This window comes from Ailuropoda melanoleuca, chromosome 5 (assembly GCF_002007445.2).
Source record: "Ailuropoda melanoleuca isolate Jingjing chromosome 5, ASM200744v2, whole genome shotgun sequence".
Classification (NCBI taxonomy): Eukaryota; Metazoa; Chordata; class Mammalia; order Carnivora; family Ursidae; genus Ailuropoda; species Ailuropoda melanoleuca.
The window spans coordinates 27,372,527-27,584,726 of record NC_048222.1 but is presented as its reverse complement, the minus strand read 5'-3'; the positions used below and the strand labels follow the sequence as shown (position 1 = coordinate 27,584,726).

Genomic DNA, 212,200 nt, shown 5'->3' with positions numbered 1-212,200 from the left:
GATTTTTTTCTTGTCATCTCCTGATTCTTTAACTCATTACCCATCCCTATCTTTGTCCTTTGTTTTTTTTTTCAATTTCTAATTATTCTATCCACTTTATTTTTGCTCCCTGAAATTCTCCCATTATCCCTTCTCATTCTGTCTCCCCAAGGTTTTCATTTCCTTTCCTTTATTTGGTATATATTCTTCACCTTCTTCTATCTTCCAGATGTTTACCATAATTTCATTTTAAGGTTGGTGAGATGCAGAGGATTAGGTTAGAAAGAATGTGCTTGTTTCCATGCAAGATATGTTCTAGAAAATATCTTGCAATATTTTCTTATGTACAAAAGTGAATGTGACCAGAGCTGAGAAAAGATTTGTATGCATTCATTGGAATTATTCACTTTCTAACTTCTTGTGATGAATTCCACAATCATATGCCAAGAGTTGACAAATGAATACTACCTGTTGCTCTGTACCTGTATATATATAACCTATGTATTACATATGTTATGTATAACCTATGTATTACATATGTATAACATATGTTCATATGAATAAGGTTGTAATTGGTGAGATTCTATTTGTATAAATATATATATATAGAGAGAGAACTTCTCTCTCTATGTGTGTGTGCATGCGTGATATATAAAGATAGAGGTAGATATAGAAAGAGTTAAAGAACCTATTAGGGAAAGAATGAGAACATTAAAAAAAGATACCTATAAAATGTAACCACCAGAAATAACATTCCTCATTTATTCTCTAATTCAGTAAAATCATCACTCTTTCCTTTTTCCTTTTTATTTTCTGGAGAGGATTATGTAAGTCAAAATGAGCTCTCCTGCTACCACTGGGATGTGCGTGTGTGTGTAGATGTGTGCGTGCACGTGTGCCTATGTGCAGCATTTTGTTAGTTTTAACTTTATGTCCTTATTTTTTAACAAATTTTAATTTTCTTTATGTTTACTTTGATAGTTACATTAATAGCACATTAATCTTTTTGTTTTGTTTTTCAGAAGAACTTCAGAAAAAGAATGGTAAGTACTCTGACAACCCTTTAGTCCTGCACTATGATGCCTTTCACCACTGACATTTCCTGCCTCTTCACTTGCATGCCATTCCTTGGCTCTCCCTCCCTTTTGAATGACTGCTCTCCCTCCCCATTATTTGGTTTCTGCACTTTTCCCATATTAAGTTTCCTTCACTTCTCTTTTCCAACCTTTCCCATACCTCTTTTCTTCATCTTATGCCTTGCCAGTGTGTAAAAACTATGAAGTTGGTGAAATAAAGGAATTTACATTTATTGGCAACTCGTTACCTAGGTCCCCTATCATGTATTCCAGGGATGGGTCCTCATTACTATATATGTGATACTCAACTCAATCTTGAGGACATGGGAGAGCACTCTAAAGTTACGGAGTTAAATCTTTTATCCATTTTCCTTTCAAACATCTGTAAATTCTGATGTTATTCATTGGTCAAGTGTTGGACTGAGGCTCACTCTTCCATTGCCATTAATCATTAGTCAAGCATTCTCTTGTATGTAAGTATTTTTAGATAATTGGGCCTGTTTTTTTTTTCCTCCAGCCATTGTAGTTACACTTTTCCTTTACATTTTAATTCACCCAATGATTACTTCTGCAAAGTCGTCTTCCTTTTGAATCTTCGTACATACGTTTTATTTCTCAAGGAAATATCGTTGATATTTCTCAATCTGATTTTTTTAATGTTAGTGACATGAGAAGCTGTTGTCCAAGATGTTCCTATAAAGTTCACTTATAAGACCCTAAAATCATCATAAAGTTTAATAACTCATCGTTAGCTAGATGATTTCTTTTTTCAATTTTACTTATGTTTTCATAGGGATTAGAATATTTACAAAATCACCTTAATTTCTGTAGCAAACATGCCATGAGCGATGCTAAAGATACTATTATTGGTGGTTGAGTGTCAATACTGCATGCTTACTTATCACTTTTGGAGAACCTATCTCCTGTATATACGTCGTGCTTTACTTTCAAGATGGTAGAAGGACAATGCAAGATGAATAATTTGGCATTGGCTATCCCAGAGAAAGCCCTATTCCACTTCTCTGGGTCTCATTTTCTTAAAATAAGTGCTAAAGTGCACATTTTACACAAGCGGGAGTTACAAACCAAAATTACCTATTGTTGATGAAAATGCCTTTGGAGCTTAGTGTTCCCAGTTCTCAAAAATGTAAGCCGGTTTGCACCAGCAGAAAACCATAGAAGTGTTTCAAGTTTTTCCCTCCTCCCTTCCTAATATTAGTCTTTTCTTCATGAATTCATTCCTCCTCTGTGTTTAGATAAGTAGGTAAAAAGCAAATTCAATTGACTTTTTATTCTCTGTATGTCTTTGCTTTACCAGATTCTCATACATTTGTCTTCAATCTCTCTGTCATCGTCTTTGTCAATTCCAAGTACATGTATTTTTCTTTGATTTTGCCTCGTTATTTTATCTTCCAACTGAAGTTTGCCAGTCTTATTTTATATTTCCACTTCCGTCATTATTACTTCTGCATCTTTTCATGTCCTTTATGTAGGTTAATTACTTCTGTCAGGTCAATTTATTAATAGTGTGTGTGTAAATGGTAGTACTTTTGTCTGGCAGATGTATAAGTGTCACCCTAATGTAGGGTTAGGTCATTACTTTTAAACTTAATTCACATCATGTAATGCTTTATTCTCCTTCCTTTCAAATTATTTAGTGTAGAAATAATTAGATTTTCTTTCCAACAATGGATAGAGGTGATAACAACCTCATCTTTCATGTGAGGAAAATTAGACCAGAAGGTATATAATTGAAGAATACCTAAAACTTGGGAGATAGAAATGAGGACTAATAGGTGGAGTGAGGCTCTAAACAATGCAAGAAAGATGGACAAAGAGTCAGGAAGATGGATTAACACCAAAAACAGAGTGGAGGTTGAAGGATTATGCACATGAGAGTGCCTTTCCCAACATTCACTGTTGTATTTTATAAACACCATGCTCAATTTAAAAATACATGAAGGTGCATTTCTATAACACTCAGGATATTTATAGAATTCCTATACTACCATTAACACATATTTTATTTCCCCCAAGTCAATTTCAGCATCAATTTTAATCCTCTTATTTTCTTCTTTGCTTACAAGAGACACAGGTGCTTAGCAATTGCATCCTCATATTATGTTAGCAAAATGGGAAAAAATGGGTTAGAGCAACATCACTCAATTCTTTGAATTTCTTCTGAGTTAAACACTAATAATCTCAGTGTTTACCAAAGCTAGTTTTAAAAGTTCCATATATTGACAATTAAGTTATAGCACATTTCTTAAACTCAAAGAATTAGAAGCCATCAGACTTACAGAAAGATCTGTGTCCGTACATTATATCCACTCATTTTCTCAACGATTTTAACATCTACAGAAAAGAATTTCCCGAGATTTACAGATTAATTATTACTTATACAAGTTGTGTTTTCACTTAAGGACACCTTGTTTCATCATATCCTTGTAAAAAAAATTGGCAAAATTTAAAAAATAATTTTAAAACACCACTAGCCAAAAAATATTTTGTAAAATTATTTTATCAAATACATGTTTTGGTCCAAACCTTGAATTCCCTAAATACCTAAAGCCATCTATAAGGAAGTGTGTGTAGGATAATATTCAAGGTGGTTTTTCTGACACTTCTTCAACATTTGCATACCACATACTCATTTGAGAAAATTCACTCATTTTCCTCCCTTTCTGAAGATAAGCACGTGCTCTTTTGCCAATTTTTCAGTTTCTGTGTGTTTTCTGCTTGCTTTTTTCTCATTATATTCATCCTACCAATTTACATTGTGTTGGCAATTTTCAACTCACCTTACTTTTCCATATTTATTTCCCTTTACATTTACAAACTTTTCTCCATTTTCTTTTTCAGAAGAACTTCAGGAACAAAATGGTAATTTTTTTTAGCCTCACATTCCTTTGGTGATGCATTGCACAGGAATGATTTTTTTCTTGTCATCTCCTGATTCTTTAACTCATTACCCATCCCTATCTTTGTCCTTTGTTTTTTTCAATTTCTAATTATTCTATCCACTTTATTTTTGCTTCCTGAAATTCTCCCATTATCCCTTCTCATTCTGTCTCCCCAAGGTTTTCATTTCCTTTCCTTTATTTGGTAAATATTCTTCATCTCCTTCTGTCTTCCAGATGTTTACCATAATTTCATTTTAAGGTTGGTGAGATGCAGGGGATTAGGTTAGAAAGAATGTGTTTGTTTCCATGCAAGATATGTTCTACAAAATATCCTTTCACTTGGGTTTTCCCACATGTTGTTTGAATTGGAGTGCCTTTTACTGTGACCAGGAAAATATCCTCTATCTTAAGGGAAGGGATCAGATTCCAAAGTTTCTGAAATAAGTTTTTTCTTCTATTGGCCTCCTAAACAGTCTAAACATACTATAGTCAAGTATAATCTTGACACTTGCTATTCAACTTCCCTGGATCATATTCTCATGTGATCAAACATATACAAATATTTTTTACATGGCCATGACTTGTTATTTTCTCATTCCAAGCATATTTATTACTCTTCTTTCATTTGAAGTTTTATCTATTCAATTAGTAATTCAACAAAATGTTTTTGGGGGGAACTTTATAGATATATTTTTTAAAAGATTTATTTATTTATCATAGAGAGAGAGAGAAGATTGAGGGACAAAGGGAGAGGGAGAGAAAGAATCCTTGCAGATCCCCCACTGAGCATGAAGCTTGATGTGGGGCTCAATCCTAGGACCTAGACATTGTGACCTCCAAAATCAAGAATTGGACACTTAACTGACTGAGCCACCCATGTGCCCCATACATACATTTTTCATTCTGTTTATCTCATTGATACTGTATCTCTGAAGTCTAAGGCTATGTTCTAAGCTATTTCTACACCAACTTTAGTGCCTCAGCACAAGAATTATTTAAATCTTCATTTCCCTACATATCACATGGTATTCACTGAGATGATGTCAATGGAATGGATTTCAGAGATGTAATTCCTTAATTATGGAATGGACATGACTTGGTCAGTTATCAAAAATAATCATTAGCAGATGTAGGACCTTAGTCATATCTTCTTTCTAACATTTAGAAAACCTGTCTCATGATGTACTGTATGGTGACTAACATAATAAAAGAAAAAGAAAAAAGAAAACCTGTCTCATATATATGTCTCTATATATTTTCTCTCAGATAGGAGAAAGGCATAGTATAACTCTGGTAAGAAACAGAATCTTTCTTAGAGAACCCTATTCATTTCTCTGTCCTGGATTTTGCACCCATGTCATTTATTTAAGAAAATTTTCATTCAGGCATGAGTTAACATAGAGCTCAAATAAAATAGGGTTGTGAATTAATCAGTGGACAAAAATGTGAACAGAGGCACCCAGAAAACTGACCTTGCACTATTTAAGTGAGCACCCAGAAACCTGACCTTGCACTATTTCAGTATCCCCTTGTACAGTATTTGTGGCAACTTTATACAATGTAGCAACTGCAATACTGCAATTTGACAAATATATTTAAAGTAGCCAATGACCACTTTAAAGCTAATATACTGAATAATATACTAATATACTAATATACTAATAATATACTAATATACTGAATAAGTAGGAACCTAAATATTGTGAAATGGAGAAAGAATATTTTTATAAATCAAACAATTTGAACTATATTCCAAATTTTTTGTCAATTTATTAAATTAATTCCATTCTCCCAGCCTTTACTTATTGGTGAATATCTTTAGAAAACGGTGTTCTCTACACCAGTGTTGTGTGCTAGGTGAGTGTTCACCTGAAATCTGATAGGGTTATTTTAAATATTAATTTTTCAGCCAATTTGAATTTTCTCTGTGGTTATCTCCCATGATTTTTACATTGATCTTTCCATTTTTGCTTTTATTTTTTCAGTAGGACTTCAGGGAAAAATATTAATTTCTGATATCCCATTACTTTTGATCTCCTTCAAAATGACTGGTTTCTTGGTGTCTGAAACATTTCCCTCATTGTAACCTATATGTCCTCCATCACCACCCTTCTCCTTGATGTATACTATTACCATGCCAACATACAGATGGCACATGGCCAACAGATACATGAAAAGATGCTCAACATTAATTATCATCAGGGAAATATAAATCAAAACTACAGTGAGATACAACCCCATACTTGTCAGAATGGCTATAATTAACACAGGAAATACCAGATTTTCACAAGGATTTAGGGAAAAGAGAACCCTCTTACACTGTTTGTGGGAATAAAAACTAGTGCAGACAGTCTGAAAAACAATATGGAGGTTCCTCAAAAAGTTAAAAATAGAACTACCCTGTGACTCAGCAATTGCACTATTAGCTATTTACCCAAAGGATACAAAAATACTGTTTGAAAGGAGCACATGTACCTGATGTTTGTAGCATATTATCATCAAGAGCCAGATTATGGAAAGAGCCCAAATGTTCATTAATTGCTGAATGGATAAAAAGTTGTGGCATATACTTAAATGGAATATTGGTCAGCCATAAAAAGGAATGAAACCTTGCCGTTTGTGATGATGAGGTTGTAGCTAGAGAGTATTATGCTAAGCAAAGTAAGTCAATCAGAGAAAGACAAATATGATTTCACATATGTGGAATTTAAGAAACAGAACAGATTAACATGGGGGGGATAAAAAAGACAGAGAGGCAATCAAAAAACAGACTGTTAAGTATAAGATAACAAACTGATGATAACCAGACAGGAGGTGGGTCTGGGGATGGGCTAAATATGTGATAGGGATTAAGGGATTGTCAAATGCTTTTTCTGCATCAATTGAAAGGATCATATGGTTCTTGACTCTTTTCTTGTTGATGTGATCTACCACACTGATTGATTGAAGAATGTTGAACCACCCTTGCATCCCAGGGATGAATCCCACTTGGTTATGATGGATAATCCTTTTAATGTACCATTGGATCCTATTAGCTAGGATCTTGTTGAGAATTTTGACATCCATATTCATCAGGGATATCGGTGTGTAATTCTTTTTGATGGGGTCTTTGCCTGGTTTGGGGACCAAGGTAATACTGGCCTCATAGAATGAGTTTGGCAGTTTTCCTTCGGTTTCTATTTTTTGAAACAGCTTACAGAGAATAGATATTATTTCCTCTTTGAATGTTTGATAGAATTTTCTGGGGAATCCATCAGGCCCTGGACTCTTGTTTTGGGGGAGGTTTTTGATCACTGCTTCAGTCTCTTCATAATTAAACAGTCTGTTTAGATAACCAATTTCTTCCTGTTTCAGACTTGGTAGTTTTCGGTTTCCAGGAAGGCATCCATTTCTTCCAGGTTGTTTAATTTATTGGCATATAGTTGTTGATAATAGTTTCTAATGATTGTTTCTATTTCCTTGATGTTAGTTGTGATCTCTCCACTTTCATTCATAATTTTATTAATTTGGGTCCTTTCTCTACTCTTTTGAAAAAGTCTGGCCAGTGGCTTATTGATATTAATTTTTTCAAAGAACCAGCTTCTAGTGCTCTTGATCTACTCTACTGTGCTCCTGCTTTCTAATTCATTGATCTCTGCTCTAATCTTGATCAACTGCTTTCTTGTGCATGGGTTAGGCCTGTTCTTTTTTTCCAGCTCCAGATTCTTGAGGTGATAATATATAAACTGCATTTTAGATTTTTCTATTCTTGTGAGTGAGGCTTGGATGGCTATGTATTTTCCCCTTAGGACTGCCTTTGCAGTGTCCCATGGGTTTTGGACTGATGTGTTTTCTTTCTCATTGGTTTCCATAAATTGCTTAAGCTCATCTTTAATTCCCTGGTTTACCCAATCATTCGTAAGCAGGATGGTTCTTACTTTCCAAGTGGTTGAGTTTCTTCCAAATTTTTCCTTGTGATTGAGTTCCAGTTTCAAAGCATTGTGGTCTAAGAATATGCAGGGAATAATCTGTCTTTTGGTATCAGTTGAGACCTGTTTCGTGACCCAGTATATGGTCTATTCTGGAGAAAGTTCCATGTGCATTTGAAAAGAATGAGTATTCAGTTGTTCTGGGGTGTAGTGTTCTNTATATATATATATATATATATATATATATATATATATAGTCCTTCTGGTCCAGTATGTCATTCATAGCTCTTGTTTCTTTGTTGATTTTCTGCCTAGGTGATCTGTTGCTGAAAGCAGAGTGTGGAGGTCACCTACTATTAATGTATTATTATCTATATGTCTCTTTATTCTGGTTAAGAGTTGGCTTGTGTATCTAGCTTCCCCCCTATTAGGGGGATAGATGTTTATAATTGTCATATCCACTTGTTGGATGCATCCTCTAAGAATAATATAGCATAATTCTGTATCTCTAAATACCATCTTTAGTTTAAAATCTAATCTGTCTGATATGAGAATTGCTACCCCAGCTTTCTTTTGAGATTCATTGGCATGAAAAATTGTTCTCCATCCCTTCACTTTCAGTCTGGGTGTATCTTTAGGTTCAAAATGAGTCTCTTGTAGGCAGCATATGGATGGGACATGTCTTTTTATCTAATCTGCAACCCTGTGGTGTTATATGGGAGCATTTAGGCCATTTTTGTTGAGAATGGTTATTGAGAGATATGATTTTAATGTCGTCTTGTTGCCTGTGAAGTCTTTGTTTCTATAGATTGTGTCTGTAAATTTCTGTTCTGTATCACTCTTGGGGTCTTTTTACTTTTATAGAACCCCCCTTAATATTTCTTGTAGGGCTGGCTTGGTGGTCACATATTCTTTCAGTTTCTGCTGGTCTTGGAAGCTCCTTGTCTCTCTATCCATTCTGAATGACAGCCTTGCTGGATAAAGGATCCTCGGCTGCATGTTCTTCTCACTTAGAGCTCTATGTCTTGCCAGCTTTTTCTGGCTTGCCAGGTCTCAGTAGACAGGTCTGACGTTATTCTGACGTTCCTTCCTCTGTACGTGAGGATTCTCTTCCCCCGGCTGCTTTCAATATTGTATCCTTGGATCTAATATTTGTGAATTGCACTACGATGTGATGTGGCGTAGGTCTGTTCTCATTGATCTTGGGAGGGGTCCTCTCTGCCTCTTGGACATGAATGCTTGTTTCCTTTGCCAGATTAGGGTAGTTCTCAGGTACAATTTGCTCAAATATCTCTTCTAGACCTTTCTCTTTCTCCACCCCCTTGGGAATACTGATGATTCTGACATAGGAACGTTTCATTGAGTCAGTAATCTCCCGTAATCTACATTCTTGAGATTGAATTTTTTTTGAGCCAATTCCCATTTTTTCCTTCTTTTCTAATATCCCCTCTTACAATTCACTAATTTGTTCTTCTGCCTCATTTACCCTGGCCATCAGGCATCCAGTTTAGACTGTATTTGATTCATAGCATTTTTAATTTCTACCAGATTTGCTCTCATTTCTGCCTTTAGAGATTCTTTATTCTCGTTAATATTTTTGTTAATTTTTTTTTCATGCCTACACATCATCTTGATCATTGTTACTCTGAACTCCATTTCTGACAATTTGGTTATATCCATATCCATTAGTTCTGTGGCAGAGGCCACAGTCTGTTTCTTTCCTTTTTTGTGGGGGATTCCTCCTCCTTGTCATTCTGATGAGGAGAGGTTGTGGGGATGCCCAGAACCCAAATTATTGACCAGGACCCAAGCAATGTGCACTTGTTTTACAGGGACCTTAGGGATGTGGGCTTCTTGATTTTTCAGCCTGCCTTCTGTGAGAGGGACCTGCCACGGCTGATACTCAGGCAACCCTGTTTGGGTAGAGTTGCCCTGACCCCTGTGAGAGGGGGTGGGGATGGGCACAATGCAAACCAGTATTTCCAAGCTTTTGTTCTCTGGAGGCTTTCCCTCGCAGTTTTATGTGATTCTTCTAAGAGTCTGAGCCACAGTTGTCGTATCCTAGCCTCTGTCTCAGAACAGAGAGATCACAGTCTGCTCTCCACTGAGCTCTCCTGGCCTCTTTAACTCTGTTTCTGTCGGTGCTGCTAAAAACCCTGCAGCGCCCCACAGCCGCTCTCCTAGCCCTCGCTCCCAGGGCCCGCATGTCTCTGTCCTTTGCGCTTCTAACATCGCCAGCTGCCCCTGGCTCCCGCACACACTCCCGAGCTCCCTGTTTCAGTGTGGTTCAAGTGAGCTCTGGAGCTCCGGTCTTCTGCCTGGTTGTGCACGTGCTCCCGAACTCCCAGTTTCAGTCTAGTTTGAGTGCGTGCTCCAGAGCTCCAGGTCTCAGTCTGCTTTCTCGCGGGTGCCAGTCTGAAAGTCTGGCTCACTCCCCAGTGTGGGTGGCTACTGCTTCCCAGAGCCCGTTCGCAGCAGCTCCCTCCCCCTTCCGTTTATCTTCTGATATTTGTGTCTGAATTCATGGCTCCCCGCTTCATACCTCCATACTCAGCACTGGAGATGTTCATTTGTAGAGATCCAGATGTATCTACCTATGTCTCGGGCTGATTTTGTGCGTGTTCAGGATGATCTGATAGATATCCTGCTCGATTCAGGGGACCAGCTGAAAAAAGGTCCCCTACTCCTCTGCCATCTTTTTTCTTCTTATACATATGTTTATCACTAATTATACAAATAATGTCTTCAGCAAGGGTATCTTATTTAGTCTGACATAGTCAGAAAATTTTTCAAAATTAATAATCTATTTCATTAAGCTACTAACAAGATAACATCTTTTAGAAAATTATTTTATTAAACATATATTTTGTTCTAAATCTTGAATTTCTTATATCCTTATATCCTGTCTATAAGACAAATATATAGGATGAAATTCTAGTTATCTCTTTCCACATCTTCACCATTCTTGTTTTATTCAGTCAATTGTTAAAAATCCATACCCTGGTCTCACTTGTCTAAGATAAAAATATACTTAATTGCTATTTTTCACTTTCTATTTCTTGGGTTTTGTTTATTTTTTTCTGATTCCATTTATCTTACTGATATTCTGTGCACTGAAAATTTTCAACTCATTTTCATTTTCTTTGGTTTTCCTTGACCTTAATGGATGTGCTCAGACTCCAAAGTGGCCAAGTGAGAGAAGTTCCTATATTTGGTGGCCTTTTACACACTTTGCATATTAGTGATGTCAAGTGTAACCTTGACGCATGAAAGTCTCCTTCTCTTGACCATATTTCCAGTGATCCAAGGTATGTAAGTATTTTTGCATTCTTTGCCTGATTACTGTCTCTTTCCAACCATAGTTATTACTCCTTTTTTATTTTTACTTGAATACATTTACTTATTAATTCAATAATTTGCTCTTCCTTCATGGTCTTTTACACATTCATTTTTTTTTCACTCAAACTTCATTGATAATATATCTCTAAAGTTGAAGGCTGTCTTCTAAGATATTCCTATGCTATTTGTAGTATCACATAAGAAGAATTATTTAAATCTTCATGTTCTACATTGTATTGTAAGGAGATTGTATTCTGCAAATTGTAGTAAAGTTTTTACATGGAATGGACTTTAGAGATTCCTTTTATTACTTTTGAAATGAGCTTTACTTGGCCAACATGCAGATACAAACATTGGCAAATGTATGTTTTTAATTATATCTTCCTTATGAGGTTAAGAAAATCTGTCTCATACATGGGTGTTTGTGTATTTTCTCTCAGCTAGGAGGAAGGCTCAATACAAGTCTGGTGAGTAATGCTTACCACTTTTCTCTCACAAAGCTCCATTCTTCCATCTCTTGGATCCTGCCTGCCCTAAGGTTGTAAGACAATATGCAGAAATACCAAAAAGAAAATGTCTTTGGTTGGCAAAGAAGCATTTGTAGCATTAGCTTTCTAAATTTAAAGAGTTTTAGTAAATTCTCTCAGAAGTGCAAACCTCAAGTGATTCCAGCATTTCTTCTTCCTCTCCTCCATCCTTGTCTTGATTTTATGTTTTCTTTCCTGCTCCCCTGTCTGTCCACTTTGTCTTGCTTCTATATTTGTACCTATGCTACTCGTGATCTTTTTTATTATGATATTTGAAGAAAAAGGAATATGAAAGCAATACAGAATTAAAAGAGGAAATCCAAGAGTTTCAGAAGAAATGGGACAAAGACGGAGAAATGGAAAAGGCATTAAGAGAAAACAGGTAAAATGTTTCCTTTTTCTTTTCTTTCTTTTTTTTTTTTTTCTTTTTTTCCAGACTGGAGGAAGGCACTATTATATGCTGGTGAGTGATATGAACTCTGATGAAGAAAATCCTATTATCAAAGATATTTTAAATCAATACCTACTGTGTGCAAAACAATGTGCTAAAAAGCAAAGCAACTCCAAAGCATTCATTCCATGAACTCAGTAGATTACTCAATATTTTAATAAATAATAATGTATTGAAAATATTAAGTTTTAGTAGTTTATTTTTGAGCATAGGTTGAGCATAGATAGAGTGGTTGTCTGCTAAAAATCTGAGAAAACTAAAGCAAAAAATAAGTTATTTGATCAGATTCACCATATTCCCTATTTCCTCTCAACATCCTAGATACTTAAATGATATTTATCCTGAGGGAACATTATGTAAAGAGAACATAGGGATGTGTCAGATCTTCAAGTCAAACACAATTTAGCAAGAGGTAAATAGATATTTAAGGATATGAAAGAGTATTTCCTTTGGTTGCTGTTATTCCTGAATTAATCCTAGGGAATTTATATTCATAGTATTCTGGTAAGAAAGGCAGCTATGTTTTAGAGGGTGGGTTCTCATGTACACTTGTTTCTTGTAGATTGGAGGAAAGAAGAGTTCCAGGCTGGTAAGTCTATGATGATGCAGGAGCTATCCTGCTCCTTATGGGGTAGTCTCAGGAAAAGATGGGTGGAGGTGAGTTAGATATACCTAGGGCAAGAGAAACCCTCACAGAATGGGGGACCCTCTGGTCCAGGCCTACTTGATCCTTCCCATAAAAATAATAGTCCATTTGTCTGCAGAAAATGTGACCCTGGATGCAGCCACTGCCCATCCTTCCCTCCTTCTGTCTGAAAACAGGAGACGAGTGACCTGGCAAGAAAGGCAACAAGATCTACCAAGCTCCACCCAGAGATTTGACTCCCTCTCCTGTGTGTTGGGTCAGCTGCACATCAGCTCTGGGAGATCCTTCTGGGAGGTTAAGGTTGAGGATGCATCTTCTTGGGACCTGGGAGTTTGTCAGAATAATGTAACAAGGAAGGGGAAGGTCACAATGTCCCCACATAATGGTTTCTGGGCCATCAGGCTCTATAATAGGGAGTACTGGGCCCTCACCTCCCCAGAAGCTTGTCTTACTGTAAGAGAAATACCCCGTAGTGTGGGGATATTTCTGGATTATGAGGCTGGAGATGTATCTTTCTATAATATGACAGATGGATCCCACATTTTCTCCTTTCCTCAGAACACATTTAGTGGTGCCCTAAGACCACTTTTCAGGCTTTGGTCCTCTGCCTCAGGCTCCCTAACCATCTGTCCAGGTGGAGAAGAGAGAGATCTTGTAATTAATATGCCTACATATGAGCAATGATTATTTTGGGGCCCAATGATTATTATAATTCTCCCCTAAGGAGATGCAAATTGATCTTTTCCTTTTTCTTATAAGTTATTTTTAAGATGATGCTCTGAGACACAAACTGATGATTGCTCCTCATATCAATTCTCTCTTCTTCCTTACTTATAATGTTTTCATACTATTACCCTGTCTTATGACAACCTCATATAAACATTAGATTTCTTAGCTTCCTCCACTGCATGTGACTAATTGATGGACAGTGTGTTTTAAATTGAATTATTCTATATTATTCCTGGAATGTGTCCTTAAAGAGAAATTGTATCCTTCTTTTTCTCTTTACCTTTCTGCTGGACAAAGTTGTCAAAGTGAATAGAACTGAAAGAACATCTATGACTATGTAATACTACATGTGTGGCAGAGAAATTAGAATAGACTTGGTTTTTTTGGCAACTTTATGGAACTACTCTATTATGTAACTTCAGAGTTCTTTTCTGTGAGAAATAAATTTTTATATCATTAAGCCATTTGTTTATTGGATATTTGTCATTTGTGATTGAATCTATCTCTGAATGATGTGCTCTCCCTTTAAACATGGCAGCAGATGACATCCACAACTGAATATTTAGATGGAACAGGAAGTATAAAGTCCAGTAGTTGATTACTTAGATACTCATACTACTCCAGTGTGTCAGTCTTATTTAGGTCCCTCAATTTTTCTGATGCGTCAGTTCCACCTGAGTTCACTTCCTACCCTTTCCTACTTTAGTCCCATGGTTAATAATTTCAAGTGTTCTCTTACTGATATAAGAAAATCCCTGGCATCATTATCTTTCTGTTATGTTGTCTTGGCAAAACTCAAAATATGGACCAATCTAATTATCCATTCTCATACTGGCAGCTTAATATGCTATAAAATTCCACACATAAGAGGAGATTGGTTTCTCTATACATGCATAGCCACTTATGAGAACTTGAACACCAGCACTATCCAATAATCCTCCCATGTGTCTCCAGCCATTTGCATTTTCTTACTTTTGCAGTCAGGTTCATTAATAACTTCACCTTCTTTGGGGCACCTGTGTGGTTCAGTTAAGCATCCAACTCTTGATCTCAGCCCAGGTGTTGATCTCAGGGTCATGAGTTCAAACCCTCTGTGGGGCTGCATGCAGTGCATGGAGTCAACTTTAAAAAAAAATCCACCTTCTTTAAATTTCAAAGTCTACTGCCCCCTTAATCTCAGTGTATGATTATACCCTCACTTCATTTTTTTTTAATTTTTAAATTTACATGCAATTAATTAAAATATAATGTATTATTTGTTTCAGGGATATAGGCCTGTTATTCATCAGTCTTATATAATACCCAGTGCTCGTTACAACACATACCCTCCCCAATTTCCATCACCCAGTTACTCCATCCCTCTCTCCCCCTCACCCCCAGCAACCCTCAGTTTGTTTCCTATGATTAAGAGTCTCCTAAGGTTTGTCCCCCTCTCTGGTTTCATCTTTTTTCATTTTTTCCTCTCTTCCTCTATGATCTTCTGCCTTATTTCCTAAATTCCACATCAGTCAGATCATAATGATAATTGTCTTTCTTTGATTGACTTATTCTGCTTACCATAATACTCACTAGTTCCATCCATGTCATTGCAAATGGCAAGATTTAATTACTTTGATGGCTGCATAATATTCCATTGTATATATGTATACCAAATCTTTAACCATTCATCTGTAGATGGACATCTGGGCTCTTTCCACAGTTTGGCTATTGTGGACATTGCCGCTATAAACATTGGGGTGCAGGTGCCCCTTCAGATCACTACATTTGTATCTTTGGGGTAAATACCCAGTAGTACAAATGCTGGGTCATAGGGTAACTCTATTATCAACTTTTTGAGGACCCTCCATACTGTTTTCCAGAGGGGCTGCTACAGCTGGCATTCCCACCAACAGTGTAAGAGGGTTCCCATTTCGCTGCATCTTTGCCAACATCTGTTGTTTCCTGACTTGTTAATTTTAACCATTCTGACTGGTGTGAGGTGGTATCTCATTGTAGTTTTGATTTGTATCTCCCTGATGCCGAGTGATATTGAGCAGTTTTTCATGTGTCTGATGGCCATTTGGATGTCTTCTTTGGAGAAATGTCTGTTTATGTTTCTGCCCATTTCTTGATTGGATTATTTCTTCTTTGAGTGTTGAGTTTGAGAACTTCTTTATAGATTTTGGATACTAGCCCTTTATCTGATACGTCATTTGCAAATATCTTTTCCCATTCTGTTGGCTGTCTTTTGGTTTTGTCAACTGTTTCCTTTGCTGTGCAAAAGCTTTTAATCCTGATGAAGTCCCAATAGTTCATTTTTGCCTTTGTTCACCTTGCCTTTGGAGACGTGTCTAACAAGAAGTTGCTGCAGACAAGGTTGAAGAGCTTGCTACCTGTATTCTCCTCTAGGATTTTGATGGATTCCTGCCTCACATTAGGTCTTTCATCCACTTTTGTGTATGTTGTAAGGAAATGGTCCAGTTTCATTCTTCTACATCTGGCTTTCCAATTTTCCCAACACCATTTGTTGAAGAGACTATCTTTTTTCCAATGGATAGTCTTTCCTGCTTTGTTGAAGATTAGTGGACCATAAAGTTGAGGGTCCATTTCTGGGTTCTCTATTCTGTTCCAGTGATTTATGTGCCTGTTTTTTGCCAGTACCATACTGTCTTGATGATGTCAACTTTGTAATATAGCTTGAAGTCTGAAATTGTGATGCCAGCAGTTTTGGTTTTCTTTTTCAACATTCCTTTGGTTATTTGGGATCTTTTCTGGTTCCACACAAATTTTAGGATTATTTGTCTCAGTTCCATGAAAAAAGTTGATGGTATTTTGATAGCAATTGCAATGAATGTGTAGATGGCACTAGGCAGCATAGACATTTTAACAATATTTTTTCTTCCAGTCCTATGAGCATGGAACATTTTTCCATTTCCCTGTGTCTACTTCAATTTATTTCATTAGTATTCTATAGTTTTCTGAGTATAGGTCCTTTGCCTCTTTGGTTAGATTTATTCCAAGGTATCTTATGGTTTTGGGTACAATGTAAATTGGATCGACTCCTTAATTTCTCTTTCTTCTGTCTCATTGGTGTATAGAAATGCACCTGATTTCTGTGCATTGATTTTATATCCTGCCACTTTACTGAATTCCTGTATGAGTTCTGACAATTTTGGGGTGGAGTCTTTTAGATTTTCCACATAGAGTATCATGTCATCTGCAAAGAGTAAGAGTTTGATTTCTTCTTTGCCAGTTCAGATAATTTTTATTTCTTTTTGATGTCTGATTTCTGAGGCTAGGGCTTCTAGTACTATGTTGAATAGCAGTGGTGATAGTGGACATCCCTGCAGTGTTCCTGACCTTAGGAAAAAGCTCTCGGTTTTTCCCCATTGAGAATGATATTTGCTGTGGGCTTTTCATAGATGCTTTTATGATATTGAGGTATGTACCCTCTATCCTTAAACTGTGAAGAGTTTTAATCAAGAAAGGCTGCTGTACCTCATCAAATGCTTTTTCTGCATCTATTGAAAGGACCACATGGTTTTTTTTTTTAAGATTTTATTTATTTATTTGACAGAGATAGAGACAGCCAGTGAGAGAGGGAACACAAGCAGGGGGAGTGGGAGAGGAAGAAGCAGGCTCATAGCAGAGGAGCCTGATGTGGGGCTCGATCCCATAACACCTGGATCACGCCCTGAGCCGAAGGCAGACGCTTAACCGCTGTACCACCCAGGCGCCCTGGACCATATGGTTCTTATCCTTTCTTTTATTTATGTATCACTTTGATTGATTTGTGGAAGTTGAACCACACTTGCAGTCCAGGAACAAATCCCACTTGGTCTTGGTGAATAATCCTTTTTATGTACTGTTGGATCCTATTGGCTAGTATTTTGGTGAGATTTTTTGCATCCATGTTCATCAGGGATATTGGTCTGTAATTCTTTTTTTTTTTTTTTAGATTTTATTTATTTATTTGACAGAGAGAGAGAGCGAGAGAGGGAACACAGCAGGGGGAGTGGGAGAGGGAGAAGCAGGTTTCCCGCTGAGCAGGGAGCCCAATGCAGGGCTTGATCCCAGGAACCTGGGATCATGACCTGAGCCAAAGGCAGACACTTAATGACGGAGCCACCCAGGCTCCCCTGTAATTCTCCTTTTTGGTGGGGTCTTTGTTTGGTTTTGGGATCAAGGTAATCTTGGCCTAATAGAAGGAGTTTGGAAGTTTTCTTTCCATTTTGATTTTTTGAAGCCGCTTCAGAAAAATAGGTGTTAATTCTTTAAATGCTTGGTAGAATTCCTCTGGGAAGCCATCCAGCCCTGGGCTATTGATTGTTGAGAGAGTTTTGATTACTGCTTCAATTTCCTTGCGGGTTATGGGTCTGTTCAGGTTTTCTATTTCTTCCAGGTTTCGTTTTGGTAGTTTATACCTCTCAAGGAATGCATCCATTTCTTATAGATTGCCTAATTTGTTGGCATATAGTTGCTCATAAAATGTTTTTATAATAGTTTGTATTTCTTTGGTATTGGTTGTGATCTCCCCTCTTTCATTCATGATTTTATTAATTTGGGTCCTTTCTCTTCCTTTTTGAGAAGTCTGGCCAGGGGTTTATCAGTCTTATTAATTCTTTCAACAAACCAGCTCCTAATTTCATAGATGTGTTCTACTGTTCTTTTGGTTTCTATTTCATTGATTTCTGCTCTAATCTTTATTTCTCTTCTCCTGCTGGGTTTAAGCTTTCTTTGCTCTTCTTTGTTCAACTCCTTTGATTGTAGGCTTAGGTTGTGTATTTGAGACTTTTCTTATTTCTTGTGAAAGGCTTGTAGTACTATATACTTCCCTGTTAGGACCACATTTGCTGCATCCCAAAGATTTTGAACAGCTGTGTTTTCATTCTCATTAGTTTCCATGAATTTTTTAAATTCCTCTTTCATTTCCTGGTTGACCAATTCATTCTTTAGTAGGATGCTCTTTTGCCTCCATGTATTTGAGTTCTTTCCAAATTTCCTCTTGTGATTGAGCTCCAGTTTCAAAGCCTGTGGTCCAAAAATATGCAGGAAATGATCCAAATCTTTTGGTACCAGTTGAGGCCTGATTTATGACCCAGGATGTGATCTATTCTGGAGAATGTTCCACATGCACTCAAGAAGAAAGTGAATCTGTTGCTTTGGGATGGAATGTTCTGAATATATCTGTGAAGTCCATCTGGTCCAGTGTGTCATTCAAAGCCCTTATTTCCTTGTTGATGTGCTTAGATGATCTGTCCATTGCAGTGAGGGGGGCATTAAATCCCCTGCTATTATTGTACTATTATCCATGTGTTTCTTTGATTTTGTTATTAATTGGTTTCTCTAATTGGCCCCAGCTTTCTTTTGATGTCCATTAGCAAGATAAATGGTTTTTCACCCCCCCTACTTTAAATCTGAAGGTGTCTTTAGGTCTAAAATGGGTCTCTTGTTGACAGCATATTGATGGCTCTTGCTTTTTGATCCAATCTGATACTCTGTGTCTTTTGATTGGGGCATTTAGCCTATTTACATTCAGAGTAACTATTGAAAGATATGAACTTAGTGCCATTGCATTGTCTGTAAAGTGATTGCTATTGTATATTGTCTCTGTTCCTTTCTGGTCTATGTTACTTTTGGACTCTCTTTTTGCTTAGAGGACCCTTTTTACTATTTCTTATAGGCCTGGTTTGCTGATCACAAATTCTTTTAGTTTCTCTTTGTCCTGGAAGCTCCTTATGACTCCTTCCATTTTGAATGACATCCTAGCTGGATCAAGTATTCTTGGCTGCATGTTTTTCTCAGTTAGTACCCTGAATATATCATGCCAGTCCTTTCTGGCCTGCCAGTTCTCTATGGACAGTATTCTGCCAATCTAATGTTTCTACCATTATAGGTTACAGACCTCTTGTCCTGAGCTGCTTTCAGGATTGTCTCTTTGTCTCTGAGATTTGTAAGTTTCTCTATTATATGTTGGGGTGTTGACATATTTTTATTAATTTTGAGGGGGGTTCTCTGTGTCTCCTGGATTTTGATACCTGTTTCCTTCCCCTTATTAGGGATGTTTTCCTTTATAATTCTGCTCCTCTCTCTCTTTCCTCTTCTTCTGGGATCCCAATTACTCTAATGTTGTTCTGCTTTACTGTATCATTTGTCTCTCGAATTCTTCCCTCGTGATCCACTAGTTATTTATCTCTTTTTCCTCTCTTTTTCTCAGCTTCTTTATTCTCCACTGTTTGGTCTTTTATATCACTAATTCTCTCTTCTGCCTCATTTATCATAGCAGTTAGAGCCTCCATTTTTTATTGCATCTCCTTAACAGTCTTTTCAAATTCAACTTGGTTAGATTTTAGTTCTTCCATATCTCTCGAAAGGGATTCTCTAGTGTCGTCTATGCTTTTTTCAAGCCCAGCTAGGATCTTTATAATTGTTATTTTGAACGCCAGTTCTGACATCTTATTAATGTTTATATTGATTAGGTCCTTGGCAGTCAGTACTGCCTCTTGTTCTCGTCTTTGTGGCTAGTTTTTTGGTCTTGTCATTCTACCTAGAGAAGAACAGATGAATGAGAGAACAAAATACTAAAATGGCAACAACAACCTCAGAGAAAAATATAATAAACAAATCAGAAGAGACCCAAAACTGGAGCTGTGGGGGGGGCATTGAGGGGGGGGAATAAAGGGGGAAAAAAAGAGATATAATCAGACAGGTGAGTGGAATAGAACAATACACTGGATTCTGTGTGTATTTTGGTCTGTTTTTTAGAAAATTAGATAACAAAGTTGTAAAGAAAGAAAAACATATATGTACAAAAATTAAATTAAATACAATGAAAGGATATAATGTAACTATAGAAATGGAAATTAAAACACAAGTAAAATCAAAAAAGAAAGATAAAACCCAACAACAACAAGAAAGGAAGGGATAGTAACAGACAGGCAAACAGAACAGAACAATACTCTATTGCCTGAATGTATTTTGGTCAGTTTGTTAGAGGTAACTACATCTCAAAGTTGTGAAAAAAGAAAAATTTATATATAGAAAAGTAAAAGTAAATACAGTGAAAGGATAGAATGTAACTGTAAAGACAAAAATTTCAAAAAAAGGCTTTACAAAACAAAACAAAACAAAAAAGGGAAGAAGAATAAAAAATAAAAGAGAGAGAGAGAGAAAATATGAGCAGAAGGGTGAGTAGAACAGAGCCATACACTAGATTTTGGGTGTATTTTGGTCTGTTAGAAGAAACTGTATTCCAAAATTTTAAAGAAAGAAAAACTTATCTATATATACACAAAAATAAGATTAAATACAATGAAGGGATAGAATGTAACTGTAAAAAATGAAAATTAAAAGAGATTTTAAAAAGGAGTTAATGAAACAAGAAATTGGTTGAATGAGTAAAGAAAAAAATTTTTTTAATTAAAATATTAAAGTTGAAAGACTAAAGAAACATGGGGAAAAAGCCATGAGTTCTATGTGCTGTGTTCCACTAGCGCCAGAGTTTTGCAGTTCTCATTGATCAGTAAATTTGGTTTTGGCTGGATATGCTTGCTGATTTTCTGGGGGAGGAGCCTGTTACATTGATTCTCAGTGTCTTTGCCCCAGGCAGAATTGTACCACCCTTGCCAGGGGGCCACGCTTAGAAACCTGCTTGCCGGTTTGCTCCATGTGGCTTTTATTCCCTGGTTTTCTCTGCAGCTTTAGAGGATGAGAATGAAAATGGTGGCCTCCCATTCACCACCCTGGAACTGAAAGCTCAGGGTCCAACTCCCCAGTGAGCTCTCAGAGAAAAGTAGTCAATCACTCCTGTCTCTCTGGCCTCCGGCCACACTCCATGCTCACTCAGCCTGTGACCAACCATTTCTAGCTCAGGCATGCGACCCCATTTCGAGTCTCCAAACCCTGCAGACTCCTGTGGTGTGCTCCCATGGCACTCCTCTCAAGGGATGAAGGATCTCACGGGTTCTGCTGCTTGTTGGGCCCCTACTCAGAAAGCTATCACTGGACTGTGCCAAATTTCGAGGTTTATGACAACCAAACTGAAAGCCCACTCCTGGGCTCAGTGATTGCAGCCAGTTTCCCCGCTCCAATACCTGGGAGCTTTGCCGCACTCAGGCACCCCGGTCTTCCTGTGACCCTGAGGATCCTGATGAGTAAGGGACAGGTGGGGCTAGGTATGGAGAGATAGATAGGGGGCTACGTGAATGGGATCACAAATCCCAAAAATCTGGAGGTGTGGGATAACCAGAGATAAGGGAACAAACCCAACCACTCTGCCCTAGAACCACCCTGCCTTAGGACCACCCTTGCCCCAGGACCACCCTTCCCTAGGCATGGGGGAGTGGGTGTCTTTTTTTATGATAATCACCTGTGACCAACAAAGAATAACCAGACCCTAAAAAGGGAGTGAGCTATTGAAGGTGTTATCACTAGTCCTTGCTCAGTGGTGATATCAATAGAGATGTTAAAAAGATTTAAGTTCCCTGCTTAGCTTTCTATAAAAGACCAACCCTAAAGGTCCTCATTGGCAACACTGTCAGGACCCCTTTCACTCTGAGAGGTTTTTTTTTGTATCTTCACTTAATAAACTTCTATCGCTTTACTCACTCTCTGTTGTCCATGAGATTCATTCTTCAACTCTGTGAGACAAGAACCTAGCTCTCCTGAATCACTGAGACCACACTGTCCCAAGTACGGTTTCATACCCACTTAGCAGTCTGAGTGGCATTCCTCACTGGAGCAGACTGATTTTGGGGGTGCCTGGGTGGCTCAGTCTGTTGAGTGTCTGCCTTTGGCTTAGGTCATAATCCCAGTGTCCTGAGATCGAGCCACATATCTCCCTGGTGAACGGATGCCTGCTTCTCCCTCTCCCTCTGCCTCTCCCCCTGCTTGTGCTCTCTCTGTGTCAAATAAATAAAATCTTTTTAAAAAAAATAAAAATAATAAAAAGTTTTGATTTTGTTCTCTGCTGCTATATCACTTGCCAGTAGCCAGCTGAGATATTCAGGAAGTGGAAACAGCATCTAATTGTGTTAATTTGTAATAAAAATAATAATATTAAAGCTGAACAATCACAAAATTGATGGAAGCACTAAAACTTAGTAGATGGTTGTGAATCCAGAGTATACATATACTCTCTACTTTGGCCTAGAGGTCCAAGAATCTTTTTTTCAATTCTCAGATTTTGATAATGCGGATGGATTTAAAAATGTATTTCCTAGATAAGGAAAGATAATAAATAGTTGAATATATGGATAGAGGATAGATAGATGATAGGTAGATATTGATAGATGATAAGTATAGATAGATGATAGATTATATAGATGATAGATAGATATAGATAGATGATAGATTAGATAGATGATGATAGATAGATGATAGATAGATGATAGATAGATAGATAGATAGATAGATGATAGATAGATGATAGATGATAGAGACAGAATGGCCATCCCTCAAAGATTTCATGTTCTAAATCCCAGAATCTATGAGTGTGTTATGTTACATGATAAAGGGAAATTAAAATAACAGGTATAATTAAGGTTGCTGATCATTTGACCCTAAAAGAGGAGACCTGGGTTATCCACGTGGGCTCAAGATAATCACAAATCTCCTTAAACATGGAAGAGGGAAAAAAATCATGATTCAAGACCCTGATCAAAATGGAGGATTTTTTTAGCCTGAGGTCCCCTGAGGTCCCTATAAAACAGATGCATCTTGCTTGAGTCCTAGTCAATACTTTGGGCTCTGTACATCCCACAACCACAACTCATCAGAATGACAAGAAGGAGGAACCCCCAACAAAGGAGAGAAACAGAGTCTGTGGCCTCTGCCATGGAACTAATGGATAAGGATATAACCAAATTGTCAGAAATGGATTTCAGAATAACAATTGTCAAGGTGATGTATAGGCTTGAAAAAAATATTAATGAACATATAGAATCTTTAAGGGCTGAAATGAGAATGAATCTGGCAGAAATTAAGAATGCTATGAATCAAAAGCAGTCTAAACTGGATGCTCTGCTGGCCAGGGTAAAAAAGGCAGAAGAACGAATTAGTGAGTTAGAGGATGAGATGATAGAAAAGAAGGAAAGAGAAGAAACATGGGTAAAGAAACTCCACTTTCAAGAAAAAAGGCTACGGGAGATTACTGACTCAATGAAATGTTCCAATGTCAGAATCATCAGCATCCCCGAGGGGGTGGAGAAAGAGAGAGGTCTAGAGGATATATTTGAGCAAATCGTAGCTGAGAACTTCCCTAATCTGGGGAAGGAAACAAGCATTCATGTCTAAGAGGCAGAGAGGACCTCTCCCAAGATCAATGAGAACAAACCAACACCACAACATTAATAGGACAATTCACAAATCTTAGATCCAAGGAAACATTCTTGGAAGCAGTAAGGGGGAAGAGATTTCTCATGTACAGAGGGAGGAACATCAGAATAACATCAGACCTGTCTACTGAGACCTGGCAAGCCAGAAAAAGCTGGCAAGACATAGAGCTCTAAGTGAGAAGAACATGCAGCCGAGGATCCTTTATCCAGCAAGGCTGTCATTCAGAATGGATAGAGAGACAAGGAGCTTCCAAGACCAGCAGAAACTGAAAGAATATGTGACCACCAAGCCAGCCCTACAAGAAATATTAAGGGGGGTTCTACAAAAGTAAAAAGACCCCAAGAGTGATACAGAACAGAAATTTACAGACACAATCTATAGAAACAAAGACTTCACAGGCAACAAGACGACATTAAAATCATATCTCTCAATAATCATTCTCAACACAAATGGCCTAAATCCTCCCATATAACGCCACAGGGTTGCAGATTAGATAAAAAGACATGTCCCATCCATATGCTGTCTACAAGAGACTCATTTTGAACCTTAAGATACATCCAGACTGAAAGTGAAGGGATGGAGAACCATTTTTCATGCCAATGAATCTCAAAAGAAAGCTGGATTAGCAATTCTAGTATCAGACAAATTAGATTCTAAGCTGAAGACTGTAGTTAGAGATACAGAAGGACACTATATTATTTTTAAAGGGTGTATCCAAAAAGAGGATTTAACATTATAAATATCTATGCCCCCAACAGGGGAGCAGGCAGCTACATAAGCCAACTCTTACTCAAAATAAAAAGACATATAGATAATAATATGTTAATAGTAGGGGACCTCAGCACTCCACTCTCAGCAATAGACAGATCATCTAAGCAGAAAATCAACAAAGAAACAAGAGCTTTGAATGACACACTGGACCAGATGGACCTCATAGATATATACAGAACATTCCACCCTGAAACAACAGAATACTCTTTCTTCTGGAATGCACATGGAACTTTCTCCAGAATAGACTACATACTGGGTCACAAAACAGGTCTCACCCAATAACAAAAGATTGAGATTATTCCCTGCATATTCTCAGACCACAATGCTTTGAAACTGGAACTCAGTCACAAGAAAAAATTTGGAAGAAACTCAAACACTTGTAAACTAATGACCATCCTGCTTAAGAATGTTTGGGTAAACCAGGAAATTAAAGAAGAACTTAAGCAATTTATGGAAACCAATGAGAACGAAAACACATTGGTCCAAAACCTATCTGATATTACAAAGGCGGTCCTAAGGGGAAAATATACAGCCACCCAAGTCTCACTGAAAAGGAAGAAAAATCTAAAATACAGACCCTATACTCACACCTTAAACTACAGGAGATGGAACAACAAAACATGCCTAGGCCACGCACGAAATGAGAATTGATTAAGAATAGAGCAGAGATAGGGGCGCCTGGGTAGCGCAGGCGTTAAGCGTCTGCCTTCGGCTCAGGGCGTGATCCCGGCATTCTGGGATCAAGTCCCACATCAGGCTCCTCCCGCTGGGAGCCTGCTTCTTCCTCTCCCACTCCCCTGCTGTGTTCCTTCTCTCACTGGCTATCTCTCTGTCACATAAATAAATAAAATCTTTAAAAAAAAAAAAAGAATAGAGCGGAGATCAATGAATTAGAAACCAGAAATACAGTAAAGCAGATCAACAAAACTAGAAGCTGGTTCTTTGAAAGAATTAATAAGATCAATAAGCCACTGGCCAGACTTATTCAAAAGAATAGAGAAAGGACCCAAATTAATCAAATTATGAATGAAAGGGGAGAGATCACAACTAACACCAAGGAAACAGAAACAATCATTAGAAACTATTATCAACAATTATATGCCAATAAATGAAGCAATCTGGAAGAAATGGATGCCTTCCTGGAAACCGAAAACTACCAAGTCTGAAACAGGAAGAAATTGATTATCTAAATAGACTCATAAACTGTGAAGAGATTGAAGTAATGATCAAAACCTCCCAAAAAACAAGAGTCCAGGGCCTGATGAATTCCCTGGGGGAATTCTACCAAACAGTCAAAGAAGAAATAATACCTATTCTCCTGAAGCCGTTTCAAAAAATAGAAACAGAAGGAAAACTACCAAACTCATTCTATGAGGCCAGTATTACCTTGGTCCCCAAACCAGGCAAAGTACCAAACTCATTCTATGAGGCCAGTATTACCTTGGTCCCCAAACCAGGCAAAGACCCCATCAAAAAGGAGAATTCTAATAGGATCCAACAGTACATTAAAAGGATTATCCATCATGACCAAGTGGGATTCATCTCTGGGATGCAAGGGTGGTTCAATATTCCCAAATTGATCAGTGTGATAGAACACATTAATAAGAGACAAGAACCAAATGATCCTCTCAATTGATGCAGAAAAAGCATTTGACAAAATACAGCATCTTTTCCTGATTAAAACCCTTCAGACTGTAGGGATAGAGGGTACAGTCCTCAATTTCATAAAAACCATCTATGAAAAGCCTACAGCAAATATCATTCTCGATGAGGAAAAGCTGATGGCCTTTCCCTTAGGATCAGGAACACGACAAGAATGCCCAGTCTTGCCATTATTGTTTGACATAGTACTAGAAGTCCTAGCAACAATCAGACAAAAAAAAAGAATAAAAGGTATTCAAATTGGCAAAGAAGTCAAACTCTCTCTCTTCGCAGATGACATGGTACTCTATATGGAAAACCCAAAAGACTCCACCCCCAAATTACTAGAACTCATAAAACAATTCAGTAATGTGGCGAGATACAAAATCAATGCACAGAAATCAGTTGCATTTCCATACACGAACAATGAGACTGAAGAAAGAGAAATTAGGGAATCCATTCCATTTACAATAGCACCAAAAATAATGCGATATCTTGGAATTAACTTAACCAGAGAGGTAAAGGATCTATATTCTAGAAACTACAGATTACTCTTGAAAGACATTGAAGAAGACACAAAAAGATGGAAAAATGTTCCATGCTCACGGTAAGAAGAATAAACATAGTTAAAATGTCTGCGCTACCCAGAGCAATTTACATGTTCAATGCCATCCCAATCAAAATACCAATTACATTTTTCAAAGAACTGGAACAAACAGCCCTTAAATTTGTGTGGAACCAGAAAAGACCCCGAACCACCAAGGAAATGTTGAAAAGGAAAAACAAAGCTGGGGGCATCTCGTTGCTGGATTTCAAGCTGTACTACAAAGCTGTGATCACCAAGACAGCATGGTACTGCCACAAAAACAGACACAGGGACTAATGGAACAGAATAGAGACTCCAGAAATGGACCCTCAGCTCTATGGTCAACTAATCTTTGACAAAACAGGAAAAAACATCCAGTGGAAAAAAGACAGTCTCTTCAATAAGTGGTGCTGGGAAAATTGGACAGCTATTTATAAAAGAATGAATCTTGGCCACTCTCTCACACCATACACAAAGATAAACTCCGAATGGATGAAAGACCTCAACGTGAGACAGGAATCCATCAAAATCATAGAGGAGAACATAGGCTGCAACCTCTTTGGCATCAGCCACAGCAACTTCTTTCATGACACGTCTCCAAAGGCAAGGGAAACAAAAGAAAAAATAAACCTGTGAGACTTCATCAAGATAAAAAGTTTCTGCACAGCAAAGAAACAGTCATCAAAACAAAGAGGCAACCCATGCAATGGGAGAAGATATTTTCAAATGAAACTACAGATAAAAGGCTGGTATCCAGGGGCGCCTGGGTGGCACAGCGGTTAAGCGTCTGCCTTCGGCTCAGGGCATGATCCCGGCGTTATGGGATCGAGCCCCACATCAGGCTCCTCCACTGTGAGTCTGCTTCTTCCTCTCCCACTCCCCCTGCTTGTGTTCCCTCTCTCGCTGGCTGTCTCTATCTCTGTCAAATAAATAAATAAAATCTTTTAAAAAAAAAAAAAGGCTGGTATCCAAGATCTATAAAGAACTTCTCAAACTCAATACATGAGAAATAAATAATCAAATCAGAAAATGGGCAGAAGATATGAACAGACACTTTTCCAATGGTGACATACAAATGGCTAACAGACACATGAAAAACTGTTCAAAATCTTTAGCCATGAGGGAAATTCAAATCAAAACCACATTGAGAGGGGCACCTGGGTAGCTCAGTCATTAAGCGTCTGCCTTCGGCTCAGGTCATGATCCCAGCGTTTTGCGAACAAGCCCCTCATCGGGTCCCTGCTCAGCGGGAAACCTGCTTCTCCCTCTCCCACTCCTGTTTCTTGTGTTCCCTCTCTCGCTGCCTCTCTCTGTCAAATAAATAAATAAATAAAATCTTTTAAAAAAATAAAAACGTCACTGATACCACCTTATGCCAGTTAGAATGGCAAAAATTGACAAGGCAAGAAACAATAAATGTTGGAGAGGTGTGGAGGATGAACCCTTTTACACTGTTGGTGGGAATGCAAGTTGGTACAGCCACTTTGGAAAACAGTGTGGAGGTCCCTCAAAAAGTTAAAAATAGAGCTACCCTATGACCCAGCAATTGCACTACTGGGTATTTACCCCAAAGATACAGACTTAGTGAAGAGAAGGGCCATATGCACCCCAATGTTCAAAGCAGCATTGTCCACAATAGCTGAATTGTGGAAGGAGCCGAGATGCCTTTCATCAGATGACTGGATTAAGATGTGGTCCATATATACAGTGGAATATTACTCAGCCATTAGAAAGAACGATTACCCAACATTTTCATCAATATGGATGGGACTGGAGGAGATTATGCTAAGTGAAATAAGTCACAGAGAAAGACAATTATCATATGGTTTCACTCATTTGTGGAACATAAGGAATAGCAGGGAGATTGGTAAGAGAAGGATGGGTAAAATGAAGGAGGGATAAACAGAAGGTGAAATGAACCACAAGAGCATGGACTCTCGAAAATAAACTGAAGGTTTTAAAGGGAAGGGGGATGGAAATGGGCTAGCCCAATGATGCGTATTAAGTAGGATACGTATTTCATGCAACACTCGGTGTTATACGAAAACAATGAATCATGGAACGCTACATGAAAAACTAATGGTGTACTATATGATGACTAACATATGATAATTAAAAAAACAAAAAGGAATGGTCTGGTAGATATCCAGCTCGAATCAGGGGACTGGTCAAAAGAGGGTCCCCTACTCCTCCATCATCTTTCCCCCTCCCTGATTATCTTCTTAAGTGCAGCAAATATAGTTGTTGACAACATAGACTCGTTAAAATCTCTTTTGCTTGAACTTTTTATAAATAATCTGTAGATTGACCTTTTAATAGGCTTTCAACACCAGAAGCCAAGCCAAATACTTGCCATCAGATTTCACTGGCACCCCCCCCCATAGATTTGGGTGAATTCCTCTCTTCTTGGGGTTCCCAAAACATCCTGAGCTTCTTGCAACTGCCAGGAAGTAACCTTCTTTACTCACCTGGTAAGCCTACTAGGAACTTTGTAACCAAGGTAACAGGCTGAAATTTCCATGGGGGCTTTATTAGATCCATAAAGTCAACCGAGTTCCTTAACGCTGTCTGGTCATATCTGAGTCTCTGCAGGTCTTTCCCAGATGACATTCTAGTCAGAGCCTTGATAATATTACCAATGTTTCCAATTGTGCCTTGTCATAGTAGAACAAATTCTCATTGGACTTAGGCAAATCAATATATTGTAATAAAAATATAAGAATGCTCTCTGAAAGTTTCTGAATTCTGGAGCGTTCAGATAGAAAAGATAAATTTTTCAATTTGTTCACAAAGATATATTTATCAAGCTACTGTAAATCAGCTTAAGACAAAAAGTTTTCTTAAATCTGAAAAAACAAAAAGTTCCAGCCTGGTAAGTCCATTATGATGCAGGAAGGACCCTGGTCCTTATGGGGATAGTCTCAGGGGTGGAGGTGAGTTAGATCTACCCAGGGCAAGAGAAACCCTCACAGAATGGGGACCCTCTGGCCCAGGCCTACTGACATCCTTCCCAAAATAATAATAGTCCACTTGTCTGTAGTAAATACGTCCCTGGATGCAGCCACTACCCATCCTTCCCTCCTCCTGTCTGAAAACAGGAGACAAGTAACCTGGCAAGAAAGGCATCAAAATCTACCCAGCCCCACCCAGAGATTCAACTCCTTCCCCCGTGTTCTAGGACAGTGGGACATTAGCTGGGGGAGATGAATGTACTGGGAGGTGAATGTTGAGGATGCACATTCCTGGGACCTGGGAATTTGTAGGGACAAATGTAATAAGGAAGGGGAGGGTCTCAGTGTCCCCACAGAATGGTTTCTGGGCCATCAGTTTCTATGAGGGGGAACACTGGGCCCTCACCTCCCCAGAAACCTGTCTATGAGAAAAAAACCCTTAAGAGTCTGGATATTCCTGGATTATGAAGATGGAGATGTATCTTTCTATAATATGATAGATAGGTCCCACATTTTCTCCTTTTCCCAGAACACATTCAGTCGTGCCTTACGACCACTTTTCAGGCTTTGGTCCCCTGACTCAGGCCCCCTGACCAGGTGGAGGAGAACAGATATAATTCATATGCCTATGTAATGATGACCTTGAGCTTCCATGATAATTATAACTCTCCTACCAGCCACAGATTGATTTTTTTTCCATCTTTTTGGTTCACTCTCAAGATGATGTTCTGGGACAAAGACTCATAGTTGCCCCTCATATCAATTCTCCCTTCTTCCTTAGTTATAGGCTTCTTTTCTTATTGTTAATAACAGCCTAGTATGATTAGATTTCCTCGCCTCCCCTCCTGAATGTGATTAAATGATGCATTACATCATTTTACAGTGCATTACAAATTGAATTATTGTGTATGATTTCTGAGATAGGCCTTTAAAGAAAAAATGTGTTCTTTCTTGTTTTCTTTACTTTTCCTTATGACTGGAATGGGTCATAATGGATGGAACTCTAAGAGCAGCTTTCACTATGTAATATGACATGGATGGCAGAGAACATAGAATGAACTTGGGTTTTTGGCAACTTCATAGAACTACTCTATTGCCCAATTCCTGAATTCTTTTCAATGAGAAATAAACTTTTATATCTTAAAGCCGTTGTCACTTGAAATTGAATCCAATCCTAAATGGTTCATCCTCCCTTTAAGGATGGCAGCTGATGATATCCATAGTTGAATATTCAGGTGAAACAGGAGGTAGAATGTCCTGTTCTTGATCATTTAGCTACTCATACTCCTGCAGTGTGTCAGTCTCATCAGGGCTTCTCAATTTCTCTTCTCTGACTTCACTTCCTACCCTTTCCTATTCATTTTCATGGTTAATAATTTTAAGTATTCTAGGGGCGCCTGGGTGGCACAGCGGTTGAGCGTCTGCCTTCGGCTCAGGGCGTGATCCCGGAGTTCCGGGATCGAGCCCCACGTCAGGCTCCTCTGCTGGGAGCCTGCTTCTTCCTCTCCCACTCCCCCTGCTTGTGTTCCCTCTCTCACTGACTGTCTGTATCTCTGTCAAATAAATCAATAAAATCTTTAAAAAAAATAATAATAATAATTTTAAGTATTCTCTTACTACTAAATGAAAATCCCTGACCTCGTTGTTCTTCTTTTTCACCTATTTGGTAAAACCCCAACTATGGATAAATCTATTCATCCCTATCTCATACTAGCAGCTTAACATGCTAAATACCTCCACATATGAGGAGATTGGCTCCTCTATACATGCGTAGTCATCTATAATAACTTGGACACCAGCCCTATATGGTAATCCTCCCATGCATCTCCAGCCACTTGCACTTCCTTACTTTTGCAGTCAGTTTCATTAAAAACTCCACTTTCTTTAAACTTCGAACTCTATTCCCCCCTTATTCTCAATACATGGTTGTGCTCCCACTTTGAAATCTAATAATAATAAAAGGAATTAGAATTAATCAGAAAGGAATTGTCTCATCTTTGTAATAATAGATATAATGAATCTACCTAAATCTCCGCTTCTCCGTCATTTCTCCCTCATCATAATATTAAGGAAAATATTCTATTTCTTTTATAGGACATATCAACCCATCTATTCTCTCCGTCCATCCTATACTATCCTGTTGGGTACCAGGATCCATCAATTATTCTTTCCAGACTTTCTATTAGCTTTTTCCCAGGAACCTTAAGATTTTCAAAATCTTGACCATCTTAAAATCAAAACGATACAATTTTCCATCAACTCTATATCCTCCCATATACTCTTCTTTCTTTCAAAATGGAACTTCTCAAAATAATTATCTAAAAACTCTATTTCCCTGATTCCCATTTCCTTCTCTGTATATTCTATGTACATGTTGAATTGTGTCTCCCCTACCACCTCTCCAAAATTCATGTTGAAATTCCTAACCTCTAGTACCACTTGGAAATAGGGTCTATCAAAGGTCATTTGTTAAGATGGAGTAGAGTGAGTCCCTAATCCAATATGACTGGTGTCCTCATAAAAAGGGGAAATTTGGACACAGACACGCACACAGGGAGAACACCATGTGAAGATTGTAATTTTGCTGCCAACAGCCAAAGTATGTTTAAGAATGCTGGCAAACCAACAGAAAATTAGAAGAAAGACTTGGAATAGATGTTTCTCTTCAGAGGAAGCATGGCCTGCCAACAGCTTTATTTCAGACTTCTAGTTTCCACAACTATGATAGGATGAACTCCAACTTCAGTTGTTTAAGCTACTTAGTTTGTGATACTTTGTTATAGTATAGTGGCAGGCCTAGCCACCTAATACACACAGACACACACACACACATATATATATATATCATATATATATATGATATATATACACAATGTGATTTAAAAGTAAAAGGACTTGTTGCAGAAACTCCAGAGAATTTCTACATTATAAACTTCATGTCACAGTTGAAAACAAAGATAAAAAAATGTACTTCAACCATAGCAGGAATTCAGAAACTCTGATTTATCTATCTATGCAAAGTACTTAATTCTGTAATAGTTATGTCTTACATTTTAGTTTTACAATTGCACATGTTTGGTTTTTGGGTTTTTTTTTGCCATGGGGATTTTTTTTTTAAAGATTTTATTTATTTATTTGACAGAGATAGAGACAGCCAGCGAGAGAGGGAACACAAGCAGGGGGAGTGGGAGAGGAAGAAGCAGGCTCACAGCGGAGGAGCCTGATGTGGGGCTCGATCCCATAACGTCAGGATCACGCCCTGAGCCGAAGGCAGGCGCTTAACTGCTGTGCCAACCATGGGGATTTTTTTTTAATTTTAATGTTTTTTATTATATTATGTTAGTCACCATACAGTACATCCCTGGTTTCTGATGTAAAGTTCGATGATTCATTAGTTGCATATAACACCCAGTGCATGGTGCACATGTTTTAACACACATTATCTCATGTCAAACTTGACAATATCCCTTATAAACATTTTACTCCTATTTTGTAGATAAGTAAAGTAAGGCTTTCCTTGTTTAAATTATGTGACTTACTTGTCCAAAGTCAAAAGATGCAAGACTGGAGCACAAGTCTTCTAAGTCCCCAAATTCAAGATAATTTTCACTAATCAGTTAAACTCACTCTTTTCTTATTATATACACCAGAGTATCCTGATACTTGCACTTAATACTGAGAAGAGGTTACAGGTTTATGATTAAAGAAACTAAATTAAAAGCAGTGCAAAGTCAGTTATAGAAAATGGTAGGCATTAAGCTCTTATAGTTTAAGCGACCCTAAATCAGTGTTAAAAAGATACAACATGCTCAAAATGTAGTCGCTTTTGCTAAATCTTACCGAGACTTAATAATACCTAAACTAATTGCAATTTTAGCCTCTTCCAGCAAGTAGAATTTTAAAAGATTTTATTTATGTATTTATTTTAAAGAGAGAGCACGTGCACAAGCAGGGGGAGGGGCAGAGAAAAGGGGAAGGGGAGAGAGAAGCAGGCTCCCTGCTGAGCCCTGACAGGTTGGTGGGGCTGATCTCACAAGCATAAGATCCTGACCTGAGCTGAAATCAAGAGGCCAGCATTTAACTGACTGAACCACCCAGGTGCCCCCTAGGGAGTGGAATTCTACCTGCCTGGTGATCAACGCTAGTGAGGTAATCATGATAAGACCTCTGCCTTCCCCTAAGGGAAGGTAACCTTTCCTGAAATAACCCACTCTTCTAACTTCCTTGTCCCACCCTCATTCCCCTGTAAAAACCTTCCATTTTGTACAGCTCGGGTGTTCCCTTATTTGCTAAATGAGCTTCTGCCTGATTTATGAATCACTGAATAAAGCCAATTAGATCTTCAAATTTACTCAGATGAATTTTGTTTTTTAACATCAGTAATTCTCAAAGTGTGGTTCCATGGAACATTATTCCTATGATAACCTCCTTTTTTTAAATATTTTTTTATTATATCATGCTAGTCACCATACAGTACATCCCTGGTTTTTGATGTAAACTCCTTGGTCAAATACTTGCAAACTCTTTTCTAACGTAATGATTATAAAATCCTGTAGTCTGCAGTGTATGCTGGAAAACACTATTCTAAACTATTCCAGCCTAAAAGTACTGAAAAGAAATAGAAAAAGAATGAATCCTAATATGTGATGACTCATAAATGTTAATATTTCTGAAAATTATGTCTAAATCCTTTTATCTGCTATTGAAGTCTACTTCTTTAAGAAAAAAAAATCTGCAGCATAAGCCATGTTTCCTTTCGTTGCAGGATTTTTTCTCCATCAGTGCCCGTGGTTCTTGGTCAAGCCACTTCAAAGAATGAAGAGATAGACCAGACAGAGTGGTGGGCAGCAAAGCAAGGTTTATTGAGCGATAACAAAGTGATAGTACAAAACTCCCAAGGAGGAAGGGGACCCAAGAGGGTTGCCCCCAAAGTTTCTAAGTCTAGGGGTTTTTATGCGCTTGTTGGCAGGTTGTTTTAATCTGATTAACCCTTCCTGCAGCTGTCATCCAATCAGATTTTTGTCACTTATCTATCATACGGGAGAGGGCGGAGCACTCCTTCCAGGGCGGTGTAAAATCCTTTTAAGGGTGGTTTCCTCTTAGGGTGGGGGCCCCTTGTCCCTGCCTGCCTGCCTTCCCACTATCCTTTATCACTTTTATGGCTTTGAGTGTTTGTACTATTTTTTCCCATCATTTCTCAGCCACTTTGGAGGGACTCCTACTGAGTGAAGTGGGTTGGGTGGGGCAGATCCGAAGATTTCAGGGGTAGGGCGCATGGTATTAGCAAGGTAGGTAGAAAGTGTTCACTTCGGTTCCCACAAGTGTCCAGCTATGTAGGCTGTGTGGGGAGGGAGACATGGCACCTGCCAGCTCCTTTGTTCCTGGAGAAATCTCCTAAAGATCCCTGCCCCTCTAGCACAAGTTCTGAGACAGTAAATAACTCTCCTTCACGTGTATCCCAGGCACTTTCGAAACTGCAGCTTCTATGCTCTATCTTGGCAGGGTTGTTTGTTAGCTGTCTCCTTAAGGACAGGGATTCAGTTTCTTATCAGTCTCCGACTCTCCCAGAACTGAATCCACTGATTTTTAACGTACCCCTATTTAAGTCTCTCTGGTTGTAAAAACAAAACAAAACAAAACTCGTGAAGTTAAGCCCCACTGGTTTTCAAAGCCAAATGTTATGGGGACTTGTTTTCCGAGTGCAAATGCCCTGTGCCTGGTGCTCCATCTTCTTCTCTCCCTTCTCCATGCTTGTAGTGCCCCCCAGCTTGTGGTTAATCTAGCTGGGAATTCGGTTCCTAATTATGTCTCTGTCCCTTGTAAACCCTTTTTGATGTGGCCTCCTCTGTGCTTAACTGTGGAAAGTGTGTTCTGCCGGTCTTCAGATTGTTTTCTAGATTGGTTGCCCTGATGTGGCTGTCATCAAGGTGTTTCTGTGGTGAATTTAGGATCCTTATACTCCACCATCTTTCCCAAAGTTTGTGTATTGTATTTTTTAGACATACTGCTACTGCACATATGCTAGCCCACAGTATAGTATAAACATAACTTTTATATGCACTGAGAAACCAAATATTTCTTTGATTCACTTCATTGCAATATTTGCTTTTCGAGGTGGTCTGAAGCCAAACCCACAATATCTCCTAAGTATGCCAGTATCTTGATCTAGACAGGGTCATACAAATGTACACTTACATAAAAATCCACCGAGCTGTATGCCTGAGGTTTATGTACTTTTCGGCATGTATGTTACAGTTGACAAGAACAAGAACTGGCTAAGACACAGTTGAACAAACTCTGGTTAAGACAAACATGGTTAAGACATAGTTCCAGAAGAATTAACAGGAGGGAAACTTTTATTTCATGCTTATAGTTGTCTGTATTTTTTTTAGATTTTTATAATAGCTATGCATCTTTTTAAATTTAAAAATGCCAGTTCAAATAAACAGTACATTGCAATTTACCATGTAACTGTATTCAATTATGAGATGTATATATACATAGTCAAAGACTAGAAGTACACTGAAATGTTAAACAATTTTTCTCTAGAAAGAGAAATGTTCTCTTACTTTTATGTTGCTCTATTTTCAATTTTTTCAGTGTTGTGCATGTATTGCTTTTATAAGAGGGGGAAAATGTCTAAAGATTGATGGACAGAGCTGTTTCTTTCCTTAGCTATTACCAGGAGCACCAGGAAAGGAAAATGAACCAAAAGTTAAGATTTCTGAGGAACTTGTGGAAGAGTTCACTGACATAGGGTTACATTTTTATTTATTATTTATTATTTATTTATTTATTTAAAGATTTTATTTGTTTATTTAAGAGAGAGAGAGAAAAAGAGAGAGAGACGGATCGAGCGGGGGGGGGGGCAGAGGAAGAAGGAGAAGCAGACTACCTGCTTCGTACAAAGTCCAACCTGGGGCTTGATCCCAGAACTCTGAGATCATGACCCAAGCCAAAGGCAGATGCTTAACCAACTGAGCCACCTAGGCACCCTCAGGGTTACATTTTTAAATCTATTAGATTTTAAAATATGTTATGTCATCTTAAATATGTGTTACTTAATATAGAACATTGCATGTAGTAGGTACTAAATAAATATTTGTTTCATGAACAATATGAGCGTTAAAGACATCTGTGGGTTCATGTGCCTTACACACATTATATAGAAGCATAACTCAACAAAATGTTCAGGTCAATTGTACTGAAGTGAATGGAAATTCTCCAAGGGCAGCTCTTATCTCAGGGCATCCTCATCATGCAATGAGACTTCCCCTGAAACTCTCTAAGCAACTCTGGTCTGTCCAGGCAGATACAAAATACAAAGACAAGCAGGAAAGAATACTATGCATATGATCCCCCCCGAGTATTCACATATTTATATCTTCACTTATCTTAAAAAGGCAAAGTAAAATTACTGTGTAAACATGGAATGTATTAGAGGAAAATAAATTGTCCAAAATACCACAATGAGAGATAACCATTATTACTAATGTAGTTTATGGTTTTAAGATTGATTTATATTGTAACTAATTTGAACTTTTTTTTTGCTGTTTTAAACTTTTTATTGATATATAGTTGACACACAATGTTAGTTTGTGTACAACATAGTGATTTAACAGCTCTGCTACACTCACCACAAGTATAGCTACCATCCGTTTCCATATAACACTTTGCAATACCATTGACTATATTCCCTTTGCTCTACTTTTTATTCCTGTGACTTATTCATTCCATAACTGGAAGCCTGTATCTCTCACTTCCCTTCACCCATTCTGCCCATCCCCCATCCCTCCCCTCTGGCAGCCATCAGTTGGTTCTATGTATTTATAGGTCTGATTCTAATTTTTGTTTATTTGTTTATATTTTAGATTCCACATATAAGTGAAATAATACTGTATTTGTCTTTCTCTGACTTATTTTGCTTTTAGCATAATACCTTCTGGGTCCATCCCTGTTGCTGCAAATGGTAAGAGCTCATCCTTTTTTAAAGCTGCATAATATTCCTGTGTGTGTGTGTGTGTGTGTGTGTGTGTGTGTGTGTGTGTGTGTGTAGACCACATCTTCCAATCTATCTATCAATGGACACTTGGGATGCTATATCTTAGCTATCATAAATAATGCTGTAATAAACACAGAGGTACATATATCTTTTTGAATTAGTGTTTTCATTTCCATGGGTAAATACCCATTGGTGGAATTACTGGATCATATGGTGATTCTATTTTTATTTTTTCGAGAAACCTCAATACTGTTTTCCACAGTGGGTATACCAATTTACATCCTACCAACAGTGCACAAGGATTGCTTTTTCTCTACATCCTCACCAACACTTGTTACTTCTTGTCTTTTTTTCCCATCCATTCTGAGATGATCATATGATATTTATCTTTTGTTTTGTTGATATAATGTATAACACTGATTGATTTGCAAGTATTAAACTACCCTTGAAACCCTGGAATAAATCCCACTTGGTTATGGGGAATGATCTTTTTAATTTATTGTTGGATTCAGTTTGCTAATATTTTGTTGAGGATTTTTGCATCTATGTGTATCAGGAACATTGGACTATAGTGTACTTTCTTATGACGTCTTATTCTGGTTTTGGTATCAGAGAAATCCTGGCTTCATTGAATGTTTTTTGGAAGCTTTCTTTCCTATTTTATTTTTTGGAATAGTTTGAGGAGAATAGGTATTAGTACTTCTTTAAATGTTTGGTAGAATTCAACTGTAAATACATCTGATGGTGGATTTTTGTTGGTAGTTTTTTTTTTTTTTTTTAAGGATTCAATTCCTTTACCAGTAATTGGTCTGTTCGGATTTTCTATCTCTTCCTGATTTAGTTTTAGAAGACTCTATGTTTCTAGAAATTTGTCCATTTCTTCTAGGTTGTGAATTTTCTTGGAATATAAGTTTTTTTATAGTAGTCTCATAATATTTTGTATTTCTATGGTGTTGGTTATTGCTTCTATGTCATTTCTGATTTTATTTATTTGGGTCCTTTCTCTTTTATTCTTGATAAACTTGGCTAATAGTTTATCAATTTTGTTATCTTTTGAAAGAACCAGCTCTAGGTTTCATTGATCTTTTCTATATTTTCTTTTCTTCTTTTTCTTTTTTCAGTCTCTATGTCATTTATTTTTGCTCTGATTTTATTTCCTTCCTTCTACTCACGTTGGCTTTTGTCTGTTCTTTTTCTAAGTTCTTTTAGGTATTGGGTTAGATTGTTTATTTGAGCTTTTTCTTCTTTCCTGAAGTAGGTCTATAGTGCTATAAACTTTCTCTTAGAACTGCTTTTGCTACATCCCAAATATTTTGGACCATTGTATTTGCATTTTCATTTGTCTCCATATATTTTTTAAAATTTCTTCTTTGATTTTATCATTGACCCATTGGTTGTTTAGCAGCATGTTGTTTGGCCTCTGTATGTGTTTTTTCTGGGTTTTTTCTTGTGATTTATTTCATGTTTAATGACACTGTAGTCAGAAATGTATGGTATGATTTGAACCTTCTTAAATTTTTTGAGACTTTTGTCATCTAACATGTGACCTATCCCGGAGAATGTTCCATGTTTGCCTACAAAGAATGTATTCTGTTGATTTTGGATTTCTTCAACTAAGTTTTCTACACCTTTCTTTCTCTCTTCTTCTGAGACCGCTATAATGCAAATGTTTGTTCACTTGACGTCGTCTAAGACATCCCTTAACCTATCCTTATTTTTTAAAATTCTTTTTTTCTTTTGCTGTTCAGCTTGGGTGCTTTATATTGCTCCGTCTTCCAGATCCCTGACCTGTTCTTCTGCATCCACTAATCCACTTTTGATTCCCTGTAGTGTGTTTTTCATTTCAGCTATTGTATTCTTCAACTCTGATTGGTTCTTTTTCATATTTTCTCTCTTTGTTGAAGTTCTGAGTTCTTTTGTTCTTCTCTCCAGTCTGGTGAGCATGATCTTTACTTTAAACTCTTTTGTCAGGCATATTGCTGATGTCCATTTCATTTAGTTCTTTTTCTGATGTTTTGTCTTGTTCTTTCATTTGGAGTATATTCTTCTGTCTGCCCATTTTGTTTAGCTTTCTGTGTTTGTTTCTATGAATTAAATGGAATAGTTATTTCTCCTAAATTTGAGGGGATGATCTTGTATATAATTATCGTCTGTGTGAACTACGTGTGCCTAAGTGATTTTTGCTGACTGGCTGGAGTTGTGGCTGGCATGGGCTGGGGGTTACTGGGTAGTCCATAATGGGGCTGCCTTGGTGGGATGGCTGAAGCTGAAGTGGATGTGGTCGGGCATCCTGAGGCTCTCTGCACAGAGGGTGCTCTGGCAGGACAGCTGAACTGAAATGTGCAAGCCAGGAGGTCCCAGAGCTCTCCACACAGTGATTGTCCTGGCAGAACAGCTGAAGCTGAAGTGGATGCAAGGTAGGGGGACCCATGTCTTTTCATTCAGAAGGTGCCCTAGCAGTGTAGCTGAAGTGGGTGCAAGCTAAGGGATCCCATGGCTCTATGCATTGAGGGCACTTGGCAGGATGGACAAAATGAAGTGGTATAAGCTAGGATGTCCCAGGGCTCTCCCCACAGAGGGTGCCCTGGTGGGGCAGCTGGAACTGAGGTAGGTATGAGCTGGGAGGTACTGGGGCTCTCCATGCAAGGAGCATCTTTTCAGGACAGCTGAAGTTTAAGTGGGTGCAAGCCAAGGCAGTTCTTGGGCTCTCTGTGCAAAGGATGCCCTGGAAGAATAGCTGAAGGTAAAGTGGGTGAAGATGGGGGTCCGATGGTCCTATGCACAGAGAGCACCTTGGTAGGATTGCTGGAGTTGAAGTGAGTATAAACCAAGGTGTTCCAGGACTCTCCACAGAGATGATGTTCTAGTGGGGTGGCTGGAGCCAAGGTGGCACACAGGCTGGGGAGTTCCAGGGCACTCTGCGCAGGGCATGACAGCTGTAGCTGAAGTGGGTGAAAGCTGGGGGGTCCTGGGGTGCTCAGCTCAGGGGTATAGTGGAGCAGCTGGACAAGGCAGGGTGCAGGCCAGGGGGGCCCAAGTTGCTCCATGCAGGGCACACTTGGTGGGGCAGCCAGAGCCAAAGTAGCATTAGCAGGGAGGTCCCAGGGCACTCTACACTAGGAGTACCCTAGCAAGCCATCTGAAGCCAAAGTGGAGCAGGCCTGGAGTACCCCAGGGTGATTTATACTTGTATCACCTTGGTGCAATGGTTGGAGCTATACTGAGTGCTGACCAGGGGTGTCCCAGTGTGCACTGCCCTGGGAATACCTTGGTGGGATGGCTAGGGCTGGTATGGACTAGGGGCCCAGGGCTCACTGACATGGTAGGCTGGCTATGGTGCCCAGATCCTGCTCCCATCTACACTATCAAGAGGGGGGAGGCACATTAACTGGCTGCTCACCAACCCCTCTGACCAAGGAAGTTTCATTAACTCCCTCACCATTTGGCAGGGTTTTAGGGTTAGTTCCTTTACATTATAGTTGCTCTTTTAAACTGTGGCTTTTTTTCTGTGACCCTGCACACACAGGCCTGGTGTGGGCTTGGGGCCCAGTGTTCACTGAAGTGGCGTGTCATCTCTAACACTCAGAACCCTGTTCTCATCTGAACTATCAAGGTGGAGAAGGAATGTAAAATGTGGTGCTCACCAGCCCCCAGACCCAAAGAGAGTTCCAGCAGCTCCCCTGCTATTCTGCAGGGTTCTGGGACTGGATCTTTTACATACTAGTGCTTATTTAAACTGCAGCTTTTTTTTTTCCTGTGCCCCAGAGTTAGATGAATCTGTTTGTTGGTTTTGTTTGAGTTTGGGTTCAGGTTTTTTGATGATGGTAGTGGTTATGATGGTAATATCATAGAATTATTGTGTTTCCTCCATTAGAATTTTGTTGCCAGTTTACATTTTGTGTACAGAGGGAGAGCTGTAATTCAGAAAGCACACTGAGGTACTAATCTATTATTCAAAATGGCATGAAATCAAATACTAATAATTCTATTATGGTATGCTATTAACATATCAAAATTATATAAAATTAATTATTATAATATTGGATTTCAATGGTCTAATAATCTTATAATGTAACAAGAATAAATCTGTGTCAATAGATTAGTCCTAACTGAATTAAAATATGGAATGCTTATTAAAATGTTGGTAATTTAAATTTATACAGGTAAAATTTTAAATGACAGCTCCTTCACCAGCCTAGACCATAAAAATAGGCTAAATAAATCTCAACCATCAAAGTTTTTAAAAATCAAACACAATGGTCCAAAGTCTTTGGGGTCCAAAATTCTTGGCAGCAAAAGTGGTTCTAAGAGGGAAGTTTATAGCAATACAGGCCTACCTCAAGTAGAAAGACAAATCTCAAATATATAGCCTAAACTTACTCCTAAAGGAGCTAGAAAAAGAACAGATGAAATCCAAACCCAGCAAAAGGAAGGAAATAATAAAGATTAGGGCAGAAATAAATTAAATGAAAACTAAAAAACAAACAAACAAAACAAAACAAAAAAACCCAATAGAACAGATCAATGAAATTAGGAGCTGGCTCTTTGAAGAAAAAATCAACAAAATTGATAAACCTCTAACCAGCCTCATAAAAAGAGAAGACACAAATAAACAACAACAACAACAAAAACTCATGAAAGAGGAAAAATAATACCACCACCACAGATATGCTAACAATGTAACAGAATATTATGAAAACCTATATGTCAACAAATTTGACAACTTAGAAGTAGATAAATTCTTAGAAGCATATAACCTACTAAAATTAAAGCATGAAAAAAAATAGAAAATTTGAATAGGACAATTACTAGAAACGAAATGGAATCAGTAATCAAAAAGCTCCCCAAAAACGGCAGACTGCTTCACAGGCAAATTCTACCAAAAATTTGAAGAAAAGTTAATATCTATTCTTCCCAAATTATTTCAAAAAATAGAAGAGGAAGAAAAACTTCATTCTATGAGGTCAATATCACCTTGATACCAAAAACAGATAAAGACACAACAAAAAAAGAGAATTACAGGCCAATATCTCTGATAACTCTAAGTGCAAAATTATCAAAACATTCATCCAACAACATATTAAAAAATTCATACACCACAGTCGATTGGGATTTATTCCCAGTATGTAAGTGTGGTTCAGTATTTGCAAAACCATCAAAGTGATATGCCACAACAATAAGAGAAAGGATAAGAGCCATATGATCATTTCAATAGATGCAGAAAAAGCATTTCACAAAGTACAACATCTATTTATGATAAAAACCCTCTACAAAGTGAGTTTAAAGGGAATACACCTCAACATAATAAAGGTCATTTATGAAAAATCTACAACTAACATCATACTTAATGGTGAAAAATTGAGAGCTTTTCCTCTAAGGTCTGGAACAAGAGAAGGATGTCCACTCTCATCACTTTTTTTCAACATAATACTGGAAGTTCTAGCAACAGCAAATGGACAACAAAAAGAAATAAAAGGCATCCAAATTGGGAAAAAGAAAAAAAAGAAGTAAAAAATTCACTAAGTGTGAATGACATGATACTATACATAGAAAATCCTAAAGACCACCAAAAAAACTACTAGAACTGATAAGTGAATTTAGCAAAGTAGCAGAATGCAAAATCAATGTGCAGAAATATGCTGCATTTCTATACACTAATAATTAAGCAACTAAAAGTGAAATTAAGAAAACCATCCCATTTGCAATTGTACCAAACACAATAAAATATCTAGGAATAAACTTAACCAAAGAGGTGAAAGACCTGTACTCTGAAAACTATAAAACACTGAAGAAAGAAATTCAAGACAATGCAAAAAAATGGAAAGATATTCCATGCTCATGAATTGGAAGAACAAATATTGTTTAAATGTCTACACTATCCAAAGCAATCTACAGATAAAATGCAATCTGTATCAAAATACCAACAGTATTCTTCACAGAACTAGAACACACAATCCTAAAATCTGTATGGAACCTCAAAGGATCCCGATTAGACAAAACAATCTTGAAAAAGAAAAACAAAAGTGGAGGTATCACATTTCCAGACATCAAGTTATATTGCAAAGTGGTAGCAGTTAAGACAATATGGTACTGGCATAAAAACTGACACATAGATCAATGGAATAGAACAGTAAACCCACAAATAAATCCACAATTATATGGTCAATTAATCTTCGACAAAGGAGGAATGAAGATACATTGGTCAAAAGACAGTCTTTTCAACAACTGGTGCTGGGAAAATTGGACAGTTAAATGCAAAAGAATGAAACTGGACCATTCTCTTTCACCATACACAAAAATAAACTCAAAATGGGTTAAACCTAAATGTGAGACCTGAAACCAAAAAAATCCTTGAAGAAGGCACAGGCAGTAATTTCTCTGACATTGGCCATAGTGACATCTTTCTAGCTATATCTCCTGAGGCAATGGAAACAAAAGCAAAAATAAACTATTGGGACTACATCAAAATAAAAGGTTTCTGCACAGCAAAGGAAATAATCAACAAAACTAAAAGGCAATCCATGGAATTGGAGAAGATATTTGCAAATGGCATAGCCAATGAAGCCTGTATTTTGGTAGTATCCAAAATATATAAAGAACTGATACAAGTCAACTCAAAACATAATCCCATTAAAAAGTGGGCAGTAGACATGAACAGACATTTCTCCAAAGAAGACTTACAGATGGGCAACAGACACATGAAAAGATGCTCAACTTCACTCAGCATCAGGAAAACGCACATCAAAACTACAATGAATTATCACCTCACACTTGTCAGAATGGCTAAAATAAAAAACACAAGAGATGATGAGTGTTCATGAGGATGTGGAGAAAAACAACACTTGTGCACTGCTGGTGGGAATGCAAACTGGTGCAGCCACTGTGGAAAACAGTAAGGAAGTTCTTCAAAAAATTAAAAATAGAACTACCCTATGATCTAGCAATTGTACTACTGGTTATTATCCCCTAAAAATACAAAAACACTAATTCAAAGGGATTCATGCACCCCTATGTTTATTGAAGCATTATTTACAATAGCCAAACTATGGAAGCAGCTCAGATGTTCATCCATGGATGGATGGATAAAGAAGGTGTGAGATTATATATATTTATTTATATTATATATATTATTTATATATTATATTTATACATTTATATATTTATAAATTTAGAATTTTTATATATTATATATAATTTATTGATAAATAATTTATATATCATATTATATATAATTTATTATATATGCAATTTATTATATATAATATGCTATATACAGTTTATTGATATATATAATATAATATACATAATGCAATATTATTCAGCCATAAAAGAGAATGAAATCTTGTCATTTGCAACAACATAGATGGACGTAGAGACTATGATGTTAAGTGAAATAAATCAGAAAGACAAGTACCATATGATTTCACTCATATGTGGAATTTCCAAGAAACAGCCTCTTAATTATAGAGAACAAACTGATGGTTGCCAGAGGGGAGGTGGGTGGAGAGATGGGTGAAAAATAAATCAAAGTAGTCCAGTCCAAACCTGGAACGGGGAGCATCTTAAAACTGGCCATCACTCAGCTTCTCCAGTGGCTGACTGCTTAGCCTGTAACATACTACCATGAAGAGTAGGCCCCCAAGATTGAACTGAAATGTGACTTTGTGATTAGAGTGTGGTCTCTGGAGTCAGAAACTCTGCCGGTCATTGGCTGGGTGACTTGAGATGTCTGAGGTGAAGGGTTTCATAGTAAACATTATTAAGGATTAAATAAGTTTGTACATGTAAAGTATGTATCTACTACAAAGCCTTATAGTTTATATGGTTTTATTACTCCCCTGGTTCTCCATAGTGGCTTGAAATCCCATTTACTGGCTCGCTCTTCCTAGCACCACAAACCTCTTGACTTTCCCTTACTATCTAATCCCAATATCTGCACTTCACTGGTTCACCCTCCGTTTGTTTCAAGTTCCTCCTTTTAAATAGATTTGGGAATTTTCCTCATTTCTAATTATTAAACATTTATTAAATGCCTATTCCATAGGATGTTCTCTGCCTCAAGAGTCAGAAGGATGAAGGAAATACAGTCTCCGGCCTCAAAATCTCTGGAAAAATTAGAACTTATTCCAGAGTCCAGATAAAGTAAATTCCCTTCCAAAATCATAAGTTTAAAGTCCTCTAAAATATTCTGAAATCTTCCCAGTCTCTTGGTCCTCTTCTTCCTTTCTTCTAGCCTCTCTAAAGTTCCAGCTCTTTGTTATGACACAGATTCTGGAACCTTCATAGGCCACACTCTTGTAGTCTGCTTAGGTCTGATCAACCTAACCCACACATTCCTCTGCATGCTTGTCTACGAGGGCCTCCCGCACATTCAAGTTCATACTGCTCAGGAGCAGTGAGCTTGGAGTGTTCCTTTTATCTTGATCTCCCTCTGACAAAGAAATCCAGATGACACAGAAACCACTGAAGACAATACCTGGAAAATGGCAGTCTTGGGTATGGACTGACTCCCTCTCTAAGGCCTCCCTGACCCTACTGACTCAGAAATGTTCTCTTCAGAGACTTTAACACACTGCTTTACCTTCCTTGCCTGCTTTCTTTCAAATTCAATATCCTTTCTTTCCCTTTCATCGATTCCTCTGGGAGCCTGGGGAAAACAACCCACAGTCAACTAAACTCCAGAGTAGGAACACTGATTTCTCCTTTGGTTTCAGGAGTTTGAACTACTAAAAGAAAATAACCATCCTCTGGAATAATAAGAAAATTCCTTAGCTTGTTATCTCACTTCTGGTAATACTACTCACTTCATAATCTGCCTCAACCCTTCCTCTTATTTTCCTCATAAATGGAGCAGATCATCTTCTGTCCAATAGCCAGGGCATTTCAGACACTACTCAAAGGGAGTACCAGAGGCTTGATCCAAGTATACCACCTGGTTATCCTTCCTCCCCTAAGACTTACTTCACATCAGTTCTGAAATTCTGACTTGCATGAAAGAGTCCAAACTTTTACTATTCATTTTGTGGTCCATTAGGAGCAAATCTCTGAAGACTGTTTTTTTGGGAAATTTTTCTCACATGTTCTAACACCTGAAAGATTTGGTAGACATTTGCCCAATTTTCCCCAATTGGAGATGTGTCATTACATCTTGAGGTGAATTCATCTATTGCTTTCTTGCAGCAGCCTTAATCTTAGTGTAATTAATTTTCTTAGCTCTTCATAGTCAATTATCTTTAGCATTTTTCACTGTCACAGGCAGATTTATGATTCCTTTATTCATTCATTCATTCATTCATTCATTCCTCCCTTCCTCCTTCCCTACCTCTTTCTCTTTCCCCTTTCCTTCCTTCTTTTCCCCACTCCTTCCTTCCTCCCTCCCTCATTCCCTCCCTCCTGCTCTCCTTCCTTCCTTCCTTCTGATTGCCTGCCTGCCTTTCTTCTGCCAAAGGCACCTTAGTCTCAGTTCTTCATAACCATAGCAAGGTATCTAATTAAGATTTGTCTCTCGAATTATATATAAACAGATAGAGGTTAGGCAGTTCCAGCATGCTTTCTCCTATTAAAGTAACAGTCATCACAAATAACTGTTTTATCATGAGGGGCTATGTGGGTGATGACTGAAAGGTCTTTCCCAATGATAAGAAATTTCTGCCCTCTGCTGTGGTTTTCATTAATATGACCATCTTCAGTCAGGGGCCTCTAAAATTTTTGATTGCTCACCCATGTAAAAATTTTTGCATACACATTATATATGTGTGTGTATATATACATACACACACATTCCCACACACATTCCAAATATATATATCCATATATATATTTAATATCAGAAACATACTACTGTACTAATATATGTTTCAAAACAGAAAATCTAGAATTTTAAAGTTGTAATATAAAATTACATAAAAATAGAACTAATATTTTTTCTCACACCCCAGTGGATTGCTTTGCGTATCACTGAATCTCTCTAGCCTTCTGCCTACAGAGAGTAAGGGATTCAATTGAGGAGGAAATCTGTCACATTTTCCACTCTAAATCAAGGGTACACAGCAATTGAGGTTCTTAGTATCTGACCAAAAGGACCAACATAAAAAATGGGCAGGGGAAGGAATGTGGGGACAATAAGATGAAGAACATAAAGGAAGAAAGGAGTTTAGGTAGCAGGAAGGGGAGCAGAGGAGAAATGTCTCTTTGGTGAAAACAGTAAAGAAGTGACCAGAAGTTGTCTCTGATAATGACCAGGTCTAAATAAATAGGCCTACAGGTGAGGTTTTGTTGCAGAAATAACTTTGGCTGTCATCCTGACTCTACTGGGACTTGCCATTCTGGCTATTTTATTAACAAGATGGACGCGGCGCAAGCAAAACGGTGAGTAACAAGTCAAAATGGAAATTCCCTGTGAAAGTCACAGTGGAAGGGATGCCAAGATTCAGTTTCAGTTTGTTTCTACTTATTAGATAGCTAGAGACTTTGCCAATATGCTGGGAATCCATTTCAACACATGAATCAAAGAATCTTTGACCTACTAGTGATTTCCTTACATTTTTAAGCTCCCAAAGCTCACATTACCAATAATGTCAACCCCCCCCCAAAAAAGCAGATTGAGTTTAAAAATAGTAATAACAAGTATACTCTAAAATTATCTGAGTTCCAAGGGAAATTATCTAAAGAATAAAAATGGAAAAGAAAAGATACTGTGCTGGTAGACACCATTAATTAGTATTATATCAAAATAATTCAAGAATTTTAGTGACTTAATACTACAGAGATGATAAGAAGAAACAAATATAGAGTAGTATTTGTCAGTGAAACAGAGATGGGGCTCATGTAGGCAATGACCTAATTCCATGCCATAGGATCTCTCTTTCCAGGATTTTCCTCAGTATCTTCCCCACCCCCTTCTAGTCTGCTGCATCCCCACCACCACCCCTCTTTCTCATCTCAGCATCTATGAGCCCTCAGAGAATAAGTGGGGACAGATAGAACTGGGCTGGCTGCAAGTGCTGGAAAGAGGTAAGCACCAGTAATACATCACGTCAAGAGGGCACCTTGGGAACACAGAAGCACAGCTTAGAGTAAGGAGAGATGGGTCAGGAGGAAGAATACCTCTCATAAGTAGCTAATAGTGATATTTTTGCTTGGTTCTTCCACAGAAATTGATGTCTCAAGATACAGTTCAGAACAAAGTAAGTACTTAGACCCAGGAGAAAAGGAAAAATACAAAGCATAATGGAATTTCCCTAAGGGACCAAGTCTGTCTTGTTTACCATTGTATTCCCAGCACCTTGCATAATGCATCATTCCATGAACTGAACTTCTAAATTACTGGGAGAAATCCACCAGAGATTTCCATGCAACACTGAGTTTGGGCAGAATAAATGAATAGGGGGTAGGTCTGCATGATTCTGAGGCTCTTTTCAGATGCCTCCTGTGGAGCAGCAATAGGAATATCAAGTCATGAACACAGCAATGGAATAGAAGGTCTGATTCTGGTAGTGAAGAGGGTCTCAGCAAAATGGCTGGGTAGAAGAATCTAACATAGCTAGGAATAATAAAAGAGTAAGCACAACTAAGATAATTACGTTTGGGAAGAGCACCAAGTTCAAGATGTGACGAGATGAAGCAGATATTCCATGGCAATGTTTAGTGAGAGGCCAAAGTTGCTGAAAGCTGGCCCAGGATTAGTAAGAAGGAAAACAGGAGCTAAGAGCTGGAGTACCAAGAAGGAAAAGTAACATGACACCTCTTCTGATTACTATTTAGTCTAGTGAAACTGGTTACTGGCACAGTCACTCATCTGCCCCAGCTATGCAGTCCCTATTTCCTGCAAAGAAATTAATTAATTAATTCCCATCATCATTCATTACTGGGAGTTCATCTCTACATTAGTTCTCAGAGTCTTTTTTTTTAAAGATTTTATTTATTTATTTGAGAGAGAGAGAGTGTGTGCGTGAGAGTGGGGTGAAGGGCAGAAGGAGAAGCAGACGACCTGCTCAGCAGGGAGTCTGATGTGGAATCCCGGAACTCCAGGATCATGACTTGAGCCAAAGGCAGACATCCAACTGACAGCACCACCCAGGCGCCCAAGTTCTCAGAGTCTTAAAACCCCATTTCTTTTCAAGAAACAAAACCATGAAACACCCTCTCCTTTTTACTCCAGGTGCTGGTCTTCTGGACTATGAGGATGGTAGAGGTAAATAGATTAGGAACTACTACAGAATTAATGGAGGAATGTGTTCTTTAGAGAACAAAATAAACTTATCTCCCTTTGAGCACAATTTGTTAGGTCAGCACACCTTTTATTGTTATAATATCCAACTGCCAATCCACCTTTCTATGCATATATATATATATATATATATGCAATTTATGCATTTTTCTCAGAAAAGGCAAATATGTCCCTTTCTTAGACATTAAAAAAATTCTTTCCAACTCCTGTTTATACCAAGATCTTGGAAAGGCTAAGAACCCTCTCTGAAACAATTTCCTATATGTGTAAAATAGGGATAAAACACATAATTCATGGGTCGTCATGAAGACTGCATAGTATACATGAAAAGACACAGTAATCTATAAAGCACAGTAGGTGAGCACAACTTGTATTATTATTTTCATTTTAGAAGATGAAATTGATATTCAAAAGGTTAAGAGACTTACCCAAACTCACCTAGCAAAAAAAGGAGTTGGATAGCAAATCCAGGTTTTGGCCCTGAGTTCAGTACTCATATTCTCACATGACACTATCACCACTTGGTTAAGACAAAAAAGGCTCATTTTAAACTGAATTTTAGCATGTATTATTAATATTATTAATATTAATCTAATTAATTAGTTAATTAATATTAACCAAATCAGGACATGTAGTCTGACATGATGCAAAAATAATGATAAAGCTTATTTGAAATAAAACATCCAGAAATCTAATAATTCTAAGTAGATTCCAAGGCACCCTACTTTTTTGTAGGGACACACACACACACATACACACATACAAATGCACACACATACACACTCTACAAGCATAAAGACTCATATTTCCAAAAGGAGAGAGGAGATAGCTGGGTCATTCTGCTTGCTGTCATGCCCCACACTTGGCCTCTTGGTCCATGCCTCCTCCTCTTCTATGATTCATCTGTCATGAACAACAGAGTGAGGAACCTGGCATCCTCTCTTTCTTTCCTGAAATGGAAACCAAAGGAAATGGGAACATCTAGGAAAGGAGAAAAATCCTACGAGTTGGATTTAGACATATAATGAGACATTTCTTGATGAGCTGTTAGTAAACTTAATCTCTTTTTTTTCCCCCAAAAGACATTCCCTCTCAGAGATCTAAAAGAGGAAGAGGTAAACAGATTTTCACCTAATAAGAAATTAATGTAGACATAGTTGTCAAGGTAGATTCTCATTATGTTTTCATCTTGTCTTTTAGGATTCCGGCATTTGTATTCAACAGAAAGTGGTAAATAAATTAGATATTGAATTGTTAAGAAATTAATACAGACGTCTATTTATGAGAAATTAAGAATCTTATGTTTTTCCTTCAATCCTCTAGATACTTCATATGATGATCAAGGTTAGTATATTTATAGATTATGGTAAAATTAAAGGAAAATCGATGTTTTTTTTCCTATTATAACATGAGGGGCTGTAAAACCTAGGTAAAAAGGCAGGAAACCAAAGTAATGTATAGAGGATTCTAAGAAATGTTGACCTTTACACCATGTGTTATCTTTTTCTACAGTAATATCCAATTCCTCTTCTATCCACCTCCTAATCGACTAAAAGTAATCTGAGTACTCAAGAAAAATTCAATATCCCAGAGCTCAGGAATGTTAGCCACTCAGTGTGCCTTTTCTAATATAAATATTAAGAAATGGAGGGATAAATCCCTGAAAATTCATCACATTAAGGTTTGACCTGTGCACCGAAATTCTAAAAGTACAAAGAAGGGCTGCTTTTGTCTACTGCTGTCATTTACATATCATGTTTCTTGGGAAACAAACCTCCTCAGAATAGTTAATCATCACAACACTACATTAAACCCATGCAAGAAGCTACTGGAATGTAAGGGTACACAGATAAGTAATATGCAACTAAACACAAAGAAAGGAAGAGAATTAACATGCACTCAGTACCTCCTATGTGCTAGTCACTCTTGTGGACGTTTTTCATTTTATTTTAATATCTACAAATGACCCTGTGAATCACAAAGAATGAAGCCCCTGTGGCTGCTCAAGGCCTATACAGGTGAGCTTCCAGGTTGCTTTGGTGCAAACTGGAAAGAGTGTTCCTTTCTATAGGCAGAGGCAACCCCACTCAAGGACACTGCTGGGATTTCAGTCCCCAAATCCCTCTGTGCAGTAAACAACCTATGCAACCATAATACAGTGGTCCTGAAGGTATAGGAGGGGTATCTCACTCTTAACATGTCCAAAACCCAACTGACCCTGTTACATACAGGTACGGGCACCAGCATTCCCCCAATTGCTCAGGCTATCTACCTCTTTAACTTCTTTCTCTCACTCTCCTCAGACAATCCACCAGCAAATCCCATCCCCACTACTTTCCCACCATATTTCCCATTAGATCACTTCTCACCATGATGATAATCTTAGCCCAAGCATCAACATCTCTTGCCTAAACTACTTTAACTGACCCCTAACTGGTTTCTTTCTACTCTTGACCTCTTATAGTCCATTTTCCTCATCAGATAGGATAATCCTTAACAAACAGTTCTTAAATCAATTAACGTACTATACATTGTTATCCCTAATTCGTTATCCCTAATAAGAGAAATGTAAGCATAAAAAATGTTAGCGACTTGCCCAAAGCCACAGGACTTGCAAGTGACTCAACCCGATAGAAATATAAAATTGTCTGACTCTAGATTTCACGTACCTTATTTTTATACAATTTAGTAATATCTTACTAATTTCCTGCTATGAATCTTTAGTGTAGAGTCTGCAATCTTAGCTTCTATTCCAGGCTACCCTTGTATTCTTAGGGAAAAATTGGATCAGCAAGCATTTTATTGTGGTCTAAATAAGCCATAATTTAAAATTCATAAAGCCAAATGACAACTTAGTTCTTTGATTTCCCAATCACTCTATGAAACTCAATCATCTTGTTTCTAAGTTTCCAAGCTCTACTAGTCTGTCCTCTATCATTTCTGGACATGGAAATGTAAATTTGCTGGTCAGCTGGAGACTACAAAAATCTTCTGACAGGAAAATATTGGGCAAAGTCATTATATCAGTTTAGGTGCATGAAATTTAGTACTTAAATTCTGATATTTAAATAAATCACATTTATATTAAACTTGTCATGATAATTCACAAATTTTAAAATGCACTGAATTTATTTTTAATGTTAGTAAGTTTTACAGCAAATGTAAATGAGGCACAAGAGAATGTTCAGCACCTCTTGTATTTTCTGTCTTTAAAATACTCACAGAACCAGGAGAAACAAGTAACAATAGTGTAAACCAGAAGGTTTTGTGTGTCTTGGGCTTAATCCCACCACAATGACACCCAAGTATGGCAGGAAAGCGTTCATTTTCAGAAAGGGGATGAGGAAAAAAATGTTGTCTTTACATTTGCAGGTAGATCTTTACTTATAATTTAGTAAAATATCAAATTAGACCATCATGCAATATAATTTGTCATTTCCAGTGTGTTGCTATTATTTATTTTTACAGTTTCACGAAAACAATAGTGATAGCATGACGAATTTTCATGTAATTTGCTTTGTCTTTCTCCAGATTTTTTAGACAATGTTTCCATGACATCACTAAGTAGAGTAAGTTTTAGGTTATAGGATGCACATCCAATCACAATACATATGTGGGGGGGTGTATTCATTATAACTTGCCATGTCTTCATTAAACTTGAACTCTCAATCAGTTGAGTAAATATTTTGCCATTTTTTCTCTTACGTGGCTTCAACTTATTTTATAACTAATATGTTCTTCTTTTTCAGTGTTTCTATGTATAGTTTATTATCTCTTCTCCCTACATATTTACCTTTGTTAACCTTTGCCTCCTTTTTCATTTCATTTGACTCATAAATTAAGTCATGAGACGATTTTGCCTCCAGTTTCTTGCCTAGTTGTATATTTGAGGGTGTTGATTGGGTAATCCTCTGTAATGATATCGAAACTACAAAAATAGAACATCCAAACTGATTTTTCTTGGTTTTCTTTGTGTTTTTAGAGGGATCCAAAGGAGATTACAGTGAGTATTCTCTTGTTTTTCAACAAAAAGTTGCTTCCATGGGTAACATTTCCCTCGAATGTAAATGCTTTGAGAAAAAAGAAATGCCATCAGTTCCATGAATACTAAGTGGTAAATTCTCCTAGCGCTGGTTTAGGATAGTCTGTCATTAACAAACTGTCAGTTTCCAAACGTGGTCTGCTGGTTTCCAAACTGACTGAGGGGAAAGAAAAAAAAAAGATGAAATGATGAGTGACAGAAAAGGGAAGTGATAGAAATAAAGAAGGAGAAGAGGAAAGGAGAGGAAAGGAAAGGAGGGGGGGAGGGGTGAGGACAGAGAAATGTAAGCCACAGAGTTTCATAGGAATAACATCTGTCTACTAAAAGCTGAAAGCCTTTATAGAGAAGGAAGGGATGGATGTGGGAGTGGCCTCCAGTGGTAGGTCAGTAGGTCTCCCTGGGCTTGGGCTGCAGCTCCTGAGAGGAGGTCACAGTGATTGATATGCAAGGTCAGTGAACCAAATTCTGACGATTCACCTAATGTTTCTGTCTGTGTGTTTTAGCACCATCAGCCAACTCCCTAGGTAAGTTCTTTATGGCTTTTCTACTATCATCTGGTCTGTATGCCCTGTAGTTTCTGTATTTGTTTTTTTCTTTTTCTACCTCTTAAAGAAGTTTTTAAACTAAAGTACAAAAACAATTGACACCTGTAAATCCATACCCTAGATTTGACAACTGATATTTTGTCATATTTCTCAAGTGACAGATAATACAGAAATCCCTTTTGTCCCCATCCCCACAAACATTCCACTCTCCTCACTTCCCAAACTCTTATAAATGTACCATAAATCTTACAAGTTTATTTTCATCTATTTATATAATCTTTATGTATCACTGAACAATACATAGTATTGTTTGTATATATTTGTTTAAAAATTTTACTAAAATGACATCATTCTGAAAGTATCATTACAAGTTGCTTTTTCCCCCAAAATAGTGTAATATTGAAAACCTATAGAAATCCATGTTATGCATTTTAATTGTTAAATAAATATCCCAACTTACGAACATATTTTTTCTATTCTTACTCCTACTAATGTGTTCTCAATGTGTTCAAGTTCTGCTATCGTAAATAACGCCCAAAACGTCCTTAAGTAATTTGAAAAATAGTTTGTCCCCCGGGTACACACCCTGAAATGGGGTTAATGAATCTCAGTGTGTGTGAACATTTCTGTAACTTAAGCACATTTTTACTTTACTAGTTGTTGTTGAATTGAATTCCACATAGGAGGCACACCAAAATCTCTAAGAGTTTCCCATTTCCCTGCATCATTAACAACCCTGATTTTGTCACATTTTAAACTTATTGCCTCTTGGATAAGTGTAAAATTTTTAATTTGCATTTTGCTACTCACTCCTGAAACTTAGTATCTTATATATTTACTACTTACTTAGGCTTCACCTTATACAGACTATTCACATTTAGTCATTTACCCATTCGGTTACTGATTTGTAAAATTCTTTATAATTATGAAAGCTAATCTTTTATATTGTGTTAAATATTTGTAAATATCTTCTCCAATTCTATCTCTTACTTTAAATTTTATCGTGTTCAATTAGCCAACATATAGCCATCATTAATTTCTGATGTAGTGTTCAAAAATTCATTAGTTGCGTATGACACACAGGACTCATTGCAATATGTGCCCTCCTTAATACCCATCACCAGGTTACCCCATCCCCCAACCCCCCTCCCTTCTGTAACCCTCAGTTTGTTTCCCCAGAGTCCAGAGTCTCTCATGGTTTGTCTCCCTCTCTGATTTCTTCCCATTCAGTTTTCCATCCTTTCCCCTATGATCCTCTGCGCTATTCCTAAATTTGTATGGTTTCTCTTGACATAAGAAGGCCCCATTCTCCCTCCTCCCCACCCACACACAATTAGTTGTAATAAAATGTCGACTTTTTGTTTTCTTTTAGATTTTGGGGTTTTGGGGTTTTGGGGGGCCTTTCTGATCTGGATATCCCATAGATGTTATTCTACACCCTCTCAAGAGTTACAAAGTTTCTCCTTACACACATAAGACATTAATCTAGATGGAGGTTTTTGCATTTGGGGTTTTTTTTGTTTGTTTATAAATAATATAGATAGGGGTTTAATTTTCTTCTGAAAAACCAATTGTTCCAAATGAACGACTGACTCATGCATTCTTTACCCACTGATCTGTAATACATCTTTTACCTTATGCTCAGTTTTTCTGTGGATTTTCTCTTAGTGAACTTTTGTCTTTTGCTCAACGGATACTAAGTTCCTTCCATTACTCAAGCTTCATGACATTTACCATGAGGAACGGCACATTTTTTTTCTCTTTGCTGCTCTTTTCAGAAATGCTTTGCCTATTCTTGGACCTTTATTCTTATACAAATTTCAGAATCCATTTCTCAAGTTTGTATGAGTCACAGTAGGATTTCATTGGAATTTCACTGAGTCTGTAGATTTATAAAATCAATTTTTCCTATGCATTAATATGATAATGTATCGTGACTCAAATCTTCTTAAAGGCCCTTCAGTTCTATAATTTTCTCTAAAGGGTCTGGAACATCTTTTGTTTGATTAATTACTATGCACATATTTGTTTTTGTTTCTGTTGTGAATGATTTTTTTTTTCTGTTGGATTTTACAGACAATGATTGCTGCTATATAAGTTGTATGTTGTATTGTTGAGAGTAGATTTTGTATCTAGCCACCCTGCTGAGCTCTAAGACTTCTAATAATTTAGTCTTGGATTTTGTATGTATAAAATCCTATTTGCAGGGGCGCCTGGGTGGCTCAGTCGTTAAGCGTCTGCCTTCAGGGAGTGATCCCGGTGTTCTGGGATCAAGTACCACATCGGGCTCCTCTGCTGGAAGCCTGCTTCTTCCTCTCCCACTCCCCCTGCTTGTGTTCCCTCTCTCACTTCCTGTCTCTCTGTCAAATAAATAAATAAAATCTTTTTAAAAAAATCTATTTGCAAAAACTAACAATTTTGAGTCTTCTTTTCAGTTCTTAAACTTTTTCCTTATCTTATTGTTTTGTCCAAAATATCCAGCACTCATACCAGCAGTATTCACAGGCATCCTTCTTGGTATCTGACTTGAGCAGGAATGCCTCTGGTTTCACCACTAAACGTGATGCTTGCTTCCATTTGACAGTTCCCTTTCATTGGGCTAAGAAAATTCCTATTTGCTAACAAAAATCTTATTAAGAATAAGTATTGAAAGGACTGGTATCCAAGATCTACAAAGAACTTCTCAAACTCAATACACGAGAAACAAATAAACAAATCATAAAATGGGGCAGAAGATATGAACAGACACTTTTCCAATGAAGACATACAAATGGCTAACAGACACATGAAAAAATGTTCAAAATCATTAGCCATCAGGGAAATTCAAATCAAAACCACACTGAGATACCACCTTACGCCAGTTAGAATGGCAAAGATAGACAAGGCAAGAAACAACAATTGTTGGAGAGGATGTGGAGAAAGGGGATCCCTCCTACATTGTTGGTGGGAATGCAAGTTGGTACAGCCACTCTGGAAAACAGTGTGGAGGTCCCTTAAAAAGTTAAAAATTGAACTACCCTATGACCCAGCCATTGCACTACTGGGTGTTTACCCCAAAGATACAGACGTAGTAAAGAGAAGGGCCATATGCACCCCAATGTTCATAGCTGCATTGTCCACAATAGCCAAATCATGGAAGGAGCCGAGATGCCCTTCAACAGATGACTGGATTAAGAAGCTGTGGTCCATATATACAATGGAATATTACTCAGCTATCAGAAAGAACGAATTCTCAACATTTGCTGCAACATGGACGGCACTGGAGGAGATAATGCTAAGTGAAATAAGTCAAGCAGAGAAAGACAATTATCATATGATTTCTCTCATCTATGGAACATAAGAACTAGGAGGATCGGTAGGGGAAGAAAGGGATAAAGAAAAGGGGGGTAATCAGAAGGGGGAATGAAACATGAGAGACTATGGACTATGAGAAACAAACTGAAGACTTCAGAGGGGAGGGGGTGGGGGAATGGGATAGACTGGTGATGGGTAGTAAGGAGGGCACGTATTGCATGGTGCACTGGGTGTTATACGCAACTAATGAAGCATCAAACTTTACATCGGAATCTGGGGATGTACTGTATGGTGATTAACACAATATAATAAATAAAATTTAAAAAAAAAAAAAAGAATAAGTATTGAGGGGCGCCTGGGTGGCTCAGTCATTAAGCGTCTGCCTTCGGCTCAGGGCGCGATCCCGGCATTATGGGATGGAGCCCTGCATTGGGCTCCTCCACTGTGAGCCTGCTTCTTTCTCTCCCACTCCCCCTGCTTGTATTCCCTCTCTCTGGCTGTCTCTTTGTCAATAAATAAATAAATAAGTCTTAAAAACAAAAAGAATAAGTATTGTATGCATTTTAATTAATGCTTTTTTTATATTTAATGGCATTAAATTATTTTTTTTATTCTAAAAATTGTTCACTCTATCTATGGATACGTCCTATTTTTTTTTTAAAGATTTTATATATTTGTTTGAGAGAGAGAGACTGTGAGAGCTAGAGCACGAGAGGCGGGAGGGTCAGAGGGAGAAGGAGACTCCCCACTAAGCAGGGAGCCCAATGAAGTCTCAATCCTGGGACTCTGGGATCATGACCTGAGCTGAATTAACCGACTGAGCCACCCAGGTGCCCCCTAGGTATGTCCTACTTTTATTCCTAGTATCGCTGGGCTTGTGCTTTCTTTATTTCTTTGGTCATCCATGCCAAAGATGGTTGTTATTATTTATTACTTTATTTGAAAAATCGATTTTGGTTTTTTCAACATCTAATTATTTTTTCCTTTTTTATTAGTTTCTGTTTTTATCTTTAGTATTCCTTCTATTTTTGTTCCTTTTTCTAGTTTACTACCTGAAACCCTTCATTAATTTTCAGACTTTCTTATTTTCTAATGTAAATATTTAAGTTCATTCTAAGTTCATTTGCTATTTTTATTGTTGATCATAAATTGTATTATGATTTACAAGTGGGATGTGTGTGATTTAGATTCTTTGAAATGTGTTGAGACTTTTGATGCTTTGTAAGTAAACTTACAAAGAATATTTTTTTATTGGTTGGGTCAAGATTTTGCCCACAGATGTACTCTCAGTCCAAGCTGATTAATTTTATTATTCAAATATTCTCTCTTGTTATTCTTTTGCATGATGTACTAGCTTCACACAGATATGCTCAAGTCTCCAAATATAATTGCCTCCTTTTGATGTCATTTTTCTTTTTAATACTTCTGATTTTTCCTTTGCATATTTTGATTTTTGTTGGATATACACAAGTTGTAATTGTTCTTTTTTTAAATTTTGCTTTTTTACAATGATACATAACATATTCAGGCTCCAGGACCTAATGGACATGGACATGGACATCTCAGGGGGAGATTCTTCTATCTGCCCCATATGTGCCTTGGAAGAAAAGGAAATTACTTTGGTGAATAGCAAGTCAATCTCTGTCACCCTCTATCCTTATTTCTTAATATTGGGTCCTGGATAATTTCCCTCAGATTTACCATTCATTAATTCTTTCTTCAGTTACATCTATTCTCTTTGTCTACACCCTCCCAATGATTTTTATAAGTTAATGACACTATTTTCTACACCAATTTTCATTTTGTTCTTTGTCAAATATAGTTGCTCTTGATTAATTCTGTTTTTGCTTTATAGATTCTATTCCTTCTTCCACATCTTTGAATATATGAAACACACTTGTTTGAAAACTGCTTTTGAATTCCTTTTCTCATATACTCCCATTTGTTGTGGCGTCTGTCACAGCAATTTCCTCAAATGTATTTTAATGTTAGTCTGTGAGCTTATTAGTTATCATTTGTTTGAGTTCCTCATAAACTCCCTATTGTGCAATAATCTATCAGTATATAGATTTCATAGGACAGTTTTTATAACCATTTCTGCACTCAGAGTTTCTTCCCTATATGAGTGGCTCAAATGTGGGCGCTGTACCTGAGTCTGGCTTATACTGAGAGTTCTACCATTGCTGGAGGAGACTCAATCTCCTCAGCCATAGCCTGGAGCAAATAGATCACTTCCTGGCAAACCCTGACAAACGGATATGAATTAATGGTGCCCTTTTCACAGAGAGTGCTTTCGTGAGCCTTGGATATGCAGAATGACTAGTCCCAGGTTCTTCCACAGCATGAGGTCTGTGGCCTTAATTTTTGCTCCCGATCATGTGTTGAAAAGCCAACCTCCCATTAAGATATATGGGTGATGTACCTCCTCACCTGCTGTCAAAATTATGGGTTCCCTCTTGATATAAGGCCCCTGGAGATGTCGCTTTCTAGTTTTCAAGTTCAGCTTTATGTTTTAAAACTTTAAAAATTATCATGCCCAACTTTTCCAAGTGATTAGTGGAGAGCATGAAATATCCACCTTGACGACAAGTTCCTTTTCACTGCCTTGACTCTTTATCTTTTAATCTCTAGGGATGTCCTGACTTTTGCTTTCTTGTTATTGAGCATCCCCATAGGACACAAATGATTTTTGAGTAGAAACCCCCTGTTGAAGCTGTTATACAGTAATAGTTTGGTGCAAAAGATCTTTCAAACAAAGGGGAAAAAAGAGAAAGAAAATTGAGAGAGAAGAGGAGGAGGAGGAAGATAGGTAGAGAAGGAAAACAGAAAGAACAAAAGCAGCAGGATCGGGAAAGAAGAAAGTCACAGAGGCAGAAAAGTTTCCGTGGACTAAGAAACTAGCAATCCTCACAAACGTCGTTATTCTCTTACTAAGAGAATTTAAAAGAGAGGTTGCATAGGTGTTGCAATCCTACCCTACCAGAAGAGTATTACTAAGGAAATATATGAAAGCCCAAAAAATAATCCATAAATGGATATTCATCTGTCCGCCACACTGCGTTGCACCTGATAAGAGAAAATGGGACGTGACCCATTGCTGTCCTCTTTCCCACAACCTTTTCCTCATATGTAATCTATGTAATCTTAGGTTCTCCCTGAAACACACAGATCTCATTCTTGTTTGTTTTCTTTTAGCACTGTCTCGATCAAGTATTGGTAAGTTCCTTTACTTTTCTCCAATTCAATTCAATGTGTTCCCACGTTTGAATGGCAACAATGGAGGAGATGTCTAATCCCCTACCTCCATGAGCCATGACTGACACTCAGGGATTGGTGCTTGCAGGGGTTCCCTGTTCTGATACTCCCCAAAATGAAAAATAGCAACAAAAAAATGCCACATAAACTTTTTTGTGTTTCTTTTTAGGAGAACAAAGGGGTAAGTTATTTTTCTCTTTCTCAATTCTAATTCCCTTTGGTGTATCACAGACCTAGGGGTCATGCCCTAACTCTGCCTAGCCTTGTCCCTCATCTTTTCTTCCTTCTCTATAATTGAGCATTTTATCTGAAGCTAATGAGAGCTTTGGAAAATGAAGTCTACTGATTATGAATAAAGAGAGGATTCAAGTGGTTTTAGCTGGCTATAATGGTTTCAGCAAAACAAAATATCTTCTTTCACTTGGAAGTAGGAGGAAAGAAGGAAGAAGGTTGTGAAAAGGGCAGGGAATGAAAGTAGGGGGGAGAGTTGTAATTAAATATGCCATGTTTGTTGAGTCCATATTTACAGGTATTGTAGATAAGAAAAGTGAACTCAAGGGTATTATCTAATTTACCCAAAGACACACAGTTCATAGAAGGTAAAAGTGAGGATCTACACACTGAGCTTTTGACTAAATCCTGTGCTTCTCCAACTATCCTCAGGACACCATTAAAAATATTTAATTTTTGATTTTAAAATATCTTCCTGAAATAAAAAGTTTCAGGAGATTTAGGACATTATACATATATAAAAATATTACTTCAATTTTTAAAATGTAATTTAAAAATGCAAAAAATGTGAATTAATCTAAATCTCAAAATTATTTTGCTAGTCCAATATTGACATAGCTGCATCTGATGAATAAGGTTGTTTTATTACACAGATATATAATATGTTATGTAAGAGAGAGATATATGTACATAAGATATATATATGTAAGATATATATATATATCCTTTAAGGTATGCAGGTGTGTACATAATGACCTTGGAAAACTATCAAGCTTAATATTTTATTACTGTTATAATCAAAACAGGTTTTATTTAGTTTTGCTTTGTTTTCATCCAATTAAGTCATAGAAAGGATAATTTACTACAGGAACAAAATAAAATATCTTCAGGTTGACATGTGCCAAGTAATCAACTCAGATCTTTAATTTCTTCCATAATATTTCCAGGCCCTGTGGTACATGAGTATGGAATCAAAAAATAGCCATTTCTCAGGGGGCTGCAAGAGACATTAGTACTTTAAAGGACAAGTGGGCTTGTTAAAACAAAATAATGAAGAGAACATTTGGAGAAGTTAAAGATAGTTCATAGAAGGTAAAACTGAGGCTCTACACACGGAGCTTTGGACTAAATCCCGTGCTTGTCCAATCTGCTGATATGAATTCCATACAGCATGGTGTGCTGGGATTTTAGAGAGTAAGAAAGAAAATCAGATTAAGAGTTATACTAATCATTGGGATAATATGCTCCTTAAGATGAGAATTATCTTCTGATGGTGAATAAGGTAAATGGATATGTGACACATATTGGAATTAATCTCAGAGGAAGGTGAGTAATTAGTTGTTATATATAGTATTTAGCTGAAAGATGCATGGGGCCATTCACCCCTGAAGTTCAATGTACTCTGTGGTCCTAGAGAATGGATGAGGCCCTCTTGAGAGGTCATTCTCCGAGACATCTCAGTGGACTATGGTAGCTTGGGGAAGGGCTCTCATACCAGGAGCACAAAGGGCTTGATTCTATTATTTCTTTGAAAATCTTAAACCAGCATAGTGTCTGAGGCAGAGGAGGCTATGGTCCATCTGTCCCATGCAGGTATTTATAGGTATACATAGATAAGGACTCCAATTTGAAACAATATTATAATGATATGTATGGAATATATGTGTTACATCTTCATAGCAATCCTATGAAGTAGATATTATTATAAATCTTATATTTAAAATGAATAATCTTAGGCATAAAAAATTAAATAGCTTGTGCAAGGGCACACACCTAGTACATAGAGGAACAGGATTCAAACCCAAGTATTCTAGCATCTGATCACCCACTGTACTTCGTGAAGACTGATCAGGGCCTCCTTTCTAAAAAGACTTCCATGAGAATCATATGCTTTTTAAACCATTAATCCAGACTCTTGTGGGTTTTTGCTATTATTCCTTAGTGTCAACTCCAGGAGCAGTATTTAAGTTTCTTTTCTATTTCTTAATTCAGTAAAGAGACATGTGAGTGAAGAAGAGGTTTAAAAAAAAAAGTAGTACATAGGACAACTAAAGAAAGTTTAACCAAGACTTACATCTTCCAAGTTCCCTTAAGAGTTTCAACCTTTACAAAGAAAATGTAAATGGCCTTCCTGTTCATCACCAGTCCTCCATGTCTTTCTGGGCCTCTGGGTCACATCACCAAAGTGCAGTATCCTTCCACAATCTGTGACCAGATCACAGGGGAGGGGAGTGAAGAGCTTCTTCCCAAAGCTTCTCTTCAAAGGGGATTAACTTTGATGCCTTTAAACAGCTGACCTCATGAATTTATCTGTGTGTCCATTTAGCACAGTTTACAAGGGAATTGAGCACGTTTCTAGTTGTTTCTCTGCCATGAATCTTTGGTATCTGGGGACCTTGCTCTCCCTACCTGCCCTTTCCCAGGCAGGCCCTAAATTTAGAATGAGTCTTTTTGCTTCCCCATTATCCTAGATTTTATTAGCTAAGGCTAAAAGGCCCAAGAAATACAGGACTTCAGTTTGTGGATTTAGACTCCGTGAATCATTAAAAGTTGAGCTGAACAGAGAATTGTTAAATCCTGTCTTTTTAGAGATTGGTTAAATAAGGTTCCAAAAAGATGATGGAAATGATCTAAGATCAAACTTCACACAGGAATTTAACCTCCAACATAAGGCAAATACGAAAAATGCTCAGCCTTCTTCCACTGAATATAGTGGGGTTCATTCTATAGTAGTTTACATATTACTAATACTGTCATTATTTAATATTGAAAGTTCCACAAACCTTACCTATTATTTAAGTTATCTTATAAGAGGAACACTCCAGAGATTAATTTAAAAAGAGAGAGAGCGTCAATATGTAGGAAAAAAGTTAATTTACTTTTTAAAGGAATATTCCAGAAAGAACAGAAAGAGAAAACTGTTTGCCATACAGAGGAAAGTGCACTGAACTTTGAGTCAGAAAAATTGGAGGCGAAAACTACATATATTTTTTAGCATACTGAGGCATAGACCTTCCCCTCTCTCTGCCTCAGTAAACTTTTTTTTATAAAATTGGACCTTTCTAACATTGCCTCTCTTCAGTTCTTGAAGCTATTACATTATGGAGAGGAGATTCTCCAAACTGAGAAGAAAGAGAGAGAGGGAGAGAGAGAAAGAAAGAAAGAGCAGGAAAGAAAGAAAGAAGAAAGAAAGAAAGAAAGAAGAAAGAAAGAAAGAAAGAAAGAAAGAAAGAAAGAAAGAAAGAAAGAAAGAGAAAGAAAGAAAAAGAAAGAGCAAGCAGTGGAAAATAGGGGAAAGGAAAGGTGCTGAATGAAATCAGAATATTGAAAATACAGTAAACCTGGAGACTCTCCTGAGAATTTCACTCCTGGATAGTGTCCAAGGGGGTGGAAGATTCAAGATACAAGTGTGGTAACCCATATGCCTACTGGGGAATGGAGGGTACAGTTTCTGGAAAGACTCCTGGGAAATGGGTGGATTATTTAAACCATTAACTGTAAACTGATTTGAATATTTGTTATTGTTCTTTAGTGTTACTGCAAGGATCCATGAGTAAGTTTTTCTTTTCCTTTCAAAATCTGGTATTGTGGGGCTCCCACACTAGGCAGAGGACGTTTCCCTGTCTTATCTGGGGAGATATGCTATGTCAGAGCCAGAGCATTTGAGGCTTATCGTTCTCTACCTTCTCCTTCATTAGTTGTCTTACCTACACCATGTTCACCTGTTCCACCTTTCTCCCTAAGACAATGACACACCCCTTCTTGCTTTCAAGCAAACTCCTGCACTCATGTCATGTCAAGGGACCTCATCTCCCAGCCCCACCTTCTCTTCAGCAGTCATAGCTTCTCTCTTCTATACCTTTGTATTTTCCTCTTCCATTAACTCCCTCTCCTTAAAGTATAGATCAGGTTTGATTTTCTTCCATCCCAACAGGTCCTCCCTGGTTGCTGTGTCCCTTTCTAACTACATCACAACCACCCCACCCCCACAAAGAAGGAAATTATGCTGTTTACTTTGGCTGTGGACTTAGGAATAAGCTATTCACCCCATTATTGAAAATATGCATTATTTCTCCATGAATTGAGAGTGGTATAAGAAGAACTATTAAAAACCACTTTAAAAATAAGTTTGCTTGTTAATTAATGTATTATAAATAAATAGAGAGACTGTTAGAGATGTGTCTCTGGAGCCAGGCTGCCCGGAGTTGTAAGCCAGCTCCCTGTTTACTGGTTCTTTGAACATAGGCAAGTCATTTAATTTCTCATTAAGCTTTTATAATTTCAACCGCCAGCTGAAAAACTAACAGAAAAGAACAGAAAAGTGAGGGAATATAGAAGACGTGAATGGAGAAAGAAGAAAAATTAAGGTGATAAGGCTTAAATCAGTCTCCTGGAACTGATTTCCATTTACTGCCAAAGCAAAATGAATGCATTTTCTAAACAGAGGGAACACTGAGAGAGGAATGAGGGGAAGAAAAGTAAGGAATTAGGGAAAATGACACCAAAAAATTTAAAAATTTAGAAAGAGATAATCCTGGTTGACAGATTTTTTTTCTTCTGAGTTATGTGCTTCTGACAAAATTTTTCATATTGAATATTGTATTTTTGGTCACGCTTAGAACAAGTAAAATTACTTCTTGCTCAAAGATCATGATTTCATGATTTTCTCTAAAAACTATCACAATTTCCAGATGCTTCACGACCTGAACAAGTTTGTGAATTACAGGTTTTAATTAAATGTGACCCAACCAATACCTATGATTAAATTAATGAAAAAAGGAAATTCATTCCTTCTATGTCAGCTCAGGCCACAGCCTGTGGTGATGTGAACCTCGCACTATACTGTTGAAATGTGTAGGGTGCTCACTTCAACCCCGTCCCCTTCCAAAGTAGAGCTCCCAAACTGGCAACCCACTAGCCCAGTGCCACCTGTACATGTGCTCTGGTTGACCAGCATCACATCATTCTAAATTTTGAATTCGAATGCTTCTAGATAGAGTGTGTACTTTTCAAATGCCCAACTTCCCCACTATCCCTAAAACTGACAGATTCAGAATTCATGAGACTTCCTGAGGCAGTTGAGCATGTGACCCCCACAAAGACAACCAGTATTTCCGTTTAGTATGGAAAATTTCATACTAAGAGAGCTAATTCTGATATTTCCATTAGGTAGACTATCCACAGAAGCTATGTCCTTAATCTAAACATGTATAATACTTAGTATTTTGGCAGGATACTCAAGTCTTATAATTAAGCTTTTCATCTGCTTCTTTACTTTGAAACTAAGTGGAAACCTTTCACTGTCATGCATATTTGTCTTCAACTAGACAAGGCCACAAAACTCTCTGTTCAAAAATTTCCGAAAATATATATGTTCCACCCCTGCTTATACCTTTGCCTGTGGCAGATACCAGTAGGTGATCATAGTTCTCTTTCCTGCTCAGCCCACATACAATCTAAAATTTTTCTCATGTCCAGGGAGTTGCTACTAATTGATCAGAATTAGCCCATTAGGGGCGCCTGGGTAGCGCAGTCGTTAAGCGTCTGCCTTGGCTCAGGGCGTGATCACGGCATTCCAGGATCGAGTCCCACATCGGGCTCCTCCGCTGGGAGCCTGCTTCTTCCTCTCCCACTCCCCTGCTGTGTTCCCTCTCTCGCTGGCTGTCTGTCACATAAATAAATAAAATCTTAAAAAAAAAAAAAAGAATTAGCCCATTAACCCAAATATATTCATCATTCCTGATATGGGTCAATAATCTTACATCTCAAATATATGGGAACCCTGTCCTTTGTAAATTATCTTTATTTGGTAGTGGGAATGACATTATGTTACCTTAGTCTATAGCACATGGAAAAGGTGGTAGCTCTTCCCAAGTGCTGAGATCTTATCATTTCTGTGAAAAGTTACTATTTCCCTAAATACAAAACAAACCAGCAAACAGAAACCAAGTCATAGATATACAAGTAAAAACTATAATTACTTTAAGAGAAATAGTTGCAAATTTTTCAACTCACTAAAACCTTTGAACTCACTAAATACAAATTTTTTAAAAATAATACTTCATCGGGGCGCTGAGGTAACGAAGGAATACAAAAAGATTTTTTTTTAAAGAGTGAAGTCACACAGATCAGCAAACCAAAACAACACAGTGAAGTGCTTATGAAAATGCCCTGTCACCAGCATNCCGGGCGGCACAGCGTTAAGCGTCTGCCTTCGGCTCAGGGCGTGATCCCGGTGTTATGGGATCGAACCCCACGTCAGGCTCCTTTGCTATGAGCCTGCTTCTTCCTCTCCCACTCCCCCTGCTTGTGTTCCCTCTCTCGCTGGCTGTCTCTATCTCTGTCAAATAAATAAAAATTAAAAAAAAAAATAATACTTCATCACTTAAAGAATGTTCAATAGAGAAATTGGGGAGGAAAGTAACAGGAGGAAGAAGTTCAGTGAAAATCTCGAGAACAGGAAAACGGAAGTCCAAGTAGGTTCTAAAACTTCATAATTTCACACATATACAAAACCTTTGAAATTCCATGGGAAAATTAATTTATCTCATAAATAAACTTGTTTCAGTAAAGAGGTTTTGATATCTTAAGATTTGTTACTCTCAAGGAAGAAGCAGTCGTTCCCCACTGCTGCCAGTCTCACGGCAACATCAACGGGTAAGGCACTGAGGTAACGAAGGAATACAAAAAGATTTTTTTTTAAAGAGTGAAGTCACACAGATCAGCAAACCAAAACAACACAGTGAAGTGCTTATGAAAATGCCCTGTCACCAGCATTCAGAACTTTCCAAATGACAATAAGATATAAGAGGGGAAAATAGAGAAAGTAGAAAAAAGAGTAAACTAAAGCTGAATACCTTCAACACAATGAAAACGTCCTACTTTGCAGAAGAGTTTCATTCCTTTGTAGTCACTGAATATTTCTTTCCGTTACATTTCTGACAGAACTGATCAGGTTTCCTATCCATTATTAATCTTGATTTTTCACTGTAGCCATGCCTCTAAGAAAGGAGGTATAATTTTCATTTTAAAGAGAAAAAAAGTAATGTTTCAAAGATTTAGTGACTTACGTAGTCATAAAACTAGACAGTAGCAAAGCTGGGACTCTCTAGTCTTGGATATTTATTTAGTTATTTGAGAGAGGGAGAGAGAGCGACTGCACAGGAGAGAGCAGGGATGGGCAGAGGGAGAAAGAGAGAGAATCTTAATAGGCTCCACACTCAGCCCAACACAGGACCTGATCTCATGATCCTGAGAACATGACCTGAGCCGAAACTAAGAGTCAGACACTCAACCTTCTGAGCTATCCAGGTGCCCCTAGTCTTGGATCTTTAATCTCAAGACTATTTGTACTGCACATGTCGGGAGGAGGGGATGGGATTGCCTACCCTTCATGCTCTCTGAAAGTCTAAATCTCGATGAGATTATATTTGTCAATTTTTTTTGCTTAAACAACATTTATCTCTCATAGTTCTTGTCATTTTTCATCATAGGTGATGCAAAAGCCCTCAAAGCAACTCCAGAACCTTTATGTAAGTTTCTCCTATTTTTCAACTCAGTTTTTTTTTTTTTTATCTTCTACAAAGTGCCTACTATTGCGGGGGGCAGAGGCTGGAGTGGGGGTTAAGTAGGCACATAAAGGAGAAGGAAAGGAGACAACTCACTATTTTACCATTCTCCTTTTCTTTACCAGTGTGAGGAACTTGAGGCTGATTTCAGGATCCCTCTAAGCGATGATTTTCTTATTTAGCAAAGTGGAAACTCTGCTAATGCAGTTAATTAATAGATGAAAGGGAAAATCCTGTGGTTGGATGAAGTTGTTTACCAAAAACAAACAAAAACTTTTAGAAGGATTTGACAGTAGGAAGATAGTAAAAATTGAGAACAAGAAAAATAATTGCAAGAAATACGATTTTAAGAGTCTCCTGCGGGGGAAGAAGGGGGGGGGGGAATGAAGACTTACCTTCTCGCTGCTTTCCGTGTAAATGTAATAATGTAGTAAATGCTTGACCTGAAGCTCCCTGAAATCTGAAAGAAAACTCCTTAGTCATGCTCTCACCAGACTTACCTTTGTGTTTGTATTTTAGCTGGCACTGCAGGACCCATAAGTAAGTTTCTCTCCTGTGCTTTAATTCCCCTGTGCTTTGCTTTACCACACATGTAAGACTTTCTTATTCATGGATGTTTTTATTTTCTCCGGCACAAACTGTCAATTACTTTCTCTTTCTTTATTCCCTATTCTTATTTTAATAAGCTGGGAGCCTCCCTGAGGAAGTACTATCACTTTTAAATTTCTCAAAGTCTTGAGATTCAATGGCCAAAGGAAAAGTGTTAAGAATAAAAGTGTTAGAAAGGTAGGAATGTCCCTTGTTAGAAATCCCAGTCACACTCAGAGGAAGAGAGCAGTATCAGCTCACTGACTGAGGGTCCCCTGCTATTAACAAAGAATAAGTCTGGAAGATGCGTCCAGATAGCACCTTAAATGACATTACAACAAACACCTCTGGCAGAAGCATTGGGAATGAGGGTGGGTGAGAGACAGTTGATACAGAAGAGGAAAAAAAAAATGGTAAATGGAAACAGTGATCTATACATGCTCTGAGATTTTACCAGTCTCTTAATGGCCTGCTGCTTAAAGCGGGCCCAGGGATCTGCATTAGCATCACCTTGGAGCTTCTTAGCAATGAAGAATCTCCACCTAAGACCCAGTAAGTCAGAATCTTCATTTTTAAGAAAATCCCCGGGTGGCTTAGAACCATTACTTACAGGATTTCAATCCTTTATAGCTAGAAAAGAAATACAAAGTTGAGTGCACTAGATCTAAGTTTAACCAGCTCCTCCATAGCAAGAGTAGCCTTACAGTAAATGACAAGAAAGGTGAAACTCACCAAGGTTTCATTCATTTCTTAACGCATTTCTAGCCATCACTGCTGAGGATGTGCAGAGCTTGAGCCCCTGGGGCAGGGCCAACACTAAAGGGAGAGGAAGACTGATTTGAGTGTTAGAGCTCATGACAAATCACATGCTGTGTCTACTCCTCCTGGAGCATTTATACACATGAAACATGATTAAAATAATCAAAGTCAATCAAGAGTAAACACTCGGGAAGTGTCACTAAAGCACATGCAGTCCTAGAGGTTCAGAGAGGTGTCCGTGCGTATGGTGATTGTAAAGGAGAAGGCTGTTATTGCTGAGCATGTGGGTCTAGTGCCTCAATCCCCTTACCAGCCAACTGCACCTATGACAGCCTTGAGCCACCTCAGAGCTCCCGTTCCCTTTTATGCTAAGATATTGCAGGCCAAGTTACTCCGATGAATAAGGGAGCCAAGGTCACCCACAGGAGACAGAAATTCCCACTGCTTCCTTCATAAGATGAGGCCATAGATTCTGGCTAAACAAGTTCAAATTAGCCCCGATGGAAGAAAAGTAATGGCCCGTGGAATCTACGGAGTTACAGTGACCCATCAGGGAAGGAACCCTGACCATCACATCCCTGCAGCTCCAGCTGTCAGATCCCAGTAGTTACAGGGGTCCTCCATGGTAGGGAATGAAGAATAAAATTTATTTACTGTTCTGATGAAGTAGAAATTTTGTTCCCTGTGTCTGCATTTATGATGTTCTCCCAAAAATAATTTCAGTGCAAACTGTAAATTTTCTGTGCCAAAGAACCATTCTAATTACTCTGTCTTGCTTTTCCCATATTTTAGCTGGAACCATTGGACCCATAAGTGAGTTCCTTTTCTGTTTCCTAATTCTGACACTCTCTGGTCTTCTGTGGGCTATGGGACCTCTCCTTACCCAAGCTCTTTCTATGTGTAGGCTTTCTCACCCACGCTTCTTGATTGCATGGTTGCATTTGAATTACTGACCCCTCCTGATGCTCAAGACATCAGAAAAAATATCCTGAACTGTCACTGAGTTTAAGACAAGGGAAAGCCTAATCATTCATATTTAAAATAATATGAAATATAAATATTTAAAACCAGGGGAAATTTTTCTTTATTATGATAAAAATAATTAAAATAACTATTTGTGGACTTTTCCTAAACTGAGGGAAGAACTACAAGAACAGGTGGTTCTAGGAGAAGGCAAAAAAATAAGCATGATAAAGACAAAGGAGGAGATGGCGATGGAAAAAAGCGAGGGGAACTGACATCCCACCTACCCCTAGGAGTGTCAGTCCTTTGAGAGAGCTGAGTGTTGGGCAGGCATACAGGGAAAGAGGGGAGGGATGAAAGTGAAGGAAAGATTGACAACCTTCAGCCCTAGTTTTATACCTTCCCCTCTGCTGTAGATTTCTCATTGAAGATGAATGCCAAATGACTTAATCTTTAGGGAGGGCTATGGGGCTTCTTTGCTAAAATTATCTACTGATATGTGGTAGTAATTCTCCTTCTGGTTGAGATGCTTCACAGTTTCTCTTGGTGGCATGAGCATTCTGTTAATACCAAACCTGGCTGATTTTCCTCTTTGTATTTCAGTGCAATTCACAGCACCAATTCGTAAGTACCAAATTTGTTTCTCAACTCTGGTTCCTTTAATTTCTCACCCACAAGGTCTTAAGTACTGATCTGCCTTGTTTTCTTGATGCCATATTTCTCAACTTCTCTAGCATTCCTATTACACAGTTTCCAAAGAAGGCCTGCATGAAGTAAAGAGCTAACTGTGAAACCCATGGGCTAATATAAGAAAATAGAAAGCAGTCGCAATGCCCTGTCAGCAAGGGAATGTTCACTTTTCAAATTACAATATGTCCCTAATGGAATGAGAGGGAAAAAAGAGAGAGAGAAAAAAAAATTTTTTTAAAGGAGACATTATGAATTAGTATGGAATGTCTATCCTAATCCCCTAAAGGTTGCAAATATCACTGAACACAAGGGGAGGCCTCCATTCCTAGAAGTCCCCTATATTGTACAACATGGATGGCCATGCAAGCAACTCTTGATGTTCCTAGGGTTTCTACTTATGACACTCCCTCTAGAGTGAGGGCTGAAGAATGGTTATTTCCCTCACAGTGATGAAGCATACTGATTATCTCCCTCTCCCCCTCACCTCTTTCCCTCTTCCTCTCTCTTTCCTTCTCCGTTTCTTAGCAGGAGCTACGGGACCTATCAGTAAGTTTACTACCTGATTCTCCACTGTAGAGAATTTTAATTTCCTGCAGTATCTTAGGGACCCTTCCCTGGATTCTGTGTTGGGATTTCAGGGGTTTGGGGTCCACATTTTCTTGGTCTTTTTGTTGTCTTCTACCTACCATTTCAGTAAATCATTAATGATAGTGTGAAGGAACATTCCAGTGCCAAACACAAACTATAAAGCAGAAGATGAACTCTTGAAGGTTTCCAGTGGCTTACCAATACCACACAAAGGACTTTTAAAAACAGAATGAGATGGACAGAAGTGAAATTATAGGGGAAAGGAAGAAAATTAAGTTTAAATGGAGAAAGATTTTTCCAAACTTCTACAGGGGTTTAAATGGGCCAAAAGGGTCACCTCTACTTAGTACTTTTGCTGCTTAGCCTCTCAGTGGATCCATTAGATAAGGAGTCCCTTATGTGTATTAGATTGTCTCAGCAGCCATGAAGAAAGTCAACATCCCTACTACCCCACTACAGTTGAGCCCAAGTTTAGCGGCACAGATTCTTACCAGGAAAAGCATGCAAATGAGAACTATGGGCTCCAGAGCCTGAGAGCAGCTACTGATTTCTTTTCTCTTTTATTTTTCTAGAGCTCTCTCAAAAAACCATTGGTAAGTCACCTAACTCTCAATTACAATGTCTTTTGGTCCTTTACAATGCTTAGAATGTCAGTTGATTTTTATTTCAAATGATTCATGCCCATAGACTCCAGGATCAAGTGTTTCCACTGCCTCATTATCCCACTCAGAATTCCTAGAGGTTGGATTCACCCAAGTTCTGCAATAAAAAGATATTAACTATGAAACTGAAATATGAAGTGAAAAAATAACCCCCTACGAGGGGTCTTTTCTACGTTATATAATCTAGCTTTTTAGAACCAACATGTAATAAAGATTTAGAACACAGCACTTAAACTTCTTGCTTTCCCTGAAAATAATTTTTTGTTATTAGATTATGTTCAAAATAATGCAAATCCTATTTTTTCTTACTATCTGATTTCTCTGAAAAGTTCTTTCCAAGACAGTTAGGTTCTATTTTCACCAACTTTTAGCAACTTACCCTATTGCATTTTTCCATGGAAACATTATAAATAATGGTTAGGTTCAAGATACAATTGTCCATAATTACATATTTACAAACTAAGAGCAAATAGTTACAGCTTCACACACTGGGTTATAGGATTCCTAACAAAAATTAGGAATTTTTGAAATTAGAAACCTAAAAAAAAAAAATGTTTGAGGTTTCCCATATTCGCCTGACAGAATGAATATAAGGCCTGTATCTGTACCTCGTCATTCTTTGTGTGATTCCTTCATGAATTTGCATGTCAACCTTTGCATGGGCCATGCTAATCTTCTCTGTATCGTTCCAATTTTAGAGTATGTGCTGCTGAAGTGAACACTCCTTGTATGATTCCTATAATGGCTTAAAGTTTTGCTAACTCTCCCATGCCTTATTTTGCTGGGCCTACGCAGCATTTCAATGGTGTTGGGTAAAGCCTTGAGAGATGAAAAAATTGAGTTTCAGAAGTCATTCTTCAAAAAAAATAAGGGAAGGAAGATAGTTAATGAAGTTAGAATTGAGGTTGTGCTGACGCTCGAGTTGAGTTCTTTCCACTACCATTTTGAGTGTTCTAAAGGTTGTCAGTCAGGAATACAATGAACTTAAAATATTAAAAATAGTGGACAAAAAGGCCTATGGGGAGAGGAAATAAGAGGAAAATGCAATACAAAGAGTAAAAGAGAATAAAGATACATGTTAAGAGGAAAAATTGAGAGAAATTTAAAAAAAACAAAAATAGGAAGAAAGTTGAAGGCAGGAGATTGAGTTGGAGGCAGGAGAAGAAAAAAGAGTAAATGAGTATAAATAAAGCTGAGAAAGAGAAGTAAAGGAAATCTACAAAATCACAAATTAAAAATGGAAAAAGAGCAAGAAAATATAGGAAAACTACAAAAACAAAATAATATTTGAAATGATCATCTGTCTACAGATTTAGTGGCTTATACCAGAGGGCAGGTGTCCTAGGAATTCTACTTGAGGATCAAGGGCACTTTTTATTTAATAGATACAGTCAAAGCAAACATTAAATTACTTTTGCAAAATACCTAAATTTCTAGCTTGTCTACAACTCATGGCCCAGGATATCCACAACTGGTAATCCACCTTCTAGCATTTTACACAGACAAAAAAAAAAAAAAATACAGAGTTAAAGGTTTTGGGGGCTTATGGGTTAGAACTGGGATATTTCGCATCATGAGTGCCATGAAGTAAGGAGCTATGGAGAAGAGAGACAATGCAATGCCCACTGAAAGGAGGAGCGGTCTTTTTAGATTCAATTAATCATGCAGACTCACAAGATGATCCCAACCTTTACCAGGCTACTCAGCGGGACTTAAGGCAGGAAGCACAGCTTGCCCCTAGGGCAGCATCAACCATCCCTCTTCTGTGACTGTATTCCTTGAAATGGTCTATGCACGTGCCTGTTGCACCACCAGCTCCAAGCAGGAGCTGCTTGGAGTTAGAAGCCCCAGGAGCCAAAAATATCCTACAAGAACTCCACATACATAACCTGCAGGGATCCTATAAGGAACATGCCCAAATACATGGTAACTACACTCATGGAAGCCCAAAGATATGGCTTTCTAACAGATATTTATAGTTCTCCCAGTTCACATGCAATTTACCAAGCAAAAATCATTCTTCCTTTCATTTTTTTTATTTTTTTTATTTTTAAAATTTTTTATTTATTTATTTTAGAGAGAGGGACAGGGACAAGGAGAGGGAGAGAAAGTCTTAAGCAGACTCTGTTCTGAGCATGGAGCCCAACTCAGGGCTCGATTTCATGACCCTGACGACATGACCAGAGCTGAAATCAAGAGTCAGACGCTTAACTGACTGAACTACCCAGGCGCCCCAAAGACCATCCTTAAGTAAAAGGAATGTTGTCAAGTAAGATAGCAGGTTTAATCAGAACTAGAAAATCAAAAAAAGAAAGCCAAATTCTCATTGAAAACTGCAGGTTTTGTTGACTCTTTCCCAGAGACACTCAAGCTAATCAAAGCAGTAGTTAGTAAGCTGGAAACTGTGAGAAGACTACATCCTTACCTCCTACCTTCATGCCTACCCTAGAGCATATTATTTGGTCAGACATATTTTAGTACAAGGGTGGTCCTTTAAAAAAGCAGTATCTTCTGTTACTGACAGGAAAGAAGAGAGATCCTCATCTCAGGCTGAGTTACAATATATGTTCAATATCTCTTTTGCTATATAGTTATCACACCTGGATTAGTTCTCCCTAATGTTCTTATTACTGTTATCACTTCTTCTCCCTTACTCTATCTCCCAAAGCCCCATCCCTAGAATAAAATTAATGAAAAATTTATTCTTCATCCAAACACTCATACTAACATGCCAATTTTGATTTCTTTTTAGTGCAAACTCCAGGACCTATTGGTAAGTTTCCTGTACATACATTAACTCATATATATTACTCAAATTCGTAATAGGTAGTGTACTTTTCTAATAATAATTATAGCAGTTTGTCAGCATACATTAGAAGAATGTTCCAAAGCAAAGATGCAATAGAGAGAATGTGGGGGAAGACATAAGAAAGAAGAAAGAAGACAAAAGAAGGATAGCCAAGAGAATGGGAAAAAAATGACAAGAGAACAAAAAGATGGGGAAAATGGAGGGAAAGGAATACAATAAAGATCTCACTGCAAACACCTGTAGTAATGAAAGACAAGCATGAAATGGTTCTCCCTCCAACTAAAACAGGGTGCAAGTCTCCTAGGGCAAGATCTATTCTTATGGTGAGGATACAATCCAATAAAAATATTTAATCCTGAAGATTGGGATTTAGTAATTCTGGGAAGCTATTTAACCTTTCTCCTTTGGAAAACATTAGTTTATCATGTTCAACAACCACAGTAATTAATGTTTGTTTCTCTTTTTAGTGCAATATACTGGGCCCAGTGGTAAGTTCCTTATCTTTTTCCTCTGGTGTTCTTTGATCTTCTACAGTGTATAGAGGGCCTGTCCCCTGTCCCAAATGTATCTATTACCACAAGGACAGTGGTAGGCATGTTTTCATGCATCTCAGTTTCCACTTGCTGAGAATTCTCTAAGGTTATTTCTTCAGAAAAAAAAGTAAGAAAATGTCCCCAGGAATGGTCATAATGGCTTCTATAATAATATGGAATTTTCTAAAGTAACAGAGAAAGAATAAGGGTAATTTTTCACTTCTGAAGTAATTTGTAGTTCATAAAGGGCCTACTCAAAGACAACAGAGACAATGTAAAGAAAATGGGGGAAAAAAGGAAAGCAAATTTTAAAAATAAATGTAAAAGAAGGAAAAAATAATCAAATTTAAATAGACTGAGGTCTTATCAGTTTTCTTCCCAGTTTCCTGGGAAAAACGTACCAGGGAATACTACTAAGGATCTAGTCTACACTGAGTTCTCCAATCTTTTCTCCCAATGCCTTCTCTTTCCCATGTCCTATCCTTCCCAAACACCCAACACACACACACACACACACACATACAGCCTCAGGGAACAGGATATGATGGTAGGTGGCCTCAATTATAGAACTGGCAGGTGCATCAAGCAATTGCAAACTGTAAGTGAAAGAGAGTGAAGGGTACGCTCATATTGTGACTAGCTAGGGAAAAACCAGGGTCAAATTCTGGGGTGTCAGAACAAACCAAACCTCAGGTCATTGTAAATTCTGAGTCTGGAAATTAAGTAATAGCATTCCAAAGCTTAAGCCAAATAAGAGGACATTATCAGAAGGCAAGTCAGATGTATTCAAACATTCCTTCAACTGGCTGAGCTCTTGTATCAGAAACTGAGATGAGGCTTGGTGATAAAGTCAGTAACACTACATCAAAAACTTATGATGTACTATAGGTTAGCTAACTGAACATAATAAAAAATAATTAAAAATATACTTCCAAAATAAAGTCATGAATAAGAGAGAAAGATTTGGTTAATCTCTGGTGCCATGAAGTTTATGGTCCTATAAGATATCTTGGGGAAAGGAACTCAAAACACGGAGAGGGCAGGCATTCTTCCATACAATCATACTGTGGTCACTAAAACTGGATGCTGCCTGCCCTAAATGCTGGTTCTAAATACTTCTTTTGTGAATAAACATGAGCCATCATTTATCGACTATTCTCCTAATTCAGGGCCTCCTTTCTCAGTACTCTTAATTATCACCAAGACTCACAGCTTGGAAGTTCTCATAATTCTTATAAGAGAGAAATAATAAACCAGCTCACCTTAGAGGATCTCACTGGGGCTAAAGGGAGGGTCAGATCTGGCCCAAAGTCCCCAAATAGCTACCATGTGCCTGAGATTCTATATAGGTACATGGATTCCCTTTCCCTTTTCTTTCCTGCTTAATTCCCTCTCCCGTATGTGTAAATACTTAAAACATGCAGTAATGTATAAATGGAAATTTCACTGCTACATTTATTACTTCCTAGCTTTCCCCTAAATTACAGGTGATCTGAAGAAAATGCAAAATGCACTGATAATTCTTTTTTAACAAAAACGAGTGCTCCAAATGGGACTACTTGAAAAAAAAAAAAAGGAGTGGGAAGAAAACTTTTCAAACGAAAAGGTTAGGTAGGGAAAAGAAATAAATGAAAATGAGCATGACAAACGTACAAAGAAGTACAAGTTTAAGATATTATGAACTTCTAGAAATTTCAAGCATTTACGACCTCTGAAAGGAATGGAAAGGAAGGAGGACAGCCACTCCTCTGCCCCAGACCCACAGAAGCAGGCCTGAGGATGTGAAGCACAGGGGTGGGGGCTTAAGTCCAGATGTTGCACTGAGCTGACAAGCAGGTTTTAGAGCTCTCTGCATCCTCCCTGTAGTTACCCTTTTCAAGCCCATCATGGGAGAACTAAGTTATCTTCATTCTACACGCACTGATTTCTCCCTTTTTTTCCCTTCCGTTTTTCTGCCAGGGGAAACTTCAGAAATGACTAGTAAGTTCCGTACTTGTTCTTTTTTTTTTTTTTTAAAGATTTTATTTATTTATTTGACAGAGATAGAGACAGCCAGCGAGAGAGGGAACACAAACAGGGGGAGTGGGAGAGGAAGAAGCAGGCTCATAGCGGAGGAGCCTGATGTGGGGCTCGATCCCATAACGCCGGGATCACGCCCTGAGCCGAATGCAGATGCTTAACTGCTGTGCCACCCAGGCGCCCCCGTACTTGTTCTTATACAGTACTTGCCTTCGGCTTCCTACAGGGTCTGGAATCCTTTGCTTCTGTCTTGTGGGTATAGACATTCATGTTTCTCCATCTCTTCCTTATTCCACTACCTGGCTGCACCCCCACCCAAGGAATGAATGAACTGGGGGGAATACAAACCCCACTTAATAATCCAAAACACTTCATATGGATATACCATATTACATAAAAATATCAGAGGAAACTATCTGAAGTTTATTGTAATATCTCAACAAGGGTGGGGGGACGACATTTGTTATGAATAAATAGCTTGCACAGAATAGCAGAAACAGGGAGTAGAAAAGTAAAAGCAGCACAGTTTAAATTACCAATCTCTGGTAGGATTTTAAGCAGTTACTGCTCACTGCAAAAAAGGGAAGAGATAAATTGTCTCTCTTTCCTGAAGCCTCTCAAACTAAGCAGGAGGCAGAATCCCCCAAGGCATGACGGCCGCTGTGTTCTCCAGCACAGTGCACAACACATCTATAGGGGTTCGGTGCTCCCTCCACGAACATTTCTGATACTGTCTCTTGAAATTAAGCAAGAAAATTAATTCCTCTTTCACCAGTCTTTCCACATTGATTTCTCTCTTTGTTTTTCAGCTACAGGATCCTCCTGTAAGTTTGACTATCTCCCTTCATGTTGGAACTCAATTATCTCCAGCAGTGTCTAACAGATGTACTTGAACGAAAATTAATCCATCCATATTGGGATAGCAACATCTTAAAGCTCCTCTTTCCCTGGCCCTCATTTTTCCATTACTCAGAATTCCACTAGGTTATTAATAAGTTTCTAAAATGTTCACCGAGTCACATAAAAATTAAAGAACAGAGAAAAAAGTTTCTCCGTGGTTCTAAAAGATTGGTAAGGACTTTCCTTACAGAAGGAGAAAAAATGAATAGGAAAAACAAAGATACAGATAATAGTTCTGTTTTCCAGCAGGGTCCTCTATATGAGCAATTAGTAAGTTGTTTGTTTCTTTGCTGTGCACTTATCAAAGCCCAGCAACGTCTATTGGAATTTGAGTTCCAGTACACAAACTTGAAACTTATTTTCTCAGCTTTTGCTTCTCCATTAACCTGAATTCCACCAGCTGACTGTAAGTTTTCTAGAAAGTTCAAATACTCCTGAACAGAAAAACTTTTCAAGCAGTTCTGTCACCGGAAAATTTACCAATAGAAAAAAATGAACAGGAGAGTACGTGAGCAGGGGGCAATAAGAAATCTCTCTGCTTATTTTTCAGTAGGATCAACTCCTCACCCAAACAGTAAGTCTGCGCATTCATTTTATTCTCTGCCACAGTCTCGACTGGTTTTTAGTAGGGCCAAGAGTCTTTATCTAGTCATGTTGGTATGCAAAGGGCTTGAGGTACCTCTTGGCCCCTTGCTATTCCATTATCAAAGTCCCTCTGGGTGATTCATGATGTAACACTACTGATTTACATAAACAGGGGAGAAAAAAAGTTTTGCTTAGTTACAGAGACCACCAACAAGAGGCTGCCTATAGAAAAGGAAAAAATGATGAAAGAGAAAGGAGGGGAGCAGAAGTTTCTAGAACAGTTTTTCATTTGGACCTCCTGCCCTACCCAGTCTGTTTTTCCACATTTTGAATTCCAAGATATCTGAGGAAAATTTCCCTGGCCATTTGAGATTTTAGAGGCTTGAAATTCCTATTTTTTAGACACTCTGTATTCAAACTACCAATAATTCTCCTAGCTTTTTAATAATTCCATGGGTAAAAAAATCAAATTCCATGATTTACATAAAAAATAAAGATTGGGGGGAAGGTTTCCCAGCAGTTAAAAATGACATGTTACAAAGGACAAAACAAATTGAATGGGGAAGAAAGGAAAAGGGGATAACAATTTTCTCTGTTCTGTTTTCCAGCCGGATCAATTCCACCTGCCCTCCGTAAGTTCTTCCATGGATCCTCCACTGTGGAGTCCTATAACTTCGTTCCCTGGGTCTGCTGGGATTTCTGGGCATGGGTACATACTTCCTTAACCACTTGCCTTCCCATGGCCAAATTCCATGGTTATTAATGCTTTTTTGAAAGTTCAAATCCTGCTGATTTAAGACCAAAGGGAATATTTTCCCTCTTGTTATAATGACTTAATGAGAAAGAACTCTAAACTGAGAGGGGAAAAAAGAGTGGAAGAGAAAAGGCTTGCAAAAATACTTCTCTGTCTTCCAGCTGGTCCACCACCTTCAATGCCCAGAGGTAAGTTCAGTCTGTTTTGTTTTTTGTGTTTTTTTGTTTGTTTTTTACTGTTTTCTGTTGTTGTTGCTCTCCATATGGCCTACAGAACTGCTTCTGCCCTAATCATTTCTAACTCCCGTACAACAGCCTGAGACTCATACCTCTCACCTTTCTTTGCCTTCAGCTCATCCTGTGAAGTAAACTTACATTTATTTAATTTCAAGCATTTGTTTACTTTACATCTCCTCCGTGATAAGAACTATATAGGTGCTCTAACTACATTATATCCCATTTAATCCTTGGAGTAAATCAATTGACCTCTTCGTAAGGGCTAAGAAACCAAGGCCACATACTTGCCCAGGAACACAGTTCACTGAACCATAGTTTGAACCAAGAGCCATGTGACTACGAAGCTTCTTCCTCACACAAATATGCTTCCCTAGAAGGAAACTTGTTCCTTTCAAACAATTACTCACTGATATCTTTTTTTTTTTTTAAAGGTGTGCCCCTACCTGCCATAAGTAAGTATTATACCTGTTTCTCTACTATGGTTCTCTGGTCTTCAAAGTCTAAGGGACTTCGTTCTGTTAAAGTGATTTGAGTTTTTCATTGCTCTCTTGCTGCCTTACTACCCAGCTTCCCCTACATTATAGATAATTTAAGAATATACTGATTAAAAGAAAAGAAGTAAAGTAGCATTTGTCAACAACAACAAAAAATCCTGAAAAATATAAATAACAGAGGTGGGCAAAATTTTTGAGAGACAAACGGGAAGTCCATAATGATGTTTAAATGGAGAGAAAATTTTGAGTGTTCCCTCAAAGTATGCTTTCTTCCTATGTCTACCCAAGTCCTTCCCTCAAAGACACTAGTGGAAAATGTTAGATAATACTGCTTTTTCTATTTAAGAAAAGTAACATGGATTTCTTTTTGCTTATTTTTTAGTGATTTCACAGAGAACCTCAAGTAAGTTCTTTACTTCTCAACCTGTCAAATGTGAGACTTTTCCCGAGAACTGATATTCTATTTCTAAATTGTACAAAAAATTGAGATTCATGTTTCTCATATTTGTTTGCTTTCACATTACCCAAGTTCTCCAGATTAGAACTGCCAGACAGTCTTTTCAATTCAAAACTGTAAGAGTTCTCATTACTTCAGTTCCTAACTCAATTTCCCAGGAAACAGACACAAACAGTGACTCAATGTTTAAACCAAATCAAGTACTAACAGTGGTGATCTTTAACATAGAATTCATGAAACCACCTTTCACACTATCCGGTCCTCCTGCCTACATTACAAATGATTTTTATGCAATATCAATATCCCTTGGGGTTCCTCAGATTGAAATTAAATTACATTACTATTAAAACCCAAAGTTCTTGTCAAGACTTTAAAAATTCAAATGCCAATAGAGCCCAGGAAGATACTATAAATGAGTAGGTGAAGCACATCACCTAAGAACTGTGGAAAGATCGTGTACAGTCTAAGGAGGGTAGCCGCTGCTCAGCTCTAGCCAATTTCTTTGTGCAAGAATGCAAATCTAGAGCTGCCAGAGCATCTCACTTAATCCGGATTTTAGATAAAATTTCCCAATTTTTAAAACATGGATCACTCTAACAGATTGCAAACGTGCTTACATACCCCTCTTTTTCCATCTAAATACCTTCTGATTATATTTTTATAATAACTTTTGAACAACTGCAATAATATTTGGACACAAAGATTGGCATCTGAGGAGAAAAAACTGGAACTGTTAACATAGACATTCTACACGTTCTTTCTGAATCCTGAACGAGGAGGCTGACCAGCTAAATAGTCTCACTGACAGATGAAAATACTGAGACAAAAGGGTCAATGGTGCAGACCCAAGGATGAGGTTGGAAACCTCAGATGTCTATGTTTGGGAACAGGCCCTATAATTGGGAACACCTGAGTTTAGCAAAAGGCACTATTGGTTTTGCAGGTGGAAATTATAATCCAGAACCTAAAGTGAAGAATTTAGTGTCCTTTTCAGTGGAGGCATCAGAAAGGGTGGGAGGGAAGATTTTAAAATCCAAGACCCAAGGGATTGGGAGGAGATAAAAATGTATGCCAAAGGCACTAGAGAATACACCACCTTCTTTCTGGCTGAGTTGGTTTTGCCTGCTGTTTTATTATTATTACTACTACTATTATTATTATTATTATTATTATTATTATTATTATTATTATAACTGCACAGCTGAGCTCAAGCATAAAGAGGGGCTGGAGGGTGGAATGATGTCAGAACCCAGAACCCAGGTGAGAATTGGAATTGAGACTCCCTGAGCAAAACTGGGCACAGAAAATACCCTACCTATCTGTCCTAGCCATGAAAACAGAGCCACCTGCACAGGACCATACCTAATCTGCTCAGGGCTCAAAGCTCTGCTGGAAGTGTGCCATCCGTGCAGTACAGGAAACCCAAGCCAAAACAGTTGAGATCTGGTTTGGTGATGCTGTACCCTGATAGCTAAGGCAATAAAAACCACAAAAATCCCCATAAGAAGGGAGCCGCAACAGAATATTCACAGGATAAAACACCCACAAAGATAATTCTCGAGGAATAAGAGACACCAAAAAAATTATGAAATGCATGAGGAAACCCGGCACAACAAGTGACACTCCATCAGCCCCAATAAACTGGAGAATTTCAACCCAAAGAAATACAGCTGCGGAAATCTGAAGAGAACTAAAATAATAAACTTTAAATCTTCAAAGATACTAATGCATTTAACAAAAATATATTGGGTGTCTATTCTAGATACTGAGAATATAACAGTGGGGAAAAAAGCCACTGCACTCAAGAAGTTTACATTTTGAAATAAAACATGCAAATAATAATAAATTAACACATAATAACTTTCAGATAAATGTCATGAAGACATAAAAGCACAGTAACTGAAAAAAGGTGGTATACAGAGAAAGAGTGTTCTAGGCAAAAGAACAAGAATGTAGGGTCTGCTGTAGGGATGCATATTCTAGCCAGATGGATGACAAGAAAGAGGGAGGATGGCAGAAGATGAGGTCAGAGAAACAGGGGCCACTTATGTGAGGCCTTGCAGTCCTTGGTAAAAAAATGGGAGATTTTATTCTAGCCATAACGAGGGACCACTAGTGGGTTTGAACAGGAAGTCATAATGTCTGCTTTATAATTTTATAACATCTCTCTGACTACTGTATGGAGGATTAACTGCCGAGAGTGACAAGGGCAGGGAACTCAAGAGAAGAAGCAGGAAGACAGTTAGGAGGACTGGGATTAAAGGACCACCAGTTACATGTGAGTGTGACAAGAAGCATAGTGATCGGGGGGGGCGGGGAGAAGTCTTCACATTCCATGTATTTTTAGGGTAGAGCCAACAGATTCTGCTGTTACACTTAATGTTAGTTTAAATGGAGAAGAATTAAGGGTTATTCTCAGGTTTGGGACCAAAGCAACAGGGAGAATGGGGCCATTTACTGATCTAGGCAAGATGGGAAGAAGGGCATATTTAGAGGAGACAATCTTGAGTTCAGTTTTGTACATGTTGAGCTCAAGATGCCTTGGACACTTATGACTAGTTTGTTAAAAAGTCTGCACTCAGTAGGCCACAGGCATGGTCTCTGACACATATCTCTTCCCTATCCATTAACATCTGAGATAGAACCCATAATTTTTAGTCATTTTAAATTAATAAAAACCCTCAGGCCACTCCTCTTGAAATACTTCATTTTAGCAGTCAATCTTAGGCCCACTGACTCAGAACAGGGAAGTGCAGTCTCCTCCTTTCTGCCCACCTCCTTTGATTATAGTTCCCACTGAGCTGAGGCTAGAAAGATGGATTTCACTTAATTAAGCTTGCAATTTCCCTCCTCTGTTAGTTGCAGTCCTTTTTTCTAAGGACAGGAGACTGGCTGCCTTTCAATGTCATTTAGGGTAGGTACTCAAATGCCTTGTAGAATACACACTGAATTCTTTGGAGGAATCTGCAAGAACTTGCCCAGTTCTGAGGATTCTACTGCACAGTCCTTGATGTGAGAGTATTGACTCCAGTATGGCCTATTCTAGAGCCCCTCAGCTCCCTCCCCACAGTATACCTCATAGTCTGTTACTACCATCACCAAATAGGCATGAAGTTGAGGAAGATACCAACACAAAAGTTCAAGGTTGGATGTCTTCTTTTCTTTGTTATGTCTATTTTGTTTTGTTTTCTTTCAAGATTTTATATAAATTCAAGTTAGTTAACACATAGGATAGTATTAGTTTCAGGGGTAGAATTTAGTGATTAATCCCCTGCATATAGCACCCAGTGCTCATTACAACAAGTGCCCTCCCTAATGCCCATCACCCAGTTATCCCATTCCCCCCACCCACCTCCCCTCCAGCAACCTTCAGTTTGTTCCCTATTAAGAGTCTCTTATGGCTTGCTTCCCTCTCTCCTTTTTTTTTCTTTTCCCCCTTCCCATATGTTCATCTGTTTTCTTTCTTAAATTCCACATATAAGTGAGATCATATGGTATTTGACTTAGTTCGCTTAGCATAATAATTCTAGCTCAATCCATGTTGTTGCAAATGATAAGAGTTCATTCTTTTTTGATGGCTGAGTAATATTCCATTGTGTGTGTATAGACACACACACACACATCATATATTTTTTATCCACTCATTAGTTGATGGACATTTGGGCTCTCTCCATAGTTTGGTTATGTTGATAATGCTGCTATAAACATCAGGGTGCATGTATCCCTTCAAATCTGTGTTTTTCTATCCTTTGAGTAAATACTTAGTAGTCCAATTGCTGGATCATAGGGTAGTTCTGTTTTTAACATTTTGAGGAACCTCCATACTTTCATCCAGATTGGCTGCACTAGTTTGCATTTCCACCAACAATGCAAGAGGGTTTCCCTTTCTCTGCATCCTCACCTGTGGTTTCTTGCATTGTTATTTATAGGCATCCTGACAGGTGTGAGATGTACCTCATCATGGTTTTGATTTGTATTTCTCTGATGATGAGTGATGTTGAGCATCTTTTCATGTGTCTATTAGCCATCTGGATGTCTTCTTTGGCAAAGTGTCATTCATGTCTTCTGCCCATTTATTAATTGGATTGTTTGTTTTGGGGATGTTGAGTTTTAGAAGTTCTTTGTATATTTTGGATACTAACCCTTAATCAGATGTCATTTGCAAATATCTTATCCCATTCTGTAGGTTGCCTTTTAGTTTTGTTGATTGTTTCCTTTGCTGTACAGAAGCTTTTCATCCTGATGAAGTCCCAATAGTTCATTTCTGTTTTGGTTTCCCTTGCCTATGGTGACATGTCTGGTAAGAAGTTGCTATGGCTGAGATCAAAGAGGTTTCTACCTGTGTTCTTCTCTATGATTTTGGTGGTTTCTTGACTCACACTTAGGTCTTTCATCCATTTTGAACTTATTTTTGTGTACAGTGTCAGAAAGTGGTCCAGTTTCATTCTTCTGCATGCAGCTATCCAGCTTTCTCAACACCATTTGTGAAAGAGACTGTCTTTTTTTCCATTGGATATTCTTTCTGGCTTTGATGAAAATTAGTTGACCATATAGTTGTGGGTCCATTACTGGGTTCTCTATTCTGTTTCATTGACTTATGTGTCTGTTTTTGTGTCAGTATCATACTGTCTTGACAACTACAGCTTTGTAATATAGCTTGAAGTCCAGAATTGTGATGCGTCCAGTTTTGTTTTCTTTTTCAGAATTATTTTTGGCTATCTGAGGTCTTTTGCAGTTCCATACAAATTTAAGGAGTGTTTGTTCTAACTCTGTGAAAAATGCTGGTGTTATTTTGATAGGGATTGCATTAAATGTATAGATTGCTTTGGATAGTATAGACATTTTAACAATGTTTGTTCTTCCAATCCATGAGCATGGAATGCTTTCCTATTTCTTTGTATCCTCTTCAATTTCTTTCATAAGTGTTCTATAGTTTTCAGAGTATAGATCGTTTACTTCTTTAATTGAATTCATTCCTAGGTATCTTTGTTTTGATGGAATTGCAATTGGGATCGATACCCTGACTACTTTTTCTGCTGCTCTGTTTGGTGTATAGAAATGCAACAGATTTCTGCCCATTGATTTTATATTCTGTGACTTTGCTGAATTCATGTATGAGTTTTTGCAATTCTTTAGTGGAGTCTTTCAGGTTTTCTACATAGAGTATCATGTTGTCTGCAAACAGTAAGTTTGACTTCTTCCTTGCCAATCTGGATGTCTTCTATTCCTTTTTGTTGTCTGATTGGTGAGGCTAGGACTTCTAGTACTATGTTGAACAACAGTGGTGAGAGTGGACATCCCTATCATGTTCCTGACTTTAGGGGAAAAGTTCTCAGTTTTTCATTGAGGATGATATTAGCTGTGGGTGTTTTCTATATGGCCTTTATTGATGTTGAGGTATGTTCCTTCTATCCCTCCTTTCTTGAGGGTTTTTATCAAGAAAGGGTACTGTATTTTGTCAAATGCTTTTTCTGCATCTACTGAGAGGATCATATGGTGCTTATCCTTTCTTTTATTAATGTGGTGTATCATGTTGATTGATTTGCAGACGTTGAACCACCCTTGCAGCCTAGGAATAAATCCCACTTGGTTGTGGTGAATAATCTCTTTAATATACAGTTGGATTCAATTAACTAGTATCTTGTTGAGAATTTTTGCATCCATGTTCTCCTTTTCAGTCGGTCTTTGTCTGGTTTTAGAGTCAAGGTAACGCTGGCCATATAGAATCAGTTGGAAATTTTCCTTTCATTTCTATTTTTTGGAATAGCTTCAGAATATGTATTAACTCTTCCTTAAATATTTGGTAGAATTCTGCTGGGAAGCCATTCAGCCCTGGTCTCTTGTTTTTGGGGAGATTTTTGATTACTGGTTCAATTTCTTTCCTGGTTATGGGTCTGTTCAGATTTTCTATTTTTTCATGATTCAGTTTTGTGTTTCATTTTTGTGTTTCTAGCAATGTATCCATTTCTTCCAGATTGCCTAATCTGTTGGCATATAATTGCTCATAATATTCTCTTATAATTGTTTGTATTTCTGTGGTGTTGGTTGTGATCTCTCCCCTTTCATTTACAATTTTATTTATTTGGGTCCTTTCCCTTTTCTTTTTCATAAGTCTGGCAAGGGGTTTATTAATTTTTTCAATGCAAAAAACCACCTCCTAGTTTTGTTGATCTGTTTTACTGTATTTTTTTAATTTCCATATCATTTATTTCTGCTCTAACCTTTATTATTTCCCTTCTCCTCCTATATTTAGGCTTTATTTGCTGCTCTTTTTCCAGCTTCTTTAGGTGTAAGGTTAGGTGGTGTACTTGAGAGTTTTCTTGCTTCTTGAGAAAGGCCTGTATTGCTATCTTTTTCCCTCTTAGGACTGCCTTTGCTGCATCCCAATGGTTTTGGACTGTTGTGTTTTCATTTTCATTTGCTTCCATGTATTTTTTAAATTCTTCTTTAATTTCCTAGTTAACCCATTCATTCTTTAGTAGGATGTTCTTTAACTTCCATGTATTTGTAGTTTTTCCAAATTTTTTTTGTGGTTGACTTCAAATCTCATAGCATTGTGGTCTGAAAATATGCATGGAATGATAATCTTTCTGTACCAGTTGAGGCCTGATTTGTGACCCAGTACATGATCTATTCTAGAGAATGTTCCATGTGTACTTGAAAAGAATGTGCATTCTGTTGCTTTAGGATAAAGTGTTCTGAATATAACTGTTAAGTCCATCCATCTGGTCCAGTGTGTCATTCAAAGCCCTTTTTCCTTGTTCCTTTTCTACTTAGATGATCTGCCCATTGTTGTAAGTGAGGTGGTAAAGTCCCCAACTAGTATTGTGTTATTATCAATGAGTTTCTTTAAGTTTGTTATTAATTGATTTATATATTTGGCTGCTCCCAACTTAGGGACATAAATATTTACAATTGTTAGATCTTGTTGATCTTTTTTTATGCTATAGTGACCCTCTTCATCTCTTATTATAGTCTTTGGTTTAAAATCTAGTTCGTCTTGGGGCTCCTGGGTGGCGCAGTCGTTAAGTGTCTGCCTTCGGCTCAGGGCGTGATCCCAGCGTTCTGGGATCGAGTCCCACATCGGGCTCCTCTGCTAGGAGCCTGCTTCTTCCTCTCCCACTCCCCCTGCTTGTGTTCTCTCTCTCGCTGTCTGTCTCTGTCAAATAAATAAATAAAATCTTTTTAAAAAATAAAAATAAATAAATAAAAATAAAATCTAGTTTGTCTTGGGGCGCCTGGGTGGCACAGTCATTAAGTGTTTGCCTTCACCTCAGGGCGTGATCCCAGCATTCTGGGATCGAGCCCCACATCAGGCTCCTCCTCTAGGAGCCTGATTCTTCCTCTCCCACTCCCCCTGCTTGTGTTCCCTCTCTCACTGGCTGTCTCTCTCTGTCAAATAAATAAATAAAATCTTTTAAAAAAATAAAATAAAACAAAATCTAGTTTGTCTGATAAAAGTATGGCTACAATGCCACTCAATCCTTGTGAAGCTCAAGCATCCTTGCTACAAGGAAAAGGAAGAGAATACCTGTTGCTCCAATGTTCCCTCTCTCAAATTTTCCTAACACTCAAATAGCCACAAAACAAATCAGCAAATCTACTATGAAGACATTTACCCAAGGGATAAATTGTCACATGTCCTTTCCAACAGACATCCCAATCTTTGTAAGCAAATCTCTTGAAGTCCTTCTCATTTGCTTTCAGAAATGATATCACTATCTATTCCTCCCCCACAACAGTGTTCCTTAGTCGACTACTCACAACTCTGAAGATTACTTTAAGTCTCCTTCCTCTTACAGTTGTTTTCTTATTTAGACATGAAAGGAAAGTGACATTTGATACAGGAAAACTAATTTAGACACCATTTGTTAAGGCCTGAGAGAAGCACCTTTGCCTTGCAACAACTCCAGGAATCCGTTCCCATTGTGCCTGGGAACACAGATTTCTCAGCTGCGCCAATCTTTTCATGAGGGCTTGTCTCACTTCAGCTGGGTCAGGAGGGAGATGGGAGCTTATAAACTCTTTTCCTCAAATTTTTGATCCTAGTTGTCAATTTGGGCATAATAGGAAAAGTCCCCCTCAACATCCTGTTCCCTATCCAAGCATATACTCTGTATCAGAAAGCAATTGAGTATTTGAATCTGAAGCTACAGGAGAGGTCAAGCAAAGCATAAAGTTGACAGTGATTAGCACATAGTTAGCATTTAAAACCACTGGACTAAATTAGATCACCAAAAGTGATCTAAAGATTGAACTCAAGAACATCAATTTTAGAGGTTGGGAAGAAGAGAAATATTTGGCAAAGTATATGCCAAAATATTGGCATAAAAATATCCGGTATATAAAGTAATCAAGAAGAAAAAGAACACAGGGTGGGGGTGTCACAGAACTCAGAGTATTTCAAGATAGAAAGGATGAATGAATGAATGACTACATAGAGAACTGCTGAGAAATAAAGTTTTGAACTGGGAATTGATCATTGAATTTTATAAAACGGAAGTCATCAGTAACCCTGATAGGGTAGATGGGAACAGAAGCCTAATTGGAGGGGTTAAGGAGAGAATTTTCATTCTCACAGAGAATTTCCATTTTCAAAGAAAGATAAGGCAGATGATACAGCATATAGCATGGAATGGAGCTAGTATAGCATCAAAGAGGAACCAAAGGCTAGAGTTTTGGTAAGTCTTGGCTTCTCTAGTGGGAAATAAAAGAAAGGTTATCCATTTAAAAAAAGGATAAAAGAAAGACATATATTTTAATGATATTTTGGAAAAAGAAAAGGTAGATATAAACAACAAAGCTGAAATCTTTTTTTTTTAAAGATTTTATTTATTTATTCGACAGAGATAGAGACAGCCAGCAAGAGAGGGAACACAAGCAGGGGGAGTGGGAGAGGAAGAAGCAGGCTCATAGCAGAGGAGCCTGATGTGGGGCTCGATCCCATAACACCAGGATCACGCCCTGAGCCGAAGGCAGACGCTTAACCGCTGTGCCACCCAGGCGCCCCACAAAGCTGAAATCTTAAAAATAAAAAACTGTTACTGAAGTTGAAGCAATACATAATTAAATAATATGTTAATATTTACAGTTATGTAAGTATATAGTTATTTCAGTGATAGGTGCTATTTTAATCACATCTAAAAAGAGTAAACTGGAAGATAGAACTGAGGAAATCTCTCAGAAGAGTACACAGAGATGAAGAGATTAAAAATATGAAAGAAAAGAACCACGCTTGGATAGAATAAGAAGGTCAAGAGTAACAGGAATTCAGAGAACAAATACCAAGGAATGTTTTTAAGAAATAGTAATTAACAACATTCCAGAAAAAAAGAGACTTAGGGGTGCCTGGGTGGCTCAGTCGTTGGGCGTCTGCTTTCGGCTCAGGCCATGATCCCAGGGTCCTGGGATAGAGCCCTGCATCGGGCTCCCTGCTCAACAGGGGGCCTGCTTCTCCCTCTCCCACTCCCTCTGCTTGTGTTCCCTCTCGCTTGTCAAATAAATAAAATCTTTAAAAAAAAAAAAAGAAAAGAAAAAGAAAAAAGAAAGGAGACTTAAATCAGATCAAAAGGGTCCACTGAGTTCTGGAAGTAGACAATTTTAAAATAAACACACACATGCACACACACAGGTGCATATGCCAGTCAAAACTTATCACAGTAAACTGTCAAAGATAAAAAACATTATAAAAATGACCAGACAAGCCAGAATTCATCTACCAAAAATCATTTAATGCTAACTTCTCATTAGCAATACTATATTCCAGAAGACAGCAGAACAATGTCATCAATGAACTGAAGGAAAATTACTGTAAACCCATATGACACAATGAGCCAAATTACCAGTTTTGAGTGAAGATGAATTGAAATAATATATTTCTATATATTCAAGAAGCTTACTAACTTCAGTGAAAGATTTGCTGAAGAGACATGCTTCAGTGAAAATAAAACTTAAAAAGGAGTTAGAAGCAAAAAAAAAAAATATATATATATATATAATTGAATATGTATATATATGTATATGCATATATATGGAAATAAACTAACAAAACACAATGTTAGATCTAAAATGTTGACTATAAAGAAGGAAAAGAACAAAAAGAAAAAGAAGAAAGAAGAGGAGAAGGAACTGAAGGAGGAGAAATTTATTAGCGTGTTTTAAAATAAGTAGATCTCAAGCATCAGAAAAAATAATAAAGAGGCAAGGCTTGTGATTATGTATGAAGATAATCTGACAGAGGACAGAAGTACTGACTAACTATATTACAAAGCTATAGCAATCAAAACAGTATGGTATTGGCAGTGGAACACAGCAGAGAGCCCAAAAGTAAACGCATGTATATATGATAAATTTACAACAAAGAAGCCAAGAATATACAATGGGGAAATGACAGTTTCTTCAATAAATGGTGTTGGGAAAACTGGATAAACACATGCAAAAGAATGAAACTGGACCACTACTTACAACCATACACAAAAACCAACTCAAATGCACTAAGGAATTAAATTTAAGACCCCAAACCATAAAACTCTTAAAAGAAAACTGGTTTCTGACGTTGGTCTTTGCAATGAATTTTTGGATTTAACACCAAAAGCCTAGGCAAGAAAAGCAAAAATAAACGAGATTACATAAAACTAAAAAGCTTCTGTACACCAAAGGGAACCTTTAACAAAATTAAAAGGTAACATGCTAAACTGGAGAAGATATTTGCAAATTATATATATGATAAGGGGTTAATATCCAAAATATATAAAGAAAAACACACAACTCAATAGCAAAAAAATAAAGTTTGATTTAAAAATGGACAGAGAGGGGCGCCTGGGTGGCACAGCAGTTAAGCGTCTGCCTTCGGCTCAGGGCGTGATCCCGGCGTTATGGGATCGAGCCCCACATCAGGCTCCTCTGCTATGAGCCTGCTTCTTCCTCTCCCACTCCCCCTGCTTGTGTTCCCTCTCTCGCTGGCTGTCTCTATCTCTGTTGAATAAATAAATAAAATCTTTAAAAAAATTTTTAAATAAAATAAAAATGGACAGAGAAACTGAATAGACATTTTTTCAAGACATCCAAATGGGTGACAGGTACATGAAAAGGTGTTCAACATAACTCATCAGGGAAATGCAAACCAAAACCACAATGAGATGTCACTTCACACTGGTTAGAAGGGCTACTATAAAAAAGACAAGAGATAACAAATGTTGGCAATGATGTGGAAAAAAGGGAATCCTGTGTACTGTTGGTGGCAATATAAATTGGTTGAGCCACTACAGAAAACAGTATAAAGGTTTCTGAAAAAATTAAAAACAGAACTACCGTGTAATCTAGTAATCCAATCTAAGAATAACTCCAAAGGAAATGAAAATGGAATGTCAAAGAGCTCTCTGTACTCCCATGTTCATTGTAGCATTACCCACAATAGCCTAGATATATCTGTCTATCAACAGATGAATGGATAATGAAGATACTGTGTGTCTATACACAGACACACACAGACACACACACACACACACACACACACACACACAATGGAATATTATTCAGCCATGAGAAAGAAGGAAATTCTCTTGTTTGTGATAACATTAATGGACCTTGAGGACATTATACTAAGTGAAATAAGACCAAGAAAGACAAATACTATGTGGTATCACTTATATCTGCAATGAAAAAAAAAATCAAACTTACAGAAACAGCAGAAAAGTAGTTGCGGAGAGTTGAAGAGTGGGAAAATATGGAGAGGTTGATAAAAGGGTATATACTTTTAGCTATAAAGTGAATAAGCTCTGAGGAACTAATGTAGAACATGGTGACTATAGCTGATAATACTACATTATATAATTGAAATTGTACAATCGAAATTTGCTGAGAGTAGAACTGATATATATATATTATCATATATATGTTATATATATATTATCATATATATATATAATGAGGTGATATATGTGTGAGATAGGAGGAAATCTTACACAACATGTATGTATATCAAATCATGACAATGTACACTTTAAATATCTTATAATTTTACTTGTCAGTTATAACTCAATAAAGCTGAAAAAATAAAAAAAGAAAAAAACACCAAAAGTAGAACAAAGTAATAAAATTAAACATTAAAAAACAATCATTTTTTATTTTGTTGAAAAAATTTAAACAGAAAAAAGGAAAAAACACAAATGTAGGAATAAAAAAGGAACTTACCTACAGATATAATAAAAATTTTTAGAATCATAAAAGAATGCACTAAAAAACTAAATGGGAATATAAAAACCAATACCAATTAAAAAAATGAATTACCAAAACTAACTCAAGAAGAAATATAAAACCCAAAAATTGTTGATAATTATAAAATAAAATGAAAACTTAGAAAACCCTTTTACCTTAAAAGCCCCAGAAAAGATGGTTTTTCAGAGAAGGGTCACTTTCAAGGAACAGATCATTCCTGTATTTAGAACTGTTCGAAAGAATAGGAAAGAAATGAAAATCTACTTCAACTCATTTTATGAGGTTATGATTCTTTGATTTCAAGGCAATGCAAAGATTGTATAAGAAAAAAATACACGGGGTCCCCTGGGGGAGCACAGTTGCTTAGTCTCTGTCTTTGGCTCAGGTCATGATCCTGGAATCCCAGGATCAAGACCTGCTTCGGGCTCCCTGCTCAGTGGGAGGTCTGCTTCTCCCTCTGACCCTTACCCATCCTGTGCTCTCTCTCTCTCTCAAATAAATAAATAAAATCTTTTTTAAAAATGCATTGACATATTTTACTTAGAAATGCAGATACAAAATTCCTAAACAGTGCAATGATACACTAATCATAAATACAGTGATACTGCATTTATTTTTAATGCCTCATAACCATGATAGAAATTATAAAAAACTATCAATAAATTTGATAAATTCATAGATAAAAGGAGAAAAATGTATGATCATTTACAAAGATAAAGAAACTTATAAGATTCGACACAGAATTCTAATCAAAACTCTTATTAGCAAGAAATAAAAACTTGCTTAAAAGGGAATAAATAAGAAATTCTTTAATCTAATAAAAGAGATCTATTCCTTTATCATTCTTAAGAATTCTAAAAAACAAAATTTTAGAAGCATTGCCACTCAAGTCAAAATCAAGAACAAGATTACTACTACCAATTTATACCAGCCTGTGCAATAAAACAAAAACAAAAGACACAATATAAAGACACAAAGAGAAGGGAGAATTTTGTCATCATTTTCAGATTATGATTATTTGCATAAAAAACTACAAAAAATGAATGAACTACTAATAGTTAATATATTAAGTCAGCAAAGTTGCTAGATACAAAAACAACAAAGCTTAAAACATTCTTATTCCAGCAATAACATTTTAGAAAATGTAATTTGAAAACAAAATTATACCATTCACTAAAGAAACAAAATTTACAAATCTCCTAAGAATAAACCTCCAAAAAATGTGTTGTCTTATAGAGAGAGCATGATAAATACTAGAAATCAAATGCAACACCTTGTTTTTCACCCAGCCAGCCCAGCCATTTTGCCTGAGTACTTGATATAACAAGAGATGGAAAAATCTTGTATCCTGAAATAAACTGAGAGAGAATATGGGAAGATGAGGCAGGTAGGGGAAGGGAAAGGAGAAGAAGTAAGGAGGAGGAAAGGGTGGGAGGGAGGGAAGACAGGCCAGACATCTCACTGGTCTTGTCTACTCTTAAATTGATCAATAGTTCAGTTTAGCACTGGGCCCTAAAATAAAACCTTAAGCCCATTTGCTTTATATTGCTGACTCCCTAATGGAAATAATTTTAGTGTCGACTTTTACAATGTTGATACAGACACAGGTGTAATGACTGTTGTCAATATATAATTATAATGCAGAATTCATTTATTCGCTAATGATAATAATGAGCAAATTGATTATAACTTTGTAGATTTTTCCTCCTATATTCCTGCTATGTCTTTTATTCTGTGAGCCAGTTCTTCTGAATCATGTCTCCCTGCAGGCATGACAACTTAGAGGGAGAGGGAGGGAGAGAAAGAGAGCGAGAAAGAAAGAAGTATGTTTCTCAGTATTCATTTTGCTTCCAGTTTTTGACAATACCTTTAAAAAACATAATATAGACCTGAAAAAATAGATTAACCATTTTCAAAGATAGGAAAATTCAACAACAATATAAATGTTAACTCTCCCCTCAACAAATTTACAATTCAATAAAATTCAAATAAAAATCTCCAACAGGATTTTTTGTAGATTTTGGCAAATCATTTCCATAATTGATATAAAAAAGAAAAAACAATCCAAGAATAAATAACATATTTATAAACATAAAGTTCCCAAGAGGGAAGGCTCACCCTAAGTATTTCATTTGATTATCAAGTCTTCTTAAAAAGAATACTGATTGAATGCACGTGGTCTTAGCACAGGAATAAACTAATCAGTGGGGGTATTCTAACCAGTGGGGGTAAAGGGGAGTGGCATCAGCAAAATGGCAGCAACAAAATTTTTAACACTTGTCTGATACAGCAACATCAATTTGAACAACTATCCATGTATGATAATACCTTCATAAGAGCCAAGGATTCCAGATGAGGGACTACAGAACCTGAGTAAAGCAAGAAAATAAGAAAAGATCCACTGAGGAAGGTAGGAAAGATAGATTCACATTACTCCTATCACCCCTTTTCCATGAACAAGTGGCCCAGCACAGATGGAGACACCTATGGGAGGACAGTCCTCAGCTCACTCTGGCATGTACTGGCCAACTCCTATGACAGCAGCCTCCTGATGAACTCCCATGAATCAGACTCCCCATACATCCCAGCACTGGTGGACTCCTGTGGCCCAAGGCTCCAGGATAACCTTATCACCAGGCCATTTATCCTTAGTCCCAGCTGCCACACATACTCCCATGAAGGCAGGCTCCATGCCCACCCCTGTATTGGACCAACCTCCATGGGCTCAGATGCTGGACACAGCCCAATGGCTACCAATGCCTGGTTGGCAGCTGTGGACACAGGATCTAGGTCTTGCCTATGCTGACCCGGGACTCAGTCCCTTCACCACAGACTCAAGGACCAAGCCCACCACAGTGAACCCAGGCTCCAGGCTTGCCCCCACAGTCCCATGTACCAGGCTGGTCTCCATGTACCCCAAAACAGGCCTACCTACTTGCTGATCCAGGAACCAGACCTGCTGGCCCAAAAATCCTAGCAGAAAGCCTGCACATGTCACCACAAGAGGGCCTACCCAGAATCTCTTAATGGCCTGAATGGTAGAGTTTTGCCTGCCAAATCCAGTCTGGAAAGACTGGAAGTGGTGCCTACTCCCTCAAATGCATAGACATTACCACAAGGCTACAACCATCATGAATAATGAAGAAAATATGACTCCATCAAAGGAAACTAATAAAAAAAAATCCAGTGATTGACCCTAAAGAATGAAGATCTATGGACTATTTAACAAAATATTTAGAATAACTCACTACTCTTTTTTTGTGTGTGATTGAGTCTCTTATGGAACCTCTCTATTGAATTCTTCAGTTCAATGTTTTCTTCAAGTCTAAGATTTGTTTTTTTTAATTGTTTCTATTTCCTTTTTTTAAATTTTTTATTATGTTATGTTAGTCACCATACAGTACATCCTTAGTTTTGATGTAGTATAACACCCAGTGCTCCGTGCAATACGTGCCCTCCTTAATACCCATCACTGGCCTAACCCAATCCCCCACCCCCCTCCCCTCTGAAACCCTCAGTTTGTTTCCCAGAGTCCACAGTCTCTCATGGTTCATTCCCCCTTCTGTTTACCCCCCTTCTTCTTCCCTTTCTTCTCCTACCAATCTCCCTGCTATTCCTTATGCTCCATGAATGAGTGAAACCATATGATAATTGTCTTTCTCTGCTTGACTTATTTCACTTAGCATAATCTCCTCCAGTCCCGTCCATGTTGCTGCAAATGTTGGGTAATCATTCTTTCTGATGACTGAATAATATTCCATCGTATAAATGGACCACATCTTCTTTATCCATTCGTCTGTTGAAGGGCATCTCGGCTCCTTCCAGAGTTTAGCTATTGTGGACAATGCTGCTATGAACATTGGGGTGCATATGGCCCTTCTCTTCACTACGCCTGCATCTTTGGGGTAAATACCCAATAGTGTAATTGCTGGGTCATAGGGTAGCTCTATTTTTAACTTTTTGAGGGAACTTCACACTGTTTTCCAAAGTGGCTGTACCAACTTGCATTCCCACCAACAGTGTAAGAGGGATCCCCTTTCTCTACATCCTCTCCAACATTTGTTGTTTCTTGCCTTGTCCATTTTTGCCATTCTAACTGGCGTAAGGTGGTATCTCAATGTGGTTTTGATTTGAATTTCCCTGATGGCTAATGATTTTGAACATTTTTTCATGTGTCTGTTAGCCATTTGTATGTCTTCATTGGAAAAGTGTCTGTTCATATTTCTATTTCTTTGTTGAATTTCTCATTTTGTTTATGCATTCTTTCCCTAATTTCATTTAGTTGTCTATTTGATAGTTCACTGAATAGTAAACTAGAAGACAAGTTATTTGAAATCAAATAGAGAAAAAAAGAAAAAGAAAGAAAGAAAGAAAGAAGAAAGAAAGAAAGAAAAAGAAGAAAAGAAGAAAGAAAGAAAGAAAGAAAGAAAGAAAGAAAGAAAGAAAGAAAGAGAGTGAAGAAAGCCCACATGAATTAAGGGACACAATTAAAAGAAACAACCTGAACATTCTTGGGAGTCCCAGAAAAAGAGGGGGAAAGGAACAGAAAGTTTATTTAAAGTAATAATGACAGAAAACTTCCTATCTGGGAAGAAATTTAGAAATCCAAATTCTTGAAGCTTGTGAATCACCTCAAAAGTTCAACCCAAAATGCTTTCATCCAAGCACATTAATTATAACTATCTAAAATCAAAGACTAAGAATTTTAAAAGCAGCAAGATAAAAAAATAATTTCATATATAAGGGAACCCTCATAAGGCTTTAAGCTAATTTCTCAGTAATAGAATATTCTGAATTTGGCTATACTTTTAACTTTACCAGTATGTCATCTATTTTCATATTACTAATGAGGAGCATTTCACTTCACCTCGAAGGATTCCTTTCAGAATTTCTTGTAAGTCAGGCCTAGTGGTGATGAATGCCTTCAGTTTTTGTTTGTAGAGGGGGGTGGGGGATTGGGATAGGCCGGTGATGGGTATTAAGGAGGGCACATATTGCATGGAGCACTGGGTGTTATATGTAAACAATGAATCACGGAATATTACATCAAAAACTAATGATGTGGGGCGCCTGGGTGGCGCAGTCATTAAGCATCTGCCTTGGGCTCAGGGCGTGATCCCAGCATTCTGGGATCGAGCCCCACATCAGGCTCTTCCACTGGGAGCCTGCTTCTTCCTCTCCCACTCCCCCTGCTTGTTCCCTCTCTCACTGGCTGTCTCTGTCAAATAAATAAATAAAATCTTAAAAAAAAAAAAAAAAACTAATGATGTACTTACTGTATGGTGACTAACATAACATAAAAAATTTAAAAAATAAATAAAAATAATTAAATCTAGTATAAAGGTTTAAATGACAAAAGTATTAAAAATAACTAGAGCTACAATAATTTGTTATGGATATACAATATAAAGGAAATTATGACATGAAAAACATAAAAATATATGAGAGGGAAATAAAAGGATAGAGTTTTTATACAGGATTGAAAATATCAGCTTAAAACAGACTGCTATAAAATGTTTTATGTAAGCCTCATGATAATCACAAGGCAAAAACCTACAGTATAGCCACAAAAGGTAAAGTGAAGGGGGGGTCAAATCATACTACTTGGGAAAATCATCAATTTACAAAGAATGACAGCAAAAGAGGAATACAGGAACAAGGGGCTAAAAAATATCCAAAAACCGGTTAAGATGGCACTAGTAAATCCTTACCTATCAATAATTACCCTAAATATAAATGGATTAAATTCTTCAATCAAAAGGCAGAATGGTTTAAAAAACAAGACCCACGTATATGCTGCCAACAAGAAACTCACTTCACCTTTAAGGACACACTTAGGCTTATAGTGAAGGGATGACGGCAACATTACATGCATAGGAAATCAAAAGAGAGCACAGAGATAGCTGTACTTATATCAGGCAAAATAAACTTTAAAACAAAGACTGTAACAAGAAACAAAGAAGCTCATTACGTAATTATAAAGTGATCAATTCTTCAAAAGGATATAACAATTGTAAATATATACGCACCCAACATTGGAGCAGCTAAATACATTAACCAAATACTAACAAATATGAAGGGAGAAACAGACAACAATACAATAATAGTAGTGGACTTCAATACCTCACTTTCAACAATGGAAAGATCATTTACAGACTGAAAATCAATAAGGAAACACTGGATTTGAAATATACTTTAGACCAACAAACCTAACAGACATATACAGAATATTCCACCCAACAGCTGAATAAAAATTCTTCTCAAGTACACACACATGTTCTCCAGAATGGATCATATTTTAGGTCACAACATAAGGCTTAGCAAATACAGAAGACTGAAATCATATCAAATACCTTTTCCAATCACAATGCTATGAAACTAGAAATCAATACTAAGAGGAATACGAAAATTCACAAATGTGTGGACATTAAACAATAGGCTGATGAATGATCAATGGGTCACAGAAGAAATCAAAAGGCAAATAAAATTTCTCAAAACCAAAAGTGGAAATACAACATACCAAAACTTATGAGAACAGCAAAAGCAGTTCTCAGGGGAAAGTTTTATAATGAAAAACACCTATACTAAGAAAACAACCCACAAACAACCTAACTTTATACCTCAAGGAATCACAAAAAGAACAAACTAAGCCTAACTTAGCAGAAGGAAAGAAATAACAAAGATAGATCAGAAATAAATGAAATAGAGACCAGAAAAACAACAGAAAAGATCAATGAAACTAAGAGCTGGTTTTTTGAAAGACAAAACTGACAAACTGTTAAAGTAAAAAAGAGAGAAGACTCAAACAAAATCAGAAATGAAACAGAAGTCATTACAACTGAAACAACAGAAACCCAAACGATCATAAAACACTACTATGAACACTTATATATCAACAACTGGATAACCTAGAAGAGATGAATAAATTACTAGGAACACACAACCTACCAAGACTGAAGCAGGAGGTAATAAAATTTGAACAGACCAATAATGTGTAAAGAGATTGAAATCGTAATCAAAACCTCCCAACAAAGAAATGCCCAACACCAGATGGTTTCACTAGTGAATTACATCAAGTACATAAAAAGAAGTAACACTAATCTCTGTCAAACTCTTCCCCAAAAAATGAAGTGGAAGAACACTTTCAAATTTTATGAGGCCAGCATTAACGTTGTGATAAAGCCAAATAAAGACACTACAATAAAAGAAAACTACAAACCAATATTCCTGATGAATACAGATGCAAAAAATCTAAACAAAATGCTCGTAAACATCACATTTACAAAATCATACACAATGATAAAGTGGGATTTACCCTGGATGGCTCAATACATGCAAATCAATAATGTGCTACATCACATTAATAGAATGAAAGATAAAAATCATATGATCTCAATATATGCCCCCCAAAAAAGCATCTGACAAAATTCACCGACCTTTCATAATAAAAATCCTCAACAAATTAGATGTAGAAGGAATATACCTCAACATAATAAAGGCCATATATGAAAAACCCACAACTAACATCATACTCCATAGCAACAGATTGAAAGCCTTTCCTTTAACATCAGGAACAAGGCAAGGGTACCCACTCTCACCACTCCTATTCAATATAGTACTGGAAGTCCTGGCCAGAGTAGGTTAGCTAAGGATAAGAAATTAAAGGCATTCAGATTGGAAAGGAAGAAGCAAAACTCTCTCTGCATGCATGTGATATGATTTTATATACAGAAATCCTTAAAGATTTTACCAAAAATCTGTTAAAACTAATAAATTCAGTATGCTGGATACAAAATACACNGAGTTGCTGGATACAAAATACACACATAAAATCAATTGCATTTCTATATATGAGCAATGAAACATCTGGAAAAAAATGAAGCAATCCCATTCACAATAGTATCACAAACAATGAAATACTTAGGGATAAATTTAACCAAGAAAATGAATGATCTGTACACTGAAAATTACAGGACACTGATGAAAAAACCAGAAGAAGACACAAAAAGGGGCACCTGGGTGGCTCAGTCAGTTAAGCATCTGCCTTCAGCTCAGGTAATGATCTCAGGGTCCTGGGATCAAGCCCTGTGTTAGGCTCCCTGCTCAGCAGAGAGTCTGCTTCTCCCTCTTCCTCTGCCATCCCTTACCCCCGCTTGTGCTCTCTCTCTCTCTCAAATAAATACAATCTTTAAAAAAAATGAAGACGACACAAATAAATGGAAAGTTATTCCATGGGTTGGAAGAATTCATATTGTTGAAAGTCCATACTACCCAAAGCCATCTATAGAGTTAACGCAATTCCTATCAAATTTCCAACGGCATTGTTCATAGAAACAGAAAACACAATTCTAAAATATGTATGGTACCACAAAAGACTCTGAATAAGCCATCCTGAGGAAGAAGAACAAAGCTGGAGGCATCACATCTCCTGATGTGAAACTCTATTACAAAGCTATAGTAATCAAAATAGTATGTTAGTGGCATAAAACAGACACATAGACTAATGGAATAGAATTGAGAGACCAGAAATAAACCCATTCATAGACAGTCATGTAACATTTGACAAGGGAGCCAAGAATATTCAATGGGGAAAGGATAGTATCTTCAATAAATGATGCTGGGAAAACAACATATTCACATGCAGACTCCTATCTTACTCCACTCACAAAAATAAATTCAAAATGGAAAGACTGAAAACTGTAAAACTCTTAGGAAAAAATAAAGGGAAAAACTCCTTATCTTGGGACAAAATAAAAAAGGTGAAACTACACCAAACTAAAAGTCTACCATATAGCAAAAGAAATGATCCACAAAATGAAAAGGCAACCTATGGAATTAGAAAAAATACCTGCAAACCCCTATCTAATAAGGAGTTCATCTCATACATATATCCCATATATTATGCATATGTAACTCATCAACTCAATAGCAAACAATCTGATTTAAAAATGAGCAGCAAAACTGAACTGACATTTTTTCAGAGAAGACAATACAATGACCAACAGGTACATGAAAAAATTTTCAACATCATTGGGAAATGCAAATCAAAACTACAATGAGATATTACTTCACATCTGTTAGCCATTAAGCTATTATTGTAAAGAGAAGAAACAAGTGTTGGTGAGGCTACGGAGAAAAGGGAACCATGTCCACTGTTGGTGAGTGCACACTATGAGGTTCCTCAAAAATTAAAAATAGAACTACAATATGATCCAGCAAACCTACTTCTGAATATATATACGAAGGAAATAAAATCACTGTCTCAAAGAGAAATCTGTACCTTGATGCTCACTGTAGCATCATTCACAATAGCTAAGATGGAAACAATCTCACCGTCCATCAATGGATGAATGAATATACACACATGCAATAAATGGGTACATATACAGACACACAATGAAATATTCATATATGACTATTCATAGTCATAAAGGAAACCCTGCCTTTTGTGACATGGATGGACCTTGAGGGCATTATGCTAAATGAGATATGCAGACAGAGAAAGACAAATGTTCTCCCTATATGTGGAATCAAAAAAAGCTGAATTCAGAAGTAGAGAGTAGAATGGTGGTTGCCAGAGGCTGGGGTGGGGTGGGAGAAATAGGGAGATGTTAATCAGAGGGTACAAACTTCCAGCTACAAGATGAATAAGTTCTAGAGATCTAACATGTACAGCATGGTGACTAAAATTAACATTACTGTACTGTATATTTGAAAATTGATGAAAGAAGATCTTAAATATTATCACCACACACATATAATGGTAAATATGTGAAAGACTAGAGGTGTTAATTAACCTTATTGTGGCAATCATACCACAGTACAAACATGTATTAAATCACCACATTTTACACCTTTAACTTACATGTTATATGTCAATAATATATCAATGAAGTTGGTGAAAAAAATCAGTGTGACAAAATCAAGAACCCAGAGACAGATCCTTATATAGAATAGATTTCTGACTTGGATACGGAGGAGGCTTTCTTTTAAAATACCCAGAAAACAGGTAACATAAATGTTGACTAACAAAAATTCAAAATGTTTTATTGACCAAACACACTACAAATAAGGTTAAAAGACAAGAGGCAGTCAGACTGAGAGAAAATATTTGATGCGTGCATAACTATCAATGTTATCAGCATTAAGAATATCAATAAAATCTCATAATCAGTAAGAAAAATAAATTAAATGATTTAAGGATAAGAATAAATAGTTCACAAAATAGGGATGCCTATTAAACATAAGTTGTCAAATCTCATTAATGATCAAAAAATACAACATAAAAATGAGATACTACTTTTCTTCAAACATATTGGCCAAAATTTTAAAGCTTGACAAGATCAAATATTTATTAAGATATGCGGTGAAGAGATTCCTGGGTGGCACAGCTGGCTGAGCATCAGACTCTTGGTTTCTGCTCAGGTCATGATCTCAGGATTGTGAGATCAAGCCCCATGTCAGGCTCTGTGCTCAGCGTGGAACCTGTTTAAGACTCTCTCTCCCTCTGCCCTCCATCCCCCCTCCTCCACACACCCTCTCTCTCAAATAAATAAATCGTGAATTCTACTTCTGGGTATAAACACTAAAGTCTTACATCTGTACATAAAATGTCATGTACAAAGATGTTCATGTGACATTTAAAAATCAGAAATAAATTAACATACGCAAACTCAAAAGATAGAATAATATACAGCAGCTTAAAATGAACTAACTCTACATGTCTGTGTATATAATTGGAAAAGATCTCCAGTCATAGTGTTGAATGACACAAGCCAGATGCAAACTGATATTTCCTGATACAAACTGATATTAAAAGATGACACATACTAATAACAGTAAGTATTTCAGAGAATTGAATAACAATTTATGAATCAACATTTTAAAAAAAGGTGACACATGCAAATTAAGGCAAAAAAATATTGGAACCCACCTTATAGCTTAAGGATCCAAAATATATGAAAGTGCTTTTAAAAATTCTGAATACACACTGAATGCTTAATTGAGGGAAGAAAATGAACCTGGGATTGGTGATTCAAAGGGACTTTGGACATCCCTATATTATTTTTTTTCTTAGAAGAAAAATTGGGGACAAATAGGACAAACATTACATTATAGGTAGTATGATTATTGATTTCTGAGATATTACTATTTTTTACACCATCTCAAAGTAATAAGCAAGCAAATGGAACAATAATACTGTGAAGCCCTACGGGAGGCGGGTCGTCATGGCAACATCTGCTATGGATCTCCAGTGTGTCCACCACAAAGATCCAGCCTCTCTAACAATGCTTCCTGCTCCTTCAAGCTCTGAGAATCTCTAAGGGAGTGATGACACGTTCCCACCCACAGACTACCAGAACCAACCTCCGTTCCTCTTGCTTTATTCACCGTCCATGAGGCTATTTGAAGGAACCCCACTTACTTCCATGAGCGATACCCTTCTTTGTCAAGGTGCTGCCTTCTGAAAAGAACCACTGATCTTCAAAGTGCCTTGGGGTGCAGGGTTCCATGAAAAACGAAATTCAGTGAAATTGCTGTTTAGTCAACTTGAACAAGAATACACATACACACACACACATTCTTCCATACTCAAGGAACAGTTTTCACCATTAACACAACCCAAATTCATACTTAGAAAACAATTTTCTTCTCTGTGGGTTTTCTCATTCTTACCTGTCCTTTGATTACTCAGAGTCATTGTGTATCACATACCTCCTTTTCAAATCTTACTTTGTCATCTGATCTCTGCTTTGCTTTTTCACACTTGGCTCTTTCTAGTGATTCCTACAACAAAAGAACAAGCTGCCCCAAAAGTGTCTTAATTATTTCACCTCTTGCTTTGAAATTGTTTTTCCTAGCCTGATCAAGTTTTCAAAATCTTACACTTAAAAATTTTCTAGGACTTAGGCACAAAATGTCATATGATCACCCCTCTCCCAGCAATCTCTTTCGCTCACCCTCATGCTCTTGTAACAGAGATCACTGCATGCCTTCATATGTCCCATACCTGTCTCACCTATAAGGCACAAAATCTTCCTAATGGGTCCTTGAAGAGAACAGAGGGAAAGGAGGAGCACTCTGATGCTGGCTACAGTAGGGAGAATGTCTTCCTTGCAGAGGCCATGCTAAGTGTGGGGTTCAATGCAGAGAAAATAAAACCTCCTCTCCCTGAAGGGAGTGACAGAGTGGGCAGATCAAGTAAGGAACCTTGGTGAGGACCACAGAGATGGAGACTGGGGGTGCAGACTGGAAAAGTAAAATGACAAAGGAGGACCAGGAAAGTAGCTCCACTAAAATAGGTTGGAATATGACACATTTCCTGACACCACAATCAGGAATCTAGAGAGGAAAAGGAAAAGTGAGCTCCATCACTAGCTCTGGATACTTCCTTCCAGAACATTCATCCTTTTCACTATTGCTCGGTGTGTGATGCTCATTCTAGAATGACATCAGTGAAAATGTGTTTCTGTTTCATCAGACAACCACACTAATTTGTTTGTCTCTTTTATTGAAGCAAGACCTGAGAAATCTAAGAGTAAGTTCCATGTTTCTCTCAATTATATTATCATTGTTTTTTTTATGGTATCTAGTGGCCCTTTTGTGCTGTTTTAGCGTGAATGTACCAAGACTTAAGATTTATATTTCTGACTCTGTAGTTTTTTAATATTTTCAGCATTTCTCACCTTCTAACTTCTTGTTTCTCTATTCGTATTTCCAGTAGTTTGTCCCATTTTCAACTATCAAAGTCCATTTGGAGGCTATAATTGAAACTAATTGATACTTAATGTGGTACTATAATAATAAATAATATTTATTCTGTAATTACAATGTACCAGGCAGTGTACTCAGCACTTTATATATGCATATACATTATATCAGATAAGGGTTGTTATTCCTATTACAAAGAGAATAAAAGAGTGAAACTTAGAGGTAACTTGCCCATGATCCCACAATTATGAGAAGCAGAGACCGAGATTCAAATCCAGACTCTAAAGGTTCAGCAGTGCCTCCATCCCAGTCAAATGGTTAGAAATATGGTCACCCAGCTCTAAGCTATGTACGTTTATAGGGAAAAGAGAAACTTTCTAAAAATTAACATAACGAACAGTTAGCAAAGTAAGAATCATAGTAATGATCATGATAAGCCAATACAATCACTCCAAAGAAGTGATGAGAAGAGAGGAATAATAAGAAGAAAACAAAGTGTAAGTGACATAAAAGTCTTACCAGTCGATGAAGAGTTTGAATTAGCAGAGAGAAACCAGAAGGAAGAAAAAGCATCTCCCAATGATTCCATTCTTAACCTTTCTTTCCAAAAAAGCATCCAAATTAAAAGGGACATTAGCAAAACAATCTGAAGATATTCATCCTCAAATCACATTGAACTGATTCTAAATACAGAGTTTGGTGTTCTCTCAAAGTCTTAATTCTGAAGCTTCTAGCATAAAGTTTGAGAAGTAACTCTGCTGTTCACCCAGAAATCTTTCACTCACTTTCTTATTTGATTTCTTCTTTGCAGCAAGACAAGAAGAACCAAGTAAGTTCTATATCTATTCATTAATTCTGGGGCTGGTTCCCACACTAGTTATATCCTTTTCTGAACATGAAAGACCTTAACATTCAAATTTTTCAAGTTTGTCTCTCTTGTTTTTATATTAAATAACTTCCTCTAAAGTAACTGAGGAATTATTTTAGAAAGTAAAAAACCCACAGATAGCAAATCAAACACTGAGCTGGCTAAAGTTGACCTGGAATTAGAAATAATGCTTCTGAACATTTGTTGTAAATTGTCACCTGTGGAAAACTATGCTAGCTGTACCCACTTTACTAGGATTTATAAATGCTTTTGGTAGAAAATGTAAAAAGTAGATGTCAGAAATAAAATTCGGTTGGTAAAGTTAAATTAATTGAGATCTTACTTATTCTATATATAGAGAGGGGGGAGGTCTACTCTATGCCAAGGACTGGGAATACAGCAGGGACCAAAAGTGAAGAAAATAACTGCCCTCCGGGAGTTTACATATGAATTTAAATATTCCTGACATGTTTCTTATTCAGAGAAATTGGGGAGAATACAAAGAAAAAGTAGTTCATTTCTCCCACTTCTTCTAAAAATGGAGCTCTTGCATTGGACATATATGCTTTGGTAGAAATTGAGAGTGTGTTTGTCTTCAGTCACTGACGGTATCAATGACAGTGATGTTCTCTGTATCCACTTTAAGACACCTGCAATTCTAAGAAACTCCCTTTCTGTTTGAGATTTCTGTTATGCACTCACTGTGGGTTTTTTTTCCCTAAATGTAGTTGTTTACATTTCAAAAGAAAGATAGACATTATATTTCTCATACCCTCTCCTCAGAATCCTACTAGAATATCTATGATTTTATACAAAACATAGGCCATAAAGATTGGTGGAAAAAATAAACATGACTGATTTTTTTTCCTAGTAAGTTAAAATGTGCCACTTAAAACAAGACTTTACCTACTTAAAAAGACTCATGATTAGGACATAACAGAAATCATATACTATTGCCTGAGGAGAGAAGCAGGAAAAATAACTGGGCTGGAGCCCACTCATGTGCACTCATCTTTGCTTACACATCGACCAACCTCTCTCTTGGATTACTGAATAATATCTGAAAAATGAAACTGAGAAACAGAAATAATTAAGAATGAGATAGAAATCTCTTTGGATTCCCTCTACTGAGTTTTCAACAAAATACATTTTCAACTAAACATAAGGTAGAAATGACAGAGAAAGGTGGGAAAACTCATGAAAGAGTAATCAATGAGAGAAGGGAGCAGAATGAAAATGGAAGCAAACTTTACAGGAAATGAGGCTTTTCCAGCTCTGTGGTATTTCAATTTCTGAAAGAAACTGGATGATAAAAGGAAAATAACACTTCTTTGCCACTTTTTCAAAATGACTATGTTACTACTGGAAAAGAGGACTAAAGTAACTCATGTCAAAGGTCTGGAGTTTGCTTTCCCTTTTCATTCTGGAAATTCCTGTCTGAAACAGTCCCAGTAAGATTAGTATCAATGTCAATTTCATTATCAGTGTCAACCTATACTAATAATTTGTGTTTGGATTTTAGCACATGTAGCAGTACCTATCAGTAAGTTCCTTTTCTTTTCATAAATCTGGTACAAGTTGGGATCCCAAAATAAGGAGAAAATTTTTTCTAACTCTGACCAATTTCATTCAGTGCTTGTATTTATAAATATTTTCTCTTTCTCTTGGCAAGTTGCTGGGTAATTAATTACTCAATAGAAAGAATAAACATTTGACAAAGAGACTAGATATAAAAGAAACATTTTGTTTCCTAAAAACAACTTCAAATAGCTTTTAATAACAAATAAAATTCGTCATACAGCTAAAAGAAAGAATATATACAGTGGGATATCACAAATGTGGAGATACCAACAAAGGATAGAGGAAAAATCAGGAAGATATCTTAAGTGTAAGGAGAGAAAAGAGAATAACTGCAATTAGCATTTAAATTTGCTGTTGTTTAAAAGTTCTCTGCAGGATTTAAATCCTCCATATTAGATGAGAAAGAGAAAAGAATGACATAAGCGCATATGTTCTAGCCTACTCTGCCTTTCTACTAAATTGAAATATAAGAAAGACAGTTAAGTCAGACTGAAACTATTCTTGTACCACAAAAGAAATGCTAATCCCTCTAATTTCATTGCGGATGTTTTTACTGGGGGAGGTTTGGTGTCTTCCAAAGATCTCTTTGCTAACACCTTGGAAAAAGAAAAGAAGGAAACTATATTTTTTGATCCCAAAACCCTGTTAATATATTTTTATTTCATGTTATTCTGCCAGTTACTCCAGTACCTATTGGTAAGTTATTATGCATCTATTTCTCTTTTCTTTATTCATCTATTTCTTAATTCCAGTATCCTTTAGAAAATTTTCCCTGAAGTAAAGGGCTTCACATTCACGTTTTCAACCCCCTTTACCTCCCCATTATCTAGTACCTCATTAAGTTACAGATGAATTTAGAAACTATAATATGCCCAATGCCTAGGTAAATAGATAAATAAATGATAGAAAACTCAGACCCTGAGGTAGTATTTTTCACCTAATAAAAAGAAAAATTTAAATATGCTAAGCAATGTCAGCAATGCTTTGGTAAAAATGATATATTTATATATCACTGATCCCATTTAAATTTAGGTAACCCTTTTAAGAAAGCAAACTTGTAGTATGTTGCAAGATACAATGAAATCCAGTATCTTTTAAACTAATAATTCCATTTCAAGAGATATGCTCTAAAGAATAATTCTAAATATGGAATAAAACCATGTGCATATTAATGTGTAAAAAAATGCTAAGGTAATATATTGCAGTGGTTAATAAAGGAATCAGATGGACCTAGGTTCAGATCCCAGCCAGAACACAACCAGATTGTGGCTTTGGGTAAAGTATTTAATTTCTCCAAAACTTTAATTTGTGTTATCTCTAGTGTCTTCTCTAAATCTGATGTTTTCATTGTCCTTATTCTGTATTATTGGAACAACTGATTTATTTATGTATAAATCAGCAGAAAGCCTAAACCTCTACTGTTAAAAAAATGATAATTAGGGAAAACAAGTACTGGTGGCAGTTTTAATACTTTACCAACAAATCAAGCCACAAGGGAAATCTAAAGATGCAGAGCAAGAAAGAGCAGAGAAATCAGGACTCAGCCAAAAGAGAAAGGACATGAAAATTGTGAAAGCTGAGTTCAAATGTGGCAACACCTGAACCTTCCTCCTACCAGGGCTTCGAAGGTCTACTTTAGCATACTTTCCAGCAGATGATTTCCAAGAGAAACACTTTTTCAAAAATTACCCATGAATATGGAATTTTCCCCCAATTTCCTAAGAATTATATATATTTCTCTATCTTTGTCTATAATACCTAAAATAGACTTAAATATTTCATTTCCTAGTTAGTAAAGGATGATGACTTCACCAACTCAATTACTCAAGACCACCATAGTAGTTACTCTTCCAAAGTAATCTTTCCAGAGAGGATCTATTTGTTTGGTTTTTGTTGTTGTTGTTGCTGTTTTTTTAAAGTACAGTGGACACACAATGGTTTGTACAGGTATTTCAGGTATACAACAAAGTGACCAGGTAACTCTGTATGTTATGCTGTGCTCATCACAAGTGTAGCTACCATGGTCACCATACAATACCATTGACTATATTCCCTATGCCGTATATTTTTGTTTTTGATACAGGATCCTGAAGTACCTCTGGTAGCTTAGTCCTTTCTTCGGCAGTCATAAAGAGCTTTGAAGTTGACATAACTAATGTAATCACTTTAAGTGTTGTGAGAGAAGTGGGCAATTTTACCAGATTATATGACATTTGTCTATCCTTACTATAATTAACAGCACTAGAATTAAGACAAATTCTGTTCAAGACCCTAGGTGGAGATATGACTTTGACTTGGATGAGATTTTACATATAAACTCACCAGTTGCCTATCTTTCAGCAGCTCTCCATATTCCCTCTACGTCAAAAAAGGCAGCCATTTTTGTCTAATGACTGTATGTCAACTCTTTTCTAAATGACTGATGGGCAAAGAATGAATCTTTAATTTATTGTAATAACAGTCTTTACAGTCACTATTAGCTCAAAACTCATAAACAGTGCTTATCAATAATGATTGTGAGAAATTAATATTTGATACTAACTGGAAACTAATACCTAGACATTAATAACTCCTAATAACATAACGATAATAGTTTTACATGCCATCCCCCACCACTCTGTTGCCTGCAGTTTATATAAAGTTGGGGGTATACTGATGCCTCCTGCTTTGTCCTTTGCCCTTGGCCTAAGGTTACTGGACAAAACAATTGAGGAGCTGATTTATCATATTTCATTGCAGCTTCCTTCTTAGAAGGGAGGATAGTTTCAGGAATTCTTTTCTACTTCTGCTATAAAGAATATGATTAGTAACTGAATTTTGGTGAGCTTAAATTTTGTGTGTTAGGTGGATTAGAGATTTGTTTTGGTTTTTTTTCCCCCAAACCTATCAATACTGCTGCTTGGCAATTCTAGTATCCTTTGGACTCCCATAGGGTTCAGGTTTCATGCTTTCATGGACTGCAATCACTTCTGTTAATGGAAACTTAAGTGGTATATTTTCCCATCTCTTTGCTCTCAGATTTTTCTGCATGTCCTAAAATTACTGATTTTAAGTGAAAAATGTACTGATGCAAAGGATAAAGAGGACAGGCATAATATGGATTTTTCATTAAAAAAATAGAACAAATTTCCTAAAGTAATAAAGAATTTAGGTCAGATTTAAAAAAAAAAAAACTAAAATAATAATGTTATGGAGAGTAAAGAATAGACCAAAGACATTATGAGGTAGGAGGTTGAAATGGGAAGAAAAGCAAAATGAGTGAAATCTAAATAATCATTGCTAGCTCCCAAAGAATTTTAAATTCTCATAAAAACTGATAAGAAAAGGAAGAGGGGCTAACCTCAACTCCATTTTGCTTACTCTAAAGATAACTACCATGAAAGATTTAAGACTATCGAAGAGGATCAGGAGATTGAAGCTCTTGGGATTTCTCATTTGTTATTATAACTGATCTTCACGCGACCCTATTCTCCACCCTTGAAAGATGTGCAAGAACCATCATCTTACATGGGTTACATGTCTTACTTGTGCTACTTCTTACGCCAGATTCAGAATCCTGATTAAACCCCAGAGATTATCAGACAGAAAAAGAAACACACACAGAGACATTATCATGACAAAAGTTTTTAAGTTGATAGTTATAAATAAACTTTCTGTACTTGTAAGAATGAACATGATGAGAGCTGACATGGTGATAGAGGTTTGAAAGGGACATAGAATGTTGAAAGACAGAGAAGAAAATGAAGAAGGAACTTAAGTTACTAACCTTTAACTGGTAGCCAGTTTCCTGCATGACTGTGACCCTTGGACATGGTTAAGAATATCAAAAATTTATTTCATTACAAAAAGTAACTTTACTCATATAACCCATCAAACGCCTTCCAAAATGGCCTGGATATTTAGGTTACTAAAGTGTAGTTAATATTGAATTAATAAGGTATAGCATATTCATATAAGATTTAATATTTCCCAAAAGTCCCTTTTCCAATGTTCCAAGTAGATTTTCAATAGGAACTAAGTACATAATTTTTAAGAATAATAGTATATTTTATTTTCTTTTTTAGTAATTGGTCCAGTAGCAGTTGGTAAGTTTTAATTGCTTTCTCAGTTTCCTCTGGTCCTGTATAAGATCTGGGTTCCTTTATTTGCACTGATACTTTTGACACCTGGCTACTCTGAACCCTGAGAGTTAAATTATTTTCCAACTCTTCTCCTCCACATTTTCTAGTATTCCTTTAATTTACAAATAGTTTTGGGTTCAGGGGTGGTATATCAAAGGTCCACAGAATGTTAAGGACAAAGAAAAAAAGTTGTTCATTTGGTTACAGTATTAAGTTACAGAAGAGACAAAGGGAAACAATGCTGATAAACTACGTTGGGGTCAGATCACAGGAAAAACCATGGAAATAACACACTAAGAAATTTATATTTCAATCTGAACCTCTACAGTCACAAAATAAAATTCCAAAAGATAAAAGGTGGAAAGCATGTAATGAGAAGATATAAGTGACAGTATTAGGAGTGACAGACTGCACATGTAAACAAAGAAAACACTAACTAAAACAGAGTTGAAGACAAAAAAGAAAGGCTGATCTTTGTCCTCTCCTTCATAAAGTTTATCATATCTAAACCTGGACCACCACTGCTGTTCAGAGAAAGATTAGAAACAGTACTTTGAAAGTCTCTTCTGACTTCTCCTCTTTGAAAGAATTGATGGAGACTTGTCTTTCATACCATTCAGGCAAACTACAAAAATTTGTGTTTCCATAAAAACAAACAAACAAACAAAAAAGTGTTGTTTTAAATGCACCAATTAAAAAACAAAGATTAACAAAACTCTTATAAATAAAACCAAAGAAAAACAAAATATATAGAAAGATATCCCATGTCAATGAATAGGAAGACTCAATATTGTCAAAATGTCAATTCTTCCCAAATTAATCTATAGATTAAATGCAATGCCATCAAAATCCCAGCAAGGAGTTTTGTGGATATTGACAAACTGATTCTAAAATTTATATGAAGAAGCCAAAGACCCAGAATAGCCAATACAATATTGAAAGAAAACAAAGTTGGAGGACTGACACTACCCACCCTCAACACTTACCGGTAAAGCTACAGTAATCCAGAGCACGTGGTATTGGTAAGCACACGGACAGACCAAGTGGAACAGAACAGCCAGCTCAGAAACAGTGCCACATAAATTTAGTCAATTAATCTTTGATAAAGGAGCAAAGGCAATACAATGGAGCAAAGATATTCTTTTCAAGAAATAATGTTAGAACAACTGGACATCCACTTACAAAAAAAAATAAATCTTCTCCCATACCTTATAATCTTCACAAAAATTAACTCAAAATGGATCACAGACCTAAATATAAAACTCAAAACTATAACACTCCGAGAAGATAACATCAGAGAAAACCTAAATGACTTTGGGTATCGTAATGACTTTTTAGTATATGTGCTGCCAAAGAGAACACTGGTAACAACTTTTTAGATATAACACTAAGGGCATTATACATGAAAGAAATAATTGATAAGAAGGACTTCACTAAAATTAAGAACTTCTGAAGACAACAATCTGATTTTAAAATAGGCAGAGGATTTGACTAGATATTTTTCCAAAGAACACATACAGATGGCCAACAGACACATGAAAAGATGCCCACTGCTACTATTTATCAGGGGAACACAAATCAAAACCACAATGAGGGATCACCTCACACTTGTCAGAATGGCTAAAATCACAAATACAAGAAACAAGTGTTGAGGATGTGGAAAAAAAGGAACCCTGGTGCACTGTTGTTGGGAATGTAAATTGTTTTCCACAGTGGAAAACAGTTGGAGGTTTCTCAAATTAAAAAAAGAAATACAATGGTAATCCAATAATTTACCCAGAGAAAATAAAAACATTAATTTGAAAAGATATATGCACCCTATGTTTATCACAGCATTATTGACAATAGCCAAGATATAGGAGGAACCTAAGTGACCATCAGTAGAGACATGAATAAGAAAAAAATATATATATATATCCCCTCATGATACTTTCTTGTTTCAATTTATACACACACACATACACACACACATCCCCTCATTATATATATATGTGTGTGTATAAATTGAAACAAAGTATATTAATGGTAGTGTTTTTGGATCAGAAACACAGTTCTTCTCTATTCCCATTTCCCTAAATCCTTTCTTCTAAGGTACCATTCAAGACTCCTAGCAGGATACAGTGCTATATAGTAAGACAGAAGATCCCTTAGTATGATATAAGAACCTGGTACTTCTCACTACCTTTATGACTCTCACTGTGATCCAAGTTACTTTCATCCCTCTGATTGCTCTGATTTCACCCTTGCCTTCCAATCAGTACCAATACAGCAGCCACTGGGATCCTTTTAAGATTCAGTTCACCCCTCTGCTTATGATCCACTAATAACTCTCAATGTTTCTTGATTCAAAGTCAAAGTCATTACAGCACCTCTCAAAAGAAGGTCCTGGGGATGCCTGGGTGGCTCAGTCAGTTAAGCATCTGCCTTCAGTTCATGGTCCTGGAATCGAGTCCTACATCAGGCTCCTTGCTCAGTGGGGAGCCTGCCTCTCCCTCTGCCTCTGCTTTTCCCCTGCTTGTGCGCTGACTCTCTCTCCTCTCTGTCTCTCCCTCTGTCTGATAAATAAATAAAATCATTAAAAAAAGAAATAGAAGGTCCTGGAAGATCTGTGCCCCTCAACTTTCTAATAGCTTTCTTTCATATTATATTTTTTTTAATTTTGTTCCAGCCACACTTGCTTTCTTTCTGTCCCTCAAATAGTCTAGAAACATTCCTACCCCAGACTGGTTTACTCATTGTCCTCTCTGCCTGAATTCTCCACTGAGACATCTGCATGACTGATTCACCTCATTCATGTTCTATCTAGTAGTTCTATCAATTACTGAGAATGGGGTGTTAAATTTCCCAGGTATAACTGTAAGTTTTCTATTTCTCTTTTTAGTTCTATCCGTTTTTTCTCCCATATATTTTGAAGCTCTTTTGTTGCATGCAACACTTGTTGTTTCTTGTATGTAGCTGTTATGAAGAAATGCAATGAGCTACAAGAAAACTCAGATAATTCAATAAATTCAGAAATAAAATTTATGAAGAGAATAAGTTATTTACTTGAGAGATTGGAATTTTTTTAAAAATTCTGAAACTGTAAAAGTCATAAATGAGATGAAGAATGCAATAGAGATCATAGGTAACAGGGCAGACCAGATGGAAGAAAGAATAAATGACTTGGAAAATAGGAATATAGAAATACTTCCAGTTACAAAAGGATAAAGGAGAAGAGAGGGGAAAAGATGCAGAGAGTTTATTTAAAGAAATATTAGCTGAGAACTTCTCAAACCTTGAGAAGGAACAGAACATACAAGTCACAGGGAGAAGTCACTGTCATCCCCCAGGTGAGACAGATAATGACTTAGCCAAACTTGAGTAGCACAAGAGGTGAGAAGACCCTCTTCAGAGGTCCTGCAGAGCTCTTCCTGCAGAAGTGTAGTGTTGTGACATGTCATCTATGTCTCAGAAGACCAAGGCCTGTGAGGGGGTGGTGAGAGTGAAGGGAACCTTCCATTGTAACAAGTAGTGATTTGGGTCCTGTGATTGATGGACTGGGGGCAGGTTTTAACAGAAATAGCTGTGGGCTCTAGTTTTTAGGGCACATGTAATTCAGCATAGGACAAACATATGAACAGAAATAATAAACTTAGAAGCATGCATGGGGAAGTTCCTAGTGTGGACCAATGAGCAGAGAAGTCCCACCTAGGCCACAGGTGTGCTCTTTAGTCAGTTTTCTGTCCCATCAACAGGGCCAGGTTAGAGGTGTGGATCTCAGAGTGTGGTCCCTGGAACATCAGTATCAGCATCCCTGCCAACTCCTTAGAAATGTGCATTCTTGGGAAGTTTGTGTGGCTCAATCAAGTTAAGCAATCCAGAGGGGTTGGGGGAAAAAGCTAGAAGTATCACACTTGCTGATTTTAAACTATACTATAAAGCTATAATAATTAAAACAGTATGGTACTGGCATGAAAATAGACACATGGACCAATAGAACAGAATAGAGAGGCCAGAATTAAACCCCCACATATACAGTCAACTAATATTCAAGGAGGGAGCCAAAAACACTCAATGGAGAAAGGATAATCTTTTTAACAAATGGTGCTGGAAAAACAAGATATAAACATGCAGAACAACAATAATAGTAGGGGATTTTAACATCCCACTTACAGCAATGGACAGGTCATCTGAACAGAAAATCAACAAACGAATAATAACTTTGAATGACACACTGGAACTAATATATTTCACAGGTACATTCAGAATGTTCCATCCTAAAACAGCAGAACACACATTCTTTTCCAGTGCACATAGAACATTCTCCAAAATAGATCACATATTAGTCCACAAAGGAACCCTAACCAATTCAAAAAGGTCAAAATCATACCATGAATCTTTTCTGACCACATTGCTGAGAAACTAGAAGTCAACCATAAGAAAAAATAGGGAAAGACCACAAATACACAGAGGTTAAATAACATGCTACTAAACAATGAATGGGTCAGCCAGAAAATAAAAGAAAAAAATTTAAAAATACATGGAAACAAATGAAAGTGAAAACACAATGGTTCAAAACCTTTGGGATGCAGCAAAAGTGGTTCTAAGAGGGAAGTTTTAGCAATACAGACCTACCTCAAGAAGCAAGAAAAATCTCAACTAACCAACTGAACTTACACCGAAAGAAGCTAGAAATAGAACAACAAACAAAACCCAAAACCAGCAGAAGGAAGGAAATAATAAAGATTAGAGCATAAATAAATTCTATGGAAATTTTTTAAAAATGGACCCATGAAACCAGGAACTGGTTCTTTGAAAAAAAGCAATAAAATGGATACACGTCTAGCCAGACTTATCAACAAAAAAAGAGAAAGGACCAAAATAAATAAAATTACAAATAAGAGAGCAGAAATAACAACCAATACCACAAAAATACAATCATAAGAGAATATTATGAAAAACTATATCCCAACAGATTGAACAACCTAAGAAGAAATGAATAAATCTCTACAAACAAATAACCTATCAAAACTGAAACAGAAAGAAATAGAATACTTGAACAGACTGATAACCAGCAAAGGAAATGAATAAGTAATCAAAAAACTAGCAACAAATGAAAGACCAGATGGCTTCGCAGGAAAATTTTACCAAACATTTAAAGAACAGTTAATACCTTTACTTCTCAAGCTACCCCAAAAAATAGAAAAGGAAGAAAAACTTCCACATTCATTCCATGAGGCCAGCATTACCTGTTCAGCAGGGAGTCTGCTTCTCCTGCTCCCTCTCTGATCTCTCTCATTCTCACTCTGTCTCAAAAAAAAAAAGGCACCATAAAAAAAAGAAAGAACTACAGGTCAATATCTCTGATGACTATAGATGCAAAAGTCCTCAATAAAATACTAGCAAGCCAAATCTAACAATACATTAAAAAAAATTATTCACCATGATCTAGTGGGATTTATTCCTGGGTTGCAAGGGTGGTTCAATATTGGCAAATAAATCAGCATGATATATCACACCAGTAAGAGGAAGCATAAGAACCATGTGATCATTTCAATAGATGGAGAAAAAGCATCTGACAAAGTACAACATCCATTCATGATTAAAAACCCTCAACAAAGTAGGTTTAGAGGGAACATACCTCAACGCAATAACTCAACATAATAAACTCGACATAATAAAGGTCATTTGTGAAAAACACACAGCTAACATCATCCTCAATGGGTAAAACCTGGGAGCTTTTCCCTTAAGGTCAGGAACAAGGCAAGGATGTCCACTCTTACCACTTTTATTCAACATAGTACTGGAAGTCCTAGCCACAGCAATCAGAAAACAAAAAGAAATAAAAGACATCCAAATTGGTAAGGAAGAAGTAATACTTTCACTATTAGCAGGTGACATGATACTATATATGGAAAACCCAAAAGACTCCATTAAAAAATTGCTAGAACTGATAAACGAATTCAGTAAGGTCACAGGATACAAAAATCAATACACAAAAATCTGTTATATTTCTCTAGACCAATAATGAAGCAGCAGAAGGAGAAAGAAAATAATCTCATTCACAATTTTACCCAAAATAATAAGATACGTAGGAATAAACCTAACCAAAGATGTAAAAGACCTGTACTCTGGAAACTATGAAACAGTGATGGAAGAAATTGAAGACGACACAAAGAAATGGAGAGACATTCCATCCTCATTGATTGGAAGATCAAATATTGTTAAAATGTCTAAACTACCCAAAGCAATCTACACATTTAATGCAATTTCTATCAAAATAACAACAGCGTTTTTCACAGAACTGGAACACACAATCCTAAAATCTGTATGGAACCACAAAAGACCCTGAATAGCCAAAGCAATCTTGAAGAAGAAAAGTAAATCTGGAGGCATCACGATTCTGGATTTTAAATTATATTACAAAGCTGCAGTAATCAAAGTAGTATGGTACTGGCACAAAAACAGACACAGGGATCAATGGAACATAATAGAAAACCCAGAAATCATAATTGAACTTTGACAAAGCAAGAAGAATACCCAATAGAATAAAGACAGTCTCTTCAACAAATGTTGTTGGGAAATCTGGATAGTTACATGCAAAAGAATGAAACTGGACCACTTTCTTATACCATATACAAAAATAAATTCAAAATAGTTTGAAGTCCTAAACGTGAGACCTGAAACCATAAAAATCGTAGAAGTGAACACAGGCAGTAACTTCCCTGACATCAGCTGTAGCAACATTTTTCTAGATATGTCTCCTGAGGCAAGGGAAACAAAAGCAAACATAAACTATTGGGACTACTCCACAATAAAAATCTGCACAGCAAAGGAAACAATCAACAAAACTAAAGGCAACCTATGGAATGGCAGAAGATATTTGCAAATGAAATATCAATAAAGGGTTAGTATCAAAAATATATTTTAAAAAACCTTATAAAACTCAACAACCAAAAAACAAACAATCCAATTAAAAATGGACAGAAGACATGAAAAGGCATTTTTCCAAAAAAGACATACAGATGGCCAACAGACACATGAAAAGATGTTCATCATTAATCATCATCAGGGAAATGCAAATCAAAACTATTGTGAGATATCAGCTCACACCTGTCAGAATGACTAAAATAAGAAGACAAGAAATAACAGGTATTGGCGAGGAAGTAGAGAAAAAGGAGCACTCATGCACTGTTGCTGGAAATGCGAACTCGTGCAATCTCTGTGGAAAACAGTATGGAGATTTCTCAAAAAGTGAAAAATAGAAACTACCCTATGATCCAGCTATTGCACTACTGAGTATTTACCTAAAGGATACAAAAATACTAATTCAAATGGATATGTACTATGTTTATAGCAGCATTATTTATAACAGCCAAATTATGGAAGCAGCCCACATGTCCATCAACTGGTGAATGGATAAAGAAGTAGTATATACATACATAATGGAAGGTTATTCAGCCATAAAAAACATGAGATATTGCCATTTGTAAGCACATGGATGGAGCTAGACTGTATAATGCTTAGTGAAACAAGTCAGAGAAAGACAAATATCATATGATTTCACTCATATGTGGAATTTAAAAAAACAAAAGAGAAAAGGGGGGTAAGAGAGAAAAGAGAGACAAACCAAGTAACAGACTTAATTACAGAGAACAAATTGATGGTGGTGGGTGAAATAGGTGATGGTGATTAAGGAGTGCCCTTGCTGTCATGAACACAAGCTGTTGTACAGAAGTATTGAATCAGTATATTGTACACCTGGAACTAATATAACACTGTATTTTAACTAACTGGAATTAAAATAAAAACTTTAAAAAACATGAAGAACATAACATTATACCTCTATCTTACACCACTCACAAAAGTTAACTTGAAATGGATCACAGATTTAAACATAAAACCTGATAACCATTAAAGTCTTAGAAGGAAACGTAGAGAAGCAGCTCCTCAACATTGGTCTTGGTATTGATTTTCTGGACATGACACCAAAAGCACAAACAACAAAAACCAAAAATCAACAAGTTGGGCTACATCATATTTAAAGCTTCTGCACATCAACAGAAACAATTAACAAAGGGAAAAGACAACCCATGGAATGGGAAAAACTTTTTGCAAACCATATATTAGATAATGAGTTAATATCCAAAATATATAAAGAACTCATACAATTCCATAACAAAAAAAAATCTGATAATTTGGCAGAGGAACTGAATAGACATTTTTCCAAAGAAGACATCCAAGGGCTCAACAGGTACATGAAAAAGTGGTCAACATTACTAATAATTATCAAGAGAAATGCAATCAAAACCACACTGAGATGTCACCTCACACCTGCTAGAATGGCTGTGATCAAGAACACAAGGTAAGTGTTGGCAAGGATGTGGAGAAAAGGGAATCCCTGTACACTGTTAGTGGAGTGTTAATTGGCTCAACCACTATGGAAAACAACACAGAGGTTCATCGAAAAATTAAAAACAGACCTACCGTATGATGCAGCAATTCCATTCTGGGTATATATCCAAAGGAAATGAAAACAGGATATCAAAAAAATATGCATACATTTATGCTTATTGCAACATTATTCACAACAGCCAAGGTACAGAAACAAACTAATTCCCCATACCAATGGATGAATGGATAAAGAAGATGTGAGACACACACACACACACACACACACACAGGATATATTATTCAACAATGAGAAAGGAAGACATTCTGCCATTTGCAACAACATCGATGGACTTTAAGCATATCATGCTGAATGAGTAAGTGTGAGAGAGGAAGACAGGTACTGTATGGTATCATTCATATGTGGAATCTGGAAAGCCAAATTTATTTAAAAAAATAAAGTAAAATGAAGGTTACTAGGGAATTGTGGGTGGAGGGATAGAACAGGTGCTATTCAAACGTACAAATTTACAAGTACTAAATAAGTCCTAGAGATCTAATGCATAGTATAGTGAATATAGACAACAATATTGTATGACAATCATCAAACTTGCCAAGAGACTAGAACTTCATGATTCCAACCTCAAGAAAGGATCATTATGCAACGTCAGAGGTTCTAATTATTGCTACAATGGCAGCCATATTATAATACACTAATGTATCAAACTGACATGTTGCACACCTTGAATTTGTACAATATGTCAAATATATTTTAATAAAATTTTTTTCATAAAATAGCTAATCACAAGATCTTTCTAAACAATAACAAGCCAAGGGGAGGGGGAAGGAAAATGGAAGTTCCCTATATTTAAATAAAAGGAACTTAGTTGTTCATGATACGGATTCCGTCCATCCAGTGCAGAGGAGTGCGGGTTTGCATAAGAAGGGAAATCCCAACACTTACTGAAGTTTTTTTTTCTTGTCTCTTTCAGTGGACAGTTCTGGAAAAATCAGTAAGTTTGGATCCTTTCTTTGCCTTACCTATTTCTGTGTCTAGGACCTTTGAGTATTTGTTACCCAATTTTCTTGTATTTCACATTCTTCTACCTTATAGTAGTTAATATTTCTTAAATAAGCGATTTTCTCATACTTCGATTTCTTCTTTCCTTTTTCCCTTTTGGAACAAAATATAATGGGCTTGTCTCATAATTCTGGTTATTTACTACCAAAAATTATTTATCGCATGTATTAGTTTACCACAGGAAGCCTGTTTTTCTTGTGCTATCACCTGACAATAGATAATTTTTACTAAAAAAAGAAAATCACCTAAAATTGACATAAAGAATAAGTGTCAGGACAAGATGGTGATTTTGATAATTGGCCAACAATACATATTTTTCCAACTGATCTAAAGGAGAGTGGGCAAAAACTGACTTGGGAGAGAACAATGAAAGCAGGAAATGCAATAGTGTGAAATCTGGTAGAATAGATATTACCTACCCAAGGATTCCATCCCATACATTAATAAATGGCATCTTAAAGAAAACCAGCTCCGTGATGTAGGATGTGGAGCTTTGGCCTGCAGCACTCCTGAGGATGAAACAGAGGGTTTTACAGTGCCTGTAGGGGCTGCTTCCACATTCACCTACAAAAGGTATTACTGGGAGTGGGATTTTCCCTGAATTAGAAAATTCCCACTGAGGAATCTTTTGTGTTTATTTTTAGCGCTATCTCCTATGGGTAAGTTCTTTATTCTCAACTCTGATTTTTTACATTATTTATATTTTCTGGACTTGTTGTTTTTACTCCCAAAATAAAGACTTATGTTTCTAAGGACATTTTAAATGTTCCTATTCTCCAGAATCTTCTAATATTTTAAATAACTATTTTTGGAGAGACAGCCATAGAGGAGATGAAGTTCATACAAAAGGATGCCATAATCTCTGGCCATCTTCCAGGCTCTGAAAAAGAATCTCCTTTCTAACTCCCAGCAAAATATAATGAAAGAAAGATTGGTTTCTAAATTTTGTGAGTTCTTTGCTGGTAATTTAGAACTCTTTTTTGGTTGTAAGTGAAGACCCACTGAATCATATTAACAGAAAAAATAACTAGGTAAGAAAAAAACTTTATTTTCTCTTGCCTTCTAAGTAACTTTACTTCTGAGGAATAGTAGGTATTGGGCCCCTTTATATACTGTGCACTGTGCTAGACATTTTCAAAAACATTATCTCTTATTGTTACCATAGCCTGCCTGCTACCTACTGTTATTCCTCACTTTACAGATGAGTAAATTTGCTCACTCTTGCCGAAGGTTAAAGAGTTGGTAAATAGCACTGTCAGGATCTAAACCCAGGACTTCCTGTCTCCGAAGTACATACCCTTTCCACGCCAACACATTGCCTTCTATATTGAAACACAAAGGCCTTTTTTGTGATTAGTCCTGAAACCATATATATAAATAAAATGTTTATAAATACAAATATACACCCACTAGAGAAGATATATAATTAAATGTACACAAAAGAATAGTTTTAAAAATAAAAGACATCCCATTTAGATCAATGTTTGGCTTTTAACTGTTTTCTAAATTCAGATTTCCCATCAGGATTATTTAATACCTCAGCTCTTCAAGAAAATCATATGAAACAGAATAATAATTCTTAAAACTCTGTAAATATACAACTATAAGAAGCAAATAAAACTTAAATTTAGTAAGATACATTTCAAGCATCTCGAACTTTCCAAACACTAACGAACACAAAATGTATCTTTATATCTAATTGTTCTTCTTTCTCAGTTCACACTGACGAGAGTGGGTTTGTGAGTGGGAGGAGGAGAAGTTGAAAGGGATAATTGTTTTCTTTGCATTCACAGTACAAAAAACTATGCAGAGCAATCATGCTGTATCTGCATGTCTCAAATGACCTCCCCACATGGGGAAGGTGATAAGAGTGTGTATGTTTTCTTTACAAAAAGAAAGAGGGCTTTGGGAAGGCACCATAGGCTAAAACCCTCCCTGGAAGTGAATTTGTTTCTAAAGAACACGTTTTTTTAAATTGCCAGGAAAAAAAATCAGTTCAGTCTTTTAAAATTTTGTCTTGTAAAAGATATATTCTTGTTGACAATATTTCAAATATATTCTTCCCAGCTGATATTTTTAGCAAAAAAGAGATTAAGGTTTAATTCATTGTTCAGTGAAAGGTTTAAGACAGATCAGCTCATCAAACTTCATCACCCTCTCAGGTTGAGTCTCTTAACTTCTCATCTCCACATTCAGCTAATTAAGTATGCAGTTTTTTAAAATGTTAATTTATGGACTGAGATCTACAATGAGTCATCTCCCTAATGCTTAACAGAATTTTACGGTCTAGAACTGAGTGTGCTCTCCCTGACAGCCACTGGGTTAAGAACCTAAAAGGAATAATTTCCTAATAAGGTCCATGGTCTAGTCGCTACATTATTTTAAGTATCATATAATTAGAATTATTACTATGAGAGCTAACTCATGATATCTTTTCGCATTAACAAAAATTAATCCAGCTTAAAATCTATAGGTAGCCTGAATACGTTATAATGATTGCCAAGGTCTTGATTAAATATCTCCCTTATAATTAGAATTTTGCCATATAGGCTACTGTCTGTAAAAGATGGACTTTCAGGCAGGGCTTACAAATCTTTATATTATAGAGATTATGAGATCCCAGGGGGAAAAAAGATTTATGCACTATCTAGAAAGTTGAGAGAAGGGAGGGAAGAACTTAGAATTTGATGGAATAATGATTTGTACCTTACTTCTACAATGCAATTAAGTTGGAAAATATAGAGCAAAGATATTAAAACAATCAAGGATATGAAGATACTTTTAGAAGTGACTAGAAGTATTTTTAGTTCAGTAGGAAAAAGAATAAATTCTTTAAAATCCTATAAAATTGGAAAAGTATAGCTAGAATAAACACCGTTTCTTTAAATTCTAGAATACTTAGCTGATTAACAAAAATCTATATAACTTAGGAGGTAAAGTTGGCTTAAAAATGGGTCCTGCAGTAGTATACACAGTAGTAAATATGAAACAAATTATTCCCAAGAGATGGTAAAACTAAAAATAGTCGTATATTAAGAAAAGTCAGCTTGTTAAGGAATACATGCCACAGAATTTGTAAAGTTGGAAGCTTCAGTGGAAAAACTTGCTCTTCTCCACATCCTCCCAAAAACAAGTGTCCACTGGTAATACTGTCAGATAACAAAATATTCTGAACTCTCTTTTTCAGTACAAAAATGCTTAGGATATATTACTACTGATTTGCATTAGTGAATTGGAAGTGGGTTTGTCTAGAATAAAATGTCAGTACCCATATCTTATTAAATAAGCATTAGGGAGGAAAAAATACACAAAAGGTTCAGAAAGCATTATTGTAAGGTTCATAATGTTATTTTTATTTTGTGTCAGAGTCTAAAATATCAAAAAGGAAACACTGAACCACAGCATCTCTTTTGATTTATAGTTACCCTCTTACCTAATGCGGTGTGTCTTTTTGCAACTTGTTATTCGATTCTGTGTACATCAATATTTCAGACATCAAACCCTAAACATACCAAAAGGCTTTCTATGTTAAAAAAAAAAAAAGTTGATTTTTAAGCAAGAAATCTTCCTGTAAAGCAATTAACCATTCCTCTAAAGTATTTGATTGGAAATAAGAATGCCTTGTCTTGATAGATCAGAGAGTTTTTGCCTGTATGCTCCATGTACTGTATTGAGTGCTTTACTTAGATAATATTATTTAATCCTCATAACACTTCCATGAAGTAGCCACTACTATTGCACCCATTTTACAGATAAGAAAGTAAGGTTTGCCCAAGCTCACCTGGCTAGTTAGGTATGAAGCCAGGATTTAAACCAGTCTGTCTGTAAAAGCCATGCTCCTTAAACATTTGTCTAGAATCCTTAAATAACTCTACGAAGTGGGTAGAGCAAACTAAATATAAGGAAGGTGAGTCTTTGGGGATTAACTGATTTACCCAAATAAACCCATCTAGCAAGAATACTAAACCCAGGTGTTCTGATTCAGCTTTTAAATTCAGTATTCTTTCTACTACATTAAATATTTAAATAGGTTTTCTTAAAGGAAGGCATACCACTGCTCCATAGCAAGAACTCACAGAATTCTTCTTGGTAGGATAGATATTTTTTTTTCTTAATCCAGGGAACCAAATTACTAAAATAAGAAAAAAGAAAGCAGAAGCTAAAAACTTCAGTTTTTATTAGATCGCACAGAAATTGAGACATGGTAGAGCTGACTTACCTATACATGGAGAAAGGGACGAGAAATTTTTGCAAAGTGAGTTTGCAGGTATCATAAAGAGCAGTCTAAGGCATTGGTTAAGACTGAACTCTGAAGTCTGACTTTTCAAGTTCAAATCCCAGCTCCACCACTTACTGATGCCAGGGCATATTCACATTCATTTAAACTTTCTGTACCTCAGTTTCTTCATCTGTAAAATGGGGATATTAATAGCACCTGCCCTATATGGTTGTTGTGAGGATTAAATAAGCTAATACTTTATATAAAAGGCTCAGAACAGTGAGTGCCTGATGTATGATAAGCACCCCATGATTACCAGCTAGTACTATTATTACTTTTGAATGATGAGACATTCTTATATTCAATATCCAAAGCATATTTTGAGTTTTTTCTAAGAAACAATTATTGCTGCTTCACACATTTTTTCTAAAAATTAATTTCTTTTCAGAATACATCGTCCTTTAGCTATTAAGCATTAGTCATCAGCCATATTATACTGAATGAGTACCAGCCAGTTCATTTGTAGTACATTTTACCTCTTCTGTCAATAATCTTTCAATTTATTGAAGAGAGTCTGGAATATTATCAATACTTGTATAATTTTAAGTATAGAGTTCCATCATTCTATATTTTCAGGAAATCTCAAGTTATCTCCAGTTTTTCAGTTTTAAGACAAAAAATAAACCAATATCAGGGGGAAAAGTAGGAATAAAGAGAAAGTACTTGATATCTGAATTGTGCACTTTTGTTGTGTGCTCAGTTATATTTCCAGGTTACATGGATGCAGAACTTGCAAAAAAATCAGATTTCAAGGCCAAGATTCTAAAAAATGGAGCCACTACACAGTCTGAGAGCAGCCAAGAAGAAAACAAGAAAACATTAAAGAAGGAAGTCTTAGTCACAGATTCTGATGAATCCTTGACATCAAGGCACAAACCAGAGTTAAAAAGCAAAGCAAAAGGCACTGAGTTGGAGAAAGGCGAGATAGGAATGGAGGTCAAGGAAAAGGAGAGTGACACCAAGATACTGAAAGAGGAAGACCAAGTAAAGGTGAGTGACATGGGAATACCACAAGAACAAGAGGCCCAAGTAGAGATGAATGATACTGGAATACCACAAGAACAGGAGGACCCAGTAAAGAAGAGTGAATCCGGAATACCACAGGGACAGGGATCCCAAGTAAAGAAGAGTGAGTCTGAAATAAAACAAGGACGGGGATCTCGAGTAAAGAAGAGTGAGTCTGAAATAAAACAAGGACGGGGATCTCGAGTAAAGAGTGACACCAGAATACCACAAGGACAGGAGTCCCAGGTAGAGAACAGTGAAGCTGGAATACTGAAAGGACAGGAGTCCCAGGTAGAGAACAGTGAAGCTGGAATACCACAAGGACAGGAGTCCCCAGTAGAGAATAGCGAGTCTGAAATAACCCAAGTTCAGGGGCCTCAAGTAAAGAAAGAGAGTTCTGAGGATCAAGGAAAGCAGGGAGATGCAAGGAAGAAGAAAGATACAGAAGAAAATGATGCTATGAGGAAAAATGATGAAGGAAAGCACAAAGTTAAAGGAAAGAAAAAATCGGAAAAGAGTAAAGAAAAAGGTTCACTAAGGAGCAAAGGCAAGTAGGGAAGAAAGTACAACAAAAAGACGGAAAGAGTAAAGGTAAATAAAAGGAAGGCTCATAAGTCAAATGATTATTATGATTCCCATCCTCCAGATACAAGTCACAACCCATTTATTGCTTAAATGGATCATAATTATTGAATCCCTTTAATTTATACATCTACAGAATGTCTACTATAGACATTTCACCATTTTTAGTCCTCTTGGCCACAAGTCTCAGCTTCCAATTCTTTGTTTTCTAAGTTGATACTTTTATGACTTAGTCAAGAAAGACTGGATACTTTCTGAAATAAAACATTTTGATTAAAGAAATGTATAATTTCCTTCAACAACTATTAACTCAGTGACAGCCTCACCAATCAAAGCTCCTCATGTAGACTAAATGTTCATGAGGCACTGTTCTAGCAATAAGGGGTACAGAAAAATATGCCTGACTCCCTGCAATAAAATAGCTCTTAACACATTTAATCATATAATATGTGTACACAGAACAATATTTTAAAAGTAAAATCTGTCAAAATGTAGTTTAAATGGATGGTACAATATGAGTTAGCGACCTCTTGGGATGAGAATATAAAGGGGATATCTTCCTGGGGAAGAGAAGGGTGATACATGTGTCTCAAAAGATGGATAAGATGTTGATACACTGAGTGAGGTAGGAAGAGTACAAAAAAGGCAAAGGAATTCAAGATTGCCACACCATGCTCTAGAAGTAGGCAAATTTCACTGTTGCAGTAGGTTCATGAGTGCACTCTGGAGTATAATTTTGAAAAGGAGGGTTAGAAGAAGATTCTGAAGGAATACAAAAAACCAGGAATGTATATTTTATTCAGGCAACTCGGAAGCCTTCTCGGGTATTTGGGAAGGAGAGTTAGGTGAATAAGGTTGCATTACCGAAGTGTTAATCTTGTGACTATACAAAATAGACTGAAGAGGAGAAACATCATAGGTAGTAAATCTAGTGAAGACGTGTTGGAGTTGGAGTAATAAGTGATGGAAAGAAAATAACTAGAAGGGATAGATATGAGGTATTTTTTCAAAGAAGAAATCACTACTTCATGATGACTACATATGATTAAGAAAAAGAAAAAAAAATTGATGACTCCATAACTTTTGAAACTGGGTGACAGAAAATCCATTAACAAACTGGGAGCTAGTTTGTGGGACAGGGAGGAAGTAACAAATTGCTGAGTTTAAGGAACCAAACTAACACTTGTTATTCGAGAGGGGTCTGAAGTCAGACCAGTAGAGATAATTGAAGCCATAGAGTAAATGAGTTCCCCAAAGAAGACAGTACAGAGCTAGCAAAAGCACAGCCTAAGAACTGAGCCTGTTAGATGTAATAGGTCAAAGAAAAAAATTAAGGAATGGGAAGATGTAAGGAAAATATACAACAAATGTTCTGATAATGAAGGAAGATGAGAATTTAAAGAAAGGATGGTTAAAGGAGTACATTCCACAGAATTCGTAAGTCAAAACATTTTCATTCCCACTAGGTCCTGAAGGCAAATAAGTCATACAATAGGAAACTACACCTATGAAAACCAAGTATGCCGTTCTCTAAAGGCCACCAAAAAGCAGGCCAGTTAAAAACAACTGCTAATCTTCCCTTGAAGGTATAGGTATGGAAGTTTTAAAGGACCCCAGAAAAAGGAAGGGGGAAGGAGTGAGCTATCAAAAATAACACCATGTTTAGCAAAACAATGCAAATACTAGGAAAATGAATAAGTATACGCAATTTCAAGATAATTTAGATATAAAGATAGTAAAGTGGGACTTAAAAAATCAATAGTGGTAAATTTTATTTCACAAATAAGCTAACACATTTGTCAAATGCCCTGTTCATAAATACCCAGTTTAGATCTTTAAAGTCACAAGGAAAAAAGAAAATTTGTAACTATGTGAGGTGACATGTTAACTAAACTTATTGTGGCAATCATTTTACAATATATACATATATTATTAGGTTGTACACTTTAAACTTATACAATGTTGTGTGAATTACATCTCAACAAAACTGGGCGGGGGGGAATCAAATCTTATACCTTAAATATGTACAATTTTGTCAGTTTTACCTCAATAAAGACAGAAAAAAAGAATGAGTAGAAGTCTTACCATTAGTCATTTTATGTGTAGGAAAAAAGCATAAGAAAAGCAGGAAATTGAGTTTAGAGATAACAAAGCTGAATAAGAAACGCAAAGATATTGGAAAGTAAATAATTTATGTAAAATCAGATAGTCTGTCTCCAACCCCAATTAAAGATTTCCTGAGTTAGAACTGCATTAAAAATGCAATTTACCATTGCCCACAAATATCTCCCACCCCAGGTTATAACTGGCATATCTAAGAAATGAATATAGGGAGCTGATGAAAGAGAAAAAGCATAGAGTTTAAAACAAGATCCAAAGGGATAAAAAGTTAAACTGAAAAATTGATCAGAACACTCAGTTTTACATCTGATGAAATTTCATCACCCCCCTTTTAAAACACTTAATATGAAAAACAATCAATGTCACTACTCTGCATCTGCGAGGTCCCAATTAGGTTTTGAAGAAACAGAAGCCTGTTTTTCTAGTGTTTGAGAACTAAAGATACTGTCATCCATCATCATCCAGAATCCTGAGCATCTGCCAAGGCTGGGAAGTAAAATCTAAGATACCACACTACAGATTATATACATTGTAATGCAATTCTCAAAAATATTTTATTTAAATCTTTATTAAATTTCTCTGCAAAAATTAAAAACTCATGATGTTATCAGTGTTAACCTCCCATGAATCTCTCCATATCTTAATCCATGCTCATATAAACATATATGCAAATGGAGTCAACCTACACACATTATTCTGCAACTTGATTTCTTCACCTAACATTATATCGTGTATCACTCCAGGTCAGAGGACATCATTCTAAAGCATTATCATCACAGTAGAGTGGATGAATTACAGCATATTCAACCATTTCCTCAACAACGACACGGTTTATTTCCAGCTTTTTGCCATTAGCCAAGTGGTGCTGTAATAAACACCTTTGTACATGATGAGGATTTTATTTCTCTAGGATAAATTTCCAAAAGTGGAACTGGCAGGTCAAGAGAAAAAAGAAAATACGTATTTTTAATGTTAATGAAAATATGTAATCACTTCCCCCCAAATTTGCAATCACTCACACTCTGACCTGGGATGTCTGAGTTCTATTTTCCCCACACTCTCACTAGTGCTACAAACAGTAGCTACTGAGAAAAATAATAATGAGAAAAGTAGTAGCTAACTCTTCTATGTCTGTCTGTGATGGGGAGAGTAATATCTAACTCTTGCTTTGATTGCATTTCCCCAATACCTACTGAGACAGCATTTCTTACAGGTTTCTTGGTCTTTTGGACTTACTCTTCTGTGATTTACTCATTTTCCATACTGGTGGTTTGTCCTTTTCTTATTCAATTTCAATTCAAGTAGGTGCTTTTTGTCTATTAATGTTTTTCACCTGCCATTTGTGTTGGAAAAAAAAAAAGGTTTTCTCAATCTTCTTGGTCTTGCCAACATCCAATTCAATCATCCTGTCCCCTGAAATTATATCCTGAATCTGACCACTTCTCACTTCATCAGGTAATCCAAGCCTTCACCATAGCTCACCTGTTCTGCTATGATAGCCTCCAAAGAGCTTCTTGATCTCATTTCCCACTCTCAGCCTATTGCCCCCACTAAGTCAGATTATACTTTTGTTCTATCTAACCATTTCTTAATTTTATTTTTAGAGAGAGAGCACACAAACACAGCAGTTGGGGCAGAGGGGAGAGAGAGAGAACCTCAAACAGGCCCCATGCCCAGTGCCGAGCCCAATACTGGCTCGATCTCACTACCCTGAGAGATCTGAGATCTCTCTGACCTAAGAGATCTGAGATCATGACCTAAGCTGAAACCAAGAGTCAGACACCTAACCAACTGAATCACCCAGGTGACCCAGAATCATACTTTTAAAATGTAAATTGGATCATGTTGCTTCTCTGCTCAAGACCCTCCCAAGTTCTTCAGCGTAAAAGTTCTCAGGAACTTTGAGGCCTCATAGTATGCAGCACTTGGCTTCTTCTCCAGCCTCATTTCCCACACACTCTCCTTCATTGCTGCAGCCACACTGTACCTTCATTACTCTTCATGACCGCCAGGCATGTTCCCACGTCGGGGTCTGCCTGGAACACTCTCCCTGAAACCTTAGTTCAACTCACTTCCTCAATTCCTTAAGACGTCAGCTAAAATATGACTACCCTAACTAAAACAGTATTTCTCCATCTCTAGCCTTTTGTCCTGATTTCTTTTTCTCCATACCGTTTATCCCTACCTCACATTACATATTTATGTATTTTTTTTTAATTTTATTTTATTATATTCTGTTAATCACCATACAGTACATCCCCAGATTCCGATGTAAAGTTTGATGCTTCATTAGTTGCGTATAACACCCAGTGCACCATGCAATACGTGCCCTCCTTACTACCCATCACCAGTCTATCCCATTCCCCCACCCCCTCCCCTCTGAAGTCTTCAGTTTGTTTCTCATAGTCCATAGTCTCTCATGTTTCATTCCCCCTTCTGATTACCCCCCTTTTCTTTATCCCTTTCTTCCCCTACCGATCATCCTAGTTCTTATGTTCCATAGATGAGAGAAATCATATGATAATTGTCTTTCTCTGCTTGACTTATTTCACTTAGCATTATCTCCTCCAGTGCCGTCCATGTTGCAGCAAATGTTGAGAATTCGTTCTTTCTGATAGCTGAGTAATATTCCATTGTATATATGGACCACAGCTTCTTAATCCAGTCATCTGTTGAAGGGCATCTCGGCTCCTTCCATGATTTGGCTATTGTGGACAATGCAGCTATGAACATTGGGGTGCATATGGCCCTTCTCTTTACTACGTCTGTATCTTTGGGGTAAACACCCAGTAGTGCAATGGCTGGGTCATAGGGTAGTTCAATTTTTAACTTTTTAAGGGACCTCCACACTGTTTTCCAGAGTGGCTGTACCAACTTGCATTCCCACCAACAATGTAGGAGGGATCCCCTTTCTCCACATCCTCTCCAACAATTGTTGTTTCTTGCCTTGTCTATCTTTGCCATTCTAACTGGCGTAAGGTGGTATCTCAGTGTGGTTTTGATTTGAATTTCCCTGATGGCTAATGATTTTGAACATTTTTTCATGTGTCTGTTAGCCATTTGTATGTCTTCATTGGAAAAGTGTCTGTTCATATCTTCTGCCCATTTTATGATTTGTTTATTTGTTTCTCGTGTATTGAGTTTGAGAAGTTCTTTGTAGATCTTGGATACCAGTCCTTTATCTGTGGTGTCCTTTGCAAATATATTCTCCCATTCCGTGGGCTGTCTCTTAGTTTTTTTGACTGTTTCCTTGGCTGTGCAGAAGCTCTTTATCCTGATAAAGTCCCATAAGTTCATTTTATCTTTTATTTCTCTTGCCTTTGGAGATGTGTCGTGAAAAAGGTTGCTCTGGCCGATGTCATAGAAGTTGTTGCCTATGTTCTCCTCTAGAATTTTGATGGATTCCTGTCTCACATTGAGGTCTTTCATCCATTTGGAGTTTATTTTTGTGTATGGTGTGAGAGAGTGGTCAAGTTTCATTCTTTTGCATGTAGCTGTCCAATTTTCCCAGCACCATTTATTGAAGAGACTGTCTTTTTTCCACCGGATGTTTTTTCCTGCTTTATCAAAGATTAGTTGCCCAAAGAGCCGAGGGTCCATTTCTGGGTTCTCTATTCTGTTCCATTGGTCGATGTGTCTGTTTTTGTGCCAGTACCATGCTGTCTTTGTGATCACAGCTTTGTAGTACAGCTCGAAATCCGGCATTGTGATGCCCCCAGCTTTGTTTTTCCTTTTCAACAGTTCCTTGGAGATTCGGGGCCTTTTCTGGTTCCATACAAATTTAAGGACTATTTGTTCCAGTTCTTTGAAAAATGTCCTCGGTATTTTGATCGGGATAGCATTGAAAGTGTAGATTGCTCTGGGTAGTATGGACATTTTAACTATGTTAATTCTTCCAATCCATGAGCATGGAATATTTTTCCATCTTTTTATGTCTTCCTCAATATCTTTCAAAAGTGATCTATAGTTTCTAGCATATAGGTCCTTTACGTCTCTGGTTAAGTTAATTCCAAGGTAACGCATGGTTTTTGGTGTTATTGTAAATGGGATGGATTCCCTAATTTCTCTTTCTTCAGTCTCGTTATTCGTGTATAGAAATGCAACTGATTTCTGGGCATTGATTTTGTATCCTGCCACCTTACTGAATTGTTCTATAACTTCTAATAGTTTGGGAGTGGATTCCTTTGGGTTTTCCATATAGAGTATCATGTCATCTGCAAAGAGAGACAGTTTGACTTCTTCTTTGCCGATTTGGATACCTTTGATCCCTTTTTGTCTTCTGATTGCTGTTGCAAGGACTTCTAGTACTATGTTGAATAATAGTGGCGAGAGTGGGCATCCTTGTCGTGTTCCTGATCTTAAGGGAAAGGCTTCCAGCTTTTCCCCATTGAGAATAATGCTTGCAGTAGGCTTTTCATAGATGGCTTTTATGAGATTGAGAAATGTACCCTCTATTCCTACACTCTGAAGGGTTTTAATCAGGAAAGGATGCTGTATTTTGTCAAATGCTTTTTCTGCATCAATTGAGAGGATCATATGGTTCTTGAGTCTTTTCTTGTTGATATGATGTATCACATTGATTGATTTGCGAGTGTTGAACCATGCTTGCATCCCAGGTATGAATCCCACTTGGTCATGATGGATAATCCTTTTAATGTACTGTTGGATTCTATTAGCAAGGATCTTGTTGAGGATTTTGGCATCCATATTCATTAGAGAAATCGGTCTGTAATTCTCCTTTTTGAGGGGGTCTTTGCCTGGTTTGGGGATCAAGGTAATATTAGCCTCATAGAATGAGTTTGGTAGCTTTCCTTCTGTTTCTATTTTTTGAAATAGCTTTAGGAGAATAGGTATTATTTCTTCTTTGAATGTTTGGTAGAATTCCCCAGGAAAACCGTCTGGGCCTGGAGTTTTATTATTTGGAAGGTTGTTTATCACTGACTCAATTTCTTCATAGTTAATTGGCCTATTTAAGAAATCTATTTCTTCCTGTTTCAGTCTTGGTAGTTTATAGGTTTCCAGGAAGGCCTCCATCTCTTCCAGATTGTTTAGTTTTTTGGCATATAGCTGTTGATAAAAGTTTCTAATAATCCTTGCAATTTCAATGGTGCTGGTCGTGACCTCTCCCTTTTCAGTCATAATTTTAATAATCTCAGTCCTTTCTCTTTGTTTTTGGACAAGTTTTGCCAGTGGTCTATCAATTTTATGGATTCTCTCAAAGAACCAGCTTCTAGTCCTGTTGATCTGCTCTACTGTGGTTCTGGTCTCTAATTCATTGATTTCTGCTCTAATCTTGGTCAACTCCTTCCTTGTCAGTGGGTTAGGCCTGTCCCTCTGTTGCTGTTCCAGTTTCTTGAGGTGAGAATATAGAAACTGCATTTTAGATTTTTCTATTCTTTTGAGTGAGGCTTGGATGGCTATGTATTTCCCCCTTAGGACTGCCTTTGCAGTATCCCATAGGTTTTGGACCGTTGTGTATTCATTCTCGTTGGTCTCCATAAATTGTTTAATTTGTTTTTTGATTTCCTGGTTTATCGAGTCATTCTTGAGCAGGATGGTTCTTAGCCTCCAAGTGTTTGAGTTTCTTCCAGGTTTTTCCTTGTGGTTGAGTTCCAATTTCAGAGCGTTGTGGTCTGAGAATATGCAGGGGATAATTTCAATCTTTTGGTATTGGCTGAGACCTGTTTTGTGTCCCAGAGCATGATCTATTCTTGAGAATGTTCCATGGGCATTTGAATAGAATGAGTATTCTTTGGTTCTGGGGTGTAGTGTTCTATATATATCTATGAGGTCCAACTCGTCGAGTATGGCATTCAAAGCCTTTGATTCTTTGCTTAGTTTTTGCCAGGGTGTTCTGTCTATTTCTGATAGTGGGGTGTTGAGGTCCCCTACTATTACTGTGTTCTTATCTATATGTCTCTTTATTTTGGTTAAGAGTTGGCTTGTGTATCTTGCTGCTCCCCTGTTGGGGGCATATATATTAATAATTGTCATATCCACTTGTTGAATACTTCCTTTAAGAATAATATAGTGCCCTTCTGTATCTCTCTCTATGGCCTCTAGTTTAAAATCCAGTCTATCTGATATGAGAATTGCTACTCCAGCTTTCTTTTGAGGTCCATTTGCGTGGAAGATGGTACTCCATCCCCTTACTCTAAGTCTGAATGCATCTTTGGGTTCAAAATGAGTCTCTTGTAGACAGCAAATGGATGGGTCATGTCTTTTTATCCAATCTGCAACCCTGTGGCGTTTTATGGGAGAGTTTAAGCCATTTAGATTGATAGAGATTATTGACAGATATGATTTTAATGATGCCATTTCTCTTTAAAGTCTTTGTATCGGTTGTGACTTGCTGCTCTGTATCACTCTTGGGGCCTTTTTACCTTTATAGAGCCCCCCTTAATATCTCCTGTAGGGCTGGTTTCGTGGTTACGAAATTGGTTAATGATTGGCGATTTTGGAACGTCTTTATTTCTCCATCAATTCTGAATGACAGCTTTGCTGGATAAAGGATCCTTGGCTGCATGTTTTTCTCTGAAAGAGCTTTAAAAATGCCCCCCCAAGCCTTTCTCTCATTCCAGGTCTCTGTAGACAGGTCTGACGTAATCCTGATACCTTTGCCTTGGTACGTGAGAAATTTCTTTGCCCTGGCCGCTTTCAATACTGTATCCTTGGATCTAATATTTGCGAATTGCACTATGACATGCCGTGGCGTAGGTTTGTCCTGGTTGAGCTTGGATGGGGTCCTCTCTGCCTCTTGGACACGAATGCTTGTTTCCCTTGCTAGATTAGGGAAGTTTTCAGCTACAATTTGTTCAAATATCTCTTCTAGACCTCTGTTTTTCTCCACCCCTTCAGGGATGCCGATGATTCTGACATTGGATCGTTTCATAGAGTCAGTAATCTCCCGTAATCTACATTCGTGGGCGTGGATTTTTTTAAGACCAGCTTCTATTTTCGTTTTTTCTTCTACTAACCCATCCTCCAATTCGCTAACGCGTTCCTCTGCCTCGGTGACCCTGGCCGTCAGAGCCTCTAGTTTTGACTGTATTTGGCCCACTGAGTTTTTAATTTCTGTCAGATTCGCTCTCATTTCTGCCCTTAGGGATTCTATATTCTCAGCAACGCTTTCTCTGATGCTTTTTTCAAGTTTACTCATCATCTTGACCATTGTTGCTCTGAATTCCATTTCTGATAATTGGGATACATCCATATGTATTAATTCTGTGGCCGAGGCCAATTCTGTGGCAGAGGCCACAGACTCATTATCTTTTCTTTGCTGGGGGGGACTTCTCCTTCTCGTCATTCTGATGAAGAGAGATTGCAGGGTTGTCCAGAGCCCAAGTGTTGACTGGGACCCAGGCCGTGCGCCCTTGTTTTATAGAGATCTTAGGGATGTGGGCTTCTTCCTTAAAGAGTTTATTTATTTATTTGAGAGAGAGAGAGACAGTCAGCAAGAAAGGGAACCCAAGCAGAGGAGTGGGAGAGGAAGAAGCAGGTTCCCGGTGGAGAAGCCCGATGAAGGACTCCTTACGGAGCGTTGTGATCACACCCTAATCCGAAGACAGGTGCTTGGTGACTGCGCCACTCAGGCGCTCCGGGTTGTGGGCTTCTTGATTTTTCAGCCTGCCTTCTGGGGGAGGGGCCTGCCTGCCGGTACTCAGAAAACCCTGTTTGGGTAGAGTCTCTGTGTCCCTTGCGAGGGGGGATGGGGATGGGCACCCTGTGAGCCGGTATTTCCGGGCTTTTGTTCTCTGGCGGCTTTCCCTGGCGGTTTGCTATGCCTCTTCTGAGAGAGCAGCAGCGGCTGAAATTCAGCCTCTGTCTCAGAACAGAGGGATCGCGGATCGTTCTCCACTGATGTTCTGGCCACTTTAACTCTGTTTCTGTTGGTGCTGCTCAACCCTGCAGCATCCCGGGCTGTGCGCCCCACACCCGGCGTCCCAGCCCTCACTTCCAGGGCCGGCACGTCTCTGTCCTTTGTGTTTCCAACCCCGCCAGCCGCCAGCCGCCCCGCGCGGGCTCCCGGAGCTCCCCGTCTCAGTCTGGTGTCTCACGGGTGCTGACCGCGAGTCCGCCTGCTCCCCCGTGCAGGTGGCCCTCCAGCCGCCAGCCGCCCCGCGGACGCTCCCGGAGCTCCCGGTCTCAGCCTCGATCCAGTGAGCACACCGGAGCTCCGGAGCTCCGTGAGATGCTTGGTGGTGCACGCTCCCGGCTCACGGACTCAGTCTGCCGTTTCCAGAGTGCGGGTCCGCGGTCCGCCCGCTCCCCGGTGCAGGTGGCCCGCCAGCCGCCCTGCGCGCGCGCTCCTGGAGCTCGCGTTCTAAGTCTGTTGTCTCGCGGGTGCCGTCCGCGAGTCCGCCTGCTCCCCCGTGCAGGTGGCCCGCCAACCGCCAGCCGTCCCGCGTGCGCTCCCGGAGCTCCCTTCTCAGCCTGCTGTCTCAAGCGTGCGGGTCCGCGGTCTGTCCGCTCCCCCTTGCAGGTGGCTACCGCTTCCCGGCGCCCTGACACGGCGGCTCCCTCCCCCTTCTGTTTAGCTTCCGATATCTGTGCGCGGTTTCACGGCTCCCCGCTTCGTACCTCGATACTCAGCGCTGGAGATGTTCATTTGTAGAGATCCAGATGTATCTTCCTGCGTCTCAGGCTGATTCCGTGGATATTCCTGCTGGTCTGGTACCTATCCAGCTCAACTCAGGGGACCGGCTGAAAAAGGGGTCCCCTACTCCTCCGCCATCTTAACCTCCCTATTTATGTATTTATTGACGTTCTGCTCCCATAGAATGTGAACTCTGAAGACANGAGCTATGTTTTGTTCACTGCTGAATCTCTAGTGCTTAAAAAAGTGTCTCACACCTACTAGATGCTAAAAAATTTTTTATAATGAAATGAAATAAAGATACCTTTTACTATACAAAAATTTATTACGTTTAGTCAAATGTCTCTACCTTCACCTTGATAGTTTCTAGGCTTTCAAATGGGTTTCCTCCACTACTGTGGTTAACATATATTTTTTTTCTAAAAATTTTCTCTTTAATACTTATTAAATCCATGTGTTTATGGTGTGAAATTGGCGTTTAGATTTCTTCTCTTCCAGATGGAGATCAAATTTGTCAGCATTTGTAAAATAAACCTTTTTCCACGGAGTCATGCATTTTCAATGGCAGTAATATTGCCCTCTAGGAAGCAAAAATTGGTTCTTGAGGGTCAAAAAACTGTATTCTATTAATGTATAAATCACAGATATTCATAAATCACGTAGGCAGATGTAAAGTATATTCATGAAATATATAAGCAAATATATAGTATATTTGTAATATGGAAATCTTACAAGGGGGATGACTAGAATAAAAATGTGTTAAGAAGTCTCTTTATGAGGTTATAATAAAAAGATGTCAGTGTCATACTGCTTTGATTACACAAGCTGTAGGAAAGTTCAAGTGTCTATTAGGCATGTCCTGATCTACTCTTCTTTTTTTATTGTTTTCTTGGCTCTTTTGGACATATATTCTGCCATGTAAACTATATATATTTTTCAGTTCTCCCTCTAATTTTCTTTGTTTTTTTTAAGTTCTTATTTAAATTCCAGTTAGTTTACATACATTGTAATATTAGTTTCAGGTGTACAATTTAACAATTCTATACAACACTTGGTGCTCATCACAAAAAGTGCATTTTTTAATCCCCATCAGCCTATCCCCACACCCACCTCCCCTCTGGTAAGCATCTGTTTGTTCTCTATGGTTAAGAGTCTGTTTCTTGGGTGTGCCTTTTAGAATCTTTTAGAAACTTTTTAAGTCTCTCTCTCTCTCTCTCTCACACACACACACACCAGAAAAGGAAAAACCTGTATGCATTTTGTTTAGAATTGCACTGAATCTATAGTTTATTTGGGGATAACTTACATTTTTATAATTGTGAGTCTTCCAATCCATTAATAAGATTTTTCTTTCCATGTATCAGTCTTTAATTTTTCTGAGTATAGTTTTATAGTTTCCTATGTTGAAGTCTTGCATATCTTTCAATATCTTTATCCTAAAATTTAATAAATTTTGACATTATTGTAAGTGATATCTTTTTAAAATTCCATTTAATTTTTGTTTTTAATGTATAAAATAAAATTGAATTTTTATATTGACTTAATATTCAGCAATTTTGATGATTTAATCTATTATTCTTATAGTCTATATTATTATGGGTGTTCTATATTCACAACGAGGTCATCTGCAAATACCAAGTTTCATTTCTTCTTTTGGCATGTCAATGTTCAACATTTTATTTCTTTTTATTATCTTCTTGCAATGTCTAGGAACTCTGTTTTGAATAGAAGTTGCAATGGCAAGCTTCATTTTCCTGTTACTTCAGAGGAAAATGTGTCAACACTTTAGTCAGAACTATTCTATTTGCTGTAGTGTTCTAGCCTTGCTTCTCTTCTATTTCTTGTTTTCTAAGAGTTTTTATTATGAATAAATTTGATGCTTATCTAATGCTTTTTTTCTACAACTATTGAAATGATTATTCTTTATTCCACTATTATGAACTACAGCAATTGAACCTTTTGAGTGCTAAACTAATCTTGCATTTCTGAAATAAACCAAACTTGGTCGTGATAACATATATGTAAAGAGGAGGGCTGGATTTAGTTTACTAATAATTTGTTCAGGATTTTTGCATTTTCATGAGAAATATTCACCTGTATCTTTCCTTTTGAAAAATGTCCTTGTTAGGTTTTGGTATCAAGGATATGCTGGCTTCATAAAATGGATAGGGAATTATGTCTTTTCTATTACATGAAGAGTTCTATCTTAAACATGTGGTAGATTCGCTAATGTGACCACCTGGGTATGGAATATTTTTTATGAGATTTTAATTAAGATCCAATTGCTTTAAGTCTTGTAGGATTACAGATTTTGCATTTCTTCTTATATCATTTATTTTTACCTTTTTCATCTTCCCTATTCTGTTTGTTTTCCGTTTAGTTAATTTCTGCTCTTTACTACTCCTTTACTCCTACTTGCTTTGGTTCAAATTGCTATCTTTTTTTTATTTCTTGAGTTGAATGTTCATATCATTGATTTTTAATAATTTTCTTTTCTAATATTTACATTTAAAGTTCTGAATTTAAGGCTTTAACTGGATCTCACAAGTTTTGAAATATGGTATTTTCAATATCCCTCATTAAAAACATATCTATTTTCATTCTAGTTTTTATTTAACCTATCGGTTATTTTTAAGATGTAATTCTTAATTTCTGAATATACAAGAATTCTCTAACTACCTTTCTCTTTTATTAAATTCCAGCTTAATTCCACTGTGGGAAAATAAAACTTTTAATTTTACTTTTAATGTACTTGATAAAAAGGTATATTTTTCTCTCACTGGGTATAGTACCATATACATATAAGATAACAAGTGAATTATATTGTTCACATCATCTAAATCAAACTATTTTTTTTCCTGCTTCATCCATCCTTTACCAGGATGCAATCATCCATTCTGTTTGCAGATTGTAGGTCAGTCAATTCATGCTTTATGTATTTCAAGGCAATGAGATTTCATGCTGTATGCATGAATTTAGACTTGTATAATCTTTATGAACTGATTAGTTTATCATTATGAAAGGATCATCTTTATTTCCAGTAATGGCTTTTGACTTAAAGTTTACTTTTTGGAAATTAATATAGTTATTCCAGCTTCCTTCTGAATAGTGTTTGCATTGCTTCTTTTTGATTCTTTTACTTACAACTTTTCTGTATTTTAATGTTTTGGATGTGTCCCTTGTAAAACAGGTGTGTTTCTAATTTAATCTAATAATCATATTTTAAATGAAACATTTAATCTATTTAAACTCAATGTCATCATAGATATACTTGGATATATTCTACTATTTCTATTTTTGCTTTACACATCCTTTCCAACTTCTCTATTAGCTGGTTATGCATTACTTTACCATTCTTCTAATGAACACTTTAAAAGATACATGATGTGTCCCTGACTTGATCCAGTTTTAGACAAATGAGAACATTTACCTCTTCTTCATAATGCAAGGACATTAGAACTTTTAACTTCATTAATTCCAACTTAAATCTTACTTTTGTTATGCATTTTAATTCTATATAAACTTTAACTCTAACAAAATTTTGTTTCATAAGTCAATATTTATTTAGATAGACCAACATATTTACCTTTCCATTCCTCATCAGTCTTCCCTGTATCCGTTAGCATATATACAGAAGTAATAGTTTTCTTTCTGCCTGAAGAATACCTTGCAGTTTTTCCCCACAAGTTCCCCCTCTCCTTTTTTCTCAATCTGAAAATACCTTTATTTCACCTCCATTTTGTAGAATATTGTTAGTGGGCACAGAATTCTTGATGAATAATTATTTTTCAAATTCATTTTTCTAGAAGTAACTCCTTTTTTGCATTTCAGTGCATTGGTTGGCTTAAACTGCATAACTTTGAAACAAGGACCATACGGACATGCTTTGAGTACAAACACAATTCTCATGGTGAGCATATAACTTAAGTGGCAAGACTTGCAGTTAATGAAGACAGTATAGAGCAGCCTAGAGTCACATGAGTACTGCTCAATATACTATATTGAGGAATGAAAATTTGAGAATTTGATTAAATGAAGGTTGACGAAGAGAGCATCCAATTCATTGATTAAACTATTTCCTCTTTCCCATCCTGAAAATTTTATTACAGTAGTCAGTTTACCTCAGAGAGTACATAAAAAAAAAATCATACTCTTGAAATAGTGCCTGTTGGAACTTGTTTTTCTTTGATCTGACAAATGAATTTTTACTGTGGCTGGGTTTAGATACACTGGATTATAAGCCTATTTTCTCAATTACCAGTACAGATGTTATTTTATTACATGCTTACGTCTAGTACTGCTGATGAGAAATCAGATGCTTCTTTGAGTCTTTCCATCATACATAGCCTAATAGTTTTGACTGGAAGCCTTTAAAAATTGTACTTTTATCCTCCTTTACCAAGCTATGGCTGTCACCCCGTCAGCCCTTTCAATTTATAATCTGGTGTCTGTCCTCTCAAGTCAGGAAATGCTAATTTATTACTTCATCTGTCCTAGCACATCCTTCTGGGTCTGCTAATATTCTCTTGTTAGATGAATTGGATCTGACCTCCAAGTTTCTTTTCCCTTGTGTTTCTGTTTCTTAGTGTTTTATCTCTCTATTGGGAGGTACTTCCATTCAATCTTCCAAAGCACTAATTCACTTCTCATTAATAAACATTCTTTTCCAATTTTCTCATTGATTTTTTTAAAATAGTTTTATTTTTTTAGAGCAGTTTTAGGTTCACAGCAAAACTGAGTGGAAAGTGCCGAGTTCTCATATATCCTCTGCTCTCATACATGCAAAGCCTCCCCCACTATCAGCATCCTGCACCAGCCTGGTCACTGTCACAATCAATGAACCTACCCTGTTATCATTATTACAAAAGTCCATCATTCTTGATGCAGTACATTCTATGGGTTTTGACAAATGTATGACATGTATTCACTAATATAGTATCACGCAAAATAGTTGGTTGCCCTGGAAATCTTCTGTGCTCTGCCTATTTACCCTTCCCACCCACCAACCAACACCTGACAAACACTGATATTTCTACTGTGACCACAGGTTTGCTTCTTCAAGAATATCAAATGCTTAGAATCACATAGTATGTAGTATTTTCAGATTAGCTTCCTTTATTTAGTAATATGCATTTAAGTTTTCTCCCTGTCTTGTCATCATTTGGTAGCTCATTTTTTTCCAATTTTATTGACATATAATTGATATACAGCACTGTATACCTTTAAGATGCCCAGCATAATGATTTGACTTACATATATTGTGAAATGATTAGCACAATAAGTTTGGTTAATATCCATCATTATATATACATACCCCTCAAAATGAAAGTGTTTTTCTTTGTGATGAGAACTCTTAGGATCTGCTTTCTAAACACCTTTCAAATATACCATATGATGGCGTTAACTATAGTCATCACGTACACTACACATACATCCAGTATTTAGTTCTCTTATAATTGGAAGTTTGGACCTTTTGACCACCTTCACTTCAATCTTCCCCCATCTCCCCTCCCACCTCTCGTAACCACAAATCTGGTCACTTTTTCTATGAATTTGTTTTGTTTTAAGTTTCCACATATAAGTGAGATGATACAGTATTTGTCTTTCTCTGTCTGATTTCCTTCACTAAGCATAATGCCCTCAAGAGCCAACCACATTGCACCTATAGAAATGGCAACATTTCATCCTATTTTATGACTAAATAATATTCCAGTTGTGTGTGTGTCTGTGTGTGTCCATGCATACCACAACTTCTTTATCTATTCATCCACTGATGGACAGTTAAGTTGTTTCCATATCTTGGTTACTGTAGATAATGCTGCTATGACACGAGGTAGAGATATCTCTTCAACATAGTGTTTTCATTTCCTTTGGATATATTCCCAGAAATAGAATTGCTAGATCGTATGGTCATTCTATTTTTTTTGAGGAACTTCCATACTGTTTTCATAGTGACTGTACCAATTTATAATCCCACCAATAGTACATAAGGGTTCCCTTTTCTCTACATCTTCACCAGCATTTATTACCACTTGTCTTTTTGATGGTAGCTACTCTAACAGGCATGAGATGAGAACTCACTGTGGGTTTAATTTGCATTTTCTTAGTGATTGTTGAAGTTGAACACCTTTTCATGGACCCACTGGCCATTCATATATCTTCTTTGGAACTTCTATTCAGGTTCTTTGCCCATTAATTGGATTATTTGATTATTTGCTATTGCATTGTATGAATTCTTTTTATATTTTGGATATTACCCTCATCAGATATATGGTTTGCAAATATTTTCTCCAATTTAGTAAGTTGTCTTTTCTTTTTGGTGACTGTTTCTTTTGCTGTGACAAGATTTTTAGTTTGATGTATACCATTAATTTATTTTTTCATAGCCAAAAAATTATTGCCAAGACCCACGTCAAGGAACTTTTTTCCTATGTTTTCTTCTAGAAGTTTTATGGTTTCTGGCCTTGTGTTTAAATATTTAATCCATTTCAAGTTAATTTTTATGAGTGGCATAAGATAAGGGTCTTGTCTCATTTTTTTACATGTGAATATCCCATTTTCCCAGCACTATTTATTGTAGAGACTATCTTTTCTCCATTGAGTATTCTTGGCTCCTTTGTAAATATTAGTTGACTATATATGCATAAGTTTATTTCTGAGCTCTTTATTTTGTTCCATTAGTCTATGTGTCTGTTTTATACCAGTATAATACTGTTTTGATTTCTATAACTTCATAGTATAACTTGAAATCAGGAAGTGTGATGTCTCCCACTTTTTTCTTCTTTCCCAGGATTGATTTGGCAATTCAGGGTCTTTCCATATGAATTTTAGAATTGTTTTCTCTACTTCTGTAAAAATGCCATTGAATCTTCATAGAGATTGCCCTGAATCTATAGATGGCCTTTGGCAGTGTGTACATTTTAACAATACTCTTCCAATCTATGAACACAAGATAACTTTCCACTTTATTTGCATCTTCTTTAATTTCTTTCATTAACGTCTTATAGTTTTCAGGGTACAGAACTTTCACATCCTTGGTTAAATTTATTCCTAAGTAATTTTTTGTTTTTGATGCTGTCGTAAATGAGACTGTTTCTTTTATTTCTTTTTCAGATAATTTGTTATTAGTGTAAAGGAACACTACTGATTTTTGTGTGTGAATTTTGTATCCTGCAACTTTACTAAATTTGTTGATTAGATCTAACAGTTTTTTGGCTGAGTCTTCAGGATTTTATATATATAAAATCATGTCAGCTGCAAAATACAGATAATTTTATTTCTTCCTTTCCAATTTTGATGCCTTTTATTTCTTTTTCTTGCCTGATTGCTCTGACAAAGACAACCAGTACTGTGTTGAGTAAGAGTGGTGGTAATGGGCACCCGTGTCTTGTTCCTAATTTTAGAGGAAAAGCTTTTAACCTTTCACCATTGAGTATAATGTTAGCTGTGGGCTTATATGATAAGCCTTAATGAGGCTGAGTTACATTTCCTCTATGCCTAACCTTGAGGTTTTATCATGAATTGATTTGAATTTTGTCAAATCTTTTTTTGCACCTATAGAAATGATCACATGATTTTTCTTTCATTCTATTAATTTGATATATCACATTTATTGATTTGAATATATTGAACCATGCTTGCATGCCAGGAATAAATTCCACCCAACCATGGTGAATGCTGCTTTTAATGTGCTGCTGAATTTTGTTTGCTAGTATTTTATTAACTATTTTTCCATCTATATTCATCAGGGACATGGGCCTGTAGTTTCCTGTTTCATAGTGTCATTTTCTAGCCTGGTTATCAGAATAATGCTGGCCTCATAAAATGATTTTGATAGTGTTTCCTTCCTCCTTGATTTTTTTGGAAGAGTTTGAGAAGTATTGGCATTAATTTTTCTTTAAATGTTTGGTAAAATTAACCAGTGAAGTCACCCTGTTCTAGGTGGGAGATTCTTTGTTGGGAGATTTTTTATTTGATTCAATCACCTTGTTAGTAATAAGTCTGTTCAGATTTTCTATTTCTCCTTGATTTAGTCTTGGTAGATGGCATGTTACTAAGTATTTTCCCATTTCTTCTAGGCTGTCCAGTTTGTTGGCATATAGTTGTTCATAATAGCTTGTTACAACCCTTTGTATTTCTGTGGTACCAGATATAGTGTCTTCTCTTTCATTTATAATCTTGTTGATTTAGGTCTTCCTTCTTTTTTCCTAGGTTAGCCTAGCTTAAAGTTTGTCAATTTTATCTTTTCAAGGACCAACTCTTAGTCTTTTAATACTTTCTATGATTTTCCTGTTCTCCATTTATTTCTGATCTACTCTATTGTTTCCTTCCTTCTGCTAACTTTGGGCTCAGTTTGGTTTTTTTATTCATGAGACAATTGAGGTCATAGCTCATCTTTTTAGCACTGAATAATATCCTAATGTCTGTGTGTACCACAGTTCATTTATCCATTCACTTACTGAAGGACATCTTAGTTGCTTCCAAGTTTTGTCAATTATGAACAGAGTTGCTATACACATTCATGTGCAGATTTCTGTGTGGATCAAAGTTTCCAACTCTTTGGGGAATACCAAAGTGCATCACTTCCTGATCATATGGTAAGACCTGCATGAAAGCATTGTACTATACCAAAATAGCTGTACCATCTGCAATCCCACCAACAATGGATTAGAGTTCCTGTTCCTCCACCTCCTTGACAGCATATGATGATGTCAGCGTTTTTCCCCATTCTAATAGGTGTCCAGTGGTTTCTCATTGTTTTTTAGTTTACATTTCCCCAATGACAGAGGATGTGGAGCACCTATTCATATGCTTATTTGCCATTTGTGTATCTTCTTGGTGAGTTGTTCTGTTCAGATTTTTTGTGCATTTTTTAACCAAGGTGTTCCTTTTTTTATTCCTAAGTTTCAAGAGTTCTTTCTATATTTTGGATAACAGGCTTGTATCAGAAATGTCTTTTGCAAATACTTTCTTCCCATCTGTGGCCTATCATTTTTTTGACAGTGTCTTTCACAAAACTTTTCAATTTTAATAAAGTACAACTTATCAATTATTTCTCTCATGGATGTTGTTTGTTATAACCAAAAACTCATCACCAAACCCAGGCTAAGTTCAAATAGCTTTTCTGTTAGGTTGATTTTGATTTCCTTTAAAAATTTTTATCTTAATATTCTTTTTTAAGCTTTCATTAGTTCTACACTTCACTAGAAGACATGTTCTGGACATCCAACTTGGTTTCCCTCCCTCCAGCTTTTGAGTGACATATATTCTTTGCTTGTTCAGGACAATTTTCTCTTAGCCATCAGATTAACTAACCACTCATTAACAATCACTATGCCATAGGAGTCATGTCAGGACCTGCCTATACTGGTCGTCTGTATACAAAATGGTAAATCCCTGTTCTTTTTTTTTTAATAATTTTTTATTATGTTATGTTAGTCACCATACAGTACATCCCTAGTTTTTGATGCAATGTTCCATGAGTCCTTACTTGCATATAACACCCAGTGCACCATGCAATACGTGCCCTCCTTAATACCCATCACCAGCCTATCCCAATCCCCCACCCCCCTCCCCTCTGAAGCCCTCAGTTTGTTTCCCAGACTCCATAGTCTCTCATGGTTCATTCCCCCTTCTGTTTACCCCCCTTCATTCTTCCCTTCCTTCTCCTACCGATCTCTCTGCTATTTCTTATGTTCCATAAATGAGTGAAACCATATGATAATTGTCTTTCTCTGCTTGACTTATTTCACTTAGCATAATCTCCTCCAGTCCCCTCCATGTTGCTGCAAATGTTGGGTAATCGTTCTTTCTGACGGCTGAGTAAATGTTCCATTGTATATATGGACCACATCTTCCTTATCCATTCGTCTGTTGAAGGGCATCTCGGCTCCTTCCACAATTTAGCTATTGTGGACAATGCTGCTATGAACATTGGGGTGCATATGGCCCTTCTCTTCACTACGTCTGTATCTTTGGGGTAAATACCCAGTAGTGCAATTGCCGGGTATAAGGTAGCTCTAGTTTTAACTTTTTAAGGGATTTCCACGCTGTTTTCCAAAGTGGCTGTACCAACATGCATTCCCACCAACAATGTAAGAGGCATCCCCTTTCTCCACATCCTCTCCAACATTTGCTGTTTCTTGCCTTGTCAATTTTTGTCATTCTAACTGGTGTAAGGTGGTATCTCAGTGTGGTTTTGATTTGAATTTCCCTGATGGCTAATGATTTTGAACATTTTTTCATGTGTCTGTTAGCCATTTGTATGTCTTCTTTGGAAAAGTGTCTGTTCATATCTTCTGCCCATTTTTTGATTTGATTATTTGTTTCCTGTGTATTGAGTTTGAGAAGGTCTTTGTAGATCGTAGATACTAATCTTTTATCTGTAGTGTCATTTGCAAATATCTTCTCCCATTCCGTGGGCTGCCTCTTAGTTTTTTTGACTGTTTCCTTGGCTGTGCAGAAGCTCTTTATCCTGATAAAGTCCCATAAGTTCATTTTATCTTTTATTTCTCTTGCCTTTGGAGATGTGTCGTGAAAAAGGTTGCTCTGGCCGATGTCATAGAAGTTGTTGCCNACAAAAAGGGATCAAAGGTATCCAAATCGGCAAAGAAGAAGTCAAACTGTCTCTCTTTGCAGATGACATGATACTCTATATGGAAAACCCAAAGGAATCCACTCCCAAACTATTAGAAGTTATAGAACAATTTCTTTTATCTGTAGTGTCATTTGCAAATATCTTCTCCCATTCCGTGGGCTGCCTCTTAGTTTTTTTGACTGAAGAAAGAGAAATTAGGGAATCCATTCCATTTACAATAGCACCAAAAATCATACTTTACCTTGGAAATAACTTAACCAGAGACATAGAGGACCTATATCCTAGAAACTATAGATCACTNGTAAAGGATCTATATTCTAGAAACTACAAATCACTCTTGAAAGACATTGAAGAAGACACAAAAAGATGGAAAAATATTCCATGCTCATGGATCAGAAGAATAAACATAGTTAAAATGTCTATGCTACCCAGAGCAATCTACACTTTCAATGCCATCCCGATCAAAATACCAATGACATTTTTCAAAGAACTGGAACAAACAGCCCTTAAATTTGTGTGGAACCAGAAAAGGCCCCAAATCTCCAAGGAATTGTTGAAAAGGAAAAACAAAGCTGGGGGCATCACGTTGCCAGATTTCAAGCTGTACTACAAAGCTGTGATCACAAAGACAGCATGGTACTGCCACAAAAACAGACACAGGGACTAATGGAACAGAATAGAGACTCCAGAAATGGACCCTCGGTTCTTTGGGCAACTAATCTTTGACAAAGCAGGAAAAAACATCCTGTGGAAAAAAGTCTCTTCAATAAATGGTGCTGGGAAAATAGGACAGCTACATGCAAAAGAATGAAATATGCCTACTCTCTCACACCATACACAAAGATAAGCTCCAAATGGATGAAAATTCCTGTTCTTATATTGAGACACAGAAAGGAAGATTTCTTATTTCCATGTCCCCCCTTAGCTAACTCTTCCTTAAAGACAAGAACTGGGAGCAATCTGGCCCAGCACGATGGGCAGGATCAAGGATACTCTCCCAGAAACACGAATGAGTGGAAAAGAACAGCCTTTCCCAATGGGCTTCATAGGTTTTCACATGATACTCTCTCTGATATTTTTCCCAGGCCACAAGAAAAGCCCCTAATTCTAGTACTAACACATCAGTTCTACCATAGCCTCAAGGAAAAGCTTTTCCTACTCTTTCTCCCTGAAGATCTTTATATAACCAGATGCTCCAAATAGATCCTCCGGGTTCTATCAGCTGGCCTTCCTATGGCTGTCATATTGCTTCAGAGAGTAAACTGAGAAGAATAGGGAATCACAATGTACTCACATCACTACATGTAACCATTCTACATATTACATAAGATAAATATTTACCAAATATTGCTGAAGAGCAACAGAAAAGGGCCCACTGATTATAATCCAGCACATCAAGTCCTTTAGAATGAAATAGGAATCATGCAGCAGGAACAATGACCCATACTAAGACTATAAAGCAATTGAAAGTGAACACCCCATACATTTTACATTTCTTTTTTTCTAACTAGACAAATAACTGACTGTCTTGAATTCTTTGAATTCAATTCGAAGTTCCTGTTCTGAATTCTTCTCCTCAGATAAACAGACCCATGNTGAGGCAAGAAAGAATATGAAGATGATAAGGAACAAGAGGAGCAGGCCGGTTTGATTTGAGGGAAACAACCCCAACAAAATGAAGTCATCCGAAGTTTGATTCCATGTCTCCATGAAATTGTACCGTTTTAACTCCTTTGAAAGAAAAATAAAGACAAAAACAAAGCATACAACAAAAATTAAAACAGGAGCACAAAAAAGATCTATTTTATGAATGTTTGTTTAGAATGAATTGTCTTTTTTTTTTCAATAGTGCTGCTTTCAGGGGCACCTGGGAGGCTCAGGTGGTTAAGCAACTGCCTTCAGCTCAGGTCATGATCTCAGGGTCCTGGGTTCAAGTCCTGCATTGGGCTCCCTGCTTAGTGGGGAGCCTGCTTCTCCCTCTCCCTCTGCAGCTCCCCTTGCTTGTGCTCTCCTGCTATCGCTCTGTCAAATAAATAAATAAAATCTTAAAAAAATACTGCAGCTTGGGGTGCCTGGGTGGCACAGCGGTTGAGCATCTGCCTTTGGCTCAGGGCATGATCCCGGCGTTGTGGGATCGAGCCCCACATCAGGCTCTTCTGCTATGAGCCTGCTTCTTCCTCTCCCATTCCCCCTGCTTGTGTTCCCTCTCTCGCTGGCTGTCTCTGTCAAATAAATAAATAAAATCTTTTAAAAAAATACTGCAGCTTTCATAGAATCAAGTTTAATATCTAAATTGAATATTCCTCTTCCGATTTTCTTTGGTAAGCACTACAACAAGTGTCTTAAGTATAAAGCCTAGTATTATAACCAACAAAAATACACAAGATAACTAAACATTATTTTCTCTATAACTCTTGGCTATGCACATTCCTCAGAATTTACAAAATGGCACAGGAATCTCTATATTTCCCAGTGTCTGTCAATGTAACACAGCATATTTACAGTAGTAACTAGATTATGTGATTCTGAAACTTTCCATATGCTAAATTCTAAGTCCTTTAGTACCTAGCTCTTTTCTACATCTTTAATGTCTGTTCTTTCTTCACCAAAGGGCACTATTGCAGCCAGGAAATTGTTCATAATCTACCTCTAGTATTCTTTTTCACTTCTGCAACTTCCTTAGAAATGTGCCTACCACCCAAAATCACTATCCTTGAACTATAAGGGTTTTGCAAACGTTGAGAGACCCACACTAATTTTAAAGTATTATTTGGATATTCTCTCTTCTGTCATGCAGTGTCCATTTTTTGAAAATCGACATAACTCAAAGTCAAATGCACAAATTTTCATGCCTAATTTTATTTTCTTGAGTAATTATTACTCTTTTGTAAAAGATCTGGCTTAATTCCATGTTTTGGACTAGGTCAAGTCACTCTAATATTGGAGAGGGTACTCATTCCCTTTTTCTGTACTTCAGTTTCTATACAGCAGATGGCAGCATAGCCAACCAATTGGAAAGCTGTTCTAGAAAAGCAGGCACAAGCAAGAAAATGCTCCTCAATTGTAGATTAAAAGTTTGTACTTTCAATGCCGTCCCAGTCAAAATACCAATGACATTTGTCAAAGAGTTGGAACAAAAAAATTGTGTGGAACCAGAAATGGCCCTGAATCACCAAGGAACTGTTCAAAAGCAAAAACAAAGCTGGGGGCATCACATTGCCTGATGTGAAGCTATACTACAAAACTGTGATTACCAAGACGGCATGGTACTGGCATAAAAACAGACACATAGACTAATGGAACAGAATAGAGACTCCAGAAATGGACCCTCGGTTCTTTGGGCAACTAATCTTTGACAAAGCAGGAAAAAACATCCTGTGGAAAAAAGTCTCTTCAATAAATGGTGCTGGGAAAATAGGACAGCTACATGCAAAAGAATGAAATATGCCTACTCTCTCACACCATACACAAAGATAAGCTCCAAATGGATGAAAATTCCTGTTCTTATATTGAGACACAGAAAGGAAGATTTCTTATTTCCATGTCCCCCCTTAGCTAACTCTTCCTTAAAGACAAGAACTGGGAGCAATCTGGCCCAGCACGATGGGCAGGATCAAGGATACTCTCCCAGAAACACGAATGAGTGGAAAAGAACAGCCTTTCCCAATGGGCTTCGTAGGTTTTCACATGATACTCTCTCTGATATTTTTCCCAGGCCACAAGAAAAGCCCCTAATTCTAGTACTAACACATCAGTTCTACCATAGCCTCAAGGAAAAGCTTTTCCTACTCTTTCTCCCTGAAGATCTTTATATAACCAGATGCTCCAAATAGATCCTCCGGGTTCTATCAGCTGGCCTTCCTATGGCTGTCATATTGCTTCAGAGAGTAAACTGAGAAGAATAGGGAATCACAATGTACTCACATCACTACATGTAACCATTCTACATATTACATAAGATAAATATTTACCAAATATTGCTGAAGAGCAACAGAAAAGGGCCCACTGATTATAATCCAGCACATCAAGTCCTTTAGAATGAAATAGGAATCATGCAGCAGGAACAATGACCCATACTAAGACTATAAAGCAATTGAAAGTGAACACCCCATACATTTTACATTTCTTTTTTTCTAACTAGACAAATAACTGACTGTCTTGAATTCTTTGAATTCAATTCGAAGTTCCTGTTCTGAATTCTTCTCCTCAGATAAACAGACCCATGAAGTAAGAGGAAATAGATTTCCTTTTGGATAAAATCATGCTTTAAATAATGGTCTGTCCATGGGGCGCCTGCGTGGCACAGCGGTTAAGCGTCTGCCTTCGACTCAGGGCGTGATCCCGGCGTTGTGGGATCGAGCCCCACATCAGGCTCCTCCGCTATGAGCCTGCTTCTTCCTCTCCCATTCCCCCTGCTTGTGTTCCCTCTCTCGCTGGCTGTCTCTATCTCTGTCGAATAAATAAATAAAATCTTTAAAAAATAAATAAATAAATAAATAATGGTCTGTCCAGAGGGTGAGACAGAAAGAAAAGGCTCTGTGGCAGTCTGAGGACTCACTCAAAATATCCATAAGCAGGGACATGACATGATGTTGCGGGAATAACTGAATTTAAAATCAACAGACTTGTTTCTTGTCTGACTCTGGATCCTTTTTAGGTTAATTATTTGGGAATGTCAGTTAACTTCTCTGGGCCTTAATTTCCTAGTCTGTACAATCTAAAGTATCCTGTATTAGACAATAGATGATTGATACCTATACTCTGAAACTTTCTGTTTATACTTTTATTACTTCCCTCAGAAACTAAGATTAAAAAAAAAAAAACACAGACTTCTCTTTGTACATAGAAGATGCCATTATCTGTGGATGGAACAGAGGGGAGCAAGTTTGGTCCATTTTATAAGCAAGAAAAGAGTGAAACTGCTACCATACTGTGTAGGATTGTGGCAGCCTGGAACTAACTTACGAGCTGGAGTGATAATGGAGGAGGAAGAAGGACACCAGAGCCCATACAAGTAAACGTGTCTACACCCTTCCCCTTTCCATGAAGATCTTCCACACTGTCAAGCAGGCCTGACATGGGTGACTAAACAATAACAACAACAACAACAACAAATACAATAGGAAAATGAACACTTGAGCCATTGGCCTCACCAGAGCACAAGCAACTTGGGTAAACAAAGCAGATTATCCTTCAGTATTACTGAAGAGACTGAGCAAAACCTATATTGCAAGCACTACAATTTCCTGATTTGACTCTCCACTGGAATATGACAACCCTTTCTTCTAACTTAACAGTGATGACCCTGTAATCAGGCACCCAGAAAATTAACAGTCCCTTGATAAACTAGCACTCTTTAGTTTCTGCAAAAGTTATGGTGAATCTGGATTTCACTGGACTTTCCTAATTAGGAATTTGTGATAATTCTGATGACTGAGAAGTTCTCTAGCTTTGTATTTTCTACAAAGAAAGGATTCTGTTTTGGAAACAAGGCATATTTTAAAGTATAAGTTTCCAGTATACATTCAACAAATATTAATTTATATCTACTCTGCCAAGTTGTTAACATCAGTCTGTGTTTAAGGAACTCAGAAGTCATTTGAAGAAAATCACACATGTAACCATAAACTCAGTGTAACCAACTAATAACTTCATCACAATTCTTCATTAANTTATATAACCAGATGCTCCAAATAGATCCTCCGGGTTCTATCAGCTGGCCTTCCTATGGCTGTCATATTGCTTCAGAGAGTAAACTGAGAAGAATAGGGAATCACAATGTACTCACATCACTACATGTAACCATTCTACATATTACATAAGATAAATATTTACCAAATATTGCTGAAGAGCAACAGAAAAGGGCCCACTGATTATAATCCAGCACATCAAGTCCTTTAGAATGAAATAGGAATCATGCAGCAGGAACAATGACCCATACTAAGACTATAAAGCAATTGAAAGTGAACACCCCATACATTTTACATTTCTTTTTTTCTAACTAGACAAATAACTGACTGTCTTGAATTCTTTGAATTCAATTCGAAGTTCCTGTTCTGAATTCTTCTCCTCAGATAAACAGACCCATGAAGTAAGAGGAAATAGATTTCCTTTTGGATAAAATCATGCTTTAAATAATGGTCTGTCCATGGGGCGCCTGCGTGGCACAGCGGTTAAGCGTCTGCCTTCGACTCAGGGCGTGATCCCGGCGTTGTGGGATCGAGCCCCACATCAGGCTCCTCCGCTATGAGCCTGCTTCTTCCTCTCCCATTCCCCCTGCTTGTGTTCCCTCTCTCGCTGGCTGTCTCTATCTCTGTCTAATAAATAAATAAAATCTTTAAAAAATAAATAAATAAATAAATAATGGTCTGTCCAGAGGGTGAGACAGAAAGAAAAGGCTCTGTGGCAGTCTGAGGACTCACTCAAAATATCCATAAGCAGGGACATGACATGATGTTGCAGGAATAACTGAATTTAAAATCAACAGACTTGTTTCTTGTCTGACTCTGGATCCTTTTCAGGTTAATTATTTGGGAATGTCAGTTAACTTCTCTGGGCCTTAATTTCCTAGTCTGTACAATCTAAAGTATCCTGTATTAGACAATAGATGATTGATACCTATACTCTGAAACTTTCTGTTTATACTTTTATTACTTCCCTCAGAAACTAAGATTAAAAAAAAAAAAACACAGACTTCTCTTTGTACATAGAAGATGCCATTATCTGTGGATGGAACAGAGGGGAGCAAGTTTGGTCCATTTTATAAGCAAGAAAAGAGTGAAACTGCTACCATACTGTGTAGGATTGTGGCAGCCTGGAACTAACTTACGAGCTGGAGTGATAATGGAGGAGGAAGAAGGACACCAGAGCCCATACAAGTAAACGTGTCCACACCCTTCCCCTTTCCATGAAGATCTTCCACACTGTCAAGCAGGCCTGACATGGGTGACTAAACAATAACAACAACAACAACAACAAATACAATAGGAAAATGAACACTTGAGCCATTGGCCTCACCAGAGCACAAGCAACTTGGGTAAACAAAGCAGATTATCCTTCAGTATTACTGAAGAGACTGAGCAAAACCTATATTGCAAGCACTACAATTTCCTGATTTGACTCTCCACTGGAATATGACAACCCTTTCTTCTAACTTAACAGTGATGACCCTGTAATCAGGCACCCAGAAAATTAACAGTCCCTTGATAAACTAGCACTCTTTAGTTTCTGCAAAAGTTATGGTGAATCTGGATTTCACTGGACTTTCCTAATTAGGAATTTGTGATAATTCTGATGACTGAGAAGTTCTCTAGCTTTGTATTTTCTACAAAGAAAGGATTCTGTTTTGGAAACAAGGCATATTTTAAAGTATAAGTTTCCAGTATACATTCAACAAATATTAATTTATATCTACTCTGCCAAGTTGTTAACATCAGTCTGTGTTTAAGGAACTCAGAAGTCATTTGAAGAAAATCACACATGTAACCATAAACTCAGTGTAACCAACTAATAACTTCATCACAATTCTTCATTAAAGCAAATAACCTGTGGAGAACAATTAGACTCCACCTGATTACTAAACAAGTTCTATTCTATCACTTATATTGAAAAAATAGAAAGTCCCTTTTCTTTACAAAGCATATAGATCACTCAACCATTGTCTTATTCAAAGAAACCAACTCTTTGCAAATTAGTAATTCAAATTATATATCACTACAGTAATGATGTAATAAATAATGCTAATAGCCCTATGATAGCAATTTGAAATGTGTTCAAATCTGAAAAGGAGAAGAGCAAGTCAGTGATTTTCTAACCAAAAGTAAGACTCATAAATATTAACTATAGTTTCCGGTTCTTTCACCCTGCTTTGCTTAACATTATTAGGATGATTTGATGTCACTGACAACCCCACATCAAATGCCAGACATGAAAGAGTGGGAACTGTTCCATATCCAATAAAATCTATGTAAATTTTCCTGTTCAGTATTACAACAAAAAGAATAAACAGCAAGAGAAGCTGCCTTAAATCTTTTCTGGATGAAGAACTAGCAAACCTATTTCCACATACATATGCATCCCACATGCATACTTATATATGTGTATATAATTTTACATGTTTCTTAAGTTGTAGAAATAAAACCACTTAGTATTACTAATATTGCCTTTTCANAAATCTTTTCTGGATGAAGAACTAGCAAACCTATTTCCACATACATATGCATCCTACATGCATACTTATATATGTGTATATGTGTATATAATTTTACATGTTTCTTAAGTTGTAGAAATAAAACCACTTAGTATTACTAATATTGCCTTTTCAACAAATACTCAGTTTAGGCAGAATGAGGGTGGGGTAGTGTGCGTGGGGAGTGAGAGTAAGAGAGAAAAAATAAGACAGAACAGTTAGAAGAGGTAGAAGTGGAAATATATGTAGTGTTTGAACATCTGTGAGGCAAGATTCAAATCCAGGTTTCTTTTTAAAGAGAATTGTGCGGGTGCCTGGGTGGCTCAATTGGTTAAGCTTCTGCCTTCCACTCAGGTAATGAACTCAGGGTCCTGGGGTCAAGCCCAGCATCTGGTTTCCCTGCTCAGCAGGGAGTCTGCTTCTCCCTCTCCTTCTGCCCCTCCTCCCTGCTCATACTTTCTCTCTCTCTCTCTCTCTCTCTTTCAAATAAATAAATAAATAAAATCTTAAAAAAAAAATAAAGAGAATTGTGGGCTTGAAAAGAACCCAAGGCAAATCATGGTCATTTATTTATTTTGATACGTGTTTTCAGCGCAGAAATTATTAGCAATTCCTTATCTACTTAACATTTCTACTTTTCTTTGTCCATGATAGGTACAGAAAGCAGTATTAATAACTATGGATATTACAAAAATCTCCATGTTCCTATATTTCATTCCCTTGTTCCTCTTGCCCAATAGTTAGCATGCCACTGCTACTAGCTTACTAACAATGGGCAGGAGCATTTATGAAGAGCGATCAATAAAATCTATTTTTCTACTACCATGTGTAGTCAAGATGTTCTGATGTGGGCTGCCTAACAAATAGGGAAAAGGTAAGAATATGATGAAATGTGAATAAAGCAAGATTTGCAAATTCTAATGCCTTATACTTATAATGAAAAGTTTCAATCAAAGACACAGAAAAATATTCACGGATGTTGTTGCCCTGAATCTACCAAACTCAGGAAATCTGAAACCCATCAGATTGGCACTATTCTTAAATAACAACAAAAGATGCACAAGATGATTATTTCCATTGAAGCTGACTTTTCTGATGCAATACTATAGTTTCATTTTCTCATGTTCCCCAATAAAAAATAAAAATAGAATCCTTTTTCTTAATTAAAAACAAACGATCAAAAGACCTCTTAATTTGTGGTAAAACTTTCTGAACAAAAATAGAAGTTACTTCCCTATTTCTCAGCAAATTTACAGAAACCTTGATAGCCCCTAAAATAAAAAGAGATGAAAAGGAGGACAGAATGGATGCACACATTTCCCAAACCTATGACATTTCTACTATAAAGACCAGGAAGAGCAGGTAAAGATGACAAAGGGCTCCAACATGGTGTAACTTTAAAATGAATCTCCCCAAAAGGAGTTATCAGAGGAAAATGTCACATTGGGCTTCTTCCCTGAAGAAAACCACAATCATATATTCACACTTGTATTCTGTGGAAGACTTAGAACACTCAGCAAGTCCCTGAACTCTTCCTTAACTCTGCTGGACTTTATAACTTCTTTGAAAAGCTTTTGATCTACTTACTACTATTTTCAATCCTACTAGTCATACACAAAAATAGTATTAGAGAAAGCTAGGGTTTCCTTTCCTTAGGCAAATGATACTTACATATTTATTTGTGTTTATATTTCAGAAAAGACAACAAAACCCTGCAGTAAGTTTCTTTTTTGTTTGTTTATTTCCTATTTGTTATTTAGTATTAATGGTGGAAGACCTTAGACTCCTGTGGATATTACCAGTTTCACGTCTATCATGTTTAAATATAAGCTCCCAAATGAGTTCAGGGTTGGGGGGGTGGTGGAGGGGTGAGGTTTAGTTTAACAAGGCATTTACCTCAAATCCCTGCCTAAAATCACACTGGAATGAAATAAAGATATGGAAAAAGCTTATACACAAAACACAAGGAACACAAGGAAAGGAAATGAGCTCAGTTTGTAAGTGTTGAGAAATTTTTGAAAGCAGATTACTGACAGAGGAAATAGAAGAAACCCGAGTACAAGCAGTGGAGAAAGGTAAGAAGAATGTCAATTCAAAATTCAGCAAAGACTCATAAATTGATGGCGGAAATACAGGGTGGGATGGCCAATTACAAGTCTTTATCTGACTAGTTCCCGTTCGAGATGGCAACATAGGAAGATCCTGAACTCACCTTCTCCGACAGACACACTAAATCTATGGCTATATATATATACGTGGAATGATTTCCTTGGGGCGGAAAAAAAGAACTGGTGAAGTAACCCCCTCACATGGGGTNTTCCGACAGACACACTAAATCTATGGCTATATATATACGTGGAATGATTTCCTTGGGGCGGAAAAAAAGAACTGGTGAAGTAACCCCCTCACATGGGGTAAACAAGAGGGAAACCACATCGAAGTGGGTAGGAAAGGTTAAGACACAATCCTGCCATATTTCCCACGCATTGAGCAGCAATCCATAATTGGGAAAGACCTCCCAACCTGGAACTTCCCCTTGAGGGGCAAGGGATCCATAACCCACACCAGCCCCACCCACCCAACTTTTAAAACCATCACGTGAGAGATGAGCCCCCAAATATCTGGTTTTGAAGACAAATGGGGCTCATGCCTACAAAAACCAGAGAGATGCAGCCAACTGGGAATGGCCTTTAAAGGGCACCCAGACTCTCTGCCCCTCCACCAGGACCCAAGACAGAAGCAGCCCTTTGAAATGTGCCCAGACATTATGTGAAAGAGACTCATTTTCTAGTTTTAAAGTGTTGATCTGAGGTGCATGGGCCTGCTGGATACTCTCTGGAGATGGAGACTGGTGACCACCATCTTCCTATTCTCCTTCCATCTTACTAGAGTCAAAGGTTACCATCTTCTTCTCCCCTCTTTTTTTTTCTTTTCTTTTCTTTTTTTTTTTTTTTTTGACCNCTTTTTTTTTTTTTTTTTTTTTTTTTTTTTTTTTTTTTTGACCCTCCTTTGGCCTCACACCAGCCAATGGGCACTGCCTGTGCATTCTCCCTCTGCCACACTACAGTGCCAGCATCTCCCAGAGGGGAGCTTCTACACACAACTGGTACCTCAGTTTGGTTGTTTTTTTAATCTACTGACTCAGGTTTTGTCACTGCCACCCAGAGGATGCCCCATGCGTGCCTGGCTCTGGAGGTCACAGAGGCTTGCTTTCTTGGGTTCCATGAGACTTTAACAATCAAAGAAACAGCTCCAGGCAGACTACCTCTCCCAAGGCACTGCACAGAGAGCAGAATGAAATAATACTGCAGTCTTTCTGAGAAAAAGACCACTTTGCTTGTCCAGGAACTTTGCCTGAGGGACAGGCCTCCGGTTTGACACACTTTAGGGGCCTACAGAAGTGCTCTCAGGGAATGAAGGCCAGCGGATAGACCTTTGTGCTTTCTGTCTGTCTTGTTCCAGTTCATTGGTATTTTACGGAAAGTCACCTATACCCTTCTCTGGTATCCAGATTTCTGTGGCTGCCAGGGAACTCCTCGACATCACCTGGCTTTGGGGGCCAGCAGGGCTTATGTGCACAGGGTTATAACCAATGGAGAAAGGGTTCTTAAACACTAGTACCTCCAAGGCAGAGCAAGAGGTAACAGACTCAGGAGCTCAATCATTCTGTGAAAGAAGTCTATTAGTTGATCATGGTAGCCACAGCCAGAGTGGCAGACTTCTAGTTAAACAGACTGTAAACTTTTCCTGAGACTTCAGAGGCTAGGAACAATCTTCAGAGTAGCATCATCTCTCAGTGGGGAGCTCTTATATTCATCAAGTGCCCCCATTTTTATATCCAGTGCACTGGTTTTTGCAGCTGCTGACCAGGGGATACCTGTTGATCACCTGGCTTTGATGGGCAAAAGAGCTTGCTTTCCTGGGCCCCATGAAACTGTATGATTCAGAGAAACTCTTGGGAGGCTATAATCTCCAGCATACTGCATAGACAGCAGACTGAAACACAACCCCAGCCTTTCTGTGAAAGAGGCCTGGAGCTTCAGACTTAGAGGCAGACATCAGCTTCAGAACACACCTAGAGGCTACAGAGGCATGCTTGGGCACATAGGCCAAAGAACACCATACCTACAATCTCCTTCTGCCTCACTACACCTCACCATTATGTCCCACAAGGGAGCCTGCACACTCCTCTAGACCACTGGTTTTTATTAACTGCTGCCCAGGGGACACCTCCAGACCACCTGGCTCTGGGGGTCGGGAGAGTTTATACCTGTAGTCCCACAGGACTGTATATATATATGCATTCATTCAAAGCTGCTGTGTGAGGGTCTGGCTTCCAATTAGCTTGAATCTAGGTGGGCTGACTGAGATCCTCCCCTTTGGGACACTGACTGGCCTTGGCACACGCTCAACTACCAGGAGCTATTAAAAGTCAAACAGACTGCTTGTACCACCGTAAAGGTCTGACAGACAACCAAGAGCTAAAGCAGAGTTGAGTGATGAAGTTCATCTCCTGCACAGGGGGACAACATTTCAATATTGTGAGAAGCGGCTAATGAATAGAAACCAACACCAAGAGTCAAAGCAAAATGAAGAAAATGAGGGCTATGTTCCAAATGAAAGAAAATGATAAAACCTCAGCGAAAAAAAACAAAAAACCTAATGAAACAGAGATAGGTAATTTACCAGATAAAGAGTTCAAAGCAATGGTCATACAGATACTCACCAAACTTGGGAGAATGAATGAATACAGTGAAAACTTCAGAAAGACGAAAACATAAGAAAGTTACAAAAAGAAGTGACAGAATTGAAGACTACAATAACTGAACTGAAAAATATACTAGAGGGGTTCAAAAGTAGACTAGGTGAAGCAGAATAAAGGGCCAGTCATCTCAAAGACAGGGCAGTGAAATTCATCCCATTACAACATTAAAAAGAAAAAAAGAATGAAAAAAATATATATATATGAAACATATATATATATATTTGGATTTTATTTCTTAATCTAGTCTGAAAATACTTTTGTTTAATAGGAATATTTAGACCATTTGCATCCGGTGTAATTGTTCATATATTCGTATTTTTAAAAATAATGTTACTAATTGGTTTGCTAATTCTCATTCTTTTTTTTTCTTTTTTGCCTTCTTTTGAAATAATTTGTTTTTTATAGTTTTATTCTCCTGATCTCATACCATTTAAGCTACACATTACTTTACTGTTCTTTTAGGAATTATCATAGAGATGACAACATCCATCCTTGTCTTATAAAACTTTATTATAAATTACTACACTTTTTAAAGAGATCTTATTTATTTATTTATTTGAGAGAGAGAGAGAGAGAACAGGAGGGAGAGGGAGAGAGGATCTAAAGCAGACTCTGAGCTGAACTCGGAGCCCAGTGTGGGGCTCAATCCCACAACTGCAAGATCATGACCTGAGCGGAAACCAAGAGTCAGGTGCTTAATTGATTGAGCCACCCAGGCACCCCTAAATTACTACATTTAACATTGCAAATTAATAAAACAATTTAAGAGGTATAAGAACACTTGGACACTCTATTCCTTTACTATTTATGCTTTCATTGTCATGTTCATTAAAATGCATTTACTTTAATCCTTCAGGCTATCCTCATCACCATCATCACCATCATTTTTATTCAGTCAATATTTGCTTACATTCACCCACATATTTACTTTTTTCTGTTATCTTCATTCCATTCCATATTTCCATCCTTTCATCAGACATTTTTTTTAACTTTTATTCCCTAAACATTTCCTTTAGTATTTTCCCCACTCTCTCCCATCCTTCTATGACTAAAATTTCATACTTGTTAGATGATTTTGTCATACTGAATGTGACTCCAGTACTCTTCTCTGAGGTTTCTTGTGTCTTACAGTTGTCACTTGGGGACACTCGGGTCCCAGTGACCCTGAGGTTCGCTGCCCCACTGCCCTCTCACAGGTGGTCTCACAACCAGGCAGTTTCTTCAAAGCCGCAGCAGAATCTCTCACTCCGGCCAGTCAGCAAGGAGTCTTAACAGTGTAACGTTATTACAGGAGTGAGTACACTGTTGTCTTGCTCATGTTCTTTAGCCAGAAGCAAGTTCCAGGTTCTTCCTTTACCGAAAGGAGGACATTTAACAAGGGGTGACTGATCAGGGGTCATCACAGAATTCTATCTACCACAGGAAGGAAGAGGAGGCTGAGTGTTGAGTGGAGGAACAGGAAGGCTTCTTCCAAAGAGTAGAAAGTCAGTAGATACTATCTAAAATTTAAAGTCAAGAAACCACATTTTCAGAAAGTTATTTCCAAATACTTAAATTCCAGAAGAAAAAAACTTACATTTAAATGTGGAATGTCATTGTGGTGAGAAAATCTGATTATGAATAGTCTAGGGGTCTAGTGCTTTTTGTTATAAGCCTTCAACATTAACCTTTTAACATTATATAACATATATTGCCTTTATGAAAGCAAATTTTAGTAATACATCTGACTGTGTCAGTTTTGCATTGTGCTCAAAATCAAAAGACTATGACAGTAAAGTAGTCTCCTTTGTTCTACAGACAAATAATAACTTTGTAGTTGTTTTGTTTATGTTTAAGCTGAGCTTCCAGAATCCATCTGTAACTGGACTTTCAATTTTCAAAACTTCTTTGGTCTCCTAGTTGCAAGGAAGACTTTTGCATTTTCAAGCTTTTATAACTTCAAGCTTTTCCATCACTCTAAACTAGATTAGGAAGAGAAAATACTAATCTCCTTCTCTCAGGAAAACCAAACTGATGGATTTATTTTTATCATATGAAAGATCCTAGAATGCGTCAGTACCCCCCCTTTCTATTTCTAATCTGGGGATGGTCTGTCCTGCTCAAGTGAGGCATTTGAGATTTCTGGGTATTACTACCTGATTATAAAATCACCCAAGAAGAGTATAAAAACCCACACTAGGCAAGTTGGAAATGAGCAGTTCCTTCTTTTCCCTTCAGAACTCAATAAAACCAATGAGAAAGAATAACAAAAGGCATAAGCCTAAAAAACAGTCTTAAAAATCACCAAAATAACCTGGAGAAAAAAAGTTTGCACAGGAAAGCTGGAATAATACATCAGCTATGGACATTATTTATATATGTGATATTGCTAACATGATATATTGATTTACTATTAATAAATGTAAGATAGGTTTGTTGAAAAATCAGGGAAAGGTGAGTGAATTGGGGAAGAATAGAAAAGAGGTAAAGCACCTTGCCCACAGTAGAAGCCAACATACATTTTCCAAATTTAAGAAATTGTGAAAAATATAAGAACTCTATGAGCAAATATTAATTACATAGCCCACCCCCAATAAATGTGTAAGTGAAAACAAAAATTGGAAATGAAAAGGAACAGGTCAGAGAACCAGTGTGTTTACATACATACAATAAGTTGATTTTTAAAATAAAGACATACTTTGATTTAAGAAAAATTAATCTTAAATCATTCACGTAAAATTTACATTTTATATATTTATTTTAAAAAGATATTGTTAAAAAGTAATCTTTAAATGTCAACTGACCCTGTAATTTTTTGAAAAAAAATTACAGGTTTCTTCAAAACCCGTCAATAAGTTTTTCTTCTGAATCTAAAATCTTGTGTGCTTTCATTACCAACTTACATGGGACTTTTGCATTCTTTGGTCACCATTATTTCCAGCTTTGTAAATTCATCATTTACAGAATAAGAGAAAAGATTCTCTCACCTTTAAGTTAGTTTATATATTTATTTGTATTTGTTTTTGTAGAAACTATCTCAAGACAACCCAGTAAGTTCCTTTCCTGCAGTATCTTCTTTCTGTTTCTAATCTATGGGTGGTTTGGTGTGATCATTGTGGGGGTTTTGAACTTCTACATATTAGCATTTCTGACTGTACAAACTCCCATGAAGAGAACATTAGAGTACATATAAGATCAACTTAAAAGGGTAGCTTCCTCTCTTCCATCCTAAAGTTCACTAAAATGACAGAAAAATAATAAAAGGCTCAAACCCACAAAATATTCTAAGAAAAGATAAAGTGCAAAAATTAACGCAGTAAATATTTGCTTATGTTTATCCACATCTTTACTTTTTTTTTATTCCTTCCTGCATTTCCATGCTTCCTTAAAGAACTTTTTTCTTTTTATTCCTTTTAATATTTCCTCTAATAGTTTAGCCCCACTCTCTTCCCCATCCTTCTATGACTAAAATTCATGTTTGTTAGATGATTCTGTCACAGCCCATGCGTCTTTTCTGAGGTCCCTTATGTCTTATAGGTTGTCACCTGGGGACACTCAGATCCCACAGGCCCTGAGGTTCCCTGCCCCACTGCCCTCTTACAGGTAGTCTCAAACTAGGCAGTTTACTCTAGGAAGCCAGTAGCAGAATCTGCTAACAATGAGTCTTAACAATGTAACGTTATCATAGGATTGACTATACTGTTACTTTGCCCATGTTCTTCGGCCAGAAGCAAGTTCCAGGTCCCTTCCTCGCTCAAGGGGAGGGCACTTAGCAAGGGGTGATTGCTCAGAGGTCATCAGAGAATTCTGCCTGCCACAGGAAGGTAAAGGAGGTGAGCTATTAAGTGGAAGAATAGGAAGGCCTCATCTTTGAGAACAGAAAATCAGTAAATACTATATGGAACTAAAGCCAGGAAATCACATTTTCAGAAAGCTATTTGCAGCACAAAGAGCCTACATTTAAATATGTAGTGGATATAATTTAGGAGAACAAATACAACGGCAAATAGCTGCGGCAAGGAACTGATGTTTTTTGCTATAAGCATACCACATTAGTGTTTTAAAATGTAGGTTTTATTATTATCTGTGTGTGGTAATGCCAATAGTAAAGAATGGAGCTGACTGCATTGAAAACATAGTGTGTTGCTCACAGTTCCCAAGAGGACAGGGCATGCCATACCAGGCAGGGCCACATGGGGAAGCCCTGGGGTCAGTCAGGAGCCAGAAGGAGTGAGGGGGAAAAGGTGGGCAAGACTCTTTACCATGATTTTCAGGGGAGGAAATGAGCAGGATGTGGTAAGCAGCCTAAGCAGGTTTAGAAAAAATAATAAAAGGTACAAACCTACAAGAAATTGTGTAGGTTTGTTTGAATGATTTCTGCAGGCTCCAGGGTATAGTAGTTGCCACTGATTGTCTGATACCTGGCACCAGGGAGAATAGGGAGCAAACAGTGGCCCAGAGTCTAAGAGCCCAACAAGAGAATAGTCTCTGGATTTGTTAGTTTGCATATGAAAGTGTGCTGGCAGGAGAATTATTTCAAGATCCCTAGGAACTGGCTAGACTCAGGAGGGGCAGTTTTTCCAGAGTCAGCAAGGCTCCAGATATAAGCATCAGAAATACAGAAAATAGGCATGATTAGTACAATTAACTGACTTTTTAAACTTTGAAAATACATGACTTTGATTACAACATTTAAAATTCAATATATCTGATTACATCAATGTTGCATTGTACTCACAATGAAAAGCCTATCGGAGAAACTTGTCTTTTTGCAGGGTCAGGTAACAATTTTGTGTTTGTTTTGTTTGTGTTTCAGTTAAGACTCCAGAATCCACTGGTAAGCCGATTTTCAATCTTTCACGTACACTTTAGTCTCCCAGATAGAAAAAAGTCTTTCACCTTCACAGGCTATGATGATTTAGATTTTTTAAATCTCCCTAGACAAGATTAGGGAATGAAAATATTAATCTCCTCTCAAATTATATTTATGTTATTATTTGTATTCTAAGAAAGAGCCTAGACCTATCAGTACCCTCCCTTCCTATTTCTAATCTGCGGGTTCCCTTCTGAAGTTTGGTTAAATGGCTAAGAAAATTATAAGAAGCACAAACTTGTAAAACATTCTAAGAAAACAGGAAAGACTGAAAAATTAACTGCAGAGAAAAATTTACACAGAAAATCTGGTAAGTAACTCAGCTATGAAGATTCTTTACACATCATGTTATTACTAACATAACATAATAAATGTTTAAAATGTGACACGACTTTGTGGGAGAAATAGGAACAGGAAAAGGACACGGGGAAAGGGTAGAAAAAGAGGAAAACCCTTGGTTTCTGTAAGAGGAAGCTACTGTAGGTTGTCCAAATTGGAGAAATCATAAAATATTATGTAGGTGTTCTAGAACTGTATATTAGTCAATAACTTCCTCCCCTTAACAAACCTAATGTGAAAAAGAAACCGAGAGTAATATTTGGTGGGCCAGAGGCATAGTGTTTAAATTTAGATAAAATAATTTGACTTTTAAAGTAAGCACATAGAAAAAAAAGATGGCAGAGGAGTAGGGGCCCTTTTGTCAGCTGGTGCCCTGAGTCGAGCTGGATATCTACCAGACCACCCTGAACACCCATGAAATCAGCCTGAGATGTAGGAAGATATGTCTGGATCTCTACAAACAAACATCTCCGGTGCTGAGTATGGAGGTACTAAGCAGGGAGCCGTGAATCTGTGCACAGATATCAGAAGATAAATGGAAGGGGGAGGGAGCCTCCGCGCTCGGGTGCTGGGAAGCGGTAGTCACCTGCACTAGGGAGCCCGCGGACTTGCAGACCGGCACCCGCGAGAGAGCAGACTGAGACCGTGAGCCCAGGAACGCGCGCGACCACACTGAAAACCGGAGCTCCGGAGCGCACGCTCGAACTAGACTGAAACCGAGAGCTCCAGAGTGCTCACTGGAACTGCACTGATACCGGGAGCTCGGGAGCCCACGCAACCTGACTGAAAACCGGCGCTTTGGAGCATGTGCAAACCACACTGAAACAGGGAGCTCGGGAGAACGCGTGGTAACCGGGGGCAGCTGGCAGTGTTAGAAGCACAAAGGACAGAGACGTGGCGGCCCTGGAAGTGAGGGCTGGGACACCGGCTGTGGGGCGCACAACCCGGGACACTGCGGGGTTTTTGGCAGCACTGTCAGAAACAGAGTTAAAGTGGCCAGAAGAGCTCAATGGAGAGCGGACTGCGATCTCTCTCTTCTGAGACAGAGGCTAGGATATGGCCACTGTGGCTCTGACTCTCAGAAGAGTCTCAGAAAACCACCAGGGAAAGCCACCAGAGAACAAAAGCCTGGAAAAACCGGTTCACACTGCACCCATTCCCCAGCCCCCACAGGGGACCAGGCAACTCTACCCAGACAGGGTTGCCTGAGTATCAGCACAACAGACCCCTCCCCCAGAAGGCAGGCTGAAAAAACAAGAAGCCCACATTCCTAAGGTCCCTATAAAACAAGTTCACCTTGCTTGGGTCCTGGTCAATAATTTAGGCTCTGCGGGGTGCCTGGGTGGTGCAGTCGTTAAGCGTCTGCCTTTGGCTCAGGGCGTGATCCCGGCGTTATGGGATCGAGCCCCACATCAGGCTCCTCCGCTATGAGCCTGCTTCTTCCTCTCCCACTCCCCCTGCTTGTGTTCTCTCTCTCGCTGGCTGTCTGTCTCTGTCAAATAAATAAATAAAATCTTTAANAAAAAAATTTTTTTTAAATAAAATAATTTAGGCTCTGGGCATCCCCACAACCTCTCCTTATCAGAATAACAATGAGGAACCCCCAACAAAGGAAAGAAACAGAGACTGTGGCCTCTGCCACAAAACTAATGGATATGGATATAACCAAACTGTCAGAAATGGAATTCAGAGTAACAATGGTCAAGATGATGTGTAGGCTTGAAAAAAATATTAATGAAAATATTAACAAGAATACAGAATCTCTAAGGGTGGAAATGAGAGCGAATCTGGCAGAAATTAAGAAAGCTATGAATCAAATGCAGTCTAAACTGGATGCTCTGATGGCCAGGGTAAACGAGGCAGAAGAACGAATTAGTGAGTTGAAAGATGAGATGATAGAAGAGAAGGAAAAAACTCCAGTTTCAAGATAAAAGAATACGGGAGATTACTGATTCAATGAAACGTTCCAATATCAGAATCATCGGCATCCCCAAAGGGGTAGAGAAAGAGAGAGGTCTAGAAGAGATATCTGAACAAATTGTAGCTGAGAGCTTCCCTAATCTGGTGAAGGAAACAAGCATTCGTGTCCAAGAGGCAGAGAGTATCCCTCCCAAGATCAATGAGAAGAGACCAACACCACATCACATAATAGTACAATTCGCAAATCTTAGATCCAAGGAAACAATCTTGAAAGTGGCCAGGGGGAACAGAATCTTCACCTACAGAGGAAGGAACATCAGAATAATGTCAGACCTGTCTACAGAGACCTGGCAAGCCAGAAAAGGCTAGGAAGACATATTCAGAGCACTAAGTGAGAAGAACATGCAGCCAAGGATACTTTATGCAGCAAGACTGTCATTCAGATGGATGGAGAGACAAGGAGCTTCCAAGACTGGCAGAAACTGAAAGAATATGTAACCACCAAGCCAGCCCTACAAGAAATATTAAGGGGGGTTCTATAAAAGTAAAAAGACCCCAAGAGTAATACAGAACAGAAATCTGCAATCTATAAAAACAAAGACTTCACAGGCACATAACATCATTAAAATCATATTCTCAATAATCAGTTTCAATGTGAATGGCGTAAATGCTCCCATAAAACACCACAGGGTTGCAGATTGGATAAAAAGACATGACCCCGGGGCGCCTGGGCAGCGCAGTCGTTAAGCGTCTGCCTTCGGCTCAGGGCATGATCCCAGCGTTCTGGGATTGAGCCCCACATCAGGCTCCTCCGCTATGAGCCTGCTTCTTCCTCTCCCACTCCCCCTGCTTGTGTTCTCTCTCTCGCTGGCTGTCTGTCTCTGTCAAATAAATAAATAAAATCTTTAAAAAAAAAAAAAAGACATGACCCATCCATTTGCTGTCTACAAGAGACTCATTTTGACTAAAGATATATCCAGACTGAAAGTGAAGGGATGGAGAACCATTTTTCATGCCAACAGACCTCAAAAGAAAGCTGGAGTAGCAATTCTCATATCAAACAGATTAGATTTTAAGCTGAAGACTGTAATTAGAGATACAGAAGGACACTATATTATTCTTAAAGGGTGCATCCAACAAGAGGATCTAACAATTATAAATATTTAAGCCCCCAACAGGGGAGCATCTAGATACACAAGCAACTCTTAACAAGAATAAAGAGACATATAGATAATAATATGTTAATAGTAGGGGACCTCAACACTCTGCTGTCAGCAATAGACAGATCACCTAAGCGGAAAATCAATAAAGAAACAAGAGCTTTGAATGACAAACTGGACCAGATGGACCTCATAGATATATACCGAAACTATACCCTAAAACAACAGAATACTCATTCTTTTCGAATGCATGTGGAACTTTCTCCAGAACAGACCATATACTGGGTAACAAAACAGGTCTCAACTGATACCAAAAGACTGAGATAATTCCCTGCATATTCTCAGACCATGATGCTTTGAAACTGGAACTCAATCACAAGGAAAAATTTGGAAGAAACTCAAACACTTGGAAACTAAGAACAATCCTGCTTAAGAATGATTGGTTAAACCAGGGAATTGAAGAAGAGCATAAGCAATTAATGGAAACCAATGAGAACGAAAACACATCAGTCCAAAACCTATGGGACACTGCAAAGGCGATCCTAAGGGGAAAATACATAGCCATCCAAGCCTCACTCAAAGGACCAGAACAATCTAAGATGCAGTCCTTATATTCTCACCTTAAGCTGGAGCTGGAACAGAAGAACAGGCCTAACCCATGAACCAGAAGGCAGATGACCAAGATTAGAGCAGAGATCAATGAATTAGAAACACAGGAGCACAGTAGAGCAGATCAACAAAACTAGAAACTGGTTCTTCGAAAGAATAAATAAGATCAATAAGCCACTGGCCAGACTTATTTAAAAGAATAGAGAAAGGACCCAAATTAATAAAATTATGAATGAAATGGGAGCAATCACGACCAACACCAAGGAAATAGAAATAATCATTAGAAACTATTATCAACAACTATATGCCAATGAATTAAACAACCTGGAAGAAATGAATACCTTCCTGAAAACCCATAAACTATCAAGACTGAAACAGGAAGAAAATGATTATCTAAATAGACGGATTAACTGTGAAGAGATTGAAGTAGTGATCAAAATTACCTCCCCCAAAATGAGAGTACAGGGCCTGATGTATTTCCTTGGGAATTCTACCAAACATTCAAAGAATAAATAATACCTATTCTCCTGAAGCTGTTTCAAAAAATAGAAACATGGGGCACCTGGGTGGGGCAGTCGTTAAGTGTCTGCCTTCGGCTCAGGGTGTGATCCCACCGTTCTGGGATCGAGCCCCACATCAGGCTCTTCCGCTATGAGCCTGCTTCTTACTCTCCCACTCCCCCTGCTTGTGTTCCCTCTCTCGCTGGTTGTTTCTCTCTGTCAAATTAATAAATAAAATCTTAAAAAAAAATAGAAAAAAATAGAAGGAAAACTACCAAACTCATTCTATGACGCCAGTATTACCTTGATCCCAAAACCAGGCAAAGACCCCATCAAAAAGGAGAATCACAGACTGATATCCCTGATGAATATGGATGCCACAATTCTCAACAAGATCCTAGCTAATAGGATCCAACAGTACATTACATCCATCATGACCAAGTGGGACCAAGTGGGATTCATCCCTGGGATGCAAGGGTGGTTCAACATCTGCAAATCGATCAGTGTGATAGATCCCATTAATAAGAGAAGAGACAAGAACCATATGATCCTCTCAATTGATACAGAAAAAGTTTTTGACAAAATACAGCCTCAATTCCTGATTAAAACCCTTCAGCGTGTAAGGATAGAGGGTACATTCCTCAATTTCATAAAAACCATGTATGAAAAGCCTACAGCAAATATCATTCTCAATGGTGAAAAGCTGAAAGCATTTCCCTTAAGATCAGGAACACAACAAGGATGCCCACTCTTGCCACTATTATTCAACATAGTACTAGAAGTCCTAACAACAGCAATCAGACAACAAAAAAGAATAAAAAGTATTCAAATTGGCAAAGAAGAAATCAAACTGTCTCTCTTCGCAGATGACATGATACTTTATATGGAAAACCCAAAAGAATCCACCCCCAAATTACTAGAACTCATACAACAATTCAGTAATGTGGCAGGATACAAAATCAATGCTCAGAAGTCAGTTGCATTTCTATACAAGAACAATGAGACTGAAAAAGAGAAATTAGGGAATCCATTCCATTTACAATAGCACCAAAAATCATAAGACATCTCGGAATTAACTTAACCAGAGAGGTAAAGGATTTATACTCTAGAAACTACAGAACACTGATGAAAGACATTGAAGAAGACACAAAAAGATGGAAAAACAATCCATGCTCCTGGATCAGAAGAATAAACATAGTTAAAATGTCAATGCTACCCAGAGCAATCTACATATTCAACACCATCCCGACCAAAATACCAATGACATTTTTCAAAGAGCTGGAACAAATAATCCTAAAATTTGTGTGGAACCAGAAAATACCCCGAATCACCAAGGAAATGTTGAAAAAGAAAAACAAAGCTGGGGGCATCACGTTGCCTGATTTCAAACTATACTACAAAGCTGTGATCACAAAGACAGCATGGTACGGGCACAAAAAAAGACAGATAGACCAATGGAACAGAATAGAGACTCCAGAAATGGACCCTGGGCTCCATGGTTAACTAATCTTTGACAAAACAGGAAAAAACATCCGGTGGAAAAAAGACAGTTTCTTCAATAAATGGTGCTGGGAAAATTGGACAGCTATATACAAAAGAATGAAACTTGACCACTCTCTCACACCAATACATAAAGATAAACGCCAAATGAATGAAAGACCTCAATGTGAGACAGGAATCCATCAAAATCATAGAGGAGAACATAGGCTGTAACCTCTTTGACATCAGCCACAGCAACTTCTTTCATGACACATCTCCAAAGGTAAGAGAAATAAAAGAAAAAATGAACTTGTGGGACTTCATCAAGGTAAAGTTTCTGCACAGCAAAGGAAAGAGTCATCAAAACAAAGAGGCAACCCACAGAATGAAGGTATTTGCAAAAGAAACTACAGATAAAAGGCTGGTGTCTAAGATCTATAAAGAACTTCTCCAAACTCAATACATGGAAACAAATAATCAAATCAAAAAATGGGCAGAGGATATGAACAGACACCTTTCCAATGAAGACATACAAATGACTAACAGACACATGAAAAAACGTTCAAAATCATTAACCATCAGGGAAATTAAAATCAAAACCACACTGAGATACCACCTTACGCCAGTTAGAATGGCAAAAATGGACAAGGCAAGAAACAACAAATGTTGGAGAGGATGTGGAGAAAGTGGAACCCTCTTACACTGTTGGTGGGAATGCAAGTTGGTACAGCCACTTTGGAAAACAGTGTGGAGGTCCCTCAAAAAGTTAAAAACAGAGCTACCCTATGACCCAGCAATTGCACTATTGGGTATTTATCCCAAAGATACAGACGTAGTGAAGAGAAGGGCCATATGCACCCCAATGTTCATAGCAGCATTGTCCACAATAGCTAAACTCTGGAAGGAGCCGAGATGCCCTTCAACAGATGAATGGATAAAGAAGATGTGGTCCATTTATACGATGGAATATTATTCAGTCATCAGAAAGAATGATTACTCAACATTTGCAGCAACATGGACGGGACTGGAGGAGATTATGCTAAGTGAAATAAGTCAAGCAGAGAAAGACAATTATCATATGGTTTCACTCATTCATGGAACATAAGGAATAGCAGGGAGATTGGTAGAAGAAAGGGAAGAATGAAGGGGGGATAAACGGAAGGGGGAATGAACCACAAGAGACTATGGACTCTGGGAAACAAACTGAGGGTTTCAGAGGGGAGGAGGAAGGGGAACTGTTCTAGGCCCACGATGAGTATTAAGGAGGGCACATATTGCATGGCGCTCTGGGTGTTATACCCAGACAAAGAATCATGGAACACTATATCAAAAACTAATGATGTACTGTATGGTGACTAACATAACTTAATAAATTTTTTTAAAAAAATTAAAAAAGAAATAAAGTAAGCACATATATTTTGATATATTAAAAACTAAACTTAAATATGACTCATATAAATTTTGCATTCTAGTGCATAATTTTATAAAGCTATAAAGCAAAACTAACCTTCTAATGAGCAAACAACACCTACATTTTTGTTTGCCTTCCCACTTCAGTTGTAGCTTCCAAATGTGTCAATTACATTGATTTTTCAGGAGTGCCTGGGTGGCTCAGTTAGTTAAGCATCTGCCTTCAGTTCAAGTCATGATCCCAGGGTCCTGTCAGGCTCCCTGTCCCTCTGCCCCTCCCTCTGCTTGTGCTCTCTATCTCTCTGTCTCTCTCAAACAAATAAAGTCTTTTTTAAAAAGTTGATTTTTCAATAACATACGCAGCCATTAACATGGGAGTTTCGCATTCTCTGGCTGTCATCATTTCTATTTTTGTAAATTCTTACTTTAGAGAAATAAAGAAAATGGCAATCTCATCCCCAATTTAGCCAATGTTTGTTTGTGTTTGTTTTTCAGGGAATAGCTTAGAACAAACCAGTAAGCCCCTTTTCTTTTTTTTTTTTTCTTTTTTTTTTTTTTTTATGATACATCATATCAACAAGAAAAGACTCAAGAACCATATGATCCTCTCAATTGATGCAGAAAAAGCATTTGACAAAATACAGCATCCTTTCCTGATTAAAACCCTTCAGAGTGTAGGAATAGAGGGTACATTTCTCAATCTCATAAAAGCCATCTATGAAAAGCCTACTGCAAGCATTATTCTCAATGGGGAAAAGCTGGAAGCCTTTCCCTTAAGATCAGGAACACGACAAGGATGCCCACTCTCGCCACTATTATTCAACATAGTACTAGAAGTCCTTGCAACAGCAATCAGAAGACAAAAAGGGATCAAAGGTATCCAAATCGGCAAAGAAGAAGTCAAACTGTCTCTCTTTGCAGATGACATGATACTCTATATGGAAAACCCAAAGGAATCCACTCCCAAACTATTAGAAGTTATAGAACAATTCAGTAAGGTGGCAGGATACAAAATCAATGCCCAGAAATCAGTTGCATTTCTATACACGAATAACGAGACTGAAGAAAGAGAAATTAGGGAATCCATCCCATTTACAATAACACCAAAAACCATACGTTACCTTGGAATTAACTTAACCAGAGACGTAAAGGACCTATATCCTAGAAACTATAGATCACTTTTGAAAGATATTGAGGAAGACATAAAAAGATGGAAAAATATTCCATGCTCATGGATTGGAAGAATTAACATAGTTAAAATGTCCATACTACCCAGAGCAATCTACACTTTCAATGCTATCCCGATCAAAATACCGAGGACATTTTTCAAAGAACTGGAACAAATAGTCCTTAAATTTGTATGGAACCAGAAAAGGCCCCGAATCTCCAAGGAACTGTTGAAAAGGAAAAACAAAGCTGGGGGCATCACAATGCCGGATTTCGAGCTGTACTACAAAGCTGTGATCACAAAGACAGCATGGTACTGGCACAAAAACAGACACATCGACCAATGGAACAGAATAGAGAACCCAGAAATGGACCCTCGGCTCTTTGGGCAACTAATCTTTGATAAAGCAGGAAAAAACATCCGGTGGAAAAAAGACAGTCTCTTCAATAAATGGTGCTGGGAAAATTGGACAGCTACATGCAAAAGAATGAAACTTGACCACTCTCTCACACCATACACAAAAATAAACTCCAAATGGATGAAAGACCTCAATGTGAGACAGGAATCCATCAAAATTCTAGAGGAGAACATAGGCAACAACTTCTATGACATCGGCCAGAGCAACCTTTTTCACGACACATCGCCAAAGGCAAGAGAAATAAAAGATAAAATGAACTTATGGGACTTTATCAGGATAAAGAGCTTCTGCACAGCCAAGGAAACAGTCAAAAAAACTAAGAGACAGCCCACGGAATGGGAGAATATATTTGCAAAGGACACCACAGATAAAGGACTGGTATCCAAGATCTACAAAGAACTTCTCAAACTCAATACACGAGAAACAAATAAACAAATCATAAAATGGGCAGAAGATATGAACAGACACTTTTCCAATGAAGCCCCTTTTCTATCCTGTATCTCTAGTATACTTGGTTTCTTAGTCAGAGATGATTTTTTTTTCCCTAGGAATTACGAGTAACAGTCCTATAAAGGCCTTCATTAAAAAATATAATTGTGAGATTGAAGTTAAATAAAAAATTTGAAAAACTTAATTTTCCTTCAAGAAGTCTGAAATCACACTACATTGAAAGAAAATGTCTTTAAAAGGCAAAACGTAAAAGCCTAAAAAAAGTGACAGAAACCATCAGTAGATGAAAATTTAAAATGGAAATGTTAAATTTTAAAAAGCACAGTTAAGCATACTAAAAGCTAAGTTAAGTATTACTTATACATATGATATACAAAGAAACTTCCATATGATACATGATATACCAATTTTCAATATATTCAAGAGACCTAATCTTGCAGAAACCAGACTGACTCAGGATATGTGGTACCAGCTAACATTTCAATCAGAAATGTAAAGATATGGCTGAGGAAAAGATAATTTCTAAAAACATTGTTTAAATAAGTCCATATAGATGCCCTTCAAAAGATGACTGGATTAAGAAGATGTGGTCCATATATACAATGGAATATTACTCTGCCATCAGAAAGAACGATTACCCAATATCTACAGCAACATGGACGGGTCTGGAGGAGATTATGCTAAGTGAAATAAGTCAAGCAGAGAAAGCCAATTATCATATGGTTTCACTCATTTATGGAACATAAGAAATAGCAGGAAGATCAGTAGGAGAAGGAATGGAAGAATGAAGGGGGGGTAAACAGAAGGAGGAATGAACCATGAGAGACTATGGACTCTGGGAAACAAACTGAGAGCTTCAGAGGGGAGGGGGGGTGAGGGTATGGGCTAGCCTGGTGATGGGTATTAAGGAGGGCACATATTGCATGGAGCACTGGGTGTTATATGCAAATAATGAATCATGGAACACTGCATCAAAAACTAAGGATGTACCGTATGGTGACTAACATAATAAAAAAATTATTATTATTAAAAAAAGAAGAAGAAGAAAAAAATAAGTCCATACATATTGTCTCCTCCATTCCCTTCCATCAGGCTTCCCCTCTGGTACACACAACGTACCAGAGTAGAAGAAAAGGACTTTATCCTCAGAACAGGTTGAATCAAAGGAACCCTGAAAACAAGGTTCCATGTACAGGAAAAAACAGAGAAGCATCCTGATGATAGAGACCAAAATAAGAGTTTACAACCTATATTCTTTCCCCAGTGTACTCAAAGAACTTTGACAGTCGGTTTTATTGTGCATACATGAGGGGAGTACACGACCCTGCATGGGAGAAAATGAACTACCTTAGAAGAAAGACCTACAGATTCTGCTATTGAGGGTTATTCAGAGAAAGCCAGCCTACCTGGGTGACAGTCACTATCCGTGCACACATGATCAGCTATTTAGAATTAAACTCTGCAGGACGAATGGACTTCCAATGGTCACGGATATTGCAGAACAGATTCTACCTTGAAAATGAAGAACCAATTATGCAGAAAATAGGTAACTGCAAGAAACCAAGAAAATTCAGAAAAACGGTGAAAAGGTTGTTTTTGGTTTTTGGTTTTTTTCATTATGTGTTTAAGACACCTAAGAAGATACCGATCTCTTGAAAAGAGGATAGGGTGATATAAAAAAGTGACATTCAGAGAACAAAAATGAGCTACAGAATATTAAAAATATGAGCAGGTGACATTAATATTCTGTAAAATGGTTCGAAGATGATGTCAAAAGAAAATCCCAGAAAATAAAATGAAGCCAAAAATAAAAAACAAGAAGCCAAAAATGGAAATAAAAAGAAAATTAAAATAACAGTTCAAGAGGATATACTGTACAATAATAAGAGTACCAGACAAGAGATTGTTTTTTAATGGTGGGAGGAAAAAAGGAGAGAGAGAGACGTCAAAATTGAAAAAGCCCAGAGTGCCTTTAAAAAAAATAAAGAAAAAGAAAAAGCCCTCTGCACAATGAACAGTGAAAAAAGGCACACATCAAATCACAACATCATGTATTTTCAAAATATGCTAGGAATGAAGAAAAAATTATACAAAGGATCAGCAATCAGAATGGCATCATATTTCTCAACAGTGGACCTAGAAAACATTGGAGCAAATGCTTCTCAATTCTAAAAGACTTCCAGCAGATTAGTCTGAACCCCCAAGGAAATCTATCAAGCAAATATAAACATATGATTAAAAGTCTCAAAATTTTCATCTTCCATGCATTCCTTCCCCAGGAAAAACTGGAGAATATACTCCATCAAACAAGGAGTGGAAACCAAGGAAAAGGAAATCAAGAAATCCCCAAAACATGCAATTTAGTACAGAAGGTCAAAATGTGGATTCCCAATTGGAAAGGTCTTTTGATATGTCAGATAGGCTGGGCATAGTACCAGTTATTCAATCAAACACCAATCTAGATGTTGCTGTGAAGGTACTTTGTGGATGTGATTAAAGTCTGTAACAGGTTGGCATTAGGTAAGAGAGACTATCCTAGATAATCTGGTGGTCCTGATTCAATCCCTTGGATAGCCCTTAAGAGCAGAGTTGAATGGCAGCCAAAGCAGGAATTAGAGGAGTCTGACTCCTAGAGATCTAAGACCCTGGCCAGCTGATAATGATATCCCTAGAGAAGAAATAGATGGACAGTTTTCTAAATTCATACTTTATCTATATTAACAGAAGTGTTCTAGGTCTAGTGAATAGAAGTCACTTGAATCACTAGAAACAAGCTCCTCAATCAATTCTCTGATGGGAACCAGTTTACAGATCCAGAAATCATGGAATGAAGTGGAAGCCAGATCCTCTTGAAGACAGCCCTTTTTATACTGCCAGCAATGTATAATATTAATCTTTCTCCAAGCCTTTCACAAAGGGACGTAGGACCAATTACCAGAAATACTATAAATTGGGGAAAGAGAAATAATCACTTTTCAGGGATTACTGACCACTGGCTCTGAATTGACACTAATTCTTGAAGACCCAAAACATCCTTATGGTCCATCAGTCAGAGTAGGGTCCTATAGAGATAAGGGATTGATGGATTTTAGCTCAAGTCTCTCTCAGAGTAGAACCAATAGGTCCCCAAATCCATCCAACAGCTATTTATCCAGTTTCAGAATGCATCATTAGAACAGATATACTCAAAACTGGCAGGATTATATCACTGGTTCCCTGATCTGTGAAGTAAGGGCTATTATGCTAGTACTGGCCAAGTGGAACCCACAAAAAGTCTCTACCTAAGAAAACGATAAACCAAAAGTAATAGCACATTCCCAGAGGATTGCAGACATGTATGGCACTACCAAAGACTTGATCCTCATTTAACTTACCAATGGGCCTATGCAGAAAATAAATGGATCTTGGAGAACGGCAGCAGATTATCATAAATTTAATCAAATAATGGCTCAAATTGCACTGCTGTGCTGGTTTCATTGCTTGGACAAATTAACACATTCCCTGTTACCACGAAGCTACTGATTTGCCAAGAGACTTTTTTTCTCTATACTCTTAGTAAAGACCACCAGAAGCAGTTTGCTTTCAGTTGACAAGATAATCAATATGCCCACACTGTGCTAATTCAGGTCACATCAACTCTACATCTGTGTCATAATTTAGCCTGCAGGAACTTACATCACTTTTCCCGCTATGATACTATGGTGAGACTACGCTGATTAGCCCTGGCAAACAAGGAGAAGCAACGGCTGTAGATATTTAGATAAAACTTCAGTATATCAGAAGAAGTAGAAAACAAATCCAACAATAATGCAGGGGTCTTTTGTCTCAGGAAAATTTCAAGGGGAGCAGTAGTGTGGGACATGTCAAGATACAACTTCCATGGTGAGGGGTAAGTTGTTGCCTCTAGCCCCTCCTACCAATGAAAAACGCACAATGCCTGGTGGACCTCTTTGTATTTCGAAGGCAACACGATATCCACGTGGGTGTGCTACTTCAGCTTGCTTACAGAATGACCTGAAAAGCTGCCAGTTTTGAGGGGGTCCCAGAGCAAGAAAAGGCTGGGCAACGGATCCAGGCTGCCAGGCAAGGGGCTCAGCCACTTAGGCTTTATGATCCAGCAGACATGATATGCTTGGAGTGTTAGTGGCAGACAAAATGCTATGTGGAGCCTTTTGTAGGCCCTTAGGATTTTAAAGTAAGTATCTGCCATCCTCTGCAAATGACTATTCTCATTTTGAGAAAAAGCTTTTGGATTGTTACTGAGTCTTAGTAGAGGCTGAATGCTTAACCGAGGGCTACCAGGTTGCCATGAGATCTGAGTTGCCCATCATGAACTGCCTGTTGTCTGAAACACCAGCCCATAAAGTTGGGACATGCACAATGGCCCTATAGCCCCTTTCTGAGACATTTTGGAAGGAACGTGAAGGGAAGTCCTTCCAGTGGGCAGAGCTTCAAGCGGCACACCTGATTGTTCATTTTGTCTGAAAGGGGCAATAGCCAGATATAAGAGTCTATGTAAATTCATAGGGTGTGGCCAATGGTTTGGCTGGATGGTCAGGGACTTGGAAAGAACACTGGAAAATTGGTAACGAAGAGGTCTGAGAAAGAAGTATGTGGATAGACATCTCTGAATAGGAAAATAATGTAAATATATTTGTGTCCCACATGAATGATCACCAGAGTAATCTCATCAGACAGATTTTAATAAAATGGATAGAGTGAACCATTCTGTGGATACTAGTTATCCTTTTTCACCCAGTGAAATCATGAACAAAGTGATCATGGTAGCACGTTAGGCATGTGCTCAGCAACATGGACGTCTACTCACCGAGGCCAACTAGCTACAGCCACTGCCAGCTGTCAATTTGCCAGTAGGAGAGAAGGGCATTGAGTCTCTAATGTGGCACCAAGCTCCAGGGTGATAGCCAGATACCTGCTGGCATGTTCCATGCACTGCACTACTTACATCCTGGAAGGAGCAGCACTTTGTTCTTACTGGAATAGTTAACTACTCTGGATATGGTTTGTCTTCCCCATATGCAGTAATTCTGTCGGTGGATTTATAAAATGTCTTCTCTACTACCATTACCACACAGCATTGCTTCTGATCAAGAAACTCACTTCACAGCAAATGAAGTCTGGTAATGGGCTCATTCTGATGGAATTCACTTGTACTGTCATGTTCCCCATCATCTTAATGCAACCAGCTTGATAGAGGAGTATAAGGTATTAAAGGTCTCAGTTACGGTGCCAACTAGATGACAATACCTGGTCTGGGTGAGGCAATATCCTGTAGGATGTTGTACATACTCTAAATCACAGTCCAATATATGGCCAGGAATTAAATGGAGTTGGCTTCCCTCACTACTACTCCTAGAGATCCACGAGTACAAAGTTTGCCTTCTATCATCATGAACTTAGGCTTTGCTAATTTAGAGGTCATAGATCCAAGAAGAAGAATACGTCCACAAAGATACAATAATTCCACTGAACTGGAAGTAGACAATGCCAACTGGCTACTTTGGGTTCTTCATGAATTTGAATCAAAAAGCAAACAAAAGGGTTACTGTATTGGATGGGGTGACTGATCCCAGTTACCAACGGGAAACTGAGCTGCTACAATGCAATGGAGGTAAGAAGATCTCATACGTGTCTACTTATTATTACCATATCTTGTGATTTAACTCAGTGGAAAACCAAAACAACCCCATTCAAGCAGGACTGATAATGGCCCAGATCGCTCAAAAAAGAAAGTATGGACCACACGGCCAGGTAAAGAACAAAGACCAGTTCACATGCTTACTGAAGGCACAGAAAATATGGAATGAGTAGTGGAATAAGGTAGTTATCAATACCTACAATAGCTATAACCATGTGAGCAGTTGCAGAAACAAAGATTATAATTATAAGGATTTCTGCCTTATTTTTAATATTTATTTATATACATATTAACCAAATATTTTTATTTTTTCTCTCTTATCAACTTATCATCTACACAAGATGGATAATAATAGCAACTTAATCTCACAGAATTTAACTCACAGAATAGCAAGAAGAGTGAATCTCATCCAAGGACTATGCATACTCTTCTGGGAAATCTGGATGTGCTTTTGGTTATATGCATATTATACCATGTGAATTGTTATTATCTTCAGTTGAAGATTAAGTGTGGCTTAAGGAAATGTGCATCAGTGCTAAAATGACAAGGAGTGGACAGACTGCTATGGTCTTTTGATGTATCACCTTAGGCTACAGTCCCAAATTATTCAAATATGAATCTAAATGTTGCTGGGAAAGTATTTTGTAGATGTGATTCAAGTTTATAATTTAATTCTAAAGGAGATTATGCTAGATAATCTGAGTGGATCTGATTCAATCAGCTGAAAGGCTGTAAGAGTACAGCTGAGGTTTCCCTAATGAAGAAGAAATTCCCCTAAGGATGACAATCTCAGACTGAGCCTGAGTATTCCAGGCAGCCCCAACAGAGGACCTACCTTTAAATTTTCAGAATTCTCAAGCCAGACCACACAATAACATAATAATTTTTTTTACAATAAAGTTCTGGTATATATATACACATACACATACACATACACACAGAGTGGGATATTACTCAGCCATGAAAATAATGAAATCTTGCCATTTGCAACAAAATGGATGGATCTAGAGGGTATAATGCTAAGCAAAACAAGTTAATCAGAGAAAGGCAAATATGATTTCACTCATATGTGGAATTTAAGAAGTGAAACAAACAAGTAAACAAACAAAAAACCCAGAGAAACAAACAAACAAGCTCTTAAATACAGAGAACAGACTGGTAGTTACCAGAAGGGGGGTGGGTGGGTGGACGGGTGAAAAAGATAAGGAAGATTAAAAGCACACTTAATCAGCACTGAGAAATATATGGAATTGTTGAATCATTATACTCTACACCTGAAGCTAACATAACACTGTATGTTAACTATACGTCGCTAAAAGAAGAAAGAAAATGGGCATTTTATTCTCTTCCCTTCAGAAATCCACTAAAATGACTGACAAAAAATAATAAAAGGCATAAACTTAAAAAAATGTTCAGTGAAATCTTCCAAAACGTCAAGAATCAACTAGAGAGAAAAGAAAACTTCAAATAAGAAAGCTAACATAATACATTACTCAACAATGAACATTATTTACATTTTCAGGCTATTGCTAACACAATATGCTGATTTACCATATAAAAAGTGAGCTGGGGGGGCGCCTGGGTGGCACAGCGGTTAAGCGTCTGCCTTCGGCTCAGGGCGTGATCCCGGCGTTACGGGATCGAGCCCCACATCGGGCTCCTCTGCTATGAGCCTGCTTCTTCCTCTCCCACTCCCCCTGCTTGTGTTCCCTCTCTCGCTGGCTGTCTCTATCTCTGTCGAATAAATAAATAAAATCTTTTAAAAAAAAAAAAAAGTGAGCTGGGGGGGGCACTGGGTGGCTCAGTCAGTTAAGTACCTGCCTTCGGCTCAAGTCATGATCCCAAGATCCTGGGATGGAGCCGGTGTCAGGCTCTCTGCTCCACGGGGAGTCTGCTTCTCCCTCTCCCTCTGCAGCTGCCCCTGCTTGTGCTCTCGCGCTCTCTCTCTCTCTCTCTGTCAAACAAATAAATAAATAAATAAAACCTTACAAAAAAACTGTGAGCTGGGTTTATTGGAAAAATAGAGAGAAGAGAAGTGAACTGATGAAGGGGATAAAAAGAGGTACATACTTATTGCTCATAGGTGGACGCCAATGTGCATTACCCAAATTTGGGAAATCATGAAATATCAAGTGGATATTTTATAACTAAATATTAGTTCTAGAGCCCCCACCCCCAAAGAGTGTAAGTTCAAAGGAAATAGGAGGTAAGAAGGGGTGGGTCAGAGAAATTTTAGTTTTATTTACATTAAATAATTTGACTTTTAAAATAAATAACATGTACTTTGAGATGAGAAATTAAACTTAAATAATTCATATAAACTTTGCATTCTGCAGATTGATTTTAGGAGGTATTAAGGAAAACTAATTTTCTTCTAATAGACAATCAATGCCTATATTCTTTTCTTTTTCAGTTGTGACTTCAAAACCTGTCAGTAAGTTCCTCTTTTGAATCTGAAATATTCTGTGCTATCATAAGTCCCACAAGAGATTCTTGCATACTTTCGTTTTCATCATTTGTGTCTTTATAAATTTGCTGTTTTAGAGAATTGAGAAAAATATTAATGACTTCTTTAAGTTAGCTTCCATGTTTATTTCTGTTTGTTTCTACAGAAACTATCTCAGGACAAACTGGTAAGTTCCTCTTCTGTCTCTTGTCACTAGTATACTTCAGTATCTAAGGAATGGAAAAAGATTTTGCTCCAATATTGATTGTCATAATAGCTTAAATCCCATCACTATGAAAGTATTACTGGGATACTGAAAAATTTCATTTTCCTCCATGTACCCTTGGAAACACACTAAAGTAAAAGAAAAGATTTTTTTTTAAAGGCAAAACTATGGTATCTCAGAAATAGCAACAGAAAAAAGCAGATGAAAATTTGAAACAAAATTATTAAAGCTGAAAAGCCAATGTATGAATAATGAGTAATTTAGCTATCCAAAAAAACATGAATCCTAAGGAAATTCAAGAGGGCTCACTGTAAAGACTAGAACCAGAGGGCTCAGGATTTTCAGGGACCAGGTAACATTTTAGTCAAGCATATAAAGGTTGATATTAAGACAGGATGATTAGCTGAAAGTTTGTTAAAACAACTTCATATAAATCATCTCTTCCACTCCTCTCAATCAAGCTTCTACTTTGGTCCCACACAGTAGAGCAGAAGAAAAATGGTTTATGCTCAGGAGAGGTTAAACCAAAGGCACCCTGGATACAGGGACTTCCTACACAGGCAAAATCAGGGCGACATCTGACAACAGAGGGATATGTAAGAGTCTAGATCCTACTTTTTTCCCAATGTACTCAGAAAACTCAGAAAGTATAGATAACCCATGTTTGGAGAAAATGAACTACCCCAGGAAAAAGACAGACTGATTCTTATATGAAGGGTCATTCAGAGAAATCTGACTAGCCTGGATGGTGATTTGTAGCCAGGCACACAAGATCAGCTCTTTACTTCCATTTTTCAATATAAATGGACTTCCAAGTATCATAAGATGTTGTAAGACAGACTTGAAACCAAAAGACCAAAACTAAACCATCATATAGTAAACAGGAAATTAGGGAAACCAAGAAAGTTCAGAGAAAAATGTAAAATCTAAAAAATGTATTTTAGATAAATGAGATAATTCACTCACAAATCAACAGTAAGGTGATGTAAAGTACATTCAAGGAAAAAGAGAGGTAGAATATTAAAAATATGTTAGAAATGACATACGAATAATCTATAAGATAATATACATATTTTAAAAAAAAAGAGCTTCCTTGGGGCAGAATCCCAGGTGGGACAGCATAGTCTCATGATCCCTAGGGTCACAAAAAGACTGGGGGTGCCTAATTGTGGCAGAGTTTCCAAACATCCAAGCAGGGAAGCAGGGAAAACAGCGAGTCTAGGTGCCGGTTTTCTGCTTGCCATAAACCCCGAACCGCTGCATGGTCAGGTGACTGCTCGCCAAGCAGAGGCCCAGCAAAAGGCAGAAACCTGGAGAGACCACCCCACTCTCCTCTGGGAGGAACAGCTGGAGTGCCCGCCACAAGAGTCTGTAAAGTTTGGAGACTGGAAACTGGGTCGCTTGCCTGAGATAAAAACACTCAGTCACAGGCTAGGTGAACACAGAGTTAGGACAGAATCCAGGGAGACAAGAGTGATTGACTGCTTTTCTCTGAAGGCTCACTGAAGAGTGAGGGGCATGAAATTTCAGCTCCGGAGCTAGAGATGGAGAACCACCATTTGTATCCCCCCATCAGTGCTGAAAGCCTTCAGGGAGCAGAACAGTGCCCCATAGTGCAATCGGGAGCTGCTTACACTGAGCCTGACCACCTGGGAAGGGAGGTGCAATTCCAGGCAAAACACCTGAGAATCAACACAACAGGCCCCTCCCCCAAAGACCAGCAGGAACAACCCACTAACACCAAGTTTAGCAATCATAGAGAACTACAANCATGGGGGGGGGGGGGTACTATTATCCTTTAGTCTTTCAGTTTTATTTTTTGTCAGCGATTTTCTTATTTTATCAACTGTTTTTTTAACTCTCTTTTAACTTTCATTTATATATATGTTTATATTTTTTTTATTCTTTGTTTCCTTTCACTGTATTTTATTTTTGTGTATATGTAAATTTTTCTTTCTTTCCTATTTTGGAATCTAGTTTCTCTTAACAAACAGACTTCTTGTTTTCTTTTTTCTTAATTTATTTTGTTTCTGTTTTCTTCCAGTTTGTTTTGTTTGTATTTTTCTGGTGTTGTTGCTATTTTTGTCTTTTCTCTCTCTTTCATCTATTCTTTTCTGGACATAATGACAAGACAGAGAAACTCATGCCAAAAGTAAGAAAAGGAGGCAGTACTCACTACCAGAGATTTAATCAATATGGACATAAGATGTCAGAACTAGAATTCAAAACAACGATTATAAAGGTACTAGCTGGGCTTGAAAAAAGCATAGAAGACAGTAATGAATCCCGTACTATAGAAATAAAAGAAGTAAAATCTAGTCAAGCTGAAATATTAAAATGTTATTACTGAGCTGCAGTAAAAAATGGATGCTCTAACTGCTAGGGTGAGTGAGGCAGAAGGGAGAGTCAGTGATATAGAAGACGAAATGATGGAAAAGAGGGAGCTGAGAAAAAGAGAAAAGAAAAACAATGTCTGATTCACAAAGGGAGAATCTGAGAAATCAGAAATATCATAAAGCAAAATAATATTAGAATAACTGGGGTCCCAGAGGAAGAGGAAAGGGGGGCAGAAGGTTTATTTGAACAAATTATAGCTCAAAACTTCCCTAATCTGGGGAAGGAAACAGGCATTCAAGTCCAGGAGGCACAGAGAACCCTCCCAAAATCAATAAAAATAGGTCAACACCTCAACATACAATAGTGAAGCTTGCAAATTTCATAGATAAAGAGAAAGTCCTGAAAGCAGCTTGGGACAAGATGTCCCTAACTTACAAGGGTAGAAACATTAGACTGGCAGCAGACCTGCCCACAGAGACCTGGAAGGCCAGAAAGGACTGGCATGATATAATCAACGTGCTAAATGAGAAAAACATGCAGCCAAGAATACTTTATCCAGTAAGGCTGCCATTCAGAATAGAAAGAGAGACATGGAATTTTCAGGAGAAACAAAAATTAAAGAAATTAGTGAACATTAAACCAGCCCTGAAAGAAATATTAAAGAGGATCCTGTGAGCAAAGAGAGAGCTCAAAAGTAACAAAGACCAGAAAGCATCAGAGACAATCTACAGAACCAGTGACTTTACAGGTAATACAATCGCACTAAATTCATATCTTTCAATAATTACTCCAAATGTAAATGGACTAAATGTTGCAATCAAAAGACACAGCATATCAGATTGGATTAAAAAAACAAGACCCCTCAATATGCTGTCTCTAAGAGACACATTTTAGAGCTCAAGACACCTCCAGATTGAAAATGAGGGGTGGCTGGGGCACCTGGGTGGCTCAGTCAGTTAAGTGTCTGCCTTCGGCTCAGGTCATCTCAGGGTCCTGAGATCGAGCCCCATATTGGGCTCTCTGTTCAGTGGGGAGTCTGCTTCTCCTTCCCACTCTCCCTCTGTGCTCTCTCTCTCTCTCAAATAAATAAAATCTTAAATAAAAAAAAGTAAAGGGGGGAGAAGCATTTATCTTGCTAATAGGCATCACAAGAAAGGTAGAGTAGCAATACTTATATAAGACAAACTAGATTTTAAACCAAAGACTATAATAAGAGATGAAGAAAGACACTATATCACAATAATATGACCTATCCAACAAGAAGATCTAACAATTATAATATTTATGCTTGTAACTTGGGAGCAGACAATTCCATAAACCAATTAATAATGAAACTAAAGAAACACATTGATAATAATACAATAATAGTAGGAGGCTTTAACACCCTACTCATAGCAATAGATAGATCATCTAAGCAGAAGATCAACAAGGAAAGGAAAGCTTGGAATTCCACTGGACCAGATGGACCTCACAGATATATACAGAGCATTTCATCCTAAAGTAGCAGAATACACATTCCTTTCAAGTGCACATAGAACATTCTCCAGAATAGACCACGTATGGATCACAAATCAGGACTCAATTGGTAAAAAAGACTGAGATCATGCCATGCATATTTTCAGACCACAGTGCTTTAAAACTTGAAGTCAACCAAAAGAAAAAATTTGGAAGGACCACAAATACATGGAGGTTAAAGAACATCCTACTAAGGAATGAATGGGTCAACTAAGAAATTAAAGAAGAATTTTAAAAATTCATGGAAAAAAATGAAAATGAAAACATGACAGTTCAGAACTTTGGGATGCAGAAAAGGTGGTCCCAAGAGGGAAGTATATAGCAATACAGGTCTTCCTCAAGAAACGAGAAAAGTCTTGAATACACAACTTAACCTTACACCTAAAGGAGCTGGAGAGAAAACAGCAAATAAAGCCTAAATCCAGAAGACTAAGAGACATAATAAAGATCAGAGCAGAAATCAATTATATAGAAATGAAAAAAAAAACCATAGTAGAACAGGTAATGAAACTAGGAGCTGGTCCTTTGAAAGAATTAACAAGACTGATAAACCCCTAGCCAGGCTTATGACAAAGAAAACAGAAAGGACACAAATACATAAAAATCATGAATGAAAGAGGAGAGATCACAATCAACACCGAAGAAATACAAACAATTATAAGAGAATATTATAAGTAATTATATGCCAACAAATGAAGCAATCTGGAAGGAATGGATGGAGTCCTAGAAGCACATATACTACCAAAACTGAAGCAGGAAGAAATAGAAAATCTGAACAGACCCATACGAAGCAAAGAAATTGAAGCAGTAATCAAAAGTCTCCCAAAAACCAAGAGTCCAGGGCCAGATGGCTTCCCAGTGGAATTCTACCAAACATTTAAAGAAGAATTAACACCTATTCTTCTGAAACTGTTCCAAAAATATTGAAATGGAAGGAAAACTTCCAAACTCATTCTACGAGGCCAGCATTATTTTGATTCAGAACTCACGATAAAAGAATTACAGACCAATATCCCTGATGAACATGGATGTGAAAATTCTCACCAAGATACTAGCTAATAGGATCCAACAGTATGGTAAAGGGATTAATTACCACAACCAAGTGAGTTTTATTCCTGGACTACAAGGGTGGTTCAACAAATCAATCAATGTGATATTAATAAAAGAAAGGACAGGAACCATATGATCCTCTCAATAGATGCAGAAAAAGCATTTGACAAAATACAGCATCCTTTCTTGATAAAAACTCACAGTGTAGGGATATAGGGACTATACCTCAATATCATGAAAGTCATATATGAAAACCCACATTGAGTATCATACTCAACGAGGAAAACCTGAAAGCTTTTCCTCTAAGGTCAGAAACATGACAGGGATGGCCACTCTCACCAATGTTTTTCAACTAGTCACGTCTCCAAAGGCAAGGGAAACAAGCAAAAATGAACTATTGGGACTTCAAGATAAAAAGTTTATGCACAGCAAAGAAAAGAGTTGACAAAACTAAAACACAACCTACAGAATGGGAGAAGAAATTTGCAAATGTTTTATCAGATAAAAGGCTAGTATCCAAAATCTATAAAGAACTTACCAAACTCTATTCCCCAAAACCAAATAATCATCAAGAAATGGTCAGAATACATGAACAGACATATCTCCAAAGACATCTAGATGGCCAACAGACACATGACAAAATGCTCAATGTCGCTCAGCATCAGGGAATACAAATCAAAACCACAATGAGATACCACCTCACACCAGTCAGAATGACTAAAATTAACAACCCAGGAAACAAGAGATGTCGGCAAGGATATGGAGAAAGAGGAACCCTCTCATACTCTCATACTGTTGGTGGGAATGCAAGCTGGTGCAGCCACTCTGGAAAACAGTATGGAGGTTCCTCAAAAAGTTAAAAATAAAACTACTCTACGACCCAGCAATTGTACTACCATATATTTACCCAAAGTATACAAACATAGTGATTCAAAGGGGCACATGCACCTCAATGTTTATAGCAGCAATGTCCACAATAGCCAAACTATGGAAAGAGCCCAGATGTCCATCAACAGATGACTGGATAAAAAAATAATATTCCATTGTGTGTGTGCGTATATACACACACATATATATAGTAGAGGGTATTATGCTAAGTGAAATAAGTCAGTCAGAGAAAGACAAATATGATATCATTTCACTCATATGTTGAATTTAAGGAACAAAACAGATGAACACGGGGAAGGGACTGAAAAATAAAATAAAATGAAATCAGAGAGGGAGACAAACCATAAGAAATCTTAATCATAGGAAACAAACTGAGAGTTGCCGGAGGGGAGAGGGCTGGGAGGGATGGGGTCACTGGGTGATGGGCATTAAGGAAGGCACGTGATGGAATGAGCACAGGATGTTATAGGCAACTGATGAATCACTAAACTCTACCTCTAAAACTAATAGTACACTATATGTTAATTAATTGATTTGAGTAAATAAATAGATAAATAAATAGCTTCCAGAGGCTTGGTGAACACAAGTAAGAAGCACTGGAAGACGGGTGTGCCCCTTCCCACCTTTCTTGCCCTACACATGTCTTCCATCCAGATGCTCATCTCCATTCATTGGGGAAATGCACCAGCATATATAACTGCACTAAAGAGAGTGCTGCAAGACTGATAACTCCTTCAGGGAAAACATTTTTCTTCAGTTCCAAGTGACTACAAAGGAGGAGAGCAGTGTGGATAAGGAGCAGATTTCTTAACATATATACCTGAAAAATCCTCAGAGCCAGCATTGTTGTCAACAGAAAAAATAATCCAAAATTAATGTTACCTCTGCAAATCTGTGTCCTAACAAACAGTCTTCAGTAACAAAACAAATTAAAACTAAACTTCCAGAGAGGCAAATGAAACAAAACACAGAAGACGGGCATAAAACAAAGTAATAGCTCCAAAAGATCTGCTCCCCTTTAACAGGAGAGCAGGACACTTAGGAATCAACAACAGGGAGGTATGAAAAGCATATTATGGGAAAAGAAGAGTTGTAGTATATTAAATATATGAAGGTCTTAAATAGTAATATTCTATACAATGATTGGAAAATGATGTCAATAAAATTCCTAGAAAGTCAACTGAATCAAACAAAACAAAGACAGAAAATAGGAATTAAGAGAAAAGAACAGAACAACTCAGGGAGATTTACTCCACATTAACAAGAGTACCAGTCATAGATCATGCATTTTTTTTTCATCAAAACCAACAATTTCTGTTGGGGGTTGGGGAGAGAAAAGTCACCCAGATTTTAATACTATAAAAAGTTAAAATTCAAAGAGTCCACCAGGGCTCTTCACAATAAGTGGGAAAAGGCACACATGAAGACATAGCATCATGCATTTTCAGAACATAAGAAAGAAAGAAAAGTTGACAAATATCAGGGTTCAGGATTCAGAGAATAGCATAAGATTTCTCAGTAACAATAGCTAAAATTAGAAAACAATGGACCACTACTTTCAAATTCTAATGGAGATAATTCCAATGGAGAATTCTGTATCTCCCAAAATCCTATCAAACAAATGTGAAGGTCAAATGATGCTATTTTCATGAATGCAGGTGATAAAATTTTCATCTCCCGTGTCCTCTTCATTCAGAAAAAACAGGTGAATGTACTCCACAAAAACAAAGATGTAAACCAAGGAAGAGAAACTCCAGGTATCCAAAAGAGATTGCAAAAACATACAATTCAATACAAAGGTCAAATTGCATCTTCCCATCAAAACTCACGTGTTAGCAACATCTACATACATAAATTATGATTCAACTAAAACAATCTAAAAAAATTATTTTTGCATCCCAAAGTCTAAAAAGCAATAAATAGGCAGATGAATTATGTTACCTAGTGAGTTCCAGTTTAGCCTCTCATATCCAGACCTAAACACTCTTATTAATTCCTGGGAATGATCGTCGAGAAGAAGAGACTCTGCCTCACTTAAAGTTCCTATGAGCATGTGATAATGACCCAACATACGCTGTATTCCTTCCGTATACCTGTGCGTCACAGGAAAGTCATTGATATGAGGACGTACAATGGAGCTCATAAAAAGCTTAACTTTTTAGATACATTACAAAAGATCATTAATCAGGCTAAAAAAATATTGCATCTTCCCAGCTTGTGAGTGACAAAAATCCCAAAATGACTACTAGTCCACAAAAAATAATTAGTCCAGTTGACATACTGAGGGATTTGTGGCAGATGTCTTTGAAAGACAAGAAACTGGACAGATGCCCAAATGTGTTTCAACAAACTAAAAGACTGTACATTTCGTGCATTAATTTTGGAGATACATTAATGATTACTGCAAAGAAAATTAAACAAAAAAATAAAAGCAATATAAATTCCAGGTAATACTAAAAATTTGTAAAGAACTGAAGTAAAACTACACTGATAAATTGGTTGCATTTTAATAGTATTTATCTGGTTGCAATAATGTAAACACAGAATAATGTTTTTTAGCAGAAGTTGTGATATAAAAAATGAGAATAGTGACATGTATGGTGTAGTAGGCTCAAAATAGAGAGCTCCATGTTTTCATGCAGAAGCTACTGAGATGTCTCATTCTTCACTCCTCATACTGGGAAATGTGTGTTCTCCATCTTTTTAGCATTCTTGTCAGTGGGTTAGTACCTTCTTCAATCATTTTTTCAAAGAACCAATTTTGTGCCAAAAGAAAATATTTAGAATGAAGCATGGAGACAAAAGGATGCAGAATAAAGGAAAGCATATCAGAATAATACCAGTTACAGAGAAAAGTCAAAACATCTGCATGATTGATATGCCAGAAGGAGAAAAAGAGAATGGGAAACAAGGAATATTGCAACAAGAAATTTCATACCAGGAAGATATGATACCACATATTTAAAAATCACAACTGGGGCACCTAGGTGACTCAGTCAGTTAAGCGGCCGACTCTTTTTTTTTTTTTAACTAGTATTATTTAATTTATTTTTTATTTTTGCATTTTTCTGGGTACATAATTCCTTTTTTTAATTTTTTATTATGTTATGTTAGTCACCATACAGTACATCATTAGTTTTTGATGTAGGCTTCCATGATCCATTGTTTGCATATAACTCCCAGTGCTCCATGCAATACATGCCCTCCTTAATATCCATCACTGGGCTAGCCCATTCCCCACTCCCCTCCCCTCTGAAACCCTCAGTTTGTTTCCCAGACTCCATAGTCTCCTGTGGTTCATTCCCCCTTCTGTTTACCCCCCCTTCATTCTTCCCTTCCTTCTCCTACCAATCTCCCTGCTATTTCTTTTGTTCCACAAATGAAATTAAACCATATAATTGTCTTTCTCTGCTTGACTTATTTCACTTAGCATAATCTCCTCCAGTCCTGTCCATGTTGTTGCAAATGTTGGGTAACTGTTCTTTCTGACGTAAGCCGCCAACTCTAGACTTCAGCTCAGGTCATGATCTCAGGTCCTGGATAGAACACTGAGTTGGATTCCCCGCCTGGCACAGAGTCCGCTTGAGATTCTTTCTCTCCCTCTCCCTTTGCCCCTCCCACCACTCACACACGAGAATAAATAAATAAATCTTTTAAGAAAATAAATAAAAATCACTACCAATTCCAAACTAGATAAGTTTAAAAACAAAATAAGATCGAGAATACCAGAATAATACTGCTAAGAAATTCAAAAAGCAAGTCTTAAAAGCAGAGAAAAGAAATAGTGTACCTTCAGAGGTAAACTGTAAGATTAAGCTCTCCTCAATAAAACAATAGTAGCCAGGATAAAAGAAAATGAAACCTTCAAAGTATTGAACAAAAATAACTGCCAAAATTTAATTCCATACAGAACCAAAATATTGCTAATATGAAGGTGAAATAAAAGCAATCCCAGGCCAAAAAAAATTAAAATTAATTAGAAGTTTCCTAGTAAATATCCTAGGTGAAAGTTCCAAAAATGCTATAAGGACTATCAAACCTGAAAAGGTAAATACACAGATAATCTTAATAACTACTGACTGCAAAGCAATAACATCCTGAAGGTTTTTAACATCGATGCTGATGTTTACATGTGAGTATAATTAAATGAGAGTAATAACATATAAGTAGAGATGGATAAATAGAGTATGCTTGCTTTATACATACAGGTAAAAACACTAATTTTATCAGACTTTGATAAACCAAGGTTACAATTTGTAATCTCTATAGTAACAACTAATAAGCTACTATAGTAATATAAAATATAAAGATTTTATTTATTTATTTGACAGAGATAGAGAGAGCCAGCGAGAGAGGGAACACAAGCAGGGGGAGTGGGAGAGGAAGAAGCAGGCTCATAGCAGAGGAGCCTGATGTGGGGCTCGATCCCACAACGCGGGGTTCACGCCCTGAGCCGAAGGCAGACGTTTAACCGCTGTGCCACCCAGGCGCCCCAGTAATATAAAATATAAAACTAAGGAAGCAGACCATGAAAAAATTAAAAGTCCATCAATGTAAAAGAAGAAAAGAAAGGAAAGAAGGAAAGAATTAGCCAGGAAGGGAGGGAGGGAAAAAAGCTGAGGAGGACGGAGAGAGAAATATTACAAGTACTATGGATGGAAAGCATGGAGTAAAATGGTTTTAAACTCAGTTATATCAATAATTCCTTGAATTACAAATGGATCAATTGCTTCCGTTTAAAAGACAAGGATACTCTGACTAGATAAATAAAAATATAAAATAAAATCCACATCTATGTTTACAAGAGACAAATCTAAAATATGAGGACAGCGAAAGATTGAAAAATTAAAAGATGAATAAATACCACAGAAACTCTAACCTAAAGAGAGTAGTTACCGATATAGTATTGCAGGAATCTAAGGCAAAAAGCATTCTTAGTGATTAAGATGGATATCACATAATGATAATTGATTCAATTGGCCAGAAAAATCAAGCAATTCTAAACTTGTATACCGGGTGCCCTTAAACAAAGGCAGACCCTGCGCAGCAGAAATTCCCGCTGTAAATTCCGACTCCCTAAAAACTGGATAGCCTTAATAGCCTGTTGACCTGAAGCCTCACCGATATCATAAACAGTCAAACACACATTCTGAATATCATACGTATTATATACTATATTCTTACCATAAAGTAGGCTAGAGAAAAGAAAACGTTATTAAGTAAACCAAAAGGAAGAGAAAAACATTTACAAGAGTCTACCGTAAAAAATCGATGAACAAAACCATGTCAGGCTAGTAGCAGAGCTGCAACTTCGGGGACTAGCGGCTGGACGCCCATAGAGCCGCACTTCCCAGGCGGGGGCGGGGGCGGTCCGGGAGGAGCAGGAGGCTGCGGCGGCAAGAGGCGGCGAAGGAACACTACCCTGGGTCGGAGGAGACCGGCCCCGACGCCAGCGTGGAGCTGGCCCCGCCCCTCCCTGCGCTGCTCCCGCCGCTGCCTCCCGGGCAACCGCGCAGATCTTGGTAGCCCCGTCGGACCTCCGCTACGAGGGAGAGCGCTGGGACTGCAGAAGCTCACCTTGGAGGGCGCCGCCAAGCTGTCGCCGGACACACTGCATTACCAGAGCCTGGGGGAGCGCACAGGAGGCTGCCACTGTGGAGCAGTCCTCTGAAATGTTGGCCTCAGGGCACCTGCACATCTTTGACCGCAACTGCAGCATTTGAGAGAAGTAGGATACACACTTCATCGTTCCAGCTACTGAAGGAAGCCCAGAGAGTAACTACACGCACAGTCAACACGCACAAAGCACAGCACACCTTCTGTGTTAAGAGACTGGACGTTCAGAGCTTTTCCACTCACCCCTCAAACCCTGGAGGCTTCTCAATTGCCCCACAATGTCTAGATAAGGGCATCACCTGGAGTGTGGTCCTTGAGAAATTCAGTGGTAGCAACTGGGAGAAGACCAGAAAGGGCCACAAGAGCATCAAGATCATGTCTAAATAGTAAGCTCCTGTTGCTCCCTTACTGGAAAGGAGCTTTGATGTCCCCACTGCACCCTGGTGATGCTTATCAGTGTGGCTGACCCAGGCTGCAGTTTGCTCCAGCCATCAGTTTCTTTAGGTAGCTCTCTGTCCTTCCTCAGACCAGATTTTGATGTAGGCTAGTTGACTCCTTTCTCTTCCCAGCTTCTATGTGATCTTTTAGAAAATTACATTTTTTTAACAATAAAGCAAAAAGAAAAAAATTTAATGTATAAGTGGACCCATGCAGTTCAAACCTATGTTGTTCAAGGCTCAACTGTATAACATAGCCTCAAATATATACAAAGCAAACCATGAAAGCATAAAAAGAGTACAATCCATAATCATTTGGGAGATTTAAATTTTTACTGTCACTAACTGATAAAATAAGTACACACAGGCACACACAGAATATAAAAGATTTTAACATGATTAACAAATTTGGTACCATAGAGGAATGTAGAATCCTACATTGCACAACAGCAGGTGTACAATTTTCAAATATAAACAGAATGTTTTAAAAAATTGACCATATGCTAAGCCATAGAGTTTTGACAATTTTCAAAGAGTAAAAATTACAAAGTATATTTTCTGTTACATATGCCACAACCAAATTAGATTTATTCCAATAATCCAAGATTGCTTTATCATCACAAGTCAGCCAATATGATTCACGGCATAGTTAGATAGCATGATGCTTCCCTTTGCCCCAACCATGTCCATGTCCTGATCCCTGGAATCCATATGGTACCTTACATGCCAAAAAGTACTTTACAAATGTGATTCAGTTTGGGACCTTGAGATGGGAAGATTAGCCGAGTTATCCAGGTGGGCCCAATGTAATCACAAGGATCCTTAGAAGAGAGAGGCAGGAGGATCAGAAAAGAGACATACAGAGAATGGATCATTCCAACCTCTCTATGAGGAGGGGACCATGAGACAAGGAATGCAAGCAACCTCTAGAAACTGGAAAAAGCAAAGAAACAAATTCTCCCCTAGAGCTTCCAGAAGGAACACAGCCATGCCAACACCATAATTGTGGTCCACTGACCCTGACTTTGGAGTCTAACCTCCAGAGCTGTAAGATAATACATTTGTGTTGTTTAAGCCACTAAATTTATGGCAATTTGTCACAGAAGAAATAAGAAACCAATACACCACAGATTTAAGGGGGGAAAAATTAGCGAACTAGAAAAAGAAGAGAACTTCTTAAATCCAAAAAATCTGTTTTAAAAAAACTCCAGGCAATCTCATTTTTAACTTAAAAAAAATTAAGTTCCGGGTGCCTGGGTGACTCAGTCAGTTAAGCGTCTGTCTTCAGCTCAGGTCATGATCTCAAGGTCCTGGGATCAAGTCTCACATTGGCTGCACAGCAGGGAGCCTGCTTCTCCCTCTCCCTCTGCCCCTCCCCTGCTTGCACGCATGCGAACGAGTGCTCTCTCTCCCTCTTTCTCTCTCAGTCTCTCTCTCTCTCTCAAATAAATAAATAAAATATTTTTAAAAAGTTAAGTTCTTTAAAAGAAAATTAAAGAAAATTAAAAGAAAAATTAAAAGAAAAAAACAGGACAAGAATGGCCAGTATTATCTCTTCTAATAAAGTAGAACCAGAGGTCTGAGCCATTCATTAAGACTTTTTTTAATGAAATAAAAGGCATTGGCATTTGAAAGAAAAAAATCAAACTCATATTTTCAGACCATATGATTATGCATACAAGAAATCCAAAGACTCCACAGATAAGTTGCTAGAATTAATAAGATAATTTAACAATGTTGCTAAATACAAAGTCATATACAAACAACTATATTTTTATACACATGTAAATAAAAATTAGAAAATGAAATTTGAAGAAACATTGCATCTATAATAGCATCAAAGTGATAAATACCTAGAAATATATCTAATAAAAAATCTGCAAGTTTTCTATGTAGAAAACTACAACACGTTATTAATAGAAATTACAGAAGCAGTGCCTGGGTGGCTCAGGCATGGAGCGCTGACTCTTGGTCTCAGTTCACATAATATCTTAGGGTGGTGAGATTGAGCCCTGCAATGGGCTCTGTGCTCAAGAGGGAGTCTGCTAGAGCTTCTCTCTCCCTTTCTGTCTCCCTCTACCCCTCCCCCTGCTTGCTTTCTCTCTCTCTCTCTCTCTCTCTCTCAAATGAATAAATCTTTAACAAAAGAGGAAGAGAAATTAAAGAAGACTTTAATAAATAGCAGGTCATATTTATCAATTGGAAAACTCCATATTGTAAAAATGATAGTCCTTCAAAACTTAGGCTGTAGATTCAATGTAATCAAAAGCCAAAGAAGTTTTGTTTTGGTCAAAAATGAGATTCTAAAACGTAGTTATTAGAAAGTTGGCGGGGGAGGGAGCAAAGAACCATGGAGTACAACACATTTTTAAATAAGAACAAGCAGGAAAACTTAGACACTATCAGGTTGTCTTATTATGAAGCAACTGTAATTAAAACAATACAATTGGGATGAAGACAGACAAATGGATCAGAGGAACAGAATAGTGGATTGAGAAGCAATTCCATGAATATCTGGAAACTTATTTATGAATAAGGTGTCACTGCATAGTATTGAGGCAAGGAAAGTCTTTTTTCAATAAATAGTACTGGATCAATTTAATTTCAATATGGAAAATAAAACTTGACCCCTAATTCATGTAATCAACTTGTCTTATTTGCTCAGAACTTTTCTAGTTTTAGCACTGAAAGTTCTGCATCCTAGAAATTCCTCTCAGTGCCAGGCAAACTGGGATGGCCACTCATCTGTAAGTCAAACCTTACACAAAATAAATTCTAGCCAGATTTAGCTCTAAATGTGAAAAGTGAAACAAAAATGCTTACAGAAGGATCATATAGGAGAGTATTTTTTTTTAGTATTTATTTTTTAATTCAATTAGCTAATGTATAGTACATCATTAGTTTTTGATATCATGTTCAATGATTCACTAGTTAAGTATATCACCAAGTGCTCAGCATATCACATGTCCTCTCTAATGCCCATCACCCAGTTACCCTATCTGCCCACCCACCTCCCTTTATGCAACCCTCAGTTTGTTTTCCTGGAATCAAGAGTCTCATATGGTTTGTCTCCCCCTTTTCTGATTCCTTCCCATTCAGTTTTCCTTCCCTTCCCATATTATCCTCTGCACTATTCCTTATGTTCCACATATGAGTGAAACTATATGACAATTGTGTTTCTCTGATTGACTTATTTCACTTAGCGTATTACCCTCCAGTTCCATCCATGTCGATGTAAATGATAGATATTTATCCTTTCTGATGGCTGAGTAAAATTCCATTGTATATATGAACCACATCTCCTCTATCCATTCATCCATTGTAGGACATCTCGGCTCCTTCCACAGTTTGGTTATTGTGCACATGGGGTGCATGTGCTCTTTCTTTTCATTACATCTGTATCTTTGGGGCAAATACCCAGTAGTGCAATTGCTGGGTTGTAGGGTAGCTCTACTTTTAACCTTGTAAGGAACCTCCATGCTGTTTTCCTGAGTGGCTGTACCAGCTTGCATTCCCACCACCAGTGTAAGAGGGTTCCTCTTTCTCCACATCCTCACAAACATTTGTTGTTCCCTGTCTTATTAATTTTAGCCATTCTAACTGATGTAAGGTGGTATCTCATTGTGGTTTTGATTTGTATTTCCTGATGGCAAGTGATGTGGAACATTTTTTCAGTTGTCTGTTGGCCATTTGTATGTCCTCTTTGGAGAAGTATCTGTTCATGTCTTCTGCCAGTTTCTTGACTGGATTAGTTGTTTTTTGGATGTTGAGTTTAATAAGAACACAGGCAGTGACCTCTTCGACCTTGGACAAGGTAACTTCTTGCAAGATATGTCTCTAAAGGCAAGGGACACAAAAGCAAAAATGAACTGTTGAGACTTCATTAAGATAAAAAGCTTCTGCACAGCAAAGGAAACAATCAACAAACAATGAATCATGGAACACTACATCAAAAACTAATGATGTACTGTATGGTGACTAACATAACATAATAAAAAATTTTTAAAAAAACTAAAAGGCAACCTACAGAATGAGAGAAGATATTTGCAAATGACATTAAAGATAAAGGGCTGTTATCCAAGATCCATAGGAGAATATCTTGATGACCTTAAGTTAGGTGAAGATTTCTTAAGCAGGAGACAAAAAACAGTAACCCTAAAAAAAATGATATTGGTATATATTAAAATTAAGAACCTTGTTCACTTAAAAAGAAGAAGAAAGAAAAGATTCCACAGTGAAAGGGCAAGACCAGATTTGGAGAAAATATGTATAACCCATACACTTAAAAAAGAGCCAATATCCAGAACACACAGGATTCTATAAATCAGTACGAAAAAGATAAATAGCTCAATAGAAAAATCACCAAGAGGGTTGTTGAAAACATATTTTACAAAAAGGGATATCCAAATGGCAAGAAAGAAAGAAAGAAAGAAAGAAAGAAAGAAAGAAAGAAAGAAAGAAAGAAAGAAAGAAAAAATAAAAAGTAGAGAGGTGCTTAGCAGTTTAGCCATCAGGGAAATACAAATATTGATCACAGTGAAATACCTTATGCACTTACAAGGATGGTTAAAATTAAAAAGATCAACAATTCCAAGTGTTGCTGACTGAGGAGTTGTACAAACTACTGCTAATGGGAGTATAAATAGGTGTATTTATTTTGAAAATAAAAAGTATAATATTATATACTAAAGTTAAACCACTCTATGACCAAGAAACTCTACTCCTAGTTTTATCCATAGACATTGCCACAATGTATGCCACAATACTATGCCACAATGAAAATAAACTATACTAAAAAGAAATAACAGGAGAATCTCATTAACCTAATTCAAATCAAAGATGCTAGACCTAAGGGGGGATGCTCCCTAATTGCATTCATATAAAGTTAAAAACCTATGGTTTTAGAAGTCAGGCTAATTATTACCTTTGGGGGAAGGAGAGTGGAGTCAGTAATTTGAAGGTGCCTGAGGAAAGCTGAGCTACTGTTAATGTTCTATTTCTAAATATGGGTGGTGGTTACATGGGTATGTTCACACTGGTATACTTCATTGATAGACATACTTCTAATTGGGGCACTATTCTCTCTGTATTTATACCTTAATACAAAAGTTTTTTTAAAGATAGAGTTATATGAGATATATGCTGCAAAACACATTTTAAAAATTTAAAGTGCTTCTCTTTGCCTATACAGAATTAGATTTATAGAGGAATGGGAAAGAAGTGGGTTTTGTTGTTGCTATAAGTCTGTAAAGTTAATTGAATACAAACTTCTATATTTGTCACTCTCACAGAAATAAGAGTTAAATAATTTTGAAATCATGTGAATTTTATAATGTACTTCATAATTTTTACCATAAATTATCATTAGAGGAGACCATATTCCATCTTGGGAAAAATCACAACATTGTATTTATTTCTTTATGTTTTAGTTCAGAAATTCCTTATCTGTTATATTCTATAGACTTGTACACATGAATTTTGAACTCTGATTATTACCAACTTCAGTCATATAACTGAAAAAGGATTAACGTGATATTCAGGTTTAACTTAGCAGTCTAACCATATATATTTTCCTCTCTTCCCTCCTGAAAAACCACTAAAATTGTAGTATAAAGATAACATGGGTCATAAATTCATACAGATAAACCAAGTACAGTAAAAGAGAAAAAGGGCGAGAGAGAGAAAAACAGAGAGAGGCAGAGATTAACTTCACATTTTTAAAAATTACTAAAAAATAAAGGGAATGTGATCAAAGTATACCTTTGGCTCAAGAATTGAGAGTATTCACATAGATAAAATAACACCAACACTGACTATTGAGTTAACCAAAAATTGTGACTAGATGACACCAGAGGAAAAAGAAAGGGGAAGGCAGAATAAGGTTAAAGCTACATCATGCATAATAGTAAAACAATAAATAACCTGTACATTTGAAGAACTATCATTTTAAGAATTTTAAGTAAAAATACAGACAAAAATGACACCAAAAAGCCCAAAACAACATCTTAAAGATTTGAAGTGTTTGCCTTTAAGGGAAGGGAAGTGGGGGTTTAAAGGAGTAAGTCAAGAGGCTAATTTTCATAATAAGTCAACAAAACTTCTAATTTTTAAAAAATATACATACACATTTATTAGAAAAATCAATTTTTAAAATATTTCATGTAAATTTTGCATTTTGCTGCAAATGAAGACTATTAAGAGATCTGTATTCTCCTCTCCATAGAATAATACTTATTTCTCTTATTTGTATTTGTATTTCAGTTAAAACTAAAGAACCACTCATGATTAAGTTCCTTTTCTGTTTCTCATATCTAAATTGTTCTCCTAGTTGTTTGAAAATTATTTTGCTCTCCCTGATTATTACTTCTGGTTTTAAAAATTACCCTGAAAAGACTTCTTGAGGAGAAAAGAATAATCTCCTTTCAAGCAAACTACACTTGGGCTTTTATTCATGTTTGCACAGTAGTTAAGACCCCGCAATCCATTACTCAGTTCCTTTTTCAACTTCCATCTCTATTGTGCTTTAGTCTCCTGATTATGTGAAAGGCTTTTTTCTGCTCACTCAGGCTTTTATCATCTCCAATTGCAAAACCACCTATGAGAAATGTATTAAAGAGGGCTTCAGGAGGATGTAACAGTTCAAGCACACTCATTTCATCCACTTCTCAGATCACAGAAAGTGACAACCAAGGCCCCTAGAATGGCATGAAATCTAAAGGACCAACAAAACAATTTGTTTAGAAAAAAAAAAGGAAAAGTGTAAGTACAGGAAATACAAAGAGGTGTACATTAAGCACAATATAACCACAGCACAGTAAATACCTTAGCTGTGGAAATATGCTGGGTTGTGACAATGTATCACTGAATATATTAATTTCAGCAAAAACTGGGACAAACTATACTAAGAGGATTGGGGGAAGGAATGATCATGGTGGGAGAAGGGGGAGACAGATAAAAAAGCTTGGTAAGAAAAGAATACAAAAACACTAATTCAAATTCAAAAAGATATATGCTCCCCCATGTTTATCGTAGCATCATTTATAATAGCCTAATTATGGAAGAAGCCCAAAGGTCTATCAAGTGCTTCTCTCTCCCCATACAGAATTAGATTAATAGAGGAATGGGAAAGAATTGGGTTTTGTTGTTGTTGTTGTTGTTACTATAAGTCTGTAAAATTAATTGAATACAAACTTTTCATTTGTCACTATCACAGAAATAAAAGTTAAATAATTTTGAAATATATATATATGCACACACTATTGAATAATATACATTGTATATATATGTACATTGTGTATATAAATATAAATATATATATATATAAAAGAACGAAATCTTGCCATTTGCAACAACATGGATGGACCTACAAGCTATACTGCTAAGTGAAGAAAGTCAGTCAGAGAAGGACAAATACCATATGATTTCACTGATATGTGGAATTTAAGAAACAAAACAAATGAACAAAGGAAAAAAGAGAGGGTTCCCTGGGTGGCTCAGTTGGTTAAGCATTTGCCTTAGGCTCAGTTCATGATCCCAGGGTCCTGGAATCAAGTCCTGTATCAGGCTCCTTGCTCAGCGGGAAGCCTGCTTCTCCCTCTGCCTGCTGCTCCCCCTGCTTGTGCTCGCTCACTATCTCTGACAAATAAAATCTTAAAAGAGAGAGAGAGAGAAACCAAGAAACGAACCATAGAGGACAAACTGATGGTGACCAGAGGGAAGGTGGGTAGAGGAATAGGTGAAATAGGTCAAGGGGATTAAAACTACACTTATTGTGATGAGCACTGAGTAATGTATAGAATTGTTGAATCACTATATTGTACACCTGAAACTAATACAACACAGTATGTTAACTATACTGGAATTAAAATTTTTAAAAAGTTCAAGCCTGGTAAGAAGTCAAAATTTATAAGTCAAGAATTTTACAAGTCAAGAAAAAGCTCTATAAATATGTTATTTAGAAAAGCAGATGTAGGGGCATTTGGGTAGCTGATGGCATTTTGATGCAGTTTGCATTGAATGTGTAGATTGCTTTTGGGACATTTTACCAATATTTGCTCTTCCATTCCACGTTCATGGAACGTTTATCTATTTCTTTGTGGTTTTTTTCAATTTCTTCCATAGAGTTTCCTTTTTTTATAGTTTTCTGAGTACAGATCTTTAACCTCTTTGTTTATACTTATTCCTAGGTATCTTATGGGTTTTGGTGCAATTGTAAATGGGATAAATTCCTTGATTTCTCCTGCTACTGCTTCATTATTGGTGTATAGAAATGAAACAGACTTCTGTGCATTGGTTTTGTATTCTGTGACTTTGCTGAATTCCTGAATGAGTTCTAGCAATTTTTTGGTGGAAGCTTTCACATTTTCTACATAGAGTAACATGCCGTCTGTGAAGAGTGAAAATTTCACTACTTCTTTGCTGATTTGGATGCCTTTTATTTCTTTTTGTTGTCTGATTGCTGAGGCTAGGACTACCAGTACTATGTTGAACAACACTGCTGAGAGTGAACATCCCTGTCATGTTCCTGACCATAGGGGAAAAGCTCTCAGGTTTTCCCCATTAAGGATGATTTTCAATGTGGTCCTTTTATATATGGGTTTTATGATATTGAGGTATGTTCACTCTATCTGTACACTGTGAGAGTTTTTATCAAGAATGGATGCTGTATTTTGTCAAATGCTTTTTCTGCACCTATTCAGAGGATCATATGGTTCCTGTCCTTTCTTTTATTAATATCACATTGATTGATTTGTGGTTGTTGAACCACCCTTATTGCCCAGGAATAAAACCCACTTGGTTGTGGTAATTAATACCTTTACCATACTGTTGGATCCTATTAGCTAGTATCTTGGTGAGAATTTTCACATCCATGTTCATCAGGGATATTGGTCTGTAATTCTCCTTTTTAGTGGGTTCTGAATCAAGGTAATGCTGGCCTCATAGAACTTATTTGGAAGTTTTCCTTCCATTTCGGTATTTTTGGAACAGTTTCAGAAGAATAGGTGTTAATTCTTCTTTAAATGTTTGGTAGAATTCCACTGGGAAGCCATCTGGCCCTGGACTCTTGGTTTTTGGGAGACTTTTGATTACTGCTTCAATTCCTTTGCTGCGTATGGGTCTGTTCAGATTTTCTATTTCTTCCTGCTTCAGTTTTGGTAGTATATGTGCTTCTAGGACTCCATCCATTCCTTCCAGATTGCTTCATTTGTTGGCATATAATTACTTATAATATTCTCTTATAATTGTTTGTATTTCTTCGGTGTTGATTGTGATCTCTCCTCTTTCATTCATGATTTTATGTATTTGTGTCCTTTCTGTTTTCTTTGTCATAAGCCTGGCTAGGGGTTTATCAGTCTTGTTAATTCTTTCAAAGGACCAGCTCCTAGTTTCATTGATCTGTTCTACTATGGTTTTTTCTTCATTTCTATATAATTGATTTCTGCTCTAATCTTTATTATTTCTCTTAGTCTTCTGGATTTAGGCTTTATTTGCTGTTTTCTCTCCAGCTCCTTTAGGTATAAGGTTAAGCTGTGTATTTGAGAATTTTCTTGTTTCTTGAGGAAGACCTGTACTGCTATATACTTCCCTCTTGGGACCACATTTGCTGCATCTCAAAGTCTGAACTGTCATGTTTTCATTTTCATTTTTTCCCATGAATTTTTAAAACTCTTCTTTAATCTCTTGGTTGACCCATTCATTCTTTAGTAGGGTGTTCTTTATCCTCCATGTATTTGTGGTCCTTCCAAATTTTTTCTTTTGGTTAACTTCAAGTTTTAAAACATTGTGGTCTGATAATATGCATGGTATGATCTCAATTTTTTTTACCAGTTGAGTTCTGATTTGTGATCCATATGTGGTCTGTTCTGGAGAATGTTCTATGTGCACTTGAAAGGAATGTGCATTCTGCTACTTTAGGATGAAATGCTCTGAATATATCTGTTAAGGCTATCTGGTCCAGTGTGTCATTCAAAGCCCTTGTTTCCTTGTTGATCTTCTGCTTAGATGATATATTTATTGTTGTGAATAAGGTGTTAAAGTCTCCTACTATTAATGTATTATTATCAGTGTGTTTCTTTAGTTTTGTTATTAATTGGTTTATAGAATTGGCTGTTCCCAAGTTAGGACAAAAATGTTTACAATTGTTAGATCTTCTTGTTAGATAGACCCTTTTATTTTGCTATAGTTCCCTTCCTCATTTCTTATTACAAACTTTGGCTTAAAATCTAGTTTGTCTTATATTAGGATTGCCACTCCAGCTTTCTTGTGATGCCTATTAACATATTAAATCCTTCTCTATCCCCTCACTTTCAATCTGGAGGTGCCTTGGGGTCTAAAATAGTCTCTTGTAAACAGCACATCAATGGGTCTTGTTATTTTATCCATTCTGATACCCTGTGTCTTTTGATTGGGGCACATAGTCCATTTACATTCAGAGTAATTAGTGAAAGATATGGGTTTAGTGCCATTGTATTATTTGCAAAGTTGCTGCTCCTGTAGATTGTCTCTGTTCCTTTCTGGTCTTTGTTACTTTGGGGCTCTCCTTTCAGTCAAAGGATCCCCTTTAATATTTCTTGCAGGGCTGTTTTAGTGTTCACTAATTCCTTTAGGGTTTTTTTGTCTTGAAAACTCTTTTCCCTCTCTGTCTATTCTGAATGGCAGCTTTGCTGGATAAAGTATTCTTGGCTCCACATTTTTCCTATTCAGCACGTTCAAGATATCATACCAGTCCTTTCTGGCCTTCCAGGTCTCTCTGGACAGGTCTGGTGCCAACCTTATGTGTCTACCCTTGTAGGTTAAGGATCTCTCTCCCAAGCTGCTTTCAGAATTCTCTCCTTATCTTTGTAATTTGCAAGTTTCTCTATGATATGTCCTGATGTCCTGTTTTTGTTGATTTTTAGGGGAGTTCTCTGTGCTTCCGGGACTTGAATGCCTGTTTCCTTCCACAGATTAGGGAAGTGCTCAGCTATAATTTGTTCAAATTAACCTTCTGCCCTTTTTTTCCTTTTCTTCTTCTGGGACTCCTGTGATATGGATATTGTTTTGTTTATGGAATCACTGAGTTTCCTAAATCTACCTTCATGATCTGATAGTTTCCTTTCCCTCTTCTTTTCAGCTTCATTATTTTCCATAGTTTTATCTTCTGTATCACTCATTAGCTCTTCTGCTTCATTTATCTTCATTTTTATGGCCTCCACTTGGGACTGTATCTTGGTTACAGCATTTTTAATTTCAGCTAGTCTAGATATTAGTTCTTTTATCTCTACAGCACAGGATTCTCTAGTGTCTTCTATACTTTTTTCAACCCCATCTAGTATCCTTATAATCATTGTTTTAAATTCTAGTTCAGACATCTTACTTATAGCCGTATTGATTAAATATCTGGCTGTGAGTATTACCTCCTATTCTTTCTTTCGAGGTGAATTTCTCCATCTCATCATTTTGTCTAGAAAAGAAAAAACAAAAAGAAAAACAAATAAACAAACCAGCAACAACAATAACAAAACTAGATCCTGGGTGTTTTCAGTCTGCTTGTTAAAAGAAACTAGATCCCAAAATAAGAAAGAAAAAATATATGTATGTATGTGTATATATATATGTATACTGTATATATGTATACTATATATGCATATACTGTATATGCATTTTGTAAGTATATTATATATGTACGTATATAGTAAATGTATAAATGTATGTATATAGTATACATATATACACATATAGTATATATGTATATATAAATAGTATAGTATATATATAGTATGCATACACATAGGTATGTATATGTATATACTATATATATGTATACTCTATGTATGTGTGTATGTATGCATATGTATGCATATGTGTATGTATACATACATGTATGTGTATATGTGTGTGCTATATATGTATACATATATGTATACTATATATGTATGTGTGTATATATAGTAAAATACGTGTATTTTGCTATACATGTAGTAAATAGCATGTTTACTATATATGTAGTAAATAGTGTTTATAGTAAAAAGTATGTATACTATATATATGTATGTATATATATAGTAAAATACAATATGTGTATATATAGTAAAATACAGTAAAAATGAAGAATATATGAAAATATAAGTTAGAAAAGAATAAAAAAGATTTGAAAAAGTAAGAAAGTGAAAAAAATAATAAAAAATAAAAGTACAAAGAAGGTTAGATCCTATTTTCCCCTAGAGCTGAAGCTTGTCAGCCCTCTATGATTGGTAAACTTGGTATGAGCAAGTTGTTTGTGCTGGTCTTTTGGGGTAGGGGTCTGTTGTGATTCTCAGGTGCACTTGGCCTGGTGGAAATGTGCCACCAGGGCACAGGGAGGCCGGTCTTAGTGTAAGCCACTCCAGATTCCACTAGGTGGCACTGTTTTGCTATCTGAAAGCTTTTAGCAGTGAGAGGTGGGATAAATATGGGGATGCCCACTCTCTAGCCCTGGTGCTGAAAATTCGCACCCCGACCCCCCCAAGCCCACTCTTCAGTGAGGCCTCACAGAAGAGCAATCAATCACTCTTGTCTCCTGGGTTTCCATCGGAACGCTGGGTTCACCCTGCCTGTGACTGAGCATTTTTATCTCAGGCACGTGAGTTTTAAAAATCCAAATTTTAGGGACTCCCAGGTGTGCACCCGTGCTGTTCCTCCTGGGGAGGGTCTCACCATGCTTCTGCCTTTTGCTGGACCCAACCTGGGAAAGTGTTCCCATGATCATGCAGAGTTTGCTGTTTATGGCAACACAGAGTTGAAAGCTGGCACCTAACCTCACTGTTTTCAGCTGGCTTCCACGCTCCTATGCCTGGGAACAGGACAGCACTTAGGTACCTCTCATTCTTCTTGTGATGCAGGGGATCCTCAGACCACAATGTCACACCTATGATTCTGCCCTGCTCACCACCTGAGCACCTTAAAGCCAAGCAGTCCACACTGTAACAGACTTCCTAAAGTTCCAATTTTAGGATCCACTGCTTATACTGCTTCGTGGTAGCCTCCTCAAGCAGGCTCCCTCCTTGCTGCTGTATCCTCCTGCTGCTGTATCCATAGCTATATCACACGGGATTCAAGTCCCCGCATTTCCTACTTTCCAAAAGGCAGTTGCTTTTCTACTTGTAGACTTGCAGTGTTTGTTTTCTCAGAACTCCCATTGATTTATCAGGTGTTCAGAATGATTTGATAACCATCTAGCTGTATTCGAGGGACATGACAAACTTAGGGTCCCCCTACTCCTCTGCCATCTTCAGGAAAGTGTTTGTGAATGTTTAATCTTTTGCATTTTAGAGGATTTAGAGAAAAATCTAGTCTCCTTTTAGACCAAAAACACCTGTATCTTTATGCACTGTATTTCAGTAAAAACAACAGAAACCAGATAAGTTTCTTTCCAAGTATACTTTCATCTTCTACGGTGTCTGGGGGCTTTCCTTTCTAACTTCCTAGTGCTTAATATTCTTTCCCATCTCCTCATTCCTCAGAATTCTGCTATATTGTCCGTATATTTTAGTATAATAATTTCTTATAAAATAGTGTGGAATAACATTGTTCTCTAAAAGGGTTTCTCAAGAATGTCAACATAAACCAACACTTGTCATTCAGAAAACATATGTGTGTAATAGAAAAAAATCATAGAAGGGAAAGTTTTTAGGGATATGAGAGACTACTCAACAGTAGAGAAAAGTGAAGGCTTTTCTCTCCATGAAATGAGCTCTATCCATTTAATCTTCCTGCAGTTTTTACAAGCTAAAGACCATGGAATCCCTTGATGGGTTGGTTCAGAGTCACACGGGGCACCAATCTCTTACCATATCATAATCATTCATGGAGAAATAACTGACCTTCTGTAATGTCTCCTTTTTTTATGTTTATACTAGAGGAATATTAGAAAAAGTGGTTATTGATCAACAAAATACAACACTAATCTTTCAGGGCTAATTGTGTGTATTTCTTTTTTCTCTTTTAGAAAAAAGTTCAACCTGTATCAGTAAGTTACTCAATTACTTCTCAATTTTGGTGTATTTCAGTCTTTTGAAACATAGAAGAACCATTCACATCCTAATTGTATTCTGGCTGTGAATGATCTGAGACACATGGTTCTCTATTTCCTTTGGTTTCGTATTACATAAAGTTCTCTGCATTCATTGAGAATATTTGAAAGACAAAATCCTGATGACTGAACAAAAGAATAGAAGCAAGAAAAATATCGCCAAAGATTGTTTGTAGTAAGTTATTAATTGAAACTGAAAAACTTTACAAAATAATGAGGATGAAAAAAAGAAGAAGAGAGACTTGAAAATAAGAAGAACAAGAGTGAAATAAGAAAACAAGAGCATAAGGAATAGCGGGGAGATTGGTAGGAGAAGGAAGGGAAGAATGAAGGCGGGTAAACAGAAGGGGGAATGAACCACGAGAGACTATGGACTTTGGGAAACAAACCGAGGGCTTCAGAGGGGAGGGGAGTGGGGGATTGGGCTGGGCCGGTGATGGGTATTAAGGAGGACATGTATTGCATGGAGCACTGGGTGTTATGTGCAAACAATGAATTATGGAACACTACATCAAAAATTAATGATGTACTGTATGGTGACTAACATACATAATAAAAATTTTTTT

At 37.3% G+C, this 212,200-nt stretch overlaps 1 protein-coding gene, 1 long non-coding RNA gene and 1 other non-coding gene across 3 annotated transcripts; 2 read left to right on the top strand and 1 right to left on the bottom strand.

Moving 5' to 3' along the window:
- The first annotated feature begins 11,657 nt into the window (after positions 1-11,657).
- Positions 11,658-13,384, top strand: LOC117802237. Its single transcript, XR_004625305.1, has 3 exons — positions 11,658-12,114; positions 12,746-12,772; positions 12,948-13,384. It is a non-coding gene; the product is annotated as an uncharacterized LOC117802237 (long non-coding RNA).
- A 32,745-nt stretch (positions 13,385-46,129) lies between these two features.
- TSBP1 (testis expressed basic protein 1) lies at positions 46,130-197,254 on the top strand. Its single transcript, XM_034661681.1, is given in 32 exon segments — positions 46,130-46,319; positions 48,105-48,191; positions 48,977-49,009; positions 49,984-50,016; positions 51,135-51,167; positions 51,253-51,282; positions 51,376-51,396; positions 54,035-54,055; positions 54,598-54,618; positions 61,129-61,149; positions 61,358-61,369; positions 64,952-64,972; positions 68,913-68,951; positions 69,507-69,527; positions 71,127-71,147; positions 71,901-71,921; positions 72,513-72,533; positions 73,148-73,168; positions 75,990-76,010; positions 76,514-76,534; positions 80,882-81,025; positions 81,505-81,525; positions 81,950-81,970; positions 106,758-106,778; positions 107,763-107,780; positions 109,342-109,362; positions 110,079-110,096; positions 113,465-113,485; positions 122,884-122,904; positions 123,617-123,631; positions 127,952-128,847; positions 196,871-197,254. Coding segments are annotated over 32 exon segments (2,133 nt in total). The 5' UTR covers positions 46,130-46,306.
- On the bottom strand, positions 73,854-73,959 carry LOC117802481. Its single transcript, XR_004625863.1, has one exon. It is a non-coding gene; the product is annotated as a U6 spliceosomal RNA (small nuclear RNA).
- Positions 197,255-212,200: the final 14,946 nt, after the last annotated feature.